This window comes from Apiospora marii, assembly GCF_038362585.1.
Source record: "Apiospora marii strain CBS 49790 chromosome Unknown utg000001l_segment0_segment0, whole genome shotgun sequence".
Classification (NCBI taxonomy): Eukaryota; Fungi; Ascomycota; class Sordariomycetes; order Amphisphaeriales; family Apiosporaceae; genus Apiospora; species Apiospora marii.
In genome coordinates this window covers 975618-1219250 of record NW_027117372.1, presented here as the reverse complement: position 1 = coordinate 1219250, position 243633 = coordinate 975618, and the positions used below count along the sequence as shown (strand labels likewise).

The following is a 243633-nucleotide window of genomic DNA, read 5'->3' as shown; positions in this document are numbered from 1 at the left end:
AAATTAATATATATTAAATAATTTTATTATATTTAATAATATAATAAATTCTATTTAATTTAAAAAACTTTATTTTTTAAATATAACTTAATTAAATAAAATAACGTTAAAATCCCTATTAAACATATTTTATAGTTTATGAATATCTATTTTATTTAATTTATTTCATTATTTTAAAATATAAGGGTTTCGTAGTGAGAGGGGGGGGGGCGTTGAGGGGGGAGGGGCGTTGACCGGGTGCCGAGCTTAGCATTCGTCCAACAAGACCAAGTCCAACCTTGGTTTCTTTTCCTTTTAGACTCCACCACTATCGATGATTGAATTTGATACGCCGATGACAGGAGTATTCATCATATTGCACTGCTCGGAATCTTTCAAGAGCCTGCCAATCATGCGGCAGCCTTTTCAGAATCCTAGGTTTGTGACTAGCTTCCAGCCACCTGCAGGCAGAAGGCAAACCAGACATTACGACCTCGCCCTCGTCTCCAGTTGTAGCACCATCTGTCAGTTGAGGGTATGCTCATTATGGCCTTCGCAACCAAACTGTATGCAGTGATAACGAGGAGCTGTCTAAAGCGGTCCCGCCCGTTGGAATTTGGTCCATCTGGGAGAGCTTCCCATGACAACGATGCATATATAGTGGTTGTACAATTTTTGCCTGGACTATCTATTTCTTTTTCTGTTTCTGTACACTCACCAATGATTCGAGCCTCTATTGTTTGTTGTATTACATACTCAAGAGCGTCCCGCACCCTCTCACCCAGGGTCCTCGCCTGTATTCGCCCGTCTGCCCCTTTCGAGACCGTCTTGACGAGCCCGGCGGCTCTGGGAAGCCCTAGAACGTGAGGTATGGTATTGCGCATGGAACACCTATTGACAAAAGTCCCGTAGCCAGTTTCAGCCTATTCGAGCGCCGGCCACTTTGCGCTACTTCTCCAGGAAATTGTTCAGGGTCAGCTCCGTGGGCCCTCCTTCTTCTACGTGCTCCGGCATGACGACACGCAGGCCGAACCGGGCCCGGTCCCCATCCGCCTCGGGGAAGTAAAGGGCTTCGAAAAGATGCAACCAGCCCAGCCACCAGTTTCTGTAGCGGGGGCTGGGGGGGCAGCTCTTGAAGCCGACCAGGGCAACCTCGCGCAGTTCCGTGATCCCCAAGAGCATGCCGAGGATGTTGTAGAGACTGCCGGTGGCCATGTCGCCGCCCCGGCACTCGACTATCAGCTTCTGGATCGGGTATTGCGCGGCGAGGAAGACTGAGTCGCGGTGGGCTGCTAGGCGAACCGTGTCGACGTCGAAATTGACCCATTGATATCGAAAGGGACAATACGGACCGTTCCGGGATTTCACGTAGTGGAACTTGAGGGCATAATCTCGCGACTCGCTGCAAACGTCTAACAGGGCGGGATTCCGAGATCGGCTCACAAGGTGATAGTCGAGATGGAAAACAAACTCTCGAGGCTCTATGCTTAGAGACCAGATTTGTTGGCGGAGCTCTGGCGGCAGACGCGAAAACGGGTGGAATTCACGCGTTCTCGAAGGGCTGTCTTCTTTGACATCTTCGAACTGAGGAGGCTGGGAAGAGGCGGTGTTGCGGCAGGTGTCAATGGGTAGTGACATTATGATGATGGCTTTGTATTTCGTATAGCTCACGTTGGAGGTCGTTTCACTATTAAAGTAATAATATCAAGGGGGAGAGGGAATAGAGAACTATATTTTTTATATACAACAGAGTTGAAATTAAGTTTTTGTTTCTCTTGAAAACTGGAGACTATAATAAAAATAACATCCGGGGCGCTCCACAAGGGATTCCAAGCCGGTGAAATGCCTGCTTGTGAGGTTTCCTGGATTCGCGGAAGCGATTCTTGCAATACGTTTACGCCAAAGTTACCAGTCTTTGCTATTATATTCATATCGCCCCCTAAAGGATCTTGGTGGTACCATGATGTAGGTGAAGCGATGGTTATTTTGGAATTTCCGAAGTCTTGTGGTGAGCACGCCAGAAGTCCACGGAGCCACAGCACAGTAAAATTGTCGGCGTCTTCGATTGCTGCAGTCTGCCTTCGAGAAGTCCAAGGTATCCTCGTGGCGACACTAAAACTGGCTGAAGAGACATCACGAAAATATCCGACATCCATCCCGGTATCACCCTGAAGCATGTAGCTGAGGTCGGCCCTCTTATCAAGACGTTGCCAATTCTTGTTGAAAAATAAGATTTCTACGGGTGCTATAAGTTCCTTCAACATCCAACTGCGTTGTAGTCGCCTACACAGGAACTCTCGTCGCGGGTATGGACATCTTCAAGGTAAGTATAGTAGATTTGCGACTGCTTGTACTAACGATACATGGAGTTGACCTGCTCCGACAGCTCGGCACTACTTTGCCGTCAGTGCAGCATCTATTTGAGATTCCCAAATGTTGGTGGGCACCGACTCGGAAAATACTGATGCAGACGGTGGTTGCTGTCGTAGCGCCTTACGTGCCCAGCTACACCCACTTTATCCCATCCTCCAAAGCCTCCTTTGAATATAGGGTAATATCTTATATCCACGCATGCGATGAAGGCCGTCCAAGTGTAGCTGCTTCCAGTTATCGTGAAAAGCCCCGAATTGGGCGTCTAAGGCGTAGGTATATTCGTCAACCCACGTGTATACTTTACATAAGCGTTAATGTCTCTAGCTCCAAGTGCTCCCCTGACCGTTCAAAGATTTCACCTTCCATTAAGCCTTCAATGTAGCACTCCCCGATAACGACCCGAAATTCCAAATCCTCTGCTTTTCCAAGCCATCGAAGGACCAAAGGCACTGAGCACCCAGAGACCATCGCTATGTGATCCCCTTCTTGCGCTGCCAGGGGCACGATTCCTACCGAATTCTCCGTGAAAGCAACCCGGCGTTGGTTAGAGAACATAAAGCTCATCGACTTGGCAACCTCGTCCGAAATTCTACTTTCTTCAACCGGAATATGAGATCTTTCGTCTTCGACCTTCGTCGAGGAGTTACGGGGCCTACACATCTGGCGTGCTTTAGCGATCCAGGAATCAGTCGCGTGGCAGACGACGCCACCCGATACCCGCCGGCTACCGGTCATGACCCGGAGCATGGTGTCATCCAGCGAGCCATCATCGTTTATGTGATTCTCCATCCCCGGCGATTCGGGAGAAAAGTCAACAACGAGCTTATAGAACCACCCCTCGGGCTCGTGAATTATCTGGGTCTCGAACCCAGGTCTCATGTGGATGATTTTGTCCACGATCAAGCCGGCGAACTTCATTGGAACGGTCCCGTTAGGATTGTGAGGCCCACTGAAAGGGATTTGTTTCGGTAGGAAGGCCTTCCCGGGCGGCCCGATGCAAAGTAAACGGCTCCATTGTGGTACCTGAAACGATGGCTCGGGTCGTGTGTCGTATCCGACGTCCTCGCACATACATGGCAGAAATCGGAGTCGGCACAGTCTAGGCATTTCAGTCCCGCTCCAACAATGTTTTTATCACAACCATCACACACTTTCGGGCCCATCCATCCCTCGTGGTCAGGGGTTAGCCTTTGCAGAAACTGGCCGAAGGTTGTAAATGATCGGGTGTTATATCCGTGGAGGAGGTGGATATGCTGCGGGGATTGCGCAGGACCCCTCTGGTCATACTGCTGGACTTCTTGGCAATTTTCATAAAGAATGGGCGTGAAATCAGTGGCCTGAGGGCCAAACCATGGAATCCAGCCAGACCTATAATCCGCTGATATCATAGCCTCGAAGTTGTGTGCATGCCGTCCGATGATGTCTAAGGATGAGCCGTGACTCATAATATGCAAGGTGGCCTTTTTGTAGATGGAGATAGGCGTATTCTGGTCCGAGTAGTCCGGGAACCATTCCGATGGTGCTATGTCGGACGCCATCGAAACGAAAGCATAGATACCATCTCTCGGATCATACGAGGCAAAACCCGAGAACTTATCCAACAGATGTTCCAGGGTGCATCCTGACACGTCTCCAGTCTGCCACGAGAGATAAGCAGACCAAAGACGCTCTAGCCTATCAATTGCATCTATTTCGGGTGATGGCAGGGGATGAGGGCGGTCCGGGTCCAGATTGCAGATGTTTGTGTCCTTCTCGTCCTCACCTAGGTACAATGGCGTCTCCTTGAGAAATAGTATCAGGGTAAGTAGAGGTTGGAAGGTCTGGTGACGAAAGCCTATCCAGAAGTCCTTGGCTCCAGAAAGGACGAACTCCTGTACTATCCAGCGCCGTGTGAACCACGGACGAGAGATGATGTCGTATATGGCTTTCCAGGAGGATTGGGGAACCGTGGATAGATCGTAATCGGTAAGAGCATCCTGGGCTTCTGGAGATCCAGGGGACCAGCCAGACGCTTCGCAGAAAGTACAAAACCAGTCGATAAGATCCATGGCATCGGCACTGTTCTCCGACGAATCCCCTAGCCATACGAAGACGTGTTTATCCCGGTAGATCCTGTCCATAGTGCGCACCTGATGACCCTTCTCGTTGTTATCCGTCTAGTTAATGCATATTGCATCGACCCAGATGTACTGCTCCCCCAGGGAGGTGCGGGCTTGCCGTAAAAGGGCCTCGAGGTTTGGTCGGATGGCGAATCGGGTCCATACTTGCTGTCTGTGGTTTTGGATCATCAATTGTGATGATGCCTTCTCGGTGCCCCACGTGTACGAGACCGGTCGGTACGGGGGAGCAGCTTCTCGTCGAAATACGGACAGAGTCGCATGTAAATCCTGTTTATGGCATTCCGCGGGGTGGAGTTGCAGGAGCCTTAAACAATTTTCTGGGTCTTCGAGTGGGGTGTAAAGAAATCCTGGTAGTGAAGCCATCGCGATGGACAGCGGGAAGTGTGGAAAGGTGTAAGGAAGGATAAAGGTGTTTGGGAGAGTGAATGCGGTAGCCTTGGTATGAAACGAAAGAAAAAGAAAAGAAAAAAGAAGTTAACGCATTCTTGACCTATGCTTCCAATGGGGTTTTGTGTCACTGGGCAGGTAGGCAGGCGTAAACGAATCTGCGGCCGTGCAGGCACGGTACAATAGTACAGACGCCAAGGCATATAGAAAGGATAAGCCACACTTCCTCACCACGGCGTCGTGCTACCATGCAAGTCGGCATCCAGTACGAATGGAAGGCATTGCAAAGCTTTTCACCACAGCCACCTCGTAGTCTATTCCAAACACGTGGCACCGGGTACGCCTTGGGGCCAGCGATGCCTAACGCCAGTCGCCTGCTGATGGCCTTCAGGTCGTAGAACGGCTTCCCGGTGAGAACAGAGGCCCGGGAACCGTTGCGCGTTCAATTACCTTCGTAGTCCCAGGCCGCACTGTACATAGTGATTCTGCCTTGGCGTACAATTTCTGTTTGTTTGTCAATACCCCTCACACACACACACACACACACTATCTCTTACCAAACACAAACAAATAACACGCCCCCCTCTCCATCGACATGAAGCAAAAGAAACAACGACTCACTGGTATTCCCAGAAGGCTGAAGTCCCCGGGCTCCAGCGGAAGCGGCACTGGATGTCGACGTCGCCCTTGTAAACGCTAAAGAGGTAGTTGGGGATGGCGTCTGGTGTGGTTAATGTATAGCAACTTTCAGTCTGTCACGGGGTGTACTCGCACTATAGGACCCGCCGTCCGGGTCGTCGCGGTCGAGGAATTGGTAGGCCAACCAGTAGACATAACACGTACCATTACTCGTAGATTATGCAGGTATCCTAAATGCCACGTAGACAAGCCATAGAGGTGGCATATTAAGAAAAGAGTCGAAGCTAACAGGTAATATCATATTAGTTAGAAGACTGAGTCATTAGGGCACTTAACGCCGAGGAACGTTCAACATTAAGGCTGGCCACAATAACATTAACTTAAACATACGATCTACTATTATAGGACTCCCCTAGCCCTTATTATAAGTTTCATTATCTAATTATATTATTAACCCACAGTCGGCGCTAAAATGAAGAAACATATTCACTCTAATCATACCCCAAATGCTATCCCAAGTCCCAAAACCCGCTACACCGTGAGCTGCTTCGCTGGCTACAGGTACCTTTGAGAAGGGGGACGACCCCGGTGTTATGGTCTTATACTCATGATAGATTGAAAGATCAATGGTCGGCATGAAGGAGGTTTGGCGGCATTCTTGATACCCATATACCCACCCGAAGACTTCTCTGTAAACGCTTTGGATCTCGGACAGGCCCAAGTGATGGTGGGCCCGATTTCCGATCCCTGCAAGACCACGCTTTTGAGGAGCATCTCCTTTACAGAACCAACCGCACACCGGTAGGGACTTCCAACGAGTGTCTCTCAAGCTCCGATGATAAGAAAAGCCCGCCAACCCCTAGTCCCCTGACATTTCCATACGAGACATACCGAACCGGCAAGGTTCCCCGGGATATTGCTTGTGTCGCTAATCAATTGCGGGGAGAAATGCGGACCTCGTTTGTGAGCAGACCCAATGGGCACCCCCAACTACGCAACTCCCCCGACCCCTCCTTTCAAGTAGATATCCGGCCCATGCCGCAGAGACGTGTCTTGGCGTGGCCAACGCGGGATACAATACCCAGTTCGCCTCTTGATGCGGGGGATAAACATGCTCTGAAGAGCTTCGTCGAGACCGGTCTAGGATTTCCAGAGACATCTGGAGTTTAGCAACCTTGCCACGATAGCTACAGTGTTGCCAGCTAGACATACGTACAGACCAGAGTCCTTGTAGGCATCTATTTGCAACTTACAATGGGCAGCTCAAACAAGCACGTCGTCTTCGACGTAGTCGGTAAGTACTCACATAAACCAGGACAGGGATGTGGACTACATAACCAAGCCAAACGGCTAATGCCGCGCCTGATCACCCCTAGGGACCCTGGTGGACTACGAAGCCTTCTACGAAGCCATCGAAGCGCGCCTAGGCCCCAAGCTCCGCGCCCAGCACATCGGCCCCCGCATCTTCGGCTACGCCTGGATGGAGGCCGGCGAGAAGGAGTACACCTACCTCAGCATGTCGGGCCGGTACGTCCCCTACTTCGACGTCTTCGGCGCCATCTTCTACCGCACCCTGCGGCAGGCCGGGGTCGCGGGGGACCCGCGCGCCTTCGCCACCGACGACGACCGCGCCGTCCTCCTGGCGGCCTACGGCGCGCTGCGGCCCCGCCCGGGCGTCGCCGAGTGCTTCCGCAGGCTGCGGGACGGCGGCTACACCGTCTGGGCCCTCACCTCGGGCGGCGTCGAGAGGGTCTCGGGCTACCTCCGCAACGGCGGCGTTGACATCCCGCCCGAGAACTTCGTGTCATGCGATACCATCGGCGTGGGCAAACCTGCCCCCGCCGTCTACGAGCACGTGCTCAAGAAGTTCCCGACCGAGAACCTGGATGCTTGGTTTGCGGCGGGCCACATGTGGGATGCGTCCGCCGCGCGACGGACTGGGTGAGTAGTACCGTTGTACCCTCCGCATACGGACGATATTCTGTGCGGTGACAACTGCTGACTTGGTGAATGCCACCGTGGACAGCTTCAAGGGCGCTTGGGTGTCTCTTTGGGAAAAGGAGATGTGCTCTGATATCTTCGGGGACATGGATGTCGTGGCCGATAGTCTACCGGAGATGGCTGACGGTATAGTGGCGTTCAAGGGATAGCCAGCGTTGCTATTGACTATCCATCAACCCAGATGCAGTCCTGAGCAAGTGATTCCCTAGATGCCAGCAGATTGGTCGACTGGCTTCTCATGAAAATGTGTTTATAAAGAAGAGAACCCGCCAATTGACACATGAATGAGATTGATGTGGCGAATATAAGACCGCACAGGCATGATGGTTGCTCAACCGGAATCAAGCTGAGCACGTGGTATTGTATCCAAAGGCTGACAGGCAACCTGCTAATGGCGCATATCAAGATACCACTCACAACTTGATCCAAGCCCAGTAGTCTATAGTTTGGCTCTCACATTTCCGTGCCCGCCCTGCAGTATCTCGTTCTTGGTGGAATCAAGACGCTCTTGAGTAGCACGGTATACCCCCGGCATGCCCGTGTCTTCGAACTTCGTCCCATGCAGTAGCATATCCACGATGCCCTTTGCCGAGCGAAAGATCACGGGCATACCGTGTCCAGAAAAGCCTGCAAGAACCATTTGGCCTGGCTTCCCCGGCACTTCGCCGACGTGCGGCATGAAGTCCGAACTGTAGCCCATGACTGAGACGACCGTGTTAGCCAGAGCTTGAGATTGAGATAGAGGGGACTCCACGAAGACGGTTGGTCACTTACTGCCAGTCCATATCTTATCCACCTTTGTGTCACAGTCTTCCCAACCGATGAAGGTCCGCTGCATGAGCTCGTCAAAGTGAGACTTGGCGGGCTCGATGAGTTTGCTGTCGTCGACCACGTCGTACCAGTGCGAAGAGTCATTCCAGAACTTGACCCGGGCACCTCCGACGACGATGCTCCCATCGGCTCGGGGAATTAAGTAATCGTACATCGCGGGACCATAACGGATGCTGTACGAATATGGCAGGAATGGAGCCGGGCGAGCCTTGTCGGGCACGATGCGGCTGCAGATCCCCCTGACGGGCACAATGTGGTCCTTGAATTGCGGGGCGACCTTGGCCGTGAAGCCATTGGTGGCCAGGAGAACCTTCTTGGCCTTTATGCTGCCTCGGTCGGTCGTGACTAGCCAGCGGCCATCCGGTAACGGGGACTCGGACACATGCGTGACGGGGGTATGGGTCTGCAGGTTGGCACCTCTCCTCACAGCACCCTGCAGGAGATGCAGCACCAGCTTGTATGGCCACAGGTGAGCGGCACTGAAGTTGAAGCACGATAATGCCCCCTTTACACCCGAAATCTATCGGGGGTTTTGCTTATCAGAACATGGCACACTTTAGCACGACACATTTAAAAGAAGGGACTCACCCGCTCGGCATCCTTGCCGTAGGCATGATACACGTCTTTCAAGTCGGCAGCACCCGACTTACTCAGCTCCAGGAAAGCCTCGTGGGAGTCCTTGGCCAAACTTGGATCCAAAATGGCGTCACACGCTCTGGACATGACAAAATCGCAGTCAATGTTCTCCTTTTCCACCAGGTCCTTGATCGCGAAGAGCTGTGAGGCTTCATACGCTGCTACCGCAACCGCGGCCTTTATGCCATACTTCTTGGTATTCTTCGTCACATTGAAGTAGACGTCGGGCTTTACGTGGCCGCCTGCTCATCACGTAAGTTTATAGAACGGTGCAGCGCACAATATGGTGTGGCTTACCATTCCTGCCTGTGGCGCCCGAGCATGCCTCTCGAGCGTCTAAGATAGTCACTGAAGGGGGTGATGGGTTGTCTTTGTAGATGAAATGGGCCAGCGAGGAGCCGGAGAAACCAGCACCAATGATAACAATATCAGACTCAGCCGGCAGACTGGGTGTGGTACGGTGATTGTCAAGTTCATGGGGCTCGGTCCTCCAGAACGGCAGAGTCGAGTTAGGGACTGGGAGGCCTTCAGGCGACATAGTGAGCTGATCGGTTCCAATGACACCTAGCAAGCTTAGTCAAAAGCCAAGTACTGAACAGCTTTTCTTGGCTTCGGTCTGCAGACTGAGCCAATTGGGACTTAAATCAGCCTCCGTGAAGTAGCCAGTAAGCCTATAGTCAAATTGAAAGGGCAAGAACTGACCCTGAGAAGATGCGTACGAAATCTTCAGCGGTGTGTTATCTTGTCCAAGTTCGAGTTGCCCAGCAGTATTTCAGGGCAATGCCGCTATCGGCTGGCACCTGTAGGCCTTCGATGGGGCGGGCCCACCCACTAAAGCACGCTGTGCAGGTGCGCTACACGGCTGCCCCTGGGGTATCTGCCGGGATTATCCAGGGGTCATCGATGCCAAGGCGCACCCACCATATCGACGGGGCATGATAGGAATCCAAGATTGCATCGTGTCTGCGGTGCATGGCCGTAGATTGAAAGATGAGTTCTTCTGTTATAGGGCTCAGATGAAGGATACGATCTCAATCAGTGTCCAGTATCAAGGATACGGCACAGTAACCTGAAGTGGTGGAAAACCCAAGATAAACCTGGGAATCCCGGAAGCACTCCAGGGCCTACTTAGGCCCGTGGGCATCGTGTCCAGTGCATGAATTTGCTCCGGATATCCGGGGTGGTGGTATAGCTGTCCATGTCCAGCTTCTTCTCGACGACACGGGTGCAAACCATTCGCATATTTCTTCTTCTCGTTCAGGTACTGAACCTTGCGCGGCGTCTCAAGCACCGGACTGCTGAGCAGAGCCAGCGCGTTGGGGAACAGCGTGATGAACCGTCAGATAAGACGAATAGGGAGAACTCTCATTCCCGATACTGTCTGGAGAGCATCTATTTTCAATGAGTTATATGCAGTAGGAACGTAAGTCCGACTTGCATTTGGACCTCGCCAGAGGAATGATTTGATTGATTTCTAATGACAGGCGTTGTTTTTGGATTGACGTAGCCTGCACTCTAAGGCGGTTAATTCTAGTGCATCACAGCAGATTGCTTTGCGAACAGTGCATACTCCCCGCTTTTAGGCGACTCAGTTAGCCGAAGAGATAAGGAACTGCTCGCACTTGCATTAGCAGGGCGGACGCCTTAAGGAGCTTCAACATCTAGAGCTCACCTTGAAAACAATACCCTGATTAGCTTCTTCACCCTCCACGTTAGGTATATTTGTGCATCGGCCCACAACATAGGATTGGCGTACAACTCAATCTGCCTTTGAACGGTCATCGCTATGCTTTTCAACCACAGCGATGCGCCAAAAGAGCCCGCGGCATCCCAGCCGCTGCTCCCACGTGCATCCCGGCCGCGAAACGGAGCAGCGCGTCTCTGGGTCAAGCGTCTCGGCGTAGCCGTCGCCACTACCGGATTTCTCTTGACTCTGCTCAACATATCGCTGCACGACCATAACGGCGGCGGTGATGGCGTCGGTGATGGCCCGAAAGAGGGCGGAGGGGCACCGCCCTTATCTGCCGCGTCGCTCGAAGCCTGCGCCTGGCCCCTGCTGGAACCCCACGTCTCGCTGCTGTCCGTGCCGGCCATCTCGCGCGAAGAGTATCTGTCCCGGCAGGAGACGCTGGCGTCCGCGCTCGCCGCGGCGGGCGCCGACGCCTTCGTGGCGGAGCCCTCGGCCTCGACGGAATACTACGCCAACATCTCGGCGTCCTTTGACCTGTCGGAGCGGCCGTTCCTGATGCTGCTCGAGGCCGAGACGGGCGTCTTCTCGTACCTGGTGCCCCGATTCGAGACCGGGCGCATTGCAGGGCTGGATATGGTGTACGACAACAACGACCGGGGCAACACCAACGGAACTGACGTGGCGGTGGCGTGGGCTGAAGAGGAATCGCCGTACGAGGTGCTGGCGCGCGCACGACCGGAATGGAAGAAGGTCATGCTCGACGAGCACGCGCGCTACATGATCGCGGCGGGCCTGCAGGGCGCCGGGATCGAGGTCGTGCCCATGAGCGAGACGGTGCAGTCGCTGCGGGCCGTCAAGACGGAGGCCGAGATCGCCATTCTGCGGGGGATCAACACCTTCACGCTGGAGCTGGTGCGGTCCGTGCAGAAATGCATCCGCGTCGGCATGGCGCAAGAGGCCGTCGTCGCGGCGTCGCAGAACCTCTTCTCGCGCGCCGGCGTCGGCGAGGGGTTCTGGGCCATCGTCCTGTTCGGCGACCAGGCGGCGTACCCGCACGGCGGCAAGCACGGCAAGACGCTGGCCGAGGGCGAGTTCGCGCTCATCGACATCGGCTCGAAGCTGCGCGGCTACGGGAGCGATGTGACGCGCACGATCCTCCCGTCGGGCGCCGAGGTCAGCGACGAGCTGATGGGCATCTGGCACACCGTCTTTGCCGCGCAGTCGGCGGGCTTCGATCGGATGCGCGTCAACGAGACGTGCTCCGACGTCGATGCGGCCTCGCGGGTCGTCGTCAAAGAAGCCGGCTACGGCCCGTTCTACACCCATCGGCTGGGCCACGGCCTTGGACTCGAGATGCATGAGCACCCCTATCTCAACGGCGCGAACAGTGAAAAGCTCAAGCTAGGCGAAGTTGTTACGAATGAACCGGTACATCACCCTCCCTACTCACTTCCTTCCATTCTCATGACACAACTAACATCTGCGCTATAGGGTATTTATGTAACCACAGAGCAGGCAAAACCCATTGGGAAGGAAGTCGGGTTTGGAGTCAGACTAGAGGATCCCATTCTGGTTACAGACAAAGGTGGCGAGCCCATGACAGGGCGACGAGCGCGCTCACCCTACGACCCCTGATATGCTCAGGGATAGACTATAGACGCCAAGGCAGAGCTCTCCTCATTCTCGCCAAGGCTTCAGAAGAGCATATAATCATAGATCGTCGCTCCATGCAACCCCCCCTTGCGCCGCTGCAACAAGAATGAATTTCGCAAGGCAAGAGTACGCGGGATCTACCAAAGCCGGTACCATTTCCATATACCCCGCTTGACAAGTCATCACGACCCATGATACATGATCTCGTAGTAAGCGACTGTCGGCAATGGACATGTAACCCCATAATCTATGCCTTTTCCACTTCAAGTGCGGAAACGACCGAGCTAGCTACTGCGGTGGGGAATTAACAGTTAGTTGATGACCCCTGCGGATTATCCGCAGGGGATCCGGGCTCTAGTTCAAGAGAAGAAAGTGGTATAAAGGTGAGAAGAGGGACAGTGTTCATCCCAAATTCTTCTGATAAATAATTTTGTATCAGTTCGCATTTAAAGAAGAATACATTTCAACTTTACGATGACCCAAATATTCTTGTAGGAAATTCCAGCTGTCTGGCGAGTAGTACATGGCTAACTTAACGATAGCATCGGTGGCACAGGGCATGTCGGAGGCGCAGTACTCCATAAGGTGGTCGAAAAACACCCAAATGCGTCTGTGATTGTCCTTGTTCGTGATGATCGAAAGGCAGAGAGATTGGTTTCTAAGTATCCGCAAGTCAAACCACTCATTGGTGACTTGGAGAGTTTCGACTTGATCGAAGCTGCTTCTCGTGAAGCCGATATTGTGATCAACGCCGCACCTGACATCACCCACGACAAGGCCATCGAATCTGCGATCAATGGATGTAAGTGATAATTTGTGTGCTGATTTCAGATATAGTGGCGATCTTGCTAACATGGACCAGTGGCGGCCCGATCAACAAAAGGCTACTACATCCACACTTCGGGGGCTTCTATCATTTGGGACGAGCCAGAGGGCTCCCCAGAGGCGCGCACCTGGGACGATGTTGCCGACATTCAAGACCTCACGGCAATGGAGTTGAACAAGACGCACAGTGTTACTGACAAGGTAAGCATATCCATCATGAAGTCAAGCAGGAGGGCGACCTTGCAATTGAACTGAACGTTGCCATAGCTGGTTCGCAAGGCAGCCGCCGACGTGAATGTGGCCATCATCTCACCTGGGTTCGTCGGCGGCATGAGTCCATCTATTGAGCATCCGACGCCGATCACGACACCTGGATTTGTCCTCACGGCTCGGGCATTCAAGACAGGCTTCCTGATTGCGAAAGGAGAAAACCAGCACTCATGGATCCACGTCGAAGACCTCGCCGACATGTACTTGCTGCTCGTGGAGAAAGCGCTTGCATCGGACCAGAGCTGCTGGGGCGAAGAAGCCTATTACTTTGGGGCTGCGGAGACCGTCACCTTTTCCGACGTGATGCAGGGTCTCGCCCCGGTGCTGCTCAAACATGGCGTTATCGAAAGCGAAAAGATGCAGAGCGTCGATGCGACGGTCGCAGCTAAGGCTAGCATGTACGGCGACAACTACACCGAAGAGACGGCGCCGCCTGCAGAGGATTCCTGGGCCATGCACATCGCGATCTTGTTCGGAATCAACATGCGACTTCAGCCGACGAGAATGACAAAGCTGGGCTGGAAACCGCAAAAGGGATCCATTGTGGAGACGTTCGACGAGGTCTTGAGTAGCTTTTTGCGCGCGGAGAAGAGAGGCTGCTGATAAGGGAGTATGGATAGAGCATTAGTGATGCAGTGTCTCACGGCATCGTACGACACAACAAGCCACATCCGGCAAGCACCTGATGTGTAAGACCAAGCGCCAGGCAATCACCGTGGGATTGCGGGCGGGTGCGGGGGAGGAAACGTGCAAGCGTTTCATCATGCTGACTGGCTGTCACCCGACACGACGGTGGTTCTAGCGGAAACATCATGGCAAATAAGTTCCTCTATAAATCGCATTACTGGAGAGAAGCACACTGTAATGCTGGAAAGAATGCAAGACGAAAACGATTAATGAGTTGGGAAATTTCTGTTTGCAGATGCGTTCGCCGCCGATCAGCAGAGCTACTGTATGTACTGACAGGCGGGCACGTGGGGGAGAATTGGAACAAGTCAGACAGCGCTTTGTTTTATTTATTGAAGGATTGTTCAAATTGAATCGACCACAGCGCTGGTCAGGCACCGTGTAGTACTCACTTTGGTAATTCCAGGGCATGTTACTGGTCTCAGCTGCAGCTTCCAGCCTTAAACCTCCCCTGCTGCTGCTGCTGTCACTCTGCAGTGAGATGTGGCTTGTGCTCCACTTCTTTTTAGTTCTTCTGCTCTTGCCTGTCCCGTCGCAACCAGACAGCTTTTTTTCTATTCGGGATGACAAAAGCTTAATAGAAATCTGGGCGACATTTTCACTCATTCTCTCTTTTGTATCGCATAGATCTCCTGTCTCAGCTACCCAATCCTTCGTATACGCGCTCAACTTCGTATTTGACTGCATTCTCATTGCCTTGCCTGTCTATTTTACACCATCATCCTCTATCTTGACTAAACCCGGCTCTTCCATCGTCCTTCCCCGCTGGTTCAGTGCTGGCTCCTGGCTTTCCCCACGTTATCAGAGCTCAAAGACTCCACCCCCATCGACTGGCGACAGCCAACTTGACTCGACTCGGTGCAGCCATTCGAGCATGTCGCTAGATTCGTTGAATGGTGACAGCACCGGAGACGGCAATGTACATCGTGATCGCCTTGCGCAGCTTCCCGACAACCTGCTGCTGCACATCTTTGATATCCTAGGTCACATCTCCAAGCGCGAACTCTGCAGTGTTTCCCGCCTAAGCAAGAAGTACCACAAACTCAGCGACGCCATTCTTTACAAGAGCATTCTTTTCGAGACGCCCGAACTGCATCTTGTTTTCAGCGACTCCCTCCAGCGCAGACCTCGCCGTGGTTCCGCCATTTACGAGGTCAAGCTGTCCTATCCCTCTTCGGAACTCTCTCAGTTAGCCCTCGATGCGCCCGTCCATGGCTCTCACTATGACCCGTCGCGCTTCGACGGTCTGTCGCGCACACTGTCCATCATGTCAAACCTTGAGACCCTGGACATCGCCGTGCCCGCCGTTCTGCTTCATGGTATCGGAACCTTGTTCAACGGGCCGTTTGACTTGGCCTGTTTGAAGCATTGTTCCTTGTTCTACCAGACCCCCGACGACCAGTACTGGGATCTTCGAGAAAACATCCACATTTTCTCTCACCCGACTCTGGAAACTCTAACAATCAAGCGCGCCAAGCTGGATTACCGGGGTTTTGATTTCCTTGAGCGCCCGCACGAGACCAGTCTCAAAAAACTCCATCTGATTGAATGCGATATCAATGATGATGCGCTTTCCGACATCCTCGAGTTTCCTGAGGCTTTGGAAGACTTCGTGATGACTCAGACTGATGAGCCAGAGCCGCCGCTGGAAGAGAGCTCCGACAATTTCGGCGACTACATTATCGCTTTGGGGTCGCAGGGCCATTCATTAAAGAGCTTAACCATTGACTCACCGACTCTGAGCTGCCGCAAGGCTTTGCGCATGAGGGAGTTTACGGCTCTGAAGACTATGCGCATGAACTGGGATTACCAACTATTTGGGAAGTCCTCCAAGAAGCCACGTCTCCACTCCGTGGGCCTCCCGCCCGAGCTAGAAGTGCTGGAGCTCTTCAACGAACTGGGTCACGATGATGAAGTCACCGAGCTCTTGCTCTACTTGCTCCAGACTAAGAGCATCGTTGCCACGACCTGGAAAAGATTCATAGTCGTTGAAGGCGAGAAAGGAGTGTCCCAAGACGTTATCGATGCGTGCAAATCACAGGACCTGCAACTGGATATCATTGGAGCCATGGATACTGATTAGAAACGGTAGAAAACTTGGATTGCGGCCTGGATCAAGATACAGGATGAATGAAGACGAAGGCAGAGTCGGTGGAAAACCCGTGGTATAGTTGGCTATCAAGACCATGGGGTCTTTCCAGAATATAAAAACAGAGAGCAAAGAAGCTATAGATGATTATAGACTAGATATCCTATATACCAAGTCGGCTGTCGAAACCAGCAATAGAGTGTTGATCAACAGCTACCGCCGTTGACGTGGGGTAATGAGGCTTCAGTGATGAGTGGGGTTGCATCCCGAGCCGCTTGCGGTGGCTTTGTGGAGGGGTGCCAGACGTTATCCATGTCCATACATAGGCTAAGCCATGCCTTTATGTAAAAGGAGGGCAAAGGATGCGACCATGTTTATTCTCAAAGTCGCCTCGGGCCGTTGCATCTTACGGACTGCCACAGCGCGGGTCCGTAGCGACGGGGCGACATTGATGGATGACCCGGAGCCGTGATGATCTCTGGTGCAATGACCGGATTCCTGCTTGAGCTTTGAGTCGAATGTTGAGGCCGAGTTTCCGGACCTATGGGCCCATGAGAGCGGCTTTGGACGTTCGGGTCTACTGAGCAGAAGCTCAGGCGGACTTTGACGCGTGAACCTAAGAAGCAGGTAGGCAATGAGGTTCTGAGCCAGGGGCGAATTGAAATGTGATTGGGCTTCTAAGACGCGGCAAAAATCGCGGGGTTCACCATCTTCGTGTTTAAACTTGTAAGTAAAGGACCTATGGCATAATTTATACATTCTTTGTGCCTGTAATACATAGACGAAGATAGGCAGGTATATACATGTACTTGGATGGGGCAAGGCAACGTGTGGTTGCATTACGCGCCACCCTGTGCTTTTTCCCCCTCAAAAGCAAATGCCAAGTACAGCGAGAAGAGAAGAATGCAGATCTTTGGGATAAAGTAACCAGATCCGCGAGGACCAGTTGTTATTAATAAGTCTTCTTAAATCCTTTGTTGTAACTCAACGCCATTCAGTGGTATTACATCGCGTCCAGAACATGATTCGTATCCCAGATGAGTATCGTATCGTACCGGGCATTCCAACCCGTCTTTCTCTCTCTTCCTCTCTCATTATCTCCCTCCGTCGCCTTCTCACTTACGCGCCTCCGCGTCGTCGTGGCTGTCGTTCGCGGCCGACACACCGAATGAAGGCCCGAAGTTGCACTTATTACTCAGGTTGCGCTGGAGCCGCTGCTCCTCCTTGGCCTCGCGCGTGATGATGCGGGAGAGCCGCCGCTCCTCGTCCTCGCCGGCCACGTTGCTGGTGCTCGAGCTCACGACCGTTCCCTCGCCCGTGGTCGAGGCGCCTTCGCCGCCCTCCTTCTCTTTCTGTCGCTCCTGCTCGTCGCGCTCCCGCTCGTAGGCCAGCGCCGTGGTGACGCGGTCGCTGAACTGCTTGGCCTGGGCCTCCTCGGCGAGCATGGCGTAGTGGGAGCGGCGGAAGACGCCGAGGGCGCTGAGGGCGCAGCTGACGAGCCACCAGGCGAAGAGGACGGGCAGGGCGTAGCGCAGGTGCGGGTTGCAGCCGCGGGACCAGATGTCGAGCAGGGCCTGGTAGACCTCGTGGGAGGGGAAGAGGTAGCCGAGGCGGTAGAAGCCGGGCGACAGCTCGAACGGCAGCAGGATCGACGTGACGTTCATGATGACCCACGAGATGAGGGCCATGGGCACGTACGGCACGGGAAGCCAGATGGTGAAGACGTCGATGACCTGGAAGTTGAGGTGCGCGAACAGCCACAGCAGCATCCAGCTCTGCCCGAACTGCAGCGCGCCCACGTCCCACCCGGCCCGGAACGCCCAGATCATGCCCGTCACGCACACGGACCCGACGAGGCAGTAGGCCGCCGACAGCAGGAACCGGATCACCATGACGCGCGACGGGTGCACGCGCGCGTAGATCTTGAGGTTGGCGTAGAGGCCGTTGATGGCGCCCAGGTAGAAGAACTCCTGGATGAGGATCAGGATGATGACGAGGGTGTTGTAGATGGCGCGCGAGCCCTGGCTGGTCGGCTGGATGTCGTCCTGCTTCAGCTTCCACGGGTTCGCGAAGACGGTCAGGGCCTCGGCGCTCGTGATGCCCTGGATCCGGCCCGTCCCGTCGGCCCGGAAGTAGGCGACGCGCGCGGCCTCGACGAGCGTCTGCACGTTGGACAGCACGGCGGTGTCGGCGACGGTAGAGTAGCGGGCTTCGTTCCAGATGAGGGTGAAGACGTCCGTGGGATCGTAGCCCAGGGCCGGCGGGCCGCCGCCTAGGGCGTCCTGGAGGCGGGAAGAGGCGTTGGAGGAAAGGTAGAGGCCGCCCCAGTACCGCGTCTGGCAGACCGCCGATCGCAGATCCTCCGGGTTCGGGAAGGCGTCCGGCGAGGAGTCGACCAGCGTGGGGAATGAGTCGCCCTTCAATGACTCGAAGGCGGTGCGGACCGCTTCTCCGATAGCGCCGCCATCGTAGTCGACGAAGGCGATATGGATGTTGTGCGTGTGCTCGGTCTGCTGGTAGAGGGAACCGAAACAGTAGGCGAAGAGACCCAGGAACAGGAGCTGCAGCAGGATAAAGTTCTTGATGGCGATCTTGAAGAAGGCCTTACCAAGCCCCGAGTGCTCGCCCCAGCCGATGCGGTTGTCCGTGGATTTGGTGTAGTGCCACACCATGATGATGCTTGCCTTCTTTCGGTCGTGGATATGACTAACAAAAGGGCCAGGACCACACGGGTTCAGCCGTTCAGCAGAGCCAGACAGAACAGCTGATCTGGGCAAGGGGCGCATTTTGTCAAGCAAAACGGCTTGATCGGGAAGACGGTGAAATTTCTGGGGTGGAGTGATGGTGGAGTTGGTTTAGGCCCCTTTCACCTTTTGACCGGGTCCTCGGGCGGCCCCATCTCGCGATGACGCCAAATCAGGTTTCTAGCTTGTCGCAGCTATTTTCAATCCCAGCTAACCGGCCCACCCACGATGCTACAGGTTCCTCCGAACAGATCCGAAGGTCCCGGCGGAGCGGTCGCTGCCTTCTCACTACTGTTCTCACCACCAACACTTCGTACCATCTATCGTCAGTAGGAATGGCTTCTCTGTTTTTGGCGTTTCTAGACTCGAAACTAACATATATAATGCGGCAAGGATGTAACGTGGTTTGTATGGTTGTAAAACATTAGGAACTAGGATCATCATCACGTTTTACTCAAGGATACCTTGTCTGATTAATTGATCAGGCCGTAAAGTGAGCAAGTAGTAATCCATGTATATATATACACGAGATGTTTCTATGGTCGCTGCGCATCAAGCAAGCTATATACAAGAAATATTCAACAGAGGTTCCCAAGCGGGACACCCCAACAGCTGGGGCTAAGGAGCTTTGCTGCTCTACACATGAGCGCAATACTTAGCAAGAAGCCGGGCTGGGCACGTTTCTGCACTTGTCCGGGTCCGCCTTGCCGCCGGTGATCTTGACGCCGCTCCACTTCCAGTTGGAGCAGGCGCCCTTGGCGCAGAGGATGTAGACGGGGTCGGCCTTGGCGCCGACGGAGCCGGTAACGCCGTCGAGGCTGATGTCGGTGATGGGGACGCCGTCGGTGGGCGTGCCGGTGGGCGAGCCGTTCTCGTAGTCCTGCTGGATGACGATGCCGTACTTGGCAATGTTGGTCAGGGTGACGTCCTTGTACTCGACGTCCGAGACGGAGCCCGTGGCGCCCGAGACCGTCTTGATGCGCACGCCGTTGTCCGAGTCGGCGATGGACGTCGACAGCACGCGCACGCCCTTGACCACGTTGTCCTTGCGCCCGCCGACCGAGCCGATCGACACGCCGTGGCCGCCCGAGCACTTGCCGCCCGTGAAGGTGATGTTGGTGCCGCTGTTGACGGCCAGGCAGTCGTCCTGGTTCTTGATGTTGGCGCCCGAGATGTAGACGCCGTCCGAGGAGCCGACGTCGAAGGCGTCCGTGTTGTGTCCGCCCTGCTTGTCACCGTCGCTGTTGTCGATAGTGATGTCGTACACGCCGAGGTTCTTAGCACCGTTGATGCTGAAGCCCTGAACGGGGGTGTTCTTCACATTGAGTCCCTTGATGTTGGAGTCAATGAGCTTGTGTGCGTAGAAGAACCTATCATACCGGTTAGTTTTTACACGGTGTCACTCTCATTTTTCCTACGATGTGGTAACATACTTGGGCTTCTTGGTGCCGCCGTTGCTGCCCTTGGTGTCCCACCACTTGGCGCCGTTGCCGTCGATGACGTGGCCCTCGGCGCCGTCGATGAGAATGTTGCTGCCGGAGAAGGACAGGAGCGGGCCCTTCCAGGCCTTGAAGCCGAACGAGGTGGTGCCCTTGAAGGTGACGTGGGTGCCGTCCTTGAGGCCCGTCATGTCCAGCGTCTTGCCGGCGGGGACCGAGATGCCGTCGAGCACGATGGTCGAGCACGACGACTTGCCCTTCATGGCGGCGGCGGCATCGGTGAAGGTGCAGCTGTCGGCGCGGGGCTCCATGACGGCGGCGGGCATGGCGGCGGCCTGGAGGGCGGCGGCGGCGCAAAGGCCGAAGGCGGTCTTGGCGTGCATGATGATGATGGTGGTGGTGGTGGTGGTTTTGGTAGTGCTGGCCAAGCAAGATCCTATAGTAGGGTGTATAACGTCGGGTAAGATGTGGCGAAAAGAGTGAGTACAACGCAGTATACTAGTAAACGAAAGTAAATAAGTCGTGGTTGGCTCAGCCAAGTCTTGGCAGGTACGGGATGTAACGAAGGGAACGGCAACTACTATATCAGAAGGCTTGGTAGAAGGAAAGCTGAAGCGTAAGTTACCAGCCGGCAGCCGCGTTCTTATATATCTAGCCCTTACCCATCGCGGAGGTGGATGGATGGAGCCGCCGTTCGTTTTTCTGGGAGCATGGGGGAGAGGGAGAAGAGGGGACGAAGTGAGCTGGTGCCGCACTACCGGCTCCAACAGCCACTTCCTTGGGCTGGCCCCAGTCGAGCGCGCCGAGGTTTGGATGGCAGATGTCTCTATTTGGTGCAAGATACGGCAATGCTAGCAAGAAGCCCAGGGATCAGTTCGCGACGGGCATGGGAGCCGACGTAAGCAGGTGGGAACTATCACAGCTAGCGGCGGGAATTGAAGGTGGTGATAGCGAAGTTCGGACGGCGGCAGGGGTTCGACACGATGATATTCCCCCAATGAGAGGGCGAGCTTGGGAGTTCTTGCATGGCCATCTCCCACCGAACAAGGCTAACATGACATGGTTGATGGAAATTACCAAGTATCCATCAGCCGGTTGGTACAAGTTTCACGACCTAACCCCCATAACGGTATTACCTGCTAAACTCGTACGCGCCTGTGATCATATGAGCACTACCGAATCAAGACATTTCATGGTCGAATGGTAACTCGTATTTGGAGATTCCCAAGTCGTCGGTCGTTTCACTGAACGAGGACGGCTTTCGAACGTCCATAGGCAGCACGGCCGGCCGATCCTCAGCTGTGATCCGGGCTCGAGCAGAAGCTCGAGCACATGCAGGGATGGGTTGGTCCCACCTCTTCTGTCCTTCATATCCTAAGAGCGGAGACTCCCTAGCCTCAAATCTCGCGTTCAATCGACACTGCTCCACCCGTGCCTGTCAAGATGGGACAGGAACATGCATCTCGTTGACGATCAGCGGCATGATACCTAACGATAACCTGGTTGATAAGGATGACACTGGCGCCACCAGTATTGGGGCCTCAATCCATCAGCAAAGCCCATAATACTATCCGATAGAGCCAGCGACGGCAGTTGGTAGTTGGCTTGCCGTGTCTATAGATACACCAGCGTAACGCAGTAAGCAAATCATGAAGCGGGATGGCGATGAGAGTATGGAGCATCAGCCCAAGACCGATAAGTTGGTTATTTCTTCCTTATTGACTAATGATATAATATCTATCAGATAAAGACTGCCGTCATGAAATTAATTGGGAAAAGGCTTGAATCACAACGGAATCCGGAGAATAAGAGAGCAAACGCCAGACTTTATGCAGTGTCCTTCCTCCCTCGCCAGACCTGAATCATGATGGCAACCATCCGAAGTAGCCATTAACGCAGCGACGCGAGCCCTATCATACATACACCCCCTGCTCGTCACCAAAGCTCTCTCTCACTTCCAAATCCCAGGACGAAAGTTGGACAAGGAATTTCGTACCCGCTATTTCAGGACGGCCACCCGGTCGACCATGTTGCCGCTTGCTGCATTACGACTCCAACAATACAAGCCATAGGCAGCCATCCCCTACTCAACCTTGCCAAGGCGTACTTGTAGTAGGCCTAGGGAATACCGGTGTCGTCTGTAGTTGGTCCAGGCCGCCACCCATCACTTGTTGACCGTGCTGCCAACCAGTACCCGTCTGATGGTTGGTGAAGGCGCCGTGCCGGAATGGATTGGTGCTGCCAGTTGGTTGGGGCATGAGCGCACCACTCGTCTGTGGCCTTTGGTCTTGGGCCTGCGGTTGAGGACTGAAGTTCCTTGCGAAAGGGTTTGTCCCGGTCTGCATTGGCTGCAAAGGTGTTGGTGTAGATTGCTGGGGACCCGTATTTTGAGCAAATGGCGAATTGTTCGATGATGTCGCAGGTCGCGCAAAGGGGTTTGTGGACTGGCGGTTGAGTTGGGTCGCGGGCGGGGGGCTGGTCGTGCTGGGAAATTGCATCGAAGCATTGTTAGACATGCCAGTTGGATTCGCCATGAGCATTGACGCGCGGAACGGGTTGGTGATTTGCTGGCCAGGCTGAAGGCCAGTCTGCATCTGCGGAGACAGGCTATTGTTAGATTGGAAGTTGCCGGTCTGAAAGCTGGCCACCGAATCTTGTGGGATCGAGCCCAATCCCGAGTTGAAGGGTTGTTGTTGTTGCTGAGAGAAGCCGCCAAAAGGAGCGCCAGTATAGTTCGGCTGCATCTGTTGCGGCATCTGCTGGGGAACCTGTTGTGGCATGTTGTAGGCGTTCATGTTCTGTTGCTGGAACGGACTGTTGTTGGCGAAACCAGTCTGCTGAGGCGCAAAGCCGTTTGCGCCTGGCATCTGGCCAGTCGGCTGGCCCATCATGGGTCCGTTCGACGGCCATTGGTTTGCGGGGTCCATTTGCGCCGCGTGTTGCTGTGGATTGACGGCCATAGTAGTCTGGTTTTGCTCGATGGAATCAAAAAAGTCGATAAGGTCTTGGTCGGCACCCTTCGACGGTTCGGCAGCCTTCGTCGTTGCCGAGGCGGAGCCCTTCGTGCTTGCTTCTGGAAACGAGCTCGACGCCGTGGATGCCTTTGCACCGCTCTTGGATGCACTGGAGGAGCTTCCGCCCCCGTTCTTCTTCGCCTGCGTCTCGGCAATATATTGCGACCGATGAACCTCGAAGTCGGGGTCTTTGAGATATTCCTCAAGCTGACGGCCAAGATTAACTGGCGCGTGTTTCAACTTGGGAACTTCGACGCGCGTGTGGTGTTCATATTGCCGCGCCACTGACAGGTACTGCACAACGTAATCGGTTTGGCGAGTAAAAGTTCGATAAATCTCCATAGCTCGCTCGGCGTCGGGTTTGGACATCTCGAAGAAGTGGCCCAGAAGATTGATCATGGCTTGATTCAGCACCTGGAATAACGACAACAGGTCAAGCACCAGCAGCCGGAAGGCGGTGACGCTGATCTCGCTCTCGGCTTCATCGAGAATCTACAGTGTATCGTTAGTACCGGGGTTGGATCTCCTTAGCCGCGCCCTCGTTACTTACATCGCAGTTGAGCAGCGCAGTAAGGAGCCTCTGCACCATCTCCGTCTTCCGCAACAACCCACCGCCTACGGTCGTGTTGTCGAGACGGTGTTCTTCTTCGGGCCGCACCCAGTCGATCCCTGGCCTTTCCTCGGGGTCGCGACGGCTTTTGGAGTCTTGGTAGGCTTTGGAGTCATGGTAGACCTTGGCTCGCTCGGATATATATTTTGCATAATTGAAGATGTTCCGCCCTTGTAATTGACCTATTGTACGTCAGACCTGCTGTGAGCGTCTAGGTAAACATGACCTGGCATACCTTTGGTGACAGTAATATTGTTGAATAAACCACGATGCCTGCCTAGATATTCCAACGTCGCATTCGGTTTCAGCGCGCCCTCGCGGATCATCAGGTGTATCGTTATCAGGGCCTTGAAGACGACGGTCCAAGTAGGGATCTCGATTCTGGTTTCGAGCGCTCTGAATACCTCGGCGACGGCATGTTCTCCGGCGTGGGTAGCAATAAGGATATGTTCGATGTACTTGGTCTTCGGGGGAGCGTTCTGCAGTTGCCAGACCACGTCAGTTGAAATCCTGCTTGGGGCCCATTACGCTTATGTGTTCCTCACCTTGACTTTTGTCGCCCCCCTCACCGACTTCTCGTACGAGCTTGCCATTATTGCTGTCGTGGTTTGTCGCACAGGGCGATTGTAATCAGAGATCAAAGTAGTTGGTCGGTCGGATCAAGCCGGGTTACCGGGGTTGGGGCGCCCCGAAAGCGCTGATAGCAGAGCTCGGCGCGAAGATGCAGCGATGTGGTGAGGATGCCTGGGGGTTTGGACGTCTAGACCGGAAGGCGAGGACTGGTCTGACTGTTCCCGCGAGCAGGTGCACACGTAAAATCGGTAGGTTTATGCCTAAGTCGGGCGGTAGGGCAGCAACTGAATTCTAAATCAATCCATCGCAACAGCTACAATGGGCGCGCAGACGGTGTTTATTGGCCAGAAACCGAACAAACCGGTTCGTCGCAGCGGGTGAAACGGGCTCTGGTACGCAAGTCAATGTTGGTTATTGACAGGCCGCTGAAGTTGCTGCGACAAGACAGCCCATCCGCAAAGGATCAAGTGGTTTCGGAATGACGGAATTGAACCTGGGGGGGGGGATTGGTAAGTGAGTAAGTCGGTAGGGGTTGGGAGCATGTAGGTAAGTGGTGAGTAACTGGCAAGAGATTAGTACTCTTTGTCCTGTACCTTGTAGCACACGTTAGGTAATAGGACGTCGGGCAATGGGCCTGCATGTGGTCCGACGGCTGGGGGCACGGGGGGCAAAGATTACTGGAAGGACGGCAGAGCGGATTTGTTGGCACAGCAAAGGGGGCCAATGAACGCTAGCCAGGGGCCTCGTTGATATTCATTGTGGATGGCCTGGACCCGATATGCATTTGTGAACGCGATACAAGAGCCGCGATGCAATCAACTGTACGGAATCCCTTCCAGGCATCTCTTCGCTGAGTCCCGTACGCGCTTTGCATCCACCCATGGCGTCGAATGCAAACGGGCAAGGGCTTGGGCCGAAGCTCAGGAGCATATTGTATTGGTCGATGTCACCTTTCAAGACGCGGCACCCCAGCATGTCAATCTAAAGCTATGCTTGGAAGCAGAAATGGTGTTTTAAATTTATTTGTTCGTGACAGATTTGCCCAAGACAGCTGACCTACAAAATTTCCAAACTCTGACAGTCTGGGCACCTGCGATTGAGATGAGCATCCCTGACTCTATCGGAGCACTGGCCGCTCAAGGATGTGCTCCTGAAGGGAAGGGCCCCTGCTAAGATGTGAATATGGATACTCGCAATAAAGAGGCGAGAGGATCTACCATGCGGGTTGGGGAAGATGTGAGAATTCGCCAATCTGGAAATCTGCCACACTGCACTTGCAATATGGATTCCAGAAGGTGTCGCAAACATATCTTGTTCTGGCGGGGTACATGGACGCTGCTGGCGGCAGACCTGTCCTCCACCGCTAGAATCCCATGGGGTGAAACAAACAAAGATGGCCGCAAAGGGCTTCAGTGACCTCTTCCAATCCTTGAGGTAATTCAGAGTTGCTTTTCTCGCGTCCGATGTGTTAACAAGGTCCGGTTGTGTCGAACGCTTATTTCATGGTTCCGTTCCTTCCATTGCGACAGAATCACTTGAGCCTCCGAAGAGGAGAATTCTTGCCGGTCTGGAAGGGGGAACGCATCATTTGGATCACGCAGCTTTCATCATATTGTTTTGAATTGGAAGGATGAAGAGGAAAAGAGGAAAGGAAATCGAAAGCTTCAGAGCTCTCTGCCGCTTTTGATACGATTGCAGCTAGAATTTTTTTTCCGCTGCGCCGGGGCGGAGTCGCGTTTATCCGCTAAAACTGGCCCATCAAGTTCCCTGTGGGTCCAGCAAGAGGGACCTGCGGAAGCTTGAGTCGGAAGCTTCAAGCAGTAAACATATGACGCTATTTGCTTCTGGAATCAACCTCATCCAGTGATGATATAAACAGCTAAAACTCAATGGTCAGATTCTCGTTGCTGAAGACCAGGTCTGGGGTCCAGAGATGCACTCACAACTTCTCATTGCGTCCTGGGTGCGGGTCCTGGCAACCGAGTAGCTATCGGATACGCAATATCAGGTGTGCACATGATGATGCATTCGATCCAGTCGCAGAAGCCGAATCCTCGACGTCTGGCACTCCAGCGCCGCCAAACCCCAAGATTTCGGCATTCAAAGACTTCTGTAAGATGCATTGCTTCATTCTGGCATTGTAATTATTCTGCTAATCTGAGCACGTTCAGTCCAATTTGGAACGCAAACCAGGCTCTCCCAGTTTACCCCCAAGTCAGAAAACGGCGAAGAGGTGACAGTCCTAGGCTTCCTTGGCAAACGACGAGACCAATCGTCCAGCTTGAGCTTTTGCGAGCTTGACACGTTCTACAGGCCCGATGTTCAGATCGTCTCCCAAGTCACTGATGGAGATGACGAAGCCAGCAAGTCTGCTGTCCATGCTGCTTTACGCGCGATCCCCAACTACAGCCCCGTTGCCGCCACTGGCATACTTGTTGAGCGACCTCGCAGAGTCAACGCTGTTCAGGAGTTTGGCGACAACCGGCGCCCTCGGCCTGGTGAGGTCTATCCACAGGGCAGGCTGTGGGATCTTAAGCTCACCTCCATCAAACCTCTCAACGAGTTTCCCAAAGACATCATCGTTTCCAAGAATGCGGTTTGGGCCCCCAAGCAAAGGCACATGCAAATGAGGTTCGATCATATGCTCAGAGATAGGATCCGTTTCCGCGATTTCCTCACAGCCAGTGCCCGTCAATTCCTTCACGTTGACCGATTTGAGGAGGTCGAAACCCCCATACTTTTCAAATCCACCCCTGAGGGTGCTAGAGAGTTTCTGGTTCCCACGCGCCGCGCCGGCTATGCATATGCCCTGCCACAGAGTCCCCAGCAATACAAGCAGTTGCTCATGGCCGGTGGTTTCCGGAAATACTTCCAATTTGCCAGATGCTTCCGCGACGAGGATCTCCGAGCCGATCGACAGCCTGAGTTTACACAGGTATATATCCTTTCATCCTACGCCAACGATGTGTGCTGACCTTATGCAGCTAGATCTTGAGATGTCATTCGCGAGTGGCCATCATGTCATGCAAGCAGTCGAGCAGTTGGTTCGACAAATGAGCAAAAGGATTAGTGGAGCGTTCGGCTACAAGGAAATCGATGGTATACGCCATCCGGTGAAAGCTAGCCCGCAGGAGATAGCAGATGCCAGGGCCGCGATGGCGAAAAGTTCGGGCTACCTGCCACCTGGCTCGCTTTATCCTTGGCCGCGGGTTGCCGAGCGCTTTCCTGTCTTGACTTATGACGAAGCCATGTCTCGGTACGGCAGCGACAAGCCCGACCTTCGGATTGAGTCCCAAGTAAGTTGTTTTGCACCGCCCAATGTGGGCCTCCGGCTAATGTGAACAGTTTTGGCGCATCGATAACATCGTTCCATCCAACTTCGTCAGTATGATCACCAAGCTCGAGCAGCCTGTGGTGGAGGCCGCTCAGATCCGGTTAAAGGGCACGGCCCAAGAAAACCAAGCATTCATTCATAAGTTTATGGACAATTTGCCCAAGACACCTCTCAAATTGAGCGGTGATGCCACCCCCGGCATATTCGTGTTCGATGAAAGCAAGCCTCTCAACGGACTCTCCGCCTTTGGTCATGAGGCTGCCGAGAAGATCGCAGCGCACGGCGCTAAAGGTGGTTATTGGAAGAAGCTGGAGCAGGGTGACATCATCGTCGTACAGGCCCGGAAGAACGTACCGTTCCGTGGCGAGGGTTGGACCGATCTGGGCAAGCTGCAAATAGCTATTTATGAAGCCGCCAGAGAGCAGAAGCTCCTAGTGGAAAAGCTTAATTGGGGTTTCTGCTGGGTTACGAAGTTCCCACTGTTTACGCCGAACGAGCCAGAGACAATCGCCGCCGGCGAGGGCCAAGGAGGTGCGGCTGGCTTCTCCTCTACTCACCACCCTTTCACTGCCCCGTACGGCCCCGAAGACTTCGACCTCCTTGCCACCAACCCGTTGGAAGCCAAGGCAGACCATTACGACCTCGTCTGTCGCGGCGTGGAGATTGGCGGCGGCAGCCGCCGTATCCACGTCGCCGAGATGCAAGAGTATGTCATGCGCGACATCTTGCAGATGACCGACGCCGGCGTGAAGCAGTTCGACCACCTGTTGGAAGCCCTCCGCGCTGGCTGCCCGCCGCACGCTGGGTTCGCCTTTGGCTGGGACCGGTTCTGTAGCGTCCTGTCGGGCGTGGACAGCGTGCGAGACGTGATCGCCTTCCCGAAGAGCATGAAGGGCGAGGACTTGTTCGTCAAGAGCCCCACCAAGATGACGGACGACCAGATGAAGGAATACCACCTGTCGCCGCGTAGGAAGACGCCGGCGCTCGAGCCTGTTTCTTCTTCGCCGGAGTTCACTCCGTCGCCTAGCGATGTTCCGGTCCCTGGCGATGAGCCGCTGCCCGGCAGCTCTGCGGCCCCAAATGACAGCAGCAACACTGCTGCCTGATTGGGTCACGGTGTTGTTCGTAGAGTCGCGGGTGATATCACCTGATCTTCCATGAACGACAGTTCTGTATACATAAAATAGATAATGTACTATTTCAGTCAAATTGTAGAGCAATGCAGGTACCGCCGATACCAATTCATTTTGGAGTATCCAAGCCTGTCGATCCACTGAGCAAACATTACATGATTGCCACTGCTTGGCATGCGGCTGCGGCACCCACCAGTGGAGCCGGATGCGCCAATCTTGATGATGGGCCTCGAGACACGAGCGGCGGTACATTCCACCCCTCAACCACACGCTGATACAAAACACTGGTACACACAAACTAATACGGCGGCTTTTCTAAGCTTTCATGTTAGGAGATAGCGTGCTTATATTGAACCTTCCACCATTGGCCAATCAGTCTTTGAGGTTATCAGCGGGCATCATTGGTAATTATCTGACACATTGGACACCTGATATCCGATGCATGATCCGTAGTTTCAGCCCTCAGCCCGGTACGCAGCCGGCACCGTCCCACTCGCCATGGTGCATTGCCAAAACAGCCGCTTTTCCGGGTCCGACTCCCCCGAGGGACGGCTGAGCTCCCCGGTGATGGAATGGAGCACGCCCCGGTTGTGGAAGATGACCAAGTCGCCCTCCTGCCAGCGATGGGCGTAGATGTTCTCCGGGGCGTACACCTTGCGCGTCAACTTGTGGCATATACCCCTGACATCGTTCAAGTTATCTATGACGGTCACTTCGCCCGTGGCGGGATTGGTCGTGCGGAGGGCGTAGACGCAGCAGCCGAGGACTTGGAGGTGCGGCTTGCCGTTGCCGTGGTTGCGCCAGACCATCTGGGCGACATGGAAATCAGCAACAGAATCTCTCGGTTTATAGAGTCACCAGAGGAAGCAGAGACAGGAATGGGAAGCTTATGGCTACTCTTACCGGGAAAGCGTGGACTTTGTCCCAGCTCCATTCATCTAGGTCCTCGATTCTCTTTTCTTGGCCCGACTTGGCAATGACCATGCCGTCGTCGGTGGCCTTGCAGTTCAATATCCACTCGTACGCCCGCGGGGCGTATTGGACGGTGATATTCAGCGCGAACTCCTTCTCTTCGGCGCTAAGAAGCTCAAAGGCGCGAGCCCCGGAATAGACTGGATAACTACTTTATCAGAAAGTTGCATGACTTTTCCATTTTCATGTGCCCCCGGGTATAACATACATGCGGTGGCACCGGCAGCAATGGGCATCACTTCGCCGCTGGGAAACCGCAGCTTCTGGTCTGGCAGGACTGGGTTTTTGAGAGAATGCAGCGAGGTCACGTAGCCTGGAAGGCGTTCGTAGAGGGGTGCGTCCATATGCCACCTGCAGTAAGGTTAACTGACATCGAGTCGAATTCGAAACAATGGAACGAGAAGATGCTACCTATAAGGACGCGTGAAGCCCTGTTCGGTTTCCTCCTTCGTACATGGTGTCTCGTGAAACTCGGTATGGCTCTAAATGATCATTTGTTGGCATTTTGAGCTCTTGCTTCTTTTCTTTCTTTCTCTTTTTCCTGAAGAAAAGGAGAGAAAGGGGGAGATAGCTTACCACGTGTTTGAGATCCAAGTCCGGCAATCCTTCGTATCCCGTCCATTTCCCCTTCCCGATGATGATGACCTGCGGCGCCCTGGGCACCCTGGCACCTATCAACTCTCGTAAGCACTTGGTTCTCAACGGGTAAACATGATGTTCTACGAGGGGATAATAGCAATTCTAGGATTACAAGGTGCGTTATCTTCCGCGAGATACTGGAATAATGAGAAATAAATAGGGGCTGCCAGGACTAACCGCAGGAATAGGGGCACATGAACAACGAAAGTTCCTCACCACGATTCTTGGATAAGATGCTCTTCGAATCCGTCAACATATTCTCTCCGCCGGAGTTAATATCCCACGCCGTCTCGTCAAAGAACCTCCCAATCCTCGGCATGACGTTGGGGTCGAGGCCCTGCTGGTTGCGGACGACGAGAACGCCATTATCAAACAGGCCGCTTCGCAATGTGGTCTTTTCTTCTTCACTCAGGCTTTCAAAGTCCAGGTGCTTCATGGAGGAGGGCAGGACCACCTCCGCCCCGAGTTCGGATTGCTTCCGGAGCTCCGCCCCCAGGGGCACGACGCGTAGCGACTCGACCACGTGAGGCATATTGACGGTTCCCTGGGTGTTTAGATGACCTAGATGGCTTTCGATGTCAGAATCAAATGTCTTAAGCATCAATTCCGCAGTCTCGTAGGGGCCGGTATGTTGTCTGAGCCAAGCATTTGCTTACCGTCGTGCCTGGCATTTCGGCCGCCTCCGAGGTGGGGTTCACGCCAAGATTATTCATCCGACCCCTTATCAGTGAGCTCGGATCGGATGGGTAGCACAATCATGCCGTCGGTCGTTATCTATCTAGCTTAACGAATCGGATGCGCCCAAGCGAGTAGGTTACCTCGATGGCCAATGGAGCGTATTCGCAATGGCTGCTGGATCTTAAGTAATCGCGAACTTCTACTTAGGGATTATGGTTTGACGCGTACATTTTCACTATTCTTTTTGAGATCCTCGGATACTTTGATGTGCATTTCATCCATTCCTGGCTACATTACCAGAAGCCTGAATCATAGCCGTAAAATGCAAGTTTCAGTCAAGAATCGGCTTTGGCCGGGAAGGATATGCCCAGCTATATATTCGTCTCAAACAGTAATCACGTGGTCATATCGGCGTACAAGTTTCCCGCGATCCCGCGTAGAAGGACTGATGATCAGACGGTCAGGGGTAGCCAGATTCGGCGATAAGCCATTCATTTCGGGAGACCCCCGTCCCATCCATCGTATTTTTAGATATCACCCGTTCTGGGCGATTATATGGGACACGATGGACGATAACTTGAGAGATAGACCTTTTGTCCTTCACATTTTTCTCAACATTGATAGTTCGTTTACTTCCCGTACACAAATAAGGTCCAGTGGTTCGCCCAAACTGAGCGTATTAGCCCGAAGAAAGCCACAAAAGAAAAAGGATACGTCCCAACCCCAACCCCCCCAAAGCCATATGAAAATACCAATTCATACAAATTCCATGGGTAGACCAAAGTTTCATAGGCACTTTCCTATGAAGTAATCTTTCTCATTCGCAGCTCGAAGGAGCATTTTGGCTGGTGGGGGCCCTGGGGCCAGATGATAGGGCTGGAGCACTTCCGCCGAGACTTGGCATTTCTCCTGCTGCATTTCTTATCTACCTGCATGGATCAGAGCTGCATGCCCAGGGTCGGGGTATAGCTAATATCAGATAGCAGTCTGGGCTTGCCATACCCTTTCAACTACTCTTTCTTTTTGAAAGACCTGTCGCTTCAGATTCCTCCAGGCGTACCGAAGACGCTTGCAACGTCTGAGGCGACACCATGGCTTTCTTTCATGAAGATAAAGCCAAGTCGACCGGCGTTGGGGTAGATGTGGACGCTTCCAACACTGAAAGCTCGAGCGGGAGCTCCGTTCCCATCGGCAGTGATGGTATATTCGCCCGACTGAAGAAGAGAGTCGAGATTGAGCCTCAGTACGGAAGCTTTGCCCCTGGAAGATGGAGCAATGCAGGTGAGTTGCAACAAATATCTCGGACAAGGGCTTCGCTGACTTCTGTAGATCTGGATCCAACCCCCGTGAATGAGCAAACATGGAGCAGTCTGAATTGTAGGAATATTCCTAGGAGGTTGCTGCATCTTGTTGGGTAGTGACTGACAAGATCCAGACATCTTCTACTGGCTCAACGATGCAATAGCCCCGGGAAGTCTCAGACTCGGCTCCTCTCTCTACGCCATGGGACTCTCCTGGAGCCTCTGCATCGTCGTCATCACCCTCGGGCACTTCCTGATGGCGATAGGGCTCACTCTAAACGGAGTCGTGGGCTCTCGGTTCCACATCCCCTTTACGATTCAGAGCAGGGCGCCCTTTGGCATGTTCTTCTCCTTCGTTATCGTGCTGATACGGATGGTCGTCGCCGCCTTCTGGTACGGGATCAACTCCTATACAGGGGCCCAATGCGTCAACGTGATCCTCCTCGCGATCTGGCCCCAGTTCGCGCAGGTCCCCAACCGCCTCCCGGCTTCGGCCAACATCACGACGCAGATGATGACGGCCTACATCGTCTACTTCCTGTTCGTCCTGCCGTTCCACTGGATCCACCCGCAGAAGCTCCGCTGGTTCTTCACCATCAAGTCCATCATCTGCCTGCCAGCCATCTTCGGCATGCTGATCTGGGCGTGCGTGGCCACGGGGGGCGCCGGCACCGACAACCCCGTGTTCCGCCGGGGCAACACGCTCTCGGGCCGCGAGCTCGGCTGGGCCTTCATGAGCGGCCTGAACGCCATGATGGGCAACTACGGGACCCTGGCCGTCAACATCAACGACTTCACGCGCTACGCCCGCAGCAGCCGGCGGACCTACGTGCAGATCCTCGTCATCCCGGCCTCCTTCATGCTGCTGTCCTTCATCGGGCTCGTCATTGTCGGGTCCGCGGAGCGCGTCTACGGCGAGCTGCAGTGGGACGTGCTGAGCATCATGACGCGGTGGAACGACAGCGGCGCGGCGCGGGCGGGCGCCGTCCTGGCCGCGGGGTCCATGGCGGTGGCGCAGGTCGGGACCAACCTGGGCGCCAACTGCGTCTCTGCCGCCAACGACCTCAACGCCATGTTCCCGCGCTACGTCAACCTGCGCCGCGGCTCCTACATCGTCGCCGTCGTGGGGGCCTGGGTCCTGACCCCGTGGAACATCCTCGCCTCGGCCGACGCCCTGCTCAACTTCATGGACGGCTACGCCATCTGGCTGGCGCCCATCACCGGCATCCTGCTCGCCGACTTCTACGTCGTCCATCGGCAGCAGTACGAGGTGCGCGAGCTGTACGACCCTGACGGCAGGTACCGGTTCAACCGCGTCGGGACCAACTGGCGGGCGGTTGCGGCGTGGTGCTGCGGGTGGGTTCCGTTGCTGCCGGGGCTGGTCGCTGCAGTAAGTCACATTGTTCCACTTCTATCTGTTTAGATTGTAGCTAACCCTCATCAGACTACCCCTGCCGACGTGGTCAACATGGGTACTCGAAATCTGTATGCCCTCGGTTACATGTATGGGATGAGCTCGAGTTTTCTGGTATATGTCATCCTGAATAGATTGTTCCCGATCCGTAGTTCAAAGCTTCAAGGGGTAGGCATGGTTTAGATCAATCGATAGTTATACAGGATTTGTAGATGAAGCACTGAAGCCCCCTTCGCCGCAAACTGTCACACGAGAGTGCTTCTGACCAATCGAGCATCGCCTACCCCTATCCGACAGAATCAGCCGATGCTAGCCTTGCTTTCCAAAACAACGAAAGCCCTATATGCATCATTACAAGATAAGGAAAAAACCAACTATCGTACTTATTGCCTATACTCAACTTGAAACTGAAGACATAGTCAATGAAAGTCCAAAAGAAAGGTGCCCGGACCCCTAGAGTTGGGATCAAAAAGCACAAACAGACGGTAGTGACAAAGCGCCATTTCCGGATTAAAACGGACGACGATGGTCGGAAGAGAGAAATGACAGGCAGCACATGATACACTGCGGGCTTGAATATGAGTATCACTCGAGAGAGTGCGCTGTATCCTGGTTCGTCGATTCCGAAATATTGCAGTGTCGAGTAGATCTGGCCATACATCCAGACGGCCGAAGTCCCATAGACCACAGGGCTCCGCAGAAGCGACGAGTATAGTAGGACATGTTCGAGGATCTCAATGGCAATATACCCCAGACGAGACTGGCCTAGTATGATCCACATCATCTTGGGTATGAGCAGCTGGATATCAGCCAGAGCCATGATGCAAGAAGCTACCATTCCGTATTTGAGACGCACGATATCCACATGAAACGTAGATTCGCCTAGGAAGTGCCCCCCTTCCAATCTGACAAGTAGAACACTGTCGGGCAGCCGGTAGTACCAGGCGAGAGGCCCATGTTGACCTTGTTCGATTCTTTTCTTGACGTCCCAGCCGTCCTCTTCTTCCTGAACGGAAACAACCCCACCTCCGACCCATAGCGAACGGACTCTATGTATCGACTGCAGCTCCGGCTTCCATGAGATCAGAACCAGAGCATACTTATTCTCGGTTGCCACATCTTGGAACAGAAGAACGAATGTGTCAAATCTGCTGGTGGAGTTGTCCTCGGGTCGTTTAAGCCTGCTAGACCATTTAAAGGCGGTAATGCGGCGCTGATCAGGGGATCAGTAGTCCGGAGGTGCTGCTTCGAGTAAACGAACACCGTCTTCTAGGTCTCGTATCCAGACTGACTGCTGTGGTACTCCGGACAATCCAGAAGATGGTACCTCGTACGTGACAACATCGAGCTGTTTAATGGGCCACTGGCTCCATCGAGTATGATCAACGAGCATTGCAGGAAGGTCAGGCCTTGCGTACAAGCCGGAAGAAAGGCGTACAAGCGGCAATGCTATGATACGCCTCATTTGGCCTCGTATGAAGCAGGGCAAAACGATCCAAATATCCTCGTCTTGAGATGCAGGCAGGCCGAGCGCCATACCGGTGGTGGTGAGAGAGTACTGGAACGGAACCCTGCGGTGCATGATATCACCGCATTCTTCGAAGGCTGCCGGGTGCGTCGCCAGAAGACCGGTGACCTGACCAAAGTCTGGCCTGGGATTGTTCTTCTGGAATTTTGGATCGATGTCAAGTCAGCCATCCAGCATATATCAAAACATTACAAGCATCAGCAGAGATCCATACATTAACAGGATTCTCATAGTGGTCATTGAACCATGGATGTTCCCAGCCGATGAGGAATCGCCAGACAGAGAGCCACGTGTTGCGTGGCTTATCAATATCAAACCTAAGTTTTGATGTTTGCCAATTGACATTCCACGCAAAGATTGTTGGGTCAAACTGGCGACGAACGATTTCCTCTTGCAGCCGGAAGAATGCGTTGGAGCCTTCGCCATATATCAGGGGCATGTTGATGTTGAAAAGCCCAAGTAGGCAATAGGCGAGATCCTCGGTTTTGGTAGTCTGCCTTCGCGCGGCCCAGCTCATCTTCTGCGCAATAGAAGCCTCATCCAATTTCTCCCTCAAGCTTCTATTTGGATCTGATTTCAAGTACTGCTTGTCAATACCGGTCACGGCGGATATCCGGTGCGACAGCCGGGATCGAGTATTGATATACGACCAGTCCGAGGCCCAAAAGGCCACCCATGAGGGTGCTAAAAGCTCCTGCAACGTCCAGCCGCGACCAAACCACTTGCTAGACGCGAGCCCGGACGGGTCATCGACTGATTGCGCATCCGGAGCGACATCATCGAGGTATACGAGACAGATGGCAGCCTTTTCATACCAGCTGAACATGGAGTTGATGGCCTCGGACAGCTCGGCATTGTTGGTCTTGTCAATGCAGCAAGTGTCGACCCAGGCGTAGTGAAGCCCGTGTTTCAAAGCAAGCCGGCAGGCTTCTTCAATCTTCGTGCGGCCTGCTTTCGCGATACCGGCCTCGTATTCCTGAAGCGTGACCTCACCGCCGACCCATCGGTGGGACAGTATGGCATAAGCCGGAATCGCGTCGCCCGAGGAGCCGTCCAAGAACACCTCCAATTCCCCTGTGTTGGCATTGATTAATCGCATTAAGTGAGGTTCGTATCGCAAACCGCTAAGGGTTGAAAAGAACACCCTCTCTCACGGGATGCAGTGGAAGGTCTGTCGTAGAAGGAGGGGTAGTTGCCGATAAAAACATTGGAGCCTGAAAAGGGAAGAATGCCGTGGAAAGCTGAACAGCCGAGCTCAGCCTTCGACGCCAGGATCAAACGACCAATGAAGCTCGAGTGTGGCGTGTCAGCACTAAGCTAGAAACCCAAGAACTATCACTGTAAGGTCGGGGCAATAGAAACAGATAAATTATAGCTTAGAGATGGTCCTTTATGCCTAAGAACTGGTCTTCTGGCTCTCGCTGAAGGGTACGCGGCTCGGTAAGGATAAGTCGCAGCTGTCCACAGGGGTCAACATGCTCTAGCCGTGGCAAGGAATCCCAGAGTCGCTCCAATGTAAGGTCATGCAGCCTTGCTTCAAGGCCTAAAGAACGTAGCTTTCGAAAAGAGTGGCACATGGTTCCTTACCGAACTTCATAACAAGACCGATGGCCTCGAAACAAGCCAGATACCATTTGTTACGATTTCAATTAAATAGGAAGTCCGTTACACTCTTCGCTAAACTCCTTTACTCCTTTCTCCGGGCTAGAGTCCTCCCGATCACGTACCTCGGCGAAGCTTGACGTCTTCGAAAGTGCTTGGTGCTAACGCTCAGCTTGAATTCGCTGCCGTCGCTCTTAGCATTGGCGCTGTAGACTCCCTCAATTACCCCCAAGTTTCATCCGGGGAGCAGGCTCTCCCCTCTTGGGCGACTCGGCAGGCTTGCCGTAGACGCCGCCCCGGGAGTCCGCAATGCTCTGGACCTCGGCAAAGCCCAGGGTGGCCATGTCCAGCGAGACGAGCACCGCTTGGACGGAGTCGAACGTCACGCGGACCACGCCGTCGACGGTGCCATCGTCCTGGTTGCGGGACACCAGGAGGGCGGTGTCGTCGTTGCTGGACTGCTCGTCCAGCACGACAAAGTGGAAAGCCTCGGCCACGTGCTTGGCGGCGGCATCGCCGACCGAGGCGGCAATGTAGGCGCTGAAGGACTCGTCCAACGGAGGAATCGTGGCCTGATCCGGAATCCGGCTCCCGCCGTCGCGGGCTTCGACGATGACGAGCTCGTGATCGCTGCCCGGCACCAGCTCGTTGCTGCCGTCAAGGGCGTCGGTGAGCAGCTTATTCAATGTCTCAAAATAGCACCACGGGTCAGCTGCACGTATTGGTGATTGGTAGGTATGGGGTACTGACAGTGGTGGACACCTGAGTAATGCAACAAACGGGGTATGGGGCCATTTTAACTAGCTTTCTGCCGCTCGAAGTCCCGTTGGCAGAATGATATTTCGGTTCAGGCTGTAATGAGTTGGGATACGTGATTTTGGTGGTGGCGGGAACGAATTCACCTGTTGACTGGAAGGCGCCGTGGCAATTTGATTTGACAGACAGCTTGCTTTACTGTATATGGTCTGACAAATGACGTCATAGTAAAATACATGTAACACACATATAAACACGAACACACAAGTTGCTGCAAGCCAACCGTTCGCCTGTATGGGTGCTAATGCGGAATGAGCTGAACGAGGGACAGGCTGTCGGTCTAGCGCCAAAGACAGCGGCTTTGGTTGCTCCCTTGGCCAGTATCCTGGAGGTAGTTGGACAAACCGCATTTATGCCCTGCGCGCGAAATAGGACCAAAGACCCCGAGGGGAATGGATTCGCCAGAAGTAAGCATACGACGACGGGACTTCATGTTGTTATTCTCAGGTTCCCTCAGCAATGAGCGGGAGTTCACCAGAGGGATGCGACCAAGGCCGACGGCTCCCCTGGCACTTGGTGGACACCCACTGCCACGCTAAGGGCCGTTAAATGCCCCTCTACAGCGAGGGGCAAAGCTGGGGCAGCGCAACAGCGCCAACTGTGTGGCCCTGTGAGAATCAACCGGTCAAGTCTCCAGCAGTTCAAAAAGCTACAATCTCAATGCAACAATTAAGATACAAATGTGCTGTTGCTAAAAGGTAGTTACTGCAAGCCAAGTGGTGCATTAATTTATTCCAGCGGTCGCTAAGTGGTTTCGAATAGCTAGATGGTAGTCAACTACGAAGAAGAGAGTTTCCTCTTTGATAGCAATTCCTTTGAACAGATTTATGCCGAAAGGGGCGGAATTGACATACGATCCGGCAGACGACGAGAAGGTATGAAATCATGAGGGAGAGTTCTGCAGTAGACCGACCTATTACCACCGAGATCTGCGACTATGCAAGGAGACGAATCCCTCCCATTGGGTCTGTCACATGGTCCGAAGCTAGCGATTCATGAGTGTTGGGTAACCTGCCGGAGCTGGTTACATGCACCATCACCAATGCCGAGATGGTCGCCACACTCCAGCTAGGTTAAGAAACCCATCGCCTCGATAAACACGACAGTCAGGTCGGACATTTTGAAAACTCTTCAGGCATCATATGAAAGTTCGAACTTGTGCTTCATTGAGATGCAGCTGCTTCAAAACAACGAGCAAGACCAAGCGGGCACCTACAGCCTGTCTCTAGACTGGGCACTCAACGGCCGAGACTATGATACCCCCGACCACTATGACACCGCGCGAGAGTCCCGCGAATGCTTCATCTCCCGTCGCCCGAGCCACGTCCATGTCACCCAAAGCACCAGGGGTTCGAGCCAGTTAGCCGGCGCCACCCACCTGGGAATCCTCGACCAGTTGCCAAATGAAGTCATCACCGCAATTCTGCAGTACTGCACCGTCAGGACTCTCCTTTCGCATGTCCTGCGCGTCAACCACGCGGCGTATGCGATTGTCAAACATCTACCCGGCTTTATACTCCTGACCAAAACTTTGAGAGATCATATCAACCGCTCGGTAGGGCATTACACAAGGATCTGGTCGGCGCTCATCCGCATCAGCCCGTATGCGACCATGTGCCATCTCCTGGAGAGCGGCACTTGTGGGAGGTGTGGAGATACCGGTGCCGAGCTGCGGCCCGCCCACGCCAAGGTCCTTTGCGATCAATGTGTTCGCCGTCCCCAGTACTGATGAGACTACGAGCTGGAGTTATTGAAACCATTGCGCCGGGAATGTTTAATTGGGAGACACGCAAGTCACCCGGTTCGCCGCGCTTTCTCATTTCGATGTTTAAAGCGTGGTATTCATCTGGGGCTAGATGAGCAGTATCAGCATTTTGAAATGATTTATTGACCAGTATCCTGACCATCCTCATCTTACGTTGTGCGCAAGACCAAGCCCAACCGCAGAACCACTCCTAGTAGGTACTTTGATGATTCCACAAACATGATTATCCCCCATCCTAGGTGGGGGAGGAAATGCGTCAACATGCATTCCGGTCCAGACCTCAAACAGTCGTGGTAATGACCACCTTAGCGTTCCGCCACTCCTCGACGGGGACCCGCACAAGACTGCACCTCTTCTCATGGTTCGTCCAAGCCCGGTACGACGAGCTGCACTGCTCCGTGCAGATGCGCAGGGTATCGAGATCGACGTCCCGGGCGTGCCAGATCGCGAGCCGGTACTCCTCCCCCAGCGTCCGGCGCACCTCGTCGTCGCTGAAGCCCGAACCCACCGGCGTGTGGACCGTGATGGTGCGCACGTCCCGCCAGGTCGTGCCGCCGTCTTCCTCCTCGTTGGTGCGGACCGACGTCTGCCGGATCCGGACCTCGCGGAACTGGCTCCGGGCCTTCTGGTCGCCGTACGCGTTGACCAGCTTGCGGCTCGCCGACTCGGAGATCTCGGCTTGCTGCATGGCTAACCAGTCATTCCCAGGTGCCGCGGCGCGGGAGACTCCGTCGTCGATGTACATGCTATATTTCTAGCGTTGGGGCGGGTAGTGTCAGCTCCCTTTTCATAAGTGTCACAGAAGAAAGGGGAAACGACTCACGTTGTCCTTGCCCGGGTAGACATGGATGGTAATAGGAATGGCCGGCTCCTCGGCCAGACCCGGGATGTCCGTCCGGGTGCGGTCCGGCACCGCCTGCCGGACCTCCTGCTGCGGGATGATGGCGCCCTCGCGGATGTACATGGGCGTGACGAACGGCAGCTGGGACTCGTGGTAGTCGATGCGGGCGTCGTAGTCGATGTAGGACCCGCCGCGAACCTTGGGCTCGAGCGGCGCACCCGGCGAGTCGGGGTCGGTGTCGGGCCGGAGGTTCGAGGGATACCAGGCGTCCGGGTAGGGTAGGTAGACGCTGGTGATGCTGTCGCCCTTTTCGGACCGCGACTGCATCGGAGGAGCGACGAGCAGGTCCTTTCCGCAGGTGTACTGATGGGACGTGTACCATTCATTGGTGGTGAACAGAGAGGGGTCCCTAATTCTTAGGTCAGTGGGTGTCTCCCAGGGCGCGTACTTCAGCCAACTTACAGAGGATCCGAGATGACCATGGAGCGGGCGATGGGCAGTCCGCGGATGGCATTCTCGAACATGGCGTCGTAGAGCAGCTGGATCAGACTGTAGCGCAGGCGGACGAGGTACCTAGTGACGGGCAGGACGGAGCGGTAGAGGGCCTTCTGGTCGTCGGGGATCTTGTCGTCGTTGGCGAGGCGGTAGTTCTCGTACTCGAACGGCTCCTGGAACCACTTCTTGCCCTTGCGAACATAATGATTTCGCATCCAAGGGAGTAGGGAGTAGGCACCATACCAGCGGATCATCAGTTCCGGATCAGCAAACCTGTCCCAATCCTCCACCGGTTCAAAACCACCCACATCGGCGCCCGAGAAGGCGACACCGCCGAGGCCCAGGGCGAGGACCTGCGCCACGGAGATGCTGAAGAACTCCCAGGTGGAGCTATTATCACCCGTCCAGAGACCAGCATACCTATTGACATGCGGGATCAGTCGCAATTTCTTCAAGAGTAAACACAGTAGATGGAACATTTGATGGGGTTTCTTTCCAACAAGTACCTACCGCTGGGCGCCGGCGAAGCTGCCGCGGCCGATGATGAAGTTGCGCTTGTCCTCGCGGCCCCTGAGCTCGTGCAGCCCCTTGAAGGTGGCCTTGTGCAGGTTGAGGCTGTAGAGGGACCAGATCTCGATGGCCCTCTTCTTGGCCTGGGCGACAGGGTCGTGGGGCCAGCCGTCCGAGTCGAGCAGCAGGCGGAAGGGCCACGACTTCATGTCGCCGTACTGCTGCGCCATGCACGGCGACGTCATGTCCTGCCAGACGAACTCGAGGCCCTGGTCGAACAGGTCCTGGTACTGCCGGCCCCACCACCGGCGCACCTCGCCGCGGTTGAGGTTGGGGTAGAAGCCCGGGCTGCCCTTGCCGCCGCCGTAGTCGACGCCGCCGTGGAAGGGCCAGCCGCTGTTGCGGTTCGCCGCAAAATCATAATTATCGCCGTACTCGGGCCGTTCGCGGTTGGGGTCCTGCAGGTAGCGCGTCCCCTTGCCGAACTCGAGGTAGCGCTCGTCGTGGACGGGGTTGACCGACGGGTCGTCGTCCCGCTCGTCCCGCACGAAGTAGTTGTCCTGCTTGCGGTCGCCCGTCTCGCCGGACCCGCGCCACGCGCTCTCGTACGTCTCGTAGACGAAGTCGGCCTCCTCCTGGATGCTGATGACGGGCGTGATGTTGGTGCTGCACTTGACGCCCTGGGCCCGCAGCTTGGCGAACATGGCCTTGGGGTCCGGGAAGTGGCCCTCGCGCGTGTCGATGGTGAAGGTCTTGTAGTTGCGCTGCATGTCGACGTCGATGTGCATGCCGTCGAGCGGGAAGTCCCACTTCTGATACTGGTTGGCGTAGTACTCGACAAGCTCCTGGCTGTCGTACCCGTAACAGCCCTGGTGGTGGCCCAGGATGTAGCGGGGCCGCAGCCAGGGCCGGCCGATGATGGAGGTGTACAGCTGGATGACCTGTCCGATGTCGTCACCCGCCATGAAGATACCCTGGAAGCTGTTGAACCGGGTGGCGATGCTTAGTCGATCGGGTGCATTCTTGCCAAGGTCGACCAGGACGTGCGAGTAGTTGTCGATGAAGGTGGCGACCTGCGACATGTAGCCGGGCTGTGCGTTGACCTGGATCCAATACGGCTCACTGTGATAAAGTGGCTCTTTATCACACGTAGGGCCTTCATCGTAGACATTGAAGTACCTCATGTTGTCGAAGTTGAAGTAATTCATGTACGTCTTGTCCTTGAACAGATGTTTGCCACCCTGTTCGCCGAAACCCAGGTACTTGGCCGTAAGGGGCTTGTCGATGTTCAGAATGGTGGCATCCTCCTGGTACAAGAGGGCACGCGACTTGGTCTCCCAGATAATGGCATTGGCACGTCCGTACTCGTGGGGGATGCTGTCGCACGAGTTCAGAGCCGGGTGCTGGAGGGCGGGGCTCGAGTCGACAGTGCCAGTCGAGGCAATGGATCGCACGGCAGTGATCTTGAACGGGTTTCGCTGGATCCAGAGCTGCACGACGATTTTCTGGGCCCCGTCGTCCTCGGTGCGAACCGACTGGAGCAGGTAGAACTGGTTTTTGATGGTCTTGAATTCGACGGTCCATCTCAGACCTTCGGCGGTGTCGAGGACTTCGATGAGCTCCGTTAGGTCGTCCTGGACAATCGTGCGTCTGAGTGGGGTTTCTGTCAGTTCAACTTCAAGGTGCGGTTGGCATACTAGGAGGTACTTGCGTATTGTAGTCGGAATGATCTGAGGCTCCCTGGAAGCGGGGGTTGAATCGGATTCTCCAGATGCGTGGCCGCATGAACTGGACGACCAAATGCTTCCCGTCGTCGAAGCGGAAGATTCTACCGTACTTCTCGCAGACGGGGTTGATCTTGCCATCTTTGCCTTTCTGGTCTTCGGCGTGGTACTCCAGAGAGTTGGGCTGATGGGTCTGCGAGTTTCCGCTCACTACATCGGGAAAGAAGTCATCCGCAGGCGTGAAGGTGAAGGGGTCCCGGGACTTTGGGTGGTGGGCATAGCTGGGATCGTCGTTGCGGGGCATGTTGTACAGACAAGGAGGGGGCTATATAGGGGGTAATATAGGGGTACAAACTTTCAACTTGGGCAACCAAACGGCTTCCTATCGTTTGCTTCGAGCCTATTGAGCCGAAGACGACATGGGACAGCGGTGACACTCGCCTGATATAAATAGCTAGGCCATTGTGTCTTTGTCTATCCAAGCCTGACTTGCATATTAGTACTACTCAGCATATGTTGTTTTCTAGCTTCACTTCGACACCGCATGTTATGGTTGCATCACATTCGCCAGGTGTTCATTAACAATTCGTGCATCGAAAAGTAATTAGGGAAGGATGAGCTGCGTCATGTCGTCCCGGAGGCCGTGCTGCGGCTGAGGTTCAAGTCAATGCAAGGTTTCACCGACAAGAATCTTTTCTCCAGAGCTTAGCAGATTGCACGCGCTTTCCACTATTCGCATCAAGGCGCACAAGCTCTAGGGTGGCCCTGATAATGTAACGTCTGTCTTGTGTATTCCGGTCCTACGGGGCTGCAGAATCTGGGGTGACACCAAACCTAATTGAAGTCGGGGTAGCATTCCGTTGAGGTTGGAGAACATGGGCAAACTCCAAACCCAATTCCTTTCCCATCACTTTGCATGAACTCAGATGAGCCGCAACTCAGACATCGATGGTGTTGGTAAAAATTCAGGACCACGTATGCAGGGTAAATTCCTAACGAGAGCTGTCTCGGTAACGCCGGCACATGGCGTATTGTTGGGACCAAGAATTTACTTAGTCTTCGTTTATGCTTATAATATGAAGGCGACGACAAGATGAAGTCGTGTTACCATGTCTCCTATGGATATTGGTTACGCAACACACCGATGCATGTAGGGAAATGCAACCCACCTCTTCCCAGCCCTTGCAGAAAGTCTAGAACCAGCTGGTCCGTCAAGTCCCTGTACGAGCAAACCATCGAGTCGCTAACATATGAATACGCCAAGAGTACAGCCCAACGACTGCTACGATGAGCATATGTCGGATGATCACATCTATGCCAAAGGCTTTACAACAGAGCACGATGACTACCTTAATAGTGTGCAGCGTGGACATTCAGCTGATGCGGCCTCAGATATTAGGTATTAGTGTGACTTATCTCTTGAGAGCTGCCTACATGTTGGCAGTTCAGCCGTGGATGTCGGTTGGCGGTTTTTCCATTCACGTTGCATATATAGACGGATAAGACTCGACAATGAAACCCATGAATATGCCAAAAGACAGACAACAGTCACCAACTAGAAACCTCAAGATATCTTTGCTATCATGAGAGTACCTATTCACTAATCTAAAAAAATGCCGAGCTCCTCAAACTACGTCTCTCCGCTGTCATTTGGCTTTGCCATGATTCGACCTGACATGAAAGATGGATACTGGCTAGAGACCTTCGAGTTCTCCAAGGACGATAGAGTGCCTGGTGTCATGGGGTAAGAGCTGAGTATCATCATAATCAGATGGGAACATCAATTACTGATCAATCCTCTTTGTAGCCCAAGCCTCGTTTTTGGGCAGATCTAGTTCCTCAATAACCTGATCGCAGAAGCAGACTACAAGAAGGAGACTACTGGCGTCAAGGAGTCCTAATATGGCTCTACTATCGAAGAAGGGCAGTCCTAAGTCGAGACATGAGTACCCCTGAACGTCAACTTTACCAGACCGACAGCGTGGACGAAGTAACTGGGTCAATCTCAAGGATGGAAAGCTCTGGAAAGAGCACTATGTCGGCAGACGGCCTGCCATGCGCAGGACACACTCCATCTCAACAATACTATTTTACCACCGCCGGCGGATAAGCCAGCCATCATGCCCACCTTCTGGGAGAATGAGGCCTTGATTTCCCTCCGAAACCCGTCGGCCACCAAGAACGCCATCACTGCGCCCTTCATCCCCCGGCTGGGCGAGATTGCCGACTACGCGATCAGCGTCAAGGTCTATCCGCGCGGGGCTTCCCTGCCCATCAGTAAGGGCGACGGCCTGAAAGTCCTCTTCGGGTCTTTAACGTTCCCGAAGGAAAACGGCGGCGACGGCGGGATGGCGGGGCTGAAGCCGGAGTACGCCGACGCGCACGACAACTCCGGCGAGTACGACGAGTTTCCAAGGGGGGGATTCGACTGGTCGCTGATGAGGCAGCTCGAGGGGCACGGGGGCTTAGGGGACCGAGACTCGGACGGGCGGCCCGAAAGGACGAACATGAAGGTCGATACCGTACGGTACCCCTGGCATAAGTGGGAGAGCGGCGACCAGATGGGGGACGTTGAAGTCTGGATGGCGATTGAGTTTGACCCATGGGTTGTCGATCAGGCGGTGGAGAATGGGCAGCAGACTCAGATAACTATGGGATAATGTCTTATCTGGGGTCACATGGACGGAAGACGGCAACCATGAAGTTAAAGGGTCACTTGGTAGTTCAGATCTTAGTTGTTGGTCTATTCATAACCGTCTAAGCTGGTTCTGGGGTATCTCTTTCAAACAAATCGCTACACGCGCCGCTCCCTGTGCGCCCACTCTTCCGAAAGCATCAATAACCGGTGGTGTTGGTGGTAGTAGTGTTGTGCTGGTAGTTGTTCATCCCGTACTCAGCGTCTCCCGCCTTATGGGTGGCGCCGCCGCCTTGGTGGTACAGCAGCCCCTTGCGCTGCCGGTGCGTGAACTTGGCCCCGTAGAAGAGCTGGACGAGGGCGGTGAGGACCATGAGCAGCCCGAGGATGACGTCGAGGGCGGCGGCGGCGACGCGCGCGGTGGCGACGGCCGAGACGACGAGGTAGACGAGCCAGCCGGCGACGCGGACGACGGCGAGGCCCAGGACGGTGGCGGGGGACAGGCGGCGGCGGTGGAACAGCGCGGCCTCGACGAAGTTGGCCGCGATGGTGAAGAGGCCCAGGAGCAGGATGAAGACGCCCTCGCCAATCAGCCAGTTCCGCGTGCTGTCGTCGTCCCAGATCTCGTAGTCATCCCCCACGAGTCCGTACTTGCCCGGTTGTAAGCTCGCGGCCCAGAGCACGAGGCAGGCCGCGACGACGAAGAAGGCCGAGACTAGGCACTGGATCACCCAGGAGGGAACGAATTGGCGTTTGCGCCAGATGCCTTCGTAGGTCTGCATTGTGCTTTGTTTTGGGTATTGAATGGCGCTTATTGGCTGTGCTTGTGTGTGTGGTTGATTGTGGTGATTGAACAGGTATGTTTGTACTAGGTTCACTGCCAGATGTGTGTGTATTGGGTGAGGTAAGCTTGATCGCGACGATAACAAACTAAGTAAGCAGAATATCTAAACGTGGGCGAACTCGATCGTTTATATCCCATTGACACAGAACCTACCGCAAACGCCAAGTCTGACTAACAACACATCGAAGGATGCCTAGCCTGGCCAGGCTGACAGGGCCGCTGTTGGCGGCCATGAATTGATGGCTATGTAGGTGGATCTTGACCGTTTCTGGCTCACAGCCACGGCGGGAGAATTCTTCGGGGGCCCGTCATTTGGCCTGATGTCTTGCTTGGCGGCGCGTGATGGTCGCCGAGTAGCTAGACATAACGGTCCAGATTCAATGATATACATACGAAACAAGTTGTAACCAAGACATTGACAGCGACACCCGTGGCTCAACCTACATACCTCTTGACGACAGGTTTTTGCAAGAAACGTCGCACCTGGTGCGATGACCAAGATATCGAAAGTACCAATGTTTCTGCAAGTGATTCGTTATGGCCCCACAAGGCGTTGGGCTGGGCCCACCAATTTAGCACTCCAGGCACTGCCGCCCGCCAACCGCCATAGCCCTTGCGCTGAGGACCCCCCACTGAGTGATTGGCCGTTTTTGGGGAGGTTCCGGCCCGAAATCCAAGCAAGCCCGCAGCTGAAATGCAGTAAGCAGACGCAGCAGGAAATACAAGCCCATCTACAGCGCCTGCGTCTCGTCACAGTCTGCAAGAGGTAACGAGATATCATAACCAACAAATGAGCTCCTTGCGTAGCAGCCCACGACTTAGCTAGCATAAGCCAAATACATGGAATTACAGCGTCAATTCTTCCCCTGACCCTCCAGGTGAACGAACACTCGGAGGCGCATTGTGCGAACTGGCATGCATAACAGCCGTCGATCTCAGGAAGACAGCAAGGACAGGCGAGCGCAGTAAGCAAGGGAGGGCGGCTGCCGAGATGCCGATCCAGGTCGGGGAGAGCGGTCGACCGATATGCACGGCTAGAAAGGCTTGACGACACTAGCGACCTGCTCTGACAGATTCAGAATGGCGGAGGGTGGCTATCATACCAAAAGCCACGATTTTGCCCCGGACCCTGTTTGACAAACGAAGCCACATCGTGGCCATTTCGCAGCTGCGTGCGCCCCACAATTCACCCTTCAGTGCTAGAAATACACCTCTTAACCTCCCTTTAAGGTGTTAAGGTATCTCCTTCGCTATTATCGTGGAGAAAGACATTGCGGTGAGAGGAAATCCATGCAGTTGTTCTATTCTTGTGCTTTAGCGAAATGAGGAGTCGTAGAGAAGGGACTGTGCCGCACTTAGCGCAACGGAGAGTCACTGCGCAGCTCTCACTACCTACTTACGGAGTTACGGTACAAGTAGATCCCAGCTTCGCCTGTTGCCATGTTCATGCCAACGAATCTGGTCGTATCATTCTAAAATGAAGAGGAAAACGATCATGGCACGATGGATTGGCTTTCGCAGTCGCCGATATGGTTCGATGGGCATCACACAACTCAATTGAGTGTTGAAACGTAGCCAAGGGGGGGCAGGGTAGCGGCTTCCTTCCTTCCACCTACGAATTGCCATGACGCCATTGGGATGGGTGCCCTGTGAGATTTATATATTTTTAATTCATCGCAGTCGATTGCGCTTTTGTTATGAACCTCGTACTGCAAATACCTGCGCTCCAGGGCCCTTGAAAACGGAGGCAACCGTAAGGAGATCCACGAGAGATGTGCCGGTGGGGGGAAGGTTCGGTTCGGCTCGGTTCGTGTGATGGAATACAATAAGCGTGCTAATGTTCGGGCCCGCCTCCGTTCCGGATACCGACTGGAAAAAAAAGAAAATCACCGAGGGCACTTTACCATGCTGTACCACGCGGGCCATCAAGTGTTTTCTTGTTGTCTTGTTGCCTCATCACCCCATTGCAACCTTGCTACCCCAGATTATTCTCCCCTTGCGTTTCGGGTCCCACAAAACCCAGTTTTGATTCAACGTCGCGTAACGGGTTGTTGTTAAGCACCGTCATGACCGTCCCAAGTCACTTGAAGCCATCAACATTCTTATTCTCTTCCCGTAGTCTTATCAGCAGTAAACTATAGCACGGGGTGTCATGTCAAACGACAGGAAGGCCTCGCCGGTCTCGGATCTCCCCAGCAGCGCAGACCACAACACGACAGCAACAGCGTCTCCCGCCTCATTAGCTCATGATGACGACGAAATCGCGGCCAACGCCGCCGCCGCATCACCCGACGATGCGCGCGGCAGCAAGATGACCAAGACCGCCAGCACCGCCACGATACAGTACCCGGGCTCGCACATGCGCGCCCTCAAGCGGCGCGTGCTGATGTTCTCGATCTGCCTGGCGCTGTTCCTGGCGGCGCTCGACATCACCATCGTGGCGACGGCGCTGCCGACCATCACGCGCGAGCTGGGCGCCAACGCGGCCGAGTACTCGTGGATCGGCAGCTCGTACCTGCTGGCCTCGACGGCCTCGGGCCCCATCTGGGCCAAGCTGTCCGACGTCTTCGGCCGCAAGTCGGCCCTGCTGGCCGCCAACCTGCTCTTCATGGCCGGCAGCATCGTCGCCGCCCTCGCCCGCACCGTCGGCATGCTGATCGCGGGCCGCGCCATCCAGGGGCTCGGGGGCGGCGGGCTGACCGTGCTCGTCAGTATTGTCATCGGCGACTTGTTCGAGCTCAAGGACCGCGCTAAGTATTACGGCATGACTGGCATGGTCTGGGCCGTTGCCGCAGCGCTTGGCCCGGTGCTCGGCGGTGTGTTCACCCAAAAGCTCTCTTGGAGGTGGTGTTGTAAGTTCTTAATTTCTCTTCGCAACGGGCTAGTGGTTGGCGTATGGTATGTGGGGGCCGGCACTGACATGAGAAAACAGTCTGGATCAATCTGCCTTTCGAAGGGATTTCGCTCGTCGTATTGTTTGTCGTTCTCAAAGTCGATTGGCCCAACGTGGGCTTTCTCGAGGGCCTCAAGTCGCTAGACTGGATCGGCTCCGTGATGATCGTGGGTGGTACCATCATATTCTTATACGGTCTAGAGACAGGCTCCGGCGGCCAAGCGCCCTGGGGCTCCGCGCAAGTCATCTGTCTTCTTGTCTTCGGCATCGCCTTGCTCGTCACCTTCTTCTTGTACGAGGCCAAGCTGGCCAAGAACCCCATGATCCCCATGCGCATTTTCAACTCGGTCACCAACATCGCCTCATTTTCGACATTCTGCTGCCACAGCTTCATCTTCATCAGCTATGACTATTTCCTACCCTTGTACTTCCAAGCCGTCCTCCACTTCGAGCCCATCATCTCGGGGGTGACTCTATTCGCCATGGTCGTCCCGCTCTGCTCCCTGACCATCGGAGCCGGCTTCTACGTCAAGCGCACCGGCGACTACCTGATCCCCATCCGCGCGGGCGCCATCGTCATGACCGTCGGAACGGGGCTCTTCATCTACCTGGACGCGACGACCAACTGGGCCAAGATCATTGTGTTCCTGTTCATCGCGGGCCTCGGCGCGGGCCCCATGTTCCAGACCCCCATGCTCGCGCTGCAGAGCCACCTGGACCCGCACGACATCGCCGCCTCGGTCTCGGCCATGACCTTCATTCGAAACCTGTGCACGTCCATCTCCATCGTCATGGGGAGCGTATTGCTCCAGCGGACGCTCGGTGGCGAAGGGTTGAGCGAGGGCGCCGGGCAGAGCAATGGCGGGCCTTCGCCGGACACTTATATGTCAGCGCTGCGCATCATGTGGATTTTCTACACGGCCATGTGCGGTCTGCTGATCGTATTGACCTGGCTCATCAAAGGTAAAAACATCAAGGCGGACACGGGGAAAAGCAAGGGTAGCGAAACGTCGGATACAGAAAAGGGCGTGCACAAGTCGGAGCCCGCGGCGTAGTTGATGGCTGGCCGTGCCTTTTTTAGGGGCTTCGAGACCATCTATTTGGAGGTGTGCCTGCTTCATCAGCCAATGCTGCGCAGTAGACCTAAATGAAGAATTCGCATGCAGTAAGATATATCAGTATTAGAAAAGAGAAAGATTTCGCACATTTTAGTGGCTTACTACTGTCCCGATACGAGATACCTACCCAGAGAGAAATTGTAGTGCAACCATTTCATGTTTGTGTCGCGGCTTCTGAAGGTAACGACCAGGAGGGGTTAATCGACCGCTGGGATACTTGCACCCATATACCCTGAGTATTATTCCACTTTCTCAACGATTACAACAGCGGAAACTACAAAATGGCACACCAAACCCTCATATCATTCGGTTTGCTTATTCAAAACCTTTACAAATTACAAGGTTCTCTACGGTGATAGTTTCTCAATTGGAATAAAGAAATAGTCTTTCGATTTGTTAATGTTCACAAGGGCTTCGGGTATGTCGCCCACTAAAGCTAAGCCATTTAGCCTGGAATACTGCATCTCTTTCGGCAATGCTCCCGGACAACGTTGCACTGCATCTTGAACCAGCTACGGTCGTGATCGGGTAACACCAATCAATCCACCACGTTCCTCAGATGTAATGCAATGTGAAATGAATTGCCGGATCCAACGATTCATGAGCGTGGCAGTCTATGGAGTATATGGGTCGTCCAAGGCATCCTACTGTAGATAGAGCGATATTAAGAAGCGAAGGATAGCACTGTGTTTTGGAGTGCATCGAAGTTTTGACTTTCTCGCACCACCACTTGCTTCACTGCTGCAGCACTAAATTACCCCGCTGAAGGATAGCACCTGAACCCCCAGCTCTAGCCCGCAATGCGCCTCTTTGACTCCCTGAGCATCCTGGCCCTCGCCGCCAACACCGTCATGGCGCAAAGCACACTGTCTCTGCGCATCGTCACCTGGAACATCCGCTGGGCCGCACCAGTCCGCGACATCAACGAGAAGCCCTGGTCCACGCGCGCGCCCCTGGTCGTCTCGACGCTGTCCAAGACTGTGGCGGACACCCCCAACGCCGTCGTGATCGGGATGCAAGAGGTGATCGCGACCCAGCTGGCCGACATCAAGACCGGCCTGGGGCCGGAGTGGTCGCACATCGGCGTCGGCCGCGACGACGGCAAGGACGCGGGCGAGTTTAGCCCCATCCTGTACCGCCCGACGGCGCTGCGCCTGCTCTACAACGAGACCAAGTGGCTGTCGCCGACGCCGGATAAGCCGTCGTACGGCTGGGGCGCCGGCAGCCGCCGCGTCGTGACCATCGGCGTCTTCGAGCACGTCGGGACCGGCCGCCGCTTCGTCGCCGCCAACACGCACCTCGACAACGTGAGCTCGCGCGCCCGCAGCGAGGGGGTCAAGGTGGCGCTCGACCGCATCCGGGCCGTCCGGCGCGAGTACGGCACAGAAGAGGCCTCGCTGCCCGTCTCGCTGGCCGGCGACTTCAACTCGGAGCCCGGACAGGACGCGTACGCCACCGTCACGGAGTCGGGGTTCTTGGAAGAGCTTTATGAGCTGGCCGATGATTCGCAGCGGGTCGGGCCGTACGAGACGTACACGAGTTTCTCGTCGTGGAAGAAGGGGTCGCGCATCGACTTCGCTTGGTTGGGGCCTGCGTCGGAGACGAAGTGGACAGTAAGCCGGTATGAGGTCGTGGACAATCTGATCGACGGTGTGTATGCGAGCGACCATCGAATGGTCTTTGGCGACGTCGAGGCGGCTGCCTAGCTTTACACGATGCTGTAGACGGGGGCTGGAAACCACCGAGGTGGACTAGTACGGCACTAGAGCATGTCACAATGTGGTTTTTGGTATGCGTTTCCATACATGCTCAATACAGTTGAAACAACTAGATCTATGTCCAATATTCCAGTAGGCAACAGCTATTGCCAACCATGTCACGGAATAAGCATCTAATTAGTTGTCCGTATGAGATGCGTGGCTTGGAGTAGGATTATACGAAGTGCGCTTCACTTGCTTAGTGTTAAACCGCCAAAAAGTCCGGGTCCTCGCCTCGGTATTTGGGAGTGTCCGACATGAACCTCCGCTTGGCAATATAAAATGCGACAACGCCGAACACGATGGAAGTATGGTAGGAGAAGTCGGTATTAATCAAGCCTCGGTGATCACACGAATATTTACCATCATTATACCTGCTTCTTTCGTCCAACCATAATCAGACACAACGCTGTATAAGCAAACCCATCCACACACGCACACCATTCATCATGTCGTTCATGGAGTCTCTCCCACGCCCCACCAAGACTTACCACACCAAGTCATACGACCGCCTCTCCAAAAACCACTGCTTCGAGGGCGCAGGCAAGACCGTCCTGGTCACGGGCGGCGCCGGCGGCGTGGGCCTCGCCATCTCCAAAGCCTTCGCCGAGTCCGGCGTGTCGCGCCTCGTCATCGTATCGCGGTCCGCGGGCCCGCAAGCCGCCGCGAAAGCCGAGCTCGAGGCCGCGCACCCCGGTCTGGAAGTCGTAACGCACGCAGCCTCCATCACCGACCGGGCGCGCACCGCCGAGATCCTGCGCGGCCTGGAGACGAGCGGCGGCCTCGACATCCTGGTCCTGTGCGCCGGCGTCGCGCACCGCCGCGTCGCCGCCGCCGAGGTTACGCCCGAAGAGGTCCGGGACGCGTTCGATGTCAACGCCGTCACCGCCTTCGACTGGACGCAGGCCTACCTGGCCTCGCCGTCCCCGCGGAGCAAGACCGTCATCAACGTCGCCTCGGCCGTGGCGCAGATGCGCAACCCGATGCGGGCGGCGTACGGGCCGAGCAAGGCGGCCGGGGTGCAAATCATGCAGTCGTTCGCCGCCGAGGCGGACTGGAAGCAGAAGATGATGCAGCAGCAGCAGCAGGGAGAGGAGGAGAAGACGGAGATGGAGACGACGCGCATCTTCTCGTTCCACCCGGGATCGCTCTACACCCCCGGCACGGCGGAGCACTTTGCCAGGGACGCGCTCGAGTGGGACGACATCGAGCTGCCGGCGCACTTTGCGCGCTGGCTGGCGGGGCCGCAGAGCGACTTCTTGCACGGGCGCTTCCTCTGGGCGCAGTGGGATGTGGATGAGTTGATTGCGGCTAAGGAGAGGCTGGCGGCGAATCCGATGGCTTTGACGATTGGGTTGATACAGCTGTAGTGGGGGTAGTAGCAATTGTAGATATCAGATCTGATTATCTTTGTTGGGCGTGCAACACGAGCTAAGCGTTGATTGGGGAATTGAGTTGTTCTTCGTCAATGTTCCACTTGACCCCTGAGCATAGCTACATCTTCTGCGGTTCGATTCCCATCGACCCCTCTAGCAAACGGTCCATGTATAAATTCTGCCACGGCTGCCATGCTGTGTGCGAACGCTACTTTGGCCGCAAAACCTGAAAGTCGTCAACCATGTGCCGAGAGGGCAGCGTGCCGTCCGAGGCCGTGATGGGCGCCGCCATGGCCCTCAGCGGCGGTGGCTGTTGTGGGCGGCGGCCGCCTCCACGTCCGTCTCGGCCAGCATGGCGCTGTCGTTGAAGTGGTGGACGCGACGCTGGATCGCCGTTGTTAATTTGCCGCGGGAGGTAATGAACTCGATGTATGTTTTCAACCTACCCCGTCGGCACTCTATGAAGTTGACGCCGCAGGCCTTCTCCAGCAGCGGTTGCAGGATGGGAATCGACGACGCGATCACGATGGTGCTGCCTTCGGCCCTGAAGTGCTTGGCTGTTAGCTTAATTGTAAGGAATAGTTGGGAGTGAAATATGGGGAATTGTAGTAATGTCTGTTGTACGCACACTGTCCACGTTTGCAAATCTGCGTTGGCCCCTATTTGGACAAAGTTGTCAGTTCTCCAAAGTCGCCCACAGAGTGGAGGGGAACACCGACAAGTAAAGTCAGGATCCGCGAGAGCTGGGAGGTGTGTCGTCTTGTAGACCGCCACTGCGCCAGACCTGGCTTTCTGTATTAGCTGCTGGCGTAGACACGGGGTTCAATTACACGCAGTACATATCGCATGGGACTTACAAAACTCCAAGCCCAAGAGCAATGGATAATGCCACCTTTTTCCGGCGGCGCATCTGAAGATGGTACAGAACGACGGAAGGGTATATGGCGAGATAGAAGTCAACAAAGGCGGACAGTGCTATTCGATAATCAGACCATTGCATCATTCGGAACCTAACCTGGGGGACGAGCAGATGACGTACATCCAGCAAACAAACACCATTTGACTTGTACGCTGACAGACACACAGTGGTCAGGCGGTTTCAGCGTAATGTCATTGAACGGCGGACACTTCTCGACGATCACCCTGATCAGGATCCCGACAGTAGCGAGCAGGGTCAACTGCACCGTGATGCCCATGGTCCACAGGATCCAGTAGTGCAGCTTTCTAGGGGACATGAGGCGGACCAGCAGGGCGATGACGGCGAGTTTGGGGATCGCAAAGGACATGACGCCCGGGCAGAAGGCGATGTAGGTCCAGGTCGTAACCGCAACCTGGTCTTCGTGGGACAGGGCTTCGATATGGCGGCCAAGACCATGGTCGACGGCTTTGGAAGTAAGGGCGCACGAAGCGATGCTGGCAGCCTGCGAGGGGGTTGGATGTCCTTCATCAGCCACAGAGAAGTCACCAAATGCAGGGGATCTGGGAGCAGGGCGATGGTAAAAGTCCAGCTTTGAGAGCACGTACCACTGAGAGCATGATGAAATAGTCATCATTCCGCACGTTTCGACGCATGATGGCTCGCACATAGAGTCTCGCTAATGCCACGAGGCACGCGACTCCGGTCACCGTCCAGATCGAGACCAGCGTGGTGGTGCTCCGGTCCTGGGCCAGATAGCTCTCACGGCCGGGGTCAGTGGCGTTTACATTCCCTGGGGCGGCCGACATCGTCAGAGCTACGTGGAGTCGTCCAACGACAAACCATGGTGTTGTTTAGTGTCGTATACGCTGGTCTCGCGATGTTGCTGTCGCTGTGCCATGGCATGGCATGTCATGAAGATGGGGGACGGAATACAAAAGAAAAGAGACTTAGTTGTCAGTTACCAGTTACCACCAAAGAATATTGTGCTGACAAATTGATCTATCAGCGGAAATCATGCACGTCTTCGGAAAGTTAGTCAGACCCTTCGTCCCTCGGCATCAGTTGCAGATGAAATGAGGGCGGCTCATAGACTTTTTCCGCCATGGCGAGGTTGCATCAACCGAACTCTCTTCAGGGCATCGTCCGACTTTGGATTCGCCAGCGACGATTATTACCGAGTATTTCAGTTCATCCGACTGAAGCCAATCCACGCTCTAGTCCCTGGAAGGCTGGAGCTCCGAGCACTGGAACGGGGATGGATACGGCTTCAGACGATAGATACGCCCATGAGACTGCAACCTATGCAGAAGCCGCAGCGATAAATGGACAGCACTGCCTGCAAGATGTAGTAAGCAATTTAGTAAGATTCCCACTTATTGATGCAGGCTGCCTGCTCCCGAGACTAATAAGAGCCTAGGTTAGGGGTAAAGTAGAGGTTGCATAAATTTGTGCCGCTGATCTGGAATGATTGTGCAAAATGCCAGAAAGAGTAAGCCCGGGTCAATCAACACTCCGGTGCTCTCGGAGTTGGCACAATTGTCCAATGTCCGACCTCCGAGGCCGAGACTGAGCAGCGCCCGAGCAACAATAAAAACGGCCAAGCATTCAGTCATTGGAAGCGCTCGTCATGCTTTGAAAAACCCTCATTGTCCTCGTACCTTGTATTCATACACTATATTTACCTACCCAAATCACCCACCACCATGCATCCCGATATGCGCGCCCACCAGCACCCCTGGCACGCCTATCGCGCCAACCTGCGCAACATGCCCTACCGTCGCTTTTACGGCCGGGGGTTCCCTCTTGTCCGACTCGCCATTTTCGGAGCCGGCTCCTATTTCACCGCCAAATACGTGGTGCGGTAAGTTCCGTCTACACTTGCCCCGACGTCCTCCAGGATGTAGGGTCTCTTCACCCTGGAAGCAATATTGATGGGATTTGTAGCGACGAGTTGAGGCGGGAGGAACTCAAGCAGCAGCAGCAGCCGCAGCAGCCGGCGGCTCAACCGGTTAGGTGCATTGACTGCAATAACAAGATCGAATCTGCCCGGGATAGCAAGCTATGATGCACCCATATTGAAAGTCATATCGCGGTTAGAAATCAGAAAGTGTCGAACGCACGCCATATAGACGGACAGACACGAGCTTTACACGGATATCGCATATTAGGATGAACCTTTCGTTTCTGCTGAATTTGGTTGGTATGGAATCAAGAGTTTCTAGAAAGGGTTCTGCAGAAAAGAACAAAACCAAGAAGAAACATGAAGAGATGAAAATATTTAAACATCTCCCTGTAAGAATATATATATCACAATTAAACACTTTGAATGATGACGGACACGATGAGCTTGAGTAGTTTGTGGAACAAACATCCAATAAGTATATTATTTCCTTCCAGGGTTCTACACGAGACGAACTGCGTCTATTGCTGCACTCTAAGGAATCGGCTCAATTTAGATATATGTGCGGCCCATAGCGGCCCTGAGAGTTGCCTGACTGTCGACTGTGCTTGGATGGGCTGGGCTGTTGATCGTGTTGAGATATATGTGGCTGTAAAAGAGACTCTGGTGGTACTCTTTGCATAACCCCTGATCAGCCTTGTTTCGTCTCTGCAAGTTGCCGTTGCGCTGCTTCATGAAACACATCAGCTAAGTCTTCGATTGTCGTATTTCTACAGTGGTTTGTCGGCATGGGAATCCGCTGAAGGACGATGCTCGTTTGGCCGGGTGCACTGTTGCTGGCGTCGTCGAAGGTGGCCGAGATCCTGTGTAACCACTCAAATCTTCGGGGCGGAAGACTGATAAAGGTGGTATACGAAGGCCTCCGATTGGTCTTGGTAGCCGCAAGTGGATCTGAACGGTATCTATTCATATGTTGTCCCATCGGCCAATAAGGATGGATATGGAACATTGGTTTTGTAATGCGTCATACATCCGCTGCCGAAACCATCTTCTGGGCTCTTTCGATGATGCAACATTGCACGCGAGCTTACCTGAATCAGAGTCAATAGTTTCCTCACGGGGCAGTGTCACAGTATATATCCTGGCCCCGCAGGTGGGCTGGGGGTGGTAGACCAGACAGATTGTCTAGAAGCCCCCCTTGCTGCAACCTTCTGGTCAAGTCGCACGTGGTGTCCGTATCTATCCACCTCGAATGTCAGCACCTGGTTACCCTTATCGCTCCGCTTTTCGCCTCGGTGTCGTAGATGGTACTCAACAGTTGACAAAAAGACACAGGCACCCCGAACCATAGGGGCTGCTGTTCTGTGATTGAGGCCGTCTTGGCTTAGAGAACAACAGGGAAGCCACTGGTTCTGGTAAACGGCCCTGTGATAGAAAACGGAAAGTAATTACTTATCAAACCGCGATCAAGCTGGATAGCGAGCAATGGTATCGTTCATTAACGTTAACATCTAACGGGTGAACCTCGTCCCGGTACCTAGTTCTCCAGTACGTATCTATATCTCGCTTTGCCCTCCTCCATGTCCACGATGGCCTTGTTGGCATCCGCCATGGGACGCTTCTGCACCCAGGGCTTGATCTTCTTGTCCGCCGCGAGTTGGAGCATTTCCCGGATCTCGTGCGGTGCGCCAATGCCGCTGCCGCCGACCTTGATGCCGCTGAAGATGATGGTGAAAGCGTTGATGTTGGGCAGCTCACCGCCGTCGGGGGCGCCGACTTGGATGAAGGTGCCCTCCACCTTCAGCAACTTCAGATAGTCCGTCAGGGGCATCTTGCCGCTCGACACGGTGCAGACGATCAAGTCGAGGCTCCGGGCGTGCTTGTTGGCCCAGTCGGGGTCTTCCTCGGTGGCGATGTACTGATCGGCGCCCAGCTTGAGCACGTCCTCGCGCTTATCGGCCTTGCGCGAGATACCCACGACCCTATCGGCGCCGAGGGCCTTGGCGAACAGGACGCCGAAATGACCCAAACCGCCCACGCCGACGATGCCGACCGTCTTACCCGGCCCACAGCCGTTCTTCTTAAGCGGCGAGTACAGGGTAATGCCACCGCACAGCATCGGGGCCGCGTCGGCCGAGTCAATACCGTCGGGGATCGCCAGCACGAAGTGGCCGTTGGTGCGGTTGTGCTTGGCGTACCCGCCGTAGGACTTGCCCTCGCCCTTGGGGTAAACGCCGGCGTAAGTGCCGACCATGCCGCGGGCGCAGTAGTTCTCCTTACCGCTGGAGCACTCCGGGCAGTCGGCCTCCAAACACGAACGGGCCTGCGCGCCAACACCGACGCGGTCGCCCACCTTAACGTGCTTCACGTTCTTGCCGACGCGCACCGCCTTGCCCACGATTTCGTGACCAACGCAGCAAGCTAGAAACGAGGAGTGTGAGCTTGGAAATCACAGCCTTGGTGCAGAGTTGGATTGGATTGAATTGGAAGAGGCGGGAGAGTAAGAGGCCCGAGTGGGCCGGGTTCTGGAATGGGAAAAGGCGAACTCACGGTAGGGGGTCTCGCCCCAGCCCGACTTGAGCGTGTGAAGGTCAGAACCGCAGATGCCGCAGTGGCTGACCTCAATATCGACGTCGTCCTCCTCCCACTTCTTGGGCTCGAACTCGCCCCAGACCATTTTGCCCTCGACAGCGTCGGGGGCGTGGCCCAGCCATCCCTCGAATTTGTCTCCGGAAGCCATTGTGGAAGATTTGAAGGGATATGGGGAATGTTGTGAAAGAAGTCAAGAGTTGGGGATATGGACGTCTTCGCGTTGACTTCCAAGGCGGCGGGGCGGCGGCATTTTCTATACCTGGACGCTTGAACCAGTGCCCCTCTCGAGGGATTTGAAGATTTCCGGGCTCGCACGCATCATGGCGCCATGGGTTCGGATTAGGCGGAGGCTGGATCGACTAGCAACGGAGTCGTGGGACTTTGGGCTCCACCTCTCTGCTGGTGTTCGAGTTGAGTCCATGACGAATCGACCGTGGTAGGTTTGGATGACATCAAATCAAGATAAGGTCGGCATTTAGCTCCCAGAAACCCAGCTTTTAGCTCGCGGAATAAGGCCGGGACTGCACGCATCGGAAATGCATCCCCAGGATGCTCCTCACCGTGGGTCCCTGCAATGGCCCGGCAATTGCAACTACAACCACGGCCTTCAAAGTTGGGGGCTGAGAATAACTTTTGGCCGGGAGGCTTCCGGCAATTGCTGGCCTGCTCAAGAAGCGGCATTGCCAAGGAGGATGGTTGTCACGGCCGCGGCATTGATGCGCTCAGAGCGACAATTTCAAGTTGCGGTAAGGGCAATGAAATAAGGAAACGGCACACAGGTTGGCCTGACTCCTCCCCACCTCGGCACGACCCTTGGGCCTAAGCATTGTACGAGTCATTGCAATCGATACGGGCATTCGTAACCTGACAAGTACAGTACCTACCTACCTAAGCATTCAGGAGGATATATCCTACGTATCGGCGATAATCTTGGCAAACAGAGATCGCGGGGTCCGCAAATGCCGCACCCGCACCTGCAAGTTGCACTTCACTTCACTTACACTCCATAATTGGAACATTCTTGTTGCTTGTCGCGTTCTTTCCATCTCCACTCTGCTTGGTAATATTCTGTTATCTGTTATCGGTGGTCGGTGGCATCGGCGATAAGCCGTTGGCAGAAAGGCCAGCCAGCCAATCTCTATTAGCTTTCATGCAAACCTAAAATCATTTGGGTTCTCAGGTGGGACTCGATCCCGCCTTCACTTACCAATGGTTATTCTCAACTACTTCGAAGTCAAGACGTGCGTACACGTACATGGCCAGGACTGGCTGGATTCTTGCGGACGGCACACCGGACACTACTCCGTACCAAAGTTTAACAATACACACTTGTTCTTGGGGGCGGTCATGATCTTTATCGATGGACGCCCCGGTGAGGGGCATGTCCAAGGTCACATTGCCTCTCCTCCTGGATGACCTATCTGTGCCGTGTTGCCCACTTGCAGCCTGGCTTGAAACGTCGCCCCGAGCGAACAGGCCATGATCCTTCAATCCGGAGTCAGCCGTAGCCCGCAGCGTCTGGGCGCGGGGAGGTTCCCCACAAGTTGGTCGAGCTTCGTGTCTGCCGGTATTGGACAAACAACATGTCCCCCGGATACGGCGGAAGTGAAGCTGAGCTCAACCCGGCCATCCGCAGCGGTCTTTAGTTCGTTTCGTCGCAGACTCAACAGAGCTGCCCAGTTCCCATCTCCGCCGGGAATAAACCCAGGGAGATCGCATCGACATCTGCATGCCGCTGAGAAACATCTCGAAGATGCGGCTGTCAGAGAAGGTCTTGGCGGCTGTGAGCGAATGCCGCGAGTTCGTTGGATGTTCGGATGCCAAGATCGAACCCCAGGCAGAGCCCTGAGAGGGACATCCGTCCGTGCATCAGCAAACAACTTAGCCACGTGGTCAACTGGTGTGACATTAGAGCTGAGATGGTGATTCTTTTTCCTTGGTGACATTCAAATCTCAATGTGATGCCAGCCAAGGCCGGCGGAAACAAAAGATTCACACCCTCAAAAGAGCATACGTTCATGAGAAGGTCATATACCCATAATTGGCTGACGACCCTTCCGCACGGATACCGGGCGGGGAAGAAAGGGGCCGCTCTCCGCCTGGTACAATGCAAGATTCTAGGGCCCTTTCCAGTGCCCACTAGGACGGTGCGCCATGATCCGACGGTAGGATTGTGGGGAGCTGCGCCGGCCTTCTTTGACCCAGATGTTGCTATCTCTTTTCCTCTTCTGTCTCTTTGTCGCTAGATCAATCCAAATGCCCAGGGGATATATGTATATCCCACTTTGCGACAGACCAGAACCCCCTGGCTTCGCAATAAACTTGTTTGGCTGCAAGGGGGAGCTGTGCGACCGGAGCGAAAGGGAACGAGGCAGAGCGTCGGCTTCAACGGATCAGGGTCCTGTCGAGCGGAAGGTTCAAACAAACCAAACAATGGCTTCTTATCGCGGCGAGTCGGCACGGTCGCTTTGTTTGGCTTGGCACATGCCTTCGCCTCGTGGCAAGATGACTCGGGTTAGTGGTATCAAAACTGAGTGGTTCGCCAAGGCCTCCGACCGCTTGATGCGAACATCCTCCGCCCAACCCTGGGGATCGAGGTCCCTTTTATGTTGAAACTGGTGCATCTAGACCAAAATACAGCATCCTGTCGGCCTAATGCTTGAGACGACGAGTTGTTGCCATAGGGGCAAATGTCCATATTGTTGTCGGGACAGACAGGAAAGTCAGGCAATTCGCCGTCTTTGTGGCGTGAGAGATTGACCCATCGGGGAAGTCGATATGGTCCCATTCTGCCGCGTCGGGGAAAGTCACGTCCCAAGTTCGGGTCCCATGAACCGTTGTGGCCTGGTTACCCCAGCATATGGGTTTTTCCGAGTGCTTGGACTTGGTCCGGTAATTTCCTCCAACGTCTCGCATGGCACGTTTGAGTCATGGAGGCCCTGCCGAGAGACCTAGAATGTCCGATATATGACCAGGCAGCTGCTAGCTATTTTCTAGACGCCTTCGATCCTTCGACAGATCTCACCAACAGGTGCACCAATCTCCCCAGCGATGGGCAGGGTACTGACTTTAAGGTTTCCTGATATTACCACATCCCTTCTTTTCCACATAGTGCCGTCTCCTCGGGGCCCTGCGACATTACCTCTTCGCTCTGCGATGTCCCATCGTTCAATTTGATCAGAGTTTGAGAAATTGCTGGCCAGCAGCAGCCCCCTCACTGGGACGTCCAGGCCTTTCGGCCTTGGACGCTGGCCGGTCCGGCGATCACTCCTGGCTCGTCTTGTGACGAAACAAAACAAACAAACCCACACCTTGACCCCAAGATCTTGGACAAAGCTTTCTCCCGATCCTCTCTGTCGGCCAACATCGCCTCGCTGATGCCTCTACGATGCCGCCCGGCCCTGTCGGAGCGATTCCACCGCCTCCAGGTGTGACGCCGAACTTCGAAAACCCCGAAGATGTACTAAACACCATCAACTTGGCGTCGCAGATTCTCTCCATTGTCATCATGACCATCTTTCTTGCTCTGCGCGTCTATGTGAAGATGAGGGTGGCCCCGCCGTTCCTCCTTGACGACTGTGAGTTGCTTCGCCCGCCCGCCGGACCCTGTGCTAAGTAGGCGACCAACGAGACGTGCTGACACTAGTGCATGATGATAGGGGCTTGCTGCATTGCATGGGTTCGTTTTGTCCAACTTGAGAACACTCCTCCTCCCAATTGACCAAATGTCGTCGACGTCTAGAGGCTGACCGCTCCTTGAAACCTGTAGGTGCTTGCAGTTGGATACAGTGTGACGGCCTTGATGAGTGAGCAAACCGACCCCGCCAAAGCATCAAGAATTTCCAATGCTGACACACATCACAACCAGTGGGACACTTTGGAGGAGGGTATCATGCGTGGGACTTAACAGTCCAAGATTACGAGGGGTTTCTCAAGGCACGTCATACCCGACCAGACCGCTTCCCGTTTTGGTGCTAACTCGCATTCATCCATAGGCTCTCTACGCAGACACATTAGTCTACGGCCCTAACGCATGGTTCACGAAAGTATGCACTTTGCGAGAAGAAGAAAAAAGAGCACCTATTGCTTGGCGCTCCATCTCCTCCGGCCATTGGCTAACCCCCTTTACCGTTAGTTCGCCTTGCTGCTCGTCATCGCACGCGTCTTCGGGTCGTTCAGGGCGACGCGCATCAGCGCCTGGGTCATCATCATCCTCATGCTCTGCTACTACGTCCCCGTCTTCATCATCAAGGTCCAAGTTTGCCGACCCATCAGTAGCTACTGGGACCTGAGTATCAAAGGGACGAATCTCGTTTCCCAGCGCTCCCTGTTCGTCGCCGATACCGTCATCAGCACTGTGAGCGACACCGCTGTGTTGATACTGCCGATCCCGGCGACCATCTCCCTGAGGATGCGCATGGTACAGAAACTGAAGATCTGGTGCATGTTGGGGCTGGGCGGCATTGCGACGATGGCCAGTATCGTGCGAATGGTGATTGTCATCCGGCTGCAAACCTCCAACGACCAGAGCGTCGACTTTGTTCGCTTCAACTTGCTTGGGTAGGTGAACGTTTCTTGATTCCCCCATCCCCGGTCCACCCACGACGCTGGATGGGACCCTCTGCTCCGCCATCAGCGAAGCTAGTTTCTGACATCTGATATTCTCTCTAGCACCGCCGAAGTCACCATTGGTGTAGTCTGCGCCTGTCTCCCGGCCCTGAACATCTTGGTAGCTCGCCGCCTGACATTGTCGAGGGAAAGCAGCGAGAACTCGCAGTCCAAGTTCGTGGAAGTGATGCGAAGTATCAAGTTCTTACGGGGCAGCAAGCTGCAAACGGCGCCCCCCATCACCCCCTTGCGTGCGACGAACGTGACGAGAAACCACAATCTTAATGTTAATAATGATAATGCAATGGAACTACGGGAGGGGTCAACTATTGGTCTTTGAAGCACATACTCGGACTTAGCGATACTTGTCATTGCCATGAAACTCTTGAATACAAATGGACTATTCGTGAATCCAGTCAACTCCTGTTATTCATGTCTTGATGAAACATTCTGAGATCGGGCACTTCATGACCCGATACGTACAGAAGACGTCACGAAACTGAAAATGCATATCTAATGTAGACCACAACATATTGCTGGCCAGGACGCCTCCGTAATCAAATCAAACAAGCTCATTCTTTCCCCTGGATACACCATATCGAGCATCCGTGTCGTGCGATTGTACCAACGCACCAGCTTCTTGATGTGACTTTAGGCATCGCGGATGTACTTGTTGTTCTCCGGAGCGATCTCGTACTTGGCGTGCTCCAAGGCAAAGGCCTGCATGACTTCCTGCTGGTACGCATTGTGATAAGGGGACGGGGTGAACTTGGGGACGTCGTAGTGGATGTACAGCAGCTTCAGCGTATGAATCGGCTTGCGCCCCGGGTTCTCGGCCGCCTTCTCCAGGGACTTGAGGTACGCGTCCCGGTCGACAAAGGGGTTGACCTCCTCCTCCCACTCGCCGTCCTTCTCGTACTGGTGGAAGGTGCGGTCGCGGCAATCCATCGTCTCGAACTTCCAGTCGAAGGTGTCGGCCTGGTCGTAGGCGGGCAGGAAGCTGTACTTGGCCGGGAAGTGGCCGCGGGCGTCGATGAGGCGGCCGACGGTGTAGAGGAGGCAGAAGAGGTAGGCGTCGAACTCGACGACCGCCCCCTCGTTGCGCAGGTGGAGGATGTTGCGGTACGGGGAGATCTCGCTGAAGTGGAGGAAGGCGGAGAGGCGGTACAGCTTGGCCAGCAGGCAGATATGCAGCCACTGGCGGCGGTTGGCGCGCAGGGGCTCGGGGAGCAGCTCCATGACCTTGGGCTGGTAGAGGCAGGGCTGCAGGGTGGCCACGGGGTAGATGGCCGGCTGCTCCCAGCAGGCCTCGTGGACGCCGTGGGCGCAGCCCTGGCGGACGCAGGCGGTCTCGGCGGGCCAGGCGCCGAAGGTGTCCTGGATCTTCTCCTGCTGCTCGGGGGTGGCGTTGCCCCAGTGGTCTTTTCCGGTGACGTCCTTCATGGTTCTTCGGCGACTGTGGATCATCAGTGTTTGCATTGCATGAAAAGACTCTTTGTCGGCGATGAAATGGCAATGGAAATGGAAATGGAAATGGGTAGTATACCTGGGTGACGTTGAGTAAATTTGGGTGCTGCTGGATACGGTTGTTTGCTAGAAAAGTGTGGAAGAAACGGGATTGTTGTTGCGATGATTAAAGCTCTTTCTTGCACTGTTGCAGTTCATGCCTCGCTTTCAGACATTGGTACTCTAAGCTAAGGCACCCAGCGTGGGCTGTGAGTCGACGATCAGGTTGTGCTTAGTCGTCGGTCAAGCTGCGCGTAGTCGGCGAGGGGCGATCAAGTCTGCTTAGTCGGCGAGGGGTATCTGAGGCACATGACTCACAATGGAGGTAAACAGGAGCACTAGATGGAAACCGACAGGATATCATGGCACAAGACAAGGGATGTTTCAGCTACGGACCACAAGTAGGCAACTCAATATACTCGGAGCAACAAAGGGGTTGCCCGGGGATCAACAGAACTGCGGTAAAACTGGCCTGATAAATAGAAAAGAACAACTCCGATAAAAGTACAATTTGAGTGAGCAACAAGAATATCCAAAAGAAATGAGCATTTGCCATTAAGGCCGGTTATGGTTTCTCGCTGCCACAGCCCCTGAGGGATTGGTCACAGCTACTTCGGCTCTACATCCCCCCTTGCAGCTGGTGGACATCTCTCAATCACCAAATCCTTCCAAACCCCCAAACCCATTCCTCGTCCCCGACATAACAACCCGGGCCAGGCGGCATGTAGCTTATTTCCAGTGCTTGACAACCTGGTATCTCTTGACCGGAACAGAACCACTGCTGCGACGGAGCCGGGCTGGGACGCGCAGCTGCTTAGTCTGCATGTTGAAGCAAGTGACAGCCCCAGGCCCCGCAGCCGGGCGAAGCGCCTTTCGAACCCCCTCGGACGCGTTCGGCTCAGCCGTAGCAATCGTCACCTCCGCCGTCGTAGTCCCATTGGTAAAGCCCATCCCGCTGCCACTGCCACTGACGCTGCCGTTGCCGCACAGCGGGTACAGCTGACGGTTACACATATCGCAGAAGACCCCCTCGGCGACGGCCACGAAATCCGGGCCCCAGGACGAGGCGCTCTCGCACACCTCGACGGCGCTGTGGGCCGTGTGCTCGCTGACGACGAGGTGGTGCTCCTGGCACCAGCGGTGGGCCTCCTCGTGGCGCTTCTCGACGCGGCGGTCCAGCACGGGCTCCTTCATCTTGCGCTTCTCGGGCTGCTGCTGCTGCTGCTGCTGCTTCTCGGGCAGCGTCGCGGACTCGGTGATGAGCGGCGGCTGCGTGGCGGTGGCGGTGGCCGAGGAGATCACCGCCGGGTCTTGATCGGCGGCGACAGGAGCACCCGTCGCGTCCGCGCGGCGGCCTAGACCTAGGGTGATGGCCGACTTCAGCGTCAACCCGGCGAGCAGGGACTCTTCGAAGGCAGGGGTCGGCTTGCCGCCGCCGAGGTCGACGTTGTTGAACGGGATGCCGGCTAGGGAACAGCTGTGCGTGTGGCTGCTCTGAATCGCGTCAAAATCAGCGTCGAAGCCGGTCTCGGGGTCCTTCTGGTTGACAACAGACAGACCCGAGGGGTAGAAAGGGATGCAAACACCCAAGTTCTTGTAGAACTGCTGGCGCCCCGGGGCGTTGCACAGGGTGTCGGGGAACTGCTGCCACTGCGTCGCCGTCTGGTTGGACTGGTCGGACGCGGTGCCGGGGAAGAAGAAGTCGACGAGGCGGGCGCTCATGCCCACGACGAACTCGCCCGTGTTGCTGAGCCAGAAGCAGGGCGGCTGGAAGAGCGTCGTCACCCCGGGCATCGGCGCCACGCTCGGGTACCACGGCACGTCGCAGAACTTGGCCGCCGCGCCGTTCCAGCTGCGGAAGTCGGCGCCCGACGACGTCGACGACGACGTCGTCAGCCACGACACGCAGATCGGGTCGGAGCCGAACGCCGACAGCTGGATGTACTGCGGCACCTTGGACGTGTCGGAGCCCTCTTTGCCCTCGATGGTGACGGTGACGGACCCGCCGTCGCTGACGATGGCGTCGTTGGTCCCGGAGCCGATCTCGACGCCGTTGATGTCGAAGAGGGTGACCCTCGGGGTGTTGCCCTTGAGATCCTGTCCATCGGGCACGGCCTCGGAGCTGTTGGTGGCGCCGGCCCCGATGTTGACTTGGATCTTGTCCGGTAGGGGCGAGGAGAAGAAGTCGACCAGGGCAGGAGCCGAGAGCAATCCGCCAACCCCCAAGGCCAAAATGTTGATGACAGCGTTAGCAGCGGCCATCTTGGTATGGAATGGGAGTGAAAGGATGATGTGAAGTGAATATCAGAGTTCGAATGGACTTGTAGATTCTAGAATGAAATGAATAGAGACCGAAAAAGGGGTGATGTGTTCAGCGATTGAAGATGACCAAGGAGATGAAGGAAAGAAAACGAAATGAGAAAAGGAAAGTGAAGGGATTTTGAACGATGCTTGTGACTTGGTTCTTGCACTTGATTGTGATGCCGAGTCGTTACATTGTCACGGTCCTAACTTGGTCTTTATAGAAGCCGTGGACAGTAACTTCTGCCTCAACTACACCACGCCGCGCCATACTGACCTGTGAGGCTCGAAATAGACTATCGGTAAGACATCTGAAACCCAAGTAGTCCCTGCTGCCTCTAATGTTGGTTCATGATGTTTTTCCGGTATTTCTAGAAGATGAAACAGTCAGCTAGACAGGACATCTGCCAATCATCGCGCAACCATCCCGTAGAATAGAGATTGATATTCTTGAAAGTTGATATTCTTATCATGAAACAAATTTGTAATCAATTATGCTCTATTTCGTGTCGTCAGAGTCACATTGAGCGGCGGGCAATCTCATTGGCCGCATGTTTCCTTCTATTCCTGGGGTCCATGCTGACTGTGCCGAACCAAACCAAGCGAGCTTCAACCCACTTGGGGAAATGTCCAATTAACTATTGGGTTGCATGCTGACGGGAGATTTTCTAATTATTAACAAAACCAAGGGTATGAAACAGCTAGTTGCTAGACGCCGTGTTAAATCGGTAACGTCCAACACTACTGCCGACATCGCATAAGGAAACATCGTATCAATTGCCATCCAATTATAGGAAATGGCAAGATTGGACTTCCTCTAGAATCCTAATTCTATCTCTGTGATTGAGTTCGCATCTCATCATGGAGCCTGTTACCGCAAACCCAGGGATGGAACTCAGCATCAACAACCGCACACCCAAACTGGTCTAAGCCGCATGGGATGGGTACTGTCTCCGTTGATTGCGATTTCGAGCCCATAATGAGGACTCGGATGAAATATTTAAACCATACCCATCGCTCGCTCTTGTTAGACCTGAGCTCCAGACATCACAATCCACTCTTCTCTACTTTCCCATACACATCCAAAGCTTCGAGCATTTCCAATCCCAACACCCATCACCAACTCATTCTCTTACGTCTGTTTGTCAAAAGCCTCTTACTACCGACCTATATTCTGTATTTCAAAGCTTCCTTCCTAGCTGACCAAGATGAAGACCTCCTCCATCACCCGCCTCCTGCTCGTGCTGCTCGGCGCCCCTGAACTGCTACAGGCCAGAGCGATTCCCAGCAAGGGCCTGGAGCAGCGCTTCACAGATCTCAACCCACCTCTGAATGGTTCGCTTGCCTTCCTTGCTCTTTTAGTCGCTCCCTCCCTGAAAGATATCTAACACGAAAAACAGCCACCGAACTCACCCACTGCGGCACCGCCCGCTGTCACGCCCTAGGCGTCGCCATCGTCGACAAGCGGGCCGGCGTCCCCGGCGTCCCTGTTAGAGGGGGAGGGGCCGCTGGTGGATCGGGCGCCGGCAGAGGCGCGGGCGAGGCCGCGGGTGGCGGTGCTGCCGTCGGGCGCCCGGGCGCGGGCAGCGGGGCCGGGGGAGGCGATGCCGGGTCGGGGGCCCAGACCGGCGGCCAGCTGGGCGAGTTTGGGACCGGGCAGAGCAGCACCGGCAAGCGGCCCCTGGAGGAAGGAAGCTCCCCGCCCGCGGAGCCGGACTCCAAGGTCCCCAAGACCGGCACGGACGCCGCGGCGGCTGACGATGCTCTCGCTGGTGACGCTTCTCCGGTAAGCTTTTTATATATATGCCTTCTTGACCACCAATGCAAGCAGTACAAGCAAGCTGACCGAATTCCACCTTCATAGGGCAATGCGCCTGATGCCTCTGGGGTAACAGATATCACATCCCGAGGCTACAATCCTGTTCGCCAAGAGTCTGACCCGAACTTGGATGTGTACGAAGTGAAAGCCGGCGACAAAGTGGTTGACAACATCAGCATCGACCGGGAGCAGAAGCTCATCATTTCCGACGACCTGCAAAACGCCGCGGACCCGACCCCGAACCGCCTCAAGGCCTGGGAGGTCGAAATGTCCCTGTTCGTGCACCAGTCGGGACAGTCGCCGAGCGATCTCCGGGGCATCTCGTACACCGGCGTGTCCGAGGCGAACACGCAGCCCACCATCAACAGGATCGCTGAGGTCAGGGGCGATAGCTTCACCATCGAGCGCAGCTCGACCGTGCCGGCGGACCAGGCCGACTTCCAAGCCCTCACTGACACCCTGCTGGGTCGGAGCACCCAGAGCCTGCTCAAGAACTCGCCCGTGGGCAAGGAGATCACGAGTATTGAAGTCGGTTTTAGCTCTCTTGAAGACTTGGACCTCAAGTTCATCTTCGGATAGACCCAACTAGATTGGGTCTTGAAGCAGTGAGAGAGAGTGGTGAAATTTTGTAAGAATACTGTCATAATCGGGGCTGGCCCCGAGCTTGGACTTGACGCGTATGTACGCGGTGGGAGTATGGCGTTGATTCATTCTCTTGGTTTTTCTTTCATCTCATTTCATTTTCATTCAGAATGCTCGGGAAACAGGCTGCAGTTGCGCAAATACTATAAAGCTGTGCTTTCAAAACTTTTTCTCTTTTTCTACTCTGTGTTCAAAACGAGCTGGCTTCGAAGGCTGCTGTAAGCCAGCATATGCCCTAAAGTGATTGAATCCAGATGCAGCTCTCTAGAGTCTAACATGAACCCGAGCACGCATTGAGTATCGATTTCGTGAACGTGGCTGGTACCTCAGTTGTGGTGAGTAGAGCTGGACAAGGGGGTACCAAGCTTTCTCGTGGACAGCAATTAGCGTGTCTCAAGGGACTGATCTCGTGCGAAATTGAACTTACAAACAATCCCACGAGAAAAGACAATGCCTGATACTAATGTGATCACTCGTATATGCAGTGTTCTTCTTTTAACTCGAGTAGGGTGTGCGAGTTGCTAACTTTAGGCAAACTTAATGTATTAATGGCCACTGCAGGGGCCCCTACCCTTGCACGCCAATTGTAAGCGCGGGCGGCTCCTGAAACAGAACGGCCCAAAAATACGAATACATCGGATGTAAGCACTAATCTGCCAGACGAGATTTGAGCTTACCTGGGGATTTTAAATTAGGAAGCGCTTTGGCTATATCTAGCCAAGTGATGACCACATTGTTCAGCCATCCTCTTCCCAACACGAGCAAACACCAACAGTTCCCAATCGTACGACACAATGCATATCCTGGAACTTCCGCGAGAACTCGTAGATACTATCCTCTACTACAGCATCCTAGCACGGGATCTTCGGAGGGCCTTGCGCCTCCAGCTCGTATGCAGTAAGCCCAAACCCCATCCATGCTTTTGCAGCGCAATGCCTATTGACAATCCACCACAGAATCCTTTCGCGCTGCTTTCAGACCCATGCTGTACCGCACTCGACTGCTGGATCGCATTTACTACGTCCACGACTTTGCGCACTGGGGCCACCGAAGACATTATGGCGCCGACGTTCTCTGGCACGACTATTTGCTCTTCCGGTCTCGCACGGCCAGTAACGAGCCCGACAGCTACTTTGGCGAGTTGTGGACCGTGTCCCACGTCTTTTCCCAACACTGTCAAGCACACCCAAGCGCATGCACCTTGAGCCAAGAGGAGATTCTTGACAAGATTTGTTGGCTTGTACTCGACGGTGCCGGTGTCGTAGGCTGGCCTGGCTGGGACCGGGAAGACCGAGACCCGCCTAACCTGGGCCAGGATCTGCTCTCGGTAGCGACCTACTTTGGCTTTACGTCGCTGGTGAGGGATCTGCTCGAAGAGGGCCATGACCCGGCCATAGAGTATCAGCTCTTTCCGCCGGCCATATATATCGCCGCTTTCACCGGACAGGCCGACATGCTTCGTCTGCTACAGAAGTATCTGCCCGACTATGAAGCGAAGCGCACCCGAAAACATCGGTCTGGCCACATTTGGTACTCTTGGCGTTCAAAGATTGGGCCCTGGTCGCTATACGGGGCGGCAAGACGAGGAGACCTGAACATGGTGCGCTTAGCCCTAAACCCGCCCATGTGCAACACTCAGACGTCAATCGAGGACGTTGCAACCGAACCAGAGGCCGACGGAAACCGGGAAATCGTCCCCGACTCAAAGTCGATGCTCCAAAGACCCCCCGGCTCGGTACCGCCATCCTCAGAACTAGGCCTCTACCTCAGAAAAGCCATGGGCCACGCGCAGTCGCCCGAGATCTACCAATACCTCCTAAGCTTCCTGGACCCCGCCCAAGCCGACCCAGAACCCAAACACCACGAGCTGGCCCGGATGGCCGCCGCCGGCAACGTAGCCATGGTGCGGCACCTGCTGGACCTAGGCGCCGACCCCTCGCACCCCAAGACCAACAAAGGCACAGCACTCCTGCACGCGGTGCGCGGCTCGCACCTCGACGTGGTCGACCTCCTACTGGCGCGCGGCGCGGACCCGAGCGCGATGGGCTGGGAGCGGCTGCGGACCCCCCTCACGGCGGCGGCGCAGACGGGCAGCCTAGTCCTCTTACGAAAGCTGCTGGCGGCCGGGGCCGAGGGTGCGGCACAAAGGAAAAGACATCTACACGCTGCGGCAGGCGGTGCGGCGGGAACACACGGCCATGGTGGAGCTGCTGCTGGAGCTGGGGGTGGGGACGGACGTGGGGGGGGGATCGCGTTCAAGACCGCGGAGGCGCAGGGGCTAGAGTCCATGGCGGGGGTTTTGTGGGAGAGGGGGGCGCGGTATGAGGGGGAGGAGTTGAGTAGGGGGAGGTTGCTTTCGCCGCACTAGATGTGTTGACTTTGGTTCACGAGAGGGTCAAGAGGGCAATATCTAATGGTATGAGATTCATTCGCAATTTGTTTCTCATCTAAGCCTGCGTCTAGGCAAGGTAGATGGGATCTCCGTCGTAATAATGAATACATCTAATTACATAAACAGTGCAAATTCGCCCAGATCTCAGTGATCTCGACCTCAAATCAACCCAAATCACCTCTAGACGCCAGGTTGCTCCCGGTCGAGTCGGGGCTTGATGGTCTTGACCCAAGTAGCGTAGCTCTCCTTGAGCTCCATGGCCACATCCATAGGTCGAGCGACGGCGTCGCTGCTGAGCAGCTTCTCCAAGTTGTCCATCTTCCCACCCGCGTTCGCCTCCTCCCGAACCACCCAGTCCCGGAGCTGCTTGCGAACATCCTCCGCGTCCTCCGCTTCGACAATCTTTCGAAGCTGGGCCCGGTCGCTGGCCATCGACTGCTTCAAATGATCGACGGTGTCGTGAACCTGCTCCAGCGCGCCTTCGAACCCGTTCGATTCGTCCTGCAGCATCTTGCCCGTGTCCCACTTGCGGTAGATGCTCTCGACGTGGACGTGCAGCAGCTTCTGTCGCTTGCTGCCTCGGGCCTGCTCCTTCTTGCTCTCCAGCGCCAGCTTGTGGTACTGCTCCTTTTGCTCGTTGAGTTCCTCGAGGGTCTCTTCGTACTTGCGCTTCATGGTGGCTGCCTGCTGCTCAGCGGCCTCGCGGAGTATGGAATTCTTGTCCGGGTCAAGTTTGGACTCGGCACTGGGAGATTCTTCTTTCAGGCCGTTGGCGCTGCTCTCGACCTCACTCTTGATTCTGCGCGCGGCCGGACCGGGCTCAGGAGACTCCCGCTTGGTTGGCTTGGCAATCTGGTCCAAGGCACGGTTTCCTTCGTTGGCGTTGTCCGCTTCAACTGAGGGAATCTGACTACCCTCTTCCTCAGGAGCAGTGCGTTGCTCATTGTCGAGGTCGTTGGGGGTTGTGACAGGAGCTGGAACGGTTCTGGGTTGAGCATCTGCGTCGACGGGCAGCTCGCTTCTCTCAGCGATCTCAATTCGGTAGTTGTGCTTATCGTGGGCACCTTCGGCCTCGAACAGGTCGTTCAAAGCATCGCTTAGCTTAGCTTGGAACAATTGAAGATGAAGGGGACGTTCTCTGATTGGTGTCTGCTGTGCACGTTGTTGCTGAACACGGTCCTCGCGATGCTCCAAAGGATCTCTCTGCAACAATGCCAAGGATTGGTCTCGGGAAGATACTGCTTGGGATGCATCCTCTTGATCTTCGTCAGCTTGGTCTTCCTCTAGATCCGTCACCTCGGCAACCGCTTCACCACGAGGCTTGCGAAGCAGTTGCTTGAGAGCCCGGGCAGCAGCCTTCTGAAACTCGTTCGTATTACCGCCCTCTCCATTCGTCAAACCCAGGAACCGCGAGTAGACCAACGTCAACTCTACCTTCACATCGTGGGGGATACCTTCAGCGTCGTCTGGGTTCTCATCCGGCAGATACTCTTCCCAGCGGCCATCGTCGTACCATCGAAAGACGCGGTCCCGATTCTCCTCAAACTTCCAATCGAAACCCTCGCGCTCTTTAGTGGGGTATGGCTTCAGAAAGGGAAGGCGGTCGAGAAGCAGGCCTCGCTTGTCGATGAAGCGGCCCGCGTTGTAGAGAATGCATAGGGAGTAGGCATCGAGTTCGACTTGGTTCTTTCGGCCCTTGTGGATAGGCGAGATGTTGTTGTTGTATAGCTTGATGGCGGAGAAGGTGATGTTGATGGGCACGCGGTAATATTTTGCCAGGAGGCACGTGTACATCCACTGCTTGCGGTTCTGAGAGAGAGAGGCGGGCAGGTTCTGGATGACTCGGGGCAGGTAGAATGAAGGTTGTGTCGTGTCGACAGGGTAGACGGGGACTTGGTCCCAGCAGAGGCTCTTGGACAGGTGAGTGCAACCCTTGCGAACGCATGAGGATTTCTTCTCCCACTTGCCCAGTTCGCTGGCTAAGGCATCGAGCTGGTCATCGTTGAAGTCGGTGAAATATTGCAGGTGGTTGTATTTGACGCGAGGGGGCTTGGACTGGGCAGAGGGACCGGAAGAAGACACTTCTGCAGCTGCTTCGGGCCCGGCAGCTGGTCTTGCTTGGCCAGGCATCTTGGATTGTGTCTAATACGGTTTCCTTATGTGGTTCGAATGGGACGCAATTGTTGCTTGGACTAAGTTGCGGTTCGGACGAAGTTGTCGCTTCGACGAGGTTGTAGTTATGAGACGAAATTGCCGTTTGGACGAAGTTGTGGTTGGGATAAGGTTGTAGTTATGGGAAGGGATTGTTGCTTCGACGAAGTTGTGGTTTGGACGAGGTTGTCGCTTGGACGAAGTTGTGGTTGGGACAAGGTTGTAATTATGGGGAATTGTTGCTTCGACAAATTGCCGTTTGGACGAAGTTGTGATTGGGACAAGGTTGTAGTTATGGGAAGGAATTGTTGCTTCGACGAAGCTGTGATTTGGACGAAGTTGTGGTTGGGACAAGGTTGTAATTATGGGAAGGAATTGTCGCTTGGACGAAGTTGTTGTTTCGACGAGGTTGTCGCTTCGACGAAGCTGTGAAAGGAATGGGGCGAGATATTGTTGTGGAAGAAGTAAAAATCAGGATTCAATTCAACGTAAATAAGGCTGAAGTTCGATGTGAATTGACTTGGACTCCAATGCTGTGGATGCGATCACAAGTCGAGTCGTGGCTTCACCTTGTGAATTAATTTGTCTCTTGGGACGATGGTGTGATATTGGACGAAGGTATGCCTTTAGACAGAATTGTGAATTGGGAGTTGAGATGGAGCTGTGGGTTTCGACGAAGTTGTGAATTGAGAAGAGGTCGAGGTTGTGACGAAAGTGTGAATCGCGATGGAACTGTAAGTCGTTACGAAGTAAGATTTAAGACGAAGTTCAAATTCAACATTCAGGACGGGCTCATGACATGGGACAAATGTATAGTGTATTCAATCCATGGTACCCATAAGGGGGAAACCCATATCTGACTTGCTGCTATAGGGCATTATATAACGCGACTCTTTAGGGCCAGCTGTACCTACTGTCAAGATGGATCAGGTGCTGGTGATGAGTGTATAATCGAGGGAAGTCAGATTGGCCAACCATTCATAAGGCTATTGGACCATGAGTCGAGTTTCATTTGGCACTGGTTGTATTTTCACCCAAAACAGGTGACCTGGTGTTCTTATGGATCTCCAACAGTCCAGGTCAATCCATTGAAATGAGGAGTAGATACTTGCTTCGATGTGGGAATGTGTTGCTATCGATGAGGAAAAAGGAGCAGGCTCGCGCCGACGTGAGTGTTGACAGGACAGACCAAAACAACACAGCAAGATCCAGTCATCAGACAAGCAGTATGAATATAAGTCCTATCCAGATAAGAAATCCGCCTGTAGGGATTATGTATTCAGTCAAAAGAACTAAATTAGGTAGCTCATTCACAGGCTGGACAGAAATTATCTCAATCGTACCCGCGATTCACGGCGAAATCACGAGGGTCGTACCTGCTCTTGTTCACCACCACAATCACCAGCAAATACAATTGACAACAGGCATCAAAGTGATTCATCAAGTCCACTGCTTTCAATGTTGGGCACCTCCCCCACTGCTTTGGTCAAGCTCATACCGACCCATCTACAACTTGACGTAAAACATCACTGCCACCCGTTCAGGTTTTATCCGACTCGATCTCCTTCACTCAACCAACCTTATGGTCATTCGGCTCATTTCTCATCATTCTGACATTGGGTCTCCTGCATCTCAGCATTTCCACAGGACCAATCGGTCCATTTCCCATCTACCATCACGCGAGACCTACACATAAACCGCAAACACTTCAGTCAGCCCACAAACCCTTCATTTGTCGCCAAATCCATCACTCCCTTTGATATTCATACGAACCTGCAGCTCATCAGCAACAACTTCATCATGGATCTTCAGCCCATCAACAACAACAACCTCACGGATATGAAGATGAAGCGCAAGCGAGACATTGCAGAGACCAAGAATATGGTCTTGCAGCTAGCCAGAATCACCGCATCTCTGAAGAAGAGACAGACCCGACTGGAGAATGAATCCCGAACCCTGAAGCGGGAACAGTGGAAGCTGGAGAACGAAATCTCCACCTGTCACGGGTCGCAGCAAATCCAGCAATTGTTGGGTACGTTAGCCGAGGTTCAAGCACTGATGCAAGCAGCTGACCAAATATGTGTGTAGATTCCACCCGCGCCCACCTTCGCAACATCGACAACTCGCACAACATAACCCGACAGTCTCTGCGCGAGATTTTCGCCATGATCAAACAACAGTATCTCCGGATCAAGACAATTGAGGCTTCCGAGAACGATGATGGACGTGTCGCGAAGCGGCGAGGTTGATTCGGGCTCATTGGATCGTCATGGTAATTAGGCTACCTGGAACAGAAGTTAGCAATGGCCCTGTCTTAACATGACTGGCAGGAATACCAACGACGTCACACACAGCCTAGGATTTGGATAGCTACGTCTGCCAGCGGGCTCAGAGTGAATCTTTTCTTCTTTTGTTCTCTAAGTCTTGTTTTAATGTTCCGTAATATTGTTTTCTTTTTCTTTAATCTTCTTCCCAACTTGGTGAAATAATGTGGCTTCAATGGAAGCTCAAAAGGTGGAAGGACCGCAGACCATACGGTAGTTGCTAGCTGAGTGGCATGGATCAAGTGCAAGACGACAAATCCTCATCTCGGCATCACCCCCTCTCCTCCCATTGCGTCGACTAATGCCGGCCAAAACTTGTAAGGAACAACAGGTCGTGGCCTTATATGCGAGTACCTTTTAAACCCTACTTCATTTGCCCGAGATGCCATACCAGTCATGCGTTCATTCCATTGCCTCCTCCAGTCTCCGATCTAACCCCAGGATCTAAGCCAGTTGAAGGCAATGGGTATAATAAGCGCTGGTTCCTCCCACGTGTGGCAGGTTCTATAGAGTAAGACCATTATTTTAAGTTTATATGTTAGATGGTACTCTATTCTCTATAAGTCTCTAAAAAGAATCTACAAGCCAGTTCGTGGCCACGTGGGACCAGAGATAGCATCAAGTATATGAAAGCCTACTTAAGTTTCAGCTCTGGCCTAGTGGCAGCCACGGATGAATAAAAGCTTTATCGGAACTTTGGAAACCGTGCCGGAGAAAGCCCAATCCCACCTCTCCTTTCTCAACTATAAGACGTCATCTTCCCCCCTCTCTAGTCTACATCGATTATATTTCCACCATCACCACCATCACCACCATCACCAAATCAAGATCGGACCTTGGCCAATCCCGAAAAGGCACGTCATCATCATCACAATATGTGTGCCATTACCACATTCCTAGCCGTCCTCGGCCTCGCTTCCAAGGCCTGGGCCGCTCAGATGCCCGCCAACAGCACCACCGAGGACGCCTCCATCGAGAAGCGCTTTGTCGGCGGCTGGTGCGGCGTCCACGTCCAAGTCCGAGTAGACCACGAGAAAGCAACCGAAAGCGCATGGGTCCGAGTCTTCGACGGCGCCCAGACCATCAGCGGCACAACCGTATTTGAGGACACGAAGGGCGTCAATGGATTTGGCGGCATCTTGCATTATCGCCTTGAATGCCCCCTGCAAATCAGCGTGTTCAGACCGGGCAGCTTGGTAAGTCCTACCTCATCTCCCTTCCCCCTCTCCTTCTTTTGCCGGCTGATCATTCATTTACCCCGCAGGTCGCATTTGCGTACAACGGAGACGTCTGGTACTCCCACGCAAATACCAAGGATGACCGCTGCAGCGTTGGCGATTGGGATAACACGGACGTGGGTGTGTACAGTACTATCGACATGGACTGTGGTTTCTCTTGCTAAGCTTACCAAGCTAAGATGGCTTCCAAGTTACCGTCATAGGGCGGTATAAGTGGCCCCGGATATTGGGTCTGGGATGGTGCGGATTTTGCTACAAAAGGTGTATTGGATGGGATGTGACAGGCGGTGTATTCGTGCCAGAGTCGTGCCAGCTCGGGCACCCGCTCCATGAACAACAGCCCGCCCAGCGACGACGCCCTGGTCACCAACGTGCTGCCCATGGGCGCTCTGAGCGAGTCCAAGTCCATCGCGGACGTTATGAATATCGTCGCCGGTGATAACTACTGCCTTCACTCCGCACTAGACCTTGTAGATACAACCCATATTCTCGGTCAGTCGCAATCATGAACAAGCGCAGCCCGTTACGCTTTTTCAATTCAGGTCATTGACTGAGTATATATACCCTGGCAATCATCTACACTAATTGGAACGTATTGTTTGCAATGTCGTCAATCTTGCTAGTCTGACCCAGCATCATGGTAATACGATTCAGCATGTGGGTTTTATCTAATGCTATTAGACAATATAAGGTTTGACTAGAAGGTTCCGGGTCTTTGGGTCATGGCATTTTCATATACAGTTTTGAGGGCACCTAACTAGGCCGCATCTGCGCTTACATGTCGCGGCCACGACACAAACGGCTACTTCAGCCACTTTTGGTCTTTTTCTGGTTGGCCACGAAAACAAGAGGTCAGCCAGTTTTAGATTCCCAGGCAGTGTTTGGTATGGGCAGCCTACATGACTCGTGGCCTGGCGCTGAAACATGGGGTAGACCCTTGCAAGTGTGCGACCTTCTGTTTCAAACCCCTTTTCAGCCCTGCCTAGCCTCAACTCTAAAGTCGCCCTGGGCGGGAAGTCTTGCATAAACGTAGATGATAGTTTCTGTAGTTTCTTCTGTCCCAATTCTCTCGTCACGCCGTCTCTGCCTGTAACTTAGTCATACAGCTACGATGAGGCTACCGACTGACTTGATCCTCCTGTTTCTTTCGTGCAGCACCACTCAAGCATGCCCGACCGAGAACTATGTCGTGCACGAATCAAGGAGCCAAAGCCTGAGCTATCAAAATGGACGCGTCCAGAGACGAACCAGAGCAAGCGGGGACGCCATCCTTCCAGTGCGCATCGGGCTAACACAGAGCAACCTTGAGGTTGGGTACCAGCGACTGATGGAATTGTCACACCCCTCCTCGCCCAAGTACGGCCAGCATCTGTCGCACGAGGAAGTGATCGACTTGTTCGCTCCCGGGGAAGAAGCCGTGTCTTCCGTCAAGACTTGGCTCATGGCTTCGGGCATCAGGGACGAACGCATAACGCACTACGAGAATCGGGGATGGCTGTCGATCCATATGCGCATCAGCGAGGCCGAGAGCCTCTTCAGGACCCAGTACCACGAGATCGACCGCCAGGGTGAAGTGCGGCTTGGGTGCGACCACTACTCGGTGCCAAAGCATCTCCGGCAGCACATCGACTACATCACTCCCGGAGTCAAGCCCTCGGCACCACTGAGGAAGAGGACGATTTCCAGGGCATTACGACGGGGTATCCACTCCAACTTCGTTTTGACCGAAGCCAGTGAGAAAGCATCGAGCTTTTCCCATTCAGACCACGATACTGTATCGCAATCCGCAGCATCGGAACTGCCTCCGGATCTACAAAAGTGCGCCAGTGCTTTCACCCCTGCTTGCTACCGAGCACTTTACGGCATCCCGGCCAACAACACCGCCGTTCCGGGCAACTCCGTCGGCGTATTCCAGACCTTTGACACCTACGCACAGGAAGACCTCGACGCCTTCTGGGCCGCCTTTCCCCCGAGGTCCCCAAGGGGACATCACCGCTCCCGGCCTTCATCAACGGTGCGGTGGCGCCCGTGGCGCAGAACTCGACCTTCAATGCGGGCGAGTCCTCGATCGACATCAGCCTCCTCCAGTCCCTCGTCTACCCGCAGACCGTCACGCTGTACCAGAACGAGGACCGGCCCAACAGCATCAAGGTCGCCCAGGGGCAGCTGACGGGGTTTCTCAACACCTTCCTCGACGCCCTGGACGGGTCGTACTGCAACGCGACTGACTTTGGCATCACCGGCGACAGTCCCGGCATCGACGCGCAGTACCCCAACAGGGTGCCGGGCGGCTTCACCGGGGCCAAGATGTGCGGCGCTTACAAGCCGGCCCAGGTCATTTCTTTTTCGTACAGCACGGGCGAGGCGAACTTGCCCATCAACTACGTTCGAAGGCAGTGCAATGAGTTCATGAAACTCGGTCTACAGGGGACGACGTTCATCTTCTCGTCGGGGGACTTCGGCGTGGCTACCTCTCCAGGCGATATCTCCCCCTCGGGGTGTACGTCCGGATCGGGTCAGAATGGCACTATTTACACACCGCAGATGCCCATGGGCTGCCCATTTGTGAGTTGGAACGTTTTTATCTATTGTTCACTGACGATCTCTGATCAATGATTGATTTTTCTTTTCTGACATTTCTTCGCGATGCCAGGTAACCATCGCAGGCGCGACCCAAATCCAAGAGAACGGCACCATCAAAGACCCCGAGACCGCCATGCAGGGCATACCCGGCCAGCCCTTGTTCTCCAGCGGCGGCGGCTTCTCCAACTACTTCGCGCAGCCCACCTACCAGAAACCGGCCGTCGACGCCTTCTTCGCGGCTCACGACCCAAGCCACCCATCATATGTAGCCAACGCCGACGCCAGCAACATCGGATCCGGCGGCGGCCTCTTCAACCGCGGCGGGCGCGCGTACCCGGACGTGGCGGCGGTGGGCAAGGCGTTCCAGGCCTTCATCAAGGGGACCCAGATGTCGACCGCGGGCACGTCCATCGCGGCGCCGTTTTGGGCGGCCGTCGTCACGCTCGTCAACCAGGAGCGGCAGGCGGTCGGCAAGGGGCCGGTGGGGTTTATTAACCCTGTGCTCTATACTCACCCGGAGGTGTTTAATGATATTGTGAATGGCTCGAATCCCAACTGCGGGTCTTCGGGGTTCTCGGCCGTGCCGGGGTGGGATCCGGTTACGGGGTTGGGGACGCCTAAGTACCCCGAACTGCTCAAGCTGTTCTTGAGTCTGCCGTAAGAGTTTGTTACTGTTAATCGGTCGGGTTGGCGTTGTTGGTTCTCGAGATTACTAATAGGCAAAGCACGGGATGGATCCGTCAGCAACAGGAAAAAGGGACATCAGTGGGGCATACCAATTTGGGGGAGCCATCTGACCAATCAATCTTTACGGTTTCTTGTCAAGTTTGGACCGGCGACTTTCTCTGGGGTTTGACGGATGTCTTGGCAATGTCGCCGCCGGCTCCTTTCCAAAGGCATGCTGGCAGCAAGCAGAGGAAAACTAGAAATACGTGCGTGATAGAAAATCATAAATATCCTCGATGGCTGGGTCAAATCCTACACTTGGCCTAACAGATCTCACTCGTAGCCGTATTCACTTGTGTTCTATCTCTAACAGCCATTGTGGATTTTGCGGCCTCTCACTCGCGGGATCATTAGCCGAGGCAGGCCTTATTCAAACACCCGAAACATGGCCGTAGAAAACGACATCCATGGCCAGGACAACCATGAACTTTCAAATAGTGGCCCGATAGCTTCCGGCGGCGAGAGCGCTTTTGCTCCTACAACTGAGCCCATGTCCGGATTTCCACTTTACTGCATCCTGGTTGGAATCTGCATCGGTTCTTTCCTTATGTCCATGGACGTCTTCGTCATCTCCACCGTCAGTCCATGATCCCGAGAAGATTAGCTTGTTCTAATGTGCTTTCCCCAAACCAGGCTGTCCCGTCCATAACCGCCGAATTCCACGACACCGCCCAAATAGCCTGGTACCCCGCCGCCTACTCGCTCACGACCTGCGCGCTTCTCCCGCTCGCAGGGAGGGCCGCGTCCATCTTCCCCCTGCGCTGGGTCTACCAGACCTTCTTCTCCGTGTTCCTCGTCGGGAGCGTCCTCTGCGGCGCCGCCAACAGCTCCAACATGTTCATCGTGGGCCGGGCCGTGGCCGGCGTGGGCGCGTCGGGCGTCGCCAGCGGCGGGTTGACGATCGTCTTGACCGTCAGCTCGCCCGCCAAGCGGCCGCTGTTCGTGGGCCTGGCGAGCGGCATGTTCGCGCTGGGCATTATACTGGCGCCCATTATCGGCGGGGCGTTGACGGATCGGGTTTCGTGGAGGTGGTGCTTTTGGATTGTGAGTATACCCCTTCTACAAGATCCCAATGTACGATATGAGTACGCCGGCCATGCCAGCTGAATCACTGAGCTGATTCTCCCCCCATTTCATCAGAATCTCCCGGCCGGTGCTTTGACTCTGGCGACCCAATTCTTCTACTTCAAGCCACGCAGTGTCCACGCCCACCAGACCTTCCGCCAACGTTTCAAAAGTCTCGATCTTCTGGGCTGTGCCATATTCATTCCCGCCTGTTTTCTCATCCTGGTCGCCATGCAATGGGGTGGCACACGGTAAGCGACCTTCGGTGTTCATTAATTCCTAATTCAGTGTTCACTCTACCTTATCCCGGTGTCTTATAAGGGAAGGAGCAACCGTTTACTCGATAAATTCCCATTACTCCCTCCTAAGACATTATGTTCACTCAAAGAAGAGTGGATGCTCACGCCAAGAGTCGATAGGTACCCATGGAACTCGGGAACTGTCATCGGCCTATTCCTCGGTGGCGGCGTCCTGTTAATCCTCTTTGTCGCGTGGGAGTGGCACGTCGGCGAAACTGCACTCATCCCCGGTGTCATCATGGGACGGCGGCAGGTTGCGGTGACATGCGTGTTCGCCTTTCTCCAGCTCGGTAGTTTGGCTGTAATGTCGTACTACCTGCCGCTGTGGTTCCAGGCGGTGCAGGGAGTGAGTCCTCTTGACAGTGGCGTGCGCGTGCTACCATCCGTACTGGCACAGATTCTCGGTTTGGGCATCGTGGGCACTCTAGGTAAGAAAATTTCTATTGTTCCAATCTTGGCGGATACGGAGATGCTGACCAGTGACCTTGCTCCGCAGCCAACAAACTGGCCTACTACAATCCTTGGTTCTTCGTTGGCGGTGCCCTGATGTGCATTGCCGCCGGGCTCTACACCACGTTCACGGCGTTCCATACATCCATGTGACAGTGGATCGGATTCCAAGTTCTCCAGGGGCTGGGCGTTGGTCTGGCTATGCAAGTCCCGACGCTGGTGCTCCAACAGGACCTCGAGAAGTCGCCTTTGATGTCCATTGGCGTCTCGATGGGGTTTTTCTCGCAGTACTTCGGGGCGTCTGTCGAACAGGTTATCGCCGGCAGCATCTTCAACACCTACCTCAAGAAGCGCCTGCGTGAGCTCTCCTTGGACGACCACCAGATCGGCTTCTTGTTGGCATCGGGTACTGCGCACGTTAGGCAGACTGCAGAACACTACTTCCCTGACCCGGTGGATCCCATCCTCGAGGCGTACAGCTACGCCATTACAAGAGTCTATGTAAGTCGCCATAACTCCTTAAACCTCCATTTCGCCTTTCCGTGTTCAGCAGGGCATCCTGGTATATCGCGTGTCTGCTGACGAGTCACGACGGCGACAGTTCGTTCCTGTGGTAGCATGCAGCCTTGCCTTTATAGTGGCCATGGGGCTCCAATGGAAACGCGTTGACTCGAACGCGGAAAACAAACCCAACCAAGTTAGCCAGTGAATGGCGGATAGCATGTGCAACCAAGAGTCCCAACACTGTTCAGGTGGCTATGAAGGTCCGCAAGGTGGTATAATGTGAGGTCACAGCAGGGAAAAGAAAGCCATGGTGAACTACGTCACCGGGAGTAGCTCGAGTGCAGCATTTGAGCCATGTCGATGTCTGGGCTCGTTCATACATTTAGAAGGCACTTGGAGAATTTAGAGACCAAAGGAGAGACCCAATCATACTTTTCATTAACATGTCTCCAATCGGTATATCCCTGCCCCGGCTCGCTATCCTTGTAACTACTGTGACAGGCGTGTTTGTATCGATAATTTGATTTAATACCACTGGCCTGGATTGCAGATAATCGCGGTTGGCTCATTGGCATTTAGATAAGCACTATCATCCTTGCATCGAGTAACCCAGGGGTTGAATCTAGTTGGTCACACGTCTCCCTTGCATGGCCGAGGAACTTCAGGCACCGATGAACGTAAGCAAACTCGCTTAAGGGAAGACCGGTTATTTCCCAAGCATCGCAATATCCCTCATTCTGTGCCGATTTCTCCAAACCAATTTGCTCACGTATAGCTGTTACCTCAACTATTCAAACCTAATTTCCGGCTCACCACAGCACTGTATCGATGAGGACGGTTCGCGCATCTGGTGTGGAGTCGAAACTGCGCTCGTCCTGCGACCGCTGTCACGAGCTGAAGAACCGCTGCGCCCGAGGGGACGATGCAGGCGGTCGCTGCGAGCGCTGCGACCGGCTCGATATAGAGTGTGTCTACAGCGGAGCGTCCCGCATAGGCCGCCCCCCTGGCAAGAGGCCGACTATCGCCGTCAATATGGAGGACAACTCAAGGCCTCCCAAGAAGCAATTGCGAAGCAGAGATGGCCAGGCACGGTTCGATGCCAACGCTACTTCCCCAAACCCTACACCCTCTGCCACAGTTTCCCCAACTAAGCAGACACAGACGGTCTCGACAATTTCACATCCTAACTCGGGCCTAGTCTCTACGCAGTCAAACGAAGCCGCTTGGATTGACCAAACATACACTTTGGCCCCGGATATTGATAGACCCGAAGAGGCGATCACGCCACTCTACGACTGGCTTTCACCAGAATGTAAGACTCCAACCCCATTCTTTCCCCTTGCGACTTGCGTTCATATCTCACCTTGCCTTAGTCGACTTTACTCGAGGTGAAACACCTTCCATCGAGGTTCAACCCCTGAACGAACCACCGCCATCCGTTGACCCGAAATGGCTGTCTGTTCTGTCCACGATACCACCGGGTGCTGGTACCATCAACCGTGGCGTCGAGTTCAGCGTTGCCGTTGCAGACAGGTTTCTTGGTCTCCAAACGGACTTGCTGAAACTGCAAAACCACCTTGGGAGCCTGGCATCGACTGGGCCCAGTACAGGTTCCGGACAGGTTCCCGACGACGAGGCTCTTGCATCAACCCAAGGCTTAGTGGACCTTAGCCATGCCTTTGTGAGACTCGGCATGCCAAAGGTGCCAGCCTCTACTACGAGGAGGGTTAAGGGGTCCAGCCTAGCAAGCAGCTTTCCCTATCCCGTACTTGGGAGCGAGTCATCGGCATCCTGCCATGTCACCATTTTACAGCTTCTCACATGCTATGCATATCTTCTTCAGACACTCGACCTATTTGTAGCTAGGCTGATGTTGCAACTCTATCCGCCATTCTTTGGTCCTTCTGACTACGAGCATATATAAACTCAGGCGTCTGCTCCGAACTGCACTACGGGATCCGAGATCATCGCCTTTGACAGGCAGGAAATTACAGCAAGTCATCCCTTGTCAATGGATATGTCCTTGCCTTCGCAACCGAATGTAGACCAGGCATTGACGGTCGGTCGCTTCAGCCTGGCATCACAGCCAGCGCTGAATGCAGAGTTGACTTTGCGGGCCATATTCCATCTGGTTGATGAGATCGACGTCAATATCCATCTTCTGCAGAGCGAGCATACCGACGGGATGGGACAGTCTTGCTCACCGGGATCGAGTAGGAACACAGCAGATGCAAATGCCAATCCCTTCAACATCACATCATCCAGTATAGTGCTTATGACCGCAAGCGCCACCCTGACCATCGTTCAGGCGAAGAAGCGGGTTCTATTAGGCAGAATGGCACAGTTGGTTTAAGGGTAGTAGACCCCGAGTATACGATATCGCTTTACGTAGTTAAGAAAAAGAATAAAAAAAGAAAGTTAGCGTAAAAAGAAAGAAAGAACAAATAAAGTTGATATAAGAAGAAAAAAGAAAAAACGAAGTTATCTCCTAGTTTCGATTTAAGGACGTCCGGGTTATGAGCCCGGTGCGCTTCCTCTGCGCCAAGATGCTCTTTGACGAATATAAATATAATCGGAAACATGTAAACCTTTATGATATATTATATGGGCTAGAAGGCTTATTGATGCTGGATTTAGAAGGGATGGCGCTGATGCTCATGCGACTGCGAAGGGTGAGGGGGATTGGAAAGGAGGGATCCGCCGGAAGTCATTACAAGTGTGAGGCCTCCACAGTCATTTCCTTCAACTTCTCTTGCTATACGACGCTGTGCTATATATCCTTTTAATAGCCACGCCGGCACTAAATAAAGATCCAGCTCGTCGTTGCTCAGCAGCGCTATGCGTCACGAATGACTGAGGGCGCTTCATGTCATTGTCCGTCTAGTCCACCCCTATTCTGAGACAAATGCTGCGAAGTGAGATCTGATGCAATATAGCAGCTTCTGGGAGGCTGATTCAGCCAGTCCGTTTGCAGTTACGTAAAGTATTTCGAAAGAGGCAGCGACAGGAATTTTCAGCTGCAGGACCGGTCAGCCTTAATTTATGAAACAAACACATGACCCGGTTGGCAGATGGTGCTGCTGTAAGCTGACCGACTCTTAGTAGACCCGGGAAATGGGTTGGGAAAAGAGTAGGCGGTCGCAATCTAGGCCCTTGGTCGCTCAGGGCGAGGAGTAAGCTGGGCTCTCACTCAGCCTCCAGCTTTTCTCATCTGGCGTTGCCGCTCGGCTCGGCATCCGCTCGTCATCATCCCTTGCGCCGGCTAACCGGAAATAGGGATGCAGTGCAATGGGGAACACGTTCATCCGTGTGGCTCAGCAGAGGACGACGTGAGGGCCAGCCAACACACACGCACACACACGTAGCCACTCCCTCGGGAATCTGGTCGCCCGTACGATTGCAACGTCAACGTCAGCGCTAGCGGATGCCGGAGATTTTAATTATAAACGGCCGCCAAGAGCCAATCACGTCGCGCTTGCCAAGTCCCCAGACTTATTTTGGGGTGGGCTGGCTGATGGTGACTGATTGGTATTTTTAGCGGCGCAAATTACCAATGTTGGTGATGGACTACCAAGAGGGTTGGGCGTGTGTTCAACCCAACTGTAGGTCAATTGTAGGACATGACATGACAGAGCAGTCATGGTAGATGGTGGGCTATAATGGGGAGACTCGATGATATTAGGTGATAGAGGGAAGGCAGAATTGGATATAAAAGTATCGGGTCCGTCTCAGTAGAAGGCAGCATCTTTCCATTATCATCAGTATCAACTCCAGTTTAAAGACAGACAATTTCCTGCTTCTCCCTTTCCGAGTATCTATTATTACACTCTTGCTATTTCACTACTCCTTCTATACACAAAAGCCACAAAGTCCAAAAACCCCAGTCACAATGCAGTTCACCACCACCCTCCTCACTCTCCTCGCCGCCTCCGGCGCCCTCGCCGCCCCGGCCGCCGACGCCAACAATGCCAACCAGGTGACCGTCACCCTGCGCGGCCCCAGCGAGCTGGCCACGCAGACGCAGCTGGGCAAGAACGAGCAGAAGCGCCCCATCGGCGCGGGCTCCGACTTCACCTCGGTCGAGCTCGCGTCGCACAACCTCAAGAACGACAAGGGCCAGGACCTGCGCTGCCGCATCTTCGACGCGCGCGGCCGGCCCGTCACCGTCACCCGGGGCGCCAACGTCGACACCACCTTCAGCGACGCCGGCAAGGGCGAGTGGACGTTCCGCAAGACCGCGGTCAGCAAGGTGCAGTGCAGCACCGCCTTCGTGGCCGCGCCCAAGAAGCGCGACGTCGTTGAGATTGAAGAGCGCGCCAACGGGCCCCTTCGCGTCACGCTGAGCGGGCCCTCGGAGCTCGCCACACAGACCGGTATTGGGGAGAAGGACCACAAGGCGCCCGTCGGCTCCAAAGGGCCCTACAACCAGGTCACGCTCAACGTGGGCGCCGGCCGGAAGGAGGCCCGCTGCCAGCTGATCGACACGCAGAACAAGGTCATCACCCTCGTCCGCGGCGCCAATGTGGATGTCACCTTTGGCGACGCCGGCAAGGGGCCCTGGAAGACGCAGAACGGCAAGAACTTCAACGTCAAGGAGATTAAGTGCGACCCTAGCTTCAAGAGCCGCAACTAGGCAGAAAGGAGACAGGTTCTCTCTATTGGATGGCTGGTAGCATTGGACGGAAAAGGGGTGCACGGTTGGGTACGACTGCATTATCTGGAACGGGTTACATGGGCTGGTGTTTTTGAAGGGTTCCGTTTGATTCTTTCTGTTTTCGTTTCCTTATTGTCTTCTTTAGATTATGAGTCGTATAGTCTTCCACTCGCTTATGCACATATCAATAAACTAGGATGGCCACCTTCGACCCTGATACACTCTAGACTCGAACACACATCCTCAATCACTGATCAGATTGAGGCATGAACTCCCCATTCACAGGAGTCAGCGGCTCTCCAACGATCTCCCCGCCCTTTCCCACAACCGCCAAAATGTTTGTCATCGCATTCAGCTCGAAATTGACCCGAGTATCCAGCGCCCCGCCCGCCACGTGCGTCGTCAGCGTCACATTCTCCATGGCCGCCAGCTCCCGCGACACCTGCGGCTCGTGGTAGTGCACGTCGAGGGCCGCGGCCGCCAGACGCCCATCCCGCAGGGCTCTGATCAACGCCTCCTCATCGACCACGGGCCCGCGCGCCGTGTTGACCAGCCGCGCCCCGGGCTTCATGGCCGCGAAGGCCGCGTCGTCCACCAGGTCCCGCGTCGCGGCCGTGAGCGGCGTGTGCAGGCTCACGCTGTCCGCGACGGCGAGCAGACCGTGCAGCGTCGGGTGGAAGACGGCGCCGCCGAGTTCACGCTCGACTTCGGGTGGGCTGCGGACTACGTCGTGGTAGTGGATGGTCATGCCCAGCGCGGCGCGCGCCTTGTGTGCGAGTCGCTTGCTGATGCGGCCCAGGCCCACGATGCCCAGGATGTGGTTGCGGGGGTTGGCCGAGATGGTGGCGATGAGGCGGTGGGCCGCGTCGAACTGGGCGGGGTCGCAGGTGCGGGCTGCGAGCTGGGAGCGGGTGAAGTTGCGAAAGACAGACAGGATCATGTACAGGCCCGTGTCGGCCACGGCCTCGTCGCTGGCGCCGGCGCCGTTGGCGTACCAGATGCCGCGCCGGCCCAGCGCCTCGACGTCGGCCCAGTTGTAGCCCGCACCCGCCGAGGCGAAGATGCGGACCGAGGCTGGGAGAAGGGCGATGAGTGCCTCGTCCCATTGGCCCATCTCGCCGCCCATTTGGAAGTGTGGCCGGAAGATCGCGCTGAAGTCTCCATACTTTTTGTCCTTCAGGGCTTGCATGAACGTGGCGCGGTCTGGGCAGTCGTTCTGCACCAAGTGGAAACGCTGGCAGAACTCTTGGGTGTGGAAGTCATGGTTGTACTTGATCGGTACCCCGATATGCAAGACAATCGGTTTCCCCATGTTGTTCATATGCGCACTGAATGGTATGCAAACAATCTTTCGAGCACCTATTGTGAGTACATCCAGCGAGATGCTACTATAAGTGTAGAAGTGCCCGAAACCGAACGACGATCTTCTCCGTTGGAGGTTTCGGTCAGAAAGCCGATGGAGTTGCTACCTTTGGCAGTTACCCCAACATGCCCAGCTGCCGCGTGACCGATATTGCAACCGCCTCCATTACCCTCGCCGCTGGAGGAGTATTAGTGACGGAATAATGCTGCGGGGCCCCGCAGCATCATGGCTACGATATTGGTTCATTGCGGGGAAATACTACATCACTGCCTGATGCACAAGAGAGATGCCGCCCTTCTCGCCGAGGTATTATGACCCTGATGGCAACCTAGATTTAATCGAGTCGAAAACAAAGCAAGCAAGAAGAAGTTGATATACACCGAATCACCAGTCCGTTGATGGAACTTGCGTCCCAACTGATCAAGTTACGTTTACCTTCCATCGCATCTGTAAAAACAAAGAGTAGATACGAGATGTCTCATAGCATCAAACACCCACAGACGGTCTCTGAGCATGTGGACAAGCCACAACACCTACTCCCTGACGACCTACCTCTTCCCGAAGAGCTTGCTCATCTGTCTCGAGATGAGGAGCGTCTACTAAATAGACGCCTTACGAAGAGGTTGGACATGACGCTCATGCCCGTCGTCTTCATCCTCTTCCTGCTCAACATCCTGCATGCCAGCAATAACATGGGTGAAATGGGTATATGGCTTGTTAACGTACGTGTGTAGAGATCGCAACAACATCGCCTCCGCCAAAATACCTAGCCTAACCACCACTCTTGCAATGACCAACTCAGAGTACAATACCTGTCTACTCCTGCTACGTAGGATGTATGTATCATCCCTATTTTGTGTATAATAATCTGGCAGAGTCTTCTCGATAACTTACCACTGGGGCAGATTGTATCACACAAGTAAGTAAAGGAACACCGGACTGTACTTTACAGAATAAAACCACCTCATGACGCTGTCAGATCCCTTCAAACATGATCATTGGGAAAGTCCGGCCGGCCCTCTACATTTGCTTAATAACCTCCCTATAGGGCATCCTTAGCATGTCGCAGGGGTTTACCCACAACTTCAGTCAGCTGGCTGCGGTCAGGTTTATCCTTAGCCTCGTCGAAGCTCCCTTTATTCCCGCGGTCATGGTTCTGGGTACGTTTAATAGAATATTTATTGAATGGACTGTGGTACGATTGTACGCGTGATAGTAATACTTAATATAATATATTTAAATTATTATAAATATAATTTATTTAAATAAATAAAAAGAGGAGGATTATAAAATTCCTTTTTTTAATTTAAAATTTAATATTTTATAATTAATTAATTATATAATTAAATATTTTAATATTAATAACTTTTTCTTTTTTTATATAATACTTTTTTAAATTATATAAAAAAGATAATATTTTTTTTATTTTTAATTTCTATATAAATTGTTTTATATTAATTAAAACCGTAATATTATTTAAAATTATAATAACGACGATAATAATAATAACGATAACGATAATAATAATAACGACGATAATAATAATAATTATTTTATTTCTTTTAAATCCTATATTAATAATATTATATAAAAAAAGTTAATATTTATATAACGTTATTAAAAATTAACTTTTTTAAATTTTAAAAATTAATTTATTATTTTTAAAAGGAATTAATTCTTTTCGGGTTTTATAAATTAATTCGTTATTTTTAAAAAGGGTTAATTCTTTATCTTTTTAATAACCTTTTTTAAAAAAAAATCGATTCGATTTTTAAAATTAATCCTTTTTTTAAAACAATTATTTTTTAATTTATTATATAATTTAAAAAAAAGGTTTAAATTATATAAAGAAATTTATTTTATTTTTTTAAAAATTTTATTTTATAAAATTTTTTAAAGTTTTTAATATAATTATTAAAGAATTCTATTAATAAACTATTTTATTATTTTTATTAATTTATAATTATTAAATAATGATTAATTAATATTAAATAAATTATAATATAATTATATATATAATAATAATATTTAATATAATTTATTTAAATGAAAAAAAGAATTATAAATTTTTTTTTTTTTAATTTAAAATTTAATAATTTATAATTAATTAATTATTTAATTAAATATTTTAATATTAATAACTTTTTCTCTTTTTATATAATATTTTTTTAAATTATATAAAAAGGATAATATTTTCTTTATTTTTAATTTTTATATAAATTATTTTATATTAATTAAAATTATAATATTATTCGAAATTATAATAATAATAATAATAATAATAACGATAATAATAATAATAATAATAATAATGATTATTTTATTTTTCTTTAAATCTTATATTAATAATATTATATAAAAAAGGATTAATATTTATATAATATTATTAAAAGTTAATTTTTTTAAATTTCGAAAATCGATTTATTATTTTTAAAAGGAATTAACTTTTTTTAAATTTTATAAATTAATTTATTATTTTTAAAAGGGATTAATTCTTTATTTTTTTAAAATTAATTTTCTTTTTAAGAAAAATTATTTTTCAATTTATTATATAAAACTTTTATTAAATATATTTTTTTTTAAAATATTGAAAATAATTTTTTTAAAATGTATAATTAACGGTTTAAAAGTATTACATTATTTATTGAAAAAAGGTAAAATTATTAAAAAATTATTTTTTAAATTTTAAATTTTAAATTTTAAGGGTAATATAATTATAAAGAAATTATATAAAATATATTATAAATTTAAATGCCGTTATTTTAAATAAAAAAAGATTTAATTTTAATTTTTAAAAGAAATAAAGATTAACGTTTTTTTATATAAAAAACGAAATAATTATATATTATATAAAATTATTTTTTAAAATTAAGTTATAATTAAAAATTATTATAAAAAAAGGGAAAAAGAGAAAAAAATATTTAATTTAATTAAATAATAAAAATCGGGGGTATAAAATAATATATAATAGAATTAAATTATTATATAATTAAAAGTTTAATTATTTTCTTTTTATTTTATAATTTAAAAAGGGGGTTCGGATTATATAAAAAAGTTTATTTTATTTTTCTTTTAAAATTTTATTTTATAAACTTTTTTAAAATTTTTAATATAATTATTAAGAAAGTCTATTAATAAATCGTTTTATTATTTTTATTAATTTATAATTATTATATAATTATTATTTAATATTAAATAAATTATAATATAATTATATATATAATAATAATATTTAATATAATATATTTAAATTATTATAAATATAGTTTATTTAAGTAAATAAGAAAAGGGGGATCGTAAAATCCCCTTTTTTAATCTAGGATCTAGTAGTCTATAACCAGCTGGTTACATAACTAGATATTCCAATAATATTTAATAATATGACCCCATCCTCCTTCTTCCGACTGTCCACTAACATCAGCAGTATACCCTCCTTGCGCAAATATGCCTTGGATAAGACTAAAACAAGACATGACCAGGTCCTGATAACTTCTATAGATGAGCTCCTGGTATACCCGGGCCGAACTCCCTCCTCGAATCGCCTGGTTGTACGGGGGAAACGTCATAGCAACCGCATTCAGCGGACTCATCGCCGCAGGAAGTAGGACCTCTCACCAAGCACCCCACTTAGTTCTTGTTCGATATATCTCTGACAGGGTCATATAGTCACGAGCCGCATGGAAGGTGCAGCAGGAAGGCCAGCATGGGCAAGCAAACAGCTCAACCAGACTATCGCCGTCATATTCGTCCTGACCCTTCTTGTAGGAATGGCTGTTCATCATCGAGGGCTCCATGACGGTTGTCATTGCCATCATCGTGCTGCCCTTGCTCACCGATTATCCGCTACAGTCCAAGCACTTGCTCATCTCTCGTGAACTCCAGCTATACGCGGTAAATACGAACCCCACGCCCAGAAACTTTTTCGTGTCACATGCACTGATCCCCAGACACAAGGAATACCGCATCCGCAAAGAAAACGCCGGCATCGCGGACGAGGACCCGGAGTCCATCTGGTAAGCGACTTCTGGCCTTTATTCTTTCCCAATTTAGTGTTTATCCCAGGTTATCCCAGTATCTCACGGGGAAAGAAGAACCGTTTATTCGAGAAATTTTCATTATTCCCTCTTGAGACATCCTCCTCCAAAAAGGGTAAATGCTGACACCGAGAGTCGATAGGTGGGGACTGAAGCAAGCCCTCATCGACCCCAAGCTCTACATGTTTGTGGTTATGCGTAAGTCGCGACCTACAACTACCTGCATCAAGCCGTCAGTAACCCTCTGCTAATAAACGAAACCGACAGAGATGGCCCTCATCACGACCCAATCCTTCAACAACTTCTTCCCCTCCATCGTCGGGACCCTCGGCTACGACCGCGAAAAGACGCTCCTGCTCACCTCGCCGCCCTACTTCTTCGCCTTCCTCGTCTCGCTCGCCGTCTCGTTTCACGCCGCGCACGCGCACGAGAGAGGGTACCACATTGCCGTGTCCATGTTCTTCGCCCTGCTGGGCAACCTGCTGGTAAACTCACCTCTCTGCCATTTCTTCCCTGTCGTTCTATGAATAACATGAGGTCGTCTAGGCCATGTTCGTGCCCTCCACGGGAGGGCACTACTTCTCCATGTTCCTCATGACCTCCGGATCCTGCAGCCCATACAACCTCTGCATGTCCTGGGCGAGCGCCTCCCTGCCACGGTAAAGCTTTCCCATCCACTCTGTTTCCTTGCAGGTCAAGAGCCTCAATAGTCTAACGCCGATCACTCCACCATAAAAGGCCGCGGGCCAAACGTGCGGCGGCCCTGGCCATCACCAACTTCATGTCCGCGGGCGTCGCGCACTTCTACACGTCCTACATGTTCCCCGACAGCCAGAAGCCGCGCTACTACGCCGGCGGCGCCGTCATGGCCGGGGGCTGCGTCGTGTGCGCCGGCGTGGCCTTGGGGATCAAGTACCACCTACGCCAGCAGAACGCGCGCTTCGAAAGTGAGGAGGCGGCGGCGGAACGCGATGGCGCCGCGGCGGCGTATGCCCAGATTCAGGGGGCCAAGAAGGGGCATGGCGGCGATGCCGTGGTTTCGTTTAGGTATGTCCACTAAGAAGAGTAGCATAGTCTAGGGAGGCATGAGACAAAGCCGAGAGGTTTCGTTAGGTGGTCAACAGGCAAAAATTGGATACTTTGGAACTGAAAGAACTTTTGGTGGCCTGATTTATCGCATAATCCCAACTGCTAAAACGTCACAACTCGCTTGAACGCTACAAGACGAGCCACCCCTTTTACTGAAAAGAGCCAAAACATTCATCCCAACGCCTTGCCAATACAAAAGAAGAACACACCAAAGATAACCATTAAACGGTCCATCACTAACAATTGTGAGGATGCCGTCGAAGCTGTTCATCCGTAACCCACCCGCAAGGCTGCGGAACCCGCATCCGCCCAAACACCATCTCCGCCGGCACAGACGCGTTGCCGCCAGGCTGCTGCGGCGCCACCGCGTCCTGGACCCAGCCCTGCGCCCCCGCCCCCTCCATCGGAGGCAGCGGCGGCGACGATGACGAAACCATGGCCGCCGCCTCGACGGCCTCGACCCCGCTGAGCTCCATCATGGGCGGCACGCAGTGGTTGCCGCTGCCGAGCGCCAAGCTGCCGACGTTGAGGCGGAAGGGCTGCGCGCTCTCGTAGTCCCAGTCGAGGCGCTCGATCATCTGGGTGGCCTCGTGCCGCGTGGGGTCCGTGGACCCGCCCGTCCAGCGGCGCGTGAGCACCGTCTCCTCGGCCAGCTTGCGGAACGAGTGGTTGCCGAAGGGGTTGCACAGCATCCCCAGCAGCGCCGCGCTGAGCTGGGCGCGGTCCGGATCCGCGTTGGGCGGGATGGTCAGGAGGTAACGGCCCTGCGACGCCGGCGACAGGGGCTGCTCCGCGGGCGGCAGGTTCACGAGCTCCGCCGTCGTGCCCTCGGGGTTGGCCCGCGGCGACGTCTGGTCCAGCAGCCGGTGGATCGCCGACAGCTCCGTGTGGAACTGCCGTGCCACCGGGTCGAGCGTGCCGCAGAACTCGAGCACCTGCAGGCAGTGCGCCGCTTTCATCAGCTCCTCCTGCCACTGCTGCACCACGAAGTTGTGGACCTGCTTTTGGGCGACGCAGTGGAGGAGGATGACGCACGACGTGTAAGATTGGAAACTGTTAGGGGTGTTCGTTAGAAAACGGGCGTGGCAGTACTAAAACCGGGAGGGGGGATCGTACATAATTAGCCAGCAGCGTTTAAAAACACCATTGTCGTCCAGTAGCAAGGCCAATATGCGAGCAGACGTAGCCGCGGCGACGACGGCCTCTTCACAGTGACCAAATAGCAATGCCATATCGCCTTCTGGAAAGGGAATCCGACGCGATTGCTGCATGGGCTGCGTGATCTGGGCGGCAACGCGCCGGTAACAGAGCATCATGCCGCCAAGATACAGCAAGTGGACGTGGAAGCCAGACCGTCGGATGCTTGCGCTGTGTTCCGAATGCATCAAGTTCTCGAGGCGCATCTGCCAAGGTAGTCGGCTGTACCAAGTTTGCAGGTCTTCCATGATGGATTGTATCGAGCGCGGTGTCAGCTCCTTGAAGGCTAGGTGCATCCGCATTACCTTGGCCTTGAGCAAGGCGATCTTGGCCATCTCATTTTGGACAACTGTCCGAGGGGTTAGCATCACCGTTTGTACGCCTGGTCGAAGGGGTAGAAGTACTTTCCGCAAGATCGGTTGAAGTGTTGATCTCAAGGTCGGGCAGCTTTGGGCCAGTCAGAAATAGCCTTTCTCTTATGTTTGGATATGTAGACTCACCTGGGTATCCAAAGGTACACTATCATTTCCTGGTACGTAGCCCAGAGAAGCTGATAGCCAGCTGCATTCCTATCTAAGTCATGAAGCTGTCTGCGGGCCAAGAGCATCTTACCTGGAGAAGAAGATCAACGACCGCCAGGCTTTGCGGTACTCAGCCCATCTGGCTTCCGCAAAACCCCCTTGTGGTGGTCTTTTGCATTCCAAGTTGTATCGCCTGCAGGTACCAAGGCCAATTTCTACGAGTGGGTTAGAACGACTGGGGACATTGTTTCAGGCAAAAAGAAAGAGTCGTTAAAAGAGGGCAAGCTCACCGACGTAGGCAACAGCTACCGTCGTCTTATCCATGATGTTGTATAAACAGAACAAGGTAGTTATTTTGATGGCATCAAGGGGCCGGGCCTGGATGACTGCCTCGAGGTGATGCCTGGCCACATCATAAAAGGTGTGCTGGGCCTCGATGTCGATGATCTCGTGTTCGTACTGGGCGCCGATGGCCGCGACCGTCATCAAGCAGCAGACGTCGGCTTTGTACTCCAAACTGCCATTGTTAGGTGACTGGAAGGTAGTGTCAAAACATTGATAAATCTGTTCTTTGGAGAACACGTGGAACAGCTTCCCACTGCAGCTGAAGAACGTCTCGACAAATCGCCTGGTGAGTTCGGGCGGAGGGAGCCAGAGCAGCACCTGCCGCCACGGAGAGTCAAGGGTGGACGCGTTGGAAGGCGATGAGATATGAGAAATGGTTGGGTTGGGTGGATTGGAAACAGCGACGGCTGTTGCGTGCGGCATGATATGCTGCCCCGAGGAGCTCTCGCTTTCGGGCGACTTAGATGAGGTGGGGTCGGAGGAGCCGCTCGAATCGTCGGCCGCTTCCCGGGCGGCTTCCACCAGCTTCGGGACGGAGTCAAGTCGACCACGGCTCTTGCGCCAGCTCTGCAAAAGTTTGCCGGCCTGTTCTGTGGGCAAGTCTCTGAGGTTGTCGACAAACTTCTCCAGAGCATTGAGACGAGACTTCCGAGACTCTCTTTCGTCGGCTATATAGCCACAGGCCCTTCGTTTGCTCGTGCAATGCCCACATTTGGGCCTGCCACCGTCACACTGCGCGCTCCTTCTATCAGCATTTGGCTGCGGTACTCGGGAATACTCGAAGTGTTTGGTCTAACCTTTATCTTCAATCTGCGACAATCATGGCAGGCTTCCACCGTATTGCGCTTGTTGGGATCATTGCCTCGTGGTTCAACGCCATCGCCGTTGACCGGACGGGCCGGCTGTATTTGGCGGAAGCCCCGCATGGTATGGCAGTGAAGATCCCCTCTGTAAAACAAGTTTCGCCAAAGTCGCGTAGATCATTGAACTGGCGGATTAAATTAGTCGCTCGAATGGAGCCGGGTGGTTGTCTAGCTTCAGTATTGTAAAAGGGGCCGCTTGCTTTCTTTTTTTCTTCTTGTATTGTGGTGGTGGCAAGAGTTCAGCCAAAACCTACACTGAGTTTTTTGGTAGGTAGACGAGAAGAATTCGATATGGGCGCGGATTGGAAGATGACCAAATACGTCATTGCGTACCTTGTAAATAAGCCAATCGGTTATAGCGATGCATAGAAAGCATTTAACACCGCGACGCCGAGGTGTTTGGCGGTTGCTTTTGTGATATGTTACTGATGGACTGGGTTGGACAGAACGAACTTGGGCGGAGCTAGTTGCTAGATAAGGGCGAGCTGAACAGAAGGTGGCATGTCGGGAGAGGAAACCTCTTTGCCGATCTCACGAAGGGCGAGACAGTCGGTCGAGGCGAAGGAGACCAGGCTTGCCCAGGCCATCTATCAATAATGACAGCCACCCCTGTACCTGTGTATGTGGTAGTACCGCAAAACACCAGGCAACTACTCGCCCAAAACCCGTCTCGCGGTGGCTAGCCTTGCAGGCGTGATCACAAAACGCTTCGAGTGGTATGACAGATGTGACTCGCGAACCTATGGGGGTTGGCGGCGTATGCAACCACCCGCGATTTGTGGATACATATTTCAGCAGCGTGCTTACAGGCACAGGGTCCAATGTCCACTGCTTGAAGGTGCCTAAAAGGGCTGGGTGCGCAGTCTGGACGCAGTTCGACAAGTGATGCGGCTAAGGTTCCCGGGTCGACAAGCGAGGTAGTGTATTCCATCATTGGCACATTCGAATCAAATGCTAGTGACCAGTGACAAGTGACCAGCAATGTCTTGTTGGTATCCCCATCAATAACAGCGACAATATGTTTCGGAGCTCGGCAGCTTGGGATGACACGACCGTTGATTGCTTGGCCCGCAGGCTAGTGGGCGCGGGGCGTGCTTGTCTAGCAACTGGCCCTGTACACCTGGGCGACAGGGACTTGGTCTCGTCTCTGCTGAGCGACGGACCCAACGCGCGCATGGAATCCAGAGCAGAACGTCTATTTAGACATCGTATGCGGCACTAGAGAATAGCAGCCTCATTATACCGGGAGGATGACGGGGCTTTCCGAGAGAGGTGGCGAATCACAATGCGGCGGTTATGTGCAAGTGCCAAGCAGACGGGATGACTCCCCATTTCCGATGGGCACAGCTGTAATAACAGTGGCACGGGATTTTCTTACCTTCAGAGTAGTGGTATGCAGGGTTCGAGAATATGGCCAGTCAATTGGATGAAAATCGCCTATTTGACCCGGACGGAATTTCTGCAGCCCTAGCCCAACCGTTGCTTCTTCCGACATTGTGACCAGATTGCGTTGATGCGAGGGTTGGAGGCCGACTGGAGGTCTTCAATGGTACAGTAGAGACCTAAACGTCATGACATTTGATGAATGCGGGGCCGCCTGACAGGCAGCCCTAAAAGCGGAACGTCCCGTGGTGTTCTTCCGAGAATCCTCGATCAAGTTTGACAGCACCTGCGGCTGTCAAGTCGATTGTGTGTACCAGCGGATCGGGTAGAAAACGCAATAAAGGGGATTTGGCCCATTTTCGACCTCAATTGTGAACAAGAAGGGAGGGGGCGTGCAAAAGCAGTTCCATACAGACACCAATGCGGGGTAGTTCAGAACGGACGCAGTGAGACATGGCTGACACTGAACATATGGGGGGCCATTTCAACGTCTAAAAAGACAGCATATCGCGGGCCCCGGGATAAAAAAGACTGTTTTCGATCCTTCTATACTTAAGTGGCAAATCGATCTCTGTGCAGACTCTGTGTTACCATCAGGACTTCGATGTCACATCCGTGACGTCAAATATCAATTCGATTGAAAGGTTTCCAGGGGAACTTATCTTGCAGTTCTCATTTTTGGTGGCTTTATGATTGACAGTCGTTGCAGGGCGGACGTTCTGGGTGGACGAGAGCTTTGACCAGGCTACATGACAAGCAGGCAAGACTTTGTGATCCAAACACAAATATCATAAAATGATATGAAGCACCTGACGGCATTGAACATGTGTCGTGTGTCCAAAGATCGAACTATGAACACACAAGGCGGCGCGATATGAATACCAGATACTTAGTGAAGTATATGAGCATTGTATTCCTTTCTAGCTGTCTGGTAACAGACTGTGTTCACATCTCTCCAACGAAACCCAGCGCGTGGCGAGCTGTAGGCAATCGTCTTTGTAGGTCGGAATTGAGAAGAGGCGAAAAAGGAGGTGTGATGCATTTGTCGGCATCTGCCAACTTGTAATTCAACGCGACCGAACAATAGGGATAGACGTGGATCAAAATTCCTCCTCGTCTACCAGCCTGCCAGCGAGCTAGCCTATCTTTCCTGGGTGCATTTACACCCTAAGAGCAAAGAATCGTCGGGGTTTGGAGAATCTGGGGAAGGCCAGGCAAGCTCCAGAAAAGTGATGTGGAGAGGACCAATGCCCCGCGCTGCCCCAACCACTCGCTGCACGCTATCCCGAAAGACCTCCGGGCTTGTGTGCTTTCGTGCCGTCTAATGATTGCCCCATGCCTGTGTCGCGACTTGTCACGGTTTATGCCTCATGCTGCTGTCTTCCCCAGCAAGCCAGGTCGGTAATTCCCATTGTCATAATCAATCCCATCGTTATAGCAGACCCCATTAACCAAGCGCCTTGAGCTGCCAATGCACCGATCATCAACATGGCCCCAAAGATTGATGCTGCTGATATTGAGAGACACGCGTCACCCGACGACTGCTGGGTAGTCGTAAATGGCCGAGTGTATGATCTGACCAAGTTCGCGCCGGAGCACCCTGGTGGCGCCGATAGTGCGTTTTCCTGCTTCTGCAGCCCAAGCCCTACGTAGCACACAGAAAGCCGACTAACGCGTGAAACACACAAGTCATCTACACGTGGGCTGGCAAAGATGCGTCGGGGATCTACAACGAGTACCACACGCCACAGCGCATCGAAAGCGAGCTTCCCGCCTCGGAGAAGCTGGGCGACCTGGACGAATCCACTGTAACTGAGACATGGGGGCAGCGGTCCTCACCCCAGGCGCCACCTGCCGCCGCCGCTGCTGCTGCTGCTGATGCCGCACGTGCATCACCATCATCGGGGGAGGAGAGGGGACCCCCGCCCTTGAGCGCCCTTATCAACCTGCGCGACTTCGAGGAGACCTTCGAAAGGCACGGCTCCGCCAAGTCCCACGCCTACATCTCGGGCGCCTCCAACGACCTGCTCACCCTCCGCGCCAACGCGCGCGACTGGCAGCGCCTGTGGTTCCGCCCGCACATCCTGCGCAACGTGGGGACAGCCGCGACCGAGACCACCATGCTCGGCCAGCCCGTGTCGATGCCCGTCTGGATCGCGCCCATGGGGGTGGCCAAGACGGGCGGGCCCGAGGCCGAGGCGGCGCTGGGTCGCGGCGCGGCGGCGGCGGGCATCATCCACTGCGTGTCGACGGTCGCGACGCTGACGCTCGAGGAGACGCTCGCCGCCGTGCCCGACCGGCAGCACCCCTTTTGGTTCCAGCTGTACGTGAACCGCAACCGCCCCAAGTCGGAGGAGGCGCTGCGGCGCCTGGAGCGGCTGCCGCAGGTCAAGGCCGTGCTCGTCACCGTCGACCTGCCCGTCGTCTCGAAGCGCGAGGCGGACGAGCGCGTGCGCGCCGCGGATCTGGGACCGATCCTCGCGGACGGGAAACCGGTCGAGGGGCCCAAAGGCCGCGGGGCCGGGCTGGCCAGCAGCACCGGGAACTTCATCGACTGCACCACGACGTGGGAGGACCTGCCGTGGATCCGGCGGTGCACCAAGCTGCCCATCGTCCTCAAGGGGATCCAGTCCGCGGCCGACGCGAAGAAGGCGCTGCAGGCGGGGTGCGCGGGGATCGTGGTCTCGAACCACGGCGGCCGCGCCCTGGACAACGCGCCCTCCTCGGTGCTCGTCCTACTCGAGTTACGGAGGGACTGTCCCGAGGTCTTCGAGAAGATGGAGGTCTACGTCGACGGCGGGGTGAGGCGGGGTTCGGATATCCTGAAAGCGTTCTGTCTCGGTGCCCGAGGTGTGGGTATCGGGAGACCATTCCAGTGTGCGATTGCCTACGGCACCGAAGGGGTCGAGCATTGCGCCCGGAGTAAGTTGACACAATCACAAAGGTATTGTTCAATGCGATGAGTAGCTAACACGCTTGTCCCCTAGTTCTAAAAGACGAGTTGGAAACGGCCATGCGCTTGTGTGGCATTACCGATCTTGCCCAGGTTCGTGGCGACATGAGTTGGCTCAACACTTCCGAGCTGGATAGGATGCTTCCTCCCGCAAAAGAGATATACCCACCATTACGATCATCCTGGAAGAGTCTTTGGCCGAAACTGTAGCCTAGGGGACCAGACTCGCGTAACTATCATGCTTCAAATAGACAGGATCAAATGGCATGCATTGTATATAAAGACTGGAATTATAAGTAAAAACGTGGTGGCAATTGATCCTGTCTCTTGATAAAGCGCCAATGCGTGATCAATGCTCGCAAAAACTGAAGTGCTGTGATTCCATGGCCTCGCTGACGCTCTCTTGAATGGCCCCTCTCTCGTCCATGAGTCGCGCCCGAATGTCAACCGCCTGATCCCAGGAGATGGGGAAGCCGTCAACCCCCTTGGTAATCTCATCGAACAGCTCCTTTGGCAGCCTGGAGAGCCTCTGTCCCGGGGCATGTCGCACCTCCTCAGCCCACCACCGCCTATCCTGCGGGGGCACGTTGGCCGTCGAGATGACGGGAATGCGCGGGTCCACTAGGAACATGGCCAGGATCTTGCGGTGGCCCGGCTTGGTCGGGTCCGCAAGCTCAAACCCGGACAACTTGTGTTGCAGGACGTTGGGGAACGTGAGGAGGCGGCCCGTCCTGGTCAGGACGCTCCCGAGCTCCTTGACAGCGTGTTCCTCGTTGGAGATGCCAAAGTACTCCTCGCACGATCGGAAGTTGTGCTGCTCCGGTATCATGACGAGTCCTTCAATGTCGTACTCTTGTCGGAAAGAAAGATGAGAGTCGGTGATGTTGTCTTGGTCGTAGTAGTACAGAGCCGTCGCGCATATGTGCTCGTTCAGCGCGCCCTCGACGTGCCAGGTCCCGCCCTCGTACTTGGGCTTCTCGGGTGTCAGGTGGATGTTGGCCAGCTTGAAAATAACCTGCAGTCCGGATTCCGCAAAGCGGGTGCGCAGATCGATATGACCCTGGTTTTCTGGGACGGTTTTCACGAACGGCACGTAGTCGTGCGGCTCCCGTTCTATGAGAACTTGGTGGTCCTCTTTCCAGTCCCGGTAGTCGTCCGAGTCCTCCAGCAATTCCAGTCGCTCGTCCCACTCGTCGTCGGACTCTTCTACGCCGATCATATTATCTGGTCCATCGTATATGACTCCCTCCGGGATTTCGTAGTCGTCAGCTCCAGTGCCCTCGATCTTGATACGGGTCCTGCTGTGGAACCAAGACAGAGTATCACTCCAGAGAGGTACAGCCTTTTCCACTAGCTGTTCTAGAACTGCGTAGAGTTCCTTGTGCTTCTGGGGGTGCAGGCCGTTGATGTAGCTAGTGATCTTCGTGTCATTGCCAATGAACTCGACGTTGGCGGGTAACCATTGAAACTCCCCCCAGGCTTCGGGGCTCACCTCGTCACCCCATCTGCGAAAGTTTGAGCTTGGCTTGTCATTCGCCAGTATCGTAGTGTTACTCACGATGTCTTCTTGGCCCATTCTCGAGGGCTATGGTCCACCGGAATTGTTTCCCCACGCCCAGTGTACTTGGCACAATCATCAAGCGGCACCTTACCCATCGGCAATACTTTGCTGAGGCCGTAGACCAATGGGAAGAGCGAAGGATGCACAAGGTCAAGCACCTGGTTATTTGATCCCGGATGCCAATCTTTCTGGCTCTCGGGAACGTCTTCGAGGGGCCGAACGGCGGAGAGCAGCTTTTGTTGAAGCTCTGGTGGGACCATCGAATCGGATTTGACGACTGTCAGCTCAGAATCCAGAACGTGCACCATTTGAGTCTTCTCAAAGATAGCGGCCTTCTCGCACAACTCTTCCAAGCACTGAATGAGGTGTCAGTTCATGTAGATTGACGAGACTAGCCAAATTGAAGTGCATACCACTTCAAACATCTTCTCCGAGAGGTAGAAGTCGTGCAGGGCTTCGTCAAACCGCACGCCTTCTTCCTTCCATTTCTGGACGATCTCTCCGTCAAAGACTTTCTTGTGCCAGTCTGGTTTGTCTGTGATCTGGTTCACGAAGTCAAGCATTCGCAGTTCCCGCTCAGTAATGCCGTTACTGGCGAAAAAATCGGCAATTGCATGGGGGAACCGCTCAGACTTTTCAGGATCCCTCGACCATGATGGTAGATGCTGCCTGGTCAAGGCCAAAAAAGAAGTTAGCGAGTGTCCACGTGGGGGTAGGAGGAACTTGCATTGGCAACCCAAAGCCAGGCAGTCGAATGCGCTCTTCAGTGGACGCCATCGGATCCGAACTCATAGAAACTTGATACTCGAGGCGCGTTTATTTGTCTTACTGGGGTTCTTGATTGGAAGCTGAGATGGTGAGGTGACATGGACATGAATGAGGTTGAGCTGCGTTGGGCTGGATTCATCAAATAGGAGTAGGGAGGCAAGGAGGGTCTCGTTTGGCGTCAGGGCTAAAATAGTGCCTGTGTTTAGCAGTCCAGGCTGCCATGGCTGCCTGTCTGTCTTTTGCGGACGGCTGAATTGCGGGGCAGGCGGCGTACAAAAAGCACCACATTGTAGCAAATAAACCGGTCGTTACAGCCCACGATGCTCCATTGTGCTACATGGAGCATCGGATCTCAGGAGTAGTGTACGGGTGCATTTTTCTAACCAGTCCCGGCACCTGGAGGCGTGTTTTTGAGAATATACGCCGGTATACTCACAACAGCATGGTTGCATACAACCTTCACATTGGTTGAGCCAAGCTTATGGTACCTGACCCGCTAGTGAGGCCTGTAAGACTGGACATGGGCCGGCGATTTAGCGCTCCAGATTCAGCTCCCCACAGTGCTCTTCAGCCCTCCCAGGAACCAATCCAGGGCTTCATTCATCAATGCTTCGCAGCCCTTTCACCAAATCCCCAAGGCCTTGCTAAGCCAATTAACCCAATGTGCAGCGACAATGGGAGATCCACTGCCGTCAACTTCCCGGAGATAATGTATACATCTTGTGAGGTCTGCATTCTCAATTCAAAGGCATGATATCAACCAAGGGGGGTAGTGTTTAAGGATGGGTTGGATGTTTACCTTCATCCCACTTTTCTGCATCTTCATCTTCGATCTTGAGATCTCGGGACTTCAAGCAGCCGTATTGCGATGCTACACAAGCATAATAGAGCTTTACATGATTAAAGAATCCAGTTTAACCGAATTCCGAATTTCTTAAGGATACCTACGTGATTAGGCACAGCCATAAGTCCGCTGCTGACGAGCTGAACATCTAGCTTCGGAGAATATCACACAGGGCTGTCACACCGAAGGGGGGATGACCGCATTGGACAGCCTGGTCCAATCGATGAGATGGCGTACCTTAAATAAGTAGCCTGTGGCTAGATACCACACAGTATTACCATCTAAGGATAACCATCTTATGTCAGCCTGATATGGGTTGTTACAAGTTAGGAAGCATTTCGCTTGGGGCAGTTGCATCGACACAAGACGAATCAGGCTCGAATACCCTTCGCCGACATATGCCCGTCTAGCCCCCATCTTAGACACAGCCTGGTTTGCACTCTTGGCATTATCTACCAAACGTTTTTTGGGGAGGACTTTGTAGGCTACATTGCACTCGGGTCCTGATAGTTTCCCCGGCATAAAACCCGGGCTTCCAGCCCAGGATGCCAGCAGGGAACTGCCCTGACACAGGCTCTTACCGTATGATACCTGGTTCACTTTGCAACTGTATTTGTAAAGCTCGTTGAATTTGTGTTTAGTTGTTTGCCAGTCTTGGTATTCGACGTCTCGTAAAAGTCAATATATCGGTCGATGAAACATGGAACAAGCGCCAATACCGGACGATATTGTTATTGGAGCCTCGTGGACTTTCGCAGCACTTGCTGCCATCTCGTTCGGGCTCCGGATATATTGCAAATCGTTTCGGGTTGGCTCATTATGGTGGGATGATTTACTCTCGGGCATATCTGTGGTAATTATAATCGACCTCAATTCTGTCTTCCCAATCTCGCCTTCGTATACTCGTCTTCCTCTCCCTCCCCTGGCTACTACTGAGCTCCTTACTTGAGGTCGCTGATAATATGTACAGTTGGTCATAGTACTCGGCGCCGCCTTCATCACGGCCTCATTTCATGCCGGATGGTCCGTGGACCCAGTCCCCCATGGGCTTCCGGTCGTCTTGTACCTCGCGGCTGCCTCATGTGGCTCCGTTGCTGCAGGTCTTAGCAAAACGGCGTACGTGGTGACGCTGCTGCGCCTGACAAATGAAGCGTGGACTCAGCGGATTCTGTGGATCTCCATTGTGAGCCTGAACTTGCTCCTGTGGCTCGGCGCTCTATCAAGTTGGGCAAAGATCTGTGAGGAGGGCCCGACTTGGCTCATGGGGGCGGCCTCCACCGGGGGCACCCATCTGCCGGGCAGGTGTTGGCCGGAGATATACGTAATCAGGATGATTTTTACTTCCACCAGTAAGTTCTTTCACCGCATCGTTATCGCTGATTTCCCCGTAGCTTCTTGCGTGTCTACCGAGAACGCTGCCGCTAGCACTGGAGTAGAGAGGACAAGCAATACGAAACCTACCAAAAAGGACGGCGATGTTCAAACGACTGACTGACTAATTTTCGATCAGTCTACTCGGGCGTCATGGATGTGACTCTTGCTCTGTTACCTTGGGCGGTTTTGCGCAATCTTCACATGCACAAGAGACACAAGATCGGCATCTCGACGAGCATGAGTGTCAGTGCGCTGTAAGTGCCCTCTGATATCTGCCATACCGTGAGTTTTCTCTTTGAATCAGTGCTCATCATTTACTCAGTGCCATTGGTCCACTCGTCATGACAGTACAGACTCTTATAGGTAGGAATACTGAAAGCAACCTAGCCTGTACGTTGAATCCCTCACGATATTTGCTTCCCTAACTAAACCGTCGGCCAGACTCATTCGCTATGCAATCTATCCTATTCTTGGTGGGACCATCTGTTACCATTATTTCTCAAGTAATTCCTGTGCTCCGGGCGGTATTCTCTAATTATGAGTTGAAGCGCACGTAAGGAAGTATCTGAAGTTTACAGAAGTAATGCATTGCAGGCTCAGCTGGGCGAACGGTATCGCATTTGGGGGGAGATATAAGACAAGCGAGAGCATCCATCCACAGATGATGGGTACAAGCACTGCAAGCCGCCTACGAATAACCGCACTGAGCATAGGCTAAATTTAAGTACAGCCCCTTTTTGATCAGAATCCCACAGCTGCAATCTCCTAGTGATGGGTGAACAAACAACAGAAGTTACTAGGCTTTCCAAGGAAGCGGAGAGTGCAAGCCTTGCAAACAATACATGTTTAAAGTCACATGCCCCAGGCAATGTAATTCAATGAATGAACGTGATGTATTACTAATATGTTTACCATTACTTATGACATTGTCGTTCCTAGCCAGGAGACCACCCCTATCAATTCTCAGTTGCGTTCGTATATTGTCCTACATCAGAAACATATAACATTCCTAACATACTGCCGACTGTGCGAACCAGCCTAACACTTCGAGGTTGACTATTGAAGAGGGAGTTAGCATTGTGAACATCGCCCTCCAAGGCCATATCACGCTCAGGGTAGACTTACGCAGCACTTGTACTTCTTATTCTTCTTGTCACTCCATCCGCAGCTGTACGAGTTGGAGCGAGGGCACTGGGGAGATCCCGAGTTCACAGTGATAGTCTATACATAATTGTCATCAGTCGGTGCAATTTGCGTGCGGGTAGACTATCTCGACTTCAAAAGCATACTCGGGGCGAGACTTACAATGCAGATATTGACGTTGGTGTTGGAATTCGAGTTGGAGTTGGAGGGAGGAGGACGAGCTTCAGCATCGGTGGCGTTGGTGGCCCGCTCAACCAGGGCAGGGGCGGCTTCGGCAGGCGCCGGGGCGGCGGCGGCGTTGGCAGCGAGACCGGCGATCATGAGAAGCTGGGTGAACTGCATGGTGACAGACAAGTTTGTTCGAGGTCTGGCTAGTGTAGATAGAGGTGTAGAGACTTGAGTGGTGTTGCTGAAGGAATGATTGTATGAGTTTTGGAGGAGCTGTCTACGACGTCTTTATAGACGCGGACCCCTTTCCATGGCCACATATATCCAACGGTGGGACTTAACTGATCGCTCCTATCAGACATCGAACAAACTTGACGCGATGCAGTTCAGAAGTTCAAATCACGCAACAGAGTCTAGACCATTCGTGTTAGGTTTTGGGGTTTAAATCATCGTCTGTGAATAGCTCCTTCATGATTACCTCAATAATTAGACTGTCCACACATCCCCCCTCAATATTATGATAACCCACGATACCTTCTCAAAAGCCTGGATCTCGGCAACAGCCACCCCAGCGCTGCGAACTCTCCAATCCGTTCGAACTTGTCTGCATTCGTATGTAAAGCTGATGCGACGGCGCCGCGTCCTGAAGAGGGGAACGGGCGAGTATCGGCTCCACCAATGGCCGTTCCAGACTTCTGAATATCAAAGTTTTCGCCGGTCTCTGATGTCCGAGCCGGTGATGGTCTCAAGTCATCGAGAGGGGGCTGGCCAGGTGTGATAAACACGAAAGACCAATGGGCAGACGGCGTGGGATTGGCCTCAACCTAATGGGATGCCCTTATACTGCCATCGTCGGCTTTGTCATTTCATGCCAAGGAGTTCTAAAACATGAGCGATGTGACTCCATGATCGTATATTTCGAGCCATCGTCACTACTCGCCCTTAGGTTTGCTGGACCGATGGGGCAGAAATGGCCATGTAACGTTATGAGGAAACAGTGACGGTATCTGGAAACACAGCATCACAGTGATCGCTCCTCACTCGAGATCCATCACCCACTCTTCCACAGTAAAATCATGAAAAGGTTAAAAATTCAAATTTATGAGACTAACATGTAGCAAACGTCGAAGTGTGCCGAGGTCCTGGGTGTTTGCCACCGACAGCAAATCCAATTAACACCTGCGGCTGCAATATGTACATGCGATATGCCAGCGCTAGCCGGCCCCTCCCGCACCTGCATGCATGAGTCCAGAGGACGTGCTGCGTGCATTTCACTGGTCTGTGACGCAGCAGCTTGCTCTCATATCGTTGACTATTCATTTGAAAAAGTTGGTATCTGGAATCTCCAGAAGACACATTGATCCTGTCTTTTAGTCCATCGCGACTCAACATGCTGATCAATGCCCTGGACAGCCGCTATTCAAAGTCCCCTGGTCCCATCGTTTGGCGACCTTGAATGTTCTAGGCCCAATGCCCAGCCCGCTACTTAAGCTTAAAATAACATTCGGGAGGCATCGCGGGCCAGAGCTCCATATCCCGAGAGGCACTAACTACTGCAGTAGAACAGGCCAGTCTCATAGCGTCTTATTTTCTAGTTGCCCCTCTTGGAGACATTGAATCCAGACGTTGCGACCGAAATTTCACGATACGTACTTGCAGAAATGTCTAGATGAGTCGTAAACTTGGAAAAGAACCAGAGATGCAGCGCAGCCCTTGAGTCGGCCGCTCGAATCAATCAAGGGTGCCATTCCATAATTTAGTGGCTTCAGGTCAACCCCGCGCGAGCTCTGGGCTGCATTTCCACAGCACTACAGAAGTCTTGCAAGGTGCTGACGGTCTTGTACTACCCCAGGCGACATTTATGACACTGGATTGTGGCTGACCCATACCTTCTGTGGCTAGCATGCCCGTCGACGGTCCACACGATGGCACTGAACTGCGATCAAATTCAATAATTACTACGTTGAGCCGCCAGCTCTTGAAGCAAAGCTTGAAAAGCGACTAATGGAAGGTGACAACGGAATGAAGATAGCGGCCGTGTCAGTGGGGAGCTGGGCGAAGCGGGGCAGTCCAGCCGCGCCCAGTAAACCCAACCCAGGCAGCACAGGGGCTAGGTTCCTCGAAAGCCCTGTTCGTTTGGGGCAAGCCGTTCCACTAAACTGGCAGACCGGTCCTACAGTACGAGCGTCAAGGCCAAACTTTGTTCGGTTCGCTCCCTATTGGCAGGGCTGGCAGGGCATGTCTCTACATTACCTGGCAGCGGATACTATCCTCCGGTTCCCACGAAATTGGGGTCTACATACTGCCGCTTTGGCACAAGCCCTGACTCTCAAGATTCGGTAGTCTACACCCGACAACCAGGATCTGCAGGCAGAATACGATATTGGATCAAATGCTTTTGCCTCTCTTGCCAGTCGTGGGGTAAAGAACAGTCCCATGCTTGGCTGACTCGAATCTACCTGTTGTACCGCACTACAACAGCCCTTTCTTCGCCAGGATGTGACCTAGACCGCCGGCGCGAACTCCTCAATCACACTCCTCGGCTCCACGTACCGCCCTATCGGCCGGTACTCCATATCGTACCCAAACGCCCTGGGCCCCCCAATCGCCAACCCCGCCGCCGTCTCCGTCCACCGCGGCGAACACGTGATGCCCAGCACCGTGACGCGGAACCCGTACTTGAACTCGGGCACCCCCAGGTTCCGCCCGCTCGCCGTGTCGAGCACGCAGATCAGGTCCGGGACCGAGGCGACGATGGTCTTGGTCGTCCCGTCCGCGGCCGTGTGCTCGGCGAACAGGTTCTCGTTCTTGAACGGGATCCGGAGCGTCCCGCCCGTCTTGACCGCGGGCATGAAGCCTTCGCTACTGTTGTTGTTGTTGTTGCCGTTGTTTTCTTCTTCCGACGCGCCGAGGCCGGCGATGGTGATGGAGCCCAGCGAGTGGCCCTTGAAGAGCCGCCGCTCCACCGCCACGATCTTGCCCCGGAACAGGATCTTGGCGCTTTGGGGCCCGCCGGCTTCGTGGACGATGGACTCGGCGACCGTGGATAGGGTGTTGGTGGCTTCGGCGCGCGCGATGCAGCGTCCGATGCGCCATGCCAGAGACACTGTCTTCAGCACCGCAAACTTGCCCACCTTCTCCGCCGTCGTGGGACAGGACGCCATGCCTACCCGTGAGCCCATCTCGGAACACGACGCGCGCAGGGCCCGGTCGACGATCTCGTCGTCGGGCGCGCGCACCATGAGGATGGTCTTGCCGTCGCCGCTGTCGATGGCGCAGGGGACTAGCTCGTTGGGACAGTGCACTGCAAGGGTTGTCTGCCACTATCGCGACGTTCGGCGTTAGTATTACTTTACCAGCAGATGAAATAAACGTTCCAGAAGGGAATCAAGGAAACTGTGGGGCAATTAGTGCGTTCAATCGTCCTGGGAAACTGAGACCCAGGTGGCTGGGTTTGAGTCCGGGAAACTCAACCCCACCCCTAAACACCAAAACACCAACGCAATGAATGATCACCAACGCAATAGAACACGGAGAACACGTACATAAACAGGGTATGCGCGCCCCATGAAGTCTCCATCAAGGATAGGCCGGTCAAAAAACCGCGAAGATCCCACAAGGAACGGTTCCAACCCGTTGGCGCCGCCAATCTCAAGCGAAACCACGGCGTCAAAGGACGCCTCGCGCCGGTACTCCATCAGCGCCCGGAACGCGTACACCGTCTCGACGGACTGCAGCCGCTCGTTGGACGTGGCGGGGGAGCCCATGTGGCCGCCCCAGTACACCACCGCTTTCGGGTCAAGCGAGGAGGTGTCTATGACGCGCATCGTGTGACCCGCGCGCAGCATGTCGCGCAGCTGGATGCGGGACGCGGCGGGGCTGCCGCCGCCGGCGCAGCCGAGGACGTAGCAGCCGTCGGCTAGGTAGTTGATGTCGGTTTCGTTGATGTGCCATTCCAGTGTGCCTGTGGTTTTGTTGCGGATGACGTTGGGCCGGTACGTGAGGGGGTCGACGGGTTCTGGCTCCTCGGCTACTACGGTGGAGAAGTCCTTGGCCACCTCTGACTCTTCCTCGGCCAATTCGTCCACGAAATCCTCTTCCATCAAAGGCTCTGTCTTTATGTTGATATCGAGTTTTCCAATCGCTTTGACCACCGTCCGCAGCTTGTTGGCCACGTACGTCACCGGGTAGCTCTCCTCCTCCGCGATCCGGACGCTGTCGCGCTCCGCGCCCGCGTCGACGGCCCGTTGTATCGCCATCGCTTTGGCGCGCTCGACCGCTTCCTTTATTGACTGGTCCTCGACGCTCTGGATAATGTCCACCGTCCCTCCGATATTGGAGATGGCGGCCCCGACCGCATTTGCCACGTCGTGAAATGGGGGCAGCCGTAGCTCCGAGGCCCCTTCCAGCGACGAAGGCGACAAGACGGCACCGCCACCGACGAGAAGAACGGGTAGAGGTTCCGGGCTGGTCTTGATAAGGTCGACCACCCCTTCGAGGAGCTTCTTTATCTGGTGCTCGGCATCGGTGACCAGACGTGGATCCAAATCCACGGGGCATGTCCCCATCTTGACCCTCCCCGCAGCGACGGCAATGTCAGAAGCAGTCACGACCTTACCCCCAAAAGCCAACGCCTCGCGCGTCAAATAGTGCCCCACGGAGCCAGGCCCGACCGTCACCTTGCCGTCCTCGGCCTGCCTAACGATGGAACCCCCGCCCAAGCCGACGGAATGCAGATGCGGCATCGAGTAATTGACCCGCACGCCCGCCACCGTCACGTAGGCCGACGCCTGTCTCGGCAGGCCCGAGGGGAGCAGCACGCCCACATCCGTCGTTGTCCCGCCGATATCCGTGACGATGGCGGACGAGCCCTGGGCGTCGTGGCCGGCCAGGTAGGCCGCCCCGCGCATGGAGTTGGTGGCCCCCGAGTTGAAGGTGCGGATGGGGATCTTGGCCGCCGCGGCCGCGTCCATTAACGTTCCGTCATTTTGAGTGAGGAATAGCGGGCAGTGGAGGTCGAGCGCCTTCATGGCCCGGCGGAACCCGCGCACCGTGCGGCGGGCGTACTGCAGGATAGCCGCGTTGAGGATGCTCGCGTTCTCGCGCTCGAGCAGGCCGATGTTGGCGACCTCGTGCGAGACGACGACATCGGTGCCCAGCGGCATCTCGCGCCGCACAATGTCCGCGACCCGGTCCTCCTGCCGGAAGACCTCGTCGATGGGCGAGAAGGCGCCGACGACCACCACGGCCGTCAGGCCGAGGGCGCGGATCTCGCGGCAGCGCTCGACGACTTGCGCCTCGACCACGGGCGCCTCCTCGGACCCGTCGATGTGCAGGCCGCCGTCGCAGTAGCCGACGTAGCCCCGGAGGATCTTGGTCAGGGCCGGGGGGAACTCGGAGAAGGGCGGGATCTCCCTCAGGAAGCTCCGCGAGAGCCGCAGGATGGCGACCCGGCGCAGGCGGCGCGCGTCTTGCTCCACGACGGCGTTGATGAAGTGGGTGGTGCCTACCGTCACGCTCGCGATGGCGTCGGGCGCCAGACGCGACTTCGCCAGCACGGTCCGGACGGCGGCCTCGATGCCCGCGGTCACGTCCGGGGTGGTGGGGGTTTTGTGGTGGGCTAGGACGCCGCGCCCGGGCTCCGACTGCTGGCTTGGGTTGATGGCTACGGCGTCTGTGTTGGTGCCTTGCGTCACGGGCCATGTTAGCTCTCGGCTACGGGTCCGGGCAACTAAAGGGCTCAGATAACTCACCGCCGACATCTACACCGATCCGAACCGTCTTTGACGTCTCAGCGCTTCGGCTTCCCATCTTGGTCGCTTTTAGGAAGTCAAGCAAATCTAAGTCCCAAAGTACAAACACTGGAAGAGGGATTTCGTCATGGGGGACGCAGTACTACAATAAGATCAGCAAATAATAAGAAGTATTCCGTCTCAGCCGGCGGAGGTCGCAATCAGTCAATTCCATATTGAACCTTGATAAGATACCCAGGCGCGGTGATGCTAACCGAACGGAGCAGGAGTCGGAACCTGGCCGGTAGTCATCTGGTCTTTTTGAAGTAGGATCGGGGCCAAGTGGGGTTGGAGATGGGGCAGATCGCGGGGTTCAGGGGCTGGAGAAAGATATCGGATGATGCCGATGTCGCTTTGGGGTGCAATTCGGAGCTTACAAATGAGTCGTATTGTTCATTAGATAGATAAATAACATGCTACTACTGCTGCGCGTCTTGCCGCGTACGGGCGGTTTTGGACATCGCGACACCGCCAATTCCGGGAAACTGTATCCAGGTCAGCAGGCAACATGATCATCGCCGGTAAGAACCCTGATCCATCTGCAGCAAGGGTCTGGGTTACACGGAACACATCAGTAGCGTCTTATCTTATCTACCTATCTCTGGCCGCTGTTCACCCATCAAGTCAGACGCGAACGGATATCTAGCAGCGTTGATCCCAACATGGCAAAGGGGTTCTTCGCGACTTTGGCTTCTTGGTGACTTATGTCTTTTTCTTGCTTTTGCTCTTTGAAGTGAAACTCGAGAAACGATGGCGTTTCTCTCGTCACTAGCCGTAAGCTTGCGGGTAAGCGACTTTCGGGATTCATTCCCGATTATTCCAGTGTTCCATAGATCATCATTGCATTTTGTCGTGGCTCTTATTCCGCCGTTTAGCCTGGTTGCTCCGCTGTTTCAAGTGGACTGAACACCAGCTTTACTTATCCCAGTGTTGACTATAATTCCCAGAAGAGCAATACTGACGCCCGGAGCCGACAGGTGCCGTCGCAATCGCGCGCCGTGTCCAATATTTGGATAAATGAAGACATTCGTCCTTTGCCCCCGCACCGGCGGACCTGGACCCGCTGGGCCTACGTCTCCTTCTGGGCCATCAACCAGATCTGCATCTCCAACTGGCAGCTGGGCGCCTCCCTGGTGGCCCTGGGCCTGTCGGTCTGGCAGGCCGTCATCGCCCTGGTGCTGGGCAAGCTCGTCACGGCGGCCGTGGCCGTCCTCAACGGCTACGTCGGCGCCGAGTGGCACATCGGCTTCCCCGTGGTGAGCCGGCTCGTATGGGGCGTCTACGGCCAGTACTTCATCCTCGTCCAGCGCATCGTCCTCTCGCTGGTCTGGTTCTCGGTCCAGTCCTGGACCGGCGGGCTCTGCGTCCAGAACATCCTCGCGGCCATCTTTCCGTCCTACCAGAATATGCCGAATCACTTCCCCGAGTCGGCGCATATGAATACTAAGCAGTTCGTCGGCTGGGTTCTCTTCAATCTTTTGATGATCCCTATCCTATGGTTCAAGGTGGGTCCTCAGGCTGAAACATTCAACCCCAAGCTACAGCACACTCTACGATACGCAGATACTGACAACCATCTCTTGATACAGCCCGAGCGTCTCCGCTTCGCCATCCTGTACATGAACATCATCTCCGCCGTTACCCTCATCTGCATGATGATCTGGTGCCTCGCCACCGCGCACGGCGCCGGATCCCTACTGAGCGCGCCCGCCACGGTGCAGGGCAGCGGCGAGCTCGGGTGGGGCATCGTGTCGGCGACGACGGCCGTCATCGGCTCCATCGCGGTGGGACTCACAAACCAGCCCGACTACTCCCGCTTCGCGCGCCGGCCGGGCGACCAGGTCCTGGGCCAGTACTCGAGCATCGTCGTCCTGGGCATCGTCATGCCCCTCTTCGGGTGCCTCGCCTCCTCCGCCTCGCACGAGATCTACGGCGAGGCTTTCTGGAACCCGCCCGACCTCGTGCAGAAGTGGCTCGACACGTCCTACTCGCCCGGGGCGCGGGCGGCGGCGTTCTTTGCGGGGTTCGGGCTGGTTGTGTGTCAGTTGGCTATCAACACGATTGACAACGCGTTCTCGGCAGGGAGTGAGTATCAACCCGTTAAGACTTGCATATCGAAGCTTCGTACTGACTTGACACCTCCAGTGGATGGGGCGGGTTTACTACCTAACTTTATCGACATTCGTCGTGGCGCTTATATCGGGTTGGTCCTCAGCGTCGCAATGTGCCCCTGGGAACTCTTGTCGTCGGCAGGCGTGTTCATCAGCGTTCTGTCTGCCTACAGCGTGTTTCTTGGACCCATCGTTGGCATCATGGTTTGCGAGTACTGGGTGCTGAGGAAGAGGAGAGTCAAGCTGTCGGATCTCTACCACCCGGGCAAGAGTGGAGTATACTACTATTGGAATGGTAAGTGCCCCCTTTTCCACAGTATTTTCTCCTCCTTCGTTTCTTACTAACACCAACGGAGGTGTCAACCTACGCGCCTTCGCCTCCTGGATAGTTGGGTGGTCTTACCTCATCCCCGGCTTCGTCCATAATATCAACCCAGCGATCGAGGTGCCCGAAGCCTGCACCAATCTGTACAGTTTGGCCTTTCCGCTGGGATTTACCGTCAGCTTCCTGGTTCATTGGGGCATCAACAAACTTTTCCCGCCGCCTGGTTTGGGAGAGATCGATGATGTTGACTACTATGGCACCTTCACGCCGGACGAAGCTGTCAGGTTGGGGGTCACGCCAGGTGACGTACTGGTCGGTGAAGAACGCGCGACAGGGGATATAGAGAAGGACCTGGCTAGAGAGGCCGACACTCTGAAACGTTGAAGTTTGATGCTGGAGCTGGAATCACTTGCTCAAGCGGAAGCGTTTTACTGGCTTGGCGGCGAGGTTATATCAAATCTGTTTTAGACTTGTTAGTCGCCTTCTTATTTCTAGCGAAGCTGTATCGTGATCGTAAAAGCATCTTAGCAGACATTGACATCCCTACTTTGGGTAATCTCAGTCTGTCAAGCTATGGGTTTAGTGTGGCAATAGAGTCTTGTAATATGTGTTTATTGACTATTGTTCCAAAGCTTGCCGTTCTTCTTCAATGACATATCTTGGTTATTATTCTAAGCGAAATAATGCCCAGTGTTAGTATTAGGTAAGCAACCCGTGGTGTCTACCCCTATTAGGGCGGTTGTTCCTCTAGCCTCTAATACACTTTTAACTTCCATGCTACTGTTTCCGTCTGGAAATCGCTTTGTGTATTCAAGATGTTGCATTATTTCTGTCCTATTGCATCCTTTGTATCTCTAAAAGATTGGATTTCACTGGCGATAGTCATCGAGAGAGTGAAAATCGGAAACCAATAGCTCATCGACACACCCTCCACGACATAGCCAGACACTTCGCCTCCTTTTTGACCTCGCTCCACAGTGAATTGACCTCCCACGCCGACTTTATAAACGGGCGGACTTGCTGAAATCCTTTAATCCGGGCGATTTCATCAGCTGATAGCTCATAATACTCGCGGTTCCCACAACGAAACCGCAGCGGCGCCCCTCGAGCTGTCGCGTTTCGGTAGCTCTCCAAGAAGCGGGCATGGAAAGTTTCAAAGAATATCTTCTCCCCTTCCTGCAGTCCACTAACGTACGGCTCCGTTTCCCAGAACCTTTGGACCTCGTTCGTGATATGTTCCGGCTGAACCAGTACGTAGAGGGCATCGAGATTGGGAAGCAGGTCCACTAGCGTTATTGCATTATATCCTATGGCCACGTCGCGGGCCGCCATCGTGGAAAAGTCGTCCCAGAAGAGGAAATCCGGGCCCGACCATTCGATGCCCACATATCGGAGGGGGTGTGCGCCTTCAAGGTGCATATACTCAAAGGACGATGCCCAGCATCCCTTCAGAATGAGAAGGTCTTTATGCGCATCAATGCAATGTGGAAGGCCCCGGAGCTCGACAGGGGTCCGGCAGCGGCCAGAAAGGGTGTCGTAGAACTTCTTGGCTTCGTCGGATGAAATGCCGGGAGTGGCAATAAATCTCGAGACGGAAGGAACAATGCTTTTCCTGTACGCTGGATCTTCAACATGCTTCAGTACTGATTTGAAAACAAACACTGATTCGACTGGGTCGCCCTTGTCAATCGGCTCCGCATAATATGCAGTAGGTAACTCATCCAGGATTACTTCGTCCCAAACTATGGCTTGCTCCTCTGGCGGGAGACTGGCGAACAAACTGATTTGATCCATGAGGTAAAAGAAGAAGAAAAAGATTCGTGCTTCTTGCAACAGGGGTGTACTTCTTGATGCGGTCAAACTGAAGGGGTGTTTAACGGACTTTGATCAGGTTTGGGTGACTGTAAAAAGGACAAGATGTGTTGGAGGGACTATGATACGCAGTGATCTGTAGCTAATATATATTACCTGCATGTTGCTGTACAGCAGCCACATCGATATCTTAATCGGATATGTGATCATATGCTTCTCATCTAAAGAATATCACTTTGTATTCAACAGTTGTCTGATACCCGTCGCTTGAAAACTGTCGGATCATATACGTGGCCCGCCGTGTGTTTCAAGCTGTTGCGTGCTCCTTTGTTGCAGGCAGGAACTTGTAGCAGTACCATAGCAAAGCTATCAATGACTTGCCTGGCCATAGCACTGCTGAGGCCCTAGATAACGGACCAGTCGTTGTGGCTATGCACTGTGATATATGAGAAGTGGCACCGTTAAGTTGAACATCATATCTAGGTTGGATAGTCCAAGGGACTGTCAGGTCTTATATACACATTGTGTGGAGAGCGTACACCAATTGCATCTGTAAATTCGGTTGGCTGTAGCAACCAGGAGGGATCAACACGTATTTCACGATGAGCGGCTGGTCGGCCGTCGCAGCCAAGCGATTAGTTGTGTGGGAGGTGTGGTCCCGTGTGGAATTGCTCGCACTCGGTTTCGTCCGTTGTCCGGTTAGCTCGCCCCTCCTTTCAGCCGGCGTGCGTTAAGATTGGCAAGTGTGGTACCTTTGATGGCGCTCGTCCCTCGACGTACCGGATGAACTCTATCTCTATTTTCACGGCAACACGGAAGAGGCCGTAGCGACGCTGTTGCTGTCGACGATAGCTTCAGCTGATTGATTGGTTCGAGAAGCCGAGCAGAAATAAGCTGGTTGATGAAACAGTAAACCCAGCCTGAGGATGTTGCCTCGAAAAGGGTCGGCTGGGGATGTTCGGAGCAGAGCGTGTCATTTTGGCAAAGGCCAGGTGTCTGTGCTCGGTGACACCTTCGATGGAAGAAGGCTTGCTTGCTAGTTGTAGGCGCGTTCGGCTCCTTTCTTGGCATTGCTTCACTTGCTTTGCAAGCAGAGTATCTATCCTATCGTTAGCCGATACGGCTGAACGCGTTGGTTGAAATAGAAAAATGGTACGTTAAACTTAGCTATCGACCTTTTCGCGAGTCTGTAATTACCCCCATGATAGCCCAGCGCTGCTCCCACCCGGTTGTGCCATGCGTGTATGTTAGGGGTCGCTTAGTCCCATTGGCATATGTTTATCCCATTATACATATTGCATAAAACCTAATGGGATGGACTTGGCCGTCGATTATAACACTTTCCTGGTGCCCATTTGTTCAGGTGATACGAGCAGAGTACAAACCAGCTTTACAATGGTAATAAACCGCTACGCCCGTCGTACCAAGCAAGAGGAACGGGAAGTATTATACGAAAATTATCCCTTTCGCTATGGATGATGATACTTTGCGAATGACTAATGATGCTGGCCCGCTCTTCAATTCTGCCACCAATAGATAGTAAGACGGGGCCGTCGAGGTTAGTCGCGTGCAGCATGGCCCGTGTAAGTGCATCCCCAGTCCAAATGCAACGCCAGCCGTCCAGGGTCGGAACCATCTACGCGCAGATTGAGGAAATACGAAGAGGGCCAGGACTTTCCCTTGCATGCATGCAGCGGGCTCCGGGGGTAAAAAAAAAAAAAAAAAAAAAAAAAAGCAATCGTGCCCAACGATGGAAGGTTTGAGGAACAAAGTATGTAATGTGGGTTACGGCGCATGGGATAGATTGGCCTCGGCGCACTTTTTACTTGATTGAGGCAACCATGGCATGGGTCGACCAGAACGGCATGGGCGCCGCGGATTCCCTTATGCGATCCGGCCTTTGTGTGGCCCTGTTTCCCTGGGCAGGCGGGAAATCAAGGAACGGTCCGTTCACTACCGAAACGGCAGAATCGGCATACTCTATCGTCAGCACTGGACAGATCAAGGTCAGCGCTCAACTGGATGGGAGATTGGGTTCGTCTCATCAAAGGCTCACTCCAGTGGTGTGACGCCTGGGTGGCAGCGTCAACGGTCGGGACTCTTGTCTTAAGCCGATACCGTGCCTAGGCCTTGGTCGCAGCGATACACTTCAGAATGCGTCCCTTTCCGTACTGATCATAAGAGGAAAATACATATTGGTGTGTTGATTGTATGTATTATAGTAGATCAAAGTGTTTGGCCATGGCATGTACTTTTGGGTATCTTATGGCCGTGATCCTATTCGTAAATCCGTGAAGTCGCTTAGTTATACACATATCTGCCTCCAAATTTTCAACCCTTTTCCACTGCCCTAAGTGAGCTTGGTATAGCTTGAGATCCTTTCAAAAGTGACAGAGACTTGGTCACTTCGATGAATGACACCCTCAGTCAGATCCTGCGTGCTCTCGGTCCGTCCGTTGCTCCTCGCACTAGCTTCACACCCCTCTCCCCCTTCTACTATTCCGGTAGTCTCCTTGATTCGATGAGACTAGGGTCGTGTTCACGCCGGGCCGGGAGCCGCGGTATACGGCCGCAATGGTGGACCGGACACCGTGGTTGTGGCTGCCGCTCGAGATGTCCGGATACTCGTAGGGGAGCATAATGCGGATACCCGATGTGTACCCCGTCAGGCTGTCGATGAAGCTCTTGAGACTCGGGATACAGGCGGTTAAAACGGACATGTTGATGGACACCTGGTGCCAAACTGTCGGGTTCACAGCGAGCCAGGTGATGTCGGTGTTGATGCCGTGTGTGACCTGGGGTCCTTGTACGATACCGGGAAGTGCGAGGAGTGGTACGCTGCGTTTTCTATTGTTAGCTAGATGCTTGATAGTTGGCTCCCATGGGGCCTAAAGGACCGAAATTGTTAAAGGGGTTGATTTTGGAGACAACTCACAGGATGCGCGATCCAAAAAGAACCGTGACGGTGGCCTTGACCGTCGACCTGGTCTGAACCTTCCACATCATGGCGATGGGCAGCACGCAAAGCCCCAGGTCCGTGATGATGCCCGTCACCGCGTTGAACATCCAGACCTCGCCGCCCCAGGAGCAGTGGCCCAGCGACGCGGCCGCGTAGGGCGCGGCGAGGGCGCCCAAGCCGCACTGCACCGACAAGCCGAGGACGCCGACCACGGAGCACAGGACGATGAGGCCGAAGAGGAGTCGGTTCGCGTCGAACAGGTGGTTTTGGTTGATGCCGTGCACGGTCAGCTTGTGTTCCCAGGGATACGCCTGATTCGAGATGACGCTAATGAGGAGCGAGACGGAGATCTTGGCGCAGCCTTGCGCCAGCAAGGACAAGAGATCCGCGGCAAAGGTGAGCTGGAAGCTAGGTTAGTAAAGTAGAGTTGACAAGATCCCGCAGCTAGTGGTTTAGCGGGTGATGGTGTCGTCCCCTTTTTCTAATGGTTTTGGCTCGTATGTACAAATGACGAGTACGCGCTCAGTCCACCCAGCAAGGCGTCCGGAAAGAGTAACCAAAAAGCAGATCACCGTACTTACCTGGTTGAAGCGTCGGACCTGGTCCTTGGAAAGGCTGTCCAGATGGCTACCAAGCCCCGATTCGCAAGACAAGACGACGCAGGCTGTCTGCGCAATGAGCAGCAAGGTGCTCACGATCAGGACGACGTCGTGGAGCTTGACGGTGGTCCATTTGAAGCGCAGGACGTTCTTGGCTATGACGGCGATGATGGCGTAGGCGAAGAAGATGAGCGAAGGCACGATGACATAGGCGGCATGGTTGTCGTCGTTGATGGGATAGAGTGGCTCGTACTCTGTCAGATCGAGTTGCTTCTCCATAGTGGGTGGCATCAAGCCATGCCAATCCAATCGGGTCTGTCAGGTCGAGAGCCGTGTCAGGTCGAGAGCTGCGTCAGGAGGGGGGTCGAGGGCAGCAAGGCGGAGTGCTGCAATGACGATGAGATTGATCAATCGAATCGGGGAGGAGCGGGAGGGAGGGAAAGGCTCAGATGCGATGGGGAAGCAAAAGCATTAAGACCGGTGTTCGAAGGAGGAGCATTTCGACCTAATCTATGCTGATCATCTTGGGACTCCGATCGGTTAATGCATGTGCTCTTCCTTGCCTTGCATCTTGCCCGGCTTTTTCATGTTTCTGTTTGCAACCAAAGTCTGGGCGGCGCCTCGTGTCTTCTCTGACCAGGCATACTGAGCAGGGGAGGAAGGGGTGGTGTCATTGTTGCTTGACATCTGGTTCTCTGGCAAGGCTCTCTCGGTTCACAATTCCGGCCGCAAATCACATTGCATAAGTGCATCAGCTCAACGGCAATCGGCCAGTTGCCAAGGCGTTGTGTGATGACAGCGTGTATCGAGTGGCATCGACCATGATTGGTGATTGGAAGCCCCATCGACAACTTGCAGGCAACCAAGCATAAGCTTATTGTATCGTCCGTCCACACATCCATAAAACATAAGTAACTAATGCATCCAGAGTTGCTGCGATATATTGCAATTGCCAAAAGTACCTACATAAGAGCTCGCATGCACGTCGGCAAATCTCATTCCTAGCAGGCAGCTGTGCATGAGACAGCGGCACTGGCACGACATCGTAAAACAACCCCTGCCCAGACAGAGCCTAGACTCCTTCCGGACCCTCAATCCAACCATCCGGCACCCCCCTGCCTCGTTTTGCCCTGCCCGCAGCAATTTCCACCACCCCCGCGCCCTCTTGGGCCCCGCCCCTGCCTGATGGGATGGCAGACGGTCCGCGGGCGGGAGCACATCATGTCAGAAGTTTCTTTTTTTACTTCTGGGCGCGCATTTCCCGGCAGATGTCTGTTTGCTAAGTGGCGCCTGTCAGGTGATGTATGTTTGCGTGTGTGTGCAGCATCGCCAATGCGCGCGATCTCGAGATCGGGATTGATTAAGCAGCATCCCATGTTAATCGCACACCACCCAGACATCCATTATTTATGGTTTTCGTGATTTTGGTTACGCTGTTCTTTTATGGGACGATGATTTGGGCGGCCCCAGAATTGTTGCCCAAAAGGCAGCTGTGCTACGGCTAGAAACAGACATGAGCGACAACCGAGATACCCAGGGTCTTCTTGACAGGGATGTCGCAGAATTGACCGAGCGACGTCCAGCGGCACAGACAGGCCCGACAGCACACATCGGACTGCCAGACTGGGGGGCAAGGGCATGGCAAATTCTCGCTAGACCGCTATTGCCTTTCGGAAAAGTTCCCCAAAGCAGTCTCAGATGGCACGATTACTAACACCATTCCGTGTAGCCTGCATGGGCTGGAGGTATGATTGACTCGTGTTGCATTTGGCCGGATATGTTTCAATCAGGGCTTCGGCGCCCGCATCTTAACCATGCCGTCCAATCATATTGGTCATCTCTCGACGAGGCAGGCGTTCTCTGCCCTGCGACTTCGCTAAAGCTTGTCGCCGGATGCCCCCCGTGCTGTGCCGCTCTGGTAGGCTCAACTCAACTCGATCTTCAAGAGTGCACTGCACGGGCGGGTTCTGTCTCTAGGGCCGAAGATACTTCCTATTTAGAAACCTCCGACATGAGGTCCTGCACCCACCAGGAATCAATACCAGCATGATCAGCCAACGGGAAGGGAAATGATCGAGAGACCGCAGGACGGACGCAAGATACCCTGGCTAGCACTGCGTCTGTCGTAGTAATATGCAGCAGTCTCCACGTGACTTGCCCCCTCACAGCCAGGAGTTACAGCGCGCAGGAACGACAGAAAACTTCCATGCGTCGCATTCCAGGATTTCCTGTTTGATCGCCTCTCTAGCATCACTCGCTTTGATCCCTTTCTGCCCAACTGCCAAACTCTATTGCGCGGGCACTGCGGCCGATCCGTCTTCCTTCCCGCCTCCTCATACTCCTCCCGCAGCCATGGACAAAGAAGACTTCATCGAGCTGCGCTCGAGGGCGGCCCGGGACGATGGCAGCAACAACACTAAGGGCAAGGACGCCTCTTCGACTTCGGTGAACGCCGTCACCGACCACAGCAACAGCCATGACAAGAGCGGCGGCTCCCTCGCCGACGAGGCGGTGCACAACCAGACGCGGACGCGGCGGCTGTTCTCCATGTCCCAGCTGTTCGCCTTCTCGCTGACCTACATGGGCACCTGGGAGGGCTGGAACGTCAACATGACCTCGGCGCTGCTCAACGGCGGGCCCCGCGCCCTCTTCTTCGGCGCCTTCCTCGCACTCGCCGGCGCCTGGGCCCAGGCCGCGTCCGTCGCCGAGATGGCCTCGCTGCAGCCCGTCGCCGGCGCCCAGTACCACTGGACGTACCACCTGGCGCCCCGCCGCATGCGCCGCTTCATGTGCTACCTGCAGGGCTGGGCGACGTGGTTCGGCTACGTCGCGCTGCTGGCCAGCATCGCCAACAGCGTCGTCATCCAGCTCGAGGCTCTCATCGCCTTCAACCACCCCAGCTACACACCCGGCGGCTGGCATACCTCCGTCATGGTCATTGCGCTCTGCGTCGGCGAGGGCCTGGTCAACATGTTCGCCTTCAAGCTGGTCCCCTGGGTCGAGATGACGGGCGGCGTGCTCCACGTCGCCATGTTCATCGTCTTCATTATCCTCTTCCCCGTCATGGGGACCCGGCACAACTCCGACATCCTCTTCCTCGACAGCACCGCGTCCGGCTGGGTGGACACGCCCGGCGTGTCTTGGAACCTGGGCATGATCACCCTGACTTGGGCCCTGACGGGTACGTTCCACATGAGATGCATCTCATATACTTGTTAACTAACCGTGGCTCTTGTGATAGGTTTTGATAGCGCCATCCATATGAGCGAGGAGACCAAGCAAGCCAAGTCGGCCGTACCGCGGGCCATCTTCTGGTCCATCTTCATGAACAGCTTGATGGGTCTAGTGTACATCTCCGTTTTCCTGATCGCCATGGGTCCGGTTGAGGACGTCATGGCGGCCCCTATGCCCTTGATTCACGTCATCATGCGGACGGTCCGGTCCAAGGAAGCGACGACGGCCCTGTACTCGCTCTACTGGTTCAACGGCATCGCCAGTAACATGGCAAGTATCGCGTCTGTCTCGAGACTCACATGGGCCTGGTCGCGAGACGGCGGCCTGCCGATATACTTCTCTTACGTAAGTCTACCTGATTTGATCCCACGGCTGTGAGGCAAGGCACCCATGGCCTTTACTATCTGTAGCATATGGGGGTGGCGTACATTGAAAAGCCCTTGAAGTAAATGCCTGGCTAACTCTTATCGCTCCTCCAGATCGACCCCAAGCTCCGCGTCCCCGTGCGGGCCCTCTGCCTGACCGTCGCCCTCGTCAGCCTGCTGTGCCTGCTCAACATCGGCGGCACGACCTACATCGTCTTCGGCGCCATCACGGGCCTGACGTGCTGGGCGCTCTACTTCAGCTACGCCATCTGCCTCGTCAGCGTCATCTCGGCGCGCTTCCACCAGGCCGACTTCAAGCTCGGCGCCTGGAACCTCGGCCGCTTCGGCCTCGCCATCAACGCCTTCGCCCTCGTCTACACCCTTTACATCATGGTCTGGCTGCCCTTCCCCCAGTCCACGCCCACCAACGCCGCCGAGATGAACTACTGCGCCCCCATGGTCGGCTTTGTCCTCCTCTTCACCCTCGGCATGTGGTTCGGCTGGGCCAGGAAGAACTGGTCCGGGCCCAACGTCAAGATTCGGGACTTCGTCATCGCGCAGTCTTCTTAGTAGGAGGTCTGTTCTATTAGTATGGCAACCAGCGCTTCGGATGTGTGCGACTGTTGCGACTATTTATGAGATATCTAAATAACCCCCAGTTTCTATCAGTTATTACATGTACATAAGCACCGTGTCGGCAGACGATGAACATAGCCAAACGCGCCAACCCCTGTAAATAGATATATCACGTAGTTGGTCCATGAAGCTCCAGTCTTTTAGGTTCAGTCGTCGCTTGGGACCATTCGTCTCGAAAATGCCGATTGATTCATGCATCCTCCTACAGGTAGGACTGTAGACAATCAATTGTGGCCTGACCAAAACCCCATTCGAGCTGTAACGTCATCCGCAAGAACAGGACTCATAAGACCATTCTATGCGCATGGATATTCAAAGACAAGACCCGTTCCATTGGGATCAGCGTAGGTAAATGGCAGTTCCATCAGGTTGGTGTGGTAATTGTCCATCGCACTGGTTGGCTGGGAGTGCCCGAGCCAGCGTCGAACATGCGCACCCCGCGTCGTTGTTGATCTGGGAGTGACGGAGTAGGGTCGTCGTCATCGATTCAGACGCGACTGGATATTCTCTGGTCCGAACGATATCACCGGGACGACAGCAATCGAAGCCTAAGGGCGCATCGCTCATCGTATCTGTCAGTTGTCTCACTACGTTTGCGCCGATGGGATATGTCCATATACGTCTTCAACAATAAACACATGCGATGGAACGAGTATATGTGAAAGTCACGGACTTCTTCTCTTGAAATTCCGTGGGGTATTATAATAAATTATCAGCGCGGTGCTGCGCTGGGTGGTGCGCTAGGTAGCTCGTATCGCTCTGCATTTGGCATCTCGTGTGCCGTCTCCCGGGGCGAGTCGTCTATTTGGTGCCTGTCGTGTGATGTGGGAAGCTCTTGAGGGGGTGGCTGCTCTGGCTGTCGTGGTTGCTGCCATTGCTCCTGCTGTTGCTTCCATAGCTCTTGCTGCTGCCATTGCTCGGGAGGGAGCCATGACGCATGCTGCGGCCATGGCCCTTGCTGTGGCCATGTTCCTTGCTGCTGCTGCCATGCCTCCGTTTGCGCGACGTCCTTCGGTATAGGTTGCCACTGTGCGTTACTATCGGTAGGTCCTGCCGCCGCCTGCCGCCTCCTCCTCTGCCGCCCTAGCACACACCACCCGACAGCGAACCCTGCCACAGCAACGATCGGTAAGATGACGCCCATCGTGATTTTGGCGCCCGTGCTCATGCCAGTCCAGTCCTTCTTCTGTTCAGTGCCAGACGTCGTTATTGCTGTTGCAGCTTCCGTGGGCGGACCCTCCGTCGGTCGATTCGGAGGCGTGGTCGCAGTTGGTACTGCGGCACCCGTGGGCGTAGAGGGTGCGTCCGTACCAGTACCGCCGGTGATGTTGAAGTAGTGACACCAATCGTCGTACGAGTCTTTGCTTTCGTCCCAAATGGCGAGCTGGAATACGTTCGATATACCGAGGTCCTTGCTGGTGGATATTTGCCATTTCCAGGAAGTCATGTCTACCATTCCCTCTTAAACGGCGTGTGAGCAAAAGGCGACGCGAAAATGTTGACTGACAGGAAACACTTACCAGCAATGGTCTCCCCTTCACCAAAAAATATGCTACCCGAGGTCAAGTTAACTTGATATAACTCGAGCGAAGCCTTTTTGCCCGCGACGCCCGGTGTCCATGTTATCGGTAAATTGTAGCCTATGGAATATTCGACGTTGGATTTGAAGTCGTGCATGCTTCCGTATCTTGGGGGAGTGATGAAGTTCATTACGGCCATGGCATACGGCAGCCACACCGAAAAAGCGACGAGGGAGGCACGCATGATGGCGATACTCGATGCAAGAGTAGTCAACCAGAGAATATCATAACGCGCACAGCTGTATCAATTGGGAGAGTGATAAGCGGAACAGATGGTCGATCGAAGCGAATGCTTCACAGCACTGGGAGGGTAAGAGGGAAGAAGAAGAGCAAAAGAGAGCGTAATGCGATGCATGCAGCCCAGGCTGGGCATTTCCTTCTGGTGTAGGTATAGCCTGGCAGAGAGATACCGCAGTGGATATCTTAGCCCATTGGCGACATGGGTTTGTATGGCTGCTTTGCCGCCCGACATGGTCTCCTGCATATTGGTGTTGATCTTGCCCGGGGCTGTTGGCCCCATCGCGATGTTGTGGCCGCAGCCCCCAACCGCAAGGCCTACTTGACTGCCTGCCTGAAGTCAATGTGCCGTGGCAACGCGTTAAAACTTCGATGAGCCCCCTCTGACCGAGCAAGTCCCTTCCCTTTCTTCCATTGCGATATCTCAGACTCTGGGTGAAAATACTCGTGTCGCCGACGCATCACGGCTTGGGAGGAGGCAAACCGATCCTACCGCAAACCATGCGCGCGTGCGGCGCAGCAGCACAACTGGTTGCAGCAGCTAGAGCAGATGCCCACCCAGTCCGACCGTCATCTTACTTCATCCAGGCTGGCAGCCGCCGATCGGGTCATCGGTGGTGAGGCCCAAGCCAAGCATAGCCAGGAAATTTGTCCTTAGCCACGAAGTCGTCGCTGAAGTGAAACATAGAGTGTGCAGTTGGCTCTAGACATGTTGTTTCGCCGGAATACGAAAAGAGTGAAAGAATGGAAGAGAACCGCTAAAACACAGCCTGCAGCCAAGTTGGCTTTGCGTCCGGCGTCAGGCCCTGTAAATTGAGGGGCACTCTGGATGGGTCCAATTTTGCATGGACAGCCCCCGCGAAACCGGGTTCGTCACTGATAACGATAGCATCGTCAAGTCGCTTGATTTCTCATTGAATTCAGACCATTAAGGAGTACTTACCGGCTTGAGTAGGCAGCTCAAGCCCAGAAAATATCAGACACTTGAAATTGCCTGGTTTAACTGTATGAGCTTGGTGAGGTTTTGGGTAAACAGTGGTGTTCAATTCGATGAATCCTCGAGGTCTTGGAGACAAGCGACCGCGAGTCAGCGCCGGTGGGCGGTCTCTTGATCGGTTGGCTGGAAGGCAGCCCTGTTTGAGCAAGCGCCGTTTCGACCCTGCTAGTGCTGACGGTGCCGCCCACAGGATCCTTGCTAGTGGTTCCCCAAGGCAGAACCTAGAGGCAGAACACTCTGTACACTTCACACTTCTTTGCACACTAAAAGGCGAACATCGCGGCTCTTCCAGATAGTCGTCATTTGTGCCGCAAGGAGAGCAGGTTCCTCCAACTCACATTGTGGACTATGCTGAACTCTCTCTCCACCTGTCCAGAATTTGCTCCATCTTTGTCGATGATGACACTGAAAGGGCGGCAGATTCTGAGGTGTTGGTTGGGGGCGGCGGCAGCGCAGACGCGCGCAAGTCGGCAACTCCGTCATATAACGCCTATGGGGCTCAGGTTACATGTATGCACAGTTCCTGCTTCTTGCGAAACGACTGGCAATTGGCCGGACTATTCACTCTCGATTCGGTATGTAATGTCCGTATAGGTGTTAACAATCTACACAGGGTAATGCAGCTGACTCGAGTATTCTACCCGCCTTGCAGCCCTGCGCTCAGCTATTCCGAGTCTTTAAACGACCCCTGACGCTAATTTCTTAGGTAATACCATCATCCGTGCTGCCGCTTCTCATCTTTACCGTGCTGACCCCAGGCTCGGGGTGACTCGACCAACAAACCCGCTTTCGCCTCCCAGAACGCCTTTCTAGTCTAGATTGGTCCCGATTAGCATGGTGGACTAGACGGGTACCTGATTAGAGGTGAACCCAGATTTACCCGCTCCGTATCCGTGACTGAGGCAGTGAAGAGTATACTCGTGACGAACGAGGTGTTTACAGGCCGTGCAGATCCTGCTTTCTATGAATATCTATTCTTAGTGGCCCGCCTCCTGATTCCCGTACTACGCACCTACATACTACATATATAATGTGTAGTCTCTTTGGGTAAACTGAAAGATCGCCAACTACCTGCTGGGACAGTTGCGTCGACCGCCAGGGCCAAATCCCAGGCTGATATAACGCCATGTGGTCAGTCAATGTGGCGCAACTCAATCAGATGTCTGGGATGATGTTGCTGATGCATCAATACTGAACGTATGCCAACAGGTCTGATGAACAATTATGGGTCCTGACGAAAACACATTGCGCCAGGGAGACCCCCGCCACGCAAAGAGTAAGCATCAGGCATGTAGTTTGGTGTTTTGGCATGGCGCTCTTGACAAATATTGAAAGTTTAGAACCAATGGCTCAGGTCTGCTCGTGTTGTAGGTGCGGGTGAATTATCACCCTCATGTTTTGTGTATTTTATCACACATGCCTTCATGTTGTTCGGGATCAGCTTCTCCTGTGCACATGCAGGCTCATGCGATATTGGGGTGGTGCTGTAGCTTTTGGATTTATTCTTACCTTGAACATCCGATTCGATGTGCGCGCTGTGGGTATCTGCATGCGAAATCATCAGGGGCTTGCTTGGCTTCGTCATGAACACGGCTGAAGTCAGCAGTGGGGAATGACAAACCCCCAATTTTCGCTGCTGCGGAATGCTGACATTGAACGTTATGATATATTCGATATGGAAAAACCTACTGGCAGATCCAACGGGAGTCCGCGCATCAATGTTCCGACAAAACAAACAAATCAGTTCATCGTGACCTGACTTAGACTTGGCCGAATTGAACTGCCGCGCCCAAGACCTGCGATCGCCAAGGGATCAACCAAAGGGTTTTGTTGATCTGTCTGGAAGTCAAACCGTGCTCGCTCGGAGTCGGTTGGGTTCCGGCTGGGTTGAACCATGAGCACCAACAAGCTGCCACCCAGAACGTTTCAACGCTCTAGACTTCTGTAGTGCACCTGCGATATTGGGCAACGCAGGACAGAAAAGCAGTGGCCATCGTCAATCAGGGGAGCCGCTGGACGTGCCGTTTCAAGCTGAGCACTCTAGGGGATTTTATTTGACTGTCGGCTCCACTGATGGACGCTAGCCTGGTAGGTCAAGGTCGCAGCCCTCCGGCACCCCAGACTCGCTAAGTTTAGGGGCCGGCTACCCACTGTAGAAGCGTATTTGGGGTGTTTAGGGTGCGAATTCGCATTGACGAACCGCAAGAGGCATGAAAAGCGTGCAACGAGTGCCCAGCCATCTGCCATCCCGCAAACCCGATATGCGGTTTCTGGTCCACAAGGAGGAAAGGACGTGGATCCCTTCAAACGCGACAAGCCTGCGAAAGGAACATTATCGTGCCATGGCTCGAGAGCTTAAACGTGCGCCAGCAGAACAATCGTCGCCAATCATGTTTCCCATCTTGGCTGCCGCTGCCAAAAGAAACCTTCCATATCGCTTCTGCGCATGCTCAGCCCTAGTCCGCTGATACAAGTCGGCCCCCACATCACTTCGAAGCAGCTTGCGCAGCCTACGTCAGGCCGTTGTTACAACCCATGATCGACCTCGATGATAATAGAAGATGGTGCTTAATAACAGAGTCGGTAGTCAATATATCTACTTGACTCGCGTTGCTTGCATGATGGGAATGTCGTTGCTGGCCAGCGCACTATCTGGTTATAGACACTCACTCTCTACTGTCCTGCCCTTTCCTTTCACTTCATTTCACTTCCACTTCAATTTCTCCAGCCGGGCTGGACTTAGGATCGACGAATCTCTCTTTTAATAATAATGACGACGAAAGCATACTGGCCCCAGCGGGTCGAGAGTGTCCAGATGGACATGCGGGACCGCGACGGCCGGCCGGATACGAGCGAATCCTGGATGTCCGATGATAGCGACAGCGAATCGGTGACGAAGAAGAAGAGCGGGAGCGATTTGGTCAAGAAGAACCAGAAGGGAAACGTCCAAGTGCGGAGCACGGACGTTGAGAAGAACAGCTACACCGACAGCAAGGCAGGCGGCGACGATGTGGTAGGAAGCACTAGCCTGTACGATGAGAATGGCAAGATTAGACTCGTGCCGGTAAGTCCGCCCCTTATTCTACTCCCCTTGTCCCTGTTACGCAGTGCGCTGATCATGCTTTTCGATAGACTCCATCCCCAGATCCGAAGGGTTCGTCGCATCCCCACACGTACGGATATCGTTTGAAAATACTAACACGCCTGGTGCAGACCCCCTGAACCTCCCTAACTGGCGGAAATGGGTAGCCATCGGTTCTATGTGCCTGTGTAAGTCTCGAACTTGAGTCTATGCTTCGGATCTCTTACTGATGAACGGAATCAGTTGGCGCTTTATCGCTTTCGGCCGAGGTTGCCATCGCTGGATTGCTCCCCGTCTTCCTGCTCGAGTACTCTGGCGTAGATCCGACCAAGGTGCTCAAGGATCCCAACTTCAAGTCGGACCCGTCCAATCCGCTCTCCATCGTGCCGGAAGGCGTCACACCGTTCCCGCTGTCACAGGTCGCGCTGCTGGCTACCACCCCTCTCCTGGCCAACGGCATAGCGAGCTACTTCTTGATCCCGCTCTCAATCGCCATCGGACGCCGGCCCGTCCTCATTTTCACGGCAACATGTTCTTGGATTGGGGGGTTCTGGGCAGGCTCCAGTACCAGCCTGGAGCAGCACATGGCGGCCCGCATCTTGCACGGTCTGGGCTCTGGAGCCGTCGAGGCCCTGCTGCCCCTGATTGTCCAGGACATGGTCTTCCTCCACCAACGCAACCGTGCCGTTTCAGCAGTCATTGCGAGTCAAGTAAGCCATAAAGCCTACAAGTCGTTCTATCGCGAGACGCATCTTACTGACACAGGCGACTAGGGACCGTTGATCGTACTGGTCGGAACCCTCGCTCCGTACATTTCTGCCAACTCCACATGGCGTTGGATCTACTGGAGCACATCCATCTTCGGCGTCATCGCATGGGTCTTGCTGATCATCTTCGTCCCCGAGACGCGAAAGACTAGATCTCCACAGGAACTTGGTAAGATCCCATTACATCGCGATTCCGCTTCGAGTGCAGCTCTTGAGATTGACCCTATGAACTTTGGTAGCTGGCGAGAAGATTTATCCGATCCCGGAAGGAGCGGACCGGGCCGAGCTGGACTACGCCACTTATGGCCAAAGGACCGTGAAAGACAACATTGGCTTCTTCATCTTTGGCTTCGAATGGGCAGATGCCGGGAAGCAGTTCATCGATACCCTCAAGACAACCATCTTCCCAGCCGTCGTTTTTGGTACCCTGGTCAACTCCGCATTCAGCATCGTGCAGCAGTCCATTGGCCAAATCATCTCGTTCTCCCTGCTAGCAGCTGGGTAAGTGAAGCCCACGACTTCGGTGTTGCCCGTGCGTCTTTCTGCAGTGCAATTAGCTAACATCTGTTTTTACCAGGATTCCATTCGAGTGGACTGGCCTTGCCGTCATCCCCTCCATCTTCGCGACCGTGATCGTGTACTTCTTCGGCGGACCGCTGGCCGACAAGCTCTCGATCAAGATGTCGCAGGTGCTCGGCAAGGGCAAGCGCGAGCCCGAGTACTCGCTGCCGAACCTGATCCTGCCCTTCGTGCTGGGCATCGCGGGCTGCTTCCTGTTCGGCGTGGCGGCGCAGAACAACCTGCACTTCACCGTGCTGCTGCTGGGCTCGTTCCTGATCCTGTCGGGCGCCCTCACCTCCCTCACCCTCGTCAACACCTTCGTCATCGAGTCGTACCCGCAGTGGGCCGGGCCCGTGCTGACCAACGTCTCGTCCCTCCGCATCTTCGTCTCCTTCTTCTTCTCCTCCCAGGTCACCACCTGGATCGAGGCCAACGGCAACCTCGCCGTCTTCGCCGGCGGCTTCGGCACCATGCTGCTGGTCACGTCGCTCGGCATCCCCATCATCTTCTTCACCGGCAAGCGCCTGCGGGGCTGGACCTCGGGCGGCGTCGCCAAGAAGAACTAATGTCTAATATTTCGAACTTATGCTTGCGTATATAATTATTGGTACTTTGTATTTAGCGACATATGATTTATAGCGAGCAAGCGGGCACCTTCTAGGGTGGAAACTTATGAGATCATGTAGATAGATTTAGGGTTACTGAATCAACACTGGAGGAAACATTTTGAGGGGAAGCTTGTAAGATAGAATACGCTACTATGGTCCCTTTGGTTCCATTACGATCGCTACACAAAGACAATTTGATAAGAACGTGTATAATAATAACACTGTTTCTGTCATCTGCGTTGAGCATATGCTATCCATTACTGGGTGATGTGAGTTAGACAGTAGGAATACTACAATTCAGCATTACCATACAACAATGTTTTGAATTAGACATGAGCTAATCTTGTGTGTAGGAAGGTTGCAATGCATTTCTGCCAACCCATCCCCTTTCGTCCCTACGGTCTCTTTAATGGCGATTATGATCAGTAGCTGGATCTGCCCCTACTGCAGTTGCTCCAGAGTGGTAGCAACAGCTGGTTCATCCCAGTGCTGCCAAAGGGGCCATAATGAGTACCTTGTCTTGGAAGTAAAGGCTTCATTGGCTCATTTAAATGCTTTCAGCGGCTGAAAAGATAATCACTAGAACATTGTATGTCTTAGTGATCAATGCCGGATTGGTGGAAATCACAAATAATGAATTTTTTATACTCCTCCGATACCAATTCGACCTGTTTCCACATTGAGCTCTTGCGTTGCCAATGAGTGAGCATATCTATTAATGCTACATTCACTTCTCTCTCGGCTTTATTTGTCCTTCTTCTTGGGGCTTTGGTACCGATGCTCTCTTTGCCTGGTCTCTGCTGGTATAGCAGCTACCAGAGCTTCTGACAAGTCAAAAAGGGGCGACGAAGAGGGGCAAGTAAAAAAAGAACGGCTGGTAAGTGACATTAGTCAGGTACTTAGTCCCTTCAGCAAATTCATGCATTTGGCTTTTTTTTTACCACCCACCACCTCTCTCATACGAATACGCATCGTTGGCAGTTACTCTTGCATTCTTTCTAGACAACCAGCAGTGAACCAGTAATCGCAACAATGGAGAACATGGATGAAGAGGCACTAGAATTCATCAGAATTCTTTACGAGTCTTGGAAATGTAGGACTTGCCTTTTGCTCCATACAGGAGGTGGCTTGGAGGGCCTCGCTTGCGGACACAGGCACTGTATCGAATGTACCGAGCACTTGGTCACGAGCACTCTCCGGAGCGAGTCTCTTTACCCTGTCTCCTGCTGCCACACTCCCATCCCCTCGAACCTACTCACCGGCGTGATCTCCGAAGATCTTCAAGACGAGGTTAGTCAGCCACTAACTCGACCTGCCTTGCCCTTAGAGAGACTACGATACTGATCCATGCACGCCATCCTGTAGTATCAGCAGAAGAAGCTCGAGTACGAGACCCCCGCCGCCGCCCGCATCTATTGCTGCAAGAACAGCTGCTCCGCCTTCATCGACCGATCCCGCATCACGGAGAAGCGAGCCCAGTGCCCGGTCTGCGAGACCGAGACCTGCGTCGATTGCAAGAGAGAAGCCCATGAGGGGTACTGCAGCGGAGACGAAGAGGGAGACCGAGTGCTCGGCATGGCCCGAGAGCAAGGCTGGCAGCAGTGCTATTCCTGCCGAGCCGTCGTGGAGCGGCCCGACGGCTGCAACCACATCACGTATGAACCGACCATCGACCTTGCCCTCCCCCAGATTATTTCCATTGAAGTGACCTTGACTGATCTGATCTACTTTTAACTAGATGCAACTGCGGAGCTGAGTTCTGCTACCTTTGTGGCCGCTTGTGGAGAACCTGTGGATGCCGGATCCTCGATGGGGGCCAGGGGATGGCACCAGACCAGGACAATGTAGGCCCGCAAGCAGGAGCTGGCTGGGGGAATTTCGAGATGGAATATCGGCTCCCAGCTGTTTTGCCGCCATTTCCATGGGAGATGGTTCAGCGGGCTCGGCTTCGACAACAAGCTCGAGTTCGTCGTATGCCGCCTCCACCTGTTTATGATGAGCCTATCTTCTTCTTCCGCCGTCATCGTTCTCCCATACGCCGAGATCTCCGAGCCCCCTCTCCTCCCCGAACGCAGAGACAAGGCCAGAGGTGTCAACAACACGCGCGGTGGGTTCTAGTCTCTGGACCCGGCCTCTGCCCCAGATGCGGCTCGCTGGAAGGAGGTTACCTGTTCCGCTGCGTTGAGTGCCAGGTTCAAGTCTGCCGGACCTGCCGACGCCAGAGACGTCGGTAAGCTCGCTCTCTTTCTGGGCTGAACTGCTTCGACTCTCGGCCAGAGAGTGAGCGTAACAAGCCCAATGTATTCACTGCTCAATCGTTGAGAATGAAGGACCGGACCGAATATGGGTAGACAGTTCATGTGTGGCTCAGGCGAAGATGGCTGACCTTACTGTCATGATGGTCACGGTTCCAGCGCAAGGGAGAATCAAGATAGCCTGAAGTCAATATAGATGTTTCGTAGTAAGCTATTTACACATTTGTCAGGTTAACTAGTCTGTTTCCCGCCAATGGTGAGGCTTAATGCACTGCGGACAGGGTCCGTGCGCGCGGTGCTGGCGTGCATTAGCGCAGTGCTTCCGGACCAATCAGGCTCTTGAACCTCTTCTACCATCTCCTCTTCTTGGAAAGTGACCAAACTAGAAGACTAACCCCAAGAGAGAGAGAGAGAGAGAGAGAGAGAGAGCGAGCAAGAGAATCCAAGCCCCATTGAATCTCGTCTGCAGTGATGGATAGTACAGGCAGCATGCTGATAGTACTCGAGATCATGCGCAGTGCACTTTGGCCGAGACCAGTAAACCGGGTCGACAGTGATTGCCCTTATTGCATCCCGCCTTTCCAGCGTTCAATGCAAATCAGATAAGCGATGGCATAGATCCTTTGGGTGGTTTGCTAGTTGCATCTTGATCTTCATCGTCGACAAGTCAAGTCACTGAGGCATTAAGTGGCATGAGAAGAAGCGCGGCAAGGTATCTCGTGTTCAATGAACAATAGTGTCAATTTATCTTCGCTCATGACCCCAATCTCTTAGCGATATATCATCTGTAGAAGTTACCAACTCGTAATAAGCCTTTTGCCTTTGTTGCCGCTGCTGTAAAGACAATAAAGAGCATCAACCTGTCGACTCTCGGTGCAGGTATTTACTCTTTCTGGAGTGAACAAGATATCTCAAAAGGGAATGATGGGAGTTTCTCGGCTATACGATTACTCTTCCCCTGATCAAACACTGGGATAACGCGGAATAATCACTGGATCAGAAATGAATAAATATTGAAATTTGTTTAATGACAAGGAGGAACCATGTAGAAACAGTCCCTAGATATACGGTCTCTTCGCTGATGACAACCACACTTTGCCCCAATCCTCTTCATCGCATCCACCATTCCTCAGGCTCGCTCTGGTAGCCTCCGCAGCCCTCATCATCAATGTCCATAGGATCCCCGTCCACAAGCCCTCCCGTTGCTTGCCGGGTGAAATCGGGCTTCGCCACGACAGCTGCGTCGTTCGTGACATCGCGCCTGTCGGGGTTGTCGACTTGGTCGTCCTGCCCATCGGCTTCGGCTTCCCGTCGTTTGTTCCTCAAGCTGTAGCTTCTGCTGGGCTTTCCCAGCCCCGCGCGCCTTGCACTGCGGTACATCCACAAGATCCATTTGTTGGGCGTCGGTGCGTCGATTGCTTCCTCGTCCGCACGGAAGGCGGCGAACATGTGGATCTCGTCGATGCCCATGCCTCGATGGTCTTGCACGTCGTTTTTCAGGTGGTTCAGCATGGCGGGGTATCTAGTGAACACCTTGCCGCATGTTTTGTCTGGGAAGGGACATTGGAGCCTAACGGGATGGGAGTGCTTCAAATGTTGTAGGAGTGCGGGCTCCTTGATGAATGTGCTCGAGCAGTTGGGGCAGGAGAATTGATTCGACGCCATTATCGCGGCACATCAAGTTGGTTTCCGAACGTTCAGATTGCTTCCGATTTGAGAAAAGTAATGGATTGGCGAATGGGGCATGTTTATGACTTTTCAACCACAGGCAGATTTAGCCACTGAGATAGAAGGAGCGGCAAGTACAAAGCAACTAACAGAGCTGGAAGCCATCAACTTGGAAGGCACGGAAGGAGCCCAGCCGGTGGCTGTCCCTTCATCAAGCCCAAATGATTGAAAGTACTTCGAAGTTGCCAGATTTATTTCTCAAACCAAAATCCTACGTAACCCACGCTGGCCGTACTGCGCCAACAAAGCTACTATCAGTGCTGATACTGACACTTACCACTGCCACGAGATTATTCGAGATACTGTACATGCAGTCAAAAGCCGGGTGTGTCTCCAAGTCCATCATCAATGGAGTTGATGGACATGGTGCGATAGCAACGTTTGCGACAGTGCTGGCTGGCGTTGACACCCAGAACACAAAGGTGGACACGGTCAATGCACTTGGTCACATGCTGACCATTACACAGCGGGAGAAGAGGATGACGCAATGTTGGTCTGCGCTGTACTCCGTACTCGAGAAACGTACTCGAGAAACATTTAGCTAGGAGGAAGACGCTGTGGTGAGTTCGAGACAAGCGGGCGGCGACATGAGGATGATGTGCACTGGCAGGTGCAGCGCCGGCAGATTGGACAAGACTCCTGCTCACAAGATTGCCGTCGCCATCTTTTCCCGAGACCACTTACGATTTACAAATTTCCTGGTATCTCCGAACAGCTGATGGGCGGTAGTTAGCAATGAGGTCGCGACGATTGGGCGAAATAAGTAAGCTGGTAGTGCTGGGACAACTGGCGGATGGGGTGCGCTACGCCGGGTAGTTTGGTAATTAGCGGCATTGCGCCTGGGGTGCAACATACCATGAAACATATGAATTGCTGCCGAATCGCACGAGCTGGATCGATAGAGTGCGATACCCCTTATTTTTTTCGCTGCGTGTAGGGACCAATTGCGGGTCCACGATATTAGTCACCCCTGTAGGACCACAAATACGAATACGAAAGCGATGCCAAGCCTTTCACCGTCGTGCCGGTGCCTTTCTGCAGCGGCGACTTACACCGGCCGACGGTGGTCGTCATCATACGATGCATCTTGAGATTTAAATAAAAGATGTAGATATCGCGCCCTCAAGCCATTGGGAAAAGATATGATGCTACCCAAGATCTGTCTGTCTGGTCGCCTTGCATCACCCCAGCCGCGAGAATGGACAAAGCCCACGCGCCGCTGATTATCCTCCATTTCCCGTCCGGGGACTGGTTGGAAACCCAGCTCCTCTCGATATCCAATACCGTCTGGTATACCTTTGGCTTTTTGCTCTCCGTCTTTGCCCTTCATATCCTGAGCCAGTTCCTCCCTCGGTCCAAGTCCCAGCCCCCCACCGTGTTCCATCTGGTCCCTTATATCGGCAATGCAGTGGCCTACGGCACCGACCCCCGAGCATTCTACGAGCGCTGCCGCGCCAAGTATGGCGACGTCTTCACCTTCGTCCTCTTCGGAAAGAAGATCACCATGTACCTCGGCATCGAAGGCAACGAGTTCATCCTCAACGGCAAGCTTAAGGACCTCAACGCCGAGGAGATCTACGGGCCCTTGACCACACCCGTGTTCGGCTCCGGCGTCGTCTACGACTGTCCCAACGCCAAGCTGATGGAGCAGAAGAAGTTCATCAAGTTCGGGCTCACGCAGAGGGCGCTCGAGTCGTATGTCCCGTTGATCGAGAAGGAGGTCAAGGATTACCTCAAGACCCACCCCACCCTGCAAGGCGCCAACGGAATCTTCGATGTCTCCGCGGCTATGTCCGAGATCACCCTCTACACTGCCGGTCGTACCCTGCAAGGCGCCGAAGTGCGGAAGAAGCTCACGGCCGAGCTGGCCGACTTGTACCACGACCTCGAGCAGGGCTTCCAGCCGATCAACTTCATTGCCCCTTGGCTGCCCCTCCCCCAGAACCGGCGACGGGACAAGGCGCACGCGAAAATGTGCGCCATCTACATGGACGTCATCAATGAGCGACGAAAGAACAACAAAATTGAAAACGAAGACCACGACATGATTGGAAACCTGATGAACTGCACCTACAAGAACGGCCAGGGCATCCCCGACAAGGAGATCGCCAAGCTCATGATCACCCTGATGATGGCCGGCCAGCACTCCTCCTCGTCCAGCAGCTCCTGGATCATGCTCCGCCTCGCCTCGCGCCCCGACATCGTCGAGGAGCTGTACCAAGAGCAAGTCGCCAAGCTGGGCAACGGCAGCCAGGACCTCCCCCGCTGCAGTACGCGGACCTGGACAAGCTCACGCTGATGCAGAACGTGATCAAGGAGACGCTGCGGCTGCACGGCTCGATCCACATCATCATGCGCAAGGTGACGCAGCCGCTGCCCGTCCCCGGACCGACTACGTGATCCGCCCCGACAAGGTGCTGGGCGCGTCGCCGCTCATGACGCACTGCGACGCGGCCTACTTCCCGGACCCGCTCGCCTGGGACCCGCACCGCTGGGACGCCGGCAGCCAGCAGTGGGGCGTGCGGACCGAGGCCTCGTCCCAGGCCGACACGGCCGACACCGTCGACTACGGCTACGGCCTCACCTCGCGCGGCACCCGCAGCCCCTACCTGCCCTTCGGCGCCGGCCGCCACCGCTGCATCGGCGAGAAGTTCGCCTTTGTCAACCTCGAGACCATTGTCGCGACGTTCGTCCGCGAGATGCGGTTCAAGACCGTCGAGGAGTGGGACGGCGTGCCTGAGACCGATTACAGCTCCATGTTCTCCAAGCCCGAGGCGCCGTCGGTCGTCGAGTGGGAGAGGCGGAACAAGAAGTCCAAGGCGTGAGGGAGGGGCGCGCCATATGAATGATATGACATAGATGAGCAGGGCTGCTGGGATGTCAGGAACCAACGGAGCACTAGTGACTTGGCACAGCTACGTAGGTGGCTTGGCGAGGAGCAGACACTGCCCCCAAAGAACCGCCAGGGCTTGGGGGGAGTTTGCTTCGCTGAGCTTGAGATAGCTTGTGCTGGCTTGGTGATTGCTTGTTGGACTTCTTGGGTCTTGGTGGTAGATTGGTCTTATGAGACACCCTGCTCTCCTCTAATAGATAATTAGATATCCCAAATATAAGAAGTATTAATACCCGAACAATGCGTTGCACTTGCTTGTAATGTTCATTTCAGCAAGAACGCCTTTGGCCATTCGTAGAAAGTCATCCGGTGATCAAACGCTGCAGGCTCGATGAAGTCATCGGTCACCATTCATCAATCCTTCGTATCGAGGCCCCATGATACGCGACTTGATTCTGTGCAGTTTTGTTTGGGGGTCGAAACGTTTGCTGATGGTCTCTTGGCGCTTACCACCCGTTTTCTTGGACTACGTCGTTCTGGCGTTCGCCAAGGTCAGCCCTGGGACAAGAACCCAGCCGCCAAGCGCGCCGAGAACGCCAGGCGACAGTAGCAGGCTAGGCGCGATGGATTGCACGTTACCCCAGACTCCTTCAACTCTCTCTGGCCTCGCTTAATACCCCAGACTGCCAGAAGGATCTGTTGATGTGTGAGCCTTCCGATGTTCGGTGTGCCAGTCTGCATGACGTCAACATACTTCAATGAACAGAGTGATAATAAATATGCAATCTTCCCTTTGCATTGGGCAGGGTAGATGATGCATTGCATCTTTCGTCTAAGATACTGCGTCCAGTGTGTCGCAGGTGCCTGATTTCGACACCAGCATGTCGGATCACCGTTCCGAACCCATCTCTACGGCCATGTCTGATCCACAACACGCCCAACCCAACGGCTCGGCCTCGGGCTCCACCGAGACACCCGACAACAACCATAATGACAATAACAACAACAACGAAAAGAGCGACGGCCTCCCCGGCGCCGACCAAGCCGCCGCCCTGGACCCGGCCAAGCAGACCCGGACGGCGGACGGGAAGCGGGTGCTCAGAGAGGACGACGCCGAGGAGGCCCTCTCGTTCGGCCTGCCCGAGTGGCGCAAGTGGCTGATCCTCGTCATCATCCTCCTCATCCAGACCAGCATGAACTCCAACGCCAGCATGTACGGCTTCGCCGTCGACAACCTGGCTACCAAGTACGACGTCACGCCCGAGACGGCGCGGCTGGGGCAGATGGCGTTTCTGGTGGCGTATGCTTTTGGATGTGGTGAGTTGCATCAGAGGTTCCTTTGTCTTGTAGAGCAAGTTAGGGGTATTGTGACCCGAACGAACGAGTAAGGTGGAAGAAAGGAGTCGAGGACAAAACAAGTTTATGAAACTGCAGGGGAGCTGACCATTGTCGTGATTTCCTCCAGAGCTCTGGGCCCCTTGGTCCGAGGAGATCGGCCGCTGGCCCACACAGCAGGCGTCTCTCTTTCTCGTCAACATCTGGCAGATCTCGTCGGCCCTGAGCCCCACGTTTGGCGGTGTCCTCGTCAGCAGGATCCTGGGCGGTCTCTCGACCTCGGGTGGCTCCGTCACCCTCGGAGTGATTGCCGACATGTACCGTCCCGAAGACACTGGCTTCCAGTATGCCGTCGCCTTCGTCATCCTTTCCAGTGTCGGTGGCTCCCCAGCCGGTGCCGTCATAGGGGGTTTCGTGGGACAGTACCGCTCTGTGGAGTGGATTTTCTGGACCCTTCTCATCAGTAAGCCTCACCTGATTCAACTAAAGACCATTTGGACCACGATGGACATTGTATGCTGATGAACACTTGTTCGTAGTGGGCGGCATCGTCCAAGCCACGCACTTCTTCCTAGTCCCCGAGACGAACCCCTTCATCCTGCTGGACCGCGAGGCCAAGAAGCGGCGCAAGAACGGGCAGGAGGATGTCTACGGCCCCAACGAGGTCAAGGAGAAGCGCTTCTCGCTCAAGGAGACGGGCAAGATCTGGTGGCGGCCCTACTTCATGCTGCTGACCGAGCCCATCGTCATCTGGCTGTCGCTCCTCAGCGGCTTCTCCGATATGCTGGTCTTCGTATTCCTCGAGGCGTTCACGCCCATCTTCGAGCAGTATGGGTTCGAGACTTACCAGGTTGGTCTGGCCTTTATGGGGTGAGTACTTCTCAAATCCTTATACCACACACCAACCCCTTTCTTGTGAATGTTACCGTACCAACACACACCCTCCCCCTAGAACCATCGTCGCCTACATCATCGCCTACCTCACCTACCTCCCCGTAATCTGGCACCACAACAAGACGCGCAAGGTCGACCCCGACCGGCTCTCCCCCGAGTCCCGGCTCTGGTGGCTGCTCTGGCTCGCCCCGCTGCTGCCCCTGGGCCTCTTCGGCTTCGCCTGGACGAGCTTCGGCCCCGACCGGTCGCACTGGATCGCGCCCATCGTCTTCGCGGCCGTCATCGGTATTGCGAATTACGGCGTCTACAAGTCGTCCATCGACTACATGCTCGCCGCCTACGGGCCGTTCGGCGCCTCGGCCACGGGCGGCAACGACTTTGCTCGGGACTTTTTGGCGGGTATCGCGGCGCTTTATGCGCATCCTTGTGAGTCACCGCGTCCACAGATTCACTCACTGCCAATTTTGATGGAGTGATGCGTGAACTGACATTACAACTCATACACGCAGTCTATGAGAACGTCGGCCCCAAGGAATACCACCTCGTCTACCCATCCACCATCCTGGCGTGCATGGGCGTTCTGTTCATCATCCCCATCTACGTCTTCTACTGGAAGGGCCCGCAGATCCGGCTCCGGAGCAAGTTTGCCCAGGAGCTCGAGAAGGCGCGCCAGGAGCGGCTCGCGCGGAAGAAGCGCAGGAGGTCGAGTGTCGCGGCGGGGGAGAAGTCGTCGTCGGGGCAGCCGGCGCGGCACGTGGAAGATGTCTGAGGACTTTTACATATGATTTCGGTACATTTATTTGAAATATCGCTTGATTTATTCTCCATTATTCTTGCAGGTAAAGGCCTATTGCAGTGGCCTCGCTTCTCCTGAACAATTTCAGAACTCCTTATACCCGACCCCCTTGACAAAGGTCTGAGACCAAGGCCCCTGGCTTTCCCCTTCGGCCAGCTCCGTGTACATGTCCGCATGCGCATCCCCGTTGAGATCATTATACATCGGCGACCCGTCCGGCATCCTCTCGTCGGCATAGTAGAACCTATCAACGATCCACGGTTAACGTCCGGTTTTCCATTGCAGTTTACACGGATAGATAGAATTGGGTGTCAGTAGGAGGATGACGTTACGCACTTGAACCCCTTATCCCGGTACGCCTCCGCCGCGACCTGGATCATGCTGGCAGCCCCCGACTTGCCCACGCCGAGGTCGAACAGCGACGTGATGGGCGCGACGTTGGTGCAGTTGCCCGTGTAGATGAAGGTGCGCGAGGCCGAGGCCGGCAGCGCGGCGAAGGCGAGGGCGGCGTGCTTGGCCGCCATGAAGGCGCTCGTGGCGTTGATGGCGAAGTGGCGGCTGAAGTTCTCCAGGGGCACCGAGAGCGGGTCGGCCTTGTCGTTGAAGGTCGTGGCGCCGGCTACAGTTCCAACAAACATCGGGTTAGTTTTCTGAGGCGGTGTTGTGACATGTGCGGCTGTGGTTTGCATGACTTACCGTTGTAGATCACGACTGCTGGCGGGCCGAACTTGGCCTCGACCTGGCTAAAGATGGCTGGAATGGAACTCGGGTCGGCGAAGTCCCCTTTGATATGGAGTTCGTTGGCGGTACTGTTTCCCTCATCGATGCTCCTGGCGACTAGTGCAATCCTGTATCCCTTATTGGCGAAAGCCTGGGCGACGGACTTGCCGACTCTGGCGCCTGAGCCGAGGATAAGGGCTACTGGAGATGTTGAACTCATTATTGAAGGAGCTTTATTTGTGCTCTTATATAAATACAAAGATGTGTGGTTCGGCAGGGGGTTATTCTTCTGTGTATTGTATAGTGTGCTTTGTTGTGTGGTAGTGAGAGGACAGCGTGGTGTAAAACGTCGTGGATAGCCTGGCACTATATACTCGTAACTTTGAATGATACCATATGCATTTAAACCAATCAACAGTTACATGCTGGAAATGGAACACAAGATTGATCAGCAAAGAACCGGTTGTTATGATGCAACACGAGTCTTCGCACACGTGAAAGTTGGAGCTTCGTGGTCAGTATTGCTGTGATTTCCAATCAGACAAGGGGCTGATCGATTGATAATCTGCCAGCCTAGAAGGATCTCATCTGATAAGTAATACCCGCGCGGGGAACTTGACTGAATTGGTCGGTTTTCTGGGGGCTGTCGATGCCAAGACGGGAGTTACTTCAAGTGAGTACATTAGGGGTAAGTAAGTTGGGGTTGATTACCAATCCAGCTTGCGAGCAGGCGGGCAATGCTGGCTGGCTCGTTATCAAAGGAATAGTGGAGCAAAGCTCAAAACAGCTGCCGGCTCATGCAATCTTACTTTTGTGCTAGGGACGGGATAGCGAAAATGGGATAGCAGTTGACCATGGAGAGGTCTTAGTCTACAACAAACACGTAATGCGTTCCTGTACCTAGTAGATTACAGGGGCCTCGATGTCTCTAAGCTGCCTTCCTACCTTGTTTACCACCGAATACTAAAAGGCTCTGAACACGAACTCCCCCAAAACCGCGCTGGCGTAGAACTCCCCGGCCCCGACGTGCGGGAAGCTCGGTCACGACCCAAATGCTCACATCGGCCTAATCAATGCCGGCTTCGCCGGTCAGCAGCTGCAGCACCGCACAGAGGCTCCGACCCGAAGCCAGCACATCGTCTATCACCATCACGGACCCGCCTCGGGCGATCGCATCGCGGTCCGGTCCATGGCTATTCTTCTCGGCTTCTTCCCCTACCCAGCTGCTCGGCCGTCTGTCCCCCTTCCACCGTTGGAACACGCGCTATGAGCTCGGGCAACGCAATAGCATGCTGGGTAAAGACCTTCATCACCTCAGGGGTGCTGTACACGAGCTTGCCCTGGTGGGTCCTGTCCTCATGGCGGCCCAAGTCCCGGCATACTTTACGCCACTCGGACCGGATGGCCCGGCCCATGGCCGTGTCGTCCGGGATGGAGAGTCCCATGACAAAGGCGGCAAAGGCATCCAGTGCTTTATCTTCGTCCGCTATGCTGAGGAAGGCCTCCGGGAAAGAGGCGGTGCGGTGGCATACCAGATCGCCAATGTCCAAGGTCTCCTCCCGATGGAACACGACCACCAACCCGCGGGTAGGTAGGGGTACTAGCATTCCTAGGGCCTTTTCGATGTACTTTCGCTGGGGGTGCATACCGTACATGCTGTGACAGAACAGGATGAGGTCGAACTTTTCTTCCTGCTCGTCTTCCAGAGCGGGGCTGCTTGTCGCGTCGCCATCGAGGAGGAACGGGCCGCGGTGGATGAGAGGAGGGGCTTCCAGTGCAGGAAACGGCGATGATGACGACTGGGGAGCCTGGCCAAGCATACTCTCCAGCCTCGTGGCAAATAGTTCGTTCCGTTCGAAAGCGGTGTATCTTGTGATCTTCTGTCTCACAGAGCCCGGTAGGTAGCCAAGGACGCTTTCCGGGCCAGGTCCGATCTCGAGGACCGAGACACGGTCGCGCGAACGCAAAAGGGGCATGAGCACCTCTGTTAGTTGAGGGATGATGAAGTCATGGTACGTGGACCGTCCCGCGCCCTGCGATATGCTATCAAAACCATCGCTGTACTGTGCGTCTGACAGTCGTTGAGCGAGGGGCGAATCTGGACCTCCAGCTTTCTGCTGGAGGGCCTGTATGAGGGAAGTGAGGGTTGCCATTGTATATCGATGGGTGTATGTGTGGTTCTTGTACTTGATGTCGAAAGGCAATGTTTAATAAGCGGGTGCCCCTGTTTATGTACAGTTGGGAACACGGAAAGTTCCAGTGTATTCAATCGCTCTGGCAGTCATTGTAAACCTTGTGATGCAATTTTCTACTTATTCAGTCATAGGGGGTTTCTGGCTTCGCCTCACTGAGCGTGTTCTCTATTCAATACCCTAAATCACCCTAAGCCCCCTTGGTTCAATTTCCGGTTTATCAAGTCCAGTTCTATTTTACAACAACCACCCCCTTGAGATCTCCCTCGGCGATGTACCTACTCACCGCCTCATCAAAGCCCACAGGCCCGCCGGGATAAGGCAACTTCCTCTTCGCCACGGCCATCGTCTTTTCATCCGGCGGCCCATTCCGATAGCCCGTGAAGTAAGTCGGCGGACACGTCGTGAGCAAAGGCACGTACCAAGTCGCCAAGCCCAAGCACTCGTCCACCCAGCCCCGCTCGCCCTCGACGGTGGCCTCGACGACGGTGCGGGCCGGGTCGCCGCCGCTATTGCGCGCGGTGGCAGTGGAGGTGGCGACGAGGTGCGCCGTCATGCGCGCCTGCGACGTGTAGACGGCCGTCATGTTGGCGTTGGCCCCGCTGTTGGCCCCGACCGAGAAGAAGAGGTTGGGAAAGCCGTGCGTGCACACCCCCAGCAGCGTCCCGAAGTCCAGGCTACCCCACTTGTCGTCGAGGTCCCGCCCCCCGCGCCCGCGGCAGTAGGCGTGCGCCGCCGCCGTGGGGCTCTGGCCCGTCCCCGCGATCTCGAAGCCCGTCGCGAGCACGAGCGCGTCGAGCGGGTATTCGTCTCGGCCGACGACGACGCCCTGCCGCGTGTACGCCTCGACGCCGCGCCCGTCCGTGTCCACCAGCGTGACGTTGGGCCGGTCGAAGGCCTGCAGGTACGCGTTGTGGAAGGCGGGCCGCTTGCACCAGCCGGGGTACCAGGGCGTCAGCTTCTCGGCCGTGGCCGGGTCCCGGACGGTGCGCCGGATGTGCTCCCGGAGCCGGGCGGCGTGGGGGGCTTCGCGCTGCAGCATCCACTCCGTGTGCTCAGCGGCCTGGTCCTTCCCGCTTAGGTCCTGGGCGCGCCGGCTGCCCCAGATGCCCGAGAGCGAGGGGTAGCGGCTCCGCTCGTCGTCGACCAGGTTCATGTCGGGCGTGACGCTGGCGTCGTCGGTGAAGAAGAGGCTCAGGTTCTCCTGCCGCTCGTGCTGCTAGCCCGGCTGGCCGCCTTTTGTCACCTTGGCCCGGAGCCCCGGCGTCGTTTCCGAGTCCTGGTGCGGGCCGACGTAGATGGGGGTTCGCTGGAAGACGTAGAGATGTTTGGCCCATTTGGCGAGTTCCGGCACCGCCTGGACGGCGGTCGCCGCCGTGCCCACGATGCCGACCACCTTGTCTTGCAGCTTGGTCATTTTCGGGTCCTTGTAGGATCCGCCCGTGTATTCGTAATCCCATCGGGCGGCGTGGAACAGCTTCTTCTCCTTCCGGAACTCCTCGATGCCGGGAAGGGCGGGGATGGACATGTTGGCCAAGACGCCGGTGGTGTTGATGATGAACTGTGCGGAAATCGCAAACTCGCCGTTGAGGTGCTCGTAGTCTGGTCCCAGATTCCGCCTCAGCTTGATGTCCCAGCGAGCTTCCGAGTCGTTCCAGGTAGCCCCCACAAAAGTCGTGCAAAACATGCCCTGGAGTCCGAACTTGGCCGCGATGTGCTCGGCGTTCTGTCGGATCTCCTCGCCGTGCGAGTAGCGGTGCGTGGGGACGAATCCGGATTCTTCCAGCAGGGGGAGGTAGCAGTACCCCTCCACGTCGCACTGCAAGCCGGGGTACCGGTTCCAGTACCACGTGCCGCCCCATCCGCCGGCGTTGTCGACGAGGACGATGTCCTTGGTGTCAAACCCAGCCTTGATCAGATGGTAGGCGTGGATCAAGCCGGCGTGCCCGGCTCCAAAGACGACGAACTTGGTGTGGGATCCATCCTTTAACCACGGCTCCTGCTGTGCAAGCGCGGCATAGTCGGCCCAGGGGTCACGGAGAAGGTCGTGCAGCGAGGAGTCCTTCTGCACATCGATTCGCTTGGCGAAATTGTCGGCCGCCGCCGCCCGCTTGGCATTTTCGATCAAGTACTTCTCTCGAGTGGAGATGTCAACTGGAACCGAGCCCATTTTGGAGACAGTGATAGGGAAATACAAAGGGAGTCGAGCTGATGAGAGATATTCATGCAGCTTTGAGAAATCAAGCCAGGCATGAGGATATGATCAAAGCTGCGGGAAGGGGCAGTGTTATATCACGCTGAGACCCGAGACCCACCGCCGGTGCATAACGTATGTTGCGGGCATGGCCCCGACGCGGGGTTGGAGATAATCACCGCACAAGGTTGTATGCGAACCCCGGCCGGCAGTTGAGTTCCGCGTTATTCACTGGATACTTTGCGGACTGCGCGGTAGCGAGCGAGAACTCCGCGTTGTGCATTATGCACTCTGTTATACACTTGATTATACATTCGGTATGCTTGATCTCAAGATTTGTCTATCCGGTGTGGGCCCTTTATACTCTTTGATCCCGGTATCGTGGCCCAACCCCAGCCTCCCCTAGCCAGGTTGAAATCATAAAACAGTCGTCGTCACCCAACGGAACCGGCGAGATGGTATTGCGGACATTATTCGATTGGCCGAACTCTCCGTTCAAGGTAAACTCAACTTGGTATTACAGGGACCTGTTCATAGTATCACAGTTATCCAAATTGACTCCAAATATGATCGTTCATAGTACTTGCACCGCATTCCCCACTTCCGCGTCCCGCTGAGTCCCGACTGCTCGGGAGCTCGGATATCGTGGAAAGCGAGCCCCGACTGCCTGGTAATTGTGAAGGCTAAGTGATCAACCGACTTAAAATCGTCTCCGCTGCTTCCCTGTTGACTTCGCAAACCGTCTCAGGCGTCACGTTATGCAAGTCAGAAGCTCATGCACGTCTGTTACTACTGTCTTCTCAGGTCATCGCCTAGGCTTGGGCGGCCTCCAGCTAAGCCACTGATACTACTGCTTGCTGATGTGTGGAAGCGACTTATGTGACTTCTACACCACCAAAAGTACCTTGATACCCTGCGTGGTACTTAAATTGGCGGCTCTAGCATGCACCCCTCGTCCAGCGAGGGATTCTGTCAAGTCTCGTAGAAGAGAAGAAAAAAGTGCAATTCGTAAGCTAAGCTGTAAAGTCAGAAGACCGCCAAGAGAGCTTGTAGTGAGTGTCCCGTCCATAAAGGCCATCATAATACGCACATACACGAGTTTCCTCCATATAAACGTCCAATAATGCCTGCCTGGTAGCTAGGACAAAGTAGCAAAGAATTCAGAGATGTGCCCCACCACGGCATCCGGCTGTTCCTGGGGCAGATAATGCCCTGACCCCGGAACGACCTTGGCGCCTCTGTAGCAGCCTGCCTTGACAGCACGGGTGTCATCGAAGCAACTCCAAGCCCCAGGGAACAGGTGAGGCGCCCAGTCGCACTCCCCCGCCATGAAAGTCAAGGGCACGTCGATGGTGCGGTTTGCAAAGAGCAGCAACTCGTGCTCCATCAAGGTAGTCACCGCTCGGTAGTAACTCAGCCCGCCCAGAAACCCGGTTCGCCCGTACTCGGAAACGTAGACCCGCAGCTCGGATCGGGGAAGCCACGCCATGCTGCCGGCGGCATCTTCAATCCCCATTTCTATCATCACCTCCGGCATCGTCTTGTCCATGGGCATGATGTAGTACTGCGGCATGGAAGCCGCCATGCTCTGGGCAGAAAAAGGTTCCAGGGCGTGGACCCTGTTCCCAGACCAGCTCGCAGACTTGGAATAGAGGTAACTCCCCAAGAACGTTTCGAGACCCTGGGGTGGGCTATCCCAATCCTGGACAGCCTGCTCGGTAGACAGGTACCATTGGTAATGCTTCTTGGGAGGGTTCAGCTGGGCGAGCGCGCCTGGCAAGTCCAACTTGGGCTTGCTCGTGGGGGCCGCGTCCGGGCACGCGGGGTCGCCCAGGACTGGGATGCCGGGGCTCCGAGCGGGCACCGCCATCTGCACGCAGGATCGGAAGAGGTCGGGCCGCAGCATCACAGCACATGCGGACAGGAAGCTTCCGAGATCGTTGCCGATGACGCTGTAGACCGACTGGTAGCCCAGGGTATGGACGAGGCTCACAAGATCCCGGACAACGTTCGTGGAGGAAAACTCCCTGAGGTCTGTCTCCTGGAATGTCGAGTTAGACCAGCCCAGAGTGCGACCGAACCCGCGCAGGTCGGGAGCTACGCAGTAGAAACCGTCACCTAGTTCCGCGATGCGCTTGATGACTTTGCGCCACGAGTAGGCAAGCTCGGGATAGCCATGCAACAAAAGAACGAGAGCCTTTCCCGGGGTGCCGGCGGTGATGGTGTGGAAGGTCAGGCCACAAGTAGCAGTGCAGTCGACGATACGACTCACGACTCCTGCTGGCAAGGGCAATGGCGAGAAAGAAGGGATTCCGGTAGAAGTAGGCATGATTATACGTATCAACGATCGAGCAACGAAACCTGTACTGCTCTTTCTCAATTGTCTGAAACAATGCTTAGGATAACTTGCCTGGATTATATTACAAGTCGTTTTGCTATCGTGGACGCCGCGGCCGGCGTTTTTGATCGATTTTCAAGATTCCGGTTCCGTGTATGGCTATCCAGCGGTGAGTGGCTAGATCCCTGAGGCTCGGAAGTGCTAGCTGCCTGGGCCCGCCGACGCGGACGGGTGCAGGTGCTTCGAGGCGCCCGTGTGGCAGTCGCGCAACAGGGTGTTGGACCTGTCTATCCTCGTCACGCTGAGCAATGGGGTTCAGGTGGCCTCTGTGCATGGCGAGTTTCAGGTTTACTTTGACGACATCTCGTGAAGGCGTACTGCAGCAATGGTCAGCTCATCAGCAAGGAGGTAAAAGTAGCCCAGGCCCCATGATGAACTGGGTGCCCTGCCGTCTTTTACTACGCTTGCTGCGCACGCTAGTGGTGAATCGCCTGTATAAGTATTATCAGCATTCAACCAACTTTCCATAGCGTGTCGTACATAACCCCAGGAGTAACTTCCATCTTTTTCCAGCGAAAAAGGAGCGTACGTCGTGAAATGCAAAGCCGCCGAAATGGGACATCGGGGTGGATGCAGGAAAAGCAAAGCCAAGACTTGGGGGAACGACACGCTGTAGCCACTAAAACCATGATCCTGGCAGAGAAGCTTTTACCCCATGTTTCGGACTTTGCATTGCGGGCTGGCTGGCTGCCAACCCTCCATTTTTTCAATCTTACATGTCCTTCGCGCTAGATCATTCCTGTCTATTGTAAATACATGAATATGCCCCGGTGCGATTTAGACAGATAATTGTACGTAGTATGATCGCATGCGTGCAGTTGCGGTGCTCTGAGCAGTGTCACACGGAAAGAACATGACTAGCACGAGTGCTTAATTCTGGCGCTGATACCACACCAACAAAAACATTCCATGGTGGCTGGTTACAGTTGCACCGGGGGAATCTGCAGCTCCACGAGGATTTAAAACTTCCGAAACCTTCATGTTGACATCACACAGAGCCCTTTGCTGGCACCGGAGAGAAAGGTGAAGAAAAAAGCGAAATTGAAAAACGCGGCTCGTTGTTTTCAGGACCACACTCTTAGCGAAGGGCCAAGACGGGTTACGGCACTGAGCGAACTGTACGCGCGTGCCCGGCAGCCCTCAGTCCACTGCCAGCAACGGATAGCTTAGCCGTCAGGTCGTAGCAGCACGTTCCAGGCGCGCGTTCTAGAGCACCCAGGGAGGAAGCTGTACGGGAAAAGCATGCCGTCATGCTACTTCGGTTCAATTGAAACCGCCCTTTTGGCGGGCGTTGATTGGCTGGGGAGGACTTGTTCCGGCGGCCAGGGCTGGAGGTGATGAGTAAGATGAGCTGTCCACAGGGTGAAACAAGTGTGGTTCAAGCTTTGCCAAGTTTTTTCCCTGGCTGGCGCCCGGCACCAACGTCATCGAGACCAATTGCACCCATTTTGTCGCACCACACTGCACACCTTCTGCACACCAAACACCCGTACCGAACCCGGACGCTGGGGGAAACACGCTAAACGCAATGCGTATCGCAAAAAGATTGTTGATCTCGATTCCACATGGCCCAGTGTTACCCGACAGGCCTGGCAAAATACGATTGCATTGTAGCGTGCCGGAAGCCGACATTTGTCAAACGCTGTCCATCCATCCCAAAAGGAAAAGAAGACGATCTCAGGTAGGATGTAGTGACGTCAAGCCGCCAGAGCCCGTTCGGCTCCTTGCTGCGTGCCCCAAGCTTGCTTTGCCCTGGAGCTTGCGTCCAGCCAGTGGTTTATATCTTCGGGGCACCGCAGCTTCGTTTCCTTGAACCTTACCGCCCTGTGCACCATCATCACTCAATACAGCATCTCCAACCTGCCGACTCTTCCATCTAGCTATCCACAGGATCAGCTAGCCCAGAGGCTGTCTCTGCCTCGTTCCGCCTTTTCCGACCAATCGAATCTTTTCTCGCAGTGAATTGGACATCACGACAAAAATGGGTCTTTTCAACAAGCAAACCCGCCAGGAGCCGGCGCAGCCCCGAGCTGCCAGACCCAAGCGCGGTGGCCTTTTCGGAGGTGGCAAGAAGAACAGCACCGCCAAGCACGCCGGCGCCCAGTACTCGATGGCCAAGCGTCCCACTTTCGGCCAGTGGCTGAAGTTCACGTGGCTTGACATCCTTACCATGGCCGCCATGGGCGCCCTCGGTCTCGGTGTCTACATGGCCCACCCCGCCCCCACCCGCTCCTTCGCCGTGCAGTTCTCGGACGGCGAGGTCGTCCACCCCGACTTCGCCTACCCCCTGCGCAAGGAGATCATCCCCATCGTGGCCGCCGCGCTGCTGGCCGCCTTCATCCCCATCATCGTGATCCTCATCTGCCAGATCCGCGTGCGGTCCTTCTGGGACGTCAACAACGGCGTCATCGGCCTGCTCTACTCGCTCATCACGGCGGCCGTGTTCCAGGTCTTCATCAAGTGGCTCATCGGCGGCCTGCGCCCGCACTTCCTTGACGTCTGCAAGCCTGACATCAGCCGCGCCAGCAACGCGCCCGGCGTCAAGGGTGCCGGCTACAACGGCGCCGGCTTCACGGGTATCTACTACACGTCCGAAATCTGCACAGGCGACCCCAAGGAGATCAACGACTCGCTCGAGTCCATGCCGTCGGGCCACACCACCGCCGCCTTCGCCGGCTTCGTCTACCTCTACCTCTACCTCAACGCCAAGCTCAAGGTCTTCTCCAACTACCACCCCGCCATGTGGAAGCTGATTGCCATCTACGCGCCGATCCTGGGTGCCTGTCTGATTGGAGGTGCCTTGACCATCGATGAGTACCACAACTGGTACGACGTGTTCGCCGGCGCTGTCATCGGAACCGTCATGGCATTCTCTTCCTACCGCATGGTCTACGCCGCCGTCTGGGACTTCCGCTTCAACCACATCCCCCTGAACCGCGGCACGCCCTTCCCCTACACCGGCGGCGCCGAGCTCGCTGACGCCATGTTCACCCACAAGGCCGGCTGGGGCGGTGCTGGAGCTGTTGGTGGCGAGAAGCACCTCGGAGGCCACAACAACGGTACCATGGCTGACGGTGCCTACAACAACGGCCCTCACAACGGCGCCGGCGCGTCGTACTCGCGCAAGCCGGTGGGCGGCCACGCCCCCACTCACCACAATGACGATATAGTCTAAGCGCGGCCATGCAAAGCACTGATCGCAAGCATGACGTAATTGTGCTACCTGTGCCCCGTCTTGTTTGGATGAAGCTCTTTTACGCCATGGTAGAAGAAGAAGTCCAGCACGGAGGGGCACGACTTTTTACGAAAATCACGACAATGCCGAACGGAGTTGGGGGTTCGCACAAATTTGGGGGCGATTGCGTTGGCTAGGAGATACCCGTATATCGTAATAATAATGATTTGGCTTTACCAATATATCTCTTCATTTCGAAGTTTTCGTGTTCGTTACCCACGTTGAATGTCTTACATTTCGTAGACAATGTTTGGACACGTGCACCTATTCGGACAGGCCGACCGTGGCATGGACTTGGTAAGTGGCTTTTCCGGGTTCTTGGGCCCTGCTCATAGTTGCGTTACCGTGGTTTGCTCGTCGCCCGTCCGAGTGTCTCAATTTGGGGACGGGCAGGACCGTTTGCTGGCCAATGCCCTCGAGCGGCAGTTGGTCGGTCAGAGTGCGTGCCGATGGGCGGCGTTCGCGATTCCCGACGTGCGCGACTACCGACGGTTCCGGGGGGCGCTAGTGAGTATAGACCGCGCATCGTTTTGAGACTATTGATAAATATCTTATGCCGCTTTTCATTTCGTTTCTATTTCAACTTCTTTTAATTCTTCTAGAATAAAGATAGGTTTCTTCATGTGTTACTTATTGTGTTAGTTGCTAAATCTTTGAAATTTGATTTGCTTTGCACAGCGCAATGGCATCTCTGATGAACCTACCGCCCGAACTCGTGCGGCCCATCATCGAGTACGCCATCCTCGCCCGCGACGACGGCATCCCCCGCACCAGCCACCACTACGCCGGCTTCGGCGGGATCCTGCGGCTGCGCGAGGTGAACCGCCTCTTCGACGCCGAGGTGCTGGCGGGGGTCGCGCGTCTGGGCACCCTGCGCCGCCTGGCCTCGACCAGCTTGCCCATCGCTTGGCACGACACCCCCTGGCACCCGCCGCGGACGGGCGAGGAGCCCGCCGTCGCGTCCGAGATCTTGTTTTTGGCGCGGTATCTGCTTGGTCGGCCTCATGCTGCGCAGGCTGGCTGGGGGGCTGATTTGTCGGCTTACTTTAATACGCTGTTGGATTTGGTGCTGGCGGCTGAGGGAAGGCCCGTGGATGATGCGGAGAGGAGGCCGGCGTACATGTTGTGTTTGTGCCGCCATTTCATGCGGGTCCGGCTCGCGGAGCGTCTCGAGCAGGCGCCGCAGTTCGGGTTCTATAGGCCGGTGGTCATGTACTCGGTCGACGCGCTGCTGGGGGACGAGCCCGTCGCTACGGGGTCACTGGAGCAGCATTTGCTGACCTGCCAGTCAGTGCTCGATGCCTCTTCCTCGGGCGGGTTGACGTCAAAATTTCACCAGCATCCCGATTTTGAGCCATTGCTGCTGCAAGGCAAGGGACGCGGGTCGCAACCGCCGCTCGGGGCCGGTCTGCAGGCCTTCATCATCGGATCGACCATGGAACGGTTCCGGGCCGTGCTTGATCACATTCGAGGCCTCGACTTCAACGACGAGGACCGCGACTGCCTCGTCTGGGCCGTCCAGAGCGGGGATCTGCCCAAGGTGCAATACCTGATGACCCGGCCAGGCCACACCCCGCACAAGCCGTTCGGAACCAAATTCGAGCTCGCCGTCGTGGAGGCCATCCGTCTGCGGAGGCGGGACATGGTGCAGTACCTCTTCAGCCTGCACCAGTGGACGCGCGGCGCGGGCGTGCCGGTCCGCGCCCGCGTGGCCGACGTGGGCTTCGTGACCACCATGGGCCTGATGGTGGCGTGCCGCAACGGCGACCTCGACACCGTCGAGCTCTTTTATCGTTATATCCAGCCCTCGGAGCTCGAGCAGCAGCATCCGCACCACCGCCGCAACGCGCTCATGTACGCCTGCCGCTCGGGGAACGCCGAGCTCGTCTCGTTCTTGCTTCGGCAGGGGCATATTAGGGCGGAAGTGGTGGCCGGGAGGGAGGAGGGGTCGCGCAACTGTTTCATGTGCACTAACGGGTACAGACCTACGCACTACGAGGGCTACGGCGTATGCGGTGGTGAACGATGGGGGTTCGGGCCCATCTTTGTGGCGGCCACCAACGACGATGTCCGGATCGCGCAGCTGGTCGTTGATGCCGGTCACGCCGTGTCCGCCAAACAGTACCAGCAGGCAGCCGTCGTGGCCATCGACCTGGGTCACCACCGCTTCCTGAACTGGCTCCTCGAACACGCCGGGCCCGCCCTGACGACGAACAACAACAACCGGGCCTCCGACTTCGACCTGCTGGGCATGGCGTGCGTCCGTGGCACCGTCGGCGTCCTAGAAGTCCTGGCCTCGCACGGTCTCCTGCAGGACCGCGCGCTCTGGGCCGAGGACTGCTGCGCCCCCTACGAGCTGGACTACCGCCTCAAGGCCTACCCCCTGCGCCGCTACGAGCGGCCGGCCCTGGTGGCCCTGTCCTGGCAGCGCGGGGACTTGCTGGAGTTCCTGCTCGCGCGGGGGGGCCTCGCGGGCGTGGCCGATCCGCGCGAGACCTCGGTCCGCGAGGAGTGGGCGGCGGGCTGCATCCCCCGCCGGCCGTCGGCGAAGATTAAGCCGGCTATGTGGGGGGCTATTGAGTCCGTTACGGTTGAGCAGGCGGAGTTTGCGCTGGGGCAGACGAGGTTACGGAGTCGGGGGTGATTGGTCCAGGGGCAGGCTTGTTTTGTCACACCCACTGCCCAGAGAGGCCTACAGGGGATGATTTGTTGATGTATGATGTCTTGTATGTATTTTAGATTTTAGTGTGCGTGCTGTATACCCGGTGTCAATAATAGGATAATATCGATGTACCAACTCATTTCAAGTATCCACATGTCGTCGGTTGTGTCACATGGAGTATGTTCTGTGCAATAATACCAGTTCTTTCCATCCGCGGAGACACGTCGATGACGGACAAAGATTCAGGGCGCTGACATGCATTATGCACCTGCTCTGGTCCAGGCCCTTCTCGTCGGGCTTGGCAGTTCCCCACCCCGATGCCTTTTCGGCATCTTGATTCGGTCGGCGGCGAGGACGTGGCGTACCCTGCCATCGCCGGTCGACTCCGATTCGCCTCCGAAGGCAGGCCGGCTTGCTTGGGCGTCTCCCGTCATCATGCGATGTGCTCCCACCTGTCATCTGTGGGCGAGACCCGATCATGATTGTCAACGAGACTCGTCGCCATTGCGAGTTGCAGTTCGGCGCCACGTAATTACAATGCAGGGTCTCCTGCTGTTCAGATTTCTCGACCCAGCGGTGTGGTTTGTATGCAGCGTCGACAAAGTCCTTACGAGGTGATTGCTGATAGGCTAGTTTTCTGTTTGTCAAATATTGGACAAAAGTCTTCACGTCAGGACATCTATGTTGTCGGTCAACATGAACGAGACATTCAAACTGGATATAAAAAGCAGGAATCATCAAGGGCGTATTCGAATCATGGCAGCCCAACACCAGTATCATTAATACCCTCCCGTTCCTATCTTTAATCCATAGCTCCATCATACACAAAGTGAGGTGCAAGCCTGAGCATCATCCCCACCAACGACAACCATGAGGATCACCCCAGCCATGCTCGTGCTCAGCTACTGGCGGCCCGACCCGGTGGACCAGAGCGTCGCAAAGGGCCTCACCGTCGACCTCTTCAACGACGGCGGCTGCAGCGGCGGCAAGTTCGAGGGCTGGTACGAGGAGAAGCAGTGCTACTCGACCCAGGGCAACCGCGGGATGCACATCATCAACAAGAAGCACTACAGCTGCCATCGTGAGTACTGAAGTCCTTCTACCGCCTTGCATCATTGGAATACTTCGAAGGGACGGTGTTGTTGACATGTTCTACGCTGGATCCCAATAGTTACGGTCTACAAGGGGGACGGCTGTTCGTCGGGCGACAATGCCAACTTGGATCAGAGCAAGTGTTGGGAGATCGGTAACCGTGGATCGTTCAAGATCTTCTGTTGAAGTGTGAAGGGGCTCGGCGAAATTCTACATGCTTAGAGGCTTATAGCTGTGATTCCAACATACATAATGTCCAAGTCTGTTTGGCAACTGATATATGCACTAGTCAGACCTCCATGTGACAATGATCCGCAAAACCAGTGTGCTTTCATCGGAGAAGTTAAAAAGCCAAACGCGACAGTTTAACAACAGGGCGGCTTACGGATCATGTATTACACAATGATATGCCCCACCACGCCCACATGCGTCTTCATGCAGGGACCGACAGGGATGTTGGGATTGAATATGCGAGGTCCTTTTGATCTTTACACATGCAAGGACCTTTTGAACGACGACCTCTTCACTGTTGTTGTCACACCTTCCGGCGTGTAAGACGGGCAGCTGCAGCACATGCCGCACGCTAATACTGATCTAGTAGCCTGTTGAGTTCGTCGGATAGTCTAGTCTGAACAGATGCTGAGCCTCTCCCTTTGTTTTGGGCTAACTTAACCTTCTGCCCGTGCTACTAACCCCCGGATCAATAGTAGCTACGTAAGGTTGCCTATTTTGACCGCAGGCGTCTAATTTGGTACCAGGCACCCCCATTGAATATACATGCATACACTGTCAGGATCCCAAATGCACCGAGCATCATGTTTAGAATTTACAGTCTTATATTAAAAAGAAAACCATCGAGACAGAGGAGAAGTACAGTGACTTGGCTCAGGCCGGTACCAGTCTTATCTAACCGTGTGCACCTTCTGTTTCTTCTTCCCCCTCCTCTCCTTTGCAGACGCATAATTCCCAAGTGGGTATAGCAAAAGACAGGACACCCAAAAGTGTCAAAACCCAACCCATCCTAAACCTAATAACTGACGCCACTTGCACCGCGCCAGTCATCACGACAACTAGGCAGGAATCCTCTTAGCAGGGGAACCCACAGTCCAAGTCCAGAGTCTCCCAGTACTCCACGAAGCCGCCCGAAGCCCGACCGCCAACCTTGCAGTTCTCGTTCTCCCGGCCCTCCTGCCCGGAGCCGCGCTTCTCGCCGTCGTACACGAACTCGACCACATTGGCATTGGACGCGAACACGCTGACCTGCACCGGCTTGTCCAGGCCGGACACGGCGCCGCCGAAGTTGGCCGCGCCCTTCGGGGTGTCGAAGGTGGCCGAGCCGACCGGCGACTGGTTGCCGTCCTTGAGCTCGACCGTGGCGTGCTGCTTACTGCCCTGCAGCATGATGTGCACGTGGAAGCCGCAACGGCCGCCGGCGTGGCGCTTCTCCTCCGTGGAGGGGGCGGCGACCATGGAGGTATCGTTATTGGCGGGGACGGGAGCGGCCCAGGCCTGGGAAGCGAGGCCGAGGGCGGCTAGGAAAACGGCAGTGGTGCGCATTTTGAATTTGGTGGTAATAATTTGTTTGGTGTGTTTGGTGTGTTTGGGAAGGTTGTTCAAGGTCTGATATTGGTGACAATGATGATTGTTATGGGATAAGATAAAAGTAGACGGTAAAGGGGAGCAAGGGAGCCTTCTTATAATTGAAGAAACCAAGGTGCGATTGGGCATTCTCCGGTGCAGTTAAGAGAGTTATTATGAAGCTGTTGCTGATGCGTGGGTGTCGCCGATAGTCGCCGAACTTTGTCATTTAGAGAATACAATTAGCCATATATATCGAAAAGTCTATATCCTTATACCTCCCTGGTTTGCTGCAAGCAAGGGACTTGAAAGGTAAAGCAATTCATTTCCCCAACCTTAGTTCATGGTTTAAATTGTGGATGGTTTCTACAATCGTACTCGAAGCTTTCTCCAATCCCACGGGGCTATACACCGTTTTGCAGGAAATCTTTTGCAGACCCAGTGTTTCTCCATAAGACATTCCACAAGCAAAAGGAGCCTCCACTTATTAGACTCGTTACCCTCCAAGTATTCCGGATGCTCCGTGTCAGCTCGAGGCAGAACAATTATGTTCTGCTCGGTATACAAGTTCAACGAACATTTTGTAGGCCGCTGCCTAGAAGACATACTAGAGAACATTTGTTAGCCAGTGGGCAGGATTGACAGGCGGGTGTGCTGGGCTCGGGGTACCGTACCGGAATGAACAAGTAAGGGACCTCCCTCTCGTATCTCTTGTAGGCCTCGCCATACTTTCTCCGAGAGCGGTCGATATCTCGCTTGACCCTGTGGGCCATCATGACCATGAAGAAGACGAAATAGAACCAGGGGAAGAAGCTCCTGTGAAGTTATGGCATCACTTGTTAGTCTCGTAATCTGTGTGGTCATTCAAAACGGTATGGTAGTTGAGACTCACTTAAAGCCAGTAATCAGGCCCCACGACATGGAGAAGAACATGTCAGGCACGTAATTGGGCTTCCGGACAATGGCAAACCAGCCATCGCACAGGATCCGATCACCCACGTCGGTCTCGATAACGCGTGGGTTCTCGATGAACTGCCACGGGACCTGAGGAAAGGTGTTGCGCTTGACGAGCTGGCCCTTTTCATGGTGCCGAAAGGAGTTCTTTTGGCCATTGGCGCTATCCCACATCCAGTACATGAATATGTACGCGACAAAAACAACAGCCAATGCATAGGGGTTCCAGCGATACTCGTCCGGGTGGTGGTTGGCAAGGTACAGAGCACAATGACAGTAGCTGAAGGGTACACCAGCCAGATTCCAGAACGTGAGCATAAAGCCGAGCTTCTCATAGTACATATCCCTAGAAGACGGTGCACGAATCAGCGGGCGTACTGCTAGCAAAGGGTGGGGCCACTTACCAGCTGGTGATGATAGACTGTTCCGCCTTGCTGCATGCATTGGCATAAAGCCAGTGGGCCACGACGAGGAACACGACCTCCCCGGATATATATCCATACGTCTCATACTGACGTGCAGCAACAGCCGACGAAATGAAGAATAGTATAAACCAAGGAATGCGAACTTCATAAAACATCTTAAAGTCCAGAATGCCGATGCGCGGGTTGAGCTCGGCCCCGACGAAGAAGTCGTAAATGGGATATCCGGTCAGCCTATGAGTCCGTCCCCGGAGGAAGGCCTGGAAATAGACGATGAAGCTGTTCAGAAACCCCGAAAGGATAGCGACGCTCATGAGCGAGCCGAACTCATCGATCAGTGTATACAAGGGAAAGACCTTGGTGATATGTAAGACGGCAGCGAGGGCGATTGTGGCGTAGAAGCTGGAGTATGCCGAGCAGTAGTAAGGCAAGCGGCTGCCTCCTTCGTGGCGCAGTGGCCGACCTTGGTTGTACACGCCGGGCATATAACAGTACATGACGGCTTCCATAATAAAGAAAGTCCAGTAGATAGCCCATGCCTTGGCGGTCGGAAAAGCGCCGGTGTAAGCGAGATTGAAGAGATGAAGTCCGAACTCAGGCCAGGACTGGTGCTTGTCGGGCAGGGGAATCTGGCCGTCGTAGTAGGTTGCCCCGACCCACATGTACCACATCAGGATAGGGAAGCCAATCATCAAGCCTGCGGCGCCAAGAGAACCACCGAACTCGAACTCGTCGGTCTCGCCGTCGGTGAACTTTGCGGTTGCTGTGGGCGGTTTCACGGCCATTGGAGGCACCGAGGGGTGGAGGGTTCTTTGTTTCGCACCCATCTTGAAAGAAATCTTCTAGGGTCTGATAGGTTTTACTGCTGATTATAGCGGCCAATGGGACGGGGGAAATACTCTCATGATGGGCGGACAGCTTCATCTTATACTGATGGGTGGCTGTCATTAGACCATCTGCAGTGAAAGGTCATAGTTGCGGGGACATATCCAACCAATCGCTACGCAGAACGTGCGGCGAGCCAATCGGTGAGTCTTCCAAGACTGAGGAACTAACCTCTTCAGGGGCTGAGGGGCTGGCCTCTTGCAGGGGTCAAGGGGTTAGGTTAGCTACTTTTAGGGGCTGAGGTGCGGTCGATCCAATCTCTGGTTTCTGGCATTTCAAAGCGACCCGAAACGTCAACGTTCATGCCACGCAAGACGAAGGAGCGCTACGGATCCGCGCCCAATATGAAGAAGCCTCCTCGATCAAAGAAGTTCACCGGGTGCTGGACTTGCAAGCGGCGACGTGTCAAATGCGACGAGTGAGTTGAGCTTTGACTTCGACACATTTGTGGGCCTAATATGGCTTGACTGACTGCCGCCAGAACGAAACCATCATGCCAGCGTTGCGACAGACTCAGAGTCACCTGCGAAGGGTACGAAATACGCCTCAATTGGGTGCAGAGCGATGGCCAAGATAATTCCACTGGCTCGGACTTGAGACTATCCAGACGATCTCTACCATGCAACAATGGCACACGCGGAGTGGTAGAGCTCTCTTCGGTCGAGATTGATGAGACGTTGGAAACGATTGACGCATGGTTACCAGAGAAATCCCCGGGACTCGCGCGACTAGGCTTTTCCGTATTCTCGGCCGCTTTGCCTCAGGCGCATACGCCTATCCCACCAGTGATCGGAGGCAGTATTGATGACAAACCGTCGATAGAGGTCTACCAAACCCCTCAATCCATCACAGTCTGCGGGGACCAAATCAATCCGACGAGGGAAAGCAGTACTGGCACGAACTTCCAACCTACTGAGCTTGTCAGTAGTGCAACATTACCCTTAGGCAACGTTTTTACGGAAGAGCCGCCAGGTCAAGCTCTCTCGTCATTCCAACTTACAGACACCCAAGAACCGGTGCATTTTGCCGAGACCGAAGAGCCCAGCGACCAAAATGCACAAGCGCAGCCGAAGCCACCTCGCCATCTGGACGAGCTCTTCATGCCCAGGAACCAGAAACGACTGATCCACCACTGGGTGACCTTCACCAGCCGCAAGCTGGTACTCCTCGATGAGCCACACAATCCCTGCCGCACCCTGATGCTGCCAATGGCCCTGGTGGGCCTCACGTCGCGGAGCGCCGAGTCCAACTCCAACGTAGGAATATTTCACGCCTTATGCGCCTGCGCGGCATATAACCTGTATGAGCTCGGCGGGCGCGCCGGCGAGGACGACTTGTCCTTGGCGCTGGCCCACGACCAGCAGGCCATCCACCACCTGCGCCACAACCTGGCGCGCGCCGACGAGCACCGCGACGCCTCCTTCGCTATGCTCATCATGGCCTGCGTCGCCGTCGAGGCCGTCTCGGGCACTACGCAGCGATGGCGCACCCACGTCTCGGGTGGGCTGGCCTACCTGGCCAGGCTCCACTCGCGCGGCGACGTCGACGAGGCCGTGCTGGCGCCCTTCCGGCGGCACATGGTCCTCATGGCCATCTTGTGCGACTTCTCCGTGGCTGAGGACCTGAAAGCCTTTCTAGACGTCGATAGCCCTGAGGACGGACTAACACAGCAACAGCAGCAGCCTGGCGAAAGCCTCGAGGTCTCGTTTCCATACTATGGCGTCTCGCGCACGTTTCTCAGGGCGCATGATCGCATGAACGTCCTCGCTGTAACAGAGGGTGGTGCTTCAGAGGAGATAAACAGACAACTTGACGCATTTGAACTGCAACTGTACCTTGCATTTCCCAGCCCCCCCTTGCAGCACCAGGGCGGAGGTGGGGACCGTCAGCAGCTGCATACCGCCGTCATCCAGCACGCCTCGACGTCGTACTACTACGCTGGGCTTGTGTACTTTCAGCGCAGCATCCGGAGGGCGCCCGTGGCGTCAGTGCAGGACCTCGTGGAGCTGGGCGTCGCAGAACTCGAGGCCATTGACCAGCTGGGGAGGAAGGAGGGGGAGCTGGGCTGCATGATGCTCTGGCCTGTGCTGGTGCTCGGCGCCGAGTGCGACAGGCCCGCGGTGCAGCAGCGTATCCGGGCCTGGTTCCAGGGCCAGAAGAAGTTGGGGTTCAGGAACTTGGTAGTGCTGGAAGACTTGATAACTCACGTGTGGCAGCTGCGCAGTGCAGGTAACAACAGCGACGTACAAGAGAAAGCGACGGATGTGGATTGGCGGGAAATCATAGCATTACCAAGGTTTGATGTCTTCAGGCTCTAGAATACAGACATTATTGAGCCTTGCAAAAAGGCATTGTTGGCCAACCTAAACCAACCTACAGACTGTACAGACTACATAAATGATTGCCGCCTAAGTGGGGACAATGAAAGCCCGCAACCTTAAAGCGCCCAAAGCCAAATCAGCAGCGACATGCGCCTTCCACTTTTAGTGCAGTGGTCCTAATTCTTGGGTAGCTCCTTCTTCAGCGACCTCTTGCGCTCGATTCTTTCAATTTCGGCCGCAACATATGCCTCCCAAGTCTCAGAGTACCCGCCATGACTAGACGTTGTTGGTGCTGCTTCCATACTTGAGGCACCGACGCTCGTTGTCCCCAGGTCTCCCTTCATCTCTCCCTCATGTTTGACACTCGGGGTTGGAGCCGGAGCAGTCCAGCGGTTGTTGCTGTAATAGCCTTGATTCGGCGGCGACACTGTTGTAGGTGTCGAGTTCCATGCGTGTGTGTGTGCCGTACTCGATGAGCGAAAAGGACTGACGACTCGCTGCTGTGCTGCGGAAGTCCCATCAACGCCTATTCCCTAGGTAAAAGCGATTAGTGAACCATGCTCGTTTTTATCGTCGGAAGTATCACCAGATTGGATGATAGGTTGGCTTACCAGAGTTAACGCCCATAGCTTCAGCTCGAGCATTGGTATCGCTCATGACGGTGTCAACCAAAGCCGGACTATCATGAGCCACAGTGCGCTGATGACTTTCAATCTCTTGAGGCGTCGCGGGAACTACCAGCATGGTGGGCACTGGGGTCTTGGGGATGGCCGGATGCGAAGGGTCGAATCTGCGCATCAAGGCCTCGCGATCCGGGCGGCGTCCTCCCCCGCCGGGGCCAAAGTCGTGCTTGCCGTAGTCGTAGTCACGCTCCGCGGCGGCTTGAGTGGGGTCCTCGTGGTATCTGAGGGCGAACGCTGGGGTCCAAGGGAAAGCGGCCAAGCTCGGCGTGGTCCAGCGCACAAGCGCCGCCAGGTCTGTCCAGGCGCGAATCTGCGGCTTGTTCTGGCGGCACGTCAACAGATAGTAGAGGTCGTCCTCCTCGCGCTGGCGCGTGCCGATAGCGGGTGCGTGAGGCGACGGGCACCTCTCGTACAGGTGCTTGTTGGTGTTGCAGCGGGGGCAAGCCATAATGTAGCCCGTGGCACCGATCTTGGACACGCAGTCCTTGACCTTGTGGCCCTCACGCTTGCAATTTCCGCACCTAGTCTGCTGGGGTTCCTTCTTCTGTTCATCGCCGACGTGGTCGGGGCAGGGCTCACCGACCCTGGTGACGGTGGCAGTTGTAACAGAAGCATGAGCAGCAGCCGGGCCAGGGTTACCAGAGCTTCGGGTGGAGCCGGCTACTGGAGACATTGATCGCGAATGTCGGTGTCTGACATCCGACGACAAGCGGCTGCTGGGGGGACCGCGACCTTCGAAGGAAGGCCTCATCTGGGTAATCTCCGACTGCTGGTATGGACGATATTCCGGAGGCGTGCGTTGGCGATAGAACTCGTGAGAACGAAGTTGTGGGTTGTCAACAGCGGGGGCCCGAAGATTATTCATGCGATGCTCATCCCGTGGAACCTCAACGTATCCATGTCCAACCCAAGGATCATGCGGCTGGCTCGGCAAGATCGGAGACTGGACACTGTTGCGCAGATTATAGTCCCGGTGGAAGGGCTCGGGTTCGGACGGAAGCGGGTAATGAGTGATCGGGACACTGACACGATGATCGGCACCTTGCAGTCTGTCCTGGTGCGATTCGTGCACTGGGGGAGGACGAGGAGGCAGCGAAACGCGACGCGAGTCCGATTGTGATTGAGGTTTTGATCGAGCTTGACCTTGGCCTTGACCTTGAGCTTGACCTTGAGCGCGACGAGGGTCTTTGGTCGAGCGCTGGCCATCCGATGCCTCTTTCTGAGGTCCCTTGCGGCTACCCTTGCCCCCCCTGCAACCTCTGCTGCGAGTCATGGCGTCTCTGTTGACATTTGACAACAGAAGTTCAAGATGCTTTGACGCGTATGCAAGCAGTGAGAGCGATCGAGTCGAAGCGAGAGCGAAGTGCGGTTGTGGTCACAAACCTGTGTCAAAAGAGGGTAAAAGTCGCCTATGGAAAGAGTCACCAATGGACAGCAAATGGCGCCGACTGGGAACAAAGATCGGAAAGTAGGGAGAGAAATGATGCAACTGAAAGATGCGAACGAAAACCGTCAATGTGGGAAACAAGTTGAACGAAAGTCGTTGAGATGAGAAAAGAGGTGAACGGTAAATCTTTTAGCTAGAAAAGGAAACCAGTTTTGATAAGGTCCAGTTCTGATTGTCCCAAGAGATTGAATAGAAGAATGTTCCAGGTCACAGGTCAGCTTGAACAACAGGTAAGCTACAGAGTAGCAAAAGCTTATGCGCTGTCAGCTACAATTGACACAGGACCTGGAAGTTCGGCGTCACTGAAGAATCACGTCTCTGTGAAAGGCGGGATGGCATGGAGCATTTGATAGGAGCAAGGAATCGCCTAAAGCCCAGTGTGAAGAGCAAAAATGGCAGAAAAGTAAACAAAGCAGCCTGTCAAGTAGCAACAGGAAAGACCTGTAAGTCACGAAATGTCTTGAATGTTGGACTGCATGATTTATCGTCAAAGAATTATTGTCCATCCGTTCTGACTAGGGAGACATATTAGGCCAACCAAGTGGCTGAGATTTTAATTCCTGGTGAAAATAGGGTGCATTATTAGTTCTTCTACCAAGATGAGGCGCATTATGGCCAAAGAATGGCGAGTAAACAAAAAAGGGGTAATTAAGCATGATCAGATTTATCGAGTTCTCAAAATAAAAACCCTGTATCATGTACATGTCCTGGTTCAAAAAGTAAAGATGCTGCCCGAGAATGTTTTGGGGTAATTAGATGTGTAGCTATTATAGTAGTGACTCTTGATTATATCGGTATGAATCGGAAGGAAGGGGTATCATCAGCACAACATCCTGATGTATCGTATCGTCGTTGAAGAAACCCGGCCCCGCCGCTTATGACCCCTAATTTGGGTATTTGTCGAGCAGAGTCTCCATGGATGGCTCTGCAAGCGCACCTAAATTTTGATGTGCTCCTGGAATGAAGGGTGGAAGGCTCAGGTCGCTCGAGGTATCCTGTTCTCAATTGACGGAACAGGGGTGCTTGAGGAACAGCAAGGTGAAGTAATTCAGTTCCGGTCTGCTGGATCTGCATCTGATGGCATAAGGCTGAAGGAGGTAGAGGCCATCGAAACCGGACTGTTTCAGGGTTCAGAATGCTTACTACCTTGCCCCGGTAGAAAGAGCTCGCAGACGGCGGGACGTCAAGTTCTCGGGCAGAACGCACCATCTTCGACGACAGGAGCCTGGATAAATGATCAAGTTCCTCCCTCCATAGACGGATTCAACTGGTTGACTTCGCTTCTCCCACTTGTCTCCGCGGGTCCCCAGAGGTTACTGAAACAGAAAACCACGACTAGCTCAGTAAACTGTCTTACTGTGTCAGAGGTTTGTTGTCCAAGATATCATGGAGTCAGAATAGGGGAGTCACACCGACTGGAGCGTACAGACATCTCAGCGCCGTTGTTCCAAATCATACCGCTCAGGATTGGCCTGTGATGTGGCTGGAGATGTGTTACCGATCACACATCGGGTCGTTTCAAGATATTTGTCTATTAGACAGTGTGACTGATGAACGTCAGCAGTGAGCTACTGGTGCAGCAGCAAGCATCAACACCCATCATCACATGAGTGGCACTGAATGGTTACCCGCTTTTGCTACCATAGAAGAATTGTGTTATTGCAGTAAAGTTTTATATGGTATTCGCAAGCACAAAATACACGAACTCGGTTCTCGAAACATGACGCAGGACGAGGGAGTATCGAATACTTGGTGGAAGATGAAGCCCAGAACCGACTTCCATTCGCGCAGGAGGAAAAACTGAAAAACAAGTCGGTACATCAGTTAGGCACAGTCGAGGAAATAAGTCTTCCACGTCAGGAGGAATTGACTTCAATGGCCAGTCAGTTAGTTCCGATGTCAAAAAATTCTAACCCAGAGGCCAAGGTATCGAGACCTGAAGTACTGTCACAAGGATGAGTGCCTACGCGTGCATCCCAACGCCTTGTGTTGATTGTGCTTGGAGTAGGTACATTTTAATACAAGACTTTGCATAGTATGGAGGGGGGTAATACCTTGTCCGCAACGCCATAATTCCGGGGGATAACTATGGACCGGAAATTGGGGAGGCAACAACGCGGTAACAGCTCGGTAAAACATTCGATGGATCGTATTATACAAGTCTTTTCTTCGTGTAATACGTAATACTAAATAAATACACATTGCCCATGGACCAGCCCGAGATCCCTAAGGGGACCAGGAAGGTGTTCAAGGCCAGGTCATCGCTAACGCGTTTCCAAGCTTGTCCTCCTAGCTGAATAATTCAGAGAACTTTTGTTTTCCTGCCCATGATACACGCAATGGTCGTTGGTCAAACTCGTTGACGCAGTGGCCAAGCAGAGGAAGTGTTGTTGATGATGATTACCCAATAGAGGGGGGGCTTGAATTAGCCCATGATCATGCCCTTCATGCCTGCCAGGTCACCCTCCTTGGCTGCGATTTCAAAGTAACCGTAGATGATGCTGTTATGTTGTTAGTAAATGCGATCAGCGAAGAGAAAGTATGGGGGAAAAGCTTACGTGACGGCAAGAAGAGTACCAGTGCCAGAGCCGAGGGCTCCCATAAGGTCACTGGCAACGGAGAGCGCACCAATGCAAGCACCACCGAAGGCGGCAGCAGTGGGGATGATGCGCTTCAGCTCCTTGTACATGCTCTGGTCGCGGTGACCAGCCATGACAAGACCCTGATCCTTCAGCTGCTTGGCGACATCGCGAGGGCTGGAGCCGGACACCTCGATCCAGGTCTTGGAGAAGATGGCGCAAGCACTGAGCATGTAGGCGATGTAGACAAAGGTGTGGATGGGGTCGAGAAGAGCATCCTTGAAGTTCAGGGGAGGCGACATGTAGTAGACGAGACCAGAGATGGCGGACAGCTGGGCGGAGCCCTCCTTGGCCTCCCAGACTCCGAAAAGACGGACGAGGAGGTTCTCAGAGAAGCGCGAGTACAGCATCTGGCTGATCAAGAAGATGTTGGAAGACAGAGCGGACTGCAGCATGATGGGCATGTTGGAGGTGTAGAAAAGACGGACGGGGTACGAGCCGCGGGCACCTCGCTGGCGCGAAGACTTGACGGGGATCTCGACGCGGAATCCCTGGAGGTAGATGACGGCGGCGAAGACAGCCAGAGTAGCCAACAGGTTCATGATGTTGGGGAGGTTCTGTCGGTAGAAAGCCTCCTGCAGAGCACGCTGCTTGTTGGGCCAGGTCATCAGGAGGTGGAAAAGGGCGATGACGGCACCCTCGAACTCGGGACCACGGCCGGTGTTGATCGAAGTGGGGGAGAAAGCCTTCCACATGATGGACTCGCAGATGTTGGTGGCGATGAACAGAGAGATACCGCTGCCGAGACCGTAGCCCTTCTGGAGGAGCTCGTCGAGCAGAATAACGATCATACCGGCAACAACGAGCTGGAGGATCAGAAGGAAGACGATACCAGCACCGAGGTCGCCAGGGGGTCCGTAGAGACCGGTGAAGACGTAGACAGTGGCAGTTCCGGCGCTAAGAATGAATGCGAAGAGCTTCTGGGCGGTCTGGTAGAGTTCGCGATCGGACTTGAGGTCGAGGTTGACATCGATCATGTGGGTACCAGCAAGGAGCTTCCCAGGGTCAGTACTTGAAGCTCGAGCGCAGGAGGTTCTGAGGACTCTAGACATACCTGGAAGACCATACCAGAGGAGATAATGGGAGTGATGCCGAGTTCCATCAGAGTTCCACGGTTACTGGCCATCATCATACGAAGCCAGTATAGCGGATCGGAGGTGTCGGACGAGACAATGCCGTACAAGGGCATCTGGCTCATGACCAAGAAGATCAGCAGCGTGAGACCGGTCCACATCAACTTTTGGTTGAAGGGAACCTTGGTCTCGGGCTGCTGAACCTCGGGCAGGAATGCCACGAAGGGCTTCACGAGCTGTTTGTGGCATTGTCAGCAGGCGTCCTCAGCTTCTTGCGTAATGCGGTGGTGCTTCGCTCTGGGTTGCGGAGGATCGCGTCGGTTTGGACGGCCACCGTTGGGTGACACTTACATCGAGAAACCGTACTACATTCGAGAAAAGGCATTGTTAGCAATTTGTCCCATAGCGCACATGAAATCCAGCACCAATTGCAGGCAATGTCGATGCGCAATCGCATGCCAGAGCTTCGTGCGTGATCGAGGCCGATTTCGACCCGACCCGTTGGAAGCTCTGGAATATTGGCATGGGAGTGGAGTGGAAGCGCCAAACTTACAGCTACTCATTGCGGCGGTGATATCCCAATGGGATTAAGAAGCAGAAGGGAAAACTGAATGGAAATGCGACAGTTGTCCCAAGAAGTCTGGGATGTCGCGGTGGTTGAGAAGGGGGAGAACTATAAGGAAGGAAGGAGGGAAAGTCGACGTGGTCGGAATCGAAGCGCACCAGCTTTCGCGATGTTGACGGAGCCTGTCTAGTCAGTCAATCTGGCTTTAAAAATTGCCCCAACTAATCCTGGGCACAGCGAATATGTGTCCAGAAGAGCTCGACTCGGGTGGAGCTTGGTGCACGTGACGCATTTCAATTTGCGGCAATCTGGCAGGAGCTTGGAGCTGGAAAGTCTTGGCACCTTGGGCTGATAATAGGACCCCCGATTTTGGGGGAAGCAGCGTCCCGTTAGCTGGAAAGCAAGGGATGGGGGAAACGCCATTCGCTAGGGAACGTTAATCCGTGCCGGACCGGGGAATCACAACCTTAATTTTTAGAAAAGGGGACGGACGGGGAGGCATGGCATGGTCAGTGCACACAGCAATTCAATTGCTTGCCGAAAAGCGAAGGGCAGCATGCAGTTTATGTGTGTGATGTGACTGATACCTTTACTTGGTATGTGCCACCAACACCGAATAGGTCTTTAGATGGACCTGCGCAACCACGGCCGAGATATCTTCAAATAGAACCAGGCCAGTTCATGACATTGCGAAAGTTGCCGTTCAGATTCGCTGTCCGCTATGTCGCAACGATGTCTGTCGCAATCCAACCCCGACTGCCCCTGGTGGCTATTATGGGGACTACAGGCACCGGCAAATCGGACGTAAGTCATCATCAGCAAGACTGATCACTATAGATAACTCAGTATGTAGTAACTAAAAGAGGGAACGCAGCTTGCAGTTGATCTGGCTGTGCGCTTCAATGGAGAAGTCATAAATGCAGATGCCATGCAGATGTACAGGGGTCTGCCCGTCATCACGAACCAGATCTCAGTCAAGGAGCAACGAGGGGTGCCGCACCATCTGCTGGCGACAATTGGGCACGACCAGCCGACATGGACGGTCGGTGTCTTCGCGCGCGAGGCTGCCAAGCTGATCAGCGAGATTCGCGCCAGGGGTAAGCTGCCCATCATTGTCGGCGGTACGCATTACTACATCAGCGCCTTGCTCTTCGAAAACAGCCTGGTGGACTCGCAGAAGCCCGATAACCCGGACGTGGCTCACGTACCGCAGACCGATACGCGCCAGCAGCACGCGATCCTGGAGGGACCGACTGATTTGATGCTGCAGCGGTTGCGCGAAGTCGACCCTGTCATAGCTTCGCGATGGCACCCCGATGACAGGCGCAAGATCCAAAGATCGTTGGAGATCTTCCTCACGACTGGCAGAAAGGCTTCCGACATATACGCGGAACAACAAGAGGCCAAGGCCTCAGTCGCGCCGTCATCTAGTCCATGGGAGGCGCTCATGTTCTGGGTGTACTCCAAACCCGACATACTCAAAGAGCGCTTGGACAAGCGCATCGACAAGATGGAGAAGGCTGGGTTGATGGACGAAGTCAAAGAACTTCACCACTACTTGAGAGATCAATCGGCTCTTGGAAATGACGTCGACCGTACGCGCGGTATCTGGCAGTCAATTGGGTTCAAGCAGTTTGAACCCTTCCTCGACGGAGAGCGGGATGGCGTTTCCCCCAAGGAGCTGGAGAAACTAAGAGCTACCGGCCTGGAAGATATGAAGACGGCCACACGCCAGTACGCGCGGTCCCAGCTAAGATGGATACGGCTAAAAACGGCGCCGGCCTTGAAGGAAGGGGACGCCTTGAGGTACTTCTACCTATTGGACAGCTCCGACGCCTCCAACTTCTCAGAGAATGTCCTATCTCCAGCAAGCGAGATCGCGAAGCAGTTTCTCGATGGGAAAGACCTGCCTCCGCCTACTGGCGTTTCCGAGACCGCAGCGGAGGTGCTCTCGGCGTTCGACGATGAGAACATGAAGCCCAAAGCGGTCTTCGAGGCCCGACATTGCGACCTCTGCAATGTGACGCTGATCACCGAAGACCAATGGAATAAGCACCTAAAAGGTCGCAGTCATCGACGTGTTTTGAAACACAAGAGCCGAACCGCATTGGTTCCAGTACAAGATGAGAACGTCGTCGCCTCAGAGCCGGGCGAGGATAGGCCGGTCGATCCACATATGGAGTCAAACCCATCTTGACCATATGGCCGATTCCACAATTCCCCAGCAGTATCACAACCGTGATCCACTACTGCGAATGGTTCTGGATAACTAGAACTTGGGTAAGCATATTAACATCAAGGAGTGTTTGTCACGTTGTTTTATAGTCTCAGTTCAAATTCATGCACATATCAGAGCCCGTGTTCAAGTGTTCGTGGTCGTGTGTGTTGGTTCGTTCGTGCCGGCTTCTCTTGGCCTTTGGCAGCTTCATCATATATTCATCATTCATTCTTCGTCGTCGTTGTCATCGTCGTCCTGTGCGACGGCCAAGCAAAAAGGTTCTTCGGTCTGGAGTCTTTAGTCGACGTCCATCTTCTCTCCCTCCTCGTCCACCTCCATCTCCTCGAAACCTTGGGCCACCGCCTTCTCCATGGCGCCGCCCTCGGCGGCGTTCTCCTCCTCGGTCGGGTCGGGCAGGGCGGCAGCGGGCGTCTGAATAATGTGTGTGGTTAGTAAACCCGTCTAAAAAAATAGAGCATAAAGGGCGAGTGTCTCTTGTGCTTACCTCTCCCTCCTTCTCGTCCTCGTCCTCGTCGAAGCCGCCGGCGAGCTTGTAGAACTCGAGCTCGGTTTGAGCCGCGTCCCAGATGGCCGGAGCCAGGTCGAGAAGCCGCTGGGCGGCGAGGGCGGTGGCATCGTGCTGCTCCGGGGCGAAGGGGGGGCGGGGGCTCTTCTTCCAGGCGACGCGGGCACCCAGCACCGCAGCGAACAGGTCGACGAACAGGGACGCCGACATCGAGGAGGCCCAGGTGGTGCGGGCCTGGACCTCCTCGACGAAGGTCAGGAACGGGACGACCTTCTCGTCGTCGGTCTTCTCCTTGCTCGAGGCGCGGAGGTGCTCGCTCGAGGCGGCGGCGTCCATCATGCCCGTGAGGGCCTCGTCCAGGGGTTGGCGGTACTCGTTCCGCTTCAAGAAGGCGTTGCCGATGACGCCGGCAAGGCGGAGGCGCTTCAGGAGGAGGGTGTCGCGGCGAAGCGACGACAAGAAGGGCTGGGTATGATCGACGATCATACCTGCGCGAGGCAGGATGTCGACGAGATCAACGGTGTACTTGGGCATGGTGGCGATTGATCTGGTGCTGAACTTGGTTGGATCCTTGCTGGACGAGGGATTGGGCAGGGCAAGAAAAAAGTTCAGATCGAAGGATGGTTGGTTCCGTCTCTTGAAAAAAAGAGCATGGGAGGGGAGAGAGGTTGATTAGTGAGGGAGCCGTGAAGGAACAGTGTAGGTAGGTAGGCCTGAACAATAGCAAGTACACAAGTACTTTTGCTATGAAGAACCAACACACCCTACTTAAATATCTAAATCTACGAAGAATTCTTCAATATCAACATACTATGGTACAGTGGTTAGCTGCACAGTTAGCTCGTCTGCTTACAGTTCAAGGGTTCGATTCCCCTCGTGAGCGTTACCCTTTAGGATTTCCTAGGGGGCTGGGGCCGTGTCCATTGTTCAACAATGATCTATAGGTTCTGATATACGTATCAGTTTGTCCGAAGTGGCATTTAGGCGCCGAGCAATGCACATGGTAACTCTTTACATGGTATTTTTTTTTTTTTTTTTTTTTTCTTCTTTTCTCCTTCTTTTTTGCTCCCCCCTAATACCCCTTTATTCCGAGGTCCTGCCCATCATCACCAGTCTCACTCAATATGAACATACTGCGTGTAACATACATACATTACATATTGTCAACAATATCCAATGCTGTGGCTCGCAATTCATATTCGTGTCGGCTGTACACCTTACATGCTTAGAGATTTGCCTAATGGTTTGCTATCATCATGCTGCTCACACAGTTTGCAGAGATTCAGCGCCTGTGATACTATGGCTGGTGTAACATATGAGCTCTTGTTCGTATCTGCCTGCTGCCAGGAAAACTAGGTGATTGGTTTGGTAAAAGTTCAATGCTGGTTGGCGTGGCGGGATGAGTGCATGACAGGTACCATATCTGACCACCAACGATGGCACCCAAAATTAACTCTTGTTCCCTCCAAGATATGTGTACGGGATGAGTTGATCATTCCCCTTCTGGACCTTTTGTCCTAAACAGCTAGGTCTCAATAGCTGGACGTTGTGGTATCTCCTGCCACAGCACATGAGCAAGCACCAAACATTACACCACCACACGCACGTGTGGAGCTGGTTGACGCGATTCGCACGAACCATGTCAGATGGGAAGAGCTTCACTTAGATTTTGGACGTAACATTCATTGTTTGTACAACTTGGATATTTTGATTACACGGCAAAAATATGTACAAGAAGATCTTACGAGATGACCACCATCATCCATCCTTTGCTTTTATATGTGCACCCCGAGAAGAAACCCATTTTCGTCTACATTGTACCTAACCAAATAGTCCCACCAATCAATTCCTCTAAGCGGCAGCGAAGCCGAGCGCGAGCAGGCTGAGGCCGAGCCCGCCGAGGATGACATTGACGACGGCCGTGACGGTCAGCAGCAGCCCCGAGACCAGGACGTCGAGCCCGATGACGAGGGCGCTCAGGGCGAGCAGCAGCGGGTTGATGCGGAGCAGGAAGGGCGCGAGGCCGAACTTCTCGATGACGGCGCGGATGGTGGACGCGACCTCCTGGACGATGTCGAGCACCTTCTCGGTGATGCACGCGGCGTCGCACTTGTCAGCGTCGTCGTCGTCGTCGCCAGTGTCGGTGCCGTTGCCGTCTTGGCGGGCGATGATGACGGCCCGGGTCGACTTGCGCGCCGACTCCGACTTGGTGGCGGCCTGCTTCAGGGCCTCGGTCATGGCGGCGAAGTTCTTGTTGATCTCGTCGGCGATGCCGGGGATCTCGAGGGCCGAGGGGTTCTCGGGGGCGGCGTCACGGGTGGCATCTGGGAGGGCATCGTTGTTAGCTTTTTCGGTCCTATGGGGGAGCATTATGTAATATGTTCATGGTGGGTCCTTACTGATCTGCGTCGTCTGAACGACGATCTGCTGGTAGAGGTTGTCGAGGATGGCACCCTGCGTCTCGAGCTGGCGCTTCTGGGGGACAGCCGCCACGGGTACGGCAGCAGAGAAGACGCTGGTGGCCATGAGGAGGCCGGCGACAAAGATGGACTTCATGTTGGCGGTTGGGTGGTTTGGTGCTGGTGGTTTCCTCGAAGGTGCTTAGATGGGCTGGTGCTAACACTGGGATGATTGAAAAAGGCAATGTTGGCTGTCCAGAAAAGGAAGATCTACATTCAGCTTGGGGAAGGGCGATATTTATCACTTCAGCTACTACTGTCGATCTCGGCTGACGTAGTGTATAATACCAAGGTCATATAGGTAGTGCGGTGGCTCAGCCAACACCCAGTATGTAGGTTAAAGGGGTCTGGACTTGTATGGGTTTCCGGGCGAGAGACGTTGAGATCTGGAGAGAATGACATCAAGCATCCTTGCACGGTTGCCGACAGATGCATCTAGTGCAGAACCTAGGGATCGGTCAAGCCAACAGTTGCAGTCCAGCCTCATCGCATTGTGCATTGAGGGCAGTTTAATTTGCCCAGGTGCGGTGGGTCCATCTCTCTGCGACCGGGATGCCGGGCATGGCTGTAGGGTCACATCGTGGCCCTTTTCCAGCCCGCCCGATCCGGCCCAGGCCAACCAGATTCCGTCATGGACATGGTGGCTACCACCCCAATACCGGTTTCCGTCTGAACTCGTTCGGTTTTTCTCCTCCTGTCGCCCAAATTTCTGTGGTTTTCTCGAGCTCACAGCTGGCAATGATGGCAATGACGGCAACGAGCCTTTCAGCAGGAGAGCAGGGTTATGTCATGTCACTCAGAAACGGCCGAAAGATGGCACTAAGCAGAATAGCCGCATTGGGCAACCTCCGGCCAGCTTCTAACACCCGATTGGCTCTCGCATCTGATCAAGTCCCGTGCTTACTGCAGGGCTCGAATCTAAAACCGTCCAGATCGACCCGCCGTTAACAATTGTCCGCCCGCACGGTTCTACCTATGTCACAACATTCGGTGCTGCGCGACTCGACTTGGAGATCCTGCTGGCTTCAATTCGCCAGGCACCAGGCACAATCAGTTGGGTCTTTACATGCAGCTAGGCTGTTCAAGTATGGTTCCCACAAGTCTAAGTGGGTTCCCGACTTTCTTCGGTCCTTTCATTGCTTTCCCAGTTTCTTCCCATCGGTATTAAGTAATTGGCATTCTCTCATAACATCAAAGTCAACGGGTAAGGTCGTTAATGGAAAACAAAGATTATTGCACGTGGCAGCTTAATACATCATGTCAAATAGGTAATGACAGCCCCTGGATGCCGCAGTTCTCATCTCATCGTCGCGCCCTTTGATCTTCCGTACCTGAGACATTCTATCAATGAGTGGAATGCATCCAAGACAGCCATTTCGAGATTCGAGTGGTTTCCCTTGGTAGATTTGATTAGCCCCAAAGTCTGGGCTCTTCAAGAAAGCTCCTTTGTGGTGTAGACAAAGACATGACATGCCGTACTCGCATGCCACCTCCCCGATATCGCGTGTGACGGCATCCCTGGATTTCTGTGCAACAACATCAATAACTAAACTCAAGTCCTGCGAACTCAGTGAATTGCAGATTTTGTTCACCTCCCGAGATGATTATAACAGGAGTTGAAGCGTGGATGCGCACCGCCATCACTGACTTCTTTGCTATAAGACCCAAACCTTCTCGGAACGAATTAGACGAGTATGCGGCCTCCCTGATCGAGGGATCCACCATTCAGCCCGTGGGGATGCAGGGGTCTCTAAGCTATACCGTCGTAGCGGCCAAGGCGGACTCCAAGACGATTGTATCCTTCCGCATCCCCCAGAGCAAGCTCAATGGTCCGATCGAGAAAGTGGCCCAGAAGATACACGGAGAACATGTACCTGTGGCAACCTACCATGGGACAGTTCCGAGCAAGCCCACATACCTCGAACGGCATTTGAGGGTGTATAGTATGCCTTGTTTAGAGGGCAAACCCTACCTTGAAGCTGTCTACTTTGGCACCCAGAACCACAGCCAAGATGTTGAAAAGCAAACGAATTTCGTCAAAGATCTGGCCAAGTCAGCAATACTCTTCTGGTACAGTAGCTAGGATCAAATTTGACTGACCTCGTATCAGGTACTTTGCGCGATGTTGGAACCACCCCCAAGTGCTTGACCCAGAACAACTCGAAACGAAGCGCAAGTCCATCACACAGAAACTCTCCCTCCTGGAAGACGCCCCAGGCTTCGAGTTCCTCCAAAACACCCTCGCGGAGCTCCGTGGCCCCCAAGGCCTAGCCTGCTTGTACAGCGCAGCCTGGCCGCAGGTCGTCACCCACGGCGACCTCTCGCAGACCAACATCCTGGTGGACCCGGCGACCCTGTCCATCACCGGCCTCGTCGACTGGTCGCTGGCCAAGGTCGCGCCGTTCGGCCTCGAGCTCGCCGCGCTCCGGCTCCTGAGCGGCGCCATGGACCGCGACGGCTGGACCGACCGCGCGTTCCGCCCGCGGACCGAGGCGGCGTTCTGGGAGGAATTCTGGGGGTGCGTCGGGATCGAGGAGGCGGGCGAGCGCGAGAGGGTCCGGAAGACGTCTGAGCTGGGCTGCAAGCTCGGGGTGGTGCTTCGCTATGCTTTCCGCCAGACGTTGGACGGGTTTGTGTTGGATCAACTGGCACCGGAGCCTAGTCCGTATCTTCGGTCTTGGCTTGGAAATGAGGCATGGGGCGACTTGATAATCAAGGACACCCCTGAAGTTGTGACTGGAGACGAAGTGTGACGGCATAACTGAACATGTGAGCAAGTATGTCAGGGTCAGTCGCGTTAGTCCATCTAATAAAGCTTTGAAGCCTCAAGTAATGTTTTGATGCTATAAAAGTATTCAATCACGTCAAACAACGTTAAAGATAGAACTCATATGCGGGTAGTTGATCTCGGGATGTAAGGCTCTTGTTTAGAGCGTGTAATGCGATCCATTGCACCACAACGAACTGAAGGACCTTCAAGTCACGTGTTCGTCAATAACCACCCCTATCGTGTATCGCCGATCTGCACCAGACAGCGTGTAGCCTGACCTGGGCTCCCGCAGAGACCGGGGACCATATACGCCGGTATGATGTAGAGGCTGGAGGTGCCGATATTATAGTCTACACAACTCATTTGAAGTTTGCTCAATAACCTGGGCGAGCTTTGAGGGTGTGGCCGCTTATAGCTCTGTCCATCCCCGAACGCAGATTGAGTCAGTAAAAGAAGAGTTATATATATAGGTCATAGCTTAGCTGTTTTATTATATATATATATATAATCTTTAACCAGTTTCTTATCTCCTTCTTCCTTATCTTTCTTATAATCTATCTTTATTTTTAATATAAATAATACCTTCTTGTTATAACGATACAAGTTAGTATAAGAATCGTGAGTCTTAATTAAAATGGGAGTCAAGGGACTGGGTTACTTGTCCCATCTACTGCCAAACTGTCCGAAATTGATGCATCACATGCATGATGCTAGCTCTTTATAATCAGCCCTACATGAGTGGCCAGCAGATGAGTGGGAGGCCGAGATGCGCTTCATCGCCTCTTTCAACACCCTCACGACCCTGATAATACAAAATAGCGGCCAATGCAGGGAGGGTACCAACCCCAGCCCCGCGCTACCAGGGATACAACTGAAGGCTATCCTCAAACACAAGGAGTTGGAGACGTTGGATATATCCCACGCCGGAGCCCAGCCTGGCTTTAGAAGCATGTTCCAGTCGGCCGGAACCATTCGCGCCACAGTCTCCGGCCTACCACGGTTGCGGGTACTGATGATCGCGCCGACGGGATGCAAGTGGGTGTGGGTAAGTAGTCCCAGGCACTGGTGTCCTCTCAATATATACAGAAAGTATCGTCTTGGAGCTGTTACTGACCAATGATTTACAGGACGAGATAGCCATGGCGCTAGCCAATCGCGCCAATCTGGAGTCCCTCACGGTCATCCCAGGCGTCAGTGTCCCCCGTCTTGTCTTACCAGGCTTTCTGAGGCATAGTTGGCCGAGGCGAGACGGCGTCTCTCGCCCTCGCAGGTTTGTGTGGGAAGAGCACTATCGGGTCAGGCGGATCTCCAACGGCCGCAACGTGTGGCGGATTGGTTCCAGCCGCGGGACCGAGAGAGGCATTGTGGAGACGTTCACGAGCGGCGATATTGGTGAGGCGAGGCGAGAAGTATTTGCCCGAGACATCTCGGATCCCGTAGCTGATTCCCTTGTCGAGTCTGGCCGCCAATTCGAGTGGGTGGACGCGGTCGCCAAGGATACGAGCTGGATGGCAAACGGGGATGCCGGGTCACCACTCGATTTCGAGGACATTCGCAGCAGCAATCGCCGCTGGGAATTCTACATACCCACAGATATTTAGTAAGTAGGTGAGAGTCGGTGGAGACGTTGGATGGGGCCCATTAGGTAATGGCAACACATGGGCGGCCGGCTCCGTCCCCGAGGTAGACTTTTGCGCCTCGATAGACGTTTTTAAGCACACCGATCGTGGGGTGGATGGGGACTCGGACTTTCTGGGGAATCTAGAAGGTGCGGTCAAGCTGCGTGTAGTGCTGTGATGGTGGTGGTGTTGGGTGTTGGTTCCAGTTCATGTCGATAGATACATATGGTGTGTACGGATAGTGGCGGTCGAATGCTACGACCCACTTTGGCAACTTTGGCGGCAGGCACAAAATCTGCTCGACTTCCTTCTCCTTCGCTCATTTCGAACTGCAGCAGTTGCCGTTACACAACTCTACGTCAGTGACGTGTGAAACTTTGTAGCGCTCGCCTACTGCGGATTCTCAGTCGCTCGCTTGCTTTGCTCTGCTGCGCCTGCTTGAGGTTTGGGATATTGCCATCAGTCAATGCTTAAATACGGCAGTGGTTGATACATCACGGATTGGTTGATCGATTCAATTCGCTGCCCCCCGCCACGTCTGTCGAGAATCGGCTGTTTCTCTTGCAAGAAGAGGACGTTTCGTTCGTTCGTCAATCGTTCGCTCGCTCGTTCACTCGATTGATCGCTCCTTCGCTCCTCATCCCTTTTCTCTTTTTTCGTGTGAAGGTCAAACAGCAAAGACTTCCATGGTACCAAACCACCAAAATGCAGATGACAGCTGCTTCGTAAATCAAACTGTTGGTTCGACTGCTCAGCCGAACCTACCAGACATGCACTCGGAGAAGAGGCTGCCGCAGCGCGACGCTTCCAATCCCCAGAACCCTCTGTTCGTGAGCTCCGACTCTTCCAGCGAGACCATCTGCCATGATGACCAGGACACCTTTCCCGAGGGCGGGCTGGAAGCCTGGTCTGTCGTCTTTGGGTCCTTCTGTGCCATGTTGTCCGTCTTTGGTATCATCAACAGCGCCGCCGTTTTCGAGTCGTACTTTTCCCAGCACCAGCTGAAGGAGTATGACCCTTCGACCGTAGGATGGATCTTCAGCGTCTATCTCTTCATCGTCTTCTTCGCCGGCATGCAGGCTGGACCCATCTTTGACCGTCATGGACCTAGAGCGCTCGTGCTGTCTGGAAGCCTCCTTGTCGTTGCCAGCCAAATGCTGCTCGGCCTGTGTACAAGTGAGTACAGGCTACAAACGCCAATGCCCCCCTGCCCCAATGGAGGAACAAGTGTCGCTAACTCTCGCAGCTTACTACCAGATCATGCTCACGTACTCGGTTCTGGCCGGCATTGGCGGCGCATTACTGAACGTACCTGCCTACGGAGCCATTGCGCACTTCTTCAAGGCTCGTCGCGGCTTTGCTACGGGCATAGCCGCCACGGCCGGATCGGTCGGCGGTATCGCTTTCCCCTTGCTCATGCAGGCCCTGCTCCCTAAGGTGGGCTTCGCCTGGACGACGCGGATAATAGGATTTATCCTGCTGGGGCTCGCGATACCCGCCAACACGCTGATCCATACGCGCCTGCCTCCGAGCGACAAGCTCGTCTCAGTAATACCCGACATTGCCGTCTTCCGGGACCCCAAGTTCACCCTCAGCTGCGCGGGCATCTGGTTCATGGAATGGGGCATCTTTGTCCCCCTGACCTTCATCGTCTCGTACGCCGCCGACTACGGCCACGAGGCCAACTCGTCCTACACGCTGCTCGCCCTGCTCAACGTGGGCTCCTTCTTCGGCCGCTTCATCCCGGGCTTCTTCGCCGACCGCGTGGGCCGCTTCAACGTCATCGTCATGACCATCGCCCTGTGCGTCGTCACCATCCTGGCCTTCTGGCTGCCCGCGCGCGACTCGTGGCCGCTGCTCATCGTCTTCGTGCTTACCTTCGGGTTCGCGAGCGGCAGCAACCTCGGCCTCTACCCCGTCTGCCTCGGGCAGCTGTGCGACTCGCGCAGCTACGGCCGCTTCTTCTCGACCGCGCTCATGGTCGCCAGCTTCGGCACCCTCACCAGTCTGCCCATTGGCGGTGCCCTGCGCGACATCGGCTCGACCGAGACGGGATGGATGGCCGTCATCATCTTCTCGGCCCTATCGTACGCTATCGCTATGAGCTGCTTCTTTGGTGCTAGAGTCCTAGCTGTCGGATGGGGGCTGAGGGAGATATTCTAGGATGTTACACGCATTGTGGTTGGGGTTTGATCCTGTCTCACCAAGCGTACACCAATCATGTTACTTAGCATATCTGGTAGCGGCTCGTATTGTAAGTCAAGTCGAGTGTAATTGGAATACGAAATAAAATAAGATTAGCCACCTAAGATGTCAACCGCAGAGCATGGTTATCCAGCTCTGAACTCAACACCCCAATTGTTTTCACATGATTGACCCTGAACCCTTGGTCGATTTTCTGGTCTGGTACTTGTTCAGCCGCGAAAGTACATTTGTCTGTTCCCACTCCTGTCGTGAGACAGGAGAGCATAAATGGAACTGGAATGCCGTCCTACAGTACTTTGGTTTCGCGTCCATTCAATGCGGGAGAGATCTGTTCCTCGTCTTCCGCCTCTGATGGCCTAGCTCAGCATTGTGTCAAGACAGCAGAGATAACTGACCGCCATCTTCGATACTTCGATCGTCCAACCGTCTAGCTCCTGCAGACCCCTCACTGGACTCAGAAAACCCACAGGCCTGGAGCAACAGTCCTCACGTCGCTCAGTATGCGCCACTGATTGTGGTAGTTGTCCAGGTTCAGTTTGTCGGGCGTCCCGATTGCTGGTGGCTCGTCGTCCGGCCGGAGGATGCGCAGATAGAAGGACGCCGGATTCGGATCTACGTCCCACTCTTCTGGAGGGTAGAACAGCATCTCGAACAGCGGGGCCCAGGGCTTCCACCATGGCTTCTGCGCGTCGCGGCGGGCCCGGTCGCGGTCCATGGACAGGATGGTGACGTCCCGCAGCGCCGGCATCGCCCACCGGAGCGTCAGGGCGTGGTTGTAGGCGAAGTAGCTGGGGCTCACGCCTTCCGTGGTCAGCCGCTGGATCCGCGCCAGTTCGGCTTCGGGGAGGTCTTCCAGCGCGAACGGGTCCGCGTAGATGGTGTCGAGGTCGAAGTTGACCCACAGGTATATGGCGCGGTTCTCGTAGACCTGGAAGACCTTGACGTAGTGGGAGGAGGACTTGGAGCGCTGCTGCAGGTGGTTCCGGGACTCGCTGCAGGCGTGGAGGATGGCGGGCGGCGCCGGCCTCTTGTTGAAGGCGTAGAGGACGAGCTCCCTGGGCACCATGCTCATGCGCCATATCTGATGGCGGAGCTCGGGGGGGGAGGCGCGGAAACGGGTGGAATTGGGACATCTCGGGAGCGGCGTCCCTTCCAGACACGTTCCTCTGCAGTGGTTGGGAGGATGGGGTTCTAAAGGTTCGGTAATATCGTAGTTGTGCTTTCGAAGACATTGCCACAGCTGAGCTGCTGCGTTGGTTTTGAACCGAAGTCGAATGAAATAACTAGACAGACCAAATTTAGAAGCTTCGGAGATGGGAAGAGGTGAAAAAGAAGCAAATATAGAGAGCAATTTTTGGCTTTTCTAGTATTACAGGCTTGCAACCATGGCAAGAAAAACTATAATGCGTGCAAAACCGTCCCACCCACTGCGACGGCTGCTCAGACATGGACGTCTATCCATGATTGAGTTCAATTAAACCAATTGCAGATTGTGAACCGGTATATCAAAATGTGTCCTGCTACTCCTTTTTCACTGCTGTGTGGGCTAATGTTCAGTATCAAATTTCGACTATAGAAACCCATACATCCACACTACTGCGCAAGGAACATCAAAGACTCGTAATATGATAATCTCCGCCGATGGTCGTTTCCTAGAAGATACCAGCAAGCGACATGCTTTGTTACTCGAAGGCGTGTCTTTGTGACCCCAAGACACAATAGTGTCTTGATATACAAGGGATGATGACAAAAAAGCCACAAAGGCTATTCAGGTCTATGGGTACAATGGCAATGGGTTCTAAATGGCTATATAGGAGAGAGTTTGCTACAACCACGGGCTCGGAGGTATCATCATCTACAAGTTTGTTATTCAGTCCATAGCGTTGACCGCGTTTCTTCTCACCCATCCGAAGTCTTGACTCTCCAGTAGCCCCTTTTTCGAGCTCGCCCGAAGACATTCATTCCTCGAAGAGTCAAGACCTTCCTTCATTCGTTTTAAACCCCTGTCTATTCCATACGTTTTGCCTCCCTTTCTCTTTTTACCCATCACAACTAGTACTCAACATGGCCAACTTCCCCTCCTTCGGCCTAACCCTCGAGGAGAAGTCCAGCCTGGTCGTCGACGTCGACGCCCTCGTCGCCGAAGCCCACGACAAGCTCGCCACGACGCCCCACCCCACCGCCCGGGACTACGACGAGGCCCTCCGCATCCTCGCAGGGGCCGAAATAATGGCCAAAGACTGTCTCGAGGACGACACCGACGAAGACGGCGAAGACGAAGACGACGAATACGTCTCCGGCCCCTTCTCCCCTTCCACCACCCGGGGCCCCCGCCGCCGCTCCCTGAACCAAAGCCTCGCCGAGGCCAGCGTCCTCCGAGGCGACATCCTCCGCACCCAGAACAAACTCCCCGAGGCCCGCAGGGCCTACAACGAAGCCATCGCGCGGTACCCGGACGACTTCCCCCCGCCCGACGCGCACGCGGCCCTAACCTCCTCCTCTTCTTCCCGCAGACCCTCCCTGATCCCGCGCCCCGCGTCATCGCCAGCCCCGTCACCATCTTCGTTCATGATGGCCGCCGACAAGCGATCAGTCCGCCGCCACCGCCAGCCGTCCCCGCCGCCCAACGCCGCGAAGCGCGCCTGGAGGGCGCTCATGGAGCTGGAGCCTTCTGCATCTGATAGCGCGGCGCGCAGGAACAGCACCCCCGCCAACAACAGGACCATGTCGAAGCGGGATAAGCGCCGCGGCGGCGTGTGGAGCGCGGGCATCTACGAGCCCAGCACGCCCATGGCCGAGCCCACGGAGGTGGAGGCGCTGCTGCGCCAACACCGGGAGCCGTCTTGCGCGGAGTACCTTGAGATCCGGGAGGTCGGGGCGCGGAGGCAGGTCCGTATCGTAGAGGGTGCCGACGGTTCCGCGTCCGACTCCTCCTCCGCCTCGTCGGGCGCGAGGTCCGACCGCAGCATCCAGTACAAGAAGAGGTGCAGCGATTTGAGGATATTGGCACAGGAGCCGCGGAGGAAGCGGTAGGTAAGTTGGTCGAGTTGGTATAAGTAAGGCATAGGTAAGTGCAGCTATCTATAATACAAGTCTTTCGGGCCCGGTGCTCTCAATAGCAAGCACGTTGTAATACACATGCCAATATCAGGCAGAAAAGCTTTCCTACCAGATTTCAAGTGAAATCCATTGTAGTACATAGATATATACACGCCAAGGTACAAGTGGGTAAAGCCTGGGAAATAGAAAGTCTATACAAATCGTGTATGCTATGCTCCAACAAATCGGTTGTACAGTCATGCCAAGTGTTCATCACATCATCGCTTCACATGGGATTCCTCGTCCAAACTTCTAATTTTGACCTTGGACGGACCAGGGGCCATGTCGACCCAATCGCCGGCAGGGGTCCAAGTTCCCGCCTTGGAGTAGTCCCAACTGGAGCTTCCATCCATGTAGCCGAACCTGAAATACTCGTCCACCTTCAAGCTGCTGTTGCGCGTCCACGTGAAGCTGGACTTGGCGTCCTCGTCACCGAAGTAGCTTCTGAAGCGCTCGACATCGTTGACCAGGATACTGATACCATCAAACTCGGGACCAGGGGACGGACGCCAGTTGAAAGTGATGTTCCACAGAGGCGCATTCAGCGCTATGGCGGGTGCCAAGATGTTCGGCAACGGTGACTCGAATTGGCCGTCCCCTTGTAAGGCGGTGGATGTCTGCAGGACAGAGTCGAAGCCCCACCTCGCAATTCCATTGATGAACAGTCCCATGAGAATACCCTGGTATAGTAGCGACGGGCGAGTTTGCATGCTCGTTGCTGGCAGCAGCAGGAGAGCTAGAATATAGTGATGGATGCGGAGGCTAAGGTCTGGGAGCACAAGACATATGACGATGCCAATGATGAACAGCAAGTAAAGTTTCATGAACTTCACGAGCCGTCCCTCCTGCCGGAAGTACCAGATCTGCGAGACCATGATGACAACCAAGATAATGACGATGATAGCCAGCGCAGCCTTGGCACCGGGTTGCTGCTGAAGGTCGTGGGCGTTCAGTCTCTGGATAGGTATGAAGTCGAACGTGTAGTTAGTAAGAGCGCCCACCCAGCAACCGCCAAGCCAAAGCACGGTCTTCTCGACTTGCGCATTCAAACCACTGAGTGTACGCTTGACGCCCATCTTGTCGTACATTACCCATGCGCAGAACATCGCGGGCAGGAATTTGCCGAGGATATTCGAGAAGAGGCCGGCGATGGATGTATGACTGGGGGCATCAGACGCCATACCCACTTGCCAGAAGATGCCGATGAAGACGGAGAAGAAGAAAAGGGGCGCAGAAGTCGTAAAAAGAGACAGCACAGCTGTGAAGGTTACAGACACCGCGAGTAGTGGCCACCGGACGTCTTTGGAGGAGCAATCGAATCCGGCAGGGAAGCCAAATGACAATGGGAAGTAGGAGTCGAAACCTATGCTGTCGATCCCGTTGCGAAGTGAAGCCGGGAAACCCGTATACTGACCGTCGAGCTGGACTACACCACAGCCACCACCTCCGTTGGTGATAACACCGGCATGGATGGCTGAGCCGCATATGAAAGAGTCGCCTCGATACCGAGCCTCTGAGATATTGCCACCGTCGGAGGGTCCACCTACGATCAGTGGCTGGTATACAACCTCTGTGGTTCCCACAGCTCGGGGGTTGAGGACCCGGTAGCTGGCGCAATTGGCGGGGCATTTGAATGCGAAGCCAGAGCCACTGAAGGGTCTGCATGCACTTCCATCAAGTCCGCATTGGTTGCCAGACATCCAGTATGTCGTACCGCAGCTGATGTCACTGGGTACCCCATATTCTGCGACCTCGCTTGACATGAGGCCTTGTCGCATTACGAGACAGAAAGTAAGGATCCAAATGACGACATAGCCCATATACAACCAAGCCTTGTACCTTGTTTTAGGTAGGTATCGCTCCAGCAGCCAAATCGGCGCGTGCTGTATTGCTGGAAAGAGAGGGTTGATTTTCCAGTCTTTCGGCTCGGCCGGGCCCCTCGACCAAGTAGCGACCTTGGTGATGAACTTCCTCGCTGGATAGGGCACCCATTTCCATCGTTTCCATGCTCCTTCGTCCTGCATGAAGCGCGGTGTTGGTAGGTTCGCGTTATCGTCGATGTCTAGGTGTCCAGCCTGGGCGATCGGGGCATCCGGATGGTGAACGTGGGAGTCGGAGCGGGAGGGTTCGGAAGATTCTACGTCGGAAACGACTTGAACAGACTCGTCTCGGTTGTCGCCGCCCATCTCTTTACTCTTTTGAAGTGCACAGCCAAGCGACAAGCGACAAGCCTGCGACGCAATGTAGCATTGGCAAACGTTTGCGGTCCCGGACTAGACTCGACTAGGGCGAGGAAGACCGTCACCCAACCTGGCGCAAAGACGACGAAACGAAGGATGGCGGGGCAGGCAGTGAATTGCGTCTATCACAGTAAGTAGGGACGAAACGTGTAACAGATGACGGACAAGCGGTGAAAAGATGGTTGGATCAAACACAGGAATATGCCAAGGGAAGGATTTGCTATCACAGATAAACAACAACTACAAGCATGGAAACATTGAAAAGTGTACGACGCACGGCAACGCAAGCAACACGCGAAGGATGACGGTAGAGTTGGTTGGAGGATGGATGACGGGGCGGACTGGACAGTGGAGCAAAGACCTGACCTGACCCGACCAGGTTTCAGCTTAGGGGGATGGCAGGCACTGACAGTGGCAGGGACAGTCCCACGTCCCTTCCGGGCGAACCGGTTGAGTCCTACCTTTTTTGATTGGGGGGTTTGTGCCAATCAACTCCCCCGCCCTGTCGGTCGGTCGCAACAAGTGCTCAATTAACCAAAAGCGGTCAAGTCCACTTTTCGCTTCTGGATTTGAAGGCGTGGAGTCCAAAAATGCATTTTCATCGTCGACCCAGAAGAGGTGATATACCGGTATAGTGCAGCAGCAAACAAGCAGTTGTTTGGTTTGCTCAGGCTCGCTATCCTTGTCGCTAGTTTTGCGTTCCTGGGATAAACTCTGCCTAAAGGGATCTGTTTACGCTTTCGGTTCGCTCTTGAGCACAAGCAAAACCACACACAGCCCTACTAGGTTCGCAGGATTCCTTTCTGCCAAGCTTTCAGGCAGAAGAAAACATGAGTGCGCCGGCAATGAATGGTGACGATATGTCGTTCAAAATCCTACAGCCTGCTCTCGAGCATGGCCTCGCCGCGAGGGTCGGACGTCTTGTAGCTGCCAACCGAACTCCTCTAGACACCCCTACCTTTGTGGGCGTCACCTCGAGAGGGGCTATTCCACACCTGACCCCGGATGTCATAAGCCAGCATACCGATATCCGGGCCGCGTATATGGCCTTGGAAGACTGTAGGTATATCTCGCTTCCCTTGCCTGTGACTATGTCTATTGTACTAACCTAATAGTCACGGAGAAGTCCAGCAAGAGGAAGTCGCCTGCGATTTTCAGCCTGCCTAAAGATGACTGCAGACCTCTGCACGCTTACACAGCCACCCCATCCTCGACATACACCATTCTGGGTCCTAGAAGGACACCTGCTGTCGTGGCTCCGAATGGCAATGGACCCAAGCACATCTCGGTACTCACGTCCACAGGCTTTGAACGTCTCACTTGTGAGAACTATTGCGCTGCAATCGAGCAGATCATGCCGGACATTGTCGTCCCGCCAGCTGATCTGACCTTCAGCTCCGCCACGCCAGGTGCGAAACGACAGGTCTTTATGGTGCAGCGAACCCAGCAGTGGCTGGACGAATTCTTCTCGCACCTCGATCCAGAAAAGAAGCTGAAGCCCTCCGGCATTCAGGTCTTTGCACCCCTTCTGCCGTTGTCTTACCCCATCCAATGGAAATACTTGAAGCACTTATCAGAAGAGCATGCTGAACGGCTGAACGGCTTGACACTCTATGATGCCAAAATACTGCACGATCTGAAAAACCATCCTCAGCTGCTTGACCTGCCTCGTCTGTCAATGGAATCGCCCGAGACGCCTCAGCAAATCCTGCGGCAAGTGCGACTGGGCGTCGATATTTTCGCTTCTCCTCTGGTCAATACCGTATCTGATGCAGGGATCGCGCTGCACTTCAGCTTCCCCCCGCCTGCGGCAGGTTCCAGTGGTATTCAACCTTTGGGCATTGATATGTCGTCTGAAGAGCACCAGGTCTCTGTGACACCGTTCATGGAGGGCTGTGGCTGTTACGCATGCACCAAGCACCACCGCGCATACCTGCAGCACTTGATGAACGCCCGAGAGATGCTCGGCTGGACCCTTTTGCAAATACACAATCATCATGTCATGGACGAGTTCTTCCGGCAGATTCGGTTGGCGATAGCAGATGGAACTTTCGAACAAAAGGCCGGGGAGTTCAACAGATGTTACGAGTCGGAATTGCCCCTAGGTACTGGGGTGCGACCTCGTGCGCGTGGCTACCACTTCAAACCTGAACCAGGGCAACCCAAGATCAACAAGGCCCCTTGGAATAGGTTCGAAGGTGAAGGAACTCCCGAACAAGTAGCGGCCGCTGAAGCGGCGGGTTTGGCTGTAACGGGCCCGGCAGCAGGCGGAAGCGAGACGCCACTAGTCCCGGATGTCGATGCCGCTGCTTTGGTTAGAGAAGGGTTTGCAAAAGTCGACGAGGTTTGATGATAATCCTCACCAAGGCACTATTTGGTGTAAGCAGTATATCGGAACGACAGTCTGCTACAAGAAGCTAAAGAAGGCGATGGCCCTGACCCCAGCTAAAGTCCAAATGGACATCAAGGCTCATCATAATGGCCTATGAGGTATTGGGATATGTTTCTCCACTGCGTCCAACGTGCGACCAGTTCCTGGAAGTCAAATTCTGGTGCTGCTAGGTACCCTAAGAAAACCGGCGGAACGGTTCATATCTGAGGGTGGGCCAGAACGCAGCAGGAGATGCGGGCAACGTGGGCTCACGGACTTATCTGCCAATTGTTAGCGCGGCTACCGTCCCGAATAGTTGGGACCAGGAACCGGCTGCGTGCCAGACGTCGCCTGATGTTCTTCGAGGCTATCAACAAGCCTGGTCCGCCCTGTAGGGATGGCTCTCGGTGTCCAAACGGGCAAGTGTCGATATATGTGATGCACCTCGGCAAGCGGATAAGTCGGTGGTCCTTTTTTTCTCCGCTGGTATATGGCTCCAAATATCTCAATACCAAGCAAACCAACCAGTGTAGTCTTCAATTGCCTATCTCGTAATCGCGCCCGTTCGCCCACACCCTTGGAGGGGAAATGTCGAGGTGTGCGGCGCATTGCCAAGCCTGCGCAAATGCGGCCAAGCTATGCCAATCTGCCAAGACTGCGCGGGATAGGAAGATGCATCGAACATCTCTTTAGCAACTAGCCAATCACATCGGCGCATCCCGCCCACGTTTCCTCGACTCTCGTCAATTCTACTCTTGGGAATCCTTTGTACCTCGTCCGTCAGCCACCCGGTATCCAAGCTGCCAGGTTACTTGCCAGGAACGCCTCGCCTTCGTTATGTCTTTCATGCTGTCCCGCGCTCAGCCGTGACAGAAGCTTCTACATAACTTCAAATCAATGACGCCAAGTCCAAATTTCGGCGACACTGCTTTGCTGATAAGTAGCCAACTAGTTCCCCCGGCTAGGTATGAGTGCCTGGCTTTCGCCGGCGCACGTGGGCTCAATAGCTACCGTGATTCCTGTGAACTCTCATCGGTTTGCAGCCAGTTCCGAGTGAGCGCGTTATGTGTCCTGAACCTAACGGCACCCACGCACACAATCTGCACGTTGCAGCCGTAGTCTCCTTGGCATGCAATCATCATCACCCCAGCCGAGGAATTTTCCAGCATGGTTACTCCAAATGACCGCTGATATTGCTATAGTGCTAAGTACCCAGCTGAGAGACCTTGACCGTGTATATCCGGGGCAGTGATAGCGTTCCACTGCGTTGGGTCCGGGTTCCTTCTATATAACCAGCCGGATTCTCCTGTTTGCAGCGTCGCCGTGCCATCTTGCCCTTGAGGTTCACAAGTCTTACGTGGTCAGGCAGAGACTGTCACTTCGATCGTCTTAATCCTGTCAAGATGGTGGCTAGACTGAACACTCTTGCCATACTGGCAGCCTCGTTGGCTGTCGTTTCTGGTGTAAGTCGCGCCGATTCTCAAAATGCACCACGGAATTTGAAGTGTGGCTAATCCATACTTTTCACAGCAACACTTCCAGCGATTGGGAACCTGTCCTACCCTAGGTTGCGTGTTGGTAAGCTTTGATAACGACTCCGGAGCCCAGCAAAGACCCGAGCAACTAACACGGAGTCACAGCCGCCGGATCAGCAGGATTTCCTGCCCGGACAGTACTTTGACCTCCGTCTCGAGGTCCACGCCCCAGTCAACGGCTCAGAGGCTTTCAACGACGGCGTGCCGGATGAGAAGTTCGCCGTGACCATTGCGAAGGAGGGCGGCGCCGCCGAGGACGTCGCCAAGTTCTTCAAGCTCGACGAGCCCGAGATCGAGAAGTGGACGTTCCAGTGGTACGAGGATCTGTACCTCCAGGACGCCAAAAAGGCCTCGGTCGTCAACGTCGCCTCCAAGATCTACCGCCGGCTGGCTCTGTACGAGCCCGGAAAGTACACCGTCACGCTCAACTACTACGACGGGCAGAAAACCACCGCCGAGTGGGTCGTACGCCCCCTTGCTACCCAGAAGAAGGCCAAGAACGTCATCCTCTTTATCGGTGAGCACCTCGCACTCGAAAATACTGTAACTAGACGGGGAGCGCTAACAAGGCGAAGGTGACGGTATGACTACCAACATGATCACTGCTGCCCGTCTTCTGGGCCACAAGACCGTCAACGGAAAGTACCAGTCGAACCTGCAGCTCGACCACTTCCCCGTCATTGGCCACCAAATGGTATGAACCTTCAAAACAGGAGAGACGAATTCATATCCGTGTGTCCACCAGCGCTGACTCTCTCTCGCCGTAGACCCACTCCATCGATACCTTCATCACCGACAGCGCCAACTCGGCTTCTGCCCTCTACTCTGGTCACAAGTCCACGGTCAACGCCATGGGGTGAGTAATATCGAAAGTATATCGCTGGACATATTCAGCAGGCTAACCGTCCCAGTGTTTACGCCGACTCTTCCCCGGATATCTACGACGATCCCAAAGTCGAGACCATTGTGGAGCTGCTCAAGCGCGTCTGGGGATCCGCGTGGGGTGCTGTCTCCACCGCCTTCATTGCGGATGCGACGCCGACTGCCCTGACTGCCCACACTCGGTCTCGCAGCGCGTATGGTCCCCTTATCGACCAGGCCCTGAACAGCGTCACCAACTACACCTGGACCAACCATGGAGGCCCCGATGTGTACTTCGGCGGTGGCGCCGAGCAATTCATCGCCGGTTCCGGATCCTACCAGGGTAAGGACTACTACGAGGAGTTCGCCAAGGCCAACTACACCGTGAGCTGGAACAAGACGGCCCTCGCCGCCGTGCCCAACGAGGAAAAGGCGCTGGGCATCTTCTGCCGCTCCAACCTGCCCGTCTGGATCGACCGCAACATCCTGCCGGACAACCTGAAGAACCTGACCAACGACCCCTCGGGCGCCAAGGCGGCCGCCACCGACCTGCCCGGCCTCAGGGACATGACCCTCAAGGCCATCGACGTCCTGCACCGGCGCGGTGGCGACCGGGGCTTCTTCCTCATGGCCGAGGCCGCCTCGATCGACAAGCAGATGCACAGCCTCGACTACGACCGCGCCCTGGGCGACCTCCTGGAGCTCGACGACACCGTCCGCGCCACCGTCGAGCACCTCCGGTCCCTCGGCGAGCTCGAGGACACGCTGGTCTTGGTCACCTCCGACCACGGCCACGGGTTCGACGTCTTTGGCGGCGTCGACACCCAGTACCTCGGCGACCAGAAGACCGACCGCGAGCGCCGCAAGGCCGTCGGCGTCTACCAGAACTCGGGGCTGTCCAACTACCAGGTCGAGGCCCCTGGGGTCTCGTACTCGACCGGCCCCAACTTCCCCGTCAACGTAAGTTCAGCCAAACCCATAGGCCCCTCCCGCCCCTATTCTATCTAGTAATCTAGAGTGCTCAAGTACATTGACTAACCCTATCTCAGTGGGACCCCCGCTACGCCATCGCGGCCGGCTTCGGCGCCAACCCGGACCGCCGCGAAAACTACCGGCTGAGCCCGAAGCCGCGGACGCCCGCGACCAACACGCCGGGCTTCTCGTCGGCCGACTACTTCGCCAACGGCCAGGAGACGGCCGATGGCTTCGTCGTCAACGGCACGCTGCCCACGAGCGAGGCGCAGGGCGTGCACTCGCTGACCGACGTCGCCGTCTACGCCATGGGGCCCTGCCAGGACACGTTCGGCGGCACCTACTCCAACATCGACGTCTTCTACAAGATGGCCAACTGCCTCGGCCTCGCGCGGCCGGACGCCGGGGAGGGGGGCGAGGCTTGAGCTGCTGGCTGACGATGGGGATGGGCATGGGAGAAAATGCACTGTTATACACCTAAAGTAGTGGGTAGTTGAATAATTGCTAGATATAATATTGGATATAGTATAAACATAGGAAAATGTAAATTCATGTCGTGAATCTCGAATGGGTATGTACCTTACCCAAAGCCGCGAAGCCGGGGTATTCGTAATAGATAATACAGTTAATTAGAAAAGAGGCCGTGAGTCTCAAGGGAGCGAACCGTTCCCTGCGTAAAAGCAACAACAACAACAACCAAACTCCATCGTTTCCCGTATTTCCTTCCCAGTATTTTTACATCCAATCAAATCCAAGTCAATCAATCGTACAGCGGACAGCAGCGCGGCGGGGGGTGGGGATAGGGGGCTTGCTTCCTCACACGAAGCCGTCCTTGGTCCGGTTCGCGCACTGCGACGCCGACTCGTACGTCAGCTCCACATGCGTCTCCTGCCGGATGGCCGTGAGCGGGATCTCGTCGTGGCTCGAGGCGTAGCCAATTCCGTCGCCGCCGCTGCCGTCGCGATGATGCGAGACCGTGATCGAGACGCTGCCGCGGCTTAAGCTGCTGTGGCCGGGGGTACCTGGGGTGCGGGGGCCGCCGCCGCCGAACTGCACGTCGTCGTCGTTGTCGATGACGCCGTATTTCCCGTCCTCGAGCGCGGCGAGCGGGCGCGACTGCCGCGCGTAGCTACCGCCGCCGCCCCCGCCGATGGTCGCGACGCCGCTGGACTTGTTGGACTTCTTGGCGTATGAGGAGCTGTGGTTGTAGCCGCCCAGCTTGTTGCCGCTCAGGGCCCGCGACCGCAGCGTGGTCGGGTACACGGCCTTGAAGACGATGCGAACCAGCGGGCCCAGGGTCGGCAGGCAGGCCGAGATGATGCCGCTGGCGATTTCGATGACGTTCCAGGCGATGCCGTCGCCGAGCGTGACTGGAGTTTATGGGTTAGCGGCGGCGTCAAATTATAAATGATTTGGGCAGGGCAGCAGAGGGAAAGGGGCTTACAGGAGTTGTCATCATTGTTGTACTGGAGGAAGATGACGAAGCGGTAGATGCTGGTGAAGACGACGTAGGAGCCGAGCAGGAAGATGATGGTGAGGAAGACGCGCTGGGTCAGGTTGGTCTTGAGGTTCCAGACGTGACGCATGGGCAGGCACAAAATGGCGACGTCGAGCATCATGCACGGCACCGAGATGGCCAGCTGCGTCAGGAATAGGTCGATGCAGCCGCCCTGCAGCCAGGGTTGCCATAGCTTCTCGCGGGGGAGGCACTGGAAGGTCGCGGCGAAGATGCAGGCCACGTTCCACACGCACGAGATGCCACCCAGGATGTAGGAGCCGAGGCGGATGTCTCTGGTGGGAAAAAGTCGGAAGTACAGGTACAGCAGCGCGATCTTGTACATGTTGACGCCCGTCACGTACAGGATCTCGGCTCCTACCAGAGTCTTTTGTCGGGTGAGGTATATGTCAGCTTGGGTGGTCTCAAAGGACAACTTTTGTTTGGGGCCATGATATGTCTCTTACCTCGTTCATCTTTCCGAGCTGTTCCAAGCTCAGAGAGCCAGTGTGTAGTCCCACGCCTTGATCGATCACTAACAGAGGAAATGGTCAGCAGTGATTCTGTAAAGTGTGTGCGGTGCCCCTTTGCACGGCCCTTGGGGTTTTCATTCAGCCCCTTTCCCCTATCTCCTCCCCCTTCCTCATCCTTCTCTCTTTTGCCTCCACCGCCGTTTCCCGCCAACTCAACTCCGCTAAACTCTCATTCTCCTATTAGGTGTAGGTATGACACTTACACACAATGTTCATGACCATATTGCCATAGCAAAGCACCAGCGTCACCACGGTCAGCCAGTCGTCGATCAGGATCTTAGCACCCTGCCGCCGACGGGCCACGAAGCGCATGGCCACCACGACGGTGGCGAATAAGGTGAAGCCGATAGTGAGCCAGCGGGCGCGCCCCCGGATGTCCTCGCTCAGGTCTTGCGTCGCGGCCACGTCGGCCATGTGCTGTATGTGCGCGGCTTTGGCGGCGGCCTCATCGTACCGGCGCGCCACGTACGAGCGAATCCAGAACGGGTTGTGCATGGTGGCGGCGTTGATGCGCTCTGGTCTTGTCTTGCTCAGGATCGACGACGAGGGGGAGCTGGCGATCTCCGGTGCCGAACGACTGGGAGGATGGCTCGAGAGAAGGGAAGCCAGCCAGGGGAACGGACTCGGAGATATGTTTAAACAAAAAGAGAACGAGTCGCTATCGGGCAGTGTGTCATTGTAGATGGGGTTTTCTCGGCTACACGCAAATGAGGGAAACAAGAAGCCATTTCCAGATGGGTATCTGTCCGGCGCGCTTTAGCGGTGGTATAAGACAGAGGTGATATACCTCCTCCCCGAACACTGAGCCCGCTGCGCACTGCCATGATGACTAGGCCCAGCGAAATGGGTGGCTCGACAAGTCGCAATGATGCTTCTGTGGGGGGGCCTTCTCGTTCCATGGCCCGCGTAAACCTTGGCCGTCTGATCGTGCATTCGATGCCTAACAACCCCATGTACGTACGCAATCTGGGTGCTGCGTCTTCACAAATATGATTCCCCCCTTGCATCGGATCTAGTAGCACCTGGTTTGTGCCCCCTCCCCCTTGCATACAAGTACAAGGCACGTGTGGACCGGGGCCAGCTTGACAACCGAAGACGATTCGTCAGGCCCAGAGGATGGCATCAAAGTACCCTCGGACCCTTTGTTGATCTGTATTATACGAGGCGTTCCTTAGATGGTTCATCTCATGAGTCTTTTGTCCGCCAACCGCATGACGGGTAGCAGCTGTTCCGTCTGATGAACCCTCCTTCATTCTTTCCCGTTGGGGAGACACTGATATGTAGTCTGCCTGCCGGCCATTCGTTTGATGTCTTCTTTCTCTATCCTCCAAGAAGCGCATTCAGAACCGTACATCCAGGATTATCAAGTTTCTTGGCCGTTCACTATCATCAATTAGCGGGTGCCACGGAGAGAGCCGCAAAGGTAAGTTGATCTTTGTCTAGGTAGTACGTAGAGAAGCAGCGTCATTGACAGCGGAGTGCGCGACCAAGCTAATAGAACTTGTAGTATCCGTAAGCATTTGGCATACCCCTGGGCGGTGCTGCAAGCAGTCAGGTGAAATCAAACCGTGCGGTGGATACCTCTTCTATAGACATACATACCATTATGGATACTAGCCGTATGCCAGGGTCCGATGTAACGGCAGCAACAGTTGACAGTAAGGGTCCATGTATACATGTACCTGTGCGTATGCCACATGCCGTGCACAGCAATACTGATGCAGCAAGCACTGCGGGGATCTGTGATGGGATGTGGCCTGCACGTTCCTGACACCTGTGCCTAAGCGAGCCACTGGGCTTCTCTGTGTACTGCCGGCAAGTATATCAACGGCACACATTCTCAATTCGAATGAGACCAATCGTAAAGTTTCGGAATCAACTCCCCGAATAGCAAAGAGATACCCCAATACACATAATCACTCTCACTCACTCACTCACGTTCTCACTTACACGCCCCTACCACACACCCCAAGATGTCGAAACCCGTTATCGTTGTCGTTCCCGGTTCCTGGCAGAAGCCGGTGGCTTACCTCGGCTTCGTCGAGAAGTTGCAGGCCGCCGGCTACGAGGCCACCCACGTGGCCATGCCCACGGTCGGTGGCACCGAGCTGCCACTTGCCGGCCTGGCTGAGGATGTCGCCGCCGTGCGCACCGTGCTCCAGAAGATTGCCAGCGAAGGCAAGAAGGCCTTGGTGATAGGTCACTCCTCCGGCGGTCTCGTCGGCAGCAACGCCATTGCCGGCCAGGACAATGTCGTGGGAATGATCTATATGTCCGCCTTCATGATTCCCGCCGGAAAGGCGCTGCTCGACATGCTGGGCGGCAACCCCCTCCCGTGGATGGACATTCAGGTCAGTGACCAAAAGCTGACGGGACAATTTTCTTTCCCCCTCGACTTCCCTTTCCCAAGTCGGGCGGGACCTCAGCTGCCGAGGCTCTTCTCCCCGATAAGCCAAAAGTGGATTAATGGCTGACCATGCTGCCGACTGACAGGGAGACCGGGTGCTGGGAGTCCCTGAAATGATACCCCAGGTGGCCTACAACGACCTGGGGCCCGAGGAGCAAGCCAAATGGGCGGCGGAGATGACACACACGTCGGCGGCGCTGTTCGCCACGCCCAGCGGCCACGAGCCGTGGGCTAGCGGCACCCCTTGTGGGTACATTCACTGCTCGGACGACAACGCTCTGCCCTTCCCCATCCAGCAGCAGATGGCCGCCCAACTGGGCCCCGCGCCCAAGACCGTCACACTCAAGGCGGGCCACTGCCCGTTCCTGAGCGTGCCGGACCAGCTAGTTGAGGCCGTCAAGACGCTCGAGGTCCAGATGCTGCAGTAGTGCTCCTCCGTACATACATCTATCAGTACTTGATCCCGAGAGAGGGGGAGGGAAAGAGAGAGATAAGGCAGCAGATAGATGCCGGCTGCCGGCCGGTGGACGTGGTTCACCTGTTTCCGGGGTGCCTGCCATTTGACGTCGCATCCAAAGTCGCAAGGATCGCTGAGGTCGCCGAGGGGATAGCGCGCCCGCATCCGCGATCGAATGATGCCGATAAGAGAATTGCCAAGGTGTCAAGGTGTCTTTTTCCCACCCGCCTGTTTTTTACATACGTAGTTTGGTAGTCCTATATGCATGGATGACCGAATTTGGCAGTAAAGTAGAAGAGGGGCCGGTTACGCTTTGACGTATCATTGGGGCCGAAACAGTTTTGTTTAGCGAGATCCATCATCCGCGCTTGCTGTTTATTAGTCGTAGTTTGATAACTGAATTCCAACGTCCATCAACGACACGCTATGATTGTCATCAATGCATCTCATCTGGTTTGTGACAGGAAACGGGCAACCGCTCGCCGCAAAAGAAAGCAAGCCCATTAGTTACATGTATCCGACTTTCGTGATTGATAGAAGAATGCAGCCCAATTTCCATTCGACGTTTTCTAGAACGCATAATTATGTCCTCCCATCTGCTGGAATCCATGCGAACCGGATCTGCGGCAGTCAGCACGTGGCACATCTAGACAACGGATTATTCGGAGGTCGTCCGCTGCAGAACTTTTCCTGGTCACATCGTGAATCTCAAGAAGGGGGCTCCGCGAAGAGAGGTCGCGGGTGGATCCCGACAGTCTGGGCAACCCCCCTGAACCCTGAATGATTGATGGCCGCCCATCTGGACTGTTGGCCTGTCTCGATTTTATGTGCTGCACAACAAGCAGCAACCTAGCAAGGCAGTGCTAATTATGTACACTTTGCGCCTCCCACTCGATGCCGTGCCGCCTGCCGAGAGATAAGCGTACTGAACCAAGATGGCTGCCGAGAGCGTAATTGGTAGGCAGGTAGGTATTTGCCGACTTACTGGGAGAAAGCTTGTCTGTGCTTACATGTACAGTGGTCGGCACTTTGTCCAACATCACGTCCCCCCCCCACCCCCCCCCCTCCCTCCTCCTCCTCCTCCTCCCACCCCAAATTCTTGTTTTCACATATTTGCTCTGGAAGCAACCCAACCCAGCGATGAAATTGCAACTGGCCAAAAAAGAGAAAGAAGGGACGTCGAATCTGACCACTTGCTGCATCGCCTGACTCGTGTGCGCAGCGGCTAATTCCGTCAACCCTTGGCCAGAGTGGATTGGCCTGGGTCGGATGCAGATGCGACGGTGGAACTTCAGGTGCATGGTTTCCCCTTCCAAAAACGGCCTCAGGGTCACTTCGAGGTATCGTGGAAGCGATTAACTAGGAAACCAGTGCCGGTTCCACCAGCGACGCCCTGGCTACAGTCCCAGCGCTTTCCAAAGCGGCAACTGCATCGCTCCAAACCGCATTAGCAACCAGGAGCCAGGCTAAGAGAGAGCGGATTGGAGATCTTACTCCTCGGCTTCACTTGCAGGCTCCAGCATGGCGGATTCACCAAGACGTATCAGTCAGACTGAGTAAGCCTCGGTCCCCGATCCAGCATGCCGGAAATACAACCCATTCCGCAGCCTGCAGGATTGCGACTGTCCAACCGTTCGTCCGCACTGCGGAGAGAGACAGAGAGGTCATGGCGTATTACTTGTCAGCGGCGATTGTAAGAGGAAGACATGCTCCGAGGTATTCTTCATGCTCTGGCCGAGAAGGGGAGATGGGGCCGGCGCAGCTTCAGGGCGCTCTCAGGCTGTGTCCATCTGGGAGATTATCAGGAGCGTGATATAGAGTATCACTGCTAGGGGGGTAGCCAAGAGCCAGAGGGCCAGAGGTCCAGGCTACTTGCGCTGATAGAACTGCCGATCGCTTATAAAGGGCGTCGTATTGCCTCGCTTGGACGTTACTGCATTGCATCGCTCCAGCATTAGTTCCAGTACAAGCACGATCGAACCAGGCGACGATCCAACTCTCTTTTTTCCCCCTTCCCCAACTAAGACACTCTTTTATACCTCCCTAAACAAGCATGCGCTTCTCCCTGTGCTCGGCCGTCCTGGCCTTCGGCTCCCTCGGCGCCGCCGTCAACCCGACCGTCGTCATCGTCCCCGGCGCCTGGCAGATCGATCCCTCGTGGACCGGCTTCATGCAGAAGCTGACGGGCGCCGGCTACGACACCAAGAAGGTCACCCTGCCCAGCGTGGGCATCTCCCTGACCGGCCTCGACGAGGACGTCGCCGCCACCGCCGCCGTCGTCGACCCCCTCCTCGACGCCGGCAAGGACGTCGTGCTCCTGTCCCACTCGCTCGGCGGCCTGATCGCGGGTAACGCCGTAAAGGGCCGTGACTACGCCTCGCGCCATGCCGTCGGCAAGAAGGGCGGTGTCATTCAGACCATCTATCTCGCTGCCTTCATGTGCCCCGAGGGCGCCTCGCTCAAGGACCTCATGGGCGGTTCCTTCTTCCCCTGGATGATCGCTGAGGTAAGTCTTTACTCTGTTTCTCTTCTTTTACTTGGCCTAGTTCTTCGTCCTTGCGTCCCCCCATCCACACACGGAGAGGTCTCCTGAAAGCTAACTACGAAATACAGGACGGCATGGTCACCGGCGACCCTGCCCAGATCGCCGAGATCGGCTTCAACGACCTGTCCGCCGCCGAGGCCCAGAAGTGGGCCGCCGCCATGACCTGGACGTCCGAGAAGGTCTTCACCGACGCCTCCCAGTTCTCGCCCTGGGCCGCGGGCGTCACCGAGGCCTACATCCACACCGAGGACGACCACGCGCTGCCCTTTGCCGTCCAGCAGCAGATGCAGGCCCTGCTCCCCGCCGGCTCCGCCGTCTTCAGCATCAAGTCCTCCCACGTGCCCTTCATCTCGCACCCGGACGAGCTGCTGCCCCTGGTCCGCGGCGCCATCGAGGCCGGCGTGGCTGCTAAGAAGGCGTAAAGGTGCCCGCCTGCCTGCATTGCATGATGTAGTGGCAGACTTGCTGGAAACCAGCCCCAGCCTCTGTGGAGGCCAACTTATTATATAAAATCATATACCCCTAAACTTCTGTCCGTTTGAAGCATCTGTGCTCCAGCATACGCCAAGAATCAGAGGCCCTCTCCCTTTCGCTTAGCGAAACGAGGCGTCTTTCAAATGTTGTGGATATATGTGAGCGTCGTATTGTATATGCCCTAGTGTCAAACTGCGATGCAACGGTCTTTAGCGCCAGGCGGTGAAAAATCGACGACTTGATGATTACGAGACTACGGAATGATATGAAATAAGGTCATGCAAGAGATGATTTACTTGTTCGTCGGTGTTAATCACTTTGAAGGCTTTCTTCGCGGTGCACTGGAAATGGAGTCGCTAAGAAAGAACACGCGAAGAAAAAAAAAAGAAACGCCGAAAAGGGGGGCTGCAAAATTGGTCTTGATCGGATTCAATTGGAATGGAAAGCACATGAGGAAAACGCCCCTGATTTTCAGTAGAGATTAGATGTCACCGATCCATACTGGCTGTTTTCTTCTCTCTCCATCCATCTTCCACGAAAACTTCCAGGCGAACACCCACTTGTAACGCCTCTGCAAGTATCCCGGATACCGGCTCAGCAATGCTGAATCCCTGACGCCCATGACGTGCGCTCGACGGCCCGCCTGGCCCACTACCGAGAAATCCGGTGCGAACGCCCCAACAATGCGAAGCGCCCAGCCAATTCCAACAGAGAGAGAGGGCCCGGGCTCCGGGAACCGAGATGGATTCGCTGTGTGTGAGTGTGCGTAAAGAAAGGCGGGAAGCCCCAGCTAGGCAAAGTGGGTAAGATAGCTTTGCTTCCCCCCCCCTCAGAAAGAACAAAATGGAAGGAGCTTCTGGAAGGAGAGTCCTGGGAGTGTGGAGCGAAGCATTCGTTCTGGCCTCTTCCTTCAGTACGCCCGACGTGCGGCGAACGTGTGGGAGCGGGCTTCTTGGGTCTTCTCTATACTGGTGACATTGCTGGCGGAGCTCTCTGAAAGAAGGACCCCAGCTATGACGGGCCTGGGCTCAGCGGATATGAAGGCTTGCCTTTGACTGGAACCGTTTCTCAGGTTGGGCTCCTGATGGATGGACTGCTTGGGTCATGGCGTTGAAAATCCTCGTGCCTGCCCGCAGATTTCGACGCCGAGGTAGACTCCTGCGCCGACTGCAAGATGCAGTCATGTCTAGTGCACGGCATCAGTACCTCACGAGCACGGCTTGGCTCGGGTACCCTCCAACCCCTATACGCCCTCGCCTAGCACTTTGCCCCTTACCTGGATGTCATGTGGCCCACAACTAGTTGTGACTGTCCGTTTTCCTTCTCTCTCTCTTCTTCTTTCTGCAACCTCGGGATCCTTACTTGTCATAGGTATCTTGAGTTCGCTTTACGGTAGGTAGCCTTGTTGCCTTTCTAGCGAACGTCCAGCCGCAAGAGGTGTCTCTCCATTCAATACGTGGCGCGATGGGTGGTGGATGATACCTCTTAAGCGATGTCGGTTGGATAGTTTAGACATCGATTATGGGGATGGATGATGGATGTGTTTTGTCTGGAAAGCGCGAGGGGGGATGTGAGCCAATTGGATTTGAGTCGCGAATCGCCTCATGCATCAAGTGGTGCCAAAGTAAGGTATCACAGCAAAATACGAGGATATTGCAGTCGACTTGTGAGACATGGCCTACAATGAATTAAAAATCAAAGCTATACGTCATGGGTATCTCTAGAGCACGAGTGGACTATCCCCCTGTCCCACACACGGCACTGTGTATTATCTGCTAACAAGGAAGCCACCAACCGTCAATAACAATCGCGAACCCCGGCCGAACCTCTCGCCAAACCGTGTATCCCCTCGGGCACACGCAGCAGCCACCCAAAGTTCCATATCCTTGCTCAAGAGTCAACAAAATTAGCCAAGTCCGCGCACTTCTCCCCCACGGGCGGCTCGATGAAAGCCGTCGCGTAGTTCCAACCGTACACGCCCGTCCAAGTCTGGTTCCCCTCGAGCGGGTCGATATTCGCCACGACGTTGGCCACGACGGGCAGGGGTGCGTGCGGGCCCGCGGCGCTATTGGTGGTGTTGTACAGGCGGATATAGTTGTCGCAGACGCTCGTGTTGGCGAAGGCGGGCTGGTTGGTCACGTTGCGGATGAAGGTCAGGGGGTACGGGACCATGGCCGGCGAGGGCGCGGTCTGCACCGTCATGAACTTGCCGCCAGTTGACGAGGATGACTGCAGGAGCAGGCTGCCGTCCGGCTGGGGGGCGTAGGGATCGCAGGCCGGCTCGAAGGTGGATGGGTAGATGGTCAGGCCCAGGCCTTGGGATCCGGAGATGGCGGATTGGGCGGTGGACGTAATCATCATGGTCGCAGCCCACCGGAAATTGCTGTAGCCGTTGCCGAGGATGTCGAGGAAGGGGAACTCCAGGGCCGAGCGCTTATAGGAGCAGACAAGTCAGTCAAAGCACTACACGGATTTGGGGGTCGTTGTTAACGTACAGAAAAGTCTCCAACCGTGATGTTCAAGGCAGGGAGTTGGAGATCGTGGTCCGCCGCGACAGTGACCATGAGGGGATACATGCCAGCCGGGAACGCGGGCAGGAGACCTCGGTAGGCATTTTCCAAGATGGTATACTCCTTGGGTATCAATACCCGTGCCTGCTCCAGCGGAATGGGCACAATGAGGGTCGTTCCATTCAGTGTACCTGAGACCAGATTGGGGTACTGCTGAGCGATTGGGTTCGGGCAGGATTGCGTGACACAGGCATCTTGGATGGCGAGTGGCGAGCACAGCGCTGAAGACACCATCACACAGAGTGCGATGGAGCTCTGGAAAAGGGGAGACCGGATGGCCATTTTGCTCAGCTTGTTCCAGTCCTGCGATGATCGGGTTGGTCTTGTCCTCGTCAGCTTTCACCGGCGGTTCAACAGCTAACATGGAAGAGAGAAGCTCCTGGGTTCGTGAGAAGACATTTTGATTAATCAACAATAATGGAATTTATGGACTTCATGGAAGCTAGGAATCGAATGATTTAGTAAACGCATCTGTCGTATTGAGCAAGGGTGACGACAACCAACAGCGAGATCGTCAGACTTGGCCCAGAACGATCCAAAAGCAATGTAAGCAGGGCTAATAACAATCACGTCGCATCAGTCTGGGTTAGGCCTGGTCAGCTGGATAGGCGGTGATGGTGAAGGGAAGTTCCATGGTGGTGTCATCCGAAGTTAAAAACTGCCATCTGTTTCAAGCCGTCGGGCTGCCCGCGTCCTCGGGCTCCTGGGTGAGAGAAGCTCTGCTGGACAAGAAATGAGACGACAGAAACCAACTCGGACGATGACGCCTCCTGGCGTATTCCGTCACTTCGTCGACTTGCTGGTGAAGATATGACCAGGTCCGTACGGCCCCCACCTCATTGATTACCAGCTTGCAATTCCTTCACTCTCAGCCAAGCTGTCACAGTGACTTTTGTTTGCACAGTTGCCCGATTGGTGCAATCGAATAAGCGCTAGAGCCAATGAGCTAACAATCTGCCGAAACAAAAATGCCAAGGTTGGTGCAAGTCATCCGCTTGGGCTGACGGGCTTGAAACGGAACACCCCATTGCCGGGACCTGAGTGCGGTGTTGGTGGCGGTCTACGCCGGGTTCAGAGATATCCGGAGGCTGTGGCCCGACCCCTCGGACCGGGAACAACCCGTCTCACGTCGCTCGACTTCAATAAGTTTATTGGCATACTTACCTACTTTAGGTATGGAGGGCTTTCGGTACTCCAAGTACGGCTGCCTCACTACGCGGGGACTTTCAACGTCCTTTTTCGGCATCAACTACCCAAACGTCATCTTTGGCCATGGTTTTGGCATTAAACTGCAGGCCAGCGGCGGCATATACTTGGTGCTCATCTAATCCTACAAGCGCCATGATGCTCACCGTATATCCGGCTACCTTACTGCTGCCATTTGAGACGCATGCGGCAATAGGTCGAGTAGTAAGTGCAGGCGCTTCCAAGGCTGAGAGCCCGAGACCCGCTCCTTCGTCCCGCCTTGACTCGGGATTCATTTTTAGCCCCGTATACCCGTTCACCAAGGGACAGGTTTTGTGATATGCTTGGTCTAGGCCACGTCTAAAGGGGTTAAAATCGTCCAGACCGCGAAAAACTATAGCTGTGACTCGTGGTGTAAACCCAATATAGTAGCTGTCCTGCAAAGCCATCTTGCGCCGAGCAGATGACTGAGCACTGTGAAGAAGTAATAGGAACGGATGCACATGTCAGGTGCTTCGATTTGAAGTGTTTTAGAGAGCGTTGGGCCAGAATACCGGTCACCATTGCCGGAAACGCACAATCAGTTAGCACAATAGCCATCTGGGGATTGCTTGTGGAAGATGATCATAGATTGCTGCAGAAGCGCAGCCAGTGTTCGGATTCTCGCAGCGAAGCTAGGTTTCTAGCGTAATATATACACAGTATCGCCTCTTTCTAGTCTCTGCTTACTGTCTGGGTGCGGCGACGGGCTCCCACGCGGTATGCTTCGGCTTGACCCTACACGAAATTGTCAGCACTGTATCAGTTGGCAGACCGGCTGCCTGGAGGAAGTTGGGCCGCATACGTGTTGTAGGGCTTGTAGGCGCCCCTTGTCTGGGTGTAGTTGGGGATGGTCTTGTAGTCGGTATCCTCCCACGCCCGGCGCTTGTATGCAAGGGTGGGATCTTGCGAGGGTGCCTTGTCGACGGCGTACGACATCCACGCGTGCCAGCCGGGCTCGATCTGGGCGGCGTCAAAGTCGTGGTTCTTGTAGTCGACCCATCGTGTACGCACTGGTCCCGGGATGTTAGCTACGTTGCCTGCTCTCTCATTCGTAGGGGGTGGCCGTTGCTCGTCGCATAATGGCTCGTCGTCGGCACGTACGGGGCAGTTCGTCGACGTCCTCGAAGTACTTGTTGCCAAATCGGTCCTGGCCGATCAAAGTTCCAGCCTTGGTGTCGCCGATGTACTGTGAAGCAAATGTCAGAACCAGCGTCGTCAGAGTCGATTGGTATCGTGGGAATGCGTCAATCACGTACGTTCATCTGGTGGAAGTAGTCCTATCGCAAACAGTTAGCACAAGTCCCGCACGGCTTCAATCGAGTCGGCATACCCTGATGCCAACCTTCCACAGGTTGCGGACGGTCCTCGTAATGGTCGACATGGTGGGCGAAGCTCAATTGGTCTGATGACGCCTCGTTGTCGTGGTTCGCTGGGTTTAGGTCGACGGTGTTGGAGATCGGTGGTTTGGCGGATGCAGTTGCGAGCCCACCGGAAATTTCTCGGGCCGCTGGTTTGGAGCTGGAAAAGTACCTGAACTAACCCCTACAGCGCCCAACCCACTGCGTCATAAGTCGCTGATTGGCCAAAGCTCTCTAAAGCTCTCTCGGCGCCTGAAATCTCGCCAATAAGTCGCATTTCTCCCGGTTGAATTGGGACGCTACTAATTAGCCATGTCTTTCAACTACACAGCGACGCCCTCGACACAGCGTTTACGGAGATGATAATACGTGGTACCTCGCGATGCTGCCAGACGTTGCGGCCAACGATCCTTCGCTCTACGGTCCGTCATAACAGGGTCCAATGCCGACGGTTCTCGATGCCGTCCAGTGCAGCGCCTGCCAGTAGTTCCCCGGGCTCTGCAGGCATGCTTGCGCCCTTTGTGAACGAACTCGACAAGATTGCGCCGTCCTTCCGAATCCACGGGTCGCAAATCCAGGTCATACGGACTCCCTCCGACTTCTACGAGACCCTGAAAGCCAAGATCCGATCGGCCAAAACCCGCGTCTTCTTGTCGACACTATATATTGGAAAGTCCGAGAGGGAGCTGATTACGACTCTGCAAGAAGCCTTACGCGCCAACCCGAAGCTTACGCTGAGCATCTTGACGGATGCGCTACGAGGGACCCGGGAAGCGCCGAACCCGTCGTGTGCGTCACTACTCGCACCCCTCATCACCGAGTTCGGGCCCGAGCGAGTCGAGATTCGCATGTACCACACCCCGAACCTGACGGGACTTCGAAAAAAGCACGTACCCAAGAGGATCAACGAGGGATGGGGGCTGCAGCACATGAAGCTATACGGCGTGGATGACGAGATCATCCTGTCTGGCGCCAACCTGTCATCCGACTACTTCACCAATCGGCAGGACCGCTACCACCTGATTTCGTCCCGGGAAATCACCGAATACTTTGCGCGACTCTATGCGGGCGTGACCTCTCTCAGTTTCCGAGTCGAGCCTTCCGAGGAGGCCGCGGGATTCACTCTGCAATGGCCGTCCACGAACGCGGCGCCGTCCCCGTTGGAGAAGCCCGACCAGTTCGTCGCGAAAGCGACCAAGGTCGTGAACAGCCTCATTACCCCGCAGCAAAAGACAGCTCAACCCGTTGGGTCCAAGGACGGCCAGGCCTCCGACACCACGATATTCATGCTTGCACAGCTGTCCCAGTTGCTCAAGCCAGATACATCTACTGAGCTGCCAGCCATAACCCACGTGTTGAAAACGCTGTCGGCCCCTCAATATGATGGGTCCTCCTGGACGTTTACCGCTGGATACTTCAACCCGGCGCCGTCCCTGACGCAGCTTCTCATGTCGTGCGCCTCGGCTAACTGCACCGTCATAACCGCTTCGCCTCAGGCCAACGGGTTCTACGGATCCAAGGGCGTCTCGGGCATGCTTCCTGACGCATACACCTACCTGGCCCGGCGCTTCCTCATGGCCATCAAGCAGCAGAAGCGCGAATCCGCCATCACGCTGAAGGAGTGGCGGAAGGGCACGGTCGGCGAGCCCGAGGGCTGGACCTACCACGCCAAGGGCTTGTGGGTGACGCTGCCCAAGGAGAGCAGCCCCTCGATGACGGTGGTGGGCAGCTCCAACTACACCAAGCGCAGCTACTCGCTGGACCTCGAGGCCGGGGCGCTGGTCGTGACCGAGAACGCCGACCTGAAGAAGCGCCTGGCCGACGAGCAGAAGTGGCTTCAGGAGTACGCGGCGCCCGTCACCATCGACGACCTGGCCAAGACGGAGAGGAGGGTGAGCTTCAAGGTCCGCATGGCGATGTGGTTCGTGACAATGGTGGGCGGTGCCCTGTAGCCAGCCCCTCGGCGATTGGGCTGACATGCGATTGCGCCATGTCTTCGGGGCCGAATCCGGTGCCCCTTTTTGGGGCACGATTTTGCCGTTGGGCTTGTATCAGTACTACAAAACGTGCACTCTAGCCTACATGAGATACCCCTTTAGATATGAACATATTTTATCTGATAGACATGTATGATACACGAGCCTTTGCTATTTATGGGAGATGCATAGTTAAAGCTCAGAAGAGCAACAGAGCCGACCGGGCTTCTTTTAGGATCTAGCTATATCAGGACTATGTGATTGATGCCGTCGGTGATACCTAAGCCCCCGCTCTCTTCGGGCCGCCAGGTCACTTAGGTAAGCAAATGCGGTAGAAAGAAGCTTCTCCCACTGCCAATCAACTACTACCTAAAACATTCCCCATTTGGGATGCGACGCCTGCTCCTCCATCGGGCAATCAGGGTGCTGCTATATTTGGGGTACATGCGCGCCCTGCAGGAATCCGGGGGAACGGACGTTGCAACTGGGACCGCCGTGTCGGATCCCCAGATACCGGGTTGCCTGTTCCGGAACCGCATATGCAGTCCGTGGTTCACGCGGATTGGGTTGTGTCACCATTGACGTGCGCCCTTGGCGACCTCGTGCGCGAGTGGGCAATTAGGCTATATGCTCGTATATGCAAGGGGGAGGCCGTATCCGAGTCAATACAGTACAATATGCAGGTTCTCATCACATTATAGGTGTGTAGTTGGTTAATAATCCTCGCATTCCGCCTTACAGCAAGGCGTTCGTGGGTGTTGGGTGTGTCGGTGTGTGTAACACTTTCTTATTCTTTTTTTTACCGATCTCCGAATCCCTGCGCCTTCAAGTATTTAAATGGCGGCCGTACGGAACGTGGGACTTTTATGTTTTCTGGAGATGACGATCACCACCAAGAACCCATCGCGCTCCATAAAATCTTTTTTTGGCAATACGCAATTCCCTTTTGACGTGGCACGGGGGATTGCTCCGGCAGGCAAGCAAATAACCGGAACTCATATTGTTGTGCTCGTATTCAGAGGAATACAATTCCCTACTTCGCCCCCTGTCGGCTAGTCATATAGTAAAGGAAGTCTTCACCATTGCAACCGCCACCACCACTACTACCACCACCAACAGCACTACTACCAGTCACCACCACCCCCCGAAATCAAGATGCTGTCCAGCCCAACCCCCCACGGCAACCGCAGCCTCTTCCTCGCCATCTTCCTGCTTCTCACCAACCTATTCACCGTCACCGCCCGTCCCCTCAGCCTGAACCTCCCGGGCATAACCGCCACCGCCAGCGTAGCAGCCGGCACAGTCACCGACCCCGCCGGCGCCGCCGCCCCGCTGTACCTAGCCCCCTTCCCCAACGAGAACAGCACCGACCCCAACATAATCCCGGACGAGTACATCATCGCCTTGTTCCCGGACTCCTCGTACGCCGCCCTCGACGCCTTCATGACGGAGACGTACGGCGCGCCCCTCGACGCCGACCGGGTCGACGTCCTCGTCCGGCCCGGCGACCCGCCGCGCTTCGACTCGTACCTCTGGGCCCACGGCGTGAGCGCGGGCTGGATCGGCGAGGTCCGCACCTTCCCGGGCACCAAGCGGGTTTCGCGCAACGGCTACGCCACGGCCGGCGGGTCGGAAACTTTCTGAAGGAGGAGAACAACAAAGACGAAAACGACGACAACGACGAAAACGATGGTGGGACGGGCCGGGACAGGGCTGGTGACGGCGGACGATGGACGGCAAAAGCGGGGTGTTTTCTTCGAACGGAGGCTGGGGGTATCCCCAAAGAGAAGGGGAACCGGTCAAACGTATGGGTGGAATGAAAATGGACTCAAATTCGCATTAGATATCATGGACTCAGCAAACAGAATGATCCAATTGCTAAAATATCCCGTCACCAGCGTCGTACGGCCTGACCTGTCCCAACTCGCCACCTGAGCCTCAAACTTCTCATGTCATCCTGAATCTGCCTTTTGTCCTAATCCGGGTCCACCATGCCACTATTTCCGTGCTTCAAGAAATAGCTTGCCCGTCACTCCCTGTGTGAAACACCTTCATTTCCCAAAGAAATCCTTCCAATGCATCAACGAAGAGGATCACGATACGGTAAAGGGGGTGGATGAGGAGGGAAGGTTGGGAAGGGAATTGAGAGAGAAAGGCAAGGGGAGGACATGTGATGATGGAGAGAGTGTGAACCAAGAGTTGTGTATGAGGAGGAGAAGGGGTATGGGAGGGCAGTGAAGCTGGGGATGCGGGGATGAGGGGTAGTGTCAGAGGATTCGATGGACAAGGGATGGTGTCACTAGGCTGATATCATGCGAGTGGAAGGTGGAAGTGGCAAGGATAGGGGCTAAGATGGGGCAGATATGAATGTAGGGGATGGTCCAAAGTGGCATGAAGAGTCGGAAGGAGGGCAGGGCGGTGCTAGATGTTCCTCTCACGAAATTGTGATCGGATTCGGGATAGAACGATGAAAGACGGCGGATGGTGAAGGGTGCTGGGTTGCTGAGTTGGGTATATGGGTGTGATTGGGTATTTGTGCAAGGGAAAAGAACCGAATAGGGTCTAAGGGTATACGGGATTTTGTGATACGGGTAGAATAATGGAGGTGATGCTAGGGTTGCTGTAAGGGCTGAGACAGAGGAGTGTGAGATGGTAGATTAGGTACGTAGTGCAGTGCTTGATCCCATGATGCCATAAAATAAACGAATATTCCGCAAAGGCAAGAAACACAGATCATACGGGTCAGAGGAAATCATGTGAAGTGGCTACGGGCTGGAACTGGATGGAAGAAGATGTGATGGTATTGAAGGTGCTATGGTCTGGGTAAAGGCTAGATAGGCAAGGACGTGGGAAGGGCATAAAGACCGGGATCTGGGCTCGGAGAATCGGGATATTCGATGCGTGAGAGAGGGTATTAAGTGGTTCATGATATGTGATGAGTAAAACGGGGCGGAAAAGAGGAGGTAATAAGGGGGGTACGAAGGGTAGTGACTCAAATGGATATAATGTCGTGGACCTGAAAGAGTTTGAAAGAATGGGGATATTGTGATGTGAAAGGAGGGGCTAAAGCGAGGCAAGTTGTATAACATGGTGGGTAACTGTGGGCAAGGATGTGATGATTAAGGGCACTGGTGCTGTGTAACGGATTGTGATAGGTAGGCGAAGGTTAGGAGCAGGCTGGAGGGGTCGGTGTAAGTTAGGTAGGATATGCTGGATAGGACGGCGGGTGGGAAAGAAAGTGCCGGGGCTGAACGGTGCGACGGGCAAGAGGCGATATGCAAGAGGCTTGGACGGAAGTAGAGTGCGATGTTCGGGGACGAGGTAGTCAAGGCAGGTGTACATGTGCTGTGGCGCGTAATGGGATGTGCAGTGCAGCGTTCGGAATTGGGTAGTGTTATGATACTGGCGTGCTTGGAAAGGAGGAAGGATCTCATGAGGGCAGCGGGAGGGAAGATGACGAGGGCTAGAAGTCGAAGATTCGATATTGGGTTGAGGCTGATGGGCACGAGATCAACGGGAGTTGGGGTGGGATCTGCAGAAGTGAGGCAAAGAGCAAATGAAGTTGTGGCGTTCGGGACAGAAACTCTAAGCGGGAGCGGGAAGGAGAACGGGAACGGGATGATGCTGCGGGATCTGCATGTGTTGTTGATCAGATAGCTAAGACGCGGGAGAGCAAGCGATATTTGTATTCACATCCCCTTCTCACAAGATACCCAGCAGCAACATCTGGCGATGGTGCATTCTCCATTTTTGAGGAGATTCCCAGACGTTGGGCGAGCGGTTAAACGGTTCGGCGCTGCGCCCTCCTGGAGGTTTCAAATGTCCTGGTATCCAGTCCAGCACACACCCACACGCCCCCTCTCCCACGATGCAATGCAGAGCAGCTGGCTGACTGCCTGCAGAATGTGTGTGCCGGCCTAAGCGACTAAAGTGGCATTGCGGGTGGCATTGTGGGTGGTGTGGTTTAAGCTTGAAGTTACCGTACACTCTATTCGAGATTCAGCAGAGATGGATCGGAGCTGTCAGGGCGAATCAAAGTTGATGTGCAGCTGGGTCCAGGGTCCCTCCGAGGCGGGACCCTGGCAGCCTGGGTGCTTGGCACTTGGGGGGCCGTCGGAAAAGGCGGCGAGCTGGTAGCTGGCCATGGGGCACCAAAAGGTTGCACCTCGGGTATGTAACCCTAAAGTGCTTCACTGAAGTGGTATTGTCGGAGGTCATTTCGAAAAATGACCACTCTCCCACTCTAGCCAATGTCGCGCCCACGATGGGCGACCAGGTAGGTTTGCTTCCAAGCTTCTCGAAGCAGTGGAGCTGGACGGGAGCATTATCGCTAAGAGCCACTAAGAGCCCACCAAGACCGCCTAAGCCCCCGCAGCCGTCGCTCGATTGGGCAACTGGCTCGAGCTCCAGAGCCGCAGATCATACCGCTCGCGCATCACCTATCCCTGCAACCGTTTCAGGTCGTCAAAATGCCATGGAGGGGAAAGCAGAAAAAGGTAACTATCGCATGTCCAACTGCCCTGCAGATATGCTACAAGACAATGCATCGTGACCGACAGCCTCCTTCTGTATAGCAGCTTCACGTATAGACTAGCCTTTCGGTCTTGCGACACTGCTGTGGAATGTCTAAGACTTATGCCCTGCTGTCCCCCCTATGGACCGGCTGACTCGGCTCAACTGGCTTCTGGACCCCTTTCCAACTGCAGCTCGCGCTTTTTTATAAGAAAGCCCTGTAAGTGTCTCCAAGATTGATCAGACAGACATCACCTCTCTTCACTTGACACTTGACTTTGAACACCCGATCAACTATCAAATGGCAAGAATCGCCTGTACACTTAAGCAATTTCACTCATTGGTTTCCTTCCATCTAATAATACAAATTTATAATTTTTGAATGGATGAATCTGTAATTTATAATATACATCTCCAGGATGTTCTTCTTCCCTTTGGTTCCTTCCTGTACTGTTTGTGTCCATCTCTACCTGTACTATATAGCCGGCCTCAAAAAAGACTAGGCAGCGGCCCCGGACCCCCAACGCCTCTATCCGACGCCTCTATTATCAATTACAGAAGCCGGTATCAGTGTAATGATGTCGAAATCCAGCCCCGCAAAACGCCTAACAAGCTCCGACCAATGCAGTGCCCACGCTTGCTAACTCAAAACATCAATGCCAAAAAAGTCGAATCAAACAAAACAAAACAAAAAAAGGTTCCTTGTCGAAGGATGTGTCTGCCCAACTCCCGCTAATGTCCCCCTGCTATCAATGCTTGCTTTTAATACACTCTCAGCTGACTAGAATGTGAACAACCCGCTGCGTCTCTTGCCCATGGGCCAGATACAGAGCGCCGCGAGGAACAGACCGACCGTGATGCCCACGGCGATCTGGATCATGCTAGCAGCCACGTTGAATACAATGTTCTGCAGGTCGTTGGGCTGAGCCACTGGTACAGACATGGTACCATTGACTACTTGTGTCGAGTTGGTGATTTGGTTGGCCGTGCTAAGACCGCTCAAGATGCTGCCAGCTGGAAAGTCGCGGTGGTTAGCATTGAGATACGCCCGGTGGAGAGGACAGAGGTGTCTACTTACTTGCAGCCAGGCCACTAGGGACTTGAACGAAGATGGAGGGCAGCAGAAACGCCGCAGCTACACCGTGACGAAGTCTACTGTAACCGTTGGCTAATATGCCGACTGTGAGAGTGGTTAGCAAAGTTCAGATAGCATCGGCATGCGAGTAACAGATGTACTAACCAGTAAAAGATCCCAGCATGTTGCTGATTTGAGGTGCGGCTTTGAAACGTAATCCACTGAAGTAGTTGACAGTGTAACCCGCCACAGAGACCATGACCATGACAGGCATCTGCTTGTACTTGGCTTGGTTGGCAACCGACAGGCAGAGGGCGAACAACGGAACGAAGAAGAAATTCCACCGCCAGTTGAGCTGATTACTGCATGTCGTGGAAGACACTGCGTTGGGGTCCATGGCGCCGTAGATTGTCACGCCCACAGTAATTCCGAATCCCAGCACGAGCGAATAGAGCATGGCGTGCACCATCCGAATAGAACCTGACACAATAGCCCTTGACTGCAATTCCAGTGCGGCAGTCAAGAAGAGGTATCCCGGTAAGATCAGGGCGATGGAGCTCTGCGCCAGAGCCGAAAAACAGAACACGTTGCCGCCCTGGACGCTTCCAAACGCTCTTGCCAGGAAACTGGTGACGACCGAGGCCGTAATCTCGAAAACATTGGCGTAGAGGTCTGATCGCGGCGCCACAGCCAGCTGCAGGAAACCGACGATGCAGCCCAACACAAATGCGAGGGGCATATCGACGAAACGCGCCTGGAAAGCGAAAGGGCCGACAAAGGCACTGGCGAACCCGTAGGCAATGATGCGGACCCAGACCGGGAACTTGGTCTTCCCCTTGTTGATCTCGTCTAGCCGGCCGATGGCGTCGTCCAAAGAGACAATGTCGTGAAGAACCTCCTTGTAAATCTCGTGGATATCCTTCAGCTTGCCCAAATCCAAGCCCTGGTTAAGTCGCACGAACCTAACTTCGGCGGTATGTGTCGCTTTGTCGTCGAAGGAGATGAGCATGCATCCCGGCAAATAAAGGAACTGGCAGTCGATTTCCAATACTCGGGCTGTCATCCGGAGGTACTCTTCCAGGCGATGGGTCGGTGCGCCGTACAGCATCAGAGCTCTACATAGCTTGATAATATATTCTTGGCGCTTCAGGATATCAGCCACATGGACTGTTATCTTGGCCTCATCCGCCATCCGGTTCTTGCTGAGCAGTGTCTTGATCTTGCCGCTATGGGTTCGGCTGTGCTTGGGGCGCTTGGGCAGCGGCAGCTTGCCGTATGGGCTCGGGCTGTTGTCGCTCGACTTTTCGTTGGGATTCGCCAAGATCGCAGAGGCTTTCGCCAGCGTAGCCAATGTGTCCTGGGAAGCATTCTTTTGTTGGTCGTACCACTTGCGCCGAGTCGGCGTCGCGGTTCCGGAAGAGCCAGGGGTGGTATACCCACTGTGAGTCTTGCCTTGCATTGGACCGTCCGGCACACGATAGAGCTTTAATAGATGAGACAGGACACCTTCGCGGGGATGACCATGCTGTGATGTCTCGAAATCCGAAGCGTAGCCGCCTGGAGAAGCTGTGCCCGGAATTTGCGCCATTGGTAACTTCTCCGATGTTTCCAAAAGGGCGTCCGGAGAGAGTGTATGGAATTTGATGAGGTTGTAGGCGGCCGTGTTGTGATTACGTCGCTCCACCGAGTTCATACGTTCCAAAGCAGCCCCTTGTCCGTCCCGATCCATATCATCTAGTGGTAAATTAATCCTGGGGATCAGCTCCCCAGAGCTGTTGACTGTAGCTTCGGAATCGAGGGATGTCCGCCGGGATGATGGAGCAGAGTGTGATGACCCGAGCATGTTAGCTGCCACTTCTTGGGCTCGTTGGTGCGCCGCGATCGCTGAGATGGCGGCCGGGGAGAGTGGTTCTTGCGGCGTAAGCACGTCGGCGTCTAGTACAGAGTTGTAGGAGCTTCCCCGTAGCAAAGCAGGCCGGGCAGAGGGCCGTGGCCTCCGGATGGGGGACAGGTTGCGCTGCTTCTCTTCATGGTCGTCGACTGGTGACGGTATGTCACGGGGCGGCTCACCATCGGCCGTGCTGTTGAAGCGGACGCGGCCTTTCTCCTTCTTGACGCCATTGCCCGTGGCTGGCGAGGTGCCCGCGGGAGGTGATTTGTCCGACATTGGTTGAGGTATGGGTGGTTCAACCACCACCTGAGCCAAATGAGCACCACTGGATTAGCAGGTACCAGAGCAAATGCTCAATTGTTGTTGTTGTTGGATGGTGCCAGAAATGGAGACAAAGGGGTGTCGACGAGCAAAGGCCAGAGGCAGTCCAAAGATAAAGGAGGTGCTCCTATTACAATGTCGATCGGTTGGTCCGTCTGCCAGGTACCGACGATCGTCGGGAAAACTGGACAATGAAGATCAAAGTAACCTAAATTTGGTTACCGGCACAGGAGCAAAGACAGACGACGGAAGGCTAGCATCGAGCAATACGATGGGGAATAGCTGACTTGAGTACGAGCTTTCGAGGACTAGCGAGCCAGGAGACGAGCCGAGTTTTGTGAAAAGGAAAGGAGAGCGGTGGTAGTAGTCACTTCAGATCAGCACCGGATCACCTTGATATTGGAATCAGACCCACGAGGCGGGATGGAGGTGTTCCACACGGGAAACGAAAGACGAGACGTCAAGCATGTGAGCGGGACCTTTTTGTTCTGCGTACCGCAGAGTACCTAGAATAGAAGATGTCGGAAACATGATGGGATGTCACACTGACTGTGTTCCCATATTTGCGCGAGATTTTTCTCCACCGTAAACTCAAGGCCTGAAAGAGTACGATGTACCTGTTCAGTGCAGAACTCAGTGTGTGGCCCACGGTGGCAAAGCCTGGCAAAGCCGTGAGCTTAATGACGGAGAGCTAGCCTAGCCAAGTGATTAACGGGCCGATGCAGCAGGTACAAGAGCTCGCTACCACGGCACCGCACGGCGGACGTCTGACAAGAAAAAGAAGCCAGAGAAGGCATGCTATCATCGTGTTGTCCTGGCCGCCGCTGCGATAAGGATCAAGTGAGCCTTCCACACCGGGCGGACGCCGATCTTCGGTGGAGCCGTGGCATTCTTGAGATGCCGACGCACATCGACGTGCGTGCTGTTACCTAGGCGGCAGCACGGTGTGGGAGTTTGGTGAGAAATCAGGAGAGCGACGAAGCAGCTTATCTGTCGACCCCACCAAGGGACGAACAAGATCTAGGCTTGAGCTGATAGAAGGCTATCAAGGGTTCTTTCTGGACAGTTAGCTGTGGGCGCGGTGGTTGAAACTTGGCGGTGGGGGTTGCTCATGGATGAGTTTTCCTGCTGTTTGGTTCAGTGACGCAAAGAAGCTGCAAAGTGGGGGCGCCTGTTGGGAAAGGAGCAGTCCAGAGAGTCCAGGTCCCCTCGTGGACGGGTGTGATGGAGACAGGGAAAACACCATTGAAATTATCGTGAAGGGCTATGCTGGCCATGTCTGGGAGGGAGGTGCCCACAGAAAGCTCGAAGGGTGGAGCCGGCAGGGCTTCCCGGGCGTACCGATCGCAATCGGTGTACAGTCCGTCTGCAGCGTTTGGCGCCGTCTCGTGTCACTGCGACCAGCGCGGCCACTGCGTTGAATGATCAGAAGGGAAGATCCCAGGTGATGCGCCGGGCTATCAGAGGCTATGAGCAGAGCCGCAGGGGGAAAAGAGCAGATTTTCACATGATGCATGGGACGGTACGATACAGTGCAAGTGATGGCTGCGCGTGCGTGGGCGTGGGCATGGGCGTGGGCGGTGCGTGGGATGTCAGACTTTTTTTTTTTTTTTTCTCTCCCTTGGACCAATCACCCCGACCCAGGTAAAGAAACGTCTCGGGTTACCTTATTGAGTCAGGTCGGGGCCAACCAAAGCAAGCACTCTGCTCAGCAATGGGCCCTCCCGCCCGGCGGTTGCAGCCCAACGCATGGTGCGCGGCCAGAAAAATAAAAATTCTTAATATCGAGCAAGAGCCCAAGGGGCATTTCGACTCCTCATCTCATCTTACATGTGAGAGATGCAAAATGAACGCAACCTCCTCTTGGCTTTGGAGTTTCGCAAGCTTGCAGGCTTGCAGGCTTGCCGGCTTGCAGGAAAACAGGAAAGGGGGGAGGGGAGAGAGCAGGTATGTACAGCAATAGTTGGTGGATCGTGAGTTACAAAAAAACGTGGCGGTTTGGTGTTTTCATGTGGTGGTGAGGTCCTTAGGTTGTGTCCGCTTATGCAGCATGCATCGGAGGCACAAAAAAAGTAGAGAAGATCCCCCCCAACCGGTGCTGCAACCAGGAAACGGTTGGCTCGCTTTCCACCACTTGTGTTTTAGTCACACTCTAGAACACCAATGCACCTACCACCGCACTTCTAACCTGCCAACTGCCCTGTACCGGCTGCAAGGCGATGGATACAATCAAGCTTGTCACACCTTGTTAGACGACGATAACAACCAGCAGCGCCACAAGTCCACTCGTCCACAGCACCTCCTCACTTACGAATCCGGGGTTAGTCGGCCATTGGTCGGTGCCGCCATCCGTGCGTTGTTCTTTTCGCTTACCATTTTTGCGTACCACAAGTACAATCAGGTATTTTTTTCGCGCGACAATCTGTAGAACTGTTGGTCTTTCTGGAGACTGTCCGTCCACTTTTTCACCGCCGCAACCGCGCACGCATTGAGGGAGGGACAGGAAATCCACGGATGATTCTGGACCGTGTAGGGTAATTGATGTGCCCAGCAGCCCCAGCTAGGCGGACAGGCCACGCAACGGCGGACTCCATGGAGCTCTCAGCTGAGCTCACCTCACCATGATGTCGTATTCTCGCCATCGCACGATCTTGAGGGGGTAAAAAAAAGGGTTTGGGCTAACCGCGATACATATGTGGCAGTAGCACTTCTCCATGTGGTTTGATGCGAGCATGCACTAGGCCAGTAGCATGGTGTTACCGATCTGGCGCTGCGTGTGCTCGGCGCGAGACGGACCAGAGACTATGCGACGAACTAGACGCAAGCCGGACACAATCTGCCGGCAATAGTTCAGACGAGGGCCACTGATTGGCTCTGGCTTAGCTTGCGCGTCAGGGGAAAACCGGGTTTCACGTATGGTTTTATTATTCTCTATTATTATATCTCATATCCGAGTATCGATATTTCTATTTATTCATTTGCAACCAGGTCCGGTGCATTGTTTTCTGCAGTTTGCGTCGAGTTTTGTTTTGGCGGCGCCGTTATCGCGATTTCCATGCTTGCTCCTCTGTTGAACATTTAGCCAGGCCAGGCCCAGCCCCTCCCGCATTCCACCCACTCACTGACTGACTATGAACACCGACTCCTTGGCACTATCCTCGCTGTCGGGTATTAATGCTTTTCAATTATTAACAACCCCCCTCTCCGGATCCTTGGTGCATGCACACAGCGCCAGCAGGTGAGCCGACTGGCCGATGAGCTCCTGCTGGGTGGCCACCCTGAAAAAGGCCGATTGGTGTATCTCACTACAGCGTGATTCATAGGCCCGATAGCTTGTGCGGGCGGGCATTTGTCACGTCGGTTTAGCCAGCCGGTACGCTAGGCATGACGACGAGAGAGGCCATGCTCTGCTGTGCCCTGATGTCATATTTATCCGCCAACCGCCAGCTCATGCGCCCAGCCCGTGACTGCCGAGCGCAATTCCAGGCGTCATGGGCGCCCCTCGATGCTCGATCTGTCTCGACCCGGGCCCATTGCCGACCAAACTGATTCATGCGGGGCTGTCTCTACGAAATTGACGCTCGTGATGGGGAAGGTTGAGTGAGATATGTGGTGTCAGTAGTCCATGTTGCCATGAGTGACCCAAAAACAACCTCGGCATTGAATTTGAGAGCGTAAGAGCAAACGGGAAACAGCACCCGACGCTGAACACGCGTTCGTATCAACGCTCTGTCGCCCTCTGTTGCGTTGCGCATGTTGCTGTGTCGGCCCAGCGATTGTCGTGCAGCAGAGACCAGATGAAGGGACCTGCCGCAGAACGACTCAGCAGATTCGCATGGTGCGTTACAGGTCAGGTCTGCTCTGCATCGACTGCAAACACAGCCGCAGTAGCAGGATCGACGAGCACTGGGTCGGTTTGCCAATCATATGGACCTTTTCGTCGCGCCGCTGCGGGTTCTCATGTTTTCTTCTTGTAACGCAGGCTAGACGTGAACGTGCTACATGATGCGTCAAGCGTCGTGCCAACCGCTGGCACCAGCGCACTGGATCTGCGGCAGCGGGCAAAATACGAGCCGCCGTGAGACGGCAGCTAGATATCTTCGGGGTGGCACGGGCTGTCGGCGCCCGTCGGTCTCATGTACCACCCATCGGCAACTGCCGCGCCTTTGGCATCTTGTCATGGGCGCAGGGGCCGGCGACCTGGGGGCCCTGCAGGACCCGGCTTTCGGCGGCCATCCCCGGCAAGGCCGTGCTTTCGAAACCCTCCAATGGAATCCCAGATGCCTGGCCATTGGCTGGATCGAGAATCATAACGGCTCGGCCCTTGGCGCTCGTGACCCGGGATCCCGCCATCGCCAAGCCAGATTCTTTTCATCACAAGGACAGCACAAATGGGCCGTGTTTTCGGTACCAAACAGGCCGACATTGCCAAGCTGATGGGGAATCTCGATGGAATAGAAGACACGACCTACGTGAGTAGTACTGCGTAGCTTAACGTGAGTGACCTCTGTGGTTTCGGGCAAGACCGACATATGCAGTGCAGCCGAGGTCGTCCGACGCACGCTGCAAATCATTTGCCGGCCGAGCTCAATGTCGTGATCAATATCAAAGATCGACTGGATCTGGAGGGCACTGGCCGGGTTGCTTTCAAAGGCTCTGTCAGTGAGAACTCGTACTACACTAGTATGCCGAACTACTGGCGCGAATCAACAGTATCGTATCTTCCTTTTGCCAAGGGGATCTTTATCCTGTCCGGTTAGCGAGTATACGGTCCGAGACCCCAGCCAGTATTGAATGCGACTTTTGCCCAGCATATGATATCAGAGCTGTCAAATATATGCCTTTCTTTGGAGTTCTTCATCTAGCAGAGACCTGGCTAAACACTTGGATAAGTAAAAGGAAAGACATAACATGACGACAGCATTGTTGTTTATGCAATTTAGTGAATCGCTACGATGTCACTTCCCCCGTATATGTTTGTCCATTTTGCCGAGTTAGTTTTCGTAGAAATTCAGAGTCGCCAGCAGTCGACCGTATTGGCGAGTCTAGATTGATACATACGAGCCGCAGTCCACGATTCCCCAGTTCACAGGGACGAGTTCACAGGGACGAGTTCACAGGGACGAAAGAGGGCTCCCGTTGTGTCCGCGATGTGTGACTATACTCAGGAACGATCAATTTCCTCTATCAGTTTATGTGGCATCTTGGCCCCCTTTTCCATTCGGTCGAAGATCATCTTGTTGGCTTCTAGCGCTACAACCAAGAGACGAGCGGCGCTTTGGCGCAAAGCATTTCAGCCCTTTTCGAAGGAAGATAAAGTTTCAGATCATCTGTGAGTTGGGCGGTAGAAAAGAAACATCTATGGTGGTGATTGGACACGATACGGCAAGGTTCAGACGGTCCGCGCCATGGGATGATTGTAGATGGTTAGCAGAACTCCAACCGAGATGACGGCCCTCCAAAATAGTCCATATTGCTCCACTGGTGTGGGAATGTAAAGTAGATGTAGGAGGCAGCCGTCAGGATGCTTTTCTTATACGGCTTGGACACGGAATATGTGCTGTTACATTTATCATGGTGTCCACTCGACGCGAACGTCCGTGATCCTAGAAAACTCCTACCTCAGCAAGCAAAAAAGGGGAAGAGTTCTTGATCACCTGTACAGAAACATGGCCCTTGGGGAAGTGTAAAAATGTAGCTTTTTCATCGGTCGGCCAACAGCCACAGATAAGGTCTCGTACGAAGCGAATAGGATCCCTAGCAAGCCGGGGTCAGAACGTAGCCTACGGTGAGGATAGCGCCACAGGTCCGCCGACGGTGCATCAAAAGCCCTCCCTCCTTACGAGCTCTGCCAGCAGTGCTAAGACTCGAGATAGGCTGAGAGTAGAGTCGAGCGGCTGATGTCAGGTAGGTGGACAGGTGAGAGCGAGCTTCTATGATGACGGGCGTTCTCTAGGCGACGAACCATGGCGTCGACACAACTGTCGGCCGTAGCTCAGGCAATCGAGTCTACGGCAGGCCACGATCTACACCTTTACTTGACAATGGGGAACCAGAACCCTCTTGTTTGTTTATATCTTTGGGCCCTCCCCCGCATCGACTCTGACACGACATGACATTGACAGCGACATTGACAACCCGCCCCGTTGCAATCTTCATCGCAGCTCAGACGCAGAGATGTCTCATGTTTTGACCAAGAGGCGCATACCGTGAACCCTCGCCGCCGCAATCCAGGAGTATAAGGTAACTACCAACAAGAAGGCCAGCCCACCATGCCTCCCCCGTCGCCCTCCGCCCCCGTCTCGCCGCCAGACTACTCCAACGAAGACTGGCTGGACCCCGCCGTAATCAGCTGGGCCGTGGTCCCCTGCGCCGTCGCGATATTCATCGTGGCCCTGCGCTTCTACACGCGACACTACATCCTCCGCAAGATCCAGATCGAGGACTGGTTCGCGTTGGGCGCGCTGCTCCTGTCCATCGGAGCCTCCATAGGAACCGGAAGACGTAAGTTGTCGTCGTGGTCGTCAGGCCACACCACCAGTGGGAGAAATGCGCGCGGTTAAGACTGACGAAGCTGCGTTGATGTAGAGGCATATTTCGCACTGGGGAAGCATCTTGCCACGGTTCGGCCCCAGAGGTTGGCGCACTACTTCCGGGTGTGTAAGAGAAGCAAGCATGAGCGAGCCAAAGCAGAGATATATACTCGATCTGTTGTGGGTGACTGAGACCGCTAACCCCCCTTTTATCCTTTAGTCAGTGTGGTACACCGCGCTATTCTACCACCTGTCGCTGTGCCTCGTCAAGGCCTCGATCCTGTTCCTGTACATCCGCATGTTCAAGGGCTACGACACCCTCCGGCGCGCGTCCTGGATCGTGCTCGCCCTGGTCGCCGTGGGTGCTGGCGGCATCCTGGCCGTGATGATGACGGCCTGCATCCCGCTCCGCAAGAAATGGGATCAGACGACCGAGCACATCGACGGCTACTGCCACTCAGCAGGAGTCTGGTGGGCCGCCACGGGATTTCAGGCTCTCTCCGATGTGGTCATATTTCTGATGCCGTTGCCGACCATCTACAGCCTGAGGCTGCCCAGGAGGCAGAAACTAGGCCTAGTCGCCGTGTTTGCGGTCGGGCTATTGTAAGGCTCTCTTTTTCTCATTGTTGTTATTGTGTTGATGATAGCTAACCGTACCCCTATAATAACAGTGTCTGCCTAATCTCGATCTTACGCATCGTTTGGATCTACAAGGCAACCGACCCCGACTTTACATATACTGGCGCGTCGATTGCCGAGTGGTCCTGCATCGAACTCAACACCGCAATCGTCTGTCCCTCCCTCATGATGTTGAAACCGCTATGCCAAAAGATGCACCCGCATAGAGCAAGGCTAATACTGGAGGACGACATGCCCGAGCCCTACGAGCCTCCTCCAACGGTTGGCGCAGCGAGAGCACGACCCATGCGCCAGAACAATGATTCGGGGCTATTCAGTTCCGTGGACACAGCACCACGGCCAGAGAGCACCCACAACAATTCAGATGTATTCTTGGACCACAGGAACAGTCCGAGAACGCATGGCTTGCCGCGCGACAGCTTAGGCAGTCCAACAAGTCGTACCTTCAGCCCGACGCTACCAGCAAAGCCGTTTTTTATCGAATCGGCACGGGAACAAACAGACAAGGGCATCCCCATAACTCAGCTGAGTTCAGCCTTGAGTGTAAGGGTGTGGTAGCAGACGAAGGACCAAAACTTCAAAGATAGGTAGACTTGAGCCTTACCAGTTAATAGAACTTAATCATTGACACCGCGCGTCTCGTATAAGTAGAGACCAACCCCGGTGATAGCATAAGCACGGTGATACAAATACCACATTGAGCGGGCTTGGGGAGAATTCCGGCCATGCATGATCATGTCAAATTGTCAATCTGATTAAGGTACTGGTGTCGGACGAATTAGCACAAATTACGCTACCAATAGGGGGAGGCAGAAATCTCACTTTTTAGTAAACATGTCCCTTTCCTCCGCACTCAATTGACCCGGTTTCTTTTTGTTCAACGCTACTATATCTGCTGTTGTTTTCTGGGCGTTCCATATTTTTCCGCGAAAGCTCAATGGCCGTGGGAACAGAACTAAGCAATGAGATCGGCAACGTTCATTGGCATTTCGTCAATTTGCGTCGAGTAGTAAACTGGTGCCAGCGTCAGCGATAAGTACGGAAAACTGGTCAGGGGGAAGATACTTACGTTCAATGTCACGCAGAATGCGCACGTCTTCGCTAGTAACAAAGTTGATAGCCACACCCTTGCGACCGAACCGTCCACTACGACCGATACGGTGAATGTAGTTCTCACGGTTGCTGGGCAGATCGTAGTTGATGACCAAGCTGACTTGCTGGACGTCAATACCACGGGCCCAGACATCCGTCGAGATAAGGACTCTGCTGTTGCCTTGTCTGAAGTCCTGCATAATGCTGTCTCTCTCCTTCTGCGGCATGTCTCCGTGCATGCTGCTGACGGTGAAGTTGGCCTCACGCATCTTGTCCGTCAACCAGTCGACCTTTCTACGGGTGTTGCAGAAGATGACGGCTTGGGTGATGGTCAAGGTATCGTAGAGATCGCAAAGCGTGTCAAACTTCCAGTCCTCCTTCTCGACGGCAATGAAGTACTGCTTCAGGCCCTCCAGCGTCAGCTCGTCACGCTTCACCAAGATGCGAACGGGGTCGGTCATGAACTTGGTGGTCATGTCGAGCACATCGTAGGGGAGCGTGGCGGAGACGACAACGACCTGGGTGGCAGGCGGGAGGTATCGGTAGACGTCGTATATTTGCTCGCGGAAACCTTGGTTGAGAAGCTCGTCGGCTTCATCGAGAACCAACATCTTGATGTGACGGGTGCGCAAGTGGCGGCGACGGATCATGTCGGCCACGCGGCCAGGGGTGCCAGACACAATGTGCTGGCCGTAATCGAGCTTTCGGATGTCCTCGCCGACGTTGGTTCCGCCAATGCAGGCATGGCATTGTACGTTCATGTAGTCGCCAAGGGCCATGACGACGGACTGGATCTGGGTGGCCAACTCGCGAGTGGGGGACAGGACGAGGGCTTGGGTTTCGCGAACGGCGGTGTCGATGACCTGCAACATGGAGATGGAGAAGGTGGCCGTCTTTCCTGTACCAGACTGAGCTTGGGCGATGGTGTCGCGTCCCTTGCAGACCTGCACGATGGCACGAGACTGAACGGCGGATGGCGACTCGTAGCCATAGGCGTAGACACCGCGCAGAAGGTTCTCCTTCAGCGACATGGACTCGAAGGTCGGATGGACTGTAACCTCTTTGGAGGTCGAGAACTCCATCTTCTCGTCTGCGCGACGGTCGATACCTCCTCCTTCGGCCATGGTGACGGATGTCTTATTGATCGAAACCGGAATTGGATGGGGTGACTGGCGCTGAGGGTGGCCAAGGATGTTGTCGCGTAATGAATGAATTTGTACAGGCAAAGGCTGGGCTGCTGTATGAGGTAGCTGGGAAAATTTAGGTGGAGCTGGCCGCGAGCGCTGTGGCAGCTTTGTCTTTGCTGATGGGCTCCCCGCAATTCTTCAGAGTTGAACGCTAATAAAGTTATCGTACCTTGCGGATCCACTAATTCTTTGCCATCTAAAGACGTCCGTGCTGCAAAGCGAAGGCGAAGCTGCTGTGATTGGTTTGAGCCTTTCCAGATATTTCCAGCCTCATTTTCATCAACATTGCTATCATCACGATAACAGATAAAACAGGTCCGACTCTGCGATTCGATCCGACCCAACAGCGCATTGCATAGAAATTAGCGTAATACCCCCAATTCCGGACGCGCGATGTTGTTGGAAGAGCAGCGCTTCCTCCATGAGGATCTCGAGCGCCTGGAACAAGGCATCGCAGATCGCATTGGCGAGGAGCCCAAACACGTGAGTCGGTCCAGACACCAGTTTGCTGCACGTATCACGAGAGCTAACCGACCCTTTTTGCCCCAGATCCGAGATCGCCTCACGCGAGACCACCAGGTGTCCGAATTCCTAGACCGCATAGCCTCCCAGTCCAGCAAGCTCCTCGAGATCTACCGCGATGCCGACGGGACGCGCTCCAAAGAGATCCAGCAGATCGGCACGGGCGACCCCATGGAGGAGTTCCACAAGCAGCTCGCCGACATCAAGAGCTTCCACACCCGCTACCCCAACGAGCCGGTCGAGAACCTCGAGCGCGCCTACCGGCCCCGGAAGCCCACCGAGGCGGAAGCCGCCCAGCCCAGCGTCGTGGACTCGCTGTTCACCGGCGAGGAGGCCTTTGGCCGCTTCTTCGATCTCCACACCTGCCACGAGGCCTACCTGAACCTCAACAACGCGAAGCGCTTAAGTTACCTACAGTACCTGGATGTCTTCGACAACTTTTCGCCCGGAGCTGGCGGGTTAAAACGAGGCGAGAAGCTGACGGACCAGTATTTCCGATATGCCGGGCTCGTATCGCAATACCTAGAAGAGTTTATGCGGAGGACTCGGCCTCTGGAGAACGTCGACAAGGTGTTGGCGGACTTTGATAAAGAATTCGACGAGGCCTGGGAAAAGGACGAGGTCGAGGGCTGGAAATCAGAGACCGTAGCCGTCTCGACATCGGGCGTGTCGCGCCAGCTCAGCTCGGCCGAGGCAGTGTATTGCGAGGACTGCGAAAAGGAGTTCAAGAACGAAAACGTCTACAAGGGCCACTTATCGGGGAAGAAACACGTCAGAGCGGCAGCCGACCGCAAGAAGAGGATAGAGGAGAACACAGAGATGGGTGGCACCGACGGCGGCGAGAGCCGAGGAGGCGTATCTGCGACCAGGCTCAAGGAACGGGCAATCGCCGAGCGCGAACACCGCGTCAAGCGCCTCGCGTCGGCCATGAGCACCGAGCGCAGCGACACCCGGGTCAACGTGGAGCGGAAACAGGGCATGACGGAGCGCGAGCGCCAGCAGGAGCTCGAGAACCTGTTCAGCGCGACGGTGGAGACGCAGCCGGCGGAGCCGGGCGAGGGCGAGGAGGGCGACGACGACGAGGACCGGTTCTACAACCCGCTCAAGCTGCCGCTGGCCTGGGACGGCAAGCCCATCCCCTACTGGCTGTACAAGCTGCACGGCCTGGGCGTCGAGTTCACCTGCGAGGTCTGCGGCAACTTCGTCTACATGGGCCGGCGCGCCTTCGACAAGCACTTCAACGAGGCGCGCCACATCTACGGCCTCAAGTGCCTCGGCATCACCAACACGTCGCTGTTCCGCGACATCACGGGCATCGACGAGGCGCTGCGGCTGTGGGAGAAGATCCAGAAGGACAAGAAGAAGGACAAGATTGACGATGGCGCCATGGTGCAGATGGAGGACGCCGACGGTAACGTGATGCCTGAAAAGGTCTACTATGACTTGCAGAAGCAGGGTCTCTTGTAAATTTACCTACGGAATGGCGTTTTTCAAGAGGGCTACTGCGATCCTATTTCGAGGGAAGTAGATATCAGTTCAGGGGCTTCATGTATACCAATGATATATCCATTCTTGCTCCTTATCTTTGGCGGCCAACCGGTCATAAGCCCATGCATGCGAGTGTAGCATGCTACTACTTGGGCGCCGTAGAGCCCACAGGCCATACATATATCTGTCCCAAGTTTGAATCATTATATAGCAAAGTTCCATGTTTTGACATCTTGATCAGAATCGAAGTTACGATGGTGATTATGGTCGGGTGGCTCAGCCTCATGTCCACCCATTGGGTCACCCGTCATCAGGCACCTGAGCTTCTCGGCCATGCTCCCCCACTCCCGGCACCACAATGATGATTGTAAGCAAGAACCAGCGTCGCGCCTTCAAACTCCCACTCTGGCCTCGGATGATGAGTTGACCTCGGATCGGGAATTCCTCGACAAATGACTCGACATAGCGGCGTACCGTCACCCAGCCGAGACGGACCAAGCAAAGACCCGCCAACACCCAGCAACAGGTGTGAGTCAGTCCCCGAACAGTATATGAAGGAGAACGGCGACGTTTCCAACCTGAACTAGAAGGCTATGTGTGACACGGAATGCAAGAGGTGGAAATCGGACACATAAGGTGAGGCTGCACTATCATCATGATCATTGATTTCACGGGACACACAGTTCTCACGAGTATCCGATTACCTGCTAGTAACACGCTTTGTATGGATGTTCAAGTAATTGAATTCATGTTTCTCATGATAGCCTCAGGTGATCCTGGTAATTATACAAGACTTTTTTGTGTAGGTAGATGTATTGTATATTCTTCTCATAATCCATCAAGTTCAAAACCCAACTCTGTAACGCCTATGGTATCCCCTTCCTCGTTCGTCAAGTTAAGCAAACATTATGTGGTATGCCGTCTTCCCACGTCTTCTCTAAATTACTATAGTAGAACAAGCGTCCTCGTCTAGTCTCTCCCGGCTTCTTCATCATTAAAAGATCATGTTCTTCATAATAATGAGGATGAAAAAAAATCAAAGGCAAGCTTAGAACAGCAACAGAGTGCCGGCCACGAAGCTCACCAACGCGACCACGAGACCCCCGCGCGCACTGATGCCAGCGCCCGCGTTCTTGTCGTCCTCGTCGCCATCAGTACCCGAACCCTCGGGTGGGACCGAAGCGCCAGCGCCCTGCGACTTTTCCACAAAGGCAGCGCAGGCTGTGGGGTCAGCCTTCAAGCCCTTGCCAACCTTGTTGCCGAGGTTCGCCACGACCGCTTCGGAATCGCGGACCGAGATAGTGAGGGTGCCGTCATCGCCAATTGACGCGGTTTCGTCATCATCGTGCTCTTGGCTTGGCGTGCCGTCATTGTTCTTTTCGTAGCTGATGCCGTTCCAGACCGTCTTCTCGGTGGCGTCGGCACCCTCGGAAGTGAGGCGAGCAAGATGCATCTCCTTACCCGAAAGGGACTTGGGAAGCGAAACCTTGATGTCCAGGCTCGGCTTATCGGATACCGAGACGTTGGCGGGCTTGCTGTTAATGGCAACAACGGAGGCGAGCTGACCAGCCTGGTATACAGAGTAGACCTTAACGTAGCCCTTGTAGCCACCCGGGTATTCCTTGGGCTCGACATTGTAGACCTGGGCATTGCAGCTAGGGCCGATGATCTGGTCGAAAGCAGCATAACTGTAGTACAGAGGTCGCACGAAGGGCTGACGTCCGTATCTCTCAACAGGCTGCCAAGCACTAGCGTTGCTGTTGTCCGTCATGTGGAACTGGACCGAGGTGATGTTCAGGGTAGTGGCGTAGAGCAAGAAGTTGAGGGACCAAAGGGCGGCGCCAAACGTGTTGGTAATACCTTCCATGCCAATGGGGCCGACAACACCCATCTCACGGAGGGCATAAGGGTAGCCCGTAGCATGGGCTTGATCGATTTGCTCCTCCCACGCCTTGAACTGATCCTCGGTCGTCGACAGCTGCATGAAGTGGTCCATGGTGAGCGGATAAGTAGAAACGCCGATGTAATAGTAGTAGTCGTGCTGGTTCCAGCTCTTGATGAAGGATGCGGAGGAATCCGGTGCGTTGGAAGTGATGCCATGGGTGGACATGTCCTTGATCTCGAACGTGGTGCCGATAGTCGACGCCGTGCAAGATGTCTCGAAAAAGTCGCTGGAGAGGTTGTTGGGCTTCAAGACCTGCTTCCAGACGGCCTTCGCCCTGTCCAGCCACTGTTCGCTGTAGACCTTGGCGTCCCAGGCACCTGTGCGGAAGCCGTTCTGGCCGTACAGATCGGGCTCGTTGCCAATTTCGAACGACACCAGGTTCACGTTCTTGCACCTGTCGATAACCTGTTGGGCAATGGTGGTGATTTGCTCGATATAATCATCCTCCGTATAGGCCAAGCTCAGGCCCCAAGTGACGGGCGTACCCTTTGGTAAGCGATTGGCAACATCGAAATAATGCGGTCCAATGATGAACTCGTCCGTGGGGAAGTTTCCCTGCCCCTTGGGGTCGGGGTTCTTTTCCCAGTTCCACTTGTCCTGGTCCTCACGGTAGATCATAGTGTCTGCCGTGTTTCCGCCTATGCGGAAGTGCGGTGGCCGGCCCGTGAGTTTCACGAGGTTGTCGAGGAGATTTTGTGTCAACTCATTGGGTTTGTCCATGCCCATGAAGGAGAAAAGATTGGAAGGCTCAATGCCGAAGCCAGCAAACGAGGGATCGATATGTGCCGATGCGCCCAGAGGCAGAGTATCGGAGACCGTCACGGGCAGGGCATTGTTTGCTAAAGCCGAAAGCATGCAGTGGCCTGCAACGAGAGTGCGAGCGAATTTCGACATGGCGGCGATGTTGTGTAGCCGCAAAGATTGGGCTTGGGCAGGGGAAATGAATGAAAATTCCTTCAATGACCGAACCACGCGCACGCAATATACCCAAGAAGACAGGCACAGTCACGGGGAGTGAGGAAGTAGAAGCACCAGAAGTCAAGATGGGCGGGATCTTCAGGTATTATTGTATTAGAAAGCAGAAAACCCACCCGGCTCATCGAGATAAAGAAAGAACGCGAAACTTGGCCGTGTCAAGCTTCCCCCACTCATGGCACCTTGGAGGATTGCGATTGCGTAGGTAGGTGGTAGTAGTTTGGGAAAGAATAGTTCAATGTTGCAATCCCAGCTCCTATCCTGGCCTGCATGGAATCTGCATATTCAACAAACCTTGGCCCTGCTTGGCCTGGGAGCCGCACGCTGCCTAGGAGAGGGTCAGTAGGAGGGTTTCTGGGAGGGTGACGCAGACCACTGCGCACTTCTGCGCAAGCGTCTTGATCGTGGCAGCGTGCGGCCATCGTGGAGGGCAGGCATTGCCCAGGCCCGCAGACGTTGCTGACCCTCCATTACCTCCGCCTTTCTCGTCATGATAAGTGGGAAGCGGTAAATTGTGAATCGTCAATCGATGTTTCCCTTGATGAAACGAGCGCGTTATTAGCCTAAGAAATGGACAATTGGTGACGTCAAAACTCGGCCCGCAAGGCTGGTCTTCCTCTCTCTAGGCGGTTAGGTAGTGGAAAAAGCAAGGTTACAGCGGTACTCAGTGGGGTTAGATCGGCAAAAGACAGGGCTAATTTTAGTGGGTTTGTTGCCGGCATACCCTTGACAGTACCTAACTCCTTACCAGAATCCTACTAGGTGCTAGGTTACCATCAATTGACCTTGAGCCACTTTAGCTCGGTGTGTCTGCTCCAGGAGTCCAGGCCGGGTCACGGCATGGGAAACGGGAACTCAATCGGAACCCCAACCACCTTCTGCCAAACCATTTCCCATTATTCTCATGTCTCTCTCTGCAACTCGGCATGTTTTTGTTGTGCCTCGGATCTATTGTACAGGTAGGTAGCTACTTGGCAACCAACGAAGAAGTGTCTGCATCCGGTTATGCAATTTTTGGCCTTGACATGCATGTTTTACATTCCCGTCCAAATTACATTCCAGCCATAATCAGCCCAAGCCGGCCCATCCATCGTAAGGGCATCCGGATCTAGTCCCACTCGAATAACATCATCATACTACCCTCATGCCCGGGGGGGTTCCCGGGGTGTGCCACGGGCCCTATGCCTCTTTCTGTATGGGTTCTCGTTGCCCTCCTGGGGTCTGCTCGCTTTCGGTGGCTGCTGAGGTGGCTGCTGAGGTGGCTGCGGATTCTGCGGCGGAGGTTCGTTACCGTCCCGGGCCCTCTTTGTTCTCAACGGTGGCGGAGGTCGGACTACGACATGCATTGGAACTTGAACATCGACCTTGTGGCCTGAGCCGAGCGTGGCCGATTCCGAAGAAGCCATGCTTCGTCCTCCATCTGCAGTCAAACGCTTTCTGATCTGCCATCTCGAATTAGTACTTTTATACAGGTCAGCGCCAACGGGGTATATCTTACACTAATCTTCAGATATCCGTTGCCCAGCGGTTGTACGGACTGGTTATACGTGTAGGGTAACTCGGTCAGGGCAGTGGGGCTGAACATGAGGGCCTGGCCAGTGCGCAGTTTGACAATGGTCTCGAACAATTTGTTGGAATCGTCGGAATCGTGCTTATTGGCACCGGCTAGGTGCTTTTTCAAGATGGTGTACCACGCCGGTGATAGGAAACGGTGGACAAACGTAACGTTGGCCAGGTCAATCAGTTCAGGCGACAAGGTAGGTTCCTGCGTGGCGATGAACACCCGCGTTCCCGTGTGACGCTGCTGACGGATGATGGATGTGAGATCCGAAGTAAGCACGCGTGCCTCACCACTTTGAACCAGAAACTGTCAAGTGTCTCGGGTTAGTCATGACCTCCTTTTGTCATATTGCGTGTCGAGCATTTACCTTGTGAGCTTCGTCCATAGCAACAACACGGCCATTCTTGCAGGGGCTCTTGAGGAAGATTGAGAGACAGGTGGCGAAGAGGACGCATGCATCATCCGAGCTGATTTGAGGATCACTCAAATCAATAATTGTGATTGTGCCTGGCTTGAAAGCCCATATGTCCTCCGTTGCCGGCGCAGGTCTGGTGCTTGTGGTATGAGGTCCAGGCGCGATGAAACTATCAATCAATTGCAGTCGCATCTTAAGTGGTGTCTCCTGGCCCCGAAGCCACTGGAATTGGTCGACGCGCTGGCGAAAGGTGCTGTATGTGAATCTCTGAGGACCCTCCATTGCCAACTCTCGGATCAAGTTTCTGACAACGTCTACATATAGAGGGGTGCTGCTTGCCTTTGGATCGACAGCCATGAGCTTCATCATGTTCGAGACATCAAGGTGGTTCTCCTCCAGATAGAGAGGCAGGACCTTGGGTCGAGGGTAATTCGATGGCAGGCCTGGCAGCTCGGTGTACATCTTCTTCATCGCCCATATGTGGGACGGAGAGACCAGCACGTTGACGGGCACATCACGGGAACAAAGATATGCCGCCTCACAGAGCTGCGTATTGTTGAAGCCTGAGTTGTTGTCGTAATGCATCACCAAAGTAGACATGGGGTACGGCAGCTGACCGGCGTCACTCTGGGTCATTACGGAGTTCTCCAGAAGGCAGGAAAGCGTGTGACTCTTTCCCGCACCCTGTGATCCGCAAATGAATGCCGACCATGGAATATTGAGGTTCGTCATTACCAACCGGTTCTCGAGTGCGGTAGGTGGCGACTCGGGCATGTTTTGGGCATTGCCAATCAGAGCGAACTGCGGGATGAGGATTGACATGGCGCCGGAATTGAGTGACAAGGTATCACTGACATGGTTGGCTACGCCCGTCGTGAACACCGGTGCGTTGGTCAAGGCATCGACTTGATCCTGCGCGTTCAGGGAAGGCTCCGAGTCGTCAGCGTCAGCTGCATCACCATCCTCGTCACGCAGAAAGTGTCCAAATCGGGCAAGGATGGGATTTGGGGCCGACTCGGACGAGTTGTTGGCCTCCTGACGAGGCGGCACCCCATTCTGGTCTGCGCCTGGCTGGGGAGTGGCCATGGTTGGCAAGCACTGAATGGTGGGAAGTGTCAGTTGCGTGGTCCAAAATGAAGTTGTACAGGAAAACTTCGGCCTGTCTGTGATTTGGAAGGGGAGGGGAATGACCGAACGCGCAAAGTTGTTTGTTTATGAGGGTCCAAGGGAAGTGCATTTCCGTTCCTGCCAATTCGGTTGACGTAGGAATCAGACGGTATATTTTCCGACGCGTGACCCACTGCTATTCTACCATCAATGTACATTGGAATAATCACTTGCCAATCACTAGGTGGGAAAATGGATTGGTGTACTGCATCGTCCAGGAGAATGGCAGACTGAGGTTACCAAGGTACAAGACATATGTGAAGGAGTAGGCACATATACTTGGCGCGAGATGAAGAAAAGGCAAAGCTTACCTGCTTAGATTGGATATACGGTGGGTGTCTTGGGCTTTTCACTTCGATGCTGATATAATTCCAGCAGATGGGCCCTGGATGTTGTTTGGTCAAGGTAAATCAATGTTCTGTCAGGTGGTGTTGAAGGAAAACGAAATATTGGGGCCATCAAATTGTACGCACAGTAGCAGTCGCCTTCTGCGATATGGGGCTGGCAAGAGCTACCCTCTGGGGAATATATCTTCTTAGAACTACAGTAACTTACGTACCTAGAGTTGCCGAGTTCCCCAGTGAACCTGGTAGCCAGGCAGAAGTCAGTCAATCTCAAATTTGGAGGGACAGTTAAAAACCACCCAAGCGTAGAACAGCAACGAATTGTTCGTGAACTCCCTTCCCGTCCCCCCTTCTCTCTACATCGAAGCATCCCTCATCTTGTACCTTTGCGAAATCCCAATGGAGCAATCTAGCTGTTCCCAAGTATCGAAAGAAGACGATACCACCAAATGCCGCTTTCGTAAATGCTGGTAAATGTTTAGTTACATAGGGGAAAGGGGAGATATCACGGCGCTGTTGCATATTACTTGCGGTGCAGTCCCATAACCATATCTTGACGCTGTCATCGAGAGTACAGACATGAATTAGGCCACAGCATTATCGTTATGCATGGCCATGGCCATCATCAAGCCGTCTCAGGGGGAGACTTTTCACACCTACAGCGTCCATTTAAATTCGAGAAAGAAGTGAAGCTATACCCATGCCATACCTACGAAACCAGTCAACCTGGACAAGTCTCTTATGCGTACGGGTGGCTATCTGAACGCACGCTGTATGTAGCATGCAGCGCATATGCATATAACGCGCGGCATATCTGGCATATGCAGGGCACATAGCGCTTGCTCGCTGCATGCATATGATTGGTACTTACATCATTCGAGCTGGAAACCGGGGACTAGGTAGCAAATCATTCACCGTATCTGGAGCATGCTAGCACTAATCTGTTCCTAGGTAGGACAGCACTGAAATGATTTAAGCATGTGTATTCATATATCAGTGATGCCTTGGTCTATATTGCTTGCTGTATGGCGGCTGGGGAACAAGCGACGCGTGTGCTAGACAGACCCAGGATGTCCCGAGACGATGGGACATGACCGAAGAAACCTGCCGCCCGTACGTCTCCTGCCCACATACTAGGAGTAAAAAGGCTCCAGAGAAACCACATAATACTTCTCATCGTGGTGGCTTCGCGATGCCCCTTGTGGGAGGCTCAGGCCCCAGAAGCCGTCTTCCGCAACTCATTTCGAAACGTTGGGATCCAAGATCAGGTAATAGAGGTCTAGGTCGGTATCTTCAGCCAAAACAGAAACGCGATTTAGCATTTGGATTGCTGGCCAGGATGTCAGATTGAATGTCGCTGTGGCACCGGAGAAGTTGTCACTGGCATGCACAGTTTGAGATTAGGTACGTTCAAGGGTCACGTCAACTCTAAGCCGTAGCGGGCCAAAAGCATGCGCGGCAGAATGAATGACTCCCGAAATAAGGTACAGTATACAGACCCTCAAGGCCCTGGCTCGACAGCACAAGGTTTGGCAGGTTTGAAGGTATATGGAACTTGGGGATTGGCTCAACACTGGCGTCTGTCTAATTCCTTCAACTTCCGCGCAAGGCACGACCAACAATGTAGTGGATGCACACATCACGGAACCTGACTGGTTGCAGGGTTGCTACATGACCGCCGAGCGATCCTTGAAGGATTCCTTCCCTCTCTCGACGGGGCAGTCTGGGGGTGTAAGACATGCGTATATATAGATCGGTACCCTCTGAACCCTCTGTCTCGGAGTTCGTCGGCTTGGGCTTGTTTGAAGGAATATGACTGAGATCTCATCTAAACCATATGGATGTTAACATTTCGGCCCCGGGAGGTGACAAGACAAGAGTTTGTTCCAGCATCAAGATTAAAGTACGTATCCAGTCCTCGTCCGCCCAACACATCCCCAGCGCCCCCGCGCCCAACAGCCAATCTGGTGTAATGTCAGACTCCTCCAAGCCTCCCATGACAGCACTTGTGCATCTCGTATCACCTTTGCCGGACGGAATAGAGGGAGCGTATGGCGATGTCAGTAGAACTCACTAGATCAAATCACTAGCTATTACCCGGGGCCCAATCGTGAAGAAACAGAATGTGGTACATTATAACACGCATCGCCATTGGTATTGTAGAACTATACGCAGTCGCTGTCAATATACTCGAACAATATCTCCGAGTATTGCTGCCGCCCTCCGGTTCAGTCCAGCCATGTAATCATACAGATATAGTTCCGCCTCCCATATGCAGTCGAAGAAATCAGCCCGCAGTCATGTTCAGCGGACATGGGTATGTAGTAATGCAACGCCCCTTGTGATCTAACATTGACCGACCATGCACGAAACAATCAAAACTCCAAGCGCCGTCCGTTCAGTCGTTTTCACTTTCAGTCGGAATCCATCATGGCCATATCATCTCTTTCGGCCTCAAAGCTTTCGGCCGAGATGGCTCCCCTCTTTGCGCCGTCGCCTTCGTCATCATCAGCGTTTGTGAAGTCCAGCATAATCCGATCGACGTCCTTATTGTCCTCTTCGTCTGGCGCTTGCGTGATGCCACGTCCCATGCCACCAGACCCGCGCCTCAGCCCCTCAGCACTCCAGACATCAGGCCCAAAGAGCTCTTCGGCCTTGCGGCGTCCGTTCTCAGTGCGGCCCAAGATCTCAAGTGCCTTAGTCTTACTAATTTCACCATGCGCGTCGTCATGACCGCTCAGCAGACGGTCTTCCAAAGTTAAGGGCTCGCGGTCAGTTGGCATGAGCCGGGGGCCCGGCCCATTGGAGCCAGCGCTCATGAAAAAGTCGGGATGCAGACCGGGACCAGAACCGTCCACATCCATGGGATCACCCCCTCGAAGGGCGGAACCAGGCCTACTAGACGAAGTGGAATCCGGGCCACGAGGGGCATGACCATGCGCGGTGCTCGTCAAGGCTGCAGGAGTCGATGGCTGCGACCCACGGCCAAAGAAATGTTGACTTCCCGAACCATAGGAATGATTGGACGGACTCGTGGCATTAGGGGGGTACCCAGATGGGTTGGCACCGGGGGAGTGCTGCGCAGCCAATGCAGCTTCGGCATTCATCTGCTTACGTTTCAGACTCATGGCCTTGCCCTTTATGCTCTCTGGCAGATCTTCGGGGTCCTCGACGCCGTGTTGGTTCAAGATCCTTTGTAGCTTGGTGGGTCGTGGTTTACGGGTACTCTTGGACACTTCCAGTATGGGGGGCGCCTCGGGCGCAACTGGGCTCCACTTGTGAAGCTCTTGGCGGAAGAAGTTGGTCTCGTCGGCAAGCAGGATTTCGGCGCCCTCGATCTTGCGCAGATAAAATCGCTGCGTCTCGGCTTCATTGGCAGTGATCATAATCGGGTTGCAGTACACCGAAATGGCTTGCCTGAAGTCCTGGGCATTGTCGATTATCTTTCGAAGAACCTCTTCCTCCTCGGGCTGGAAAGGCAAGCCGGCAATCTCGTCTTGCCAAGCCAGGAGGTCCTCTATTTTTGGTCGAGCTGCATCACGAGGGATCTTGACGCGCCAGTCGCAGATCGGGCATGTGTATTTGTCCTCTTCCTTGACCTTGCCACGGGCAATCTTCAGGCATTTGCCATGATACCATTCGTGACACAATTCACATTCGATCATCATGCCCGCCTCGCTCCGACGGCAGATACAGAACACATCCCTGCCTTCGGACGAGTCGTTCCAAGACCGATTGGCCTTGGCATCCCGCTCCTCACTGGGAGCTCGCGAGGACGGCTCCGCTGGCAGCCTGGGCTTGTCGTTTGTGATGTCGAAGCAGTCCATGTTCCGGTCAAGCACGTAGTCCATGTGTGACTTGAGGATATGCAATGGCGCGTTCGTCTTGCCGAAGAGCTTCTTGCCTTTTCGCATCCAGTCTTCGTGACGTTTTTGCTCCTTTTCCAGGTCAAGCGTGCCAGTGGGTTTCGAGTTGAGGTCTTCCAGCTTTTTCATTATCTCCGCGACCTCAACATACTTTGGACGCTTCGTGTAATCTGGATCCCTGGAGCGCTCGGTGATATCTAGGATTTGCTTGTGTGCCTCTCGCTGCTTGTGTAGGATCTGATCCACTGCTGCCAACGTCTCTCGGGTAACAGGTATTTGATTGTGCGAAACCTGATTGGACAAGGCCTCTAGCTGAGGATAGTGAATGATTTCCGCGTTGATAAGTTCGTGAGCCTTGGCCTCCCACTGCTGGCCGGCTGCCAGCTTCTCTGAGTAGTACTTGTAATGGTCGTTATACATGGGGACTTCCAGCTCGACACCCTCTGCGAAGATCGCCTTCACGTCGCCGAGGGTCATGAAGGCGAGCCGGCTTTCGCGTGCCTTGGTGTTCCATTGTATCTGTTTGAGGAAGTGTGCCAGTCGATCGATCTGGGGCAGATCGACATTGTATCCGCGGCCCTCCTCGAGCAGTTCCTCAATGGTAGTGGCAGAGTGAACAACCAGGCGGTCAAGAGCTGCTTGCGCACGCGATCGGAAGTCCTTGATAGCATTGGCTCGCTCCGTCAGCTGGGTGATTTCAGGACAGTCAAACCCGATCGTGGTGGCTCGGTCGATCAGCTTCTCAATGTTCTCGATACTTCGCATTTCGCGTTCCTTCTGGTCGTGGTGGGAGTTCCCCTATGGACTTGCGCCCGCCGCTCTGCAAGAGTTTGTCGCTCTTGCGCCGATTTTGCTGCTTGCGCACCGTATAATTAGTCGCCTCTTCGACCCAGTCATTGCAATTGTCAACAAATTCCTTGAGTGTTGGCAAAGAGGGAGGTCGTACGGAATCTTCTCCCCCTCAGCGAGAAGAGCGCGAAGCGACTTGAGTGAGGGTACGGAACCTTCGTCTAGCGTCTTTTCGTATTTGTCTTCCCAGGCCTCCGGTAATTGCGCCTTGTCGGCGACCTTTTGATACATGGCCTCGAGGTCCTCGTTTTCCTTGCGGTAGTAAAGGGTATGGTCCTTGCCATTGAGCCGGTCGGCTTCGGGAAGATCGCAGCAGGCATGCGATCCTGCGTGTTGTAGGCAAAGGACCTTGCCTGACGTTCTGCACTTGAATCTCGACAGGTAAGCATACGCCTTGCAATACGAACATTGGTACTCCTCTTCCGGAACATCCTCGTCAAGTAGCTGGTAGGTCAATGGGCAAGGTTCGTGGGTTTCCTCGGTCTTTACCGAGAGAATGCAAGTGTGCTGGTTGCCTTCGAGGTGCCTGTGTATGAACTGTTCGCGCTGTGCTAGCTCTCGTTTGTGTATCCGCTCCAGCGCCGGTGCCAGCCATTTGGCCGTTTGGATGCTCAGCACACTCGCTGTCCCCTCGGCCGCGGTCCAGAGCAGTTCGTCGTGGGAAAAGCAGGGCTGTTTGCGGAACTCCTGAAGCCGCTCTACACCGGCAAGACCAAACGGTTCCCAATCGCAAGGGGCGAAATTGACAGCCTCATTGAAATTGAAACCGTGGTTAAAGCCGGCGTGGTAAGCCTGGGGGAAAGTAATCACCATTTGGCCGGCCCGCTGGTCGAGGGCATAAACTCGGACGCCTGCTTTCTTCAGTTGTTCGGGGGTGAATAGAGTCACAAGTTGGAACAAGAGGTCCGGCTGCGTCTCAAAAAGCTCAGGGACAGCTTCTCTCACAGCGTTCTCAAACCTCTCGGCATCCTCGCCAGGGATACCGTACCAAGTTTTGGTGGCACCAAAGTGTTGATAATTTGCGGAATAGGCGTAGTGGTCTTCGTTGTGCCAGCAGAACGTGGAGAAGATCATGCCGACATACACCCAAGGTACGGTCATGCCCGATATATCCGTCTTGATATGCCTGAACAGGGACTCGGGGTGCAGCGGCAAAGCGTTCAGGTTCCACCAATCAGTCGAGTATGGGTCACCCGGATTACGTTCTGGGGTGGGGAAGCCAGAACCATGGGTGGTGCAATGGACATCGGCGCCGTATTCCACTTCGACCGTCTCCTCAATGCTAGCGACCAGACGCCAGAACTCCCTTTCGACATCATCCTCAGTAACAGGACGAGAACAGTTCAAGACGGGGTCGTATGGCATCCGGTTCTCGAAGTAGCCTTGTTTAAAATCGGCAGCTTTCTCTTGGAATTGCCTCAAGGAGTAGAGGCCGCCTTCCTCAAACCCAAATTGGCCATCTCCCACAAGGCATCGCGGACAGTTCCATTCATCGCCTGGCTTGGATTTGAGGGGAGGGTCGAGACAAGCGCCATGGTAGCCATGGTCGCATGACTCACAGACTGCGATGTAGCCAACTTCATCACCTTTGCCACAGGTATGGCATCGCTACAGATCAGATGGTATCAGCATAAGTTCCAATATGAGGTTTTGGTCAGCGTAAATGCGGTTAGTACTTACGTCGCTGATATTGCCGTTTTCATCCCGCGGGATTCTGGGAGCCGAAGGTCGGAACAAAGACATGTGTGAACCGGCCACCGTCGGTACTGCATCTGCAAAATCGTCTGCATTAGCCAGAACACCCCGTGCTCATAAGCAACTACAACTCGTCTCCGACTTCGATCAATCCTCCTCGATAGTCTGCAAATCGGTAATTGACTGCAAGAGAAGCTCATATAGTTCATCGTTTCTGCCCGAAAGCCGATGCCCACACGGTCTTCCACATTTCGGAATGATGGCAGGATTGACTAAAAATGAAGGCAGGCGATCTCATAGAAACCGAACCCATGCAGTTAGAAGAGATGGAAACGACTTACCCTTTTTCAGCCGCTTACTGCGGCGACTTCCGGCCTCCGAATCATCCTTGTCGGTGCCTTGTTCCTTCTTTGAGGAATCCAGGCTATCACAGCTCAGCTGTCGCTTGAGTGAAGTCGCAGCACCAATCGCAGTAGGCCTGAAGTCGGGCGTGTTCTTTGCCGAGGTCATTGGGCTGCCGTACTGCTTCGGTGGTGTGAAGTTCTTGCTATCCACAGTAGTGGCGCGGTTGACACTGGCAAAGCCGGAATTGACAGCAGTGAACCCGCCGCCTCCACCTCCTGAGTTGATGGCAGTGAATCCGCCAGAAGTAGGGGCTGCATCTGGCATAGCTGTATCGCCTTCCTGCTTGAGCCCATTGGCGCCGATACTGGCCTGCAAGGCATCACTAGCATGTCGTGCCGGTGAATCCCCTCGAAGGCTTGATGGGGTTGCAACATTCGAACGCTTCACCGGACTAGGGGCTGGGCTGGGCGTGAAGGGGCCGCCATATTCGTACTCCAGCTGCTGATAGACACCGGGCTTAGCTTGGCGAAGGTAGTTCTCGTAAGGATTGAGCCATCTGTCGAAGGAGTTCTTGAGGGATGTTGACAGCGAAGACATGATCTTTCCACTATATCCTAAATCCCGGCCAATCTCGGCCCATTTTTTCATCTTGCAGACCTTGTCAAAACCGCCACGTGCTTCCACGGCCTTCTTCAACCGGTAAAGATCGAGAGGCTTCTTGTCGACATACGGCAACCGGTTGAGATTGGTGCCTTGCTGCTTGTGGAACTTGGCAAGCTGGTCAATGTAGTTCATATTCGCCCGGGTACCTATGATTCGCTCGTGTCAGCAGCTGCAGCGACCGGTGGTCACGGCTTCTGGAAATGAAGATGGGGAAACGCACTGCCCTCAACCGAGTTCAATTCCTGCTTCCTTGTTCTGAAATGGAATTTCTAGTACGATATATTAGTGGATGTTCTTCGTTGTGATCGAGTCCACCCAGCATGAGCCAGTTTCTCACCTCAGTATCAATCGCAAAGTCGGGGTTCCACTCGTCTGGCGGTATAATCTTGCAGATGCCGAACTTCTTTGCCTCAGCGCTGATTTTGCGAATGTACTGGAAAGGATCCCGAAATTCTTCCTTTGTTGGACGGTACGTGGGCGCCTCCTCAAGCCCATGTGGTCGGCTTCGTTTAATAACTTCCTTATTAGGTGCAATTTGGCCTCTTCGCTCGACTGATGCAAGGTCTAACGGAGCATTGCGCATTGAGCTCAGTGGTACTTGTGAGTTGGCAGGGTGATATCCATTGCCTTGGATCTGTGTCGTTGCTTTCGGTTTCGTGCCGTTGGCGGTAGCGGAGGAGCCGATTGCTGGTGATGCTCGAGAACTCGCAGCAGCGCTGGCGGGAGCACTACCGGCCATGGCTATGGGGACGGTCGGTGCCATGCCGCCGGGTGATGGCTCTAGACCTTGTCGGAAAGGTATAATACGAGACGGGTAAACAGTCGAAATGCGTACGGTTGATGTATGCTGTCTATGAGGCCGGCGGCATAGAAATGGAAGTCAATGGGGGAGTGGGAAGTAACGTCTCAGTCGCAGTGCAGGCGCATTGCAAGCGATGTAGCAGATCACGCCTTCCAATATCGGTTCTCCGATAGTTAAAAGGGAAAAGGTTCTCGGAGGAACCACACTTTCCACAGTAGCTGCAGTGTCGAAAAACAAGGACAATGTCGCAGAGGCTCCTGTGTGCCAGCCAGTACTGACTCGGATCGTAGTGAGGAAGGGAGCTGATTTGCAGCTTGATTGGATTAAGACGGAGTATCGATGGTAGGCTGGAGCCTCAAGAGGTTGGCGTATTGGAAGTGAACCAGCTAAGTCCGCCTCATTAGGTAGTGAGAGAATGATATAGAAAAGAGAGGAGGAGGTCGTCCCAAGCTTGCGATTATTCCTGGTCACTGGACGGGGGAGTGAAAGTTGAGAGGAATACTGGAAGAAAGTAAGAGCCGGCGACGGAACGGGAATGGATCATGCAAAGGCGGACCAGCCCAGATACCTGGACCCACTGGCTGAATTGCTTGAATCGTTCGACCACCCCCGTAGCCGACGCCTACCTACAACCAACTACAACTAAGGCAGGTACCAGCGACAGGCAAAACCACCACTGTTCACAGGGTATTATTTGTCTTGACAGCATAGACTTGTAAGTCCCACTACCTGATGTGAGAGATCTGGGCATGTCTATGTCAAAATGCACATAAGGGCAATTCACCGGTTCTCTGCTGAGGGAGAAATGGCTGTGGGCGACATCTATTTAAAGTTCCTGGCTTCCATTCTTTGTATCTGTTCGTTGTGTTTAGCTCAAAGCTCCAATTATATGCCCATCACCGACACAGCTAATTGGCCTCGCTCATGCTGGGCGACCAAGGTGAGAGAACATCAGATGTGCACTCTTATGGTAGGTAGGTTCTGGAGTTGTGCGACCAGGTGCGGAAGAATGGTGGTGCGTTTGCATTGCGGCTAGGCCGAAAGTGAGG

The 243633-nt window shown here is 54.4% G+C and overlaps 95 protein-coding genes across 95 annotated transcripts; 49 read left to right on the top strand and 46 right to left on the bottom strand.

The window, feature by feature from the left end:
* Positions 1-927: 927 nt before the first annotated feature.
* On the bottom strand, positions 928-1617 carry PG985_000413 (uncharacterized protein; the record flags this gene model as incomplete). The annotated part of the gene is made up of 1 exon (XM_066820182.1): positions 928-1617. One exon carries the CDS (start codon positions 1615-1617, stop codon positions 928-930), a length of 690 nt encoding a protein of 229 aa, XP_066691061.1.
* A 1035-nt stretch (positions 1618-2652) lies between these two features.
* Positions 2653-4835, bottom strand: PG985_000412 (uncharacterized protein; the record flags this gene model as incomplete). The annotated part of the gene is given in 3 exon segments (XM_066820181.1): positions 2653-3414; positions 3426-4508; positions 4533-4835. The coding sequence occupies 3 exon segments, from the start codon at positions 4833-4835 to the stop codon at positions 2653-2655; spliced, it is 2148 nt and encodes a 715-aa protein (XP_066691060.1).
* Positions 4836-6752: 1917 nt separating this feature from the next.
* PG985_000411 (uncharacterized protein) lies at positions 6753-7648 on the top strand (the record flags this gene model as incomplete). Its single annotated transcript, XM_066820180.1, has 3 exons — positions 6753-6792; positions 6875-7439; positions 7525-7648. The coding sequence occupies 3 exons, from the start codon at positions 6753-6755 to the stop codon at positions 7646-7648; spliced, it is 729 nt and encodes a 242-aa protein (XP_066691059.1).
* A 290-nt stretch (positions 7649-7938) lies between these two features.
* PG985_000410 (Gamma-glutamylputrescine oxidoreductase) lies at positions 7939-9504 on the bottom strand (the record flags this gene model as incomplete). Its single annotated transcript, XM_066820179.1, has 4 exons — positions 7939-8225; positions 8274-8850; positions 8919-9208; positions 9264-9504. 4 exons carry the CDS (start codon positions 9502-9504, stop codon positions 7939-7941), a joined length of 1395 nt encoding a protein of 464 aa, XP_066691058.1.
* A 1248-nt stretch (positions 9505-10752) lies between these two features.
* On the top strand, positions 10753-12291 carry PG985_000409 (X-Pro dipeptidase; the record flags this gene model as incomplete). Its single annotated transcript, XM_066820178.1, has 2 exons — positions 10753-12084; positions 12148-12291. 2 exons carry the CDS (start codon positions 10753-10755, stop codon positions 12289-12291), a joined length of 1476 nt encoding a protein of 491 aa, XP_066691057.1.
* A 492-nt stretch (positions 12292-12783) lies between these two features.
* PG985_000408 (uncharacterized protein) lies at positions 12784-14007 on the top strand (the record flags this gene model as incomplete). The annotated part of the gene is made up of 4 exons (XM_066820177.1): positions 12784-12800; positions 12852-13111; positions 13172-13335; positions 13402-14007. 4 exons carry the CDS (start codon positions 12784-12786, stop codon positions 14005-14007), a joined length of 1047 nt encoding a protein of 348 aa, XP_066691056.1.
* A 958-nt stretch (positions 14008-14965) lies between these two features.
* Positions 14966-16174, top strand: PG985_000407 (F-box domain-containing protein; the record flags this gene model as incomplete). The annotated part of the gene is made up of 1 exon (XM_066820176.1): positions 14966-16174. One exon carries the CDS (start codon positions 14966-14968, stop codon positions 16172-16174), a length of 1209 nt encoding a protein of 402 aa, XP_066691055.1.
* A 1121-nt stretch (positions 16175-17295) lies between these two features.
* On the bottom strand, positions 17296-18966 carry PG985_000406 (uncharacterized protein; the record flags this gene model as incomplete). The annotated part of the gene is made up of 1 exon (XM_066820175.1): positions 17296-18966. One exon carries the CDS (start codon positions 18964-18966, stop codon positions 17296-17298), a length of 1671 nt encoding a protein of 556 aa, XP_066691054.1.
* Positions 18967-19579: 613 nt separating this feature from the next.
* On the bottom strand, positions 19580-20746 carry PG985_000405 (family 28 glycoside hydrolase; the record flags this gene model as incomplete). The annotated part of the gene is made up of 2 exons (XM_066820174.1): positions 19580-20294; positions 20358-20746. 2 exons carry the CDS (start codon positions 20744-20746, stop codon positions 19580-19582), a joined length of 1104 nt encoding a protein of 367 aa, XP_066691053.1.
* Positions 20747-22450: 1704 nt separating this feature from the next.
* PG985_000404 (ANTH domain-containing protein) lies at positions 22451-24580 on the bottom strand (the record flags this gene model as incomplete). Its single annotated transcript, XM_066820173.1, has 4 exons — positions 22451-23869; positions 23928-24169; positions 24223-24466; positions 24533-24580. 4 exons carry the CDS (start codon positions 24578-24580, stop codon positions 22451-22453), a joined length of 1953 nt encoding a protein of 650 aa, XP_066691052.1.
* Positions 24581-25953: 1373 nt separating this feature from the next.
* Positions 25954-29000, top strand: PG985_000403 (aspartyl-tRNA synthetase; the record flags this gene model as incomplete). Its single annotated transcript, XM_066820172.1, has 5 exons — positions 25954-25994; positions 26569-26672; positions 26732-27495; positions 27545-27856; positions 27906-29000. The coding sequence occupies 5 exons, from the start codon at positions 25954-25956 to the stop codon at positions 28998-29000; spliced, it is 2316 nt and encodes a 771-aa protein (XP_066691051.1).
* Positions 29001-29482: 482 nt separating this feature from the next.
* PG985_000402 (sulfonate dioxygenase) lies at positions 29483-31170 on the bottom strand (the record flags this gene model as incomplete). Its single annotated transcript, XM_066820171.1, has 6 exons — positions 29483-29836; positions 29931-30139; positions 30208-30350; positions 30411-30481; positions 30576-30670; positions 30855-31170. The coding sequence occupies 6 exons, from the start codon at positions 31168-31170 to the stop codon at positions 29483-29485; spliced, it is 1188 nt and encodes a 395-aa protein (XP_066691050.1).
* A 1237-nt stretch (positions 31171-32407) lies between these two features.
* PG985_000401 (cytosine-purine permease) lies at positions 32408-34199 on the top strand (the record flags this gene model as incomplete). Its single annotated transcript, XM_066820170.1, has 3 exons — positions 32408-32693; positions 32752-34007; positions 34062-34199. Coding segments are annotated over 3 exons (1680 nt in total), but the record flags the coding sequence as incomplete, so codon positions are not given.
* Positions 34200-34330: 131 nt separating this feature from the next.
* PG985_000400 (uncharacterized protein) lies at positions 34331-38410 on the bottom strand (the record flags this gene model as incomplete). The annotated part of the gene is made up of 7 exons (XM_066820169.1): positions 34331-34370; positions 34415-35244; positions 35293-35697; positions 35774-35876; positions 36964-37102; positions 37388-37873; positions 38323-38410. The coding sequence occupies 7 exons, from the start codon at positions 38408-38410 to the stop codon at positions 34331-34333; spliced, it is 2091 nt and encodes a 696-aa protein (XP_066691048.1).
* Positions 38411-39148: 738 nt separating this feature from the next.
* PG985_000399 (uncharacterized protein) lies at positions 39149-39706 on the top strand (the record flags this gene model as incomplete). The annotated part of the gene is made up of 1 exon (XM_066820168.1): positions 39149-39706. One exon carries the CDS (start codon positions 39149-39151, stop codon positions 39704-39706), a length of 558 nt encoding a protein of 185 aa, XP_066691047.1.
* A 316-nt stretch (positions 39707-40022) lies between these two features.
* Positions 40023-43616, bottom strand: PG985_000398 (glycoside hydrolase family 31 protein; the record flags this gene model as incomplete). The annotated part of the gene is made up of 5 exons (XM_066820167.1): positions 40023-40496; positions 40566-40992; positions 41046-41498; positions 41589-43197; positions 43286-43616. 5 exons carry the CDS (start codon positions 43614-43616, stop codon positions 40023-40025), a joined length of 3294 nt encoding a protein of 1097 aa, XP_066691046.1.
* Positions 43617-45432: 1816 nt separating this feature from the next.
* On the top strand, positions 45433-45972 carry PG985_000397 (uncharacterized protein; the record flags this gene model as incomplete). The annotated part of the gene is made up of 1 exon (XM_066820166.1): positions 45433-45972. One exon carries the CDS (start codon positions 45433-45435, stop codon positions 45970-45972), a length of 540 nt encoding a protein of 179 aa, XP_066691045.1.
* Positions 45973-46147: 175 nt separating this feature from the next.
* On the bottom strand, positions 46148-46729 carry PG985_000396 (uncharacterized protein; the record flags this gene model as incomplete). Its single annotated transcript, XM_066820165.1, has 1 exon — positions 46148-46729. The coding sequence occupies one exon, from the start codon at positions 46727-46729 to the stop codon at positions 46148-46150; it is 582 nt and encodes a 193-aa protein (XP_066691044.1).
* A 2214-nt stretch (positions 46730-48943) lies between these two features.
* On the top strand, positions 48944-50739 carry PG985_000395 (major facilitator superfamily domain-containing protein; the record flags this gene model as incomplete). The annotated part of the gene is made up of 2 exons (XM_066820164.1): positions 48944-49643; positions 49724-50739. The coding sequence occupies 2 exons, from the start codon at positions 48944-48946 to the stop codon at positions 50737-50739; spliced, it is 1716 nt and encodes a 571-aa protein (XP_066691043.1).
* Positions 50740-51602: 863 nt separating this feature from the next.
* Positions 51603-52508, top strand: PG985_000394 (Endonuclease/exonuclease/phosphatase; the record flags this gene model as incomplete). The annotated part of the gene is made up of 1 exon (XM_066820163.1): positions 51603-52508. The coding sequence occupies one exon, from the start codon at positions 51603-51605 to the stop codon at positions 52506-52508; it is 906 nt and encodes a 301-aa protein (XP_066691042.1).
* A 500-nt stretch (positions 52509-53008) lies between these two features.
* On the top strand, positions 53009-53929 carry PG985_000393 (uncharacterized protein; the record flags this gene model as incomplete). Its single annotated transcript, XM_066820162.1, has 1 exon — positions 53009-53929. The coding sequence occupies one exon, from the start codon at positions 53009-53011 to the stop codon at positions 53927-53929; it is 921 nt and encodes a 306-aa protein (XP_066691041.1).
* Positions 53930-54232: 303 nt separating this feature from the next.
* Positions 54233-55488, bottom strand: PG985_000392 (uncharacterized protein; the record flags this gene model as incomplete). Its single annotated transcript, XM_066820161.1, has 4 exons — positions 54233-54594; positions 54655-54719; positions 54793-54910; positions 54975-55488. The coding sequence occupies 4 exons, from the start codon at positions 55486-55488 to the stop codon at positions 54233-54235; spliced, it is 1059 nt and encodes a 352-aa protein (XP_066691040.1).
* Positions 55489-56557: 1069 nt separating this feature from the next.
* PG985_000391 (uncharacterized protein) lies at positions 56558-56919 on the top strand (the record flags this gene model as incomplete). The annotated part of the gene is made up of 2 exons (XM_066820160.1): positions 56558-56715; positions 56799-56919. 2 exons carry the CDS (start codon positions 56558-56560, stop codon positions 56917-56919), a joined length of 279 nt encoding a protein of 92 aa, XP_066691039.1.
* Positions 56920-58291: 1372 nt separating this feature from the next.
* On the bottom strand, positions 58292-59494 carry PG985_000390 (zinc-binding dehydrogenase; the record flags this gene model as incomplete). The annotated part of the gene is made up of 2 exons (XM_066820159.1): positions 58292-59175; positions 59305-59494. 2 exons carry the CDS (start codon positions 59492-59494, stop codon positions 58292-58294), a joined length of 1074 nt encoding a protein of 357 aa, XP_066691038.1.
* A 1435-nt stretch (positions 59495-60929) lies between these two features.
* On the top strand, positions 60930-61195 carry PG985_000389 (uncharacterized protein; the record flags this gene model as incomplete). The annotated part of the gene is made up of 2 exons (XM_066820158.1): positions 60930-60984; positions 61059-61195. 2 exons carry the CDS (start codon positions 60930-60932, stop codon positions 61193-61195), a joined length of 192 nt encoding a protein of 63 aa, XP_066691037.1.
* Positions 61196-62734: 1539 nt separating this feature from the next.
* On the top strand, positions 62735-64294 carry PG985_000388 (uncharacterized protein; the record flags this gene model as incomplete). Its single annotated transcript, XM_066820157.1, has 4 exons — positions 62735-62924; positions 63215-63255; positions 63482-63906; positions 64018-64294. 4 exons carry the CDS (start codon positions 62735-62737, stop codon positions 64292-64294), a joined length of 933 nt encoding a protein of 310 aa, XP_066691036.1.
* Positions 64295-64605: 311 nt separating this feature from the next.
* On the bottom strand, positions 64606-65397 carry PG985_000387 (uncharacterized protein; the record flags this gene model as incomplete). The annotated part of the gene is made up of 1 exon (XM_066820156.1): positions 64606-65397. The coding sequence occupies one exon, from the start codon at positions 65395-65397 to the stop codon at positions 64606-64608; it is 792 nt and encodes a 263-aa protein (XP_066691035.1).
* A 792-nt stretch (positions 65398-66189) lies between these two features.
* On the bottom strand, positions 66190-67722 carry PG985_000386 (uncharacterized protein; the record flags this gene model as incomplete). Its single annotated transcript, XM_066820155.1, has 1 exon — positions 66190-67722. One exon carries the CDS (start codon positions 67720-67722, stop codon positions 66190-66192), a length of 1533 nt encoding a protein of 510 aa, XP_066691034.1.
* A 1247-nt stretch (positions 67723-68969) lies between these two features.
* Positions 68970-70159, top strand: PG985_000385 (uncharacterized protein; the record flags this gene model as incomplete). Its single annotated transcript, XM_066820154.1, has 3 exons — positions 68970-69096; positions 69162-69547; positions 69626-70159. 3 exons carry the CDS (start codon positions 68970-68972, stop codon positions 70157-70159), a joined length of 1047 nt encoding a protein of 348 aa, XP_066691033.1.
* An 857-nt stretch (positions 70160-71016) lies between these two features.
* On the top strand, positions 71017-72539 carry PG985_000384 (ankyrin; the record flags this gene model as incomplete). The annotated part of the gene is made up of 2 exons (XM_066820153.1): positions 71017-71119; positions 71179-72539. Coding segments are annotated over 2 exons (1464 nt in total), but the record flags the coding sequence as incomplete, so codon positions are not given.
* A 255-nt stretch (positions 72540-72794) lies between these two features.
* PG985_000383 (uncharacterized protein) lies at positions 72795-74744 on the bottom strand (the record flags this gene model as incomplete). The annotated part of the gene is made up of 1 exon (XM_066820152.1): positions 72795-74744. One exon carries the CDS (start codon positions 74742-74744, stop codon positions 72795-72797), a length of 1950 nt encoding a protein of 649 aa, XP_066691031.1.
* A 1821-nt stretch (positions 74745-76565) lies between these two features.
* Positions 76566-77014, top strand: PG985_000382 (uncharacterized protein; the record flags this gene model as incomplete). Its single annotated transcript, XM_066820151.1, has 2 exons — positions 76566-76797; positions 76854-77014. 2 exons carry the CDS (start codon positions 76566-76568, stop codon positions 77012-77014), a joined length of 393 nt encoding a protein of 130 aa, XP_066691030.1.
* Positions 77015-77985: 971 nt separating this feature from the next.
* On the bottom strand, positions 77986-78234 carry PG985_000381 (uncharacterized protein; the record flags this gene model as incomplete). The annotated part of the gene is made up of 1 exon (XM_066820150.1): positions 77986-78234. One exon carries the CDS (start codon positions 78232-78234, stop codon positions 77986-77988), a length of 249 nt encoding a protein of 82 aa, XP_066691029.1.
* A 422-nt stretch (positions 78235-78656) lies between these two features.
* Positions 78657-78836, top strand: PG985_000380 (uncharacterized protein; the record flags this gene model as incomplete). The annotated part of the gene is made up of 1 exon (XM_066820149.1): positions 78657-78836. The coding sequence occupies one exon, from the start codon at positions 78657-78659 to the stop codon at positions 78834-78836; it is 180 nt and encodes a 59-aa protein (XP_066691028.1).
* Positions 78837-79438: 602 nt separating this feature from the next.
* PG985_000379 (uncharacterized protein) lies at positions 79439-81571 on the top strand (the record flags this gene model as incomplete). The annotated part of the gene is made up of 3 exons (XM_066820148.1): positions 79439-80341; positions 80365-80892; positions 80981-81571. 3 exons carry the CDS (start codon positions 79439-79441, stop codon positions 81569-81571), a joined length of 2022 nt encoding a protein of 673 aa, XP_066691027.1.
* Positions 81572-82021: 450 nt separating this feature from the next.
* PG985_000378 (Major facilitator superfamily transporter) lies at positions 82022-83603 on the top strand (the record flags this gene model as incomplete). The annotated part of the gene is made up of 5 exons (XM_066820147.1): positions 82022-82213; positions 82270-82680; positions 82777-82952; positions 83121-83428; positions 83497-83603. 5 exons carry the CDS (start codon positions 82022-82024, stop codon positions 83601-83603), a joined length of 1194 nt encoding a protein of 397 aa, XP_066691026.1.
* Positions 83604-83651: 48 nt separating this feature from the next.
* On the top strand, positions 83652-84232 carry PG985_000377 (major facilitator superfamily domain-containing protein; the record flags this gene model as incomplete). The annotated part of the gene is made up of 2 exons (XM_066820146.1): positions 83652-83951; positions 84203-84232. The coding sequence occupies 2 exons, from the start codon at positions 83652-83654 to the stop codon at positions 84230-84232; spliced, it is 330 nt and encodes a 109-aa protein (XP_066691025.1).
* A 550-nt stretch (positions 84233-84782) lies between these two features.
* PG985_000376 (uncharacterized protein) lies at positions 84783-85878 on the top strand (the record flags this gene model as incomplete). The annotated part of the gene is made up of 2 exons (XM_066820145.1): positions 84783-85266; positions 85328-85878. 2 exons carry the CDS (start codon positions 84783-84785, stop codon positions 85876-85878), a joined length of 1035 nt encoding a protein of 344 aa, XP_066691024.1.
* Positions 85879-87843: 1965 nt separating this feature from the next.
* PG985_000375 (uncharacterized protein) lies at positions 87844-88587 on the top strand (the record flags this gene model as incomplete). The annotated part of the gene is made up of 1 exon (XM_066820144.1): positions 87844-88587. The coding sequence occupies one exon, from the start codon at positions 87844-87846 to the stop codon at positions 88585-88587; it is 744 nt and encodes a 247-aa protein (XP_066691023.1).
* Positions 88588-88855: 268 nt separating this feature from the next.
* On the bottom strand, positions 88856-89920 carry PG985_000374 (uncharacterized protein; the record flags this gene model as incomplete). The annotated part of the gene is made up of 1 exon (XM_066820143.1): positions 88856-89920. The coding sequence occupies one exon, from the start codon at positions 89918-89920 to the stop codon at positions 88856-88858; it is 1065 nt and encodes a 354-aa protein (XP_066691022.1).
* A 4354-nt stretch (positions 89921-94274) lies between these two features.
* Positions 94275-95065, top strand: PG985_000373 (uncharacterized protein; the record flags this gene model as incomplete). Its single annotated transcript, XM_066820142.1, has 3 exons — positions 94275-94490; positions 94552-94664; positions 94744-95065. 3 exons carry the CDS (start codon positions 94275-94277, stop codon positions 95063-95065), a joined length of 651 nt encoding a protein of 216 aa, XP_066691021.1.
* Positions 95066-95330: 265 nt separating this feature from the next.
* PG985_000372 (uncharacterized protein) lies at positions 95331-98083 on the bottom strand (the record flags this gene model as incomplete). Its single annotated transcript, XM_066820141.1, has 7 exons — positions 95331-96147; positions 96211-96640; positions 96696-96738; positions 96792-96852; positions 96904-97027; positions 97103-97825; positions 97891-98083. 7 exons carry the CDS (start codon positions 98081-98083, stop codon positions 95331-95333), a joined length of 2391 nt encoding a protein of 796 aa, XP_066691020.1.
* Positions 98084-100891: 2808 nt separating this feature from the next.
* Positions 100892-102566, top strand: PG985_000371 (uncharacterized protein; the record flags this gene model as incomplete). Its single annotated transcript, XM_066820140.1, has 3 exons — positions 100892-101018; positions 101093-102325; positions 102391-102566. The coding sequence occupies 3 exons, from the start codon at positions 100892-100894 to the stop codon at positions 102564-102566; spliced, it is 1536 nt and encodes a 511-aa protein (XP_066691019.1).
* Positions 102567-102705: 139 nt separating this feature from the next.
* Positions 102706-104585, bottom strand: PG985_000370 (uncharacterized protein; the record flags this gene model as incomplete). The annotated part of the gene is made up of 3 exons (XM_066820139.1): positions 102706-103843; positions 103915-104273; positions 104331-104585. Coding segments are annotated over 3 exons (1752 nt in total), but the record flags the coding sequence as incomplete, so codon positions are not given.
* Positions 104586-107838: 3253 nt separating this feature from the next.
* On the bottom strand, positions 107839-108388 carry PG985_000369 (uncharacterized protein; the record flags this gene model as incomplete). The annotated part of the gene is made up of 3 exons (XM_066820138.1): positions 107839-107856; positions 108029-108124; positions 108209-108388. 3 exons carry the CDS (start codon positions 108386-108388, stop codon positions 107839-107841), a joined length of 294 nt encoding a protein of 97 aa, XP_066691017.1.
* A 2330-nt stretch (positions 108389-110718) lies between these two features.
* Positions 110719-114025, bottom strand: PG985_000368 (d-amino acid hydantoin hydrolase (hydantoinase); the record flags this gene model as incomplete). Its single annotated transcript, XM_066820137.1, has 3 exons — positions 110719-111537; positions 111760-113900; positions 113968-114025. The coding sequence occupies 3 exons, from the start codon at positions 114023-114025 to the stop codon at positions 110719-110721; spliced, it is 3018 nt and encodes a 1005-aa protein (XP_066691016.1).
* A 731-nt stretch (positions 114026-114756) lies between these two features.
* On the top strand, positions 114757-116826 carry PG985_000367 (Transporter aclS; the record flags this gene model as incomplete). Its single annotated transcript, XM_066820136.1, has 4 exons — positions 114757-114792; positions 114984-116091; positions 116152-116412; positions 116474-116826. The coding sequence occupies 4 exons, from the start codon at positions 114757-114759 to the stop codon at positions 116824-116826; spliced, it is 1758 nt and encodes a 585-aa protein (XP_066691015.1).
* A 531-nt stretch (positions 116827-117357) lies between these two features.
* On the bottom strand, positions 117358-118236 carry PG985_000366 (uncharacterized protein; the record flags this gene model as incomplete). The annotated part of the gene is made up of 1 exon (XM_066820135.1): positions 117358-118236. One exon carries the CDS (start codon positions 118234-118236, stop codon positions 117358-117360), a length of 879 nt encoding a protein of 292 aa, XP_066691014.1.
* A 2492-nt stretch (positions 118237-120728) lies between these two features.
* PG985_000365 (uncharacterized protein) lies at positions 120729-122091 on the bottom strand (the record flags this gene model as incomplete). The annotated part of the gene is made up of 3 exons (XM_066820134.1): positions 120729-121092; positions 121190-121614; positions 121795-122091. The coding sequence occupies 3 exons, from the start codon at positions 122089-122091 to the stop codon at positions 120729-120731; spliced, it is 1086 nt and encodes a 361-aa protein (XP_066691013.1).
* Positions 122092-124164: 2073 nt separating this feature from the next.
* On the top strand, positions 124165-125981 carry PG985_000364 (uncharacterized protein; the record flags this gene model as incomplete). The annotated part of the gene is made up of 3 exons (XM_066820133.1): positions 124165-124993; positions 125054-125391; positions 125526-125981. 3 exons carry the CDS (start codon positions 124165-124167, stop codon positions 125979-125981), a joined length of 1623 nt encoding a protein of 540 aa, XP_066691012.1.
* Positions 125982-126759: 778 nt separating this feature from the next.
* PG985_000363 (uncharacterized protein) lies at positions 126760-127811 on the bottom strand (the record flags this gene model as incomplete). Its single annotated transcript, XM_066820132.1, has 2 exons — positions 126760-127508; positions 127568-127811. 2 exons carry the CDS (start codon positions 127809-127811, stop codon positions 126760-126762), a joined length of 993 nt encoding a protein of 330 aa, XP_066691011.1.
* A 3820-nt stretch (positions 127812-131631) lies between these two features.
* PG985_000362 (uncharacterized protein) lies at positions 131632-133837 on the top strand (the record flags this gene model as incomplete). Its single annotated transcript, XM_066820131.1, has 7 exons — positions 131632-131925; positions 131994-132015; positions 132075-132131; positions 132187-132653; positions 132717-132879; positions 132950-133211; positions 133288-133837. 7 exons carry the CDS (start codon positions 131632-131634, stop codon positions 133835-133837), a joined length of 1815 nt encoding a protein of 604 aa, XP_066691010.1.
* A 1074-nt stretch (positions 133838-134911) lies between these two features.
* On the top strand, positions 134912-136113 carry PG985_000361 (uncharacterized protein; the record flags this gene model as incomplete). The annotated part of the gene is made up of 3 exons (XM_066820130.1): positions 134912-135169; positions 135245-135534; positions 135618-136113. The coding sequence occupies 3 exons, from the start codon at positions 134912-134914 to the stop codon at positions 136111-136113; spliced, it is 1044 nt and encodes a 347-aa protein (XP_066691009.1).
* Positions 136114-137244: 1131 nt separating this feature from the next.
* On the bottom strand, positions 137245-137799 carry PG985_000360 (uncharacterized protein; the record flags this gene model as incomplete). Its single annotated transcript, XM_066820129.1, has 1 exon — positions 137245-137799. One exon carries the CDS (start codon positions 137797-137799, stop codon positions 137245-137247), a length of 555 nt encoding a protein of 184 aa, XP_066691008.1.
* A 1261-nt stretch (positions 137800-139060) lies between these two features.
* PG985_000359 (cytochrome P450 51) lies at positions 139061-140687 on the top strand (the record flags this gene model as incomplete). Its single annotated transcript, XM_066820128.1, has 2 exons — positions 139061-140132; positions 140233-140687. The coding sequence occupies 2 exons, from the start codon at positions 139061-139063 to the stop codon at positions 140685-140687; spliced, it is 1527 nt and encodes a 508-aa protein (XP_066691007.1).
* Positions 140688-141576: 889 nt separating this feature from the next.
* PG985_000358 (MFS general substrate transporter) lies at positions 141577-143693 on the top strand (the record flags this gene model as incomplete). Its single annotated transcript, XM_066820127.1, has 5 exons — positions 141577-142012; positions 142161-142493; positions 142570-142900; positions 142983-143350; positions 143434-143693. 5 exons carry the CDS (start codon positions 141577-141579, stop codon positions 143691-143693), a joined length of 1728 nt encoding a protein of 575 aa, XP_066691006.1.
* A 111-nt stretch (positions 143694-143804) lies between these two features.
* On the bottom strand, positions 143805-144660 carry PG985_000357 (uncharacterized protein; the record flags this gene model as incomplete). Its single annotated transcript, XM_066820126.1, has 3 exons — positions 143805-143964; positions 144057-144339; positions 144417-144660. 3 exons carry the CDS (start codon positions 144658-144660, stop codon positions 143805-143807), a joined length of 687 nt encoding a protein of 228 aa, XP_066691005.1.
* A 973-nt stretch (positions 144661-145633) lies between these two features.
* PG985_000356 (uncharacterized protein) lies at positions 145634-146593 on the bottom strand (the record flags this gene model as incomplete). The annotated part of the gene is made up of 1 exon (XM_066820125.1): positions 145634-146593. One exon carries the CDS (start codon positions 146591-146593, stop codon positions 145634-145636), a length of 960 nt encoding a protein of 319 aa, XP_066691004.1.
* Positions 146594-146864: 271 nt separating this feature from the next.
* On the bottom strand, positions 146865-148802 carry PG985_000355 (uncharacterized protein; the record flags this gene model as incomplete). Its single annotated transcript, XM_066820124.1, has 2 exons — positions 146865-147848; positions 147879-148802. 2 exons carry the CDS (start codon positions 148800-148802, stop codon positions 146865-146867), a joined length of 1908 nt encoding a protein of 635 aa, XP_066691003.1.
* Positions 148803-149964: 1162 nt separating this feature from the next.
* PG985_000354 (uncharacterized protein) lies at positions 149965-151155 on the bottom strand (the record flags this gene model as incomplete). The annotated part of the gene is made up of 1 exon (XM_066820123.1): positions 149965-151155. The coding sequence occupies one exon, from the start codon at positions 151153-151155 to the stop codon at positions 149965-149967; it is 1191 nt and encodes a 396-aa protein (XP_066691002.1).
* Positions 151156-153205: 2050 nt separating this feature from the next.
* PG985_000353 (phosphatidic acid phosphatase type 2/haloperoxidase) lies at positions 153206-154399 on the top strand (the record flags this gene model as incomplete). Its single annotated transcript, XM_066820122.1, has 1 exon — positions 153206-154399. The coding sequence occupies one exon, from the start codon at positions 153206-153208 to the stop codon at positions 154397-154399; it is 1194 nt and encodes a 397-aa protein (XP_066691001.1).
* A 742-nt stretch (positions 154400-155141) lies between these two features.
* PG985_000352 (uncharacterized protein) lies at positions 155142-157103 on the top strand (the record flags this gene model as incomplete). Its single annotated transcript, XM_066820121.1, has 1 exon — positions 155142-157103. The coding sequence occupies one exon, from the start codon at positions 155142-155144 to the stop codon at positions 157101-157103; it is 1962 nt and encodes a 653-aa protein (XP_066691000.1).
* Positions 157104-157991: 888 nt separating this feature from the next.
* On the top strand, positions 157992-158399 carry PG985_000351 (uncharacterized protein; the record flags this gene model as incomplete). The annotated part of the gene is made up of 2 exons (XM_066820120.1): positions 157992-158202; positions 158293-158399. 2 exons carry the CDS (start codon positions 157992-157994, stop codon positions 158397-158399), a joined length of 318 nt encoding a protein of 105 aa, XP_066690999.1.
* A 900-nt stretch (positions 158400-159299) lies between these two features.
* PG985_000350 (uncharacterized protein) lies at positions 159300-159770 on the bottom strand (the record flags this gene model as incomplete). The annotated part of the gene is made up of 1 exon (XM_066820119.1): positions 159300-159770. One exon carries the CDS (start codon positions 159768-159770, stop codon positions 159300-159302), a length of 471 nt encoding a protein of 156 aa, XP_066690998.1.
* Positions 159771-160386: 616 nt separating this feature from the next.
* On the bottom strand, positions 160387-161994 carry PG985_000349 (C-24(28) sterol reductase; the record flags this gene model as incomplete). Its single annotated transcript, XM_066820118.1, has 4 exons — positions 160387-160398; positions 160466-160607; positions 160684-161091; positions 161150-161994. 4 exons carry the CDS (start codon positions 161992-161994, stop codon positions 160387-160389), a joined length of 1407 nt encoding a protein of 468 aa, XP_066690997.1.
* Positions 161995-162354: 360 nt separating this feature from the next.
* Positions 162355-164370, top strand: PG985_000348 (fungal-specific transcription factor domain-containing protein; the record flags this gene model as incomplete). The annotated part of the gene is made up of 2 exons (XM_066820117.1): positions 162355-162470; positions 162534-164370. The coding sequence occupies 2 exons, from the start codon at positions 162355-162357 to the stop codon at positions 164368-164370; spliced, it is 1953 nt and encodes a 650-aa protein (XP_066690996.1).
* A 354-nt stretch (positions 164371-164724) lies between these two features.
* On the bottom strand, positions 164725-166329 carry PG985_000347 (uncharacterized protein; the record flags this gene model as incomplete). Its single annotated transcript, XM_066820116.1, has 2 exons — positions 164725-164873; positions 164985-166329. The coding sequence occupies 2 exons, from the start codon at positions 166327-166329 to the stop codon at positions 164725-164727; spliced, it is 1494 nt and encodes a 497-aa protein (XP_066690995.1).
* A 2599-nt stretch (positions 166330-168928) lies between these two features.
* Positions 168929-170778, bottom strand: PG985_000346 (protein transport protein SEC61 alpha subunit; the record flags this gene model as incomplete). Its single annotated transcript, XM_066820115.1, has 5 exons — positions 168929-169004; positions 169062-170137; positions 170197-170451; positions 170567-170580; positions 170769-170778. The coding sequence occupies 5 exons, from the start codon at positions 170776-170778 to the stop codon at positions 168929-168931; spliced, it is 1431 nt and encodes a 476-aa protein (XP_066690994.1).
* A 683-nt stretch (positions 170779-171461) lies between these two features.
* PG985_000345 (tRNA isopentenyltransferase) lies at positions 171462-172977 on the top strand (the record flags this gene model as incomplete). The annotated part of the gene is made up of 2 exons (XM_066820114.1): positions 171462-171584; positions 171655-172977. 2 exons carry the CDS (start codon positions 171462-171464, stop codon positions 172975-172977), a joined length of 1446 nt encoding a protein of 481 aa, XP_066690993.1.
* A 318-nt stretch (positions 172978-173295) lies between these two features.
* PG985_000344 (uncharacterized protein) lies at positions 173296-174058 on the bottom strand (the record flags this gene model as incomplete). The annotated part of the gene is made up of 2 exons (XM_066820113.1): positions 173296-173430; positions 173504-174058. 2 exons carry the CDS (start codon positions 174056-174058, stop codon positions 173296-173298), a joined length of 690 nt encoding a protein of 229 aa, XP_066690992.1.
* A 1317-nt stretch (positions 174059-175375) lies between these two features.
* Positions 175376-176080, bottom strand: PG985_000343 (uncharacterized protein; the record flags this gene model as incomplete). Its single annotated transcript, XM_066820112.1, has 2 exons — positions 175376-175848; positions 175924-176080. 2 exons carry the CDS (start codon positions 176078-176080, stop codon positions 175376-175378), a joined length of 630 nt encoding a protein of 209 aa, XP_066690991.1.
* Positions 176081-177583: 1503 nt separating this feature from the next.
* PG985_000342 (uncharacterized protein) lies at positions 177584-178736 on the top strand (the record flags this gene model as incomplete). The annotated part of the gene is made up of 2 exons (XM_066820111.1): positions 177584-178035; positions 178094-178736. 2 exons carry the CDS (start codon positions 177584-177586, stop codon positions 178734-178736), a joined length of 1095 nt encoding a protein of 364 aa, XP_066690990.1.
* Positions 178737-179519: 783 nt separating this feature from the next.
* On the top strand, positions 179520-180354 carry PG985_000341 (uncharacterized protein; the record flags this gene model as incomplete). The annotated part of the gene is made up of 2 exons (XM_066820110.1): positions 179520-179798; positions 179881-180354. The coding sequence occupies 2 exons, from the start codon at positions 179520-179522 to the stop codon at positions 180352-180354; spliced, it is 753 nt and encodes a 250-aa protein (XP_066690989.1).
* A 788-nt stretch (positions 180355-181142) lies between these two features.
* PG985_000340 (riboflavin transporter MCH5) lies at positions 181143-182535 on the top strand (the record flags this gene model as incomplete). The annotated part of the gene is made up of 2 exons (XM_066820109.1): positions 181143-181548; positions 181619-182535. 2 exons carry the CDS (start codon positions 181143-181145, stop codon positions 182533-182535), a joined length of 1323 nt encoding a protein of 440 aa, XP_066690988.1.
* A 496-nt stretch (positions 182536-183031) lies between these two features.
* On the bottom strand, positions 183032-183964 carry PG985_000339 (uncharacterized protein; the record flags this gene model as incomplete). Its single annotated transcript, XM_066820108.1, has 2 exons — positions 183032-183860; positions 183951-183964. The coding sequence occupies 2 exons, from the start codon at positions 183962-183964 to the stop codon at positions 183032-183034; spliced, it is 843 nt and encodes a 280-aa protein (XP_066690987.1).
* A 677-nt stretch (positions 183965-184641) lies between these two features.
* PG985_000338 (uncharacterized protein) lies at positions 184642-185610 on the top strand (the record flags this gene model as incomplete). Its single annotated transcript, XM_066820107.1, has 1 exon — positions 184642-185610. One exon carries the CDS (start codon positions 184642-184644, stop codon positions 185608-185610), a length of 969 nt encoding a protein of 322 aa, XP_066690986.1.
* Positions 185611-185894: 284 nt separating this feature from the next.
* Positions 185895-187862, bottom strand: PG985_000337 (LCCL domain containing protein; the record flags this gene model as incomplete). The annotated part of the gene is made up of 1 exon (XM_066820106.1): positions 185895-187862. One exon carries the CDS (start codon positions 187860-187862, stop codon positions 185895-185897), a length of 1968 nt encoding a protein of 655 aa, XP_066690985.1.
* An 884-nt stretch (positions 187863-188746) lies between these two features.
* PG985_000336 (uncharacterized protein) lies at positions 188747-190266 on the top strand (the record flags this gene model as incomplete). The annotated part of the gene is made up of 2 exons (XM_066820105.1): positions 188747-188975; positions 189032-190266. 2 exons carry the CDS (start codon positions 188747-188749, stop codon positions 190264-190266), a joined length of 1464 nt encoding a protein of 487 aa, XP_066690984.1.
* A 1424-nt stretch (positions 190267-191690) lies between these two features.
* PG985_000335 (alkaline phosphatase) lies at positions 191691-194080 on the top strand (the record flags this gene model as incomplete). Its single annotated transcript, XM_066820104.1, has 7 exons — positions 191691-191750; positions 191818-191865; positions 191928-192339; positions 192398-192516; positions 192590-192678; positions 192734-193643; positions 193733-194080. 7 exons carry the CDS (start codon positions 191691-191693, stop codon positions 194078-194080), a joined length of 1986 nt encoding a protein of 661 aa, XP_066690983.1.
* Positions 194081-194471: 391 nt separating this feature from the next.
* Positions 194472-196178, bottom strand: PG985_000334 (uncharacterized protein; the record flags this gene model as incomplete). The annotated part of the gene is made up of 4 exons (XM_066820103.1): positions 194472-195025; positions 195100-195538; positions 195618-195685; positions 195887-196178. The coding sequence occupies 4 exons, from the start codon at positions 196176-196178 to the stop codon at positions 194472-194474; spliced, it is 1353 nt and encodes a 450-aa protein (XP_066690982.1).
* A 1478-nt stretch (positions 196179-197656) lies between these two features.
* PG985_000333 (uncharacterized protein) lies at positions 197657-198518 on the top strand (the record flags this gene model as incomplete). The annotated part of the gene is made up of 2 exons (XM_066820102.1): positions 197657-198034; positions 198177-198518. 2 exons carry the CDS (start codon positions 197657-197659, stop codon positions 198516-198518), a joined length of 720 nt encoding a protein of 239 aa, XP_066690981.1.
* A 2082-nt stretch (positions 198519-200600) lies between these two features.
* PG985_000332 (uncharacterized protein) lies at positions 200601-201514 on the top strand (the record flags this gene model as incomplete). The annotated part of the gene is made up of 2 exons (XM_066820101.1): positions 200601-201053; positions 201161-201514. 2 exons carry the CDS (start codon positions 200601-200603, stop codon positions 201512-201514), a joined length of 807 nt encoding a protein of 268 aa, XP_066690980.1.
* Positions 201515-203456: 1942 nt separating this feature from the next.
* Positions 203457-204418, bottom strand: PG985_000331 (uncharacterized protein; the record flags this gene model as incomplete). Its single annotated transcript, XM_066820100.1, has 2 exons — positions 203457-203999; positions 204062-204418. The coding sequence occupies 2 exons, from the start codon at positions 204416-204418 to the stop codon at positions 203457-203459; spliced, it is 900 nt and encodes a 299-aa protein (XP_066690979.1).
* A 1483-nt stretch (positions 204419-205901) lies between these two features.
* Positions 205902-206744, bottom strand: PG985_000330 (uncharacterized protein; the record flags this gene model as incomplete). The annotated part of the gene is made up of 6 exons (XM_066820099.1): positions 205902-205995; positions 206051-206098; positions 206166-206373; positions 206465-206549; positions 206620-206640; positions 206694-206744. 6 exons carry the CDS (start codon positions 206742-206744, stop codon positions 205902-205904), a joined length of 507 nt encoding a protein of 168 aa, XP_066690978.1.
* A 435-nt stretch (positions 206745-207179) lies between these two features.
* Positions 207180-208673, top strand: PG985_000329 (uncharacterized protein; the record flags this gene model as incomplete). The annotated part of the gene is made up of 1 exon (XM_066820098.1): positions 207180-208673. One exon carries the CDS (start codon positions 207180-207182, stop codon positions 208671-208673), a length of 1494 nt encoding a protein of 497 aa, XP_066690977.1.
* Positions 208674-209852: 1179 nt separating this feature from the next.
* On the top strand, positions 209853-210341 carry PG985_000328 (uncharacterized protein; the record flags this gene model as incomplete). Its single annotated transcript, XM_066820097.1, has 1 exon — positions 209853-210341. The coding sequence occupies one exon, from the start codon at positions 209853-209855 to the stop codon at positions 210339-210341; it is 489 nt and encodes a 162-aa protein (XP_066690976.1).
* Positions 210342-213990: 3649 nt separating this feature from the next.
* On the bottom strand, positions 213991-216451 carry PG985_000327 (uncharacterized protein; the record flags this gene model as incomplete). The annotated part of the gene is made up of 3 exons (XM_066820096.1): positions 213991-214223; positions 214288-214389; positions 214450-216451. 3 exons carry the CDS (start codon positions 216449-216451, stop codon positions 213991-213993), a joined length of 2337 nt encoding a protein of 778 aa, XP_066690975.1.
* A 4179-nt stretch (positions 216452-220630) lies between these two features.
* Positions 220631-220849, bottom strand: PG985_000326 (uncharacterized protein; the record flags this gene model as incomplete). Its single annotated transcript, XM_066820095.1, has 1 exon — positions 220631-220849. The coding sequence occupies one exon, from the start codon at positions 220847-220849 to the stop codon at positions 220631-220633; it is 219 nt and encodes a 72-aa protein (XP_066690974.1).
* Positions 220850-220887: 38 nt separating this feature from the next.
* PG985_000325 (uncharacterized protein) lies at positions 220888-221256 on the top strand (the record flags this gene model as incomplete). The annotated part of the gene is made up of 2 exons (XM_066820094.1): positions 220888-220968; positions 221035-221256. 2 exons carry the CDS (start codon positions 220888-220890, stop codon positions 221254-221256), a joined length of 303 nt encoding a protein of 100 aa, XP_066690973.1.
* Positions 221257-222768: 1512 nt separating this feature from the next.
* PG985_000324 (uncharacterized protein) lies at positions 222769-224211 on the top strand (the record flags this gene model as incomplete). The annotated part of the gene is made up of 3 exons (XM_066820093.1): positions 222769-223000; positions 223254-223632; positions 223701-224211. Coding segments are annotated over 3 exons (1122 nt in total), but the record flags the coding sequence as incomplete, so codon positions are not given.
* Positions 224212-224623: 412 nt separating this feature from the next.
* PG985_000323 (ATP-dependent RNA helicase) lies at positions 224624-225884 on the bottom strand (the record flags this gene model as incomplete). The annotated part of the gene is made up of 2 exons (XM_066820092.1): positions 224624-224682; positions 224738-225884. 2 exons carry the CDS (start codon positions 225882-225884, stop codon positions 224624-224626), a joined length of 1206 nt encoding a protein of 401 aa, XP_066690971.1.
* Positions 225885-226340: 456 nt separating this feature from the next.
* Positions 226341-227936, top strand: PG985_000322 (uncharacterized protein; the record flags this gene model as incomplete). The annotated part of the gene is made up of 2 exons (XM_066820091.1): positions 226341-226430; positions 226497-227936. 2 exons carry the CDS (start codon positions 226341-226343, stop codon positions 227934-227936), a joined length of 1530 nt encoding a protein of 509 aa, XP_066690970.1.
* Positions 227937-229005: 1069 nt separating this feature from the next.
* On the bottom strand, positions 229006-230796 carry PG985_000321 (glycoside hydrolase family 79 protein; the record flags this gene model as incomplete). Its single annotated transcript, XM_066820090.1, has 1 exon — positions 229006-230796. One exon carries the CDS (start codon positions 230794-230796, stop codon positions 229006-229008), a length of 1791 nt encoding a protein of 596 aa, XP_066690969.1.
* Positions 230797-232019: 1223 nt separating this feature from the next.
* PG985_000320 (uncharacterized protein) lies at positions 232020-233939 on the bottom strand (the record flags this gene model as incomplete). Its single annotated transcript, XM_066820089.1, has 3 exons — positions 232020-232319; positions 232376-232744; positions 232806-233939. 3 exons carry the CDS (start codon positions 233937-233939, stop codon positions 232020-232022), a joined length of 1803 nt encoding a protein of 600 aa, XP_066690968.1.
* Positions 233940-236778: 2839 nt separating this feature from the next.
* PG985_000319 (Lid2 complex component lid2) lies at positions 236779-242566 on the bottom strand (the record flags this gene model as incomplete). Its single annotated transcript, XM_066820088.1, has 6 exons — positions 236779-238987; positions 239177-240687; positions 240760-240851; positions 241116-241928; positions 242003-242051; positions 242120-242566. Coding segments are annotated over 6 exons (5121 nt in total), but the record flags the coding sequence as incomplete, so codon positions are not given.
* Between the last annotated feature and the right edge of the window lie 1067 nt (positions 242567-243633).